Below are 288,358 nucleotides of genomic sequence, written 5' to 3'. Positions count from 1 at the left end.
AAACAGTAGAAAATGTTTGCTAAGTAAAATACGAGTACCACCGAAACACGGCTAATAACATTTGCACCGATGTTTTGAATGATATTTTTATATTTTTTATGACAGTTTAAACACAAAGTGATCAAAACCAAACAACGGCGTTACTTTACTGCAAATCCCAGTTTTATTTATAAAATCATATAAGCTCTCTGATATTTCTATTTGAAACTATAGGAACAACGTAAGTCTCCCATGAAGTTAAATCACAGAAAAATTAATTTCAACTAAATATTCTTAATACTTTATTACCAAAAATCAGCTTTAAAACTTTAAATACCACTGCGTTATTAAGATAAACCACAATGTTACCGTGATTTGCAAACAATTCAATCCAAATTTGGGTTTCAAACTTGTAAATGTAAATAATGTTAATTTTATAACTCTATATAGTTTTTCTACTAATTTGTACTTTTTCTTCAAGAAAAATTAAATTCAACAAAATGGAAAACTTTTAAGGCAATAAATAATAGTATTTTTACCCATGTATTGAAAAGGTAAGAAATTAAAAAGAACTTTTAAGTGGGTTCAAGTATTTTAGGATTTTCAAAATTCTGCCTCTATATTTAAAGTCACCATTAAAAATTCGAAAGTCAAAATAATTTTGAAAATCAATTAAAACGAAGTACCTACTTATATTTTTGCTTTTATAATTTTTTTAAAGGTTTGACTAAAAAAAAAAATAGAATACCTAATAGAATAAAAATGGTAAATAGTTTAAAACGCCCTTAAAACTTGAAATACCTCCTTTAAGCAAAATTTTGAAAAAAAAACTGTAGCAACAATTTAGTTTTGGGTTCGGCTAAATTAGGTAAACGAGGCAGATTTGTATTTTGAATAAAATCATTCAAGTGCCAAATCAAATGATTTGCCGGTCACTGCGGCGTATGTGTAACATTATATTTGCTTATCTATTTAATATAAAATTTCTATAGCTTACAAAATAGGATGAGCAACTGTTTTTTAATAATTTTTTGTCTCATCTTAAATGGCTTTTATAAAAAATATATTAAGGTGGTCAATTAGTTAGCAAAAAAAATGTCTCTAATATTTTCAACTGCTTAGTCCCCCGGTACAGTTCACGAGTCTAATGAAAAACCCAAAATAATAATACCTTAACAAATCAAATGATATGTTAGACATGAAAATTTCACGTAAACTCCGATAGAGAAAGGAAATCAAATAAAAAAAAAAAAAATATCGAAAAAATGATGTAAGCTTCATGTTGAATATATTTTCTTAGCAAAAACACATACATACATACATGTATGTTAAAGGAAATGCTAGCGATCATTCTTCACCGCAAGAAAAAAAAATAATGAAAATCGTAAAAAAAATTAAATTTTTTTCACGATTTTCAATTTTTTTTTATTGTTTAATTTTTGTATTACCTATTATACTATTAATTACACCGGCACACAAAAAAAAAGTGTCATGTACCAGAAACCAGACCTATCTTTCTATACGTTTTTGGACACGCTGAATCCGAATTTTAAGACCGTTTGGCCCTGTCACCCTCCAGTTTTGAGAAAAATGTAAAAAATACCCCAAAAAAGGCAAAAAACTTCCTTTTTCTTAGTTTTTTGCATTTTACTTAAAACTGGAGGGTGACAGGGCCAAACGGACTTGAAATTCGGATTCAGCGTGCCCAAAAACCAAGTAGAAACATTGGCCCGGTTTCTGGTACATGACACTTTTTTTTATTTTGTGTGCCGGTGTTATTCAATGATAATACCCTACGATATGCTTTTAGTGTCTAAAGAACAATTCATTTTTAAGGAATGTAATAAATATCGTTAGCATGAACAATTGCCTGTCAACGTCAACTTTTCGGTTTGACATTGATCCGTCTTATTTTCCAGGAATTGTGAATATAATAATTTCAATTTATCCAGTAGGTACCTCAAAGCTTCACACATCTAACTAGATTATATTTTTTCGTAAAAGCATCGTTCAACCTGAAGGCGACATATCCCATTACCAAATAAGATCTCAAGGAAAGTAATTCAAAATTAGACATTGTGTTAGCATAGAGTTTCACATCATCAACTAAAAAAGAAGAAAAGAAACAAAAAAAAAAACGATACCATTTTCTCGTCGAGCTTCACTAATCGAGTCTTCTTTTCTTTATAACCATCTATGAGGTGGTATCATAACAAATTATGCAAATCCAACGGAATATGGGTTTACGTATAGAAAAGCGTGGGGTTTAAACACCTAAGAGTAATATTATCGAATAAATATCCCATTTGCAAGACACCTATAGACTCTTATCGAGTTAAAATGAAATTTACATTTCTCAGTACCCCAACTGAGGGTATTCTCGTATCGTATCCATATTCTTGCTGCCCTTTTTCGTCCGTTGTCGTATATACGTACTTTTGATACACCAACTTCAAACCCCAGCAGTAGCAACACAACCTCATATTCACTCGAGATAGCAATGGCAACTTTTAAAGTTAAACACAAAGGGATGGACTTTGACTGAAAGGTTTTTGATCATAAAATGGGGCCTTAACCCTAAAAAAATGTTCATTTTTTTCAGGTGCAATAAATACACGTTTCGCATTATTAACATTACCAAACAATGAAGAACGATCGTTGAGAAATGTCTCTGTATTTTAGGTCCTCAATTTTTGGCATCAGCGACTATGAATTGTATGCCATAGAAAAAATTGCAGTAAACCACTGCATTGCGTCTAAGCGGCTGAGCGACGAGGTGGCCACGTCCTGAGCGGCGACCCTGAGCGGCAATCAAAACCCTACAAGTACAAAAAAAAATCGATGAGTACTCGGCTCGCATGCGGGATTCGATTCCTAGCAGTGCCTATTTTTTTTTATTTTATAATTCTAAATAAAATAAAGTTGGTATGCCATATTGTAGTAAATATAGATCAACACCTAAAACCAAAATTTCAAAAGAATCCAATGACCTGTTTTCGAAAATTTGATTGAAAAAAAAATTCAACATTTTTTCAAAAAATCCAAAAATGCATTTCTTTAACATTTTATTTTTGATTTATACTAAGACTATATAAATGCTTTTGTATAAATGTATTTTGATAAAATTCAATAATTCGTTTGAGAGAAATTCAAAGTTTAAAAAAAAAAACAGTTCTATGACAGGTACCGTTAATAATGACTTTCGAAAAAATCTTTTTTTGTTAAAAGATAGGTCTTGTCCAAAAACCCACATTTTATTTTTTTTATTTTAATTGTTAAAAGAGTTTTTGAGAAAATTATGCTTTTCTAGTATTGGTGCATCACAGGTGTCGTTAGTTTAGGTTCTAAAAAAAAAATTTGCATAGAACCATCTGCAGAATCCCCAAAAACTGCTGCATACCAAGTTTGAAGAGAATTGATCCATCCGTTAAGGCTGAAGCTTCTTTAAAAGATAAAGTTTCGAGTCCCAGGTTCGATTTCTATCGGAGCCTATTTATTTCTTTTTTTATTTTAACGAAAAAAATTTATATTTTTTAATATTTTTCTTCAAAAGAAACCATAATTTTCACCATTTACTAAAATGTTCGTGGTAATTTAGAATAAAATGTAGTTCGCAGCTCAGGATTTCAAAAAAAAAAAAAATAGAACAGAGCTGAGCGGCTGAGCGACGTGTCGATCAGACGCTCAGGATTGACGCTCAGGGTGTATGTGGCCACCCCCATACATTTTCATACGTTCTAATTTAGTTTTGACGCTCAGGATTGACGCTCAGCCGCTCAGTGTATATTTATCAATTTGATGTCTTTCATAATTATTTCGATTTCCTTTTTGTAACATCATTTTTAAAAATTTTAAAATTAAATGAAATCCTCTCCTGACTTTAATGTACGGGAGCAAGAAAGAATTTAATTTTCCATTCGTATTATTGATCCTCATTTAATATCCTCAAGTTTGGGGGTGGAGGTGAAGGAGCAAAAAAAGGGAGCGCCTCAGTAAGCTTATACTTGGGAAAACTTCTGAAACTGATACCTGGCGATTGGAAAAGATGGGTGGGTGGGTGCCACTACACCGCCCCAGAGAGCCCGTGTTCGTTCCCAATGGTAGAGCAAAAAGAGTGTGTACGGAAGAGCGCTCTTACAGGTGTTCTAATAAATGAGGTGAGACTATAACCCTGCATAATTGATGTGAAAACCCATCCTGAATAAATTATACGAAATGTTATTGAGATACAACCGCACGGAATGGATATGCTCGTGTATAGTTTGCTTTTTATACTATATATCGGCATCGGCATCGTATCGTCATCGTCGGTCGAGGCCGCAGCTTTATAACGACACCCCAAAATAAAAAGCCAAAAAAAAAGGACTTGAAACCTTTTTCGATCGAATTGCCCTGTCGAAGGGAATTTACGTTTTACTTATCATATATTGAAATGGAAACAGTGTTTTGGAGAATTGTCGGTTCGGTTCGGTCGTCGGTCGTTTGGTTCAGGGGGGGCTTAAGACCCTCGATATCGTTATATAGGTGTAAATTTCAGGAAACGAATACGTAATTGATGGAATCATGTGAAGAAGCTAAAAAGGATAAAGTATTCACCTTGTGGAAAATTGGATTGGATTGAATACCTTTCACCGACGAATTTTTAATAGAAAATAGATTCTTATCCGCAAATACAAAGTTAGAACATACGATGCCGTTTTCGTTTCGTTTAGTTTATAGTACATTTATACGAATACGAATGTACCCTTATAACTTTCTAAAATATAATATGAGAAAGGTTCAAGAGAGAGGGATTTCTTTTAAACACAAATAAATTACTATTTAATTTAAGAACATTTTTTTTTTGTTTTTATTTGAAAGGAAACTTTTATTGACTTTGAGAAGATATAATTTTGAGAAAGGATTTAAGGCTTCAGAAGTCCCAAACTAAGTCCTCGAAATGTTGTTGTTGTTGAGATTGATTGGAGAATAAAGGACTTTTAGAAATAATATTACACAGTTAAAAAAAATTCAATCCAAAATGCCATCTGAGGGAAGAACACGCCAACGAAAAGGCCCGATAAGCTTATCATAAGCCAACACCATATAGAGCAGAATATGCAATAAATTTTTTAAGCAAAGGGCTTGCACTCAACCCTAGAAACAATTTCTAACCTTGGTTGCAAAATAACCGTGGTCATAAACGAGTTATTAAAATTGTCTGGTTAATTTTAAGTTAAAAAAAATACAGTATTTTCGGAGGTTGATTTTGGGTTAAAATTATACTCAAAATAAACATTTTAGTCATAAATTGGTTTCAAAAATTCCATTTTTAAACCAAGGTAATATTTTGGGTATTTATTTACCTACTTTTATTAAACCCAGATTACTTTCTAGTAGTTTTTCAATGCATTTTTATTGGTTTAATAATAACTTAGGTTTGAATTTGGTATTTTAATAATCAAGTTTTTTTTTCAAAAGTTTCAGAAAAGTATTTTAATAACTCTTTTGTGACCCAAAGTTTTATATAAGTTTTTAAAAAAAATTCTGTATTTGTGTTTTAATGGTTACAAAATAACCAAATTTTAATGGCAAAGTTTAAGAAAGTTTTAAAAAACTACATTTTAACACAAAAATCTATTTTTAGGTTAGAAGTTAACCAAATTAGATCTTAAGTTTGAAAAGAGATTTGAAATTACTCACTATTTACCATGAATGTTATTGTTTATTGGTTTATAGGCCAACACCTTTTAATTGTAGAGGGTATTGGTTCCTCTCTTAGCTTTCGTATAGGGTAGAACATGCGAATAATTTGTATCACAAAGCAAAGTGCTTACACTCAAAAGAATTCCTACACCGAAAAAAAAACCAATATCAATTTAACATTTTTTTAAATATCAAATTAACATTTTTTAAATATCAGCCAAAAATGCTCTATAAAATGTGTTTTATGATATTTAAAATGTTAAAACAACATTTTTATTATCAGGATGATATTTAAATGTCAGATTTTGGAAATTTTTGTTGATATTTTATTATCATTTTTTCATATCAATTTCTCATTTCAAATTATTGAAAAATATTAAATAAAAAATTCTTAATGTGTACTAATTTAAAGGCGCTTTGTGTTTTTTCGAAGTAAAATGTATGATTTACTGAGAAAATTTGATCGGCACTAAGATTTTACTTCACATAGTTTGGGAGAAAATAACAAAACAATTATATCACCTATAATAGAAAAAATAATATCACCATTATTTTGTAAAGAATATTCCCTTTCAGTAATGTTTTGAAAAAAGAAAGAAAATTCTTAATATAATAAAAATGAAAACGAAAGAAATAGGTTTTATTATAATAAACTAAAACGTAAAATCTAGTCAACATTGATATTTTAATTGTCAAAGTGAAATTTTCACTATCCACTTTAACTTAAAAAAATGTCAAAATGATATTTTAATTGTCAAAGTGAAATTTTCACTGTCCCACCTGAAATTAAAAAATGTTAAAATGATATGATAAAATATCAAAATTGATATTTTAATTGTTTGACGACTTTTGTCACTGAAAAATGTTAATTTGATAGCTGTTATTATCAATTTTTTTTTTCGGTGTACGATGTAAATAATAGCCAGCTGGTTTTAATACTGGCTTGCATTTTATATCAACACTTACCCCCATTATCCCCTGGATTTATATTTTTTCAAAATTTAGATAAAATTACTCTGAAAAGAAACTGTTCACATTAGTTTTATGGTGTCAGATTTTTCAATTTTGAATCCAAAACTTAAAATAGGAAATAACAACAACAAATCAATAATATACCTATCCAACACATTGAGCAATGTTATTTGCTTTCTGGATTCATCATCAATGGAATTAACAATCAATTTTGAGGACTTGAAGGGGATTTAGTAAAATTAGCTGCAAGCAATCATGATCCAGTTGCAGCAAAAGTAGCATAGTTGAAAATGGGCATTGTTTGAGCTTATTATGCTGATAAATTCAACCGCTTGCATTGTTTGGGTTGGAAAATTGTGGTAAATCGATATTATATGCCAAACCACCAGGCATGAAACACAAACTTACATTCCATTGATTTTGGTTCGTTAAAAAGCTGCGAATTTTGTTTGAAACCAACAGTGACGTTGGATTTATGTTGATTCTTCAATTACTGATGGCTACTAGGTGTAATGTTTATATGGAATAATGCGTTATTTACAATTGAGATTGCTCTACGCAAACTGCATAAAGTATCTGTGCTTTATATGTGCTTGATTAAAAGAAAAATATTCAGTTTTATATGAGAAAGCTAGTTCCCGAGTAAAAATATAAATTGAATTTTTAAAGAAAAAAAAAAAAAAGAAAAAAAATCTTGACCGCCGCACCACAGCTGCACCACCGCCTTTTAGCGGAAAATTATGGCGCACAACCACCGCACCACGACTGCAACACGTCCACAGCATTTTCTTTTCTATGAAAAATTCGCTGCACCATGATACCTAGGTACAAAATTTTGGATTATTGAAAAAAAAAAAAAAACTACCGACAAGAAGTAGATTCGAACCTGAGTATTCAGAGCACTTTCAATTAGAATTCCACCGTCTAAAACACTCGACCACCATGTTTTTATGAACTAAAAATTTGTTGCTTAAGTCAAAATAACTTTGAAGACGACGAGAATACAATTTTTTATCATGGTTCAGGCATGGTGCGGCAGTGGTGCACCGAATTTTTGATTCAGAATAGGTCTGTTTGGGTTCTTTTTGCACAAAAATATGAAACCTGTCAAATTTTGAGGAGTGTTGATGAAATCCTCTCAGAGAAAGAAAAATTGTCCAAAAGTACCCAAACGCTTTTTGTTCAAACTTTTCTGCTTCCAAAAAAGTAAACAAAGAAAAAAAAAATAAACAAACAAAAAGTATCAAAACATTTTTTTTTTTCAAACAATTTTTTATAATTTTTTCTTCAAATATTAATATATTTTAAGCATTTAACCACTAAAACTTAATAAATTAAAATAAAAACACAAAAAAATCCACATCGCTGTTTTTAGTTTGTTTTTTTTTTTTTTTCATCAAAAAATCTAAACAACACCAATTGAAAAAAAAAAATAATAAAGAAACAAAAAACATCAAAACACTTTTTTTATAATTTTTACTTCGAATATTATAATATATTTTGATCACAAAGCCACTAAAACGCAATAAATTAAAATTAAAACACAAGAAAAAACCACACCGCCATGTTTATAGCTTGTTTTGTTTATGTTGTGCGACAAGACCGAATATGTAAAACAGAGAAAGCACTACCTTTTGACAGATTTCAGATATTTGTCCGACGAAATTTTTTGGGCAGAAAATCACAAGAAGGGGAAATTATTTTCTCTCTCGCGGCCATCTTTTTTGTGAAAAAATGCTCAATTTCAGAGTACCCAAACAGGAATTGGGTTAAAAAAGTTGAAAAAAGTAAAAATATTTCTGTTTTAGGCAGTACCCAAACAGACCTAATGAAATACTGCGGACGTGGTGCAGTCGTGGTTCTGCGAATTTTTTTCATATTTTTAAATTTTTTTCAAATGAAATGGTGCGGACGTGGTGCAGCAATGGTGCGGTGGAATTCCATTTTTACTCGGGTTATCCTTGATTCTAGAATAAGCACATGAAATCAAATTGTGGAAGCACTAAAGGCTTTCTTTCATAAATTTTCGAAATTAACAGGGGATCCTTATAAGATAAAAAAACATGTTTTAGGATAATGCTTAACCTAATCTTGAGCTATGATTAACGTGCCTATCAACATGATTTCAAACTTATTGTTTTAGTTCCAGCAGAATTATTGCATTCTTGGTTATGAAACGAGTTACTAATAATAATTTTTAAAGACAAATAAAAATTCCCAGTTAAATATTTGTTCTTGGGATAGCTCACAATTTACCTCTTGACTCTGACAAATCCCTGAAAAAAAAAGTCTATAATACCAGCCGCACTGGACCAGACCGCATGCATACCTCTGGTTGGGCGGCAATCAGCTGCAGAATCATGCAACCGCATCATGGGATTCTTCCATTCTATATATTCCCGCCGCCGCCCATGCTCTAGCAATGATGAAAACTCATTATGTTCCGGGAAATCATACCCCCACTCCCTGGCCACACACACATAATATAATGTTAAAACATAAAGGACGATGACTCAACTGTTGGTGATATAACAATGGAAATCGTTTCATTTATCCTGCAAACAATGGCAGCGCAGCAACGGCAGAGCCAGTAGCAGAGTACAACAGAGCTTGGTAGCATCAGAGCACAGCAAATGTATAAAATACAATATCAAATAATAAACTTGCACAGCACCGCAGAGAGCACTTGTAGATACATATATGCAAAAAGTAGTAAAAGAGGAGAATGGGGCGAACCATACCGCGCGACAACGACATAAAGATATGTGTCCGACCCCTTCTGAGTCCTGGTGCGGTGGTGGCCTGGCCTTGCCTTGCAGTCACAGTGAACAATTGTCACACACAGCCAAGCAGTGCAATGAAATAGGAGAGGGCCTTATACATTATTCTGCCATTTTTAATGCAATGCTTTGTTTCAACTGCAAAAAAATATTACTATCATATCTAAGTGCTCCTTTGGCTCATGATGTGCGCACACAATAGGATACAACGCGCCACATCCCCACATTTCCTGTTCCTCTTACTCTTACTCTTCGCATTGCATCCCTATAGAGCAGCAGCAAGCTCTTTGGAATCCGCCATGCATATCCGCTGCTTCAACCTGGTTCTTGGCATAATGAGAATGTTAATGTTGAAATATTGCCATTCGGCGGAACACCATAGAGTTTTTGAATGCATATAGTTGCTACATAGAAATTTCCAACTTGTTTTGGTGTGATATCATGGTTTTGGGTTTGGGTGAACATTTCTGCCGACATCCCTATGCTATGTGGAGAGACTGCATGTGGAAATAGGTAGATCTGACTCCTTTGGAGACCATTGTCATATTATAATGTGTTTGCTTATCAACGCGGTACCATAATTATTTCGCTCGATTAATACTCGCTGATGATGGTGATGTATACAAAACAAAACATTTCTCTTCAAAGGACAAGAAATGAAAGATTGATGTTTGTAAGGTTAGAGCGGTCTTGTTCTAAAAACAAAATCTGTCAATTTTGTCGTGAATATATCAGCAGTGTATGGTGATTGAAATCATTAAAGTAAATAGCTTTAAGCTACTTGTATAGGAATCTTTAAATATACCTAATTTTCAATATATGAATGCCAATCTGTTGTGATATCAAAGTAATGCATTTCTGCTATATCATTTTGTCAGAGTTTTAACATCAGGCTGGTGAGCAGGCTTTTTCATATCATACGTTTAGATATAAATTAACTATTTTAATTTATTAAAAAAAAAAATGTTACACATACGCCACAGTGACTCATTTTTTTTTATTAAAGTATGAAAGTTAATATGGGTTTACTTAAAGTATTACACAAAGAATAATTTTTAGTAAGCAAGGTAGGAAGCTTATTAAAGTATATGAAACGTTTATTTCAGTAACAACATAAGTCCATCCCTACTAACAATTTTGCTTCTATAATGCTTTACAGAAGCAGCAATTGCATCTGTAAAGCTTTATAGAACCAAAATTGTTTGTCGGGATGAGCAGTAACTTTTCCAGGAGCAACAAAAAACTGTTTTTTATGTTAAAATTCCACATCATTTCATATTTACAGAGTATGTCGAGTTACAATCTAGCTAAAGACGCATTTAAAAACCTTGAATTTTTTGTTGGTTAAACTTTTGTTTTTATTTAGCTATAGCTTTAGAAGCCTGCTTCTGATTTAAATGAATAAAATACCAGGAGATAGAGAGTAAATCTTTACCTTTTTATTAATGTATAATTAAAAGGCTTGCGTGTCATGATTGCTGCCAAAATAATAAAAAATTGATAAAAAGTCATGTATTTAACAGTCAAAAATGTTGCCACCGCGTGAAATCTTTCCGTACATTTTGAACCCTTTACTTTCACTTGTCGTATTTTGGGGGGTCTGACATACCTAATTTTTTTTCAGAAGATGAATAACTATATAAATGAGAAATTTCAAAAAAAAATAAACGATTCATATTGAAAACAATATAGGCACAATTATGAAACCTTGAGGTACACCAAAAGTATTTGGTAAGAAAAACTAGCTTGGTTCTTATACTTTATTTGTTAGAAATAGTTTGTTTATTTTAGTAGTAAATTAGGGCATTATGGCATACCTAAGCACAAACTCAAATAACTTACTACGAACAACAATTTTTATTTCAATCATTTTTTGTTATTAAATTTCATAAAAATGTAACATAAATAAATTATTTAAAAATAAAAATTCAAGCTTTTTAACAAAAAATAAATTAAATTAAAAATAGTCAAAAAAAAAACCATATTGCCCTATGTACGGGCAATATGGCGAACCCCATTTACTTCGGAGCCCTTTACTTTTTTAACGTATTTTCGGTATTTCTGAAATATGATTGTAAAAAACTTTCATAAAATTAACGTTAAATTAAGGTTAATTTGAAATTAAAAAAAATACAAAGACATTAAGTAAGTTACTTTTGAAATTAATTTTACATGAGGGCATTATGGCGCAATCGGGTATAATGTAGAGCCATAATGCCCTTATTGCATCTGCGCCATATTGCAAAATATACACATATTCACAAAACTCCAAAAACTAAACACAATTCTTACTTCATTTAAAATATAAGAAGTGATATAACCAAACCAAAACTGTACTATGCATTTCACTCTTCACAACAAACACGTGCACTGTATACTTACCGAGATACACACAAACAAAAACAAAGCGATATTATATTGGAACCCAGAACCGGTATATTTTTTTTTGTTTGGCACAAAAATAATAGCAATGACCTGCGATCGTCACAAGGCTAGTGTTCTACGAAGACCAAAGTTTCTGCATTGGTTTTATTTAAAACGAGTATTGGAATTATGATAGTTGAGAGGTGCGCCATAATGCCCGGTAGGTCACAACGTTTTTGTAACGAAAAATGCATACTCAAAAGCATATAAATATTCCATACTTTTGAAAATCTTGATAAACGGTTTCGTGAACTTTTTTTGAGGGCTTTACAAATGCATTCCCAAACTTTAAAAAAGCAATAAAACGTATTTTTTTAGTACAACAGTTTGTTATTGATTTACGTGATTTCGGTATGAGTTTGGTTCAAATCTAACTATAAATATATTTTTTTTTAAATATCACTGATTCCGCTTATGTGGTATACTAAACTCCCTTAGAACTTACAAACAATAAAATTAATATTTTACCCTAAATAAAAAAAAACAAAAGTAATTTTTAATCTTTTGTTATTTTTCTTTCATTCTCAATAAAAACAAATAAAAACATCTATACTGCTTATTTCAAAAATGAAGACACTCATAAAATATATAATTTTATATTGGGAAAGGGTGTACCTCATTAGCAGACGTATGTGTACCACACTACCCTCCATTTTCCAAATGTGGCGTTTTAGAGGCCTGCGCACATTTTGATACAAAATTTTTTTCACATCACTATTGCACATCTTCACAAATTTTCGAAGAGTTTGATTCAATTTTTTCCAAAATATATTAAAAAATAAATATGGTAAACCACAATACCCGACTTAACTCTTATGTATTCAAATGAAATAAATCAACTTGTTCGACAAAATCTTACAAGATTTTTGGGAAGATGTCTAAAACTATTCAAAATACGGAGTGCTTTGAAGCAATACATTTTCAACTTTTCTTTTCAATGAGTTAAAAATTTCAAAGTTATTCTAAAACATGACCTTTGAACCTTAAAAATGTTGACTAATTTCAATCTTATGTGCAAATATGTAGAAGTAAAAAGGAAGCTAATAAATTAATGAACACAAAATTAATTCCTTTGATGTAAAAATAACTTCAGAAAAATAAAATCAACAGACTTTATTTCTTAATGTTTGAAAAGTCACATCATTAATATGAAATAAAGCAAAAAAAAATTAACAAAAAAAAAAAACTGAAAATCATTTCAAAAGAATTCTCTCTGCCTAACAAAAATATTTATTTCAAGTAATCCAGTCAAATAAGGATTTAACCTCGGAATGAATGTTAGTAGAAATTTTTTTTGCTCAATATCTTCCTTTTGCCATTCTATAACATATCTCAAAAGTCTAGAAAAATCTCATGTCCGCTTGTCGCGATTTCAAGGTCAAATCGTGAAATGGAGATTTTCAAAATTAGCAAAAATAGGCTATGGTATTATATACACATAATATACATGATTTCAAGGTATTTTTTAATGCTGATTCCAAAAAATCTAAAATCAAGACAATCTGACGTCTCTGGAAAAAGTTATACCTGTTTTTCATCTGTCAACTCATATTATTATAACAGTTGCAAACTTACTGCCGAAAAACCCTTAAAAGTTATGGTAGATGAACCAAATTTTGCATGAAGATTTTAGAATCCATCATTATTAAAAATCAAAACAATCCATTACAAAAAATATATATACCTACGAAATAATGGTATTTTTTAATGGAGGGGCAAATTTTAGGATATGCACTAAAGAAGATTCTTGTTCATCTTAGGAATAAGTGCTAATAGGCTAATTTTTTCATTTTAATCTTTGTTTGGATATTCTTTAACTACCCTCAAAAATCTAAAAAAATCTCATGTCCGCAAGTCCTAATTTTCTTGGTTTGAAAATAAGGTGCAGATTTTAAAAAATTAATAAGAAAAGTTTATATTTTTATATGTATACCAACATAAGCGACATGATTTAAAGGTATTTTTTAACACTTATTCCAACAAAACTCACAAACAAGTCAACTTGACCATCCCTGAAAAGTAATGCACCTTATTCATGTTGATCTGACACAAATATCTAAAGTGTAGTTTTTCAATTTTTTAAAATCTGCACCTTATTTTCAAACCAAGAAAATTAGGACTTGCGGACATGAGATTTTTTTAGATTTTTGAGGGTAGTTAAAGAATATCCAAACAAAGATTAAAATGAAAAAAATAGCCTATTGGCACTTATTCCTAAGATGAACAAGAATCTTCTTTAGTGCATATCCTAAAATTTGCCCCTCCATCAAAAAATACCATTATTTCGTAGGTATATATATTTTTTGTAATGGATTGTTTTGATTTTTAATAATGATGGATTCTAAAATCTTCATGCAAAATTTGGTTCATCTACCATAACTTTTAAGGGTTTTTCGGCAGTAAGTTTGCAATTGTTATAATAATATGAGTTGACAGATGAAAAACAGGTATAACTTTTTCCAGAGACGTCAGATTGTCTTGATTTTAGATTTTTTGGAATCAGCATTAAAAAATACCTTGAAATCATGTATATTATGTGTATATAATACCATAGCCTATTTTTGCTAATTTTGAAAATCTCCATTTCACGATTTGACCTTGAAATCGCGACAAGCGGACATGAGATTTTTCTAGACTTTTGAGATATGTTATAGAATGGCAAAAGGAAGATATTGAGCAAAAAAAATTTTTACTAACATTCATTCCGAGATTTACCCATTTTTTCTCCTTATTTGACTGTATTAAAGGACAAATCTAGGCATCTCTCTACTCTACCATATTTCTATATGTTCTGCAAACCAAAACTCTTTGAATACAAAATATTTTTCCGCTCTGAGCAACAGCTTTTCGCATGCATGTTATTTATTTAGGGCTTTCTAAAATAAAAATAAAAAAATCTGTCTAAATATTCTTTTCAGTAACTGCAGGGCATTTATTTATTTTTTAAGAATAATTTTTTTTTAGCAAATATCACAGAAAAGTCATGTGCTTGTTTAAATGTATGGTTTTGTTGATTGGATCCAAGTTCCAAGGACGAATAAAACAAAACGTACGTCATATAAATAATATTTATTAATATTTTAGAAAAAGGTTTTTATTTATGCATGAAGGTTGTATAGAATTTTCATAGGAAAAAAGAGAAAAAGGTGTTCACTTTAATTCATATGATACGCACAAAGTTGAAGTCGGTTCGTTTTGCATTATTTGTATTGATGAGAGGGTTGCAATAAAATTCAAACTACTTAATAAGCTAATAATAAAAAGACTTTTAGACTTAAGTGTACCCCAAAACCTATAAAGAAAATTTTTTCAAACTTAAAACCACTAATCTAGATTTTATTTTTAACTCCTTTCATCCAATCAGCACAAATTGTTAAACACTGATGTAATCGTGCCTTAAACATGAACTACTTGTCAGAAAACAATTTTCTAAACAAAGCAATTAGGTACAATGAGCGCCCATGGTCAGCCTCAATTGTGACAAAAATTAAAGCTCTCATAGTACAAGGACATTAAATGAATTACATATTCTCGTGGATATACAACAACATAGTGTCACCCAAGAGAATATGATGGTGCAATGTTACGTGACCAAAATGAGAGAATTGCGTGTCACTGATGATTTATCAACACGATTTCTGTATATAGTAGCTAGTCCTGATGGGAATTAACTTGATCTTATCAAAATGAAGTATTTTAATGGAAGGCAAATAACCCCTAATGGACATCTTTTGACTAATGAATCCAGCTCTATATAATTTTTGTCGTACTTTGTTAGAAATATCTGTTATGTTAACCTTATCCTTGGAGTAATAGTTTTCAAAGTCAGTTAAATTTGTGTAACTTAAAATTCAATTTAAAAAAATATTATAAAATTATAATAAAAACAGTTTTTTTTTATACAAAATGTCATTTAGTCTACACCAGAGAAAGTACACAATTTGTATTGATACACTGATTGCATAACCTTAATGGCAGTTCATGGTAACAATTTACTTATCTAAAAAAAAACACTCACGACCATTTCATGGCTCTGCAATCAAAATCAAATTACTTTTCAGGATTTTTTTTTTTTTTCATTTTCATAACAAAAACACTAAAAAAATTAGAAAGAAATAAAAGCGATGATTGCCTTAGTACTCATTTGTATAGCGATTCTAATCACAAAAATGCAATGACTCTTAGTTTGTCATTCAGAACTTGATTCTAATCAGAAAATTGATTACAAAAGCTAATTAGCTGAAAGTAATTCGTTATTCGTATGATGTGATCAGTTTTCTCCTTTTTTTGTTGTTTGTAGCAGTATACTCTGTACACTAACTATGAGTACCTTATTTACTCGTTAGTAGGTACATCGGAACAGAATTTTTCAACAAATTATTAATGCGGTTGTCATGAACAATACTTTTATCTAGTACTTGATGACTTGATATGATCCAATTGAAGAATTAGGTAAAAAGTGAAAACAAAATTAGAAAAAAAAAATTGTTGATTTTCTAGAATTTATTTGGAAAATAGCTAAAAATGTGTTGGTGTCTTAGAATTAATTTTTAATTCAAATTTCTTTTAATACTATTGATGACATTTCAATATTTTATTTATTCAAAAGATAATTTTTAATATACCTACAATTTTTAAAATTAATGGACAAATTATTTTTAAAAACTGTGTAATAAAATCCAAATATTAAAAACTATTTTTGTTTGTTTTGAAAAAGGTCTTATTTAATGATCCTGAACTTTGCAGACAATTTGTCTTCTGAGGTTTGAACAGCCACCAATGTCGCAAAACTCGTCTGATTTTGAAAAATTAAACGGCATTCACTTCGTTAAATAAAAATCTAGGGCCGTTATTTTTTAGTTTAGTTAGTTATTACAGTGGTGACGAAAGTCCAAAATTTTAAAATATATTTTTTTGATGTTTTTTGCGTTTTTTGGCCATAACTTTTAATTTTTAACGTTTAATTTTTAAAAAATCAGACGAGTTTTGCGACTTTGGTGGCTGTCCAAACCTCAGCAGACAAATTGTCTTCAAAGTTCAGGATCATCTTATTTAAAAGGTTTTTATAGGAAAGACAGCAAATAAAAGTTAAATTTTTTTGACCTGTCCTATCAAGTCTTTAAATTTTGCTTTTTGAATCCCCTTTTTTTCTCATTTATATTACAGAAAGGATTTTGAACTGAATATTTATTTTCTTCAATTCCTTCCGCCTACATATCCTAATCCAAATCCAAAAAACAATTAAAATTAAAAAAAGAAGTCTGGAATAATATTTATTAGAGATAAAACAATGAAGATGAAGTGCAAATATACTCGACATCATCCTCTTTTGAGAAGAGAATATTTCTATGTGTATGAATGTGTGCGCGTGTATGTGAACATGTGTGTGTGATATGAAGCAAAAATTTCATCGTCATTTTCTTCTAGTCTATAAACAAACTTTGTTATCATATACTCTTATCTTCACTTGCATCCAGTTTTCCATTATCACAAGTTTCGTGCAAAAAAAAAGAGAAATGCTGTACGAATATGTATAAATGTAGATATGTATTTTATGCAATTCTATTTCAAACGTTCCATATACATCGGGTAGATATATTTTTAGTGAGATACACATACACAAAAACTCTATCATGAACATGATGATGATTTTTTTTGTATCTTCCAATGTGTTTGTTTTTAAATGTCTATGAAGCTTTAAGATTCACAGAAACGATAGAACATAGAAGTATAAAAGCCTTTAGCTATATAGGGAGTCACAAAAACGCACCAAATGTATTAAAAATAGAAAAATATATTTATTTATATATAACCTGAACAAGAATCAGACAGTTGCATAGCTATCTATTAGTGAAACGGAAAGAGAACTCTTTGGAAACTTTAAATCCTAAAGCACTCAAGGCCAGGTTAACCTTGAATGAGTTATTTTAATGAACTTGGTACAGAAAACAACTTCATTTCTTGTGTTCATTTAAAAAAAATATATCTTTAACAAATATTATTATACGAACTAATTGAATATTAATTATATGCATTAAATCCGCTTCCGTTTCATATCTGGAACAGAAAAAGTACTCGAATTTTATTTCAAAGTTATATTTAAAAATTAAAAAACCATTTCATAAATGGAAACGTAAAACAACAATTTTAAATATACCTACTTTTAACAAAATAGCATTTGTGCCTTCAAAAACAAAAAAATAATCAACGGAACTGAACAAAAGATTTTGAAAAGTCGTGGTTTTAAAATTTTACAATTTTTTTAAAACACATTTAATTTTTTTTTTTTTATATTTTTTTAAGTACTCTTTTTAAGTACTATTTAAAAATCACTAAGAAAGTAAGACATTCTTGCCATTAGTTTTTTCAAGTCTAAAAATTTACAATTGGAATCAATTATTTTATTGCATCAAAGCTATTATGCAGATAGTATACCTGCTTATGAAATATTCAATGGGCTGGCAAATAATCGAACAGTATAAACTTAAACCTTCCTGTTTACCAGATTCCTCTCAAATAAGGCAGAGACTTCCAAAGAAATTCAACATGGGTAAATAAAATGAACGACTGAGTTAAAGTTTCTTAGAATATTAGCAGCCTTATTCATAAGATTTCACTAAACACCTCTAAACGGCATAAAGTTTTATGTAGTTTTTTTTTATGCAACGTTACATAAATTTTCATTTATAAAACATTTTCACCCGTATAAACTTAGCATGACAACTTTTGAAAAGTTAATTTTTTTTTGGCTCAGTAATTGCCGCATAATTGCCGTGTTTATGCCTTGAAGTCAAAAAAATTGCCGCGCGTTTAGTTTGGTCAGAATCGGTAAACCAAGTTTGTCATGCTAACTTTATATAAAGTTAGCATGACAACTTTTAATTTTTGATCTATTTCAATTTTTTTTTCGCTAATTATTTAAAGCTTAATTGCCGTAATTATGCCGTGAAATCGAAAATAAACTATCTCTTTTGGTTTTCTCAAAAAAAAATAAAATCTATTTTTTGTTAACCCTATTCCATATAAAGTTAGCATGACACACCCTGTATTTCTTAAATCCTTGGTCAATTTTAAAATTTTTTTGGCCAATTAATTGCCGCATTGGGTTAATATAACAACTGCAAACTCAAAAAAATTGCCGCGCTTTTGGTTTTTTCAAAAAAAATTAAAAACTGTTTTTGACCTCATATCGTATAAAGTTAGCATGACAAACCATTTATTTCTTAAATCCTTGGTCAATTTGAAAATTTTTTTGGCCAATTAATTGCCGCATTGGGTTAATATAAAAACTGCAAACTCAAAAAAATTGCCGCGCTTTTGGTTTTTTCAAAAAAAATTAAAAACTGTTTTTGGCCTCAAATCGTATAAAGTTAGCATGACAAACCATCTATTTCTTAAATCCTTGGTCAATTTGAAAATTTTTTTGGCCAATTAATTGCCGCATTGGGTTAATGCAAACTGCAAACTCAAAAAAATTCCCCCGCTTTTGGTTTTTTCAAAAAAAATTAAAAACTGTTTTTGGCCTTATATCGTATAAAGTTAGCATGACAAACCATCTATTTCTTAAATCCTTGGTCAATTTTTAAATTTTTTTGGCCAATTAATTGCCGCATTGGGTTAATATAAAAACTTTTTTCCTTTACTTTGAAAAAAAAAAAAAACAATTCCAAAATAATTTCAAGTTTGCATTTTACATAAAATCAAGTGTGACAATTATTTGGCAAAAAAAATTAAATTTTGAGCGATTTATGAAACAGAAGGTATGTCATGCTAACTTTATGTGGAAGTGACTCAAAAAATAGTTTTTTTTAACTTTTTTGAAAAAATCAAGACCGCGGCAATTTTTTTGACTTTGCGGTTTTTATATTGACCCAATGCGGCAATTAATTGGCCAAAAAAATTTAAAAATTGACCAAGGATTTAAGAAATAGATGGTTTGTCATGCTAACTTTATACGATATGAGGCCAAAAACAGTTTTTAATTTTTTTTGAAAAAACCAAAAGCGCGGCAATTTTTTTGAGCTTGCAGTTTTTATATTAACCCAATGCGGCAATTAATTGGCCAAAAAAATTTTCAAATTGACCAAGGATTTAAGAAATAGATGGTTTGTCATGCTAACTTTATACGATATGAGGTCAAAAACAGTTTTTAATTTTTTTTGAAAAAACCAAAAGCGCGGCAATTTTTTTGAGCTTGCAGTTTTTATATTAACCCAATGCGGCAATTAATTGGCCAAAAAAATTTTCAAATTGACCAAGGATTTAAGAAATAGATGGTTTGTCATGCTAACTTTATACGATATGAGGTCAAAAACAGTTTTTAATTTTTTTTGAAAAAACCAAAAGCGTGGCAATTTTTTTGAGTTTGCGGTTTTTATATTAACCCAATGCGGCAATTAATTGGCCAAAAAAATTTTCAAATTGACCAAGGATTTAAGAAATAGATGGTTTGTCATGCTAACTTTATACGATATGAGGTCAAAAACAGTTTTTAATTTTTTTTTGAAAAAACCAAAAGCGCGGCAATTTTTTTGAGTTTGCAGTTTTTATATTAACCCAATGCGGCAATTAATTGGCCAAAAAAATTGAAATAGATCAAAAATTAAAAGTTGTCATGCTAACTTTATATAAAGTTAGCATGACAAACTTGGTTTACCGATTCTGATCAAACTAAACGCGCGGCAATTTTTTTGACTTCACGGTATAAACACGGCAATTATGCGGCAATTACTGAGCCAAAAAAAAATTAACTTTTCAAAAGTTGTCATGCTAAGTTTATACGGGTAACATTTTCTTATCCATTATAATTATGCTAGGTTTGTGTCCCAATAAGTACTAAAAATGGAAAATTAGTACTTTTAATCACGACAAACAACTCCATCTTATTCGAAAATAAACAAAAAAACAAAAACGTGATCGGATGTTCTCGATGTCATATTTGTACATAATACATAAATATAAATCAGGAAATATTATGTATATCAGGAACAAATCTCCAAATGGCTTATTTTTGTTTCAGTTGATTTCAAATGTAATCCAAAAAATAAATTCTTCAATGAAAAAAAAAATATACAAATCATTGCTATGTTTTCTTTTTCTGAAAATGATGTGATGTTCAAATGACATTTAAGAAAAATATATTCTTATTCAGGCTCTAAGCAACCTAAAAACGCGTTTAGCTTATACAACCTCTTTTAAACGTTGCCTAAAGTTTATAAATAACAATTATCTGTTTAAAGACATTATAAAGAGTACATAATGCTATGCACTGTCTATGATGAGTTTATAAATAGGGCAGTAGATCTTTTCATATCATTCATAAAAAAATAAATAATAAATAATAATTGTATAAAAAGTTGTAGGTACTAAAAATTATTAAAAGGGGTTAAAAGTTAAATATGGTTTAATCTCTAAATGAAGTATGTAGGTACCTACCTAAGCCATTTGATTTTTTAACAAACAAAACATTTTAGAATTTATTTTTGAAAATGCTTGGAGCTGTTTACAAAAAAATTTATTAGGTAACTAAATAAAAATTTTCGAGCATTTTCCAAACAAACAAAATTTAAGGATATATTTCAAATATATAAAATAAATACATATACCTTCATTATAAGGACACAAATATTTTCCCAAGTTTACACTTGTGTTAAAATTTTTGGCATGAAATGGGGCCTTGTCCCAAACCCATTCTTTAGATGCGTTTTCAGCCATGCAGCCTAGATCAGCCTTGGATCCCTCTGGATTGTAAATACCATCTTAAGTAACTTGGTAATTAATTCAATTTAATTTGTTTTATTAAACATACTATATACAATTGACTTAAGCTTAACTTATTTCTAATTTGCTGGCACATATGGGGCCTAACCTTATACAATGGATAAAAGATAAAATATAAATAAATATAGTACATGAATAGGCTTAATTTTACAAGTCTGCTGACTAGGTTTTACTCGGGGTGTTCCGTCCCGGTTGTCTAGTTGTGGTATTGATTATGGTGGGTTGGGTGGTATGGCATTTAGCCGCGGTAGTAGGCCGATTGCGTATCAGCGTAAAAGTAAACTACTTCCTCGTTGTCGGTTGAGATTATGTGCTCATTCAGAATATCCAAATCACTAAACTAAGGTATCTGGGTTGGGGATGTCGCTGTTGGGTTCTCATGCTTCTCATTAGCTGATTGGGGTGGTTGGCGATGCTTCCGACAAGTTTCTTTGCAGATTGCAGCAGATATTTTTCCAACGTCATGATGTTTGCTTCCTCGCATAGTCGCTCGTTGCTTTAGTATTTTTGTCACTGTCGATCGAAGTCAAGTCCGGTGCAGATCCTTAAGATTTTCCTCTCAAAAATTTGAAGTTCCTTCATAGCTGTCTTGGAAATGGTACATATACCATACCGGAAAGCTATAGGCGATGACAGGTCGAAGAAGCTGCTTGTAGATCAGGAGTTTCGTTGGTTGGCTTAATCCGTTTCTTCTCTTCATCAGGGGGTGAAGGCGATGGAAGGAGTAGTTGGCTTTTTTTCAGGACAGACTAAGAGTGAAGGTTGAACCTCAGGAACTCGTTAAAGTTGATCCCTAAATACTTCGCGTTGCGTTTGGCTACCAATTTAGTACCATCAGGTAGTGTTAATGTGATGCTCCTACAGTTTGCAGCTGACCGAATGCTTCGTCCTCCTGTTCGTCTAAAGCAAAATAATTCCGATTTTGATGAGTTGATCCGGATACCGCATTTACTGTAGAACTCATACAGTTTTCAAATGTGAGCTTCGACTTTCCTGGCAGCTATCGTTGGCGAGACGGACTTGTAGTATGTGAGCGAATCGTCTCCCAATATCTTCCATTGTACAGTTGTTTCTAGATGTTGATTTTAGTTGGAAATAAATTGAAGATTTTGTTTTGATGCTCAATGTTACATCTAAAAAAATTCCATTATTTAATAATCGACTGTCTATTTAATGTTATAATAAAAAATTAAAAAAAAAAAATGTATACAAGTCAAGCAACCAAATGATACCATCATATTTTTACTGTGCTACATTCTACATTAAATTACTCCTTTATTTTTCTCTCCAATTTATATTTCCATAAAACTATTCCCATAAAAATATTGACTTTATTTTTATTATACAACTGCGACTCTGTGTTGTTTTTTATGTTAGCGTTAGCGTGAGCGTATTATTAAAGTCAATCTTTTAAGAACAAGGACTTGTTGTGCATATCGTCCTTACACATACATTATATTCTATATATATGTATTTGTGGGTCCTTCCTTTATATAAAATTTTATACCCACATTCGTATAAGGTGCAAGGTTGTCTCTCACATTTGTCTTAGTTTTTCGATCTATAAATTTCGCCGTCAGCCATCATAAATAAAATCCTGCAAAGTGCTTGCTGCAAAAATCCATAGTTGCATTCTCTCTTTCTCCAGCTATGTAGCTTCTGAAAATATAAAGTGAAGAGGTTCCACACCCGTCATACAATTTTTGTACACCAACCAACATTTCATGTGGTTGCGCATTGGTTCGGAAAAGGGGTAGGGGGGGGGGGGGAATTATTCTGGTAAAACACAAGAGAAAGAGACTTTGATGCTGTTCTAGCGGTGGCACTTCATGTTCCTTATACCAAATGTATTGTGTAGCATTTTTTCTTTATTTTTGTATTTTTTCTTTCCTGGATGCGAATGCATTCCCTGGTGCTGTCATAAATCACAAAATAAAACCCATAAATTCTCAAAAACTTTGGTTGTATGAACGTGAAAGAAAGAAAAAAAAAAACAAAATTCACCAATATCTCCCATTACTATTATAGAGTTGATAGGGAATAATGGAAGATCCTTTTTTAACGTTCTAGTTGCCTTGTATCTGCATCGTAAGGTACACTCTCTCTCTCTCTATCAATACTTTGTTCAAATTTAGTTATGATGAATTGCTTGACGATGAGCATTTATTGATGACAATGTAGGTACACAGCGACCACAAGCAAATTGGTGATCCCTCAGGATATAAGGTAGTAACTTTATCAGGATAGTGACCCATCGTGGTAAGCTCAGATAGTTATCAATGATTTAATAGGAAGCCAAGAGAAATCATCATCATGAGAAAAAACTAACAAGTTTTTGATGACAAAAAGTTATAATTGAGTAATTTGAGTGATATATTCATCAAATACCTGAAAGTTTATACTTCCTCATATCCTTTTCCACGTCATCTCAAATCACCTTCTTAAATATTCATCTAAATGATATCAAATCCTCATAAACGCAAAACAAAACTCTCAAATTACTTCCAAAAACAAATGTGACCCTTGTGTCATTGGTCTGTCGAAATTTTCCATTTCCTAAGTCAAATTGCAGTTTTTATTATATTTTAGCCTTCCTGTTAGAAAAGTATCCACCTGCAGATTTAAGAATATTTTCTCTTCAAACAAAAATAGAAGAAAAAGAATAAGAAAACCCACAAACAAAGTAAACAGAAAAAAAAAAACTTTTCCAATTTCCTTTTAAATGTGTCCCAAGGATGTTATTAAACTGAAAATTACAGATCCGCAAAGTAGAGTATATTATTACACTTGGCTACTCCAGGATACCAGAAAATACCACCATCTCTCAATCCATACACACCCACACTCTTACTATACTAACCGCACACAAATCCAAACCCAAGAACTGATGGTTGGTCATCTTGTTTAAAAACAGATGCTTTGGGGCAACTTTCTACACTGGAGTTTCAAGTTTCATTTGCAGCAAATCAAAACTTTTCAACAGTAATCTTAAGTAGGTTGCTGAAAACAACAAAAAAAAAAGTAAACCAAAAGTTCCTTAAGAAATGAAAAAAAAAACAACCCACATACTTTCATTTTGTGTAGCATTCAGTTCAATTCAATTCAAATCAATCAAAAGTTAATGTTTAAATTTGGCTTTTCAGGCAAATGTTGAAGAAAGCAGTGCCGTAGGCAGAGAGGAGGTAAAAGAAATCAATATTTTCCCATTTCTAGAGTCTTGATAGTTATTCAATTCAAAATTTAATTTTAAGAAATACAAAAGAAATTGTTACAGTTAAAAGTAAATAGTTCATAACTGTTGACACTAGAGGGCACTGTATTCAATATTATTTAACGTCATATATTCTATAGCTAGGGGAAAACAAAGATGCTTTCAATTAATTAAGAAGTTACAGTGAAACAGATGAACGCAGTTTGGTGCAAATTTTGCTAAATTCAAATAAGAAAGTATTTCCATATAATTGCACCGACCAATTGCATTTCTGACGGAGTAAACCAAGGAGTTCTTTTATAAAAATCTTTTTTATGTCAAATATATATAAAACCTAAACGCATCTAAGCTGAAAACCAGTGGTATTTTTAATAGAGGTGTGAATTTTTTGATTTTTCGTTTTCTTGAGCTAAATTTGTAACTACGGCCTTGGCACCTTGTTAGCAACTTGTGTACAGGCAAAAAAGAAAATCAAACTAATGATGCTCACCTGCCCGTATTTATCTTGGATCTTAAAAGTATCTACCTTTAAATAAGGATATAGCTAGTACCCTTACCAACTGTTATCCACGACGACGACGTGTGAGCCACATATTTTTTGATTTAAAAATTCAATTGCTTTAATCGACTTTTTTTTATTACTGCAATTCCCTTAAGAATTCTGCCTGCGTTGGAAAAGAAGTGATTAACATAAAATAATATTTTTACGGCCACATTTGATAGGTTTGAACTGCGACCGTTTCAACAAAAAAAAAAAGTAAAGCTTACAAAAGGTGTTGCACGTATTTGCTCTTATTAGTTGTGATGCTTGACTTGTAGAGTTTTGTAATAGAAAAAGTATTAAAATACGTACATAGGTATACATTCATAAATTATAAACACTTTTGTATAACAATTTCGGACTTATTAGATTTAATTGAGATTATTGGAAAAAAAAGTACGTATACGCCCAAGTGTACCAAACCATCTTTGTTAATTTCAATAAATTAACAAAACAAAAACCTTGCAAATCCTATTTTTGTTCACGTACACAAGATTTACCACTAAGGATCTGTAAAAAAATATTCTCGATACTATTATACGTATACGTATGTATTCTAGATACGAAACTAATCCCCAAGGGAATGTTGTGTTAACACCTTTGCAAATAGCAACTCCATCCGATAGCATTAAAATGACACGAAATGTTGATGGGTTGTATTGCTGCGTATTGGCGACGACGAACGATGACAACAACGACACGATAACGATGACGCCGCCGCCACCGCTACCGATGTCGATGCCAATGCTTCGATTTGGAATGAGAAAGCGCATAAAATATTTAAATCACGTTTAAGACGATACATTTATGAACTGTCACGTCTTTGGCGGGCAAATCCTTCTCGATTGCTATAAAGGACTCATACTCTTTTGCAACGCAAAGTAATATTCACCCATCAGAATACAAGGTTTATAGAGGAATAGGATGGTGAATAGGGCTTAGGGAGGTTTGCAATTTGTAATGGAATTTTTCGTTTTCCTTTTCTATGAGGCACGTGAATTTTGAGAGATTTTTTTTTTTTTTATTTATTTTTATTTACTCATCGTCTATGTTTGCGTCATCGTCTTCGGTAGCAGTTGGGACAACACCCAGCATCGCTCTAAATAATGTTTTCGCATATTATCGCTACATAAATTTATTTTGAATTTTTTACCCGTTTGTTAGATTATTTTTTCTTCATTTTCCAATAATTTTTCAGATATACACAGGATAAGGACCAAGGTGAAGCACGAATCTCATAAAAGTAGCACTTCCCAAATAACTGCTTAAAAAAAGCTTAAATATTGATGATTTTGAATTTATTGTAAAGCAGATATTAATGTGATTCTATAAAAAGGAATATTCGAAAATTAAATAAAATATGATGTCAGTCCAATAAATTTTACGTGACTTTTAACCATAAAAATGGTTTTAACCTCAAACAATTCATACATCATTCATTGCAATCATACAATTCTAACCAAATGATGTTTTGATGTCTTAAAAATAATGATGTCAGTATTCCACAAATTGGCTTCATTTGAATAAAATGTCAGTCTTAACTATTTCACTTGGCCTTCTACAAATATTTCCAGTCTTGCAGAAAGTTAATTAGGCCAGCTTTAAATGCATTCAAGTAAAAATAAAAAATTAATAGAAAAAACAGCCTGTAGATTCCTTTATACCTACTATAATTCCGCCATAAACAGTACAGAACCTCTGAGAGTCCTTGAACATTTCTCTTCCACCTATATAAAGGACTCGGTTCCTCTACTTTATCCACCACACAGAGAAGAACTAAAGAAGAACAAGACACAAAACAAGACTAAAACAAAAAAGAAGAAGAAGAAAAAAAGATAGCTAGCTTTGAAACGAAATAAATTTTTGTTGAGTCTCTTTAGAGCTCTTGGAGAAGATTTGTGTCGTTCCGGATCATAAAACAAGAGATTTATCTCAACAGTTGGGTTTGGGTGTTGGATAAACTTTTACCGCCTGGTCTCATTTCTTCTTACCGCGCCATATTGTGTAGAGGTAAGTCCTTGTCGACCGTTATACCGTCGTCTACCTACTACTCCAGAATAGGTACCGTTCCTTATAGCAACCCAACTTACCTTACTCGTTTATATTGTGTAGCAAAGCCATATTGCAGGAGAATATTTAACATTATTTTTAACTTCTGAACTAATACTACCAAACTGATTCCCCATATAGACTCTGTCTCAACCCAAATGCCAATGTACCGTTCTCATTTTCGTTGTCGTTTATGTCGTCGTCATCGTTGTCGTTTTCGTCTACCTTTTACTTAACATTTTTCCTCCCACATTTTGGTATTTAGCTTTCTTAGTGTCACTCTAATGCACACCTTCGGGCGAACCCTGGACATAATGAAATCTCTAAAATTACACCAGACAAGATGGCAACAGCTTCAAGTTTCTCTCTTTCTGAAACCACCTGCTTTTTGTATTATGTTGCTTCCGTTTTGCCTTTGGGTTTTTTTGTTTGCCTCCTGTAGTAATTCTAATCGGCCCATAGTGAGTGGTGGTGGTTCAACTTTATACCAACAACAAGTCCATTTCACCTGAATGGCATCACATATGTCAGGTTCCATAGCAATAAGGTGAGGTGAATTTCACCAGAGTATAAAACTAAAGATTGCTTTAGAAATGACAAGTATATATTTGTGCTCTCGAAAAAACAAAGAAAATTACTTCGGAGTGGAGTGCCAATATTTCGTGATTGCAATGTTTAAATTTGACAACACATGAAATTTCTAAGAGATTGAATGTTGCTCAATAAACTATTTCATAGAATTTGAAAAAAATATCGTGTAAACACGAAGTAACCAACCAATACATTTATTACTTACCATCTATTAGCACCATAACACCTTGCACCTGGACATTAACAACCTTCAGCCCTCAACTGTATCTCAACAGACTATGAACATTGAACAACTGTAACACGCATACTATAAATTCTATAACTACCTCACTAATCCAAAAGTTCTTGTGAAATTTAGGTTTTTTTTACACTTTCGTCTTATGATTCACAGTCTCTTATACAGAGAAGAATATAATTTGTATGACATTCTGAAATTAAACTTATATTTTCTTACCCCACTTCAAAGTACATAGATAAGCACACGAGCTGTGATACATTTGTCATAATTGATTTTAGTTATTAGGGCGTAAATCATAGATAATTGTTAAATCTGAAATATTTCCTGCTCCTGATTTGCCACCATTCAGCCCCTACAAAATCACCATCTTCCTTGCTTAAAAGTGGGCTTATGGTAAACTTCATACTTTTTAAATACTTGCAGATCACTGCGTGAAATCTTGAGCTCCTTCCGAGTCCTCTTACTCGTATTACTGAGTCCATACAAATGCTATACCTATCAATTTTTGACGTGATAACGTCTTATAAATCGATTAACCATATGGCAGCTAAGGTGGTCCACGCTTGTATGGGAAATATAAAATTTTCAAATAAACGTTGGGCCACAGAATCATATCTTATATAAAAGGGGGTGCTGATCGATATTGAAATATTTTATTTTTTTGGAAAAAAGTAAAAAAACATTTTTTGTTTTAGTTAAAAATTGCTTGAAAGTTGTACTAATTCTGAAAAAATATCGAAATAATAATTTCTGGGGGCACTTTCAAGTGAGTTTCGTCAACAGGTAGTACACAGACTTTTTTTTGCACATTTTGCTTATTGTTTTTAATTATTTCTCACTTAAAAAAAAAAAAAAAAAAAAATATTTATATGTTTTATAAAGACAAGTAAAAAATAAATAAAATATTAAAAAAAAAAAATCAAGAACAAAACCTAAAAATTGAACAGTTACTAGCACAATCTTGCGCTTAAGATAGCGAATTGAAATTTCACAACGTTTAATGTTATACCTAGATAATTGGAACAAATTTTTGCTATCGAAAAAAAATATTTTTTGGACCGCACTAGGCAGCATCCACAATTTTTAGCAGTGCGCTAAAAATTTCAATTAAAAATAAACTATTAAAGATACAAACAAATTTCTATAGCTTATTTGAAAGATAATAACCTAGAGTTGAATACTGATGAAATTTGGACATGGTTAGCTTAAAAAAATTGTTTCTGTAAGCATCGTTAGAAATATGATTGAAAAGTCATATGAAAGGTGAAATAATAAGCTTTCACATGATATAAAACTTGTTTTAGGTTGTCATATAAAAAAATTGATTTAATGGTGTGAGAAGATAAATTAATTGAATTTTTTTGGTTTTTTGTCATCAAAAACGAATTTTTACGCATTGTAAAAATTTAAGTACATACCTACCTATGGTTTTAATCTTTAGAAGAAATATTAAACTTTTTATTAGTGTGATTTTTTTGTATTTTTATACCTATATTTTTTACAAGAAAGTTGACACTGACGGGTCTAAAACAGACCTAGGCGTAGGGTCAGGCATCTTTTCAGATAACCCTCCCATAAACAAATCATTGAAACTCCCTGACTTCTGTAGTGTTTTTCAAGCGGAAGTTTTTGCAGTTTGCGAAGCAGCTAACATACTCTCCGCACTCAACTTAAAGGCCAAAAATATTGATATCTTCATAGACAGCCAGGCTGCAATTAAAGCCATTTCCTCTATTGTCACGAAGTCCAAACTAGTTAACCAGTGTCGTAATTCACTAAGGTCCCTAAACATAACGAACATAGTTACCCTTCGATGGGTCCCAGAACATCGTGATATACAGGGGAATGAAAGGGCAGATGAATTGGCCAAAACAGGATCAACACTTGATCAGTGCCAAACCGTTTCATGGGTGCTTATGCCAATGGAGCACGAAAAAAGCAGAATAAAGACAAGCTTCTTCAACTCTGCAAACGACAGATGGTCAGCTCTTGAAACCTGTCGTGTTTCAAGAAAACTGTGGCCGACCCTTTCTAAAAACAAAACTGAAACCATACTTAAGCTAAGCAGGCCTCAGTTGTCCCTATTGATTGGTATCCTTACAGGTCACAACTCAATGGAAACCCACATGAGTAGAATGGGTATTATCTCATCAGACTTATGTAGAGGCTGTCAAGACGAAGAGGCGGAGGAGGGCTCATACCACTTCCTTTGTGAATGCCCCAGTCTAGCAAAAAGTAGGAAAAAAACTCTTGGAGATTACTTCTTCGATGAGTTAGATGACGTCTCGTCCTTGCCACTGAAAAACATAATGAAATTTATCCAAATTTCAGGATGGTTCAGGGAGGCCCCTAACACTAATTCCCAATAAACCCTTCCCTTACCCATCCTCACTCCTTCCCGCCCTAACCCTAGCGATCACAATGGATCCATCGAGATCCGAGTGGGAGGACTCGACTTGTCGGATTATCACCCCGCTCAAATCACCTAACAAATAAATAATTTCTAGATCATTTTTTTAACAAAAGCACACAACCTGTTTTCTTATGACGTTATCCCGTAAAATTATCGTCCATAAACCAACTTTACAGACAACCGTGTTTTTTTTAATTTTTTCAATCATGCATTTTATTTTTTTAAGAAACAAAATCTAGGTACTATCAATGCAGTATTTCGGACAAATTCACCTATCTTTCTTGATGCTATAGAATGGATATTGCCCATTCTGAAACCATAACCATTCAGTCGCTGGGACGTTGGATGTTGGGGATTACTATAAAGAAGGAAAGGTAACCTTTAAAGGAACCCACTTCTAACTGCAAAAATAAGTACATACCAAACACATCCACACACACTTTTATAAAGGTTACCTCAGTGAATAGAGTTTTTAGGGACTGCCAGCGTATGACATTTCCTGCAATAAGAAAGTTCTTTTAATACTTTTGTAGCCATTATGTTGGTGAAAGGATTATCTCTCTGGTTTCAAGACTCGGCAAAATGCTTTTTCTAAGGTAAAATCATCCTCACATAAATGCGGCAAATGATGAAGTGAGGCTAATTTAGTTTTGTCGTTTTTCAACATAAAATCTCACAACCAAGAGCTTTTATATAATATTTCGAAAAAAAAAGACTCTCTGTCTCTCTGGAGGGACTTAATTTCGATGGGATATGAACTGTAATCCTGTTCGGAAATTTGTGTTGCGTAGAGGTAACATTTTTTACTTTTACGTTATTTCTTCAGGACAGTATGTAAGGAAGTAGGGGTGTTTTTTTTTCTGAGATTCATTAATTTCAATAGAAGAATCTGGAAAGGATCATAGAATGAATAGGTTTAATTTTATTTGAGCTCATTCCTATGAGGTGTGAATATAAATTCTCCATGTGAATAAGGAACAATGGAGGCAAATTTGAATGAATTAAATGTATCCAAACTATTTTTAACTTTTCCTTCCTTAAAGACTTGTTGCTTTAATATTTATTTTTCTTGTTTTCTTAATAGACACAGAAGTTCAAGACCACCATCAGAATATGTACTTGGCTGCAGTCATTTTCCTTGTCTAAAAAATACTGCAGATTCCAGCCTGCTCATTGTAACCTTCATTATTTCTGAGCTCAACAATCTATCTAGTTTTAATTCTTCTGCACCAAAGAACACCCTTTTGTCAATCGCTCAAATAACGTGAAGCAAACTTCCGCAATGTTCCGTTTTTCAAAACAAAAAAAAAAGAAAAGAAAACTAAATTCAAAGTCAAAGAGTTCATTATTCGTTTGACCTTAACATTAACGAGAATTCTTAGAATCAAAAACCTATATTAATCGGCATCATCATCAGAAGGGAATACGACAAGGACGACAACTATACACAGAATACAGATGTCATCTTGACACACTTTGTGATTGTCTCCTCAAGGGGAAAATAAGGGCCCATAATTACTCATTAATTAGTGTGGATTCAGAGCATTAATGTTAATAATATAACACGAAAATCTCAAGTCACCATATTGCGGCATCATTACTCCCCTTCGGACATCGTCCTTGACCCTACTATATAGCAATCATGCATGTATATAAAATTTGTTGGTCCGGAAACGGTGGTGCGGTTCGATTTCAAAAAGTAAACACATTTGCATTATTCAAATAATTAATATTCATAAGTAATTTCCATTAATGAGGTTACATTTTGTTGTGTATTCATTTATTCGTTTGGTCTCTCTCGTATTGGTCATGGTCATCCTCATCAGCATCAGCATCATCAGTGAAGGACGAAAGGACTATACTTACATTACTTGTTTTTTTTTTGTATGTATATGGAATTCAAAAAGCCGCCTTGCTTACGAACATGACTTTCACACGTTTTATTCACATTCGATGGATGTAGTGTGTACTGGAACCGTATCTGCTCGAATTCAGGTATTGACACGTGCAATGATGAATTATATTTTAATTAGTACATAATCGAAAGGGCTTGGCTTTCAATTCAATGTAAAATAAGTAGGAAGCATGGAAAGTTAAGTGGCACGTGTTGTAGGAGGTAGAAGCAGAGAGTATTCGATATAGAATACTTTGTGAGGATTTCACGTGAGAAAAATTTTCTTTATTGTTTACTTAACATTGATGTGTGTTTTAAGAAATACCTACATATATATATAAATAAATATAATATATATGAGTCGAATTTCAAATGAACTGAAAGGTTACAGCTGCAGGCATATAATCTTGTTATAGATCTGGACTGGAAAGTTTTGGTAGAATTTCTTTAACTTTAAGAACCTCTTCTCGAAAATTAATAAAATTTTGAAACATAATTTTCATAGATGATTTCTATCCACTTTCATATCCATTTTAAGAATAATAAAGCTTATATCCATCTTAAAGAGGGGAACGCTAATGATTTTCGTTTTTTTTTTTCTGATTACATCGATGAAATCCGCAAATACAGCAAAGTGTTTCAGGTCGGTATTACGCTGAATGCTAAAAAACCTTAATACCACCATGACAAGATCATCAATACGAAGAAGAAGAAATACTACGAGGATATCAAGGCCTACCTCCTTCCTCAAGACAATGAAAATTTAAAACCGTTCATTTAGGTATACTGAATGAAGATCGGAATAACATAATAACCACAGCGGAATAATAGTGCAATTTTTTCCCCCCCGAAAGGGGGGAAACCCTTTCGAGTAATACGAGTTTAAGACTCGAGAAAAAAAATTACAACGTAAAAGTAAAAGAATTCCTCATTGGCACTATTACACCGAAAATAAAAAACAATGTCAATTTTACATTTTTTAGATATCAGCAAAAAATGCTCTATACAATGTGTTTTATGATAGTTAAACGAAGTAAAATGTATGATTTACTGAGAAAATTTGATCGGCAAATTAGATTTTTACTTGCGATATAGGTACTATAGCACTATAGGGCAAGTTTAGGATTCGTAAAAAAAATCGAACTCGAGATAACAATTTTACATGACATTACGATGATGGAGAATGCCAAAAAAGTGGGTCCGGCAATTCTGTCTGTCTGTCTGTCTGTCTGTCTGTCTGTCTGTCTGTCTGTCTGTCTGTGTGTCTGTGTGTCTGTCTCTATCTGGAGCTGCAGCCTAAACGAGTGAAGTGATTTTCTTCAAACTTGGTAGTTAGCAGTTTTTGGTGATTCCCTAGAGGGGAAATTGAAATTTTTTTTGTATGACCAAAACTAACGGTACTTGCCATATAACGGAAATAGAGAAGCTAATTTTTTTCAAAAACGGCTCTAACGATTTTGATTTAAATTTTTGTGTGTAGTACTACACATAAGAGCCAACTTTTAAAATAAAAAAAATATTTTTTGTACCGTTATTAATGGTACCTGTCATAGAACGGTTTTCTTCGTTTCTGAATATCTCGTACAACATTAACCCGATTTAAATGAAAATTTTTATACAAACGTGTGTTAGTAAAGATAACATTAAGAATTTAGAAAATTTTCAAAAAACGCATTTTTGGATTTTTAAAAAATATTTCAAAATTTTTTTTTGAAAATTCAATTTTTTGAAAACGGATCAATGAAAAATTTTGAAATTTAGTTTTTATGTGTAAATTAATTATTTCTTCAAAATGGCATACCAACTTTTTTTTTTGAAAAATGTTAAAAAATTTTTATACATAAAAAATTATTTTTTAAAAAAACGGCTCCTACAATTTTCGAAAATTTTTTTCTAAAAATACCTTTTTATACAAGAAATAAAATGGCATATTTGTTTTCTTTTTTAAGATAATTTAAAATGGAGTTTAATTAATTATAAAAACAGATTTAATTTTTTTATACTACTTATGAAATTTCTTCAAAATATCAAATTTTAAATTTCTTGAATAAAAAGCTTTAACATTATAGTTACTTTAAGCATAAGAGCAAGTACGTGCGACCCCAGTCGTGCAATTTATTTTTGGTTGTCTTTAAAATCGGTTTTCGGATGAAAATTTTACGTGAAAATTTTAAAGCGTGAAAAATTGATTATAATTAAATAAAAATTATAAATCGATGAACCATGGCAGCCACCACAAAAAAGTGACGCCATTTTCTAACGTTACACTCTCGCACTTTCGCAGTGCGGCAAAAAATTTCAATTCAAAATTAAAAATAAACTATTAAAGAAACAAAAATCTTCTATAGCTTATTTGGAAGATAATAACCTAAAGCTTAATTCAAATGAAGGATTTTTAAAAATTCAGTCATTTAATAGGGTAAACAGGGGTAAAACGGAAAGATGAAATTTGGGCTAAAATCTAAACGCGAAGTCGTAGAGAATTGATTTTTTTTCTATAGATAGATGAGATTAATTTAAGAATAACTGCATTTAAGAAAAAATTCTAAAAAATTTGAAACTAATCTATAACGTTTTGTTTGAACGTTGTACACGTGTTGGGGCTATGACAAAATGATGATTTTTAGTAAAAGAAATTTTTTTTGACAATTCTAAAGATGCCAGGTGAAAGATGAGATAAAAGAAAATTAGGAGTCTGATACGGATTTTTTTCCAACACTCTGCGTTTGGAAATATGAATTTTTGAAAAACACCTTAGGGGTATTTTTGGGTAATTTTTGATTTTTAACTTTTTTTTGGAGCGTTAAAAAAATCTGATTAGGACATGTAGGTTTTGGCCTTATGCATACATGTGCAAAAACTTGGAATCGTTTAGTGAGTTTTTACTGAATAACGGAAGAAACAAGTTTTTAAAAAAATACGTTTTTTGACCGTTTTTAAACGATTTTCATCGTTTTTTATTTTTATCTTTTTTTCTTTAACAGATACAGGAATAAAGTACAAGGAGTAATGATAGACCATGAATACGACTATATGTGTGCGAAGCTTCAATCATTTTCGTTACCACAATTTTGAGATAACGGTAAAATAAAATTTTAGAATTCAACAGGTTATAACTTTTGACCAAGAGCAGATAGAAATTTTATTAAACTTTTATGAGCATCCTGATACCTGTCATTATCCAGACCAGACTAACTACAAGCTACACAATGTTAAATCAAGAAACTTGCGAAAAACCTCAAAACACCAGTGGAGATCTGTTGCCCCCCGAACAGCCACCAGTGTGGGAAGTACCGTAATCTCAGTCTGGAAATTCGACCTGGTTGACTTTAAAAAATTCTAACTTCTCTTGTAGGCATCTTTAAAATGAAATAATAAGATTTCACATGGTATATATTTTGTATAGGTTGTCAAACAAAAAAATTGATTCCATAGCCTGAGAACATACAAATAAATGTTTTTTTTGCTTTTTTTAATGAAATTTGATCGAGTTCAAAAAATTCTAGCTCTTTTTGTAGATGTCTTATAGACCTGATCGATATGTTGTTACGGAAAAAAATTGAATTAATGACGTGAGAAGATAAAAATTCATGTTTTCTTTGCTTTTTTTTGATGAAAATGATTGTTTTCAATAGATTATTTTTATACTTTTTGAGCATTGTAAAAATTTAAAAATGTTTTTATTCTCAAGAAAAAATACTTGGCCTTTAAATTGCATAATTTTTTTTGTAAGCTTTAAAAAAAAAAAAATTAATACATTTTTTAGCTTTTTCTTGTAAATTATGATTGTTTGAAAAAAAGTAAACGCTTTAATTGACTCATTTTAAACAAAAGCACACAACCTATTTTCTGACGACGTTATCACGTAAAATCATCGTTAGTAAACCAGCTTTACAGACAACCTCTTTTTTTTTACACATCACATTGTCAATATTTTTACATGACAACCTATAAAAAAATTTATATTATCTGAAAGCTTATTATTGTAGCTTTCTATATTCACCTCAAACATGTTTGTACAACATCTAGAAAAAAAGCTGGAATTTTTTGTAATGCAATCAATTTTCATAAGAAAACTAAGAAAAAACATTTTTTTTTATCTAGATTTAAAATGAAAATTGATTTGATGTATTATTTTGCAACAATAAAATAAATAAATAGAATCATAATATAGGCGTTTCGTAAAAAAAAATTGGCATTATATTTTTTACCGCACTTTGTATGGGTACCCACTGTGCACCGCGCGCCCCCATTGAACCTGAGCATAAAATCAGAAAAGTGGAGCAGGAAATATGTATAAAGTTACTATTTTCGGTATTGCTGAAATCTTAACGAAAAGTTGATTATGTTTAAAAAGGTACACCAGGAGCGATTTAAGTTCAATGATGGTACAAGAGCCTACCAGCATCTTACATACTTACGAAGTTACTGTGTGGTAGTGTATAATTGAAAGAAAGAAAGTCTCTCGGGAGAGTGTAAGTACGAAATCGAAACTGTCAAAGAAGAGAATATTCTCATCATACATCATGAAATATTTAAACTGACCGCAAACTTGTCATAAACTCAATGGTAAATGGCTGTGTTGATCGATATTTTTTGGTCAACACAATCCAACCGAAGAAATCTAAGACCTGTTTTTCCTAAGGAACTAACTACGTCTTCAAGACCCCAAACAGTGGATCACAACTTAGGTAAAGCTGAATTGTTGTCTACAAACTTTCAATCGATGTAGAAAATTTCAGCTCGTCGAGAGTATATGTAATTATCTCTTAAAAAAATTATATCTAAAAAGTTCAACTATTTTTGTATTATCAGGTAAAAAGTCCGCTATCGTTTTCTTAATCTCATTTCTCGTTTATAGGTAATGTCCATTGCAGATAGACAAGAAAACAACAAAAACTATCATAGCCCCCTTCAGGCCAATCAGGAAAAGAAAACTATTGAAGCGGCCGCCGCCGTTCTTGCTGAATCGACAAAAAATTAACAAAAAAGAGAACTTTTCGAATCTTTTGAAAATTATATGAAAATAACGAGATAAATTTATCCCAGTCTCTGGTGAAGACTGTGGTGGCGGCGGCCGGGCCGGCAATGAACTGAAGGTTTATTTAAAAGTCTTATCAGAGCTTTTCAAGAAGTTCTGTGGCGAATCCTTTACCATTTCTGTGGCCTTTCTATTCTACTCGTTCCTCACAATCGGTAATCAGAAAACGGATAGTTCCTTGGTTCTCTTTTTGATTTGAAGCGAACAATATTTCCCCGAGGGCAGCAGCACTGGCTGTAGAAGATCCTGGATGTTATAAAGATGTGATGGTAAATGGTGATTTTGAGAAGATGAGGATGAGTGGTAGAAAGGTATTAGTTGGATGAATGGGAGGTAGGTACCCCCTCATAAAGTTCAAGGCAAAGAATATTGGAGAGAAGGAATAGTCAGAAGAAGAAACCACTCAATCTGCTGAGGCCAGATTACAAGGATTACCGCATTACGTCCAATTATTTCTATTTTCTTAGCATTCAACAAGCAAAACAACTGCCAAACAATATGGTTTCTGGGATTTTGACTTGGGGTGGTCTATATACGACAAACGACCATCACCGACCAACAACAACGACGATGCGATGGTGTGTTGTAGTATGATATGGATAAGGATGGGTTTTGGTCGTCCCTTTCATTGTTATACTATGCAGCAGAAGATTCCTTTAACACAGCAGAGTTACGAAAGTCGTTTGCGTCATCATCATCATTGCTCTGTACTCTTGTATTACCCCTCCCAACTCTCACACTATCATCGCCTTTTCTGATGCCATCGAATATTGCCTTGTGCGCTTATCTGCTGTGGTCTTATTGCTTTGGGCGCCGCACAAACAAAACAAATTCCAGCTTCAATCTGTATTCGATTTGACGTCGGAATCAAAGATCCTTTGGAGCTCATCGAAAGTGCTTCAAAGTCTGATTAAAATGGGCTTCGTTTTATTTTTTATGGTGATATCTCTTCTCAGTGTTATTTGATTTAGCTTTGATGTAATATATGCGCTGGTCCTGGGTGATATTTGCCCTCATTCTGTAAACTATGCTCTGTCTGTACTTTGGGGATTTAAAGTTACATAAAATTGAAGCCCTTTCAAATTGTGATTTGCTATAAGATATGCAATCAAATCAAATGTCTTGAAAATTTGTAGCAATGAGATGAAGAATATATATATTTTTTTTTCTGCTGGTTTTTTGGAAAATAACCTTGGCCTGCAAAATTTAACTTTTTTTCTCATTCAAATAATTTTTAAAATTATGAAAGATTTGACATTCCTGAATCTAAATCTGGTTTCAGAAAAATTCTAACACGTACCATTTTTTTTTAAATGATTTTTGAAAAATATGAGTAGCTTGTAGAAAATAACCCTTTTAGATTCGGTTGACCTAGTACAAAAATAAAACTAATAATTGAGCTCAAATTTGGAGGACTTATTTCTCATAACGTGATCTATTATATGACACCAAATTTGTATTTATAAATTAAAGTTTAAATTCATTTTAAGATACTAAATGACAAAAACAGCAAAAATATTGAAATGCAGTTTTTAGTAAATCCCACTAAAAGATATCTTAACAAAACAAAAATGCCTTAGTTAAGGAAAATGTAAAATCTCAAAGCTCGTTTTATATCAAAAGTGAAATATGTAAAGAAAACTATTATAATATACATTAAAACAAATTTATACTTCTATTTTAATTTTATATACCTACCTACTATTTTTTTATTTAGAAATATCATATCTGTGATAAACCGTTCGATACACTGAATTCTTAAGCTTCAAATTTATTTCTCCTAGGAACAAAAGTATACTTTTCATATGGTTTTTGATGTGCTGAGTTTGTATCCGAAGTCATAAAAAATCTAACACGTCAGGATTTTGAGATATACGCGTTAGAGAATCACAAAATCAATTTTTTGATTACAAAATCTCAAAAAAACTACCTACTATACATAAATATATCTCAAAAACGGGAGCTGATCAAAATTTTTTGAATTCGGAATCAAAATCGGCATACAAAAGCTATTAGAAAAGTATACTTTTGTTCTTGGGAGATATAAATATGAATTTTTAATGATCAGTTTCTTTATGGTAAGATATGCCAAACCTACTTAACATACTTAAATTTAGATATTTCGAATAAGAAAAAAGATATTGATAAGATTGAAACTGAATTTGAAAGAAAAAAACAAGTTGTTTTTATAAATCGTAACAACTTTAGTTGAAAAAGTTTACATTACTCCAAAATATTGCTTCAAAAACAGCAAAAAAATGGGTTTTCGAGACTTTAACGCCAATTTTGACTTTGGAATTAGCACACAAAAACCCTTTAGAAAAGTATAGTTTTATTAAAAGGAAGATTTCCTTGCAGACCAGTGAATCACAGTCCCAAATGAGGAGCATTTTCTCCTTTGGAACCTCTTCCACTTTTTATTTTCTGAATCAGATTTAATTCCTTAATACTCCAAAGTTGAAAAAATACCAATTTTCCTCATAATAATCAAACAATCACTTCATCAAAAAAAAAATTCCATCTATCCATGGCATAATACAAAAAATAGACACTTAAACTCAAATCGTCCTCACTTCATTTGTGGCGCCTTTGCTACAGTCCCAATAAATTTCAAAACGTATTATATTTACTTTTTCTTTCTTTTTTGTTGTCGACCAAATTGTAGCATCTGCCAAGTTATATCCTTAAATCGGAGAAATCCGCCGCTATTAACACACACTGGCACTCCTTTGGACCACTACCAAAAAGTTTATTCGGTAATAAGTTCATATCCTGTTTGCTCAGGTCCAATCAAAGAAACATCATATTATGCCATTATGCCCTCTTGCTCCGCATAGCTACTTTTAGCCGTGGCGTCGTGTCGGTCGTCGTGGTCCACACAACTAAACTCTACTCTCTTAATCAAAAAGGAATTACATCCTCAGGATATTGCTACACTCAGTGCAAAAACCACAGAATTGTGAACGGAAAATCTTCAGGCAATTTGGCATCCATCCAATTCCCCTCTTTCTGCCCTTTCTCTTGGGCTAATTCAAACCACAAAACATTGTTATCTCTTCGACAATAAGTTGCCAGAATATATGAAATGGAAAATTCCAATAGACTGGTAGTGGCATGAGAGTAAAAGTAGAAACAGGGACCTGGGGAAGGGCATGTGTATTATATGATGATGGAAGAAAATATTATTTGTCCTTCTCATCCCAGTGCTTATCCCATTTTCCGGCGCTGCCTGATGGTTTAAAAACTCTCTACACCCCTTTTTCGCTTTCCCAATTCCCCAGAACTAAATGTTCTATGATGGCGGACGGAAATGAATGACTAGCCATTCTTTGTCATGCGGTGTAATGTGCTCGGCAATTCCCCAAACGGAAGTTAAACAGAGTGCAGTCAAGTTGTGAATTACTTTTCGTGACTAAACACAATCGACATCGAAGAGGGCTTGTGTCAATACACAGAGCATACACTACACTTCATGGCTCTCGATTTAATTGTAAATTTTAATTGAGCCACAACACAGCGTTACAATTAAAATGGTTTATGTTGCAGAGCAAACCACCTGGATCTCTCATTCCTGGCGTTGTCGTCATCGCCAGTTGGTCATATATAGGGTTTGTTCGTCGTGTTGTCCAGATGGGATACATACGAATGTATAAGTATGAATCTTTGGTGTTTCGCTGAAGAGTCTTTCAGGTTTTCAGTTTGACCTCAATCAGAAGTTGACTCCATCGAAGCGCGTACTGTCGATTGCTTTGTTCTCAGCTTGACATCGTTTTTTTTTTTGTGTTTTCATTTTTTCTTCTGGGAATCAATGTTTGAGAGTTGCCAACTTGTTGTAAATTTAAATTCATATTCTTTCCTCGTGTTCGATCTAAAAATCTGTAAATAATGAATTTAAAAATGCATCATTATAAATCTGAATTCTGAAAGTCAAGATTAAGATAGATTTTTAAACTTCTGCAAGAAAACAAAAATATTTGAAATTTTGGATTGGGAGTATTATTCCTACCTGAAAACATAAATTCATTCTTCTTGAAAGCAGAGTAGAAGAAGTATTTCATCATTCAGCACCCTTTAGCCAATACCTAAATAATTCAGTTCCGATCAAATTGCATACTTCTTAGCGGGATTATACTCCAGTCAAAGCGTCGAAAAAAAGGGCCTCACCTTGCGCAGAGAGGCACTGTCTGTTTTTATTTCATGGATCGATAGGGGTATATTTAAAAGGCTTAAACCCAATTTCTCACCACCTGATCATTCTTTTTAGCGGAGTTATTCACAAAAATGCATTTTTTGGGATATTTTACTTCTAAGCTAATATCTTTGCTCCAGATTATTGTAGACCAAAAAATAAACATACATTCTCTTCCTTATAATATTTTCTATCGTTGTATGTAATTTCATTGTATTTGAGTGAGTAAATATAAAATGGCAGCCATTTAAAGTCAAATTCTTGTTGTTAAAAAACACATTTTTGTCATTATTTCGAAAAAAGCTTATATCATGATTGACATTTTTCTAACCTATTTTGTAGCCCTGTTCATGTCCTGCATTTTACAGAAAAAATGAGCTCTTTATCACCAAAGATGGCCGAGCTATTGATAAATGAACGCATGCGAAACCGGTGCGAAAATACCCAAAAATATCGTTTTTTGGGAATAACTCGACTTCAGAATGTCCTACGGCAAAAAATAAAGCAATGAATTGTTCGTTACAACATTTTCTATCAATTTAGTGCACAATTTTTTTGTTGAAACAAATAAAAAATAAGTAATATTAAGTCAAAGTCGTTTTTTTGTTTAGCAAACTCTTGCCTTATTATTTTGCAAATGGTGCGAGTATTGGCTAAGAAAATAAAATATTATTGTAGTCCTTTAAATTATCTACAATTTAAAAAAAAAATTTAGCTCTCTACGACCCACACGAGCCGAGAAATTAATTTTTTAAAAAAGGTCCAAATGACCAACGAAAAAACATAAGACAAATTCTCTTATAACAGAAACAATGAAAACAACCCCTCTCACTGAGAACTAGTATTCGAATCATAAACAATTGAAATTTTTTTGAATTTTCGTACGGATTAATGCTTTCTTAAAATTATAATAGCTCGGCTCCCGTGGGTCGTAGAAAGCTAAATTTTTTTTTGAATTGTAGATAATTTAAAGGACTACAATAATATTTTATTTTCTTAGCCAATACTCGCACCATTTGCAAAATAATAAGGCAAGAGTTTGCTAAACAAAAAAACGACTTTGACTTAATATTACTTATTTTTTATTTGTTTCAACAAAAAGATTGTGCACTAAATTGATAGAAAATGTTGTAACGAACAATTCATTGCTTTATTTTTTGCCGTAGGACATTCTGAAGTCGAGTTATTCCCAAAAAACGATATTTTTGGGTATTTTCGCACCGGTTTTGCATGCGTTCATTTATCAATAGCTCGGCCATCTTTGGTGATAAAGAGCTCATTTTTTCTGTAAAATGCAGGACATGAACAGGGCTACAAAATAGGTTGGAAAAATGTCAATCATGATATAAGCTTTTTTCGAAATAATGACAAAAATGTGTTTTTTAACAACAAGAATTTGACTTTAAATGGCTGCCATTTTATATTTACTCACTCAAATACAATGAAATTACATACAACGATAGAAAATATTATAAGGAAGAGAATGTATGTTTATTTTTTGGTCTACGATAATCTGGAGCAAAGATATTAGCTTAGAAGTAAAATATCCCAAAAAATGCATTTTTGTGAATAACTCCGCTAAAAAGAATGATCAGGTGGTGAGAAATTGGGTTTAAGCCTTTTAAATATACCCCTATCGATCCATGAAATAAAAACAGACAGTGCCTCTCATCGCAAGGTCAAATGACGCTTTGACTGGAGTATTATTCGTTCTTAAGTTTTTATATTAATCGAATTCCATATTTATTTTTCTTATTCAGCTCGCCAACTTTCAAGAATATTGAGACCTTCATTTAATTAAAGAGAAATCATTTGGCATTATTGCAAGAAAAAGCTTTATTAATATAGCTTTTAAAAAAAATATATTTAAACCTTTTTTATGTAGTTGTAGAGGGATCGGGTCAAAATTCTAGCTTCAAAATTCTGCTTATCAAAATTCTGCTTTTTTAACGAAAATTCTGTTTTTCAAAATTCTGCTTTTTTTCTATTCTGCTTTTCAAAATTCTGCTTTTTAAAATTCTGCTTTTCAAAATTCTGCCAGCATTATACTTAAACAAAAAAATTCTGCCAATTCTGTTTTTTTTTATAGCATATGTGCTGACTAAAGAAAAATACACCTCATTAATGTAATTCAACATTGGTACTTTCCTAATTTTTTTTGTTTAAGTGTCGGAAATATTTTTTAAATGCATAGACTGACTTTCTTTCGAATAATATCTATAACTTATTGGAACCGATGTTGTTTGATACAAAATATTCCTTTTCTTATTCAAATTTTTGATTATTCATCTTTATTTGATAAATTAAAAAAAAATTGAATTATTTTCGGAAATGTTTAGTATTAAAACAAAAATTAATATGCATTCAAAGAATGACAAATTATATAGGTAATTAATCAAATAAGCAGACAATTTATCAAGAAGATGATTTTACAGAATTTTGCAAAAAATGAAAAAAGGGGTTGGAAAATGTTAAAAAGCCCGCGCTTTTTAACATTTTCCAAACCCTTTTTTAATTTTTTGCAGAATTTTGAAAAACAGAATTTTGAAAAGCAGAATTTTGAAAAACAGAATTTTGAAAAACAGAATTTTGAAAAGCAAAATTTTGAAAGCAGAATTTTGTAAAGCAGAATTTTGAAAGCAGAATTTTGACAAAAGAATTTTGACCCCGGCAGAATTTTGACCCCAACCCAGTTGTAGACTTATTTGCTGAATATCCTTTGAGACTTAAAATTGTTATAAGCGGTAGCTTTTTTTTATTCAGCACCCAATTCTAATACAACCAAGCTCTCATCAAATGTGAGACTATGTAGCCCAATTTTTAATGCTGAATCAGTATTTGAACAGGCTAAATTCTACAAACTGAATATTTTTAATGAAAATAGAAGTAGTTTTTTTTTGGGAGCGGGTCATAATTCTGCTTGTCAAAATTCTGTACGACAAAATTCTGTAGGGTCAAAATACTGTAAGACCATAATTCTGTACGTCATTATACTGTAAATACAAAATTCTGTACGTCAAAATACTGTATGAACAAAATACTGACTTGCAAAATTCTGTTTTGTAAAATTCTGTACGGCAAAATACTGTATTTTCAATATAGTATTTTTAAAGAAATTTTCTTTGATAAAAAAACACTAAATAGTAACTTTAAATATAATTATTGACAGTAAAGTTGTAATTTTATACAAACATAATTATTAAAGTAAAAAAGTAAATCAATTCTAGGATCACAAATCAACCTTTTCTTAAACATTTTACAAAAAAAAAAATGTCAAAATCAATATAAATTTAATTTTGTTTCGATCCGTTTTAGGTATGCAACGTGGTTTAATTCAGATTGTTTTTTTTTAAGTAAGTGTAGTTTTGTTTTCAATCTCTTTTTTCCGTAGCTCCTAATAAAGTACCTAGATTAATCAGCATTAGAAGCTTGCCTCTTTATTAAGTTGATCTCTTAGAAATTCATAGCAAACCCTCTTTTAAATATATCTGTATTTCAAAATTCTGTAAGAATGCTGTACAAAATATCGTTTTGAGAATGTAAAAAAGTGCGCGCGCACTTTTTTACATTATCAAAACGATATTTTTTACAGCATTCTTACAGAATTTTGCTATACAGAATTTTGACTTTCAGAATTTTGTTCGTACAGCATTTTGCACATACAGAATTTTGACATACAGTATTTTGGCATACAGTATTTTGAATACAGAATTTTGCAACATACAGAATTTCGACCCCAACCCGTTTTTTTTTTTTATTTAGCACATGTCATGTAAGAGAAAAAAGTTATGTTCAAATTATAAAATATTGAAATGACCAATTCAGCAATTCAATCTACTATTCAGCAGCAGTTATTTTTTATATTTAACATGCGGATAATTGTCATCTATATTAAAGGTCAAAAATACCAGATATTAAATGTTCGGCAACACAAAATACCTACCTGGTCTAAAAAGAACAAAGTTCTTATCCAGAGGTGCAATATGATGATTTGGGAAGCAGATTCATTGTAATTTGGCTTATTCAATGTAAATTTGTAAGAAAGAATACAAATTTTTTAGCTGAGTGTATAAAGAAGTAGTTTTCTCCTTATCCACCACATACCTACTTGTTTCGAAAAAAGGTATCTTCTCCACTTGATTTCGAAATAAGGGCAATGTACCTGCTTTTTTATTGAACAACAAGTCAACATTTAATTATTTTAATCAACTTGGTTTTTGTATTTCTTTTTTGCTGAATTGTTCCCATGATTATGAAAGTGGACTAAGTCACTTTTTGGATTGTTTGAAGAAAAATTTACATAATAATTTTCTTTGAACGATTTAATGATATTTCTTTTAAGAAATCACTAGAGGAGCATTAAAGAAGTTTATTTACTGCAAATTCGCTTTCTTGATGCCATTTTTAGGAGTGACTTAGTCCATTCTGGAGTTAATAAATATTCTTAGCTTTCAATGAGTTAAAAAAATATGCGTTTGATATAGCTTCCCAAATATGACAAAATAATTTCTAATATATGGCAATACTGACAGTTGGAACTCTGTATAGTTCTTACAAGCCTATGTGTTAAGTTCCCCACTAAGCTCTCCTGAACACTACCTGCTCGTTCTCTATGAAAATGTCCAATTCGCAGGTAGTTTGTCGATGTCGTATAAGAATCCTTTTTATATTTTATTTGTCGAGAAAGTTTTCTTCATTGTTTCGTTGTTCGTTGCTCTTGTTTCTGTATGCGGTTATCAGAAAGTTGGGAATCGAGAAACCACAACTTTAGGTACCATCCCACAATACCCACCTGAATTCGACAACTGGAACGGAAATGGCAACAAGACTAAAAGAGGAGTGAGTGAGTCTACAACGAACAATGTGATGGTGGACAAATGATTTTACCAGAGGAAATCCAAGAACGCGCGTTGAGCAACTCCTGATGCAATCCAGAGAATCAACCAAACCAAACACACCGTACAAAACGAAACGAACCATAAAATTGCAATCAATTGTTAATCGATTATTGGATGTTGAGAGGGTGTCTTGATGGGACAATGGGAGCAGTTCCAGGACACGGCCATCGCGACGTCGGTCGAGACGGTATACTCCAAAGGATTGAGCAAATTGAAAATAATTGGAGTTTCCTTAAGACATCCAGAACAGTAGCCGCAAAAGAATCAGTATCAGTAGCAATATCAGAAGGTATAACTACTACGCGACTGTGATTAATTTTCTCACAAAAATGTTCAATATTTTTCACCTCTCTAGTGAAGTGTATCCTTAAACTGCGATTTCTTCCAGTTTTCTCCTCCGAGGAGGTTTTAAATTGTCAGACATTAATTGAAAATTGGTTTTCTAGTTTTTGTTTCCATTTTTTATCGAATTGAATTGAATAAATAGAAAACAATGCCAATTTGCGAGCACATTTTCATAATGACTTTTGGTTATGGGTTGGTTCTAGAATGAAGCGAAAAAATGGTTATCGGTCGAAAAAAAAGGGGTGTTTTGAATTAAATTCCCTCGAATGCCGCCACCACCTCCGCTGATGATGAAACGAAAGAATGACATTTACAGCTGACTTATTTCAATTCAATTATGAAAAATGTTGGATGATTCAACGTGATTCACCATTTTGCCATTATGCAAATTAAACCATGGGTCACCACAATATTGGTGAACATCATGGCCACAAACCAGTATAGAGATGAGCAAAAAAAAAAAAATAGAACAGAATCACACAAAACACCGAACCACATTTAACGCACCGTCGATAATGGTAAATGTTAATTTTGATTAAATTGAAAATCATAAAACACAATTTATCTAATCGGACAATAAGCGAACGTTGCGTTGGGTGTGGCGCCATTAGACATGGTTATCATAATTTTCATTCTTTTTTTTTTTTTTGATAATATTTTGTTTTATTAATAAAACATGGATGGATTTAAATGGAATTTAGTCATACTGAATGGAGGAACAAAATATCCCTTTGGGTTAAAAAAGCTTTCACAAATTATAATTGTTCGCGATTGAATAAATACTATAATGGTTTTGTGGGCATGATCTATCTATAATGTTTGTGTTAATGAATTCAGCCAATAGTAGTTGTTTTAGTTACTAAAATAAATACCTATTATCTTTAAAAACTATACATAGTAATAATAAGAATAAATATATACGAATTTTAAAAAAATGGGAAATTGAAATGATAATAAAATCTGGCATCTCGCAACCTTTTGCACAAGATATGGTTCGAAATAAAACAGCACCACCCGAGTAAAAATGGAATTCCGCCGCACCACCGCTGCACCACGTCCGCAGAACTTTTAAACATTTTTATAAGTATACCTACCAGAATAGAATTTTTTTCATACAAAATTAAATAGTGCGGACGTGCTGCAGTCGTGGTGCGGCGGTGGGTGCGGCGAAAATTCCTGCAAACGGTGGTGGTGCAGCGGTGGTGCGGCGCTCAAGATTTTTTCTTTACAAATTCAATTTCTATTTTTACCCGGGCAACAACAACAAGTAGCATCAACATAGCTATCATTCTTTCGAAAGAGCAACTTACTAGGCCACTTGACTATATCGTCGGTCCAAATGAAAAACTCACTAACTACATAGGCTTTCAATAGCAGTTAGTAAGTTTTTCCTTTGAACCGATGATATTTGAATTCTTTCATTTATTGTAGCCGAAGAAAGTGATGCAGAGAACCTCAAGGTATTTTATGTTTATTTCGACAAGACATTATACCAACTAGGTATATAGCTTTATAGAAATTTAATAATTTAAAGTATCACAAAGTATTGAAAATCTTACAAATCTTTATACGAAAACGTGAAACTATTAAATATTTCTTTAAATAAAAATAATGATAAAACGTATGCTAGTGGTAGGACTTTGTAAAAACGTAATGTACCTAAACTTAACACAAAAATAACTTATACGAAAATATTTTTGTTACTAGCTAAAAAAATAAATGAATACAAATTAAGGTCCAATTTATTCACACTCCATTAAATTTAAAGTCGCCATTAAAAAAGGGAAATTTTAAAATTTGTATGCGATTTGACAGTTTTATAATTTTTAATGGAGCCTTTAAAAATAATGGAGAGTGAATAAATTGGGCCTAAATATGAAAATATAATATATTTCTATTTTTTATTTACATAAAATTTTCTTTTCAGTTATAATGAAGATAAAGAAATAAGAACACTGGTTGAATTTAAAAGTAAGTATCATAAGTTAACACACTTTTAATTTTGAAGTAAATGTTTTTTAATAGATTTTTAAAGTGCTCCTTTTAATTTTTAAAAGCAAACCATTTTAAAGCTTTAAAAACACTTCAAATTTCAAAGTGAACGTTTTTGAATTGATTTTAAAAGTGTACCATTTAATTTTTCAAGCGACCCATTTTAAATTTAATTTAAAAGTTAAGCGTTCACAACGACTCTACGTCTACATTTTATATTTAACACTTTCAAATTATATTAAAAAGTGTCATTTATTTTTATATTGAAAATGTTCCCTTTAAATTTAAAAGTGTCTATAATTTAAAAGTGGCCAATTTTAAAATAAAACGATTTCACTTGAAATTTTAAAAAAGTTGTTCATATGGAGATTTTAAGTGTTTTTCGCTCAGTGTAAGGACATCCCAAACCCCAAAGGCAACCCTCCTGGTAAAGATATCATGAGCAAAATAAAATAATAACTGGTTTATTATGATTGTGATGGATTACTTTAACAAGTGAAAAAAAAAAAAAAATTTCACATCTCAAATGAGGAATCGAGTAGTAGTTATTGATCAGTTTATCTTTTACTATAGCTCATCAGCAGGCCCCATTCCGAGTAAGGTTGTTATATTAAGTCCAAAATATTCCATAAGGAAGTTAAATATTATGTTTCCCCTTTTCAACATGGGTTTGTCAGTGGAAAATCTACTGCAACAAATCGTACTTTATATACAAATTTTCGAGTCAATTCAATTGAAACCGGCAATCAAGTGGATGTTATGAGTTATGACACTGACTTTTCAAAAACTTTCGACTGAGTGAACCTCAAAATATTGTTAAGAAAACTTAAGTTATTGAATTTTCATTCTCAGCGATTAAAGTATACTTATGATTTTTTGATAAATTGGCTTCAATACACTGAGGGAAAAAACGCAACATAAAATGTAAAATGTTCAAAGTTGATTTAATGTTGAAAAAATTAATATGAAACTTCTTCAAAATAAAATTAAAACCACGTAAGAAATTTTTTTATTTTTGTCGGACTTCAGCTTTTGTTGCATTTTATCACTCTAATTTTCAACAGTGAAATAGCACGTTGGCAAAGCATTCGCCTAATAAGAATAACCCAAGAGTTGTATAGGTTCGATCCCCAGCGGCTGCCCATTTTTTCTTTTTTTTTTTTTATTAAATTGATGCTCTTTTTTTAAGTTGAAACAACTTTGATTTAAAGATGTTTTATAACTTTGTTTTTAAAATTTTCGTCTTCAACGCAAAATCATTCCGAAAAATAGTTGAATCAACGTGGTTTTCGTTGATTTTAAGTTGTTTTTTCCATCAGTGTATGTGAAAATTGGTCCAGAAAATGGTTTCAAATGTCGCAGGAGTTCCTCAAGGCAATCACTTATGACTACTTACACCAACTCATTTTGCATTCTTTATGCCCAATATTTGCTGAAGATCTACAAATATGTAGTATATCTAATCTATTTTTCAAGATCTTTGTCTCCGTTGGTATTTAGTTATACAGTTTCTAACTATAAATAAATAAATAAGTTTTGCACGACTTCATCCACAATATTATCTTATACAGAACTTCGAGGAACACATATAAAATTTCGTAAAAAAATAAAAAATTAATATAATATTTTAAAAACTGTCGACACAAATTATGAAAATGAATTAACCAATGTTAGCCAATTTTCATTCCCCTTGTTCAACAAGAGTTCAATTTTAATTTCCTTGAACTCTGTTGAAATAAACATTTTAACCTGTTTGAATTATTAAATATTTTTGTTACATTTTTGTTTTCTTCATGCTGCACTACCCCCAGTGGTGGTCCACCACAATAAGTGAATAAAAATTAAATTTTAAATTTTGTCCCATGTTTCCTCAAAAGTAAATCTGAACTTGGTAAAGTAATGCCCAACGGAAATCATCGTTTATAAATAATAAATAGATCCCCTCTATACCAAGTGAGCCTTTGCAAGTTTCAAATTTGTGCGCGTTTTCACCCCTAATCTCCCGCAACTAATCCGGAAATTATTTATGGACTGTCTACAACATAAAACCTTTTACTTTATACTTGAAACATGGGCATAATAAAAAGTTGCCACCACTTTTGCACCCAACTTCAATTTATTGCTGTTAAAAGTTCATTTAAGAGTAATTTTGAAGGCAACCAACAAGAGAAAAAGTGGGTACACACTTTCCTTCCGATATTATGCCACAAAAGCAAAAGAAAAAACAACTTATAAGCCAGTTCAAGCCAACAACACAAAAACCAACAAAAACAAAATTACCAAAGAATTTTCTCAAATAATATTATGGAATATAAGCCAACAAAATCTCGGTAATGTGACGGGTATACCGCACATGCTAAGAGAAAAAACAATTTATTTTGTTTTAAGGAAGCTGTTGTAATTTGTTTGCAAAAAAATTATTTTTTTTTGTGGGCATCTTCACAAGCCTTCGACATGAAATAGGACGCACATTTGACATTTCCAGTCACCTGCAGCCTCTTGTTTATTTTGGTACGTAAATTCGTCAGGGATGTCAAGATATGTGGTGTGTTCATAATGGTTATGAACAAAATACGCAAATGTTCGCACCGCAAATTAAGTTTTTTTTTTGTATTTTTTTTTGTGGTATTGTTGGATACCATGTTGCAAATGATGTTTACATGGTCGACATTAAAGAGGACAAATCTTCAGCTGTTTTGGAAGGTTCAGTGTGCAAATACGCCCCATTAGGTATGTTTGTGATGGTTTGGTCAGTCGTTATTATTCTACTAATGAATGAAAACCGTATACACTAATGCTAACCTCAAAATCTGATCCTGATTTTGACATAGAGAAGGTTTTATATAAATTAAAGAACCTCACACTTTTTATAAATTCATTCATAACCTCATAGGTAGATAAAAAATTTTTTTAACAAAATTGTTCATATACAAAAATTGCAATAAATTAACAGAAACTTTCAATAAATCCATACCCGGGCGCCATTTTTGCATAATTCATTTTTTTGTTTCTTACTGATTTTATTATGCATTATATTTTTCTGTACTTTGTACCTTTGCTATAAAAACTCTTAACAGTAAGGTTAGCAGGGCACTCTTCGTGTGCAATTTATTATTGAAACTAACCTAAACTTCAAACAACTCGTCTTTGAAGAAAAGTCTCCAATGCATACGGCACCTCATTCAAATCAAAGAAAACACGTCTTGGTTCTAAAGGACATATTGAATTCGTTGTTTCCTTTTATTGACATTTCCCCCAACCGTTACACAAAAACCCGAGTGCAATTCTTTTTCATCTAATGCATTTTTAAGTGGTGCTCAAACAACAGGTGTACCTGTGTGCAGTAGTTTGTGCCACTTGTTCTATTGTCTTCTTGCCCACAACTATATTAATGTTGCATGTCTTTAGAGAGCAAAAGGACTTCTTTTTATTCTATGTTTTCCTTTGCCAGGAAAAGCAAGTAAAGCTTTCGTTCTCAAACCAATCCATGTGTTGGAATTCAAAGTCAACATGGGCATCCTTGTAAGAAGAGTGTGTTCAAGAAATACACTTTGCTGGTGCTCTCCTTCCATCTGTCTATGTCGACATTTGCCTCGCTAGCTGCTCGGCAAATGCATTAAAAATTCATTTCTTCTTGAATGGAGGGTCCTTAATCTAAGAATACACAAAAATAATAAAAAATGAAAAAAAAAGAAACAAGAAGTGAAATAAAAGAATGAAAGAAAAATATATTTTGCCAAAAGGTGAGTGTAATGTTTATGCATACGTTTTTGTTACAAGGTGATGGTATAGTGGAATTGTCCTGTCAAATGACATGTGTCCTTTAAGAGATTTTTTTTTCAGCTTAGTTCAAGTGTTGCTTGCAGGAGTTTTGGCAAGATTGTAGCTTTTTTAAATACAAATGGTCTAACATTATCCATATATTGGAAACATAAAAGTAGTCAGTAGGTATAGAAATTTATTTAGTGAAAAAGGTACTAGCAGGCCTAATAAAAAAATATATTAAAAATTCCTTTTTTGTCCAAGTAAAAATGGAATTCCGCCGCACCGAAGCTGTAACACGTCCGCAAAATGATTAAAAATTTCTTAACTACCGCACCACTGCTTCATCACGTCCGCACCATTTCATTTTGAAAATATGAAATAATTCGCTGCACCACGACTCACAGTGGGACGACTCATGGCAATAATTAAAAAAAAAATCATGTGTGCAATTCACACGTGGTAGAAGTGAAACCTTAAAAAATCATTTTTCTTGGAAAAAAAAATATAGAAAAAATCTACCTATTTTTATTCTATCACCTTCAAATCCATGTTTTTTATACTACAACCTATATAAATTTTATATCATCTGCAAGCTTATTGTCTTAGCTTATATACATTTATGTCGATCATGTCTATGAGACATCTACAAAAAGAGCTAGAATGTTTTGAACTCGATCAATTTTCATAAAAAAAAGCGAAAAAACACGTATTTTTATCTTCTCACGCTATTAAATCCATTTTTTTCCCCAACAACCTATACAAATTTTTACACCATCTGTAAGCTTATTGTCTTAGCTCAAAATATATATATCGATCAGGTGTATGAGACATCTACAAAAAGAGCTAGAATTTTTTAAACTCGATGAAATTTCATCTAAAAAGCAAAAAAAAACATTTATTTTTATGTTCTCATGCTATTAAATCAATTTTTTTGTTTGACAACCTATACAAAAATTTATACCATGTGAAAGCTTATTGTTTCACCTTGTATAATAATGGATAAATCTTATTTCAAAGATGTCTACAAGAGAAGTTAAAATTTTTTAAAGTCAACCATGTCGAATTTCCAGACTGAGATTACGGTACTTCCTACACTGGTAGCTGGTCATCGCCAACAGATCTCCACAGGTGTTTTGAGGTATTTTTAAATTTTTTTCAATTTAAGATTGTGTAACTTGTAGAGCACGTAACGTTATGTGTGATATGTCAAATAAAGGGTTATGTTATCAGCATGCGTATTAAAGTTAAACCAAATTTGTATGTGCACTAGATCAAAAGATATAACGTGTGTTGGAAAAGAACATCTTTTTACCGTTATCTCCGAATTTTGAATATGAAATTAATTGAAATTTTGTACAATTATAACTTATTTAATTACCTATCTACAGTACAAATTTCATTCATCTATCTATTAAAATAAAAAAGTTATAACAAGTTGAAGTCGTGTCGCGTTTTCGTTTCATCTTGTTTCAAATCACTACGATACTAAAGAAGTTTTCACTTCAAAAATACAACTATTTTAGCGGTACTTGAAATTAATTGGTAAGTTATCTCAAATATATGAAAGGTTAAAATGCAAGAAGATTTTTTGCATTTATTTATTGGTCCATAAGTTTTAGACACGTGGACATAGCCTCTTTTTAGTTTTTTTTATAAAGAGTTTTAAGGTTTTAAATGTGTTAGTACGATATGATAAATAAAATATTTTCAAATTTTAAGTGGAGTTTTCTAAATATGGTCAAATATGGTTCTTGGGGTTTTTTTAGTTTTATAATAAGCAATGTGTCTATAAACCGAATCAAGAAAAAAATCTTGCGCAAGTTTGCGCCATTTTAAGTAAATTGACATTTTTAGGTTCAACTGCGTACATAAAAAATGGTGATTTATTCACAATATGGCTCGATTGTGAAAATTTCAAACTTTATAGCAAAAATGGCAGCATTGGTAGAGAAAGAATGATAGCTCTATGGAAGATAACCAACAATGGCTTCACTTTAATTTTTTTGGCAAGTTCGTAAGCCAGAATATAAGCTTCTGTTTGATGAAAAAAAGCAAATTATTCTTGAGAACTTCAGGCAAAAAATGGGACTTCTTGATTATTGCACAACAAATGATGTCAATACTAGCAGACGTTCTTTTTCGAATCCAAAGTTCAGTTCCGAAACCCGTGTAGATAAGGATCTCATCTTTAAATTTGATTTAATTTTGCAACACTCGCTGATGGTCGAGAAATAAATATGGACACGTTTGTGTCCATATTTATTTCTATCTATTCATATTTGGCGCACCATGTCTGAACCATCCTCAAAAATTCTATTCTCTTCCTTATACAAATTTTGAAGTCTTCATAGTTATTATGACTTAAGCATTAAATTACCAGTTCGTACAAACATGAATCGGTGGCCGAGTGGTTAAGGCGTTGGACTTCTAATTGAAAGTGCTCTGAATACTCGGGTTCGAATATCCTTCTCGTCGGTGGTTCTTTTTTATTTTCCCAGTGAATTTTTCTTTTTTCATACAAAATGAAATGGTGCGGACGTGGTGCAGTCGTTTCTGCAAACGGCGGTGGTGATATTTTTATTTTTTTCTTTAAAAATTTAATTCGGGTGGTCGTCAGTAATCTCGTTAGAAGTTCATAATAAGACTAGAAGTTGCACGGTAAAGATTCAGCGCTGAGAATTTTCTTTTCAGACACTTCTTCGAAAGAGCTTGAAAAAGATCAAGACTAGCTACAAACGACCCAGACGTACACTTAACTTTTATTCAATTTTTTTTATTTCAATGTCTACTGATTTGCTTATCACATAGGCTGGCTTGGTACATGGAAAAGTATCTCAAAGAAGCCCCAAGCACCTACGTAGATATATTTCACATCCCCAAAGGGTCTGCATTTTTCATCTTCAATTGCAATGGTATTTTTACGAATTTGCATGTGGCAAGACAGGAATGACGTTTTGCCTTAGAGCATGTGACTGAGAGGAGTTGAATGCAGTATTGAAGCAAGCTATAGCAACCTACTATTATACGGTAGCCGTGGTCGTTGTCGCAGTCATCGTTAGATTCGTTGTCGACGACGAGTCTTTGGGAAGAATTCCACTCTCAAATGAAATATTTATTGGATTTTTGTCTGCATGTCTCTAAATGTAGAATCATCCGGAATTCCACATGATGCCTGTGTGATGCTATATACCAGTCTAAAGCAAGTCCTTTATTTTTATTAATGATTTTCTTTTTAAGCTCTCAGATTCTTCCTGGCTCATTCCTATATTCAACTTTTCAGCTGCTACGTATATAGAGGTATTCTAAATAAAATGCAATTTTGTCTCTGAGATCCGGTTAGAGAGAGAGGTCGTGTGTGAGGACGAGACACGAGATTTGATTTGGAGGAAGAAAGTGCATACATATACGATTTTCATTAAAAATATATTGTCAATACTGTGTCAAAGAGAGAAACGGTATAGGTTTCTTTTTTTTACTGTAAACATAGGTATATGTACTCCAAACATACAGAGAACATGGTAGAAATAAATGAACATAGTTCCCTCCAGACCTGAATGAATAATGTTATTGAGGATGCATAAAAATAATGATTTTTAACTCGGTTCTTGGGATGAGTTGGTGTTTGATCCAAGGATCGAATGATGTAAATAATTTTGTTTTAGAAAAACAAAACTAAATTAATTTTAGAAATTTCCATTTTTTTCTAAGAGCTGTGTTAAGCTCTATTATATCCGTGGGGTCCGATGTGAGGGAGATTTTGAAGTTTAAGGTCGTTGATATAGCTATGATGTAGTTGATCGATTTGTCTTTTCCACCAGAGGATGAATGTTTTGGTAAGAAAAGTTTCCATTTCTTTTTGCATCTAATATCCTCAAAAACAGTGTTCCCGACATGTCCATAACTCAAAAACTGATATTCAAAAGACTTAAAAACACATTAAATGACTCAACATTTCTTAAAGTGTCAATATTTTAATCATCTAACGTACAAATTTTTCTGCAAGCAGTTTTTAAAGTTGATATTATATAGATTTATCATTTCACACCTATTCTTATTAGTGGAGTCAAATTAGCTTTATACCTCGGAATCCAGGGAAAGTCGATGTATCTGAAAAACGAGTATAGGGCTGCATTATAAAAGGGTCAAATAAGAAAGTTAAAAAAAAAAATTTCACCGCTCTCGATTACAACAGTTTTTATGGACCGTTAACTGTCATTCCGTATGCAAGCGTCAATCGGAATTGCTGTCTCATTTTAGATTTTGATCAAACTTTGTAGGGATGTTCTCTAGGACTGAAAGGAAGCAAATCCATGATGATTTAATTTTAAGTTGCGTGGTTTCCCCGCTACCCGCATTCGAACTTTTTTAGAAGGTCATTTTTATGTTATTATAGCTTTGCGTCTACTAAAGATATCTTTTTGTTTGAAACGCCATTTCAAAGCTTAAGAGTAGTAGTTTTTGAATATATATTAAAAAATTACGTAATAATTATCCCTGAATTAAAAATAATTTTTGAAAAACTGGTAATTTTGCTGATTTTTCATGGTTTTTTGACTGGCTCCAGAACGTTGGCTATTATATGTAGGAAGCTTATACTTACCAAATATTAAATAAAGATATTTTTCAACAAAATAAATCTAAAATGAACTCGATGGCTGTACTCCTTATGCAAAATTTTTTACATAAGGAGTACAGCCATCGAGTTCATTTTAGATTTATTTTGTTGAAAAATATCTTTATTTAATATTTGGTAAGTATAAGCTTCCTACATATAATAGCCAACGTTCTGGAGCCAGTCAAAAACCATGAAAAATCAGAAAAATTACCAGTTTTTCAAAAATTATTTTTAATTCAGGGATAATTATTACGTAATTTTTTAATATATATTCAAAAACTACTACTCTTAAGCTTTGAAATGGCGTTTCAAACAAAAAGATATCTTTAGTAGACGCAAAGCTATAATAACATAAAAATGACCTTCTAAAAAAGTTCGAATGCGGGTAGCGGGGAAACCACGCAACTTAAAATTAAATCATCATGGATTTGCTTCCTTTCAGTCCTAGAGAACATCCCTACAAAGTTTGATCAAAATCTAAAATGAGACAGCAATTCCGATTGACGCTTGCATACGGAATGACAGTTAACGGTCCATAAAAACTGTTGTAATCGAGAGCGGTGAAAATTTTTTTTTTAACTTTCTTATTTGACCCTTTTATAATGCAGCCCTATACTCGTTTTTCAGATGCATCGACTTTCCCTGGATTCCGAGATTTTACAAATTTTATGTCTAATTTGACTCGACTATATATGTATATAAATATATTAAATGTATGTTAAAAGCTAGTTTTAGTTTCAATTTTAAGTAGCGTACGTCAAATTGATGTTAATTACACAGCCACCAGGGGCGTACACTCCCTTGGGCCAAGCGGGGCGGTGCCCCGGGGCCCCCGACCGACCCCAGGGCCCCCACTGGAGACAATGTAGGGAAAAAAAACTGTTAGCATAAATTGAGTTACGAAGTAACCAGGGAGACAAATTATGTCATTCAGTGTAATGTATAATTCATTGGTAGCCACACAATATATGTTTTAAAAAAAGTTACCCCAGGGGCCCCAAAAAAAATAAACTGCTTTTTTAAAAGAAAAAAACTATAATTTTATCTTAGGGCCCCAAAAAAAATTACTTGAAAAATCTTTGCCACCACAAATAATACATTAGGGGCCCCAAAAAAGCAAAAATTTATATTTGAGGATCTTCAAAAGTGGTTCAAAACAATCAAATGGAAAATTAAATATAAATTCAGGGGCCCCAACATAAATACATCAGGGCCCAAAGTAAAAACATTACGTTATTGATGGCATTCCGAATATTACTTCAAAACAGAGGCCCAATACCTATTAATTCTTGGCTCCAAGAAAATTATATTATATTTTAGGGGCCTCTAAGCACTTAATTTTGAGGCTCTAAAAATAATTTTTCAGGGGCCCCAAAATAAAAAAAATTATGTCTAATGATGGAAAATAAAATATGTATTTATTACTTCAGAAAAGAGGCCCCAAGAACTATTAATTCTAAGCTAAAAAAATTTTTATTTTAGGGGTCTCTAAATATTTAATTTTGGGGGCCCCTAGTACAAGAGTTTACTACTTTTATGAGAGCCATTTTAAGTAAGTATAGCAAAGTGCATTACGAACATATTAAAACATTAAAATAAATCAAAAATAAATAAGCCATACAAAAAAAAACCTATGGCGTATACGTAATTTTTTTTTTAACTAAGGGGCCCCCAAATATCAAAGGGGCCCCAAAATTTCGTCTTACCCCGGGGCCCCGGCGACTCAACGTACGCCACTGACAGCCACACAAAAAAAAATAAAAGTTCTGACCTGGGGTTGCGACTGGGTTTTTCATATAGTTTTTGGATCGCTGAAACCCAATCCTAAGTTTATTTTGCTGTATCACGTCAGGTTTATTTTGAAATATGTTCAAAAAAGTCAAAACTAAAAAAAAAGTTCCTATCTGACATTTTTTGAGGATATCTCTAATACCTGGCGTGATACGGCAAAATAGACTTCAGATTCGGTTTCAGCGACCCAAAAACTATGTGAAAAACCTAGTCGCAACCCCAGATAAGAACTTTTGTGTTATTGGTTATGACATTTTTTTTGAAGATATCTCAGAAACCTGACGTGATAGGGCAAAATTGATTTCAAATCTGGATTCAGCGATCCAAAAACTATGTGATTAACATATTCGCACATCCAGAAAGAAGATTCGTGACATTTTTTGAGGTTATCTTCAAAAACTGACTTTTATTTTTTTTTGTGTGGCTGTGTTATTAACAATCTTTCCGGGAACGCTTGTTTTGGAGTATATTTATACCTACTAAAATTCATTTTTTTTTTTTTTGTGATATTATGACAATTTTAGACTTCTTAAGTCGTTTTGAAGAGATCACCATCATTTCGAGGCACGTTTTTCTAGTACCTTCTCATTTTTGGAGTTTTGCGATAAAGTGAAAAATATATATTTTTGTGCTCTGCCCGTTCATTAACCGACAAATTATAGCTAAAGCGAATATTTGAGCATGAAATTTTTATCATAAAACAAAGTTGATTTTTTTAAAATTCGGTCCTCAAAATTTCCCACCTCCATGATTTTGACCCATAGATACCTACAAATAATTTTTAAATCATTTTTTTTATCTAAAGCACACAAACAGTTTTTTTTAAAACGTTATCACGGATAATTTACAAACAACCAAGTTTTTTACTTGCTCTATAGGGCAAGTATTGGTTTCGTGTCGAAAAAAAAATTGAGGTTTTAATCAAAACCAACATTACGATGATGGAGAATTCCGAAAAAGTGGGTCCCGCAATTCCGTCCGTGCGTCTGTGCGTCTGTGCGTCCATCTGTACACATTTCCACAGCCTAAACGGGTGGATGGATTTTCTTCAAATTTGGTACAGATGATTTTTATGGAATTCTGAAAGTTGGTTTTTTTTTGTTTTTTTTATATCTCGTTTAGAACGTATACCTCCCATACAAAAAAATACGATATTACGAATTTCTCGAAAACGGCTCTAACGATTTTGATTAAACTTTGTATACGTAATATTTAAAGCAGTGGCAATAAAACTGCATTTTTATTTTTTCTCAAAAAAGTCAAATAAAAAAAAATTTCTTTTTTATTTAACAAAATTTTGCCCTAAATGTCGGCTCTTCCCCAATATCAGTTATTTTTTAAATTTGGATCCAGCTTTTAAAATCTACAAGTAGACTAACATAAAAGTGCTTTGAACTGCAAGAGCAAGTACGTGCGACCCCAGTCGTGCATTTTATTTAATATACATTTCCACAAGAGCGGCTACTATTTTCTTTTTCAAAACAATTTAAGTTAAGGATTTAATTAAGTTGTCTTGAATATAAAAATTAACTGAAGAGCTTAAAACTTGATTTTGTATCTTGTATGTGTATTTGAGGAAAAAGATAAATAGAAAAAAATAAGGGAATAAAGACACTAAAAACAAGAAAACCGTTTCAATATAGCGTTGAAATCCTCAGGTAAACATTTAAAGTGAGTACCTATCCTGTCTTATCAACCTTCTTCCTGTTTCCTAATTGCATTTGTGTTTAATAGTTTTTAGTGCGACACGAAATTATACCATCCACAATTTAGGACACACTATTATCTCTGATTTTAATTCAACAAAAAGGCATTATAAGACAAGAAAGAAAAAAAAAACTAATAAGGAACCAGCCAGATCATTGTTTTCTCAGTTTTGTTGTTGATTTTTTTTTTAATTTCCTTGTTCATAAAAAAGGTTAAAAATGAAATGAGGAAATAAAAAAAAAATATATAATCTCGTGAAACGTTGATTAATTAAAAATGTTTCCACCCAAACCGAGGCGATTTTGACGCTGACGACAACGACAAGCAAAGTCCTTTAAACGAGTCATTAGGAAAATTTTAATTAGAGAGTCCTACCAGCATAGAATAATAGCTAGCGCTACCTATACACATTTATATATGTATTGGGCGGTAGCGGCGGCACAACGCGACACAGCAGTTGGAGGAAGAAGAAGCAAAAAAAAGAAGAAGAATGGAATTTAGATTCCTTGTTTCTGGAAAACCATCAGGAGTGTGCACGTTAAAAATAAACTTCTTGGCTTTCGCCGCTCCAATTTTTCTAATATCCCACCCACGTCCTATCAGTTCGCCTTAGTCGTTAATACGGTTCGTTAACTTTGCCTTTTTTTTTGCAGCGCCCGGCCCTACTGTTGTCGTTTGCTAGCCTCTGGTTATATACGGAGATGCTCTGGACTACTTGAGCCGACATTTTGATCGATTGTTATTGCTTCCAAGAACAAAGCAAAAAAAATAAAGACACGAACAAAAATAGAACATATAAATTATTTAGCAAAAAAGATGGACAGCATAACTTTGACGGTTCTGGTTTTGATATTGAACTCATTAAGAAATAATTAGAAAATACTGCTGGTTTGATTGGAAAAAAAAATAACAACAACAAATTAGAATTATTTTCTTGTCAGTTTAGAAGGTTGGTATTTAGCGAAGAATTTAAATATGCCTAAAAAACGTTTTAACTTATGAAAATGTAATATTTTCATAATAATTCATAAAAATTGAACCTTTTTTTTTTATGATTTTATCAATGTCTTTTATTCATCGGGTTGTGTTTTTCTTCAAGAAGTTTAATTTGCCTATAAATTTATTGGCAAAATCTATTATATTTATATGTTTCCCTTTATTCGGTTGATCTTCTGAAGAAAGTAAACAAATACCCAACCAACGTAAATAAAACCAACTCTCTTAGTGGCACTAATAATATCCTTACAATACTTCTGCAAATCCTTATCCAATCTTTTCGCATGCCAAGGAAACAATTTTCGACGGTTCACCAGGTCACGCGATAATCTCACTTGTTGCACAGAATATTTGATTCCTAGGTCTTACACGGTTCAGTTATGCCACCGTTTCCCTTTTTTTCCCTCATCATCTCTGTCCAAACCAAATTCGAAAAAATAAACGAAGGGTGGCAACGAACGGTCTAAGCCAACTCAGCAAAATAAACAATATTCCTCAACAAGAAAAGTCCTACTCATCCCCGACAAAAGTGTCCTAATCAATTGGGGCAGTCTTCTTCGTCGTCAGAGTATTCACAAGTATTTGTCCTCTTCACTTTACCGTCATCATCACCACCCGTCGAACTGGCAAACAGTTTCAATGATGCCTTTTTCGACTTTCTTTTCTGTTTACATTGCATCTTGGTGTATAGAAACCTATCATCCCTATGAACCTAGCCACCCTCCAAAACCATTTTGTCTGGCTAAACGAAGCCCATTTCAGCTAAAAATACCAAAGAGAGGAGTGAGAGAAGTGCTAAACAAACTGATTTTGTGACAAAAACAGGATTTCTCTTTCAATTTACCCCCAACGCAGTTGGTGCACAGGACGACAATCACATACTCCTATAAGCAGCACACGATGCGTGCAAATAATTTAGGGATGCATTGACACTCCACCGAGCCGAACAAGCACATCAGGATTTTCGGAAAATTGCATGCACAGGCAGCAGGGGGTAGTCCTGCCTGGCTCCTCTTAATGGCCAAAATTCAATGATGGACATACTATGGTGAATCATTTAGCAGGGCGTCATCTGCACCTATATCGGAAGATACCGCCGAAATTACAATTTGCATGAACAGACACATCATCAGAAACAGCAGCAGCAGCAGCGGCTCCGGTAGGTGGTGCATATATGGCGAGATATGCTTTCAGCCAAATGACATGCTAAATCAATAGAAACAAAACAGAAAAAAACGCTAACATTTTCAATATCTTTCTGTATAGGTGGACGATATGTTGAAGTGCGATGGTTAAAGTTGTGGGCGATGGAGGAGACAGGCGGTAGTAGAATAGAGGAATGTATTGTTTGTTTATTCCTCTCGATTTATATGCGATTTTGTAGCTGTAGCTGGTGCAGTGACATTTGGTATTTGCACGAAAACAGGTATGCAACGGATTGGATTTTCTAGTGGATTGGATCCAAAATTCACTTGAATTCTAATTTAGACTTGAATTTCCTCATTTAACGTTGAATCAGTCACAAACACACACACAATTCCATTGAAATCGAATAATGTCAAAGCGGAGTTTTTGTTTGCGTCATTAGAGCGCACTGATGCGAACAGGTGAAAGAACATAACACGCTAACCCAGATATAGGATTTCAACCAGCAAAATTTGATACCCACTGAGAGGAGTTTTGAATGAACACCGTGCTTTTTGCCATTGGCTGAAAACTAAAAACGATTTATTGCAAAAAACGGTCAGTTTAAGATTTCAGTGATACAACATTTTTATGTATTAAGAATTTTTTGCCTCCAAATAGTTCAAAACTTTTGCAAACGATTCAAATTTAAAGAACAGTTCCAGTTTATATCAAAGGCAATAGTAGTTTTGAAAAAAAAAAGTTTACTTCACTTTCCAAATAACCATCTATAATGATACGAAAAAGAAACTGGGTGAGCCAAAGCAACTTATATGGTCTATCGTTATTTATTTTCCCATTTTAATTTGAATTTGCTTTTCTTTTTAAAGAAGGTGCAGTAAGACGCAGGTTAACAACAAAAATTTCAAATAAAGTCGCAGATTGAACATATAGATACGAAATTTGTTTTCAATAGAAAATATCCCATCAACACAACGGCAACACCTACAATATTCAAATATACATTTTTTAAAAGCTAGAAGCTTAGTCATATATGTAATATATGAATGGCTTTTGAAAGAATGGTAATTGAACTCAGATTTTTGAAAAAAAAAAATTATTGAAAAAATTTTAACATGTCGTTTTTAAACTTGGTCGTAATATAAAATGCATTTATTTTCAAATTTTTGGCCGCATTTATTATGATTTCAAATTATAAAAGGAAATGTCAATATGTATTACGGTTTATGAAAAAAATCAAAAAGTATTTCATTTTCGAAGAACTTTTTTTAATAAAAGTTTTGAAAAAAATGTAACTTATTTTTTTTTTAAAGTTCAACATCTAAACATAAAATTATTTTTTATTCATTTAATAACCCTTACTGTTGAAAGTTAAATAGCAAAAATTAAAAGTTCCTATTTACCACAGTCTTTGAGAAAATTAATTATTTCAATGCAAAAATTCAGTTTTAATAAAAAAAACCATTGAAATTGAAGTAATTTTTCATTTTTTTTTTTCAAAAGTGTGATATATTTTACCTTTTTTACTTCGAAATTCAACTGATAATATTAATGGCCAAAATTTTTTTTTAAATAAATTCATATTTTATTAGAAAAAGTTTGGAAAAAAGTCATTTTAAATTTTTCTAATAACATTTTTTTTTTTGAATTCTGAGTTCGAGGACCATTTTTTCAAAAAGTCTTGATTAAATTTAGTGGATTTAAATTTAAGAGATAAGAATGAGCTTCTGGCTTTTTAAAAATGTATTTTAAAATATTGTAGGTGTTGCCGTTGTTTTCAAAATATTTTTTTTGTGTTTGAGGTCAGAATGTTAGAAAATTGCATTTATCGCTTAAACGATGGAAGATTGTCCCTTACTGCCTTTTATATATTTTCCTTAAATTACCTAGAGAATCTTTTGTTAGCATTTGTTTTATGAAATTTAAGCAAAAAAAATGGTTTTGTTAAAAAAAAATTTAATTTGAATTTTAAAAAACAATACGGCAACACCGGCAATTTTTAAAATATAGACTTTAAAGTATTTTTAATTACCTACGTTTGAAAAAAAAAATCGTCAAAATCAGAGCTGTTCGGCCGGGTTCCCTAATAATTTGCTTTAGTTACTCTACTAAGTAACGTATTTTTTTTTTTTTACAATTGAGTCGTTATAATTGAGTATAAGTATTGGTATAAGTCACATTTTCCTTTTTTTTTCAAAAAAATGTTAATTTTTTTAATCAAAAATAACGTACATAATTTTAAAAAAGAGGAAAAGGAGGAACCAAAATATCAAAAACAGGAATTTTTTGACAATTTTTAAAAAGTGGAGGGAAAGTGGATTGGGTGAAAAAAAGAGGAAAAACGCCTCTTTAGAGGCGCAAAGGTAGCCCTTCTTTTATGTATTAAAGTTCATTGTTATTTATGTTTTAAATAAAAAAAGAACATATTTCTAGTTCACATAAATTTTCAAAAAACTGTCTTACAGTACCTTGCCATATTATTAGGCCCAAGCAAAAAAACTACAAATTTTCATGTTGCTCAGTTTTTAAAGTTTTTGTCGAAATATCTTAAATTTTTGTTTGTCTCATTTACTTACACTTATCACGTAGATACGGATTGACTTAAAAAAAGTTGGAATAACATACTGTGAAGGTCTGGTCTTCTACGAAAATATAAACTACCAAAAATCTCTCTTGGAGTAAGTAAATAAGACAACAAAAAATTCAGGATATTTCGACAAAAACTTTAAAAATTCAGAAACATGAAGCAAAAAATTGTATTTTTTACGCTTGGGCCTAATAATATGGCAAGGTACTGTAAAGCCAGAGATTAATACATTTAAAAATGTGGGCAGGTGTTCAAAGAAAAATTAAAATAATAAAAAAAAATCACGTATAGTTAATTAACTCTTTTTTTCGATAAAGAAAACAAAAAGGTGTTTGGTTCCTAAAGTAATACCCCATTTTTATAACTATTTTATACTGTTTGCAAATTGGTTTTGATCTTATAACACTTCAATAAAATTTATTGTTTAAATAATGAAAATCAATTTTTAGAAATATTCAAGTTTTGTGCTCAGCTCTTTTGTTTTCAGTAAGCATAAAGTTGAAAATGACAATTGATAAAACTGATTATGGTTGTTGGACAACAAATAATTCTTTGATTATGATTTATTTTCTCTGGGAATTGTATTCCAATACAGTTATTGTTTTACATCTAATAAAAAAAGTATTTAAAATTATTCACTTGAATTATTTATAGGAACTGCCACTGCAACTTTATTTTTGTCTATGACATAAATATACACAACACACTTCTGCTGCAAAAAACCTGAAGCTATCACAATTCTTTACAACTGCAAACGTTTTATTCATAGAATTCCTTTTTTTAGATTCTAAACACTTAAAGTAGTACAAAAACCGCAAATAAATACATTTTTAAAATTCATTAAAATTCCTGATATAGAGCTGCTTTTAAAAGACATAAACACAAATCCTCTTACTACCAACCAGTTCCATCTATTAGTAATAAAAATCAATTAGCAAATTGAAGAACATTATCCGTTAAACCACCGTTATATTGACTGGAGGACGTACCCACTGGATAATAACATAAAAAAATTAATAGTAGAAAGTAGAAACACATTATAATCACCTGGGGCAGTAAATAGCAGATGGTGTGGATAGATGCAGAAATTTACTCAAGGTTTATTACTTCAAGAATTAGTCAAGCGAGTGTCTTATGTAATTTTTAATAAATAATAAAATATATACATAGAATGGTACAATAATATTACCTTTTTAATTTTGGTTCTGTTTATACTTTCACATTAAGACTGGAACGTTTTTTCCACTATAAATTGAATTGAGAGAAAATTATTTAATATATTAAGAATGGTCAATTTTAAAATCGTCAATTCGACGCGTCGGCGTAAAGCAAAATTGTTCTAAGTCCTTAAGAAATCTTATGTACTTAGAACAATTTTGCTTTACGCCGACGAATTGACAGTGAATTATAAGCTGATATTTTTTGGCTAGTTGTAGACATTTTTTAATTTGAACTGTTTTAATCTTAATGGTCACTCTGGTGTATGTGTAACCTTTTTAATTTTGTAAAAAATTAAAAAATCTACCAAATAATAAATCCCACTGTCTACATTTATGGTCTTACTAATAATAATTACTGAAATTGTTGGAGAACTTACGTTTCGGATAAAAAATAAAAGCAAATTATAGAATTTTTTAAATTATTTTTTGTAGAAATACGTAATAATGTTCTTGTAACAAAAACCACATACAAGATACCAAATTTTAACCATTAAGTCATACTATAGAAAGTGTATGTGTAACTCCGTAAGCCACGAGAAATAAGGAATTTTGTCTAAAATAATGTACGGTATTAGTTTTGATTGTATATCATCAAATTTATTAGTGTAGGCTTACTCGTACAATCATTTCCATCTTGTTGCTCTATCTTCCGCCTACATCCATAGCAGAAGGGGTACCCTATATAATATGTACACATCCATAAAAAAAAGAAAATAAACAATTTTATCCATCTCGCAAGTTCCCAAGGATATGAACGTGCTAAGCAAGCTAATTGCACTTATAATCAATATATCACTCACAGCTCTACATACAAACATTTATAATAATATTCTCCTAGTCGGCATTTAATTCAGTCGTTTCGAAACAAAGCTCATCGTCATCGTATACATAGCTCTCGTATATACACATCTTCGGAAGGATATTCTGCTTGTTCTTCTTCCTGTTCCTCTTGATTGTATGAACTGGCTTATTTCATGGCATCTGGTTTGTTGGAATTCGTTCAAACGTGACAAATATACCACAAACTGAAGAACATCTGTTCATGATTCTTCTTTGCCGTAAACCTACTTGTTTTGTATATGTGTATAATAGGATAGTATTTTTGCCAAAACATTGATCTCGTTCGGATGAAAAACCAAAACCATATTCCAAGCTATAAATAGAAATATTTATAAAAAAAAAAAGAAAATGCCTTCTTAGAGGAAAGAAGTTGCAGAGCATAACACACACAGAATTCGCGATATCAGCTTCCACCGGATATTAGTTAAATGAACCTCTGTTCTGTCTGTTCGAAATCTATTGAGAACTATTCCAGAGAATGTTCACCCAAGGCGATTTTGATGTCTTTGGAAAAAAATATCCTACCAAGGTAAATGAAGTATACGAGACATGTGAATCATCAATCCTTGTGAAACTGCTGTGTGTGGAATTTGAAAATTCTTGAAAAGCCCTCGCGTTGGGCGCCACCCACCATTGTGGTGGTAAAGAACAAAAAAGAAACCATTTATTCTGTGAGAGTGGTATATCTCTCGATGCCAGTGCAACTGGCCGAAATGATTTATCTCTTTGTCAAGCCAGGCGCTGACTTAATCGCCGCACAACAATAGGACAATTTCAGCACTCTTTATTTTTTTTCGTTTCTCATTCTTTTGGTTGTTATCCTTGTTCTTATCGTTTTGTGTCTACAAAATGATATATGTATTAAACAAGAGGCTTTATTCTTGGTACTCGAGTGTGTGTGTATAGAAATGATGACAGAAGTCGTATGTAGAAAGTGAGAAAGGAGGCAACACAATTTTCAAAATACCAAGTGAAAACTCGGATTTGGTACACATGCTGTTGTTCAAGAGAATTCAAACAAAGCAAAATTTTTGAGAACAACAACAAAAAAAAAAAAGAAAGCCAAATGACGGTGATGGTGAGAGAGGCAGACCGAAGACATTAGCTTGAAAAATGATTCATTTTCACAGAAATTTATCTAAAGTCAAAGTCAAATGACATGTAAGGAATAAGATATATGGACCATCAGTTTCTACGTAAACGAGCTGTTTTCTTAAAGGCAAGTTTGGTTGCTAAAAGGTTTTTTTGCAATATTTTCTATCTTGAATCAAGTGTTAATTTGTTCTTATTCATCGAAATAGCAAATGGTTTATTTCCAGATTGATCTTTTTTTACTTTAAAAAGCTAAGCCTATATTGAAAAGGTCAGAAAATGATAGAATTTTGAAAATATTATTGAAAAATTTATTATTTTAGATTTTAAAACATATAAAAAGCCTAAAAAGTCAATTCTCGACTGAAAAGGTAAAGTATCTTATGTCAATTTTGATGATTTTTCAGTAGAGCAAAAACAAGCTTCAAAGCTGCCTCCCAAAAATTCTTTCAAGTGTAGACTTCATTGTATAAAACATTTAGATGTCAAATTTTATGATCTTTTTTTTAATTTATTTCAAAAAGATATTTTTAATATTTTTCCCGTTATAAGGAAAAATGTGACTTAAGATAATTTGGCTTTTCTTTAAATTTAATTTTATATTAATTTCCAAAATCTTAAGTTGAGATAAGATATTTTACCTCGTGTTTTCAAAGGACGTTTTCAATTCTTATGTCCATTTAAGATGATTCGCGTGTGCAAAAGTGGAAAAAAAGAGACTTAAGATATTTCTGTTAAGATATCTTCTGTTTTTTATTTAAATAATGAAAACAAAAAAACTAAATAAAATTAATAGAAATTAAATACTTAAACCAAATTATAAATTCATTAGAAAAAAACAAAGAATATAAAAAAAAAACTGAAACAAAAAACTTAATTTGATTTCATATATCATTGTTAATGTGGTCTTAAAATTGAGAAAAAATAATAATTAATGCAAATAATAATTAATGTGAAAATTAGAATTAATTAAGTCGAGCATATCAAGAAGATCTTTTTTTTTTGCAGAGCTTATTTGAATGCAATTTTAACCATACTTGTAGTTACTTTGTTAATTCCTCTTTTTTTTATGTTCAGGATTTTAAAATCCTTGGATTCATCTAAGCTAGTCTTATACTCTATTTGGCCAAACGTTCTTGTGTATCTAAGCCATCTTATGGAGCTCCATTTAAAAGCTTCTCAGCGATTGTTTTTTTTTGCGCAACATGAATTTTTCTTTTAAGACCGCTGAAAAATTTAAGAACATCGATTGTTTCATTTCTAGGACTTTGAAGTCCTTTACTCTTCGAGTAAAAGACAATTCATAAATAGTACAATAACTTTTTCCATGATGGTCGAGACATTTTGGTATTGATTTAATTCGATCGAGCGTTAAAAAATACCTCGAAATCATGTATGATATAAATAAAAATGTTTTATTACTTATGCTATGATATGCAATAAAGCAAGTGCAACCCAGAAAAAATATTTTATCTACCCTTCCAGATGGAATTCAAGGTGGCCCAATATCTCAAAATAACTCTTATATTGAGTAATACCAATGATGTAAATTTCATGCTTTTATCACAAAGTGCACGATTTTGTTGCTAAGCCGCCTCACTATAGTCAATCCTGGTATAAAAAACACTATTTCAAACACTAAATGAAAAAAAAAACTGAATTATTAACTCACTTCACTAAAATAAAAACGTGCGCACAAATGAAAATTCAGAGTCAAACTACGCAGAAAAACATCTTATGTTCTTGTTCTTACGAGAATTTTTGTTGGTTTGCAAACGGTAAAATATCCTATGACTACTTAGGGAGAGAAAAATTTCAGTTTAAAATTCAAAAAATCATCTTATGCTGACATAATATGATTTGCCTTTTCACACTTTTTTCGATTTTTTTAAAGTATTTTATCTTATGTCAACTTAAGGATGAATTTTGTTTCTGCTTGCACGCGAGAAAATATCTTAAGTCAACATAAGATAACTTAAGATTTCACAAGAATGAAAAAGTCTTAACCCAATATAATCTTAAGTCTATTTAAGGTTTTTAATATAAGCAGAACACAAAATCTTAGGTGGACTTAAGATATTTTACCGCGTGTAAAGATGTGTCTTTTGAACATAAGATGAAATTGTTTTTGTGCATAAAAAAGCAAAGGAGTGAGATAGAAAGATAAGATAGCTGATAAGACAGAACTGTAGGCCTTTAGAATGGCAATAAGGTTCAACAAAAAAACGCGAAACATCTTAAGTCGACTTAAGATACTTTACCTTTTCAGTCGAGAATTCTCATTATAAAAAAAATCTTAAAATTGTTGACAATTTGTGATAAATTGTGAAAAAAGAACTTACCATAAGGAATCAATATACCTACAATATACTAATATATAATAGGACCTTGCCTTCAATGCAAAAACTAGTTTTGATACAGGATCTAACCAAAAATATTCAGCAAAAAAACAGCAGACCAATATTAGGTATCAATAAAACTAAGATATTGGGTTATTTTTCGGATACGACTACACACTGGTTAACAAAATTAAACTTTTTTTTGTTGCCGAAACCAAAATACCTATACTTTCCATAAGGTTTTCGGTGTGCTCGAATCCGAAGTATACAAAAATTAATCAGCTCCCGTTTTTGAAATATTACCGTTAGAAAATGCAAAAAAAAAAACGTTTTTTTGACTGCTTCGGACCTTATTCTTTTATTTAAGGAGAATAAATTGAACATATACATATAGTAACGGTTTCTATTAGAATTGTTTTCCTTCAAAACCTGTTTAAATCTTTCCGATATCTCTTTTACTGCCCGAGATATCTTAACGTGTTTGGCATACTATATGAACCATAATATGTACAAATTAAAACGTCATTATCTCCTTTATGGTGTATGAAGCCAAAATCCACTTACTTCATTTTAAGATTATCTCGGGCAATAGAAAAGATATCTGAAAGATTTAGACAGGTCTTGAACGAACGCAAGCAATTTTTATAGAAACCGTTACTGAATATTGTCAAAAAATTTTCCTTATACAAAAGCATAAGGTCCGAAATAGTCTTGGTTTGCATTTTCTAAATGTAATATTTCAAAAAACGGGAGATGATTAATTTTTTCTGACTTCAGATTCGAGTTCAGCGCACCGAAAACCTACAGAAAAGAATATTTTGGTTTCGGCAACAGAACCATTGTTAAAAAAGTGTTAATTAAACCAAAAACCTGAACTCTATACTGCCCATAATCTCGTAAGGGTCCTAACTACAAAATTTTGATTTTTTTTGCATATTTGGAGTTAGGGCAGTGTCTCTGATTTATCCTCATTTATTTTTGTTATTGTAGGTCTTCAAATACGTCAGAAAATTCAAAATATACTTTTGATTTTTTTAATTTTTATATGCAAATTGCGATATTAGATTTACTGTTTCCCCTCTATAACTCAAAATTAAGCTGTAGTTAGGGCCTTTACGAGATTATGGGCAGTATATTCTGAGCTACATTCGTTTCAGCAAAAAATTAGTTTACTATTTTTTACTGTTTTTTTTTTGTTGCTGCTTAAATCACGTAACCACTAGACTTTTAATCTAATTCATAACCATAATAGTAGTATTCACAAAAACATTAGAACATTTTAGGCATACAGAAAATTATCATTGAAACAAAATGGAACAAAATATAGTTAACAGTGTCTTTGGTCCCAGCTATTACAATATTTCTTCTATCTTAGGTAAAGGTTTCAAAAACAAGAAGTCAGTACAAAGGTTTCAGAGCTAAAATTCGTTAGAAGCTACCTCTTCGTTTCATAATTTCCTATGGTTTTTTTTTGCATGGTGAAGCCATTTCATATTTTTGTATTTCGTTTTAACCAAAGTTCATTGTTATATTATAAATCTCAAACGAATTAACAAAAGTCTTCCTAAATTCCTAATTCACATACAAAAATGCTAAATTAGGACTTTTACCACTAGTATGGTTTCTCTCGGTTTTTTTTTTTCTTCTTAAAAAAAAAGGAGGGTGTGGAATACTTTGGGGACAATAATAAAATATAAAAACCTCAAGCAAAGAAAATTGTGAAGCACCTTAAGTCAAGTGGAAAATGAAAAGAAAAGATGAAAAGAAATTTCTTATTAAGTCCTCCGCCTCTTATATGGCAGAAAAGTCAGTATAGGGTTAACTTAAACGGTAAAAGCAAAGCAACAAATAATAACGACGACGATGATGATGACGACAAATATAATTCAAAGATGAAGATTGTTTCAGTTGGTATAAATTGCTGTTATAAGAAAAACTAAGCGGTCTTGCTTTTTCTCTCTCGCAACCCCTTACACTCAGTCCAAACCTCACCTCACCCACTTTGAACGGACCAAAAGACCCAAATGAGTTATAAGGTTGAAGAACTTTATTTCTTATGTTAATTCATTCGGAAAGTAATCTTATGCAATATAAGTAAACTCATAACAAACAACGAAAAAAAAGTGAACACAAAATAAATTGGCTGAGCTTTCCAGATCGTCTGCGTTTAGAAGAAAATAAACTTTTAGACAGAAACATTAAGAGAATCTTAAATCATTATTTTCAAAATAAAAGTAACTATTCGAAGGCAGGTTGAGGTATAAGTTAAATATTTATATTTTATGTCACTATGATGCTTACCAAAAGGCTCAGTTTAAATATTAAGTTTTTGTGAAATTGAAGAATGTTTGCTATGAAACTCTTGCGAGGAAAAATAAATATTGGAGAAACCCTTCTCACCAATTGACAAAGGCTTAGTGAAATAGAAGTAACATTATAAAAAGTAGAAGTAAATTCGGTTATAGTTAAATAACACTGGTCAACAAGGTTTTTGCCTCAAGAATCAAAATATACTTTTCTATAGGTTTTTGATGTGCTGAACTCGAATCTGAATCTGTTTTTGAAATATTACCGTTAGAAAATGCCAAAAAACATCATTTTGGCTGTTTTCGAGGTTATGTTTTTATAAGAAGTAGTTCATTATGAATAAATTTGTAAGAATATAAGAATGAACCTATAAGAACTGGTTTTATTCTTCCAAAAAATGTTTAAATCTTTCCTATATCTCTTTTAATACCCGAGATATTTAAAATTTAAAGAATTAATATTGATAATAAGTGAATTGATACTGGTATAATGACTCCGATAGTTATGGTATAATTCTAGTTTATAATGGTCTTTAATGATGTTCTAAGGGGTACTGATCACACCCTGGAAATTCTGATGATATGCTTAGTGCTGTATTCAAGTTGAAAAAGTCCTTTCGAGGCAATTTATGAGTTCGAATGAGTGTTATTCGAGATGTAAAAAAAAAAAAAATTTAAAATTTAAGTAACAGTCTTTGACTCAGAAACAGCACTGGCCATTGGCCAACCAAATTAAACTTTTTTTGCCACATGATCCAAAATATACTTTTCTAGAGATTTTTGGGTTGCTGAACTCGAATCCACAATCAGAAAAATTGTATTAACCTTCGTTTTATTACCGTTATAGAATAAGGTTTTTTTATAAAGGTTAAATTTCAAGAACGGAGGCTAATAGAATTTTTCTGATTGCGGATTCAAGTTTAACAGCCCAAAAACCTATAGAAAAGTATATTTTGGTTCTTGTGGCAAAAATTCTGTGACCAGTGACTTAAACTTTAGAGAAAGTTAAGCTTCTCTTTGGCTTATTAACTGAAACTTAAGATATCTCGAGCAATAAAAGAGATATCGCGAAAATGTAAACAGTTTTTGAAAGAAGAATATTAGAAATTTGTTTATAATGAATTACCTCACATAACAACAGAACCCCAAAAACAGTCAAAATGACGTTTATTAGCATATTCTAACGGTAATATTTCAAAAATGGAGGCTAATCAAATTTTTCTGACTTCAGATTCGTGTTCAGCACATCAAAAACATCTAGAAAAGTATATTTTGGTTCTTGTGGCAAAAAAAAAGTTCAATACATTGAACACTCAAAATTAATAATCATTGAACACTCATTTAAAATCCTCACCATTTTAAGTTTTAAAGCTAACAAAATTCAGCTCTTTTAATAAATTATTTGGATATTGCTTCAAGTGGATCTAATTATTGTCCCTTAAATGGCTGCTTTAAAATTTCAAATCTCTGATAGCAGCACCCATTTTGTATTCATTATTTGCCTTCTAGGGATGCAATTCGCTATATTATTGGTCATTGTTCGAAATGGCATTAAGTGAGCTCAACTCATCCGTTGCGTAATAAATTCAAATCTATATAATATTGTAATCTGCTGGTACACAGGACTAGGACACAATAATATGGATATGAGTTAGGAGTGCCTTTACCCACAAAAATTAATATTTACGAGTAAATATTTGTCAGTTTTATTTAATTAATGAATGCTCGAGAGCTGATTAAATTGTTAAAAGCTCTCTTTTATTTACGGCATGGATTTTAAATATTGCACTGAAAAATGTTCCTAAAACGCAGAATCTATCTATGTAAGCTGATTATACTATTAAAAGTGTTATAAATCGGTTATCTTGTTTCAAAAAATATTGCAGTCTAAAATGGGGGTATAGACATTGTATGGCTGCAAAAATATAGGTATATAGGCTTAGATTAACCATTGACAATTATTCACACAACAGCACCAGTTATAAGCCTTTTCGAACGTTAAATAGTTGGTGGTAGTTTATATAGAAACTAAGATACACAACTCTGTAAAAACATGGCTTTTCAATTAACTATGAAATTCTAAACAATTACGCTTCGAGCATATTGGACCCGGTCAAGGATTGTACTTGACAAATATTCACAATTATTTCACAGGACATTTAAAGTTTTTTTTTAACCTCTCTTTAAATACAGCTTCACAGGTAAAATATAATTTGACTATTTAAAGCGAATTAACTAATTGCTCGGGTGTAAAAGTTCTCCAAAACATTTAATTAATTAATTGATTATCAATATTTATAAGGATAATTCTTAGTAACTTGAAGAGGAATTCGGTAGAAATTCGTGAGACTCTATATTTTTGATTATTATTTTTCGTGTGAAGAAAAAGTCAATAATAACTAAAATAATACACTTTCAAACAAATATAAAAAAAAACACACTGTTTACTTTTAAGTGTTTACAGACACACTTCTGTAGAAATGCCTTCATATTAAAATTTCCCAATAAAAAAACAAGGATATTCTCATATAGAAAAGGAATATAAAATGAAAATAAAAATAAAAACTCATCGACATTCACACATGGGTATATTATTGTCGATATCCGTGCCTTGAACTTCTTCAACTCTTGCTTTTCAAAAGGAATCAAAAAATGGACGAACAAAAAATAGAAAAGAAATGAAAGGAAAAAAAGGAAGGGATGAAAAGCTATCCTTGCAGAAACGATGATATTAAATGCCAGCGTTCCTAGAAAATAGAAATATAAACCCTCTGCTATCAGTAGCAGTAGCAGCAAACAGCAATATAGTAGCAACAGCAGCAGCAGTATAAGGCATAACATATCAGCGGGAAACCTATTCTACAAAAGTGAAGAGCAAGGGCAACTGATGGAGAGTATTAGCAACAACAGGACCAAGACCATCAGACAGCACAAGCAGCAGTAGCACAGCAGCAAATGATATGAGTACACAAGAATACAAATGAGGGAAAGATGTATTCAAAAGATTACAATGGAAACCTAATGATCCTTGAAGATGAAACTCGTTTCTTTAGTATGAAAAATTGCCAAAATAAATATAGAACCAGACATGTCTGGGACTGTTGGAGTGAGATTTAATTTGAAAGTTCTACAAAGGCAAGTTATTCGAATTGTACTGAAGATATTCGAACGAAAAAAAAAATCGAATTTGAGATTTTAATCAGACGGAACACGATGACAGAAAAGACGGGGAAAAGTTGATCACGCAATTCGATGTGTATGTATGTATGAGTAATACAAATTTGAAATTGGAAATAATCGATGTCTGAAGTGTAAGCGTCTATTTCTTAAAATAAAAGCGATTCATGCAAGCGAATTTAAATTACATGCAAAACTACACGACAGCAAATAAAAGAACATTAAAATCATTAAAACAAGAACTTATTCTTTTGAGATTTTTATTAAGACTAACTTAAATTGTAATGCGAAACATAATCAATAATCAGTAATTCTTTGAAGCTTTGAATAAGCTTTTACAATAAAAAACAATGCAGTTATACAGTAAGCAATATGAGCATTAGAATTAAAACTTTTTTTAAAAATCATTCGATCTTTTTGTTATGTTAAAAGAGAACACCTAATACATAATAAATGATTATGTTGAAAACAACTAATAATTAAAAGCTTTCTTTTCGGAGTCAATGGAAATGAATGATCGTAAAAAGTTACCATGCATGTAGTTTTAGTATTTTATAAGTTAAAAAGCAATATCGTAAGATATGAAGTCTCTTACAGAAGTTTAAAAGCAAGGTTTGAAGTTTGAAAACTATGTGAAAACACCCTGACGAATTTATCATTGAAACAGGTTAACATCCAAACAGCTAGAAAAAAATTCGATAAAATAGTTATAAACTTTCTCCTTATATTATCGGACGTTCGAAATCAACTAATACGATTTGGCAGAGGAACTAGATTATGCTGTAAGAGTTTCAAATTGTCTTACAATTTGGTTAAGACTATCACTAAGAACCTGCATAGTAGTTCAATTTAACTTTAATTTAAAGAAGTGAGCACTTTGCTACGTTAAATACGTTAAATTGTAAATGGAGTCGATAAAGCTAAAATAAATTCTGCATCTCACAACTATAAATAACTGAAGCTTTTTTAAACAAACTTTTGAATAACACTTCTGTCAGCTTCAAAAATATTTTTAAGACATTTTGTAAAGAATAAAAATAATTTAAATAAATAAAAAAAATAAAGTTCGCTGCTCAGCTCTTTCGTTTAGATAAGATCAATTAAGTTTTAGTATAAAAAAATCTTTAAATGGCTTAAATGAATAGGCTTAAATGAATAGGCTTAAGGTCTTCCTTACATTAAATTCAATCATATGTATATTCAGTCTTGTATTATAGTTACGTCATAGTTTTTTAAATGTAAAATTTTAGAAACATTTTTGAAAAAAATAAATTTTCCTGAAATGGGTTTCATTTTTTTGTTCTTAAAATATTAATTCTAAGAACCACTCTGGAAATATTTAAAAATTATATCGCCTAACCAATTTTTTTTTTGGTGTGTTCAGTGAAATAAAATACCTTACCCATTAGTCTTCACATTACCTTTTATTCTAAGAAAACATAAATTAATTCTTTACCAGTTCTTAACATCTTCTCTGCTCATGTCCTGTCCTTTCCAGTAGACGTAAAAAATACTTGGAAAATATTTCTTAGAAGATACTAGTGAACTAATTAATACTGACATCTTCAACCTTCACCGCTTCATTAAAAACTCCAACTGGTTTAATTAGTGAGGAATTCCCCTGCAAAATCATGGTACCACAACGGATCAATTAGTGGTCTAAGTGTGTCAGTCGTTTTCCTGACAGCCATATCTACCTAACCTAACCTTAATATTGAATAATTTCTTTAAATTTCTACAAAATCCGCTGAGCAGAAACACTTATACAGTGGCGGAATTTGGAATTCGATGTAAAATTATAAAGTTTGGCCCGATCTTGTTGGCTATAATTTACATACTTCAGGATTATACTTTAACAATGCGATATAATGTATCTGTACCAAAAAATTTTCAATCGAAAATCGACTATGACAGATCATTCATTTGTTAGCTTTTTTGACGGTTTGATTAACATCAACTTCCGCTACTGCTGTTACACCTAGACGAAGCGATGCTGCCGCTACCAATGTCAGTCAATAAATTGCATATCAAATATTTAATCAATATCCACAGAAAAATTCAATTATCGATGGCTTTCCCACACGTGACTAGTTAACGTTTACAGGGGGATGGAGGGCCAAGGACAACACACACAAGAGCTTCTCTTCTTCACAATGTGTCCTCATGTCCATGCCTGGCAGCCGCTTTCGTGCATTCCAAAGTCAAAGCGAAACCACATCCCCATGATGGTTTACGATGAACCTGCTGGAACCTAGCTATATAATGGGAACTGGGTGTCCTCACAATGCCGACCGCCATTGCAAGGACACCATCACCGCCTGCAAAATCCCGATAAACTAAATGCAATTCATATTTTGTGTGTTTGGGTTTTTTTTTTTTTTTTGCTTTATTTTTTTTTTCTCGTTTTTACAATTCGCTTGAGCAGAACACAGAGCCTGATGCTGCTGCTGGTGGTGCTCTGTCAATTGTGAGTGCGCGCCGTGTCACTGTTTGTCCTTCCATGCCAAGTCGTATTTTTGCAATTTCAATTCAATTTTTTCCGGCATTTCACACAATTTCGACTTCATAAATTTCAATTTGTATTAAATTCAATGAATACAAAAAGGACAAAAAAAAGAAGATAATAACAACCAGACCTGAGAAGTTAAAGTTTCTACGGTTGTTGTACTAAAAAAATTAGAATTACCTATTTACTGCACTGATAGGTAGGTACTTGTTATTCTAGAAGAAACGCTAAAATTTAAGGAATTAGTTACCTTTAAGACTTAAAATTTGTACTTAGCACCATTCAATTCTTAAAACAAAAAGGAATTAACAATAGCCGATTAACCAACTTCATGCAGAACAAAAGTGCAACAATCGTATTTCGGTAAACGAGTATAACTTGGCAGTACTTTTTTCCCCGATAACTCAACTATTACTTTTAAGAAACTTCAATTACATTGCTTGGAAGTCTTCTAGAAATGCTGTCAACTTATTTTGTTTCTTTGTATTGCTGTGACTTTTGAATCTTGTTACCAGTTTATACCAATTTAACTTTGAAAGAAAATATAGGCATACTGACCTAAACGTTTGCTAGACCAAAAACGTCTTCTGTCCTGGCAGTTCTTGTCCTTTTATTTTAATAGTCTGGCCTTACGGCAGAAAGTCTTATTTCTAATGCAAAAATAGGCTATTTTCAATAGGTTTTAAGCGAAATCAATAAATATTTCATTCGAAGAATTGCACAAACTTTCAATCGAACTATAAACATCAATATTATTTGTGATGTCTTCAAAATAAATATTTTTGAAATAGAAAATACCTCATAAAATTTCACATAACATAACCTTTTGAATTTTCTAAAATGTTTTTCTTTAGGTTAACATAACAGGTAACAACCATTCTCCCACACATTATTGAAAGAGTTTAGTTTTATGCAAGATAACAATGAAATTAAGGAAAAACAGTTCTGCTTGCTTAGAGATAAAACAAACTTGCCACAGCAAAGTTTTCGTAAAATATGACAACATGATGCCTTTTACGGGAAGCATTTCAGGTGACATCAAATGCAATTTCGATAAAAGCCTATAACCTCGACTGGGTTTTTGATGATGATGATGATGATGATGTTGGGAACCATTCCCATCCTTCCAATATTTCATTCCATCAGAGTTCAAACCCATATGATAGCTTGTTAATATTCTATCGTTGTGAAAATTGAAAATTTTCCACATCATCGAACTTCTTCTGATGTGATGTTATGAAAGGAAATAGCCTGTTTCGGGCAGAGGGTGCTGCTCTTGTTATTTTAGTCCATCCTTTGGAATAGATGTATATAGTGTATGGGTAGGGGTACCTATGCCACATCACAACACAATGGCATGTTTAATACTTAAACTGTGATTCACTATATGACTGCAGGACAAATGAGATAGCCTGCCACATCATTTGAGCCTAGCCTAGCGTCCTCTAAAATATCTACACATCCTACACACACACAAATACAGAGGCTGTAGATGTATATCCAGGCGATAGAGCACAGGCATCAGAAGCAGCGCATATACAAGTACAGTGGTCAAAATGGCCAAGTATAAAATCGTTTGCACAAAATTACAAATCACAATGATGGGACATTGGACAGGGATGTACACAGCACAGGCTCATCCACAAGTCCCACCAACAACGATGATGTGGGTTGGTTGGTTTTTCTCTAAAAATCGATGCATTCACTGATGTGTAAGGATCAACATCAATGGTTTAAGTGGGACCACATCAAACAAAACAAGTTGTACTATGGTGAGTCCCGTCATTTCGTCATGTATGGCGTTTTTGAGGGCATTTCAGTTGAAGTCCGTGAAAATGGATTTCCCGTTCCTACTAAAAAATTAAAAAAGCTTGTTGTTTGGTTATTCAAGTCATGAAAATGTGAATGACTTAACTCTTTTTGTGTTCATCGGGAGTTAAACATTATTTATTCTATTTTTTGCGAATGTTTGAACACAAATCGGGTAAATAAATAATTTCAATCAAATTTTTCCAGTTATTATAATATAATAATGTATTTTTTCTGTGTCATATAATTCACATCCTTTTTTTTCAGAAATATCCATAAGAAATCTTATAAAATCCAGTTAAATAAAATGCACGACTAGGACGCACGTACTTGCTCTTAGAATTTAAAGTACTAAAATTTTTAATCTTTTTTTTTTAAACACAAATTTGAAAATGTATTTGAAAAAAAAAAATATAAATAAAAAACATAAAATTCGCTCTTCAAATGTAAAAAACAGAATGAAATTGAGCTACAAAAAAAATATGAAGTTTAACTTTTTTTTTGAAAGATGCATTTTTAGAAAAAATCTTTAAAGCCTTTTTTATGAAAACTAATTTTTTTAGAAAATTTTTGTTGGAAAAAAAAGTTTTATGGTACCTACCTAACCTATATCGTAAGTAAAAATATCGAGTTGTGCTGGAGTTAGAACAAAGTTACACTCTGTTTTACGAAGAACTTCTCCACTTATATAGGACTAAGGATCAAACAAGTGACATTGGAATCCCAGGTTCAAAGTAGCAGGAAATGGAAAAAGACCCAAGAGCGTGTGGGAAAAGGTCTTGAGATTTAACTTTTTTTTTAACTTCTTGGCGTGTGCAATGCTGCTTTGACTGTTGGTTGAGTTGGTCATAAAATATGCCATCCATTTATAAGTCTTTAAAGGCTATTTGGAACCGGAAGTAGCCTTCATAATAGAAAACCTTTTTTTATTCTGCAGTTCCAAGTTCTAACTCAGTTCAGTCATTGAGGAATAAGGACTCAAATAATAAAAAAAAAGGTGTTGACGTCAGCAAAGTTTGAATGCAGTATTTAAAGTGTTTTCAGAGACAGTTACTGTGAATGTTCTATCCTAGAAGTAGGGTGAACAATAGATGAAGCCAAATGATATGATCTCTGATTTTGGGCTTCGGTAGATATTAGGTATATGGGTTGTATATAGCAAAACTTTGTTTTAAGGGTGCAAATCGACTCGTGAAAAGGTGACATAATACTTATCAGCTTTCAATCAACGTATTTCTTGACTTCGTATACGACCATCACCACCGTGCGCCTACAAACGCATAAAAACAGGATTTTGCTTTTTGAAGTAGTCCGCCATGGGAGTACAACCGAACTAAATTTTGCTTCTATAAGGCTTTACGGAAGCAAAAGTAGCTTCTGTAAAGTTTTATAGAAGCTAAATTTATTTGTTAAATGCGATATACAATCTTGACTACAGTGTACTTCATTGATGTACTGTGTTACGTCAGCTTTTAAAATTTTTAAAATAAGTTTGAAAACACAAAGTTCGTGATCCAGTTTTGAGGCAACAGTTTTGAAGTCTTTGAAGCGTCGAAGAATCTAAGACTTTTTTGCATCACCTTATGTACCTGTTCTCAATTCATGACATGATACCAATATATTTGTTTGACTTAACCAAATGGATATTTAAAAACACAGACATCACTTTCTTTTTGTCGCAAATCAACAACAGGAATCCATGTTTATTTACAGATAATTTAACATTAATAAAAGAAAAATCTTTTTGTATCTATGATTTCTATACAAATTCTATGTTATCCTTCTCCACGTGTTGTATGAAAAGTTTCAGTAACGACAACATAGAAATTGTATACCCAGCTTCAACTATCCTAATTTGGAACTTTCACCATTCAAGAAATCATTTCAATTACCATGACTCAGAATTCATAAAATGTATTCTCCGAACTAGCTATATGCAAGGAATAGGAGAAAGCAAGGTATACAATGAAAGTCTGAGGTCCTTGATGTCTTGTTAACGTTGCCGTTGTCAACCAACCAACGCAACGTGTACCTACATTTCAATCTACTTAAGTGAATTGTGTGTTGCGAGTTATGTTTGCGTGTGTACCTACACTATCAAGGCTAACCTCCCACCAAATATAAGAACAGGATGCTTAACAAGAATTCTCCATTCAGAAGATGGAGATGATGATGACGTTCCAGCTCAGGAATCAGTCGTTTGACAAATAGACTGTTTGCACAAATATACAAAGGCATAGCCTTTCTTTCTTATTATTCCTTTGGGCTTTAGTAGTAGATGAAGAATAATAAGCCCATCTTACCAACACCCGCTGAATGACAAAAAATTGTAATATTTAAGATTGAGGAGGGGCGAAGTTTTCTCGTCAAACTGAAATACCCTTACAGCGAAAAGTGCCAAGAGCTATCGCGGCCGTTGTACTGCCTCAGGGAAGACAAAAATAATCCGCACTGAATACACTACACAAAGGAGAGAATCACATCATTCCTCTCAGAGATGAGCATCAAAAATGCATTACCAACTCGGATTGAGATCCCATTTTGATGTCGTTGTTGTGATGCATTGTCAGCCAGGCCCGGGGTTTCCGCATTCTTCCGGAATGCATTGTTGTCTGATAGCAGGAGTACTACACCTCGCCTTTTTGCCAGAAGTCATTAGGAATGCAAGCAACTCAGCACGTATGACGGGGATTATACAATTGGTGTAACAAACTCCGTGTACACGTAAATAAAATGTGAAATGCATACGTTATACAAAGGTTTATTATAAAATGTCTGTTTCAAGGACGATTTAATTTCGTACAGGTTTCACATTGTATTCGGATTGAGTTTCTTCTTTATTAGCACGAATACCTTCCATTACATGGTTTTTCACATTGACAATAAATCAAAGCTGCTCTCGAAATACAAATTTTAAGCAAGGAATTTGATTGCTGGGAATCCGTTTTTTAGTTTTCTTTGCACACAGTGGGGCAATAAATAAACAAACAAAAAATAACGCCAGGGATTACTTTACTTCTGGTATATTTAATCAATATAAATGTTTAAAAATAACAGATATTAGTTAAATATACCAGAAATATAGTTAAATTTACCAGAAGTAAAGTTATCTCTGCGTTATTTTCTTTCTGTGTAAATTACAAAAAGTAAAAATACATCAGCTAGGACATGGCATTTTTGAAAAGATCTGTGCAACATTTACCTAATTAGTATGTATTTTTTTAAAAATTTAGCTTGAATCAAACATTCAAAATCTTATGAATAATTATTGTAAAGGGCTTAACAAAAAAAGATGGTGGAAGAAGTCGAACTTAAACTCATATTTATAATATGAGGGCATATTTAATGTAAAAAACAATATTAACTACACACCCGCAGGGAGCGTTTTGATTGCCTTTCTATTCTAAAAACTTCATTACGCATAGTAAAAGTCAAACGTTTACTCGAGCAAATAGCTCTGGGTTAATGTTAAGAGATTTCCAATTTGTGAAAACTAGACTTCAAAAAGTGTAATAGAATATTTAAGTTTGAGGGTTTTAGTTACCCAGGCAGAGAAGACTAAAAGACTCATAGCGACGACAATATTCTATACTTAATAGCAGATGTGTTGGAAAACACATAAATTTCGATAATAATTTATCCCATATTCCTCCACTTAAGTCGTTCAGATTTCCATAATAAATTAATATGGCGGCCGCCTCCACTTTTCCCCCCGAGAAACCAATTTATTCCTTTAATTTAGCAATTTTATTTACAAATTGCTATATACTGATACATATTATATATGTTTGTGTTTCTGTGTGTGTTTGTGTGTTATTGGAATTGAAATTTATTGCTTTGTGGGGGTTCGAAAACGTTAGAGGTAGGTTAGGTATAGGTATTCTCTAGATATCCATAGAAGAGATGGAGGTGTACGCGCCTTATGGCTTTGTCGAATGTCGAGTTTGGTGGAGCAAACTTTTTGCCTATCGTTGCGTTATTCTCTTGTTTTAGATATCTATACCTACCAACCAACCTACCTTTTGTCGATATAAATTATTCCGAGAATAAAAGTTTGGGTTTTTTCTTTTTTGTGTCATTATTATGGCTAAATAATATTGTTTGTACACAAATGTTGTTTTGGAGGGTTCCCTTTGGATGGAAATTATTGGTAAACTATACTGTTTCTCAAAGTTCGAGAAGAGAAAAACAAAGTAAACTGTCATAGCATTTAACATTAATTATTATTGGGAAAATGGGGGGTTAGTTGTTTTACTTTAATATCCCAAAATGCTTAGTCAGTTGTTGTGTGTAATGAAGTTTATTTATTTGACATCTTGTTTAGTAGATTTATTTAATTGCAATATAAAACAAAATCTAATAGCCTTTAGATATCCACAATCTGTGCATTGGAAGTTGGGAGGTTATACAAGTTTTTTGATCATGTTTTATTTTTGCCTTTGACAGAGTATAATTTTTTAACTGTTTTTCTCTGGAATAAAAATAGGTATCAAAGAAGTCACTTGACATTGCACAGAGATTTTAAAATAGGTGCTTTTTTGACATCAAAGATATCGAAAAGGTGTTGCACCACGCCCGCACCATAATCAAAAATTTCATCACCATTTCATTTCGAAAAAATGAAAAAATATAAATATACGCATCATTTCATTTTGTATGAAAAAATTCGGTGCACCACCGCACACCACGTCTGCACCATGATCAAGAATTCTATTCTCGTACTTATACAAATTTTCAAGTCGTCTTCAAAGTAATTTTGACTTTAGCAACAAATTTTCAGTTCGTACGAGGCTTGTTGTTCGAGTGGTGAAGACTTAAGGCGTTGGACTTCTAATTGAAAGTGCTCTGGATACTAGGTAGTTTTTTATTTTTTATTTTTCATTAATCCAAAATTATGTATCATGGTGCAGTGAATTTTTCATACAAAATGAAATGGTGCAGACGGGTGCGGCGGTGGTGATTTTCAAGACTTGTTGTATTTTTTTTCAATAAAAATTCAATTTCTATTTTTATTTTGCAATCTACGTTAGAAAACCAACTGATATGTAAATTAACCCTAGTTTACATCCTGGGGTGTGATACACCCCAGACGACTTTAAAATGCTTGTAACTTTTTTGAAAATCAGTTTTTCGACTTGGGATAAAAAATCAGTGAACAAAATTCTTTTTTCTGAATAGTTTTCTTCTTTATTTTATCAAAGAGCTTCAACTTGGTTTTTTGGAAATTTCGTGTGAAGAAAGGTCGTCCACACTTGCCTGGGGTGCGTTGCACCCCAATGATCAAAATGTGAAATAAATCAATTTTTTAGTGTTTATTTTATTTTTCATGAATTATAAGTAAATTATAATTAATATTTCGATGCGTTAACTTATTCTGGTATAGATCAAAGTTCTGGGAGAAATTTAGTACAAACCGTATTGATGTGGCGATGACAAGTGTTTTTTTTTTTCACAAACATCGCATCTCGATTTCCTGACGCCTGCTCTGGGACAAAGGTGGCATTTTTACTAACGTTTTTTTTATAATAAGCAATGCCTGTTTTCGTGGAAGCTTCTTATCAACTGAACGAAAAAACCTGCGACTATCTTCTCATAGTGCGGTGAGACTTGACTAGCTTTGGATAAACTTTTTTCTATAGAAGGATGCGAACGATCATCCAACTCCGTTTTCATTAGTTCTTCTGCAAGCTGGATAAGCTTTTGGTTTATCTTTATTTATCTTTATTTATATCACTTGAATGAGGGTTAAAATCAAGGCTGAAAAATCCAACAAATTGTAAAATACAACCATGGGCCACCGATTGGCGTGATGAGAACATGAACATAAAGATAACATTTGGTCAAACACGTCGACTACTTTTGTTCCGTTATAGGTTATAGCCCAACATTATGACAGGTTTATTTTGAGGTCCGAAAACTGCTTTTTCAACAATGACCTGTGTTGAAGAAGCTTGTTGGTTGAGGCCCAAATCCACAGCGGATTGTAGCCGCCTTACGGCGCTGGTCTCCCTAAAAAAAAAGTGCTGTGTTGAAAGCAGCATAACTTGTTTCCTGGGTTTTGGAACCAAAGTCTAGCATTACTTTCAACGGTGTTGCCCTTTCTTTTTCATCACAGTCATTATATTTTTTCAATAACTTGTATAAATTACACACTAAAACAATAAATACATTTACAAAGATATTTAACTTTTAACATTTATTTTAGAAAACAATATTTTCATACTTAATTTTAGTAAATTCCAAAGCTTTTTGCACTTCTCTACAAAATCGATTAAAATTTTGCCGATAATATACGTGTCCATTAAAAAACAATTTTAATGTCAACTCGATTGAAAAATAACGTAAACAAGGCACCAGAACATTAATTTAAACAAATATATGCGCTTTAAAACTGTTGGGGTGTAACACACCCCAGGCAAGAAAAGTAGTAAGTTTTTTGGGGATGTAAACTAGGGTTAAGCTGATGACTAGAAAATTGCATTTCAGAGATACTTTCTCTTTCAAGGAATTTAGTCAGTCAAAGAAATGATCTTAATTCTTCCAATTCCTGAATAAACGCACTTTAGCGTTGAGAACGTAATACCTCAAAACGGCTTTATATTATTCGGGAAAATACAATTTTCATTTGTTTCTTCCGCAGAACTAATTAAAGAACCCAACACAGCACAGAGATTATTTTCTATTTCCACAGAAAAATGCAACACTGCCAGCGCTCACAGGAGGCATTAAATAGTACCTCCAGAATCCATTGTCATTTGAATTTATATGTATACCTCCATGTAGTAGGTATAGTTCTTTTCATTAGCCTTCTACCCCATTATCCTTTTTTAATCCATAAATCCCAGAAAATCACTGTTCCATGTCCATGAGCTGTTGGACAAGGACTGAACATAAGATTTAATGAGAGATTATTTCCCAGGACATTTAATATTTCACAACCCTTCTCGCCCATGCGACTTGATAGTTTCACGTCCTCTCTTGTGATGTAAAAGGCAATTTTGCGCGGCGGACATTTCTGCTACAATGTTTGTGTAATGACGACGACATAGCCTCTATACCTCTTCCAAATGGCTCTTGCAATGACCATCAAAGCTATATGATGGCTTATGGCTACAACAGTTAGGTTCTGTCGTTGGGAAAAAATTTTTAATCAAAAAGGTGATTTTTTATTTCTACTACTTTAATGCTACCTTCATAAATATAATTCCATGCTGCCTAGTTATGGCTATTGTAACGGAAAAAAATGAAAGCCCACACTGTAAAGCATGATTAATGGGAACTTATATTTAAGACACACAAACGTCACGACACTACCACAGAATGCAACAGATGAGAAAGGACTCTCAGTACCAACTACTTTACTTCTTCCAACGTGACCAAGTCCTGGACTGTTATTTAAATTTTTCCTTAAATTTCAACATTTAAGTTCCTCTATTCAGAGTTCAATGACATCCATTTTCTTTTTTTAGAGAACAAAAGCAATGACATGGTGAGAGAGACTTGTCTCCAAAGTGTTTGTAAAAATGCAATGTGTGATGCCTTAAGCCTTTTACTGGGTACTGATGCAGACAAATCGTTTGCACATGTAACCTCCGGCCATAAACGAGTACCACCTTCGGAAACATCCTTTTGTAACATTCTCTTCTTCTTCTTCTACCCTTCTTCGTACATCTCGGGTAACAATAAAATGATTGTTAAGTATTAAAGCACCGTTCAAAAGTATAAACAACTTTAATGCTGCATACTTTCCAGTGCTGACTTCCTTCTCTTTTTCTGTCTGCAACCGCGCATCTCTTTCATATATCTCTAATCGCATGCAAAACGAAGTTCAGTTACAGGCTGAATAATGCGATTATAACTCACCGCACTAATAGAATCCTTGAAGCCTAGATAGAATTCTATAGCGTACCTATAGAGTAGAGGAGTTGTATAATATAGGGAAGGGATACTTACCGCAGGATGCACACACAAGTTTTTCATTCAGTTTCGGTATAGGTTGGTATAGGTATGAATGCAATGTGTGAAGCCTCGAGTGCGGGTTTCACTAAGTGGTGGAGAAGCTAAGCTCCTTTCAAATACCAAATGTGTGCAGGATTTGAAATCTATTTGCTTCAGCTAGGGTGTTAGTTCGGGGATCTTGGCATATCTTCTGACGAAAATTTAATTAACATGGCTTTTGCTTTTGCCAAAGAATTTTCTTCGAGTGCAGTATTTTTTTTTTTTTTTCGTTTTGTGATGGCTGACAAGACAAGACAGGAAACACTTCCATCTTTCTTACGTCAACTGAAAAGAGTAGAGAAATGACGCGCATCTTTCTATCTTTCTAACATTTTTCTTTTCTTTTTTTATTTTAGTTTTGTCTCCATGTTGTGTGCTTCCATTTGCTTTATTTGCTTTCAACTTCATCTTTAAAGTTTGTTCTAGTTTCCCTTTTTTTTGGCCACAAATTTTCCAATTAACATGTCAACTTTCCCACTTCAAAAAACCACGAATTGCCATGATGTTGAGTAGAAGCATAAAAAACATCAGATTCCCTCAACAACAGAGCATGAGAAACGGGACGAGGCGGGCGGATGTTCGAAATTAAAAAAGTTTTCCCCTCTATGCATGACTATGGCCGGGCCGGGCCGTTGTATATACGATACCTACGGCCTGCTTGTCTGCTCCTAGTTTGTGTACATCAGCATTTAAGTTGTATCCTTGTTTTGCAAAGGAGTATAGGTATACACCATGAAAAGGAGCATTTCTGGGAAAGGGTCAAGTAAAAAATGAAATACCCTCAGCCCATAAAAATAAGACCAGGGCCAGGGCGTATTATTAATTCAAACAGGATTAAGATTTTTTTTTCTTTTCATTCAAAGCCAGGACGAACAAAATCTGCAAGGTTAGTTGGGATATTTTGTATTCGTGTATGAAATTAAAAGTCTGTATAATAACATTACATACATGTATTGTATATGTACTAGTTGTTCAAATAAATATTTAATCGAGTGAGGTAGATTATTTGACTCGTAGTTTTAGTTTAATTTTACAAATAATTTTCATAAATCTTCAAAATTCTGGACGTCAATTGTGGGTGGTAAGAAACTGTTGTTCGGACTTTGCCTATTAGACTCTCTCGGCCCCTACTGCAGCTCACAAATATTTGAGGCCTTCAAAAAAATCACACTGGTCGGCAGCAAAAATAGAACTTGAAACAAACCATTTATAGTTATCCAAAGGAGTCCAATTCCGAAATCAAAATTTCACTTTTTGAAATACTTGAATATGAAAAGGTCAAAAACGCGTTTTTTGGGTATTTTTGACACATTAATTCACCGTTAAATACGATTTGCAAAATCTACTGATTTTTCAAAATTATTTTCTCCGTCAAAGATATTAGAAATAGAAATTTATAATATCTCAAAACCTTATCATTAGGTTTTTTGAACTTAATTTTGTGGTTTCTGATTTGGATTTTAAAAAAGCAAAAGATCTACATACTACTAATAAATTATAAGAAAATAGTTTTTGAGACTTTATATCGAAAACGGTTATGAATATAGCTAAAAAACTAGACGAGACTGAATAAATCTGTAAACAGTTTTAAATTCAGCACACTATAAAGTCAATTAAATTCATATAACAAAATTTATGATCCCAACTTTTTTGTTTGTTTTTCTAACAACCTCGTGGTCTCTAAACTTAATTCTAAAAGTAGTTTGGTCTTTGCCAAATACAGCAAATTCTTAGTTCCTATCTTTTTTACTTGCGATATAGGTAGGTACTATAGGGCAAGTTTAGGATTCGTAAAAAAAATCGAACTCGAGATGTCAGTTTTACATGACTTTACGATAATGGAGAATGCCAAAAAAGTGGGTCTGGCAATTCATTCTGTCTGTTTGTCTGTCCGTCTGTGTGTACCTCGAGCTTCAACTCGAGCGATTTTCTTGAATTTTTTAAATTTTTCAAAAAACGCGTTTTTGGATTTTTTAAAAAATATTTCAATTTTTTTTTTGAAAAATTGATTTTTTGAATGAATCTTGTAATTTTTTTATGTAATAGCACATTTAAAATGGTGTTTAATAAGTTAAAAAATTCCTTTAAAATTTAAAAATTTTTAATTTTCAGTAAAAAGCTTTAACATTAGAGTTACTTTTACCATAAGAGCAACCCCAGTCAGTCGTGTATATTATTTTATTATGCCTATCACTTTTGAGCTCACTTGGTAGCATTTTCAAAGGTGGGAACCTTTGCCTCCATTAATTTTAACCATAGAAAGAGCCAAAATGTTGTGACACTAAATTTGATTGCTTAGACTTCAATTTTTTGTTTGTCAATAAAAGAAAACGGAATACATTTAAACATTAAATGGCGGACAAACTGCAAGTAACCATAACGTTGTACCTTCATGCTTTAAATTAATCTTGCCAAAAATAAACAAAAACATATACCTTGCAAGGTTTTGACTGGCATATTCAAAGGGATTTCGGTCACTATAAGTAGGTACCTGTGATTCGTTAAGAACGGAAATTCAAACGAGAACGGAAGTTGCTATAGAACAATACCCCATAAAACTTAAAAAAAAAGAAACTTTGGAATAAGGTCAAAAAAGTTCTTATGGTTTCTAGTATCTTTTCAACTTGAATCACTTGTATATTATGACTTTTAGGGACCTACCTATATTAATTATATTGAAATGTAAGGAAAAGAATTTTTGTTGAGTATAGGTACAATATTCAATAGGAGGTAGGTACTATTTGACTACATGTTTCAGACCAGTAAATGCATCGAAAGGATGATTGAAAAGCAAATGAATCTGTAACCATAAACGTTTGAATCAGTGCAATCCCTTAGCTTCTTTAGAGGAACGTAATTTCTTTGTGGTAGTCAATAGAGAAAGGTTACCGAGTTAACCCGAATAGGTATGAATGTAATCATTTGGCTTTTATATCTGCTCTGCAAGAGTATATTTGTGTATTCGATGTATGTTTGCTTGAAAATATCACAGGTAAATCCAATTTGGCTAAAAGCAAATATGATTCTGGAGTGTATAGAAAGTCTTTGTTTAGATTCCTTACAAGGACTTTTACCTATACATTAAGTTAAATAAGTTTGTATACATTTTCTTTGCTCAGTATCCTTTAGAGCTCTTATGAAATCTAAAATCCATATATACATCTCAATTGCATCATGAAGGTACACTTATATCGAATCAAACAAATCCACAACATAAAACTAGGATCTTATACCTTTCCTTAACATGGTTGTGTATATTTTGAAATGATGATATAAGCTTAATTAAATATAATCAATGCAATGCCTTTGAAGGACGAAGAACAATTTCTTGGTTTTTATCATTCGGAAAAACAATGATCTGATAACTAGATTAATGAAAACTTCTTTGTTTTACATGCAAAGGTATCCAATATAAGCTTATTTAATAAAAGGGTTCAAGTAACACATTCTTGTAAACAAGAGATTTTTGTGATATAAATTCTATGCTTTATCTAGGATTGAAAGAAGAAGTTACTTATAACTTGAACCCAATTGCATTAAATTTCGGATTCTTATGGATGGCTCAAGACGTTTCGTCTATGTAACACGATATCACTCATAAATATCATTACTTATTTGCAAACATTTGTATATTCTACACCACAGCAAGAAGGTAAACCTATCATTGATTAAAGTTAAAGGAACAATATGTATAGTCCCAGCTCCCATAAGTTGAGAAAATTTGCTCAAGAGAAACGTTAATATAGAGATTTGAATACAATTTTGACTTGAGAAAGTTCAGAATTCTGGTTAAAATAAGAAACAAATATTTATGTTTAGAAAACTTTTGTGTTTTCACAATTTTTAGTTTATTAATAAAAACTGAGGAAATCTTCAAAAAAAGGACTATCCAGTCATTTTAGTCATTTTTAACCCCAATCTGCGGAAAAATTCCGAAGATGTGAATTATCGTGTCGGCTTAAAAAGTTTAATGGTCAAAAGGTCACGAAAATCAGTTTTTTGCAAATATCTCGCTCGGAGGTCACCAGTGGTCGTTATAAAAATTGCTCGTCATGAAATTATCTACAACACATGCCAATGACATTTTTCTGTAAAATACAACGTTTCGGGATTAGAGAAGGTGACTAGATTGCATTCACATACGAAAAAATACATATTTTTGGACTATTTTCCTCAATTTATAAAGTTTTTTTCGAAGAAGCTTATAATTTTTTCTCTAATTTACTTATCTTATAAGTTATGTTTATACAGATTATCTAAAAAAAAAAAAAACCTAAAAACTGTACACACTGGGAACAAAATAGTATACAAAAGGGGAAACATCGTTTTTTGGAAATTTTGTCTGTTTCCCTTTTTGCTAGAATAAGCGCCTTCATTATTTAGAACACAGTTTTTAAACATGGTTCAATTTTAGTTTTCAGTTTGTTATCAATTTTAAAATTACCAGACCGGTCCAATACTTCAATTTTTGTATCGTACTTCTTTAGTATCGTAGTGATTTGAAACAAGATGAAACGAAAACGCGACACGAACATTCAACTTGTTATAACTTTTTGTTTTAATAGATAGATGAATGAAATTTGTAATTTGTAGTTTCAATTAATTTCATATTCAAAATTCTGAGATAACGGTAAAAAGATTTTCTTTTCCTGCACGTTATATCTTTTGATCTAGTGCACATACAAATTTGATTTAACTTTAATACGAATGCTGATAACATAACCTTTTATTTGATATATCACATATAACGGTACGTGCTCCATAAGTTACACAATCTTAACTTGAAAAAATTGAAAAATGTGGAATAACTTTCCACTCTTAACTCCATGGTAAAAACCCCATCTTTCATAAATTTAGAAGCTACGCGCCTCAAAAACCTATTCCGAAGTCGTTGAATTAACTTCTTTATGCGTTGGACCTGCTGCGTTGTAATGTTAGCCTGAGATAGCAGCATAGCCAATCATGAATGGAGTATGGAGAATGTTTAATTTATTGCATATAAAACCAAATAATTCACCCAAAAACTTTTTGCGCTGGGTTTCCTTTTGCATTAATCAATTTTCAAAACAAATTAAAGAAAAGACGATATTCTTGATCAGAAGGGCAGTACGTTTTTACAATAATCAAAAGTTCGGAACTGTGGATCCTCAATTTTAACAGGTGTTCTTTAATGCGTTTCCACTTAGGATGGCTCCATCAGATTTCATGATTGTCTTTTAAATAATTATCTACATTTTAATATCTGCTAACATAAAACGCAAATCTCCTGAAAAATGATGACGCTTTTCAAATATGAATGTTAATACACAGGATTGCATTTGTGGTTGATGTACCTGAAACAAGCTCGTATTGGTCATTATGAGTCAGCTGTTTTAAAAGCCGTTTTATAAAAACTGGTAATTTAAGCCCGTCACAATACTCTTGCCTTTTGGCGAATTACCTGAGAATTTTTCCTTCTTTAGGTGGGAATTTTGAAAAAAAACTGCAAAAATGATTTTCTTTGCATTTCAAAGTTCCTGAAAAGCCTAGTTTGAATCATCAGCCTCTTCAGATATTTCTCCCAGTTCGCAATACTTGCTTTCCGTACTCTTCCTCAGGCTGAGAACAAGTTCCTCTTTACTTCTTTTTAACAGTCTCTTCGACACTCGCTTTGTCATCTTTCTCATAAAAGGCCATATTGTATGAAAAGGAGACAGTACCGTTTCCTTGTTATAAAAAGCCTTAAGAAATGCTTAAAATTTGGTGCCTTTCCATATTTTTTTCTCAATCTTCAAAAAAAAAAAAAAACTTACTTAGTTCTTTAAATAGACACAAAATAACCGAATAACTCAAAATCACCGAAAAAAACAATACCTATCAAGAGTCTACCTTCAAGTTGTTTAAAATTCGTATTTACCCAACTCATTTGTGTATCCATTACTCACAATACCTGACATTGTATCAGCAGTTGTTGGTTTTTATTTTGTGTTACTTGGTTGTTGTCTTATAACAACACCAAGAACGAAGAACAAACCGAATCAACAAAAAAGAACCATGCAACAGGATAATAGTCAACACTGTGTCTGGGTGATGTTCCCTTCCGATATACGTTCAAATTTACACTTACGCCCCTCGTCATCGTTGTTATCATATCGTCGTCGTAGTCCTTGTTTGGCACAAAAAAATGAAAGAAGCTTTGGTAAAATTTTGCCACTTTCTAGCACTTCCTTCGATATGTATACGAAACGAGTACACCTATAAGATTTTTTTTGTATGCTCTCTCATGCACAAGAATGCAAACAAATAATGCTTGCACGGCTACAGGATACGATATTATGCTATTCTTGCATCCTTCACATCCTTTCACTATCATGGTGCTATCATTTTTTTTTCGTTCAGGAACGTTAAGTGATGAAAATTCAAGGAAAACAATAGATCCTGGGGAAGAATGCAAAAGTGATACCAGCCATCACTTTAGTTTTTTTTGTGACCAACTTGGCTACCAGGCTATAAGGAAGGCATGAAAAATTAAATTTCAATTACTGACACCGCATGCATTTTTGAAGGAGAAAATTTAAAATAATGAGCATTCGGTGGAATTTAATATTCGAGGACATTTTGGCAATGTTTCAGAAAATATAAAAATAAAATAATTACATTTCATTTGTAGACTAAACAAGGCCTCGCCTGTGGGCGTTTACAGAATATTTATACTGATGGGGTAGGCGCAATAAAATGTTTTTCCATTCCTATTTCATTGTAAGGACGTCGTTGTTGTTTTTTTTATCCTCTTTTTTTCTTTCAACTTTTCTTTCGGATGTCATTATTTTAAAAGGATTTTCTCGGGCAGGAAACACATCTTCTTCAATTCACATTTCGACCGCTGCTGGCGCTCTGTTTTCCTCCATATTTATAATATTAGACGGCAAACGCAATTACTTTTGTTCCAGAACAAGACTTGTGTGTGGTATGAGAGGTTTCTGGTTGTTGTCATTTCGAGCTGGAAGCTGTCCAAAAATACTCCAAAAGCAATCTGAACGAAGAACATGTCGTCTATGAATTTGTTTTAAGAGAGTGAACGTTTTAGCCCCCCTCCATTCAGATCCTTATATTAAACACAATATCAAACATGACTTGCAACAATGGTCAAAGGCAAAAACCTTTTAATAATGATCTCAACGACACACCATCCATACAACAATGCACAGTACAACAGCTGCACTATGTTCGACAAAACCACACCTTCACCTCTTCTTCTTATGCTTCAAACTTTTTGAATGGGTTAACTTATGCTGACAACTTAGCAAGACCGATAAAATCATAACTCTCTGCCTGCAACAAGCACTAGCACACGCTTCGTTTCAAATAACAAAATTAACACACCCTATTCTCGTATTAGAATAGAGAATGGCGCCCGGGCAGAACTCGCCCCCTATTCTACCACAGATACTCACAGCTGAATTTTTTTTCCAAAAACGTATTCAAGACGCACTCTGTGCAAAAAAGTTGGATTGCACTTTGCTCAACTTGAGTGAATGGTGCAGCTTTTTGTGCCTTGCCAACCAACCGCCAACAACTCGAACTCGACGTACGTCGACGGATAATAAATAGCCACAATGAAAGGCCATGTTAGACAAGCATCTGAATTCATTAAAGAATTTCCTTGAAAAATCAAAGGAAGGCATTTTACAGCAAAAAGCAAAGGGGTCTTGGTCCCAGAGTACCCCAAACACCAAGCACCAGCCACCAACAACAGCAACATATTGTGCAGAGGTGCCATTAATTAAAAACTTTATTACAATTTAACCCTTTAGTTTGAGGCAGGCAAGAGTGATATGTACGAGTGTGTATGTGTATTTATGGTTCCGGATCAAGCAAACGACGACGACGATGACGATGGAGAACGAAGAAGACGAGGACGACTCACCTACTTGGGGGCCATTATTTATGCATTTCTCATGAAGCCAAGCTGCCAAGGAGGACTTTGCGCCGCGCCGCATGGAACTGTGTGCACTCAAACTGACAGAAAAGTTAAGTTGGTTACAAATTAGTTGGTCGGCAATAACCCGTTTGGTCCTGGGCAAACTTGGACTGGGCGGGCCTGCGAGCTTGAGAATAAGGGATAGGTCGTCTCCGCACATATACAATTAACTCACACACACTGCTCGCATTTGCTTTCAATTCTGTGTACCATTGCCATTCACCATTCACAATTGCTTATTGTTGCCACTTGGCAGGAAATTATTATGCAAAAGGTTTGAAAAATTGTTGCTACACCTGGACTTGAGGCAGTTTTTTTTACTTCCTTTTTAAGGATTCAAAGAGAAAGTTATGCGTTCGATTTAAATATCAAAACATGCTTTCAGTTTTATTTCAATTTTAATTGAAAGAAATGATTTCCTTTTTAATTTCTATGGCAGTGTCCTTTACATTTCCTGCCCTACCAACTGGTAAAGACGACTTCAAATGAGGAAAGTGAAGATTCTAAGAATGGCTTTTAATAATATTTGTGACTTCTATTTTAAAACATAAAAAAAAGTTAAATTTCTGCAGGCCTTTATCTTTGAACTAAATTCTTCCCTGATCCCAATAAAACCTACTTGGCAACCATAAATATATAAAAAAAAAAAATGACCGTCAATGATAGGGTGGTAAACTCGTAGAAAAGAGGAAGAAAGATTGGAGTCCTGCTTTCGGGAGATAAGACGTTAGTTGGAAATGATTTGAGAACTTGCAGTTTACTCGGAATGCACCTCTATCCATATAGTGCAGTGCATGATGGCATAAGTAGGAAAGTGCAGGCAGCAACATGATATGACTTCATGTTGAATGGATGAAAAGGAGGGGTGAGTGGAGAGTATAGTTTTGCTTTTATAACACAAATAATGGCAGTTGAACATGGAAAACTAAACGGTGCAATAAATAATTCAACTTTTCCTTTATGGCCTTTAACCCTTCAGCTCCTATTTAGGTTTTTGGTTTTTATCGTTGGTTTTCATTTTGTTTTTTTATATTTTTCTTCATATACCTAGCCAATTGGTAGCTCTTATGAAAAAGCTAGATAAATGTATGTTTTATGGGGAAGACCCAGATATATGGTTAATTAAAGTGAAATTGAAATTTTATCTGATCTAAATTTTTTTAGGGTCGAAATTCACTTGAAATCTTTGTGAAACTTATCAAAAATATTGATGAGGAAGTTGGTTATAAAATTGGTTTATAATAAATACTGGAGTTTGTGTTAAAGGGCTTGTCGAAATTTATTTTGCGAATTGTAAACAGATTCGTATTAGAGTTCAAAATGCAGCTGTGATACGAACTTCAACGTGTCAAGAGCATAGAACTAATAAATATATAATAAACAAATAAAAGACATATAAGCACCAGTTAGGGCTATATGGAAATAGTTCATCTGCTAGTCTAACTGACGATTGAAAAATTATGGCCTAGTCTCTTAATTTATTAAAACTTTGGTCTTCCAACTTGAGATTTTCAGACTTGGTAAAAGCTGGATAATCAAAATAAATAAATTAGTTTGTGCCTTGAAGAGTTAAAAGGAATTAAGGTTTAGGTTCTAGGACATATAATTCCCGAATGGAAAGCATTCGTGTTTGCATTCCTATAATAAATTTGCAGAAATTCATGGGGATCTGGAACGCTGTGTAAAATGCACTTCTTTATAACATTAAAGTTTTTTGTTAATTTATCACCAGACTCAAAACTCGGGAAATCCTATCACTCAGTATTTAAAACTCCAAGAGATATGTGTTCGGGAAGGGTTTATAATGCTTATAATAAAAGCTTGAATTGCAAAAGTTTTTTAAGTGCTATTTAACGGAATGTGTCCAGATCTTATAAATACCTGAATCCATATGTAGAAACAACCGTTAGAAGTGAAACCTTAAATTATCAATTTTTTGGAAAAAGAATCACAAAAATCTAACTTTTTTTTTTCTTCCATCACCTTTTTTTTATATGATAACCTACAATACCAAAATTTTTAATCATATGAAAGGTTATTATTTGTGTGGATCAGAATCAAAACCCATTATATCCACTTTTCAAAAAAAATGACTTAGGTATGAGGTTTTGTTCTTATTATTCAAATGCATACGTGGGCCAAATTTGAATCCCAAATTGTATTTTATGGCTAAGATATCAGACCACAAAATATGTAGAAAATAGCAAAATCCATACATTTTTTGATTTTCTAATTTTGTTTTTCTCGATTTACTCGAAATCTCTGAAAGTGGATAAAATGGGTTTTGATTCTAATCCACACATTTAGACTTAAAATATTTTTCTTCAATCATCAAACATCTACAAAAAAAAACGAGAATTGTTTAAAGCCAATAAAGCAAAAAAATAATCTTTTTTTTCTTCTATCACCTTGAAGTCGATTATTTTATATGACAACCTATAATTAATTTTATATCATCTAAAAGCTTATTATTTAAGCTATAATATGATGTTTCAATAATATTTGTACGACATCCAGAAAAAAAGTTACAATTTTTTAAAGCCAACTTAAAGCCAACCATGTCGAAATTTCAAACCGGGATTCCTACACTGGTGGCTGGTCATCGGCAACAGATCTCCACAGGTGTTTTGAGGTATTTTTCAATATAAAATTGTGTAACTTGTAGAGCTGGAACCGTTATGTATAATAAATCAAATGAAAGGTAATATTATCAGCATGTGTATTAAAGTTAAATCAAATTTGTATGTGATTTAGATCAAAAGATATAACGTGTTTAAGAAAAGAACATCTTTTCAGCGTTATCTCAGGATTGTGAATTTAAAAATTAATTGAAATTTTGTACAAATATAGTCCTGTTTACTACCTATTTACAGTATAAATTTCATTCATTTATTTATTTGAACAATGAAAATATAAATCAATTGATTTTTACTGTCGCTTTTTCGTTTCATCTTCATTGAAATCTGATTTGAAATCACTACGATACTAAAAAAGTTTTCACTTCAAAAATAATTCTTCCGAATTTCTTGAACTTTTCTGTCCCCCATCTTCTAAAGCAGTTACTAAATAGCAACATTCCCTTTAAACAAAATGTGAATATTTTGAAGTGAATTTTTTGATTTCACACTTTTTCCCTAACATCAATTAAAATTTAATTAATTTTTAATATAATTTAACTACACGACGACCCTAAATCTCGTGTTAAATCTGTTTTTTTTTACAAGTATTTCAAAATATGAAATAAAAACTCACATAGAAGGTAAACAAGCATCCGCCATAAACTATCAGTGTCAGAAATTTTAATTTACTCAAAACTTAATTCAATTTTTTTCATTGTTTGTCGATCCAATGAATATTTTTGAAACTTTATTTTATTTTTGTTTCCAATAACTAAAAACAAACAAGGACCAACACTTCACTATGCAACTATCTACCTACATTTTTTTAAAGTCCGAGAATATTGCCTTGAAAATTATCAACATAGAGAAGCGCAAAAAAAATATAACTTTTTTTTTTTAATGCCACATTGGGGACACATATTGGCAGTTCATTTATTCCGGATATCAGATAAATTTATGATCACACCACACTTATTCCCTTTTGGAAAACAAATTTTCCTTTAAATAAAAAAAAAAAATGAAATAAAAATTCTGCAAACACAAAAAAAAACTCGGTAAAAAGTATACCCACGGAAAAAAAAATCGCACACCGCGAGCATTGTGATAAAAATGAAATTTATAGGTGTGCGAGATATCGAAGAGAGATGGAGTATGGAGATGGGGTTGAATATATATTTTTTTATTGTATTTTATTTTTTTTTAAACTCTTTTTGTGCATGTGAGTGTTTGTCTTGCATGGTTGTAGAGGTATTTATATACATATGTAGTTGGGATAGAGGCGATATTCACAAGGATATTGAGGCAGAGATATAGCGATATATGAAAGGAGTGCGGTGGTTTGACGTGCGAATAGTTGTTCGAAGTATCCTCTGCGATTAAAATTGAGAAGGATTGCCGCTGCAGCGAGTACAACGTCAAAAATAAATTTAAAACCGTGTTACTGGCTACATAAATAATTTAGGAGAGTGTGGTCGGTACATGTGTTTCCCTTGTGACCAAAAACGACCACTCACAATAACCTCGCCTGTATTCTACCAATGCCGGAACCACCCCCTCATATTTTTTAATTGATGGTAAATAATTTGTTCGGAGCTATGCGACTACTGCCTGACAATTTCGCTAGAGGTGTTATTATATTTATGTTTTTAATTTTTCGTTCTCGTTTGCTTTGTGTGTGTTTTTGTAATGAAATACAGTCCAAAGTTGAATTAAATTTAAAATAAAGTGTTTGAATAGGTTGTATGGAGTTGCTGTTGATTATAAGTTACCTATAAAATTTGCAATGGGAAATTTTGTTCAACTATGATGTTGGGAATAGAAAACTGAGCAGGATCGTAAAATTGAACTTTCCGCAAAAGTTTGATAACATCAATTTTATTAAAGGGTCCCTCGTACCAAACCCCCACAAGAGGGTTCATAGTGTAAGTCACCAGGGTCAGGCTCTTTCTCTACCAATTGTTGTTGAATCCCTCTTTCAAAATAATTAATTCGATTTATTGGAATTCGTTAAAAGCTTATAATTCACATCCAGTAGTGACAAATATTGGTAAAGTTCTTATATTTTTATTAGAAAGCTAGTTCATTATATTTTTGATACCCCATAACATACCCTTAAATAACGTTCCTATTATTACCTACAACCCAAGTAAAATGGATTTCACAAGGATTAAAAGTGAATGTCCGGATTTGAAAAGTGGAATTGATGGATTTCCAATGAGGCATGTGTACTTGTAAAGCTCCAGCGATTACATGAATAAATCCTCATGAATAATTTTTTCGGATTATCAGAGGATTTGTTTCTTTAAAAAATTATTTATTCATCTTGCATTTGTGTAAAATTATTTTTATTGATCTTATTTCAATCCCCAATAAAGTACTTGAAAATAGTTATGGGTTTTTATTACAATATCCCTGTGCAGTAATGCTGACCTATTGCTTAATGCATTCGGATATTGAAAGAATTTTAATTTTTTTTTTTTTGTTACTCGCTTCCATTAAGAAATTCAGACTTCTTTACCTTCTCGCACTGATTGACATTCCGTAAAGTGCTATTTTGTGCAAGATTTCATTCTCCACAACAACATCAAGAGAAGAGAGTTGGTATACCTTTCTGTATTGCAACCGTCTGATGGCAGTGAATGTGAGAAAGCAATTATTTCGGAGATGTTTTCAGTCTGATTGGCCTCAGGTGCGATGTAATAGCTGCGATCGAAGGAAACGAATATGTGAATAAATATATACCTACCAGGTGCAGTTGCCATCCTTTATAGTCCCATTCTCGCTCTCAGTTTTGGACACTTTGTTTGTGAACACTTCCAATTACACGTTCCATTACGATATGGCAATGGCCAATGGGCAAATCCAATATTTTCATTTCGAAATCCTTGGGTGCACTGCAGTATACAGCCACAGACCTTGTAAGGTTTCTACTGAACGTGAACTTTAAAAGTGACGTGAACAGTGCAAGGTTGTTTGGCAATATGACAAAATGAGTCGCTTCTAAAGATTCCGGTTAAATGATTTTGGCTTTTAGATCAACTTTAGGGCGAGAGTAAGAATGCAGTGAATATTTTCGTGGGATTACATCTTTGTTAGCAAATAGAGTGACATGCTTTCATTTTCGAGTAGGTATCTTTAAATTTATAACAAATTTTTAAGAAAATTTGATTGATAGGTGCCTGTTGTATTTTTGGACAGAAATTCAGGAACTTTAGATTTTTAGAGATTTTTGAAATATATGTTTTTTAATTTAATACATTAATATTAGGCTTTCACGTGCAAGATGACTCCAAGAAAAACCTTTTAAGCTTTTTGTTAAAATTAAACACTTAGAAAGGAAACTGTGAAATAATAGCCGAAGAAAAAAAACAATTTTTCATATAAAATCGTTTTTTTTTTAACAAAAACAATTCTAAAAAAAAAGTATAACTAAATCAACGACAATGTCATGATATATCTTTTTGTAAAGCCAAAAACTCCCTCTGTATTTAATGTTTTAAATCAATTTATTTCATCCACCAATATTTTTTTAAATTAACCTGCAAACTCAAAATAAAAAAAAAAAAAATTCAAACCAATTTTTTTTTTCAAAATTTAACGATCTAAAGAACTTTTATTTTAATTTTCTGTAATGTTATCGATATTAAATCAAATGGTAAAAAAGAGATGATTTTTGATCAAAGATATAAACAATTATCTTAAAAAAACTTTAGTTAAAAGGAGAAAAAAGAAGTAACTGGCTCTACTTATTATTTAATAGCGTTTATATATTAATTGTTCGATTTTTAAAACATAATACTTTTAGATTTTGTCATAAAATTATCTTTGATCTGAGACCTTAAAATGTTTTTATATTTGTTTTTGTGTCCATGAAAACAAAAAGTAATACTTTATAAAACCATTTTTTTTTGTATCGATTAACAAATCTAACACAATAATGAAATATATATAATGAAAACATTTTAAAAAATTTAAAAACCAAGTTATGAACGGGTTTTTAAAACAAAAAATGAATAAGACATTCGACAAAGTATTATTAAGAGAAGGAGAAATATTTTTCGACAACATGGCTTATACCAATGAAAAATTAATTTTTAAAAATTAGGTACCATATACGGATTTTTTTCTAAGTCGCTAGGTTTCGAAATATGATTTTCTGAAAACATCTATTTTTTAGTGTTTTTTTTTCGGTGGTTTTTTTTTAAGAATTTTTAAAATACTCCAAAAAATCTCACACTTTCAGGACCAATAGGTATTTTAAGTGTGCATACATGACTTTTAAAATGATATTTGAGCGAAATTTTTTAATTTGAATTTTTTTTACATGTAAATAAACCTCAGACCCTAATACAACTTTTGACCACTATTATACATTGCAAAATTAGAATAGTTTTTTTCGGCCATACAAATGTGACACACCCTACTGTATAGTTCCTTTAAAATCTATAAGAAATGGTTTTCCAAAAATTTATTTTCAAAATAAAATTTGTAGAAATGAAAAATGGAACATATGTAAGTAAATGTACATACCTAATAAACAAACATTGAGCATTTCTTTGGAAATGGCTTTTAGCATAAAAAAAAAACAAAAAATGTTCGAATTATTTGTTCATTTTATTTGTTCTTTTGGTTTTTGTTTAAATAAAACTGTTTATTAAATACATATTTGATTATTAATACAAAAATGCAAATTGTGTTTGTACTTATGTACCTACATTATTGTAGTGCTCCATTTAATTAATTCCAGGAGCCATTTTCTGTTTCTGTGGAAATCCACAATCAATTTTTTATCTAATCAGTGCAGAAGCATATTTGAATTATAATAATACATAATAATGTGTATCGAATAGATATTAATTAAATTCGATGTTAATTTGCTGTCAACAAATTACTGGCTTCTTAATGATACAATTATATTTGGATTATAATCAGCCGCTAGTGTTTTGAAAATTTCAAAATCAAAACACACATATCCAACAGTAGTATTGAATTGATTGGATTTTATTTAATTAAATTGAAACTGTCATAACCAATTATATATCACTAATTGCATAGTACCGTTTTTGAATGTTGAAATTATCTAACTTTGCTAACAATATAATTTTTTGTTCCCAGAATTAGCTTTGCAATCAAAACCGCATTTTAACATTTATGTTTCCAGTTTCTACCTCAATCATTTAGTTTATAGTTACAAAATTCTAGCAAATCCTTTTTCAAAATTCTTAGAAGTGACGTTATTTTAGAATCCTTGAAATGATGAAATTCCAAAAATCATATCCAATCCACTTCTCCTGATTAATTTTTTAAATTTCTTAAGAAATCTTCATATTAAATTCTGAGGAATTTAAACCTATTTTCTTGGCTAAAGTTTCTTAGACAAAGATTAAAGTTTTTTCGCAGAAATTTAATCATCATTTTTGTATTGCAATTAAAGAAAACATAAAATATTTCCTTTCAGTCATATCGTCTCTGTAGATAGCATAATTATTTGTCTCTCTTGAGCTGAAAAAAACGGCACTCGTAGTTAAACCTAAAAATAATCATAAGTACCAGCTAGCAGCTTTTTATGTGTGTGTCTGCGTCTGCCTACACAAACATCTGCGTTAGTGTAGGTAGTACATATTGAATTGCCTGGAATCACAGAAATTACCCTCAGCCCTTGAAAAGTTATAGCTTGACCATGTACTCAACCAAATTGTTTTGCTTTCCCTTGCCATTTATTATGTGATGCATTAGCAACAGACCCTATTTGAAATAACATTACTTTCGCTTTCGTGTTTCGTGTATAATATTGGATATGGAACAGAAACAGAGCAAAGCAGAGGGCGTTAAAGCAACAGACAACTTTCCAGAGAGAGGCCAAACTAAATGACGGCCATGTGTGCCGTAAATAATAATGGCCCACTTGCTTTCACATAAAGATCCGTTAGTTTCGGCTATGGCCGAAACAGAAGCAAAAAGGAAATTCCTCACTTCAGTTACACACTATATAGCTGAAAAACAAACCCTGCCTGATGTCCGTTCGATACACCCTTAGCCAACATCATCCACCCAACGCAATATTATATGTCTGACTAGGACTACAAATAGTACCTAGGCCTGCCTCTCCATCACAGCCTGTTTTTCGGTATTTCCTTGCTCCTTGGGTATAGTAGGTATATATGGCAGAGATTTTAGGTCGGAAATTCAGCAGCAGCAGTTAAGCAATCCCTGGATTCGAGTTAAGTGCTTTCACAAGGCAATAAAATGCCATTTTGCCTTTGCAATTTGTAAACCAAATTACCAAATTAAAGGAATGAAGCGCTTCCGTAAAAAAAAAAAATAAAACAATAATAAATTATGGATACAACGTGGGTTCTTGCTTGGTCCTGCATGCTCTCTCTGTATTATGGCAGAGACGATCTTTTACATCTGTTGTATAGTGTAGTGTGAGTTTTTTGTGTAGAATTCGTAGATATTATAATGCTCATCAGATAGATTTGTTTGAGACAAATAAGGCGTAGATTTCAACTAGATTCGGATATGTGTGTGTGTTGTGTCCTGGATCGTGTCATGCATGAAAATAGTTTAAGACAAAAAATATTTGTGATTAAAGGAGAAGATTAAAGCTGGGATAAAATATGAACAATATTTTATATGATTTGTTTTTTTTTTTTAGTTTTTGTTTTGGTAGAAATTTTGATGAGCAAACGCTCAATGCTTATACTTATTTTGATGCTTGCTCATAAAGTAATGAAATAGCTATTCAGTATTCCCGAAGAATTTAATGCACTAAAGTTAAATAAAATTCAAGATTTTTCAACTAAGTGTAACCCACTCCTGCAACAAATGTTTCTTAAACTGTTTGATTTATGCAAATCATGTCATATAAGAAGCAATCCATATCAAATACGAAAGAGCTGAGTAGCAAACTTAAGTAATTCATAACTAATCCATAATTATTTTAGAATTTGTTTTTCAATACATTTAAAACAGCTTAAATAAAAAAAGTCGAAATTGTTATATTTGACACTTTACAGGGCCGTGTTTATTGGAATTATATTTTCCAATAAATTACTGAAACTTGAGGAGGTTATTAAAACGTTTTTAGTCATATGTTCCTTTGGTTTTGATGTCTTTTGACAAAGCATATATGACAATTAATTTCTAATAGATTAAAATTTATTCAAGACCATTTAACCAACACATTAAACATACCTAATGTAAATACGAAAGAGCTGAGGTACAAACTTAAATTATTTTTTAATAATTTTTTAAACATTTAAGCCTGAACTACATCAAAACACAAAGTCGAAAAAGTACAAAAAAAGTAAACAAAGCTCAAAATAAAGAAATCACATGTACATATATTTACCTGACATCTATTGGAAAAAAAATAACTAAAAAAGCTAAACTAAAAAATTTGAAAAAGTAAACAAAATACAGTCGAATCTATCTAAGTCGAATTTTCACAGGACACGAAAATTGGTTCGAGTTTATAGGAAAATCGAGTAAGACGCATCTATTCTTTTTGCTGCAGGCGGTTTCATTAAAAATGGTGAAAAAGTTCGATTTAGAGGGAAATTCGACCTGAATGAAGTTCGACTTAGAGGGAAAAAGGTCAAAAGACCTTTTCTTCAAAAATGACAGGAACTATGTGATCGCAGAGCTACCTTACGGAAAGGATATAAAATATTGTTTGAGTGTATTTGTTGTTGAAACTTTGTGAAAATTGAAAGCTTGGTCATGTTTAAGCTTTTTGACTCGAATACTTTTTAAAAATGAAAGAGAGATATACAAATAACTCAAGTAGCACACTGGTGTATAAATTGGTGTAAATTCATTAATTTTGGTGTAAAATTGAGGAAATTGAAAAAAATATGGTGTATTTCTCAAAATTAGTGGTATAAAAATTATACCACTGTCTTTTCTGTAAAAAATTTCAACATTTTTTTAAGATTCCGTGCAAAAAATACACCGATATTCAGTTGTTTTTATAATATACCATTAATGGTGTATAAAATTATTCGATTCTGAAATCAACCAAAAACGGTACATTTTGTAAACTCTCTTTGGTGTAGAAAGCACACCCTGTGGACATAAAATTCACCAGAATGCATAAGTAGGAGACGACATATTTTTCAATGGCCGCCATTTAAAAAAAGTAGACAGCAATTAATTAGTTTTCTATAATAGTATATTTATCGACCTAATTATCCCGCAATTTGTTTTTTTCTATGCGGTTTATTATATTATAAAAGAACTCTTCTAAAAAAAATGTAAAAACAACAAAAAAAATAAAATTTTTCAAAAACTGATTTTTAAAATCTAACAAAAAAATCATTAATTCACTGATATTTTTGAGGCGCTCGATTTTTAGAGGGGGTAGTATGTAAAATTAGTAGACAGAATGTGTTTCGTTTTAAAATTAGGCAAACAAATTCATATTTAACCATTAGTTTCTTATGGCAATATTATGAAAGTGAATAAAAATTCATTTACATTTATTTCATAACAAATGGTGTGAATTAAAATTCATCACACTGTTTGAGGTAAAAAATAAACTTTGGTTCAAATTTTAAATCAGAATAATTTAAATGGTGTATTTTATCCGTAGATTTATTGTGTATTCTTCAATTTCAAAGGGATAATTTTCACCAAAAACCAGATCATTTAATATACCACTAGCGCCATTTATACACCAAAATCGGTATATTTTTTTAACCACCGGAGTTTATTATATACGAGAAAATGGTGTATTGTTTATATTCAAAATGCATATCACGAAAGTGCAAAAAATACACCAAATATTTTGGTGTATTTTAGACTTTTGTGCTACTTGAGAAGTTACTAGGGGAACAAGAAAAAACATCGTGTTTACTTTTTTGTACTTTTCTGACTTTGTGTTTTGATGTAGTTCAGGCTTTACATTTCAAAAGTATGTAAAAACTGTAATTGTTAAATTATGTATTTTTTGTTTTTAATAATATGCAGAAAGAATCATTTTTAGCATAATTGCTAGGTAGAGCTGTAGCAAATCGTATGTATTCGTTACTAAAATGCGGGTATTTGTTGCAGTAACGAGTAACGAAACGTTACTTTCTAAACAGTATCGTTACTAGCATGTTTCGTTACTGGGTACTGATTACTGAAGTAACGAAACATACGAGATACGAAACATACGAATAACAACCCCATTCCAATTTCAATACTAAATCATCCGATATATGAGATACGAAACGAAGTGATACACTCAATTTGTCGCATTTAGCATCTCGTATCGATATTGTTACAGTAGTCGGAATCGGAATGCTAACTCCATTTAATTATATGGAGTTTACTTTTGTCTCGATAAAAAAAGTGCCAAGGTATAGTTGTGTTATCGATTATAATTTATACAGAAATGTCAAAAGAGACGTTTTAGTATTTTCTCTATGTGGCCGAAATATACCCATGCCGCAACCAATGTGTTTATGACCTTTTTGTTAATGGTCTTGAAATGTAGCTTAAAAATGTACAAAAGTGTTTTGGTTTTTGAAAAAATGGTTATTTTCAGTGCAAAATTTTCAACTGAAAAAAAAAGCCGAGGAAACGAGGTTTGAAAATCACTGTCAATAGAAAAAAAATGAAAAATTGTTCGACATGGTTGCATTGAAGTGTTAATATTCCGAGATCTGCGCGATGTACTTTTGAAATAAAGGTCTCTGAAGAATTGTAATGAGATTACTGAACGAATATAAACAAAAAATTACCAAAGTTTTGTCGAAAAAATAGAAAAAAATAAAAAAAAGTTTCCACGTTTGATTAAAAAAAATCGAAAAAAAAAATCAGTATAGGTAGCTACCTTCAAACTCTTATAACATGAGAACGCCGCAACTTACATTAATGTTTATGGCTTTAAAATGTAGCTTATACAGATTGTTTTTGGTTTTTTTCAAAAAAATTTTTTTCACCCTTATACCAACGTACGAAACATACTTAAAATACTAAACATACGAAACGTATCAAATACATGAAATATATGAAAAGTACGAAACGTACGAAGCATGCGAAAGTAACGAAGGTAACGAAACATGCGAAACACACGAAACATACGAAATATACGAAATATACGAGATATACGAAAAATACGAAATAAAAAGAAAGGTAGGCCTAAAAACTCCTGGTACAAGCAAATGCAAAAACACCAGCATTCAGTTGGCCTTAGAAATGGAACAATACAAAACCGGGAGGCTTGCCGCCGATTTCTGAGGTCAACCCGGCGAACCCCACAGGCGGATCACTAGTGTGAAGCAGATACGTGGGATAGTTATGATCCCCTCGACATCGAGATCATAACAGCGCCGAGAAAAAGGAAGAAGAAGAAGATACGAAAAATGCGAAACATACGAAAGTAACGAGTAACGATATTATTGATGCGGGTACTAGTATCAAAAGTAACGTATACATGCGGGTACTCATTTTGTCGTTACTTTTACAGCTCTATTGCTAGGAGAATGAATTATAATTGTAAGAAGGGTTATTTTTTATAAAAAGATTTGTTTAAACCAAAAAACATCGTTGTCTAGCTATTTCAATACAATTTTCAAGAAATAAAATTAAATTACTTGTCATACCAAGTGTTCCCAATATCATTATTCAAATACTATTTTGTCACATTTGACGAAATAAAGATTTTTTTTCTGTAAATTTAAAAAAAATGTGTGCTATGGATAGACTTTATAATCTTTTAAGTTATACTCAGAAATAATATAAACATATAAAATGCCATACTTAAGTCGATTGATATTTTATATATAAAGTTTCACAAAATTACAAAAAATATATTCAAAAATAAATCCAATACCTTATTTTGTAGCATGCAAGCTTTTTAGCCCCAAATCCAGTTAAACAAAAATACAAAAAAAAAAACTTTTTCTGAGACATAAAAACCTAAATGGTAATAAAACATAAAACACTTATTAAGTGGCCCAGCCATGTTGGCTGATTTGCACATAATTCCTTAAGCTAACACCTTGTTTATACATTTTTTGACCATAATTTCACACGCCATATTCACTTGTTGCGTTAAGCGACCGTATATATACCCTAACACACACTCGCTGAGTATAAAAAAACAACATGTCAGTTACTCACACTTTTAAGACTTTTTTAACTTCAATTTTCATACGACTAATGTTATTTTATAGGTTAAATACTCTGAAAAATTAAAATAAATTTCAAAAAGCCAAACGGTATTCATGTTTACATACACACACTGTTGGCAAAAGAAATTGTACAAAGAAAACCTCATAATAACAAATAGGGATTCACTTGATATTTCATGCTTAATGTAGGCATAACATCCAACCTTAACATTTTTAGCGAGAAAGATATTTCCCGGATGAAAAAAAAAAATCGGGTTAAAATATTCAATTCAATCTCAAACATTCAGAAAATGGACGAATTAAAAAACAAATGAAGAAAAAGGAACAAATTACCAAACAAGACCCAAACTAATTCCAAACATTTTACCAGTCCGCCGCTGAAGCAGTTGTCTCTAAAAATGTCCCTTTTTCCTAATTGAAATTACCTCATTAAACAGGCAACTCAACTCACTTCAAGGGTGAAATAACCATAACATAAAAAGGCCACCAATACCGGAATAAAATGAAAATAAAAAAAATCCATATATAACTCAGATAAGGTACCTAACGGACACTCTATATTTTATATTTGCCAAAGTGGTAAGGTGTTGGCATACCGCCAAAAAAAAATCGTGCAATTTCCTCAAGACCAAAAGGATCGATCTAAGCAAGAGTCCGTCTTGCACCTCAGCAGAAAAAAAAATTCTAAAAATTAAATAACTGAATTTATATCCACACAACAAGGACAGAATAAGTCCTATAAAAAGACGATACGAGCAAGCTTAAATGTGTGTGCCTCAAGAAGACTAAACTATTCTTCCACTTACATTCCAAATAAAATATTGGTTTTTGGAAAATTCAGGCGATACCAAGTCTACCGACATACAGTCGACAGAATTGTGTTGGCGTGCACATGTAAGGATATCGTCTCACTTAAAGCTAATATACGGCTTCCAAAGAAGACAGACCATGCGAAGAACTTTTAATTAGCCAACTTCAATTACATGAGCCATTAATTTTCCCTGGCGAAGATTGCCCAACAAATTGCCATGTCTGTTTTTTCCCTTTTTCTTCTTTTATGTTTTTGCTGAGTCTCTCTCTTAATTGAAAGCCCGCCAAAGTCAAGTCAAAGAAGGCCATAAATTCTTGTCCCAGACCTGACAACAGTTTAAAAATAATCAAAGCCCGCGTTTTACCTCGAACCTCTAACTGCACTAAAAGGACACATTAAATTAATGCATCCACACAGTGACACCGTCATCGTCGTCGGTCTTCGTCGCCCGACAACGTACATGGAACATGAGCATTCACACATAGGATTTGCTAAAAAAAAAAATACCAACATCCGGCTTTGTAGAGCTATCCTCCAATTAGGAGCGCCTTTTGAATTTAAATGAGCCACGCACAAGGACTCTCTCTCTCTCTCTGTGAACTGTGAGCTCTCTATGAGGTTAGTGGGAACGGTTAGGCGTCACTTCATCTTGGTTGAACTTTGTGTAATGTTCAATGGCTGAAATGATTCCAAACAAAGTTATACGCGAGCTAAGCGAGAGTGTTGTGCGCTTGTGACTGACTCTTCTTCCAATTATGATTTCTTTTGCTCCACACCACTTCAAAAGTCCTTTTCATATGCTAATAACAATTTGCTGTAATGAACTTTACCAGAACTGGTAGCGGTAGAAGTAGGTACCTTCCAACCATCAGCTTCAGCCTCAGCAGTCTTGTGCTGCGTCAAATTCAGGTTGTGCCTCTTTGCGGGTTAAGGTCGCACATAATTCCGCTAATAAAAAAGGCGTACACGCTGGATTGCGGAACCACATAACATTCCCTCTGCATTCTGTCAGCTTAGAACAGCAGTTGAAAGCAGTTAAAAGCAACATTTATGCGGCCAAGTGTGCGGGTGTGTAGGACTTTTTTTCTTTTTCGGGGCTAGAGCAAGTTGGTAGTTGGTAGAAGTAAGCTGGATGATGAGGAAAACAGCGACGATGTGGAAGTGAAACTTTTGAGAGAATCTAATTAGAGATGGTCGCCTTTACGCGTAGTACCGTTCCACGTACAGCTACAACTCAGTGTCCCTCTCGCAAGTTGTGTGTATACATGACGATAAAAACACGAAACGTATATACCGCAATGTGTGTTTGTGCTTTAAACTGAAACTGGGACTGGAGCTGGAGATACTGAAGAGAAAATGGAGATGGAGATGCGGAGACTTGTCCATGGTCGTTGGTCGTATATATATTTTATCATCGCCCTCGTCGTCCTTTTTGTCCTTATTTTTTTGTTTTTTTTTTTTATCTCTACGAGTGAGCTGCTGCTGGAGCTGCGCTAGTGTAAATTTAATTTGAAAGTTGATTCCCATTCTCTTTCGTTGGCTTTATAACTTTTGTTTGCTCGCCTGATGCAATTACAGTTTAACAGACAATTTTCGGAAATGAGAATTTAGTGGAGCTCCAGCTCGAGCTCTACAAGAACGGTGGCAGCGGCGGCGGCGGCGACGATGAGCTAACTAACACTCTTTTCACTTCTTCTAATTTCGTTTGTATTTTGCTCGTTCTTCCGTTTTTAGTTTTTTTTTTGTTAAATTTTTTTAAGCATTTCCTGTTCCTTTCTGAAAGCTAAGTGGTGGATTTTTTTTTTGTGTGTGTGTTCTTTTCGTTCTGAGTTATCACATTTTTGCTGAGTTTTAAAAAAAGTTGAATTCACAGCAGGAAACGCAGAGATAGGAACAAAAAAAATGTAACAAGTATTCAAAAACTATAAATATACTTTTGGTGTTCTGTTTAAAAATATTCGAGTCAGAGTTTATATTCGCGAACATGAAAAAAAAGATACTACAACAAACAGAACTTGGTCGAAAATTACGTATTCCCTCCATGAGATCATCTTATCTCCTTGTGAACCCAAAACGGATATATTTCGTTTATATCTACTTTGATGTTTGATCCTGTTGTACAAATTTAATAAAGCACGCAGCCTCCATTTGCAATAGTCAACAGAACATCAAATAATAACGGTTTATTCGGCCCATTGAGGCATCACAATTCACACAGCCACAAACAGCCGTAAGCAGAAAAAGCTGTTTCATGATTGCCAATGTTGATTTTAATATTACCTAATTAAATTTGTTTGAAATTTAATTTGAATTAAATCCATGACGGGGTTGCACGTTTTTACTCTTACATTTTTGATGTAAATATTTTAAAACGAAACATTTCACTTAATCGATACAATAATTCGAAAACCGTTAAGATTCGGGATCATTACTTTTGGGAAACCATTTGAATATCGCATGAGCTAATCACAGACTATCTTTTAGTTTAAGACTATTTTCAAACTATATAACAAGTGGCTCATTGTAATAAAGCGATAAGTCACAGTTAAAAATTAGGTGCCCCATTTAAACTTTGTTAAATATGCTAAGAAAAGGATTTTTAGTCCTTCTTCCAAAAATTGGGTGTCACGTTACATAACCAATTAAACAAAAATTATGTATTTGTATAGGTACTTAGTCAAAATTTTAAAATTTGAAATTGCATTTTTTTTTTACAAAATTTTTTTCATGGTGTATGTCCCTTATTCGAATGGAGATAATTTTTTCTCCAAGATTTTTCAAATTCTAAAATATTCTGTTCACAATTTTTTTTTTTGAAAAAATTAAAAAGCAAATTAGTTGGAACCACTCAAAACTAGTCTAATCTAGTTTAGTGACGGCTTAAAGTTGGATTGTCTTGACTAATTGGTAATATAACCGAAATAATTTCAGATTTTGAGTTTTATTTATAATATTTCTAAATATGTAATAGTAGTAATGTTTAAAAAGTTTGCAAATTAAAGCATTTATTAAACTATTTTGGAAACAAACGTTTTGAAACCGTTTTCGAGAAAAATTCAAAAATCTCGAAATTTGTACACGGGAGGTATTTGTTTTACTAAAATAAGAAAAGAATTTCTCTATTTTATTTAGGTAAAAAATAAATAAGCTAATACCTTCATTTTTCTATAAAACAAAACAAAAGACATTTCTCAAAATGGAGAACATACCACACGTTTTTGGGAATTAAAAAATATTGTTTGAAGTTTTTCTTAATGAAATGTCAAATTCAAATCCGTTTTAAAAATTCTCAGATGATGAATGTAATTAAGTATTTTTTATACTGAGTCAAATATGTCTATGAACCAAATAATTTAAAAAAAAATCCCAAAGAAGCCGAAAAATTATTACACTTTTTTTACGGAACAATTCACTTATAGTTATAATATAAACAAGGTGATGTGTTATATTTCAAGTGTGCAGTACTGTTTATTATTAAAAAAATTTAATAATTGAAATTTTGTGCTTAAAATATTTTTCAACATCTATTTTTTCGAAGTCCTTTATTTCCAATTTAAACAATATAAAAAGTGTTTTCAACATTCTTAAGAAGTATCGTTATCAAATCCAGCTCCGTTGTTTTTTTTTTTAAATTTTTTTTTTTTAATTTTTAGTCACTTTTTATAAAGTAAGCACTAAAAAGGGACAATATCCCACCTTAGCTTCCCATGCAATTTTTATTTTTCCTTGACACAACTTGACATGCAGAACCCACCTATGCTTTAATGTTTTTATCGCATATAATCTATGTATGCTATTGTTATTCAATATCAAATAGAAAATAAGAAAAAACCCAGAAACCCTATAAAAAGGACAATTTTGTTAAGGCAATGTTCATAAAATATTACCTATACACTTGTGCGTAAATTAATATTCAAACTCAATAAGAATGAAAAAAGGAAATTCTCAACACATGGCAACCCTAAATTCTATCGGGATATGGGACAGCATTCCACTTTTTCTCTAGTTCAGCAATATAATGTGAAATTTTAGCAAGCATGTAAATAACTTCTGGGTACAAGCCAAAACAAAAGTTCGTCCAATTATTATTTTTCTTTCTGTTTAAAAAGAGTTGAAAATGTCTCCTAATTGATTTTAACAAAAATAATAATGAATAAATACAATAATTAGAATTGAATGATATTCCCATTCTTAATGTATAAACCAGATTATTAAATTTAAGGAAATTTATAACTTCAAGGACTTGGCAACTTTAAACTCTACATTGCAAATATAGGACAAAAAGAAAGAAAAAAAATCCGAGGAAACATCACGCATCATCCCTATTCCATCAGAATGTCCCACACCCACATTCCCAACCCATATGAATTTTGTAGTTGTATGTGTATAGTGTGTACTTGAATATCCTGCAAGAAAGAGAGACGAACGTGCAATGAATTTAACAAATACACAAATTGTTTACTTTTATCCAGGCTTAGTTGACGGTTTGGTGAATATGTTGGGTCTTTTCGGTGACTAGCTGCTGTCGTTTAGCTATATTCCTCCATCACCAAATGCGATATGTGTACGAATACCACTGCCAAAAGCGATGTTCTTTTTAGCTCTATACGGTTGTACGAAAAGTTCCTTTTTTTTTTACATACCCACTGCTCTTTAATTCCCATCACATACAACATATGGTACGCGAATGGAATATTTCGTTCTGTGTTTAAATTTGCAGTTGGTTGGCTTTGCGAATATCAAGGCCTAAATTCAATATAAACGACTCGTGATGAAACACAAAAAAATAATCCTAACCAAGGACATCATGGACTTTGTACTGCGATGGAGATATAACATCTCTCTCATATATCCTTGTACATCATAAAGAAAATTGTTTAAATTTTGAATCCTTAACCATATTGCAGGGCCATGGTTTGGGTTATGTGGTTAATTATTTCTTATGGTTTGTTTAATATTTAAAATTCACTTTGTGACTTGTTTGGTTTCTGAAGACATCTCATCCCAGAAAAAAAAACGTAAAACCGTTTCTTATGATTCCACATGTGTAAATGACAGCTTGTATACAAATTTTACTAAGTGTTCACCTTTTTTGAGCAAAGCTAAGGCATTTCCAAGAAGCAACGCACGATTATTTTCACTGTAACCATCAAAGGACTTTCTCCCTGCAGCCCGCAATCATGTTGACGCAAATTTACCTCAAATTTAATCATCATCAATCAATGGTAGGTAAAGTATCTTAGTAACTTTACCAAAATGCGAAGCGACGAGTGTAAAGTTACACCCTACGAGCCCGGGCCCAAGCCCAAAACCGTAACAAAATATTCCCACTGCCACATGCCACATTGATGGTTAGGAAATAAATTTGTTTATTACTGCTTCAGCTGCTAGCGTTTTCAATTTGAATCATTTCCTTTGATTTTTTATCTGCTTTGCCATGCCTACTTCTCTCTAAAGTCTCCTTCTCTACTCTTTGGAAATGTGTTCGTCTTATCGTGCTGAACATTTATATTCCTCCAAATAATACAGAGGGAATAAAAATGAGGTCTTTGTTTGAGATCGCAGAGCGCAGAACCTCTCCAGGAATTCCACTTCGGTTTGATTTGTAAATTATTTTTATTTTTTGTTTGATTTTGTCATGATTTTTTGGTTTCCTTTTTTTATTTTGGGTGTAAAGATGGTTGAGGGTGACAAAATGTTGATTGCATTCATAGGCTCTGGCATGGATATCGGATGTGGTTGGAAATGGATGGGGAAAGAGGTCTGCCATCAAATTGAATTCTGCACGCTTTCAATCATAGTCACCTGAAGGAATTTGTTTTCCTTTCCATTTGCAAGGAATGCGCGATGAAATTGATTTACATTTTACCTCCGTCTCCAGTTCTATGGTTCAAAATGTTTCTTTTCAATATTTGTCAAAAAAAAAAAACATTCCTTTTTGATGCTTATACGTTCTTTTCGCTAGATAAATATATCCATTAGGATTTTTTTTTCGTTCAACATTGATTTGATTTGATTTTTCACATGAAATTTTCTTGAGATGATATTTTGTGAAGATGTATTTGATTTTTACCACACCTCTTATTGTATACTTGAATACATAAAAATTAAATCTTAATTTTCAAAAATATGCTTGCTTGTATGCATTACAACAATTGAATAGTTGAGCATAAGGACCGATTCATACTAGGTTGTTAAGGACATTATGTGATTCCTTAGAGGGGAAATTTAATTTTTTTATTGTTCATTTTCTCAAAAACGGCTGCAACGGTTTTGATAAAAAAAATATAATGTCACGCACAAGATCCTTGTTTAAAAATAAATACCCTTATATCATTATTAACGGTTCCTGTCAAAGAACAGTTTTCTAGATTTCTGACTTTGTGCGAAATGACTTACCTTTGTTGGGTTTTTGGGACCAATTACATATTTCATTGTCTCTTCGAAAAAAACACCCTTTCACCTTTCATTAAAAATTCTTTATTCTTGATTTCTATCACAAATTCAAAGTTTTCACCAAATTTTTATTATCGTGGCCCATAATTTTTTGTTTTCACTAAAAAAAAAACACCCTTCTTACCTGATAGTGGCTCGTAGGTATGCATAAAAAATATTAAATACTAGCAATATAAAATTAATAAGTATAAACTAGGTTTGATATGCACAAAATGTGGATAAAAAACGTTCATACTTTACAATTTTTCAAGTAAAAGCATTTACTATTTTTTATGCATATGACCCATTGTTATAGACACTCTAGATTCTTGTTTCTTATCTCAAAAGTAACATAACTGCTGAATTTCATTAGGGTACCTACCATTATTATTACTTCCTTTGTTCCATATACCCACATTTTCTATACACCTAAACAAAAAAACACCCTTTCACATGAAAAAAAAAACATGAACTTATTCTATTCGTAATTCCCAAGGGAAAGCCACCTTTTTTTATAAATTTCGTAAAAAAAAAAATACCCTTTCCTCTAAAATTTTTGTATAGACTGCTTAGATTCTTGGTTTTTGTTATAAATGACAAATTTGTACCAATTTTCATTGGTGTAACATTTTTTTCCCAGTTATTGTGGTATTGTGGATCATTTCTAAAAAAAACACCCTTTCACGGAAGATTATTTTGTAGACTCTTTAGATTCTTAGTTCTTATAACAAACTTTTCACTTTTTCAAAAACGCACACTTTCCCCAAAAAATATTTTTAAGAACTTTATGAATCCTTTATCCCTGCTTTATAAAAAACCTTCATCCAAAATTTCACATGGGTTGTGATTATAATTATTTTACCTGTTGAAGTAAAAAAAAAAGCACCCTTTGATTTTAATCGGCAATAACTTTACTTAGAGCAATTTTATAGACTTAATTTTTATGTCATTAGATTCAACATACAAAAAATACCTTAAAAACATGATCCAAACCTATGGTGATGTTCGAAAAACAATTTTTTCACTATATTTTTGACCTTCACCCCCAACCTCATGTCCGCGAAAAAACACCCTTCCACCTAACTTTTTGTAGGTATAGACTTTTTTGATCCTTGGTTCTTATCCCAAAAGCAAACTTTTTGCCAAGTTTCATGAGTGTTACAATTTTTTTTATTTGTTGATTTTATATATGTACCTGTAGGTAATATTATTGAAAAATCATTTTTTTGAAAACAGGTCATTTTTTTTTTTGTGATAACAATAAACCAAATAACAGTAAACCAAATTTTTCCAACTTTTATGAATTTTTTTATTTAAAAAAAGTACATCTTATACATTTTTCAAAAAAAAACTCAGTTGTTTTTATAATTAAAGAATTTTATATTCTTTTTTTACATTTCTTATAGAATTAATTAAAAAAGTTAAATTCATTTTTTTATCAGTGCTATAAAAACTTTAATATTCTAAGCACATTTTACCATATGAATTTTAAGCATTTATTTCATTTATGATTTCATTTACCTATTTCACTATACTGCAGCAAATTAGGTTTTAAATTGCATTATTTTTATTTTATGTTTCTAACGTTGGTTGTCACGTTTTACAGCATTTATTCAAGCCTACCCAAATAAATTCAATGTTATATTAAAAGATGTAATAACAACGAAACAACATATCAATTTAATCCCCTTACTTAGCTGGGAGTGATAAAATGTATCGGGTCACAGCTTTGGTCTGTGGTGGTGGTGTAATGGCACACTGTGCAAATAGTGTTTGGCTTCGTTTCGTAAATCACTATAAAGATATCCCAAAAAGTTAGCCTCCTTCAGTATACCTCCTCTGTACCGACAACATTCGCACCACTCTTTGTGTTGGTGACCTCCCATTCAATGGTCTATATGTCTCGAGAGAACAGGGTATATCTTACTTGCGTCAAGTCATCCCTTTCCTTGAAGGGATCTATACATAAATCATATCTGACCCGTCTGTTCGTAACAGTTTCTGACCTTTAAGGGGTATCCATTTTATGTACACAATTTCTTGCTGCATCCTTCGTCGTCTTTTCTGGACGAGAGCAACATACAATTTCTTAGTCTTTTCTTTCCTCTGCCAAGCAGGTTGATGGGTTCATCCGTAACAAAATCTCCTGCGCGAATCCTTCGTCCTTTCCAGCTGTATAGTTATTCCTATTTCTACGAAGGTTGCTTTGTTGTTTTTTTGGGGCTAAGATGGCAAATGTTTAAGATTAAAATATACTGGTTGTGTGCTTCTATTACTCTGTTTTCGGTGGTGATGATGGTGGTTTCGTTATACCTCTACTCCTTTTGTGTGTCTGAAGTATGTCTTTAATTTGCTGGCATATACGAGTGAACAAGAAGAGAGCGAGCTCAAACTCATTCATCACCGAAAACAGCTTTTTGCAATGAGCATCTCTATTGCTGATGGTGGTAGTGGTAGCAACAGCTAATTTTTCCGACGACCCTCTCTTATTACAACCAGTCATTTCCAACGAGTATCCTCTGTTCCCTATCTGAATGATGAAAATTTTGGTCTTCAGCCAGGAACATCTATATCCTGTCCTTTGCGTGCTGGTTTCTTGGTCGTTTCGGCTTTAAAATTGTGACTTTTTTGGTGCTTGTTTAGTATACCTCTTGTGATGCCATTGTCTAACGATTTGTGCAGAAATTGGGATTTCGGGATTTGCACTACCATGCAACAAGTCGACTTGCTGATGAGCAATTTTTTTTTTTTTTTTAGTCTTTTTTGGGTAAAATATTTTGTGAACATTTCGTTACTAACAATTGGCTAAGTGGAAGCTAAGTTTCTGGATAAAACTGTTTTATCATTTTGACACTCTTATTGTTTAATGGATTGAAAATGAATGACATTTCTTCGGGGGAATTAAATGGCGTCAATTTTTTTTCACTAAAACAAAAATTGATTGGAATAGGCTAAGAAATTGTCAGAAAAACGATTTTTATTTATTATTTGAACAAAAATTCAAATTCTGAAATGTTACAAAATAGAGTTAAATATTGGAATAAGTCTATTTTTGTATACTTTTCTTTCTACTTTTAAAAAAAGTTTATATATGGTGGCTTTAAAGTATTACTCCTTAGACGAAATCATAAAGCAACTAGTTTAATTTATCCCATGTGTACCTGTTGAAGCTTTGACATCTATACAAATGCCTTTACGAAACATTCTAATCCGCACATAAACATCGGAGAACAATGACAGGGAGATCCTAATCTTTGTCACACGATGACGTTCACTCCAGGCTATATGGATGCGATGTTGTGTTGATAAAAGAACGCACTTACCAGCCTATTGCTGGTGACTTGAGTGGGGTTGTTTCTGCTATTTTAAATGCTTTATGAATTGAGTGGAGGTTTGGTTTTTAATTTCACTATATGTAGGAGTTTTGAGAGATCAAGAGCATTGATGAAAATATTTTTTTTTTTTTGCCTGGAGTCAAGTTTTGCTTTTGATGAGAGAGTACCATTTTGTTATTAAAAAAAGTCATCTCATTCTTACCCCTGGAAACTTTGATTTCTTATACCTCTTAGAACTTTTTTAAGTCGAGATACATAAATTGGAAAAAAGCCAAAGGGCTGTGATTTAAGGCAAATTAATATTAAATTCTTCAAAAGAAACTTTGTGATGAAGTTTGTTTTTCAACAAATTTCCTTGTGAAATAATACAGCATAGTATAAGAAAAAATTAAAGAAAATGTGCTACCCGTGCCGTAACGTCAAAAATTCACTTTTTTTTAATATAAAGGCAATCATTTTTATATTAATTCGTTTTTGTAATACCTATTACATATTGTTAAGTGAATGAAAAGGATTTAAAGTAAAAATTAGTTAGCAATGAATTCACAGACAATCATCAAGAACATACTCTGTCTCAAAATGATGTATATTTATAGGTAATTTTTTGTCCCATCCGTGATGGAAAAAAATTCTTGTCTTTTTTTTCAAAAACGATTAAGTACTTTTGTACTTTTTCATACTTTTTAAGGCTTGAGACTTAAAGAAATTGAATAATATTCGGAGCTTTTTTTAAAAAAAAATATTGCCACACGCATTAATGGAGAGTAATGGAATTCAATTTCCAGCTCCGAAAATGTTACTTGGGGTATAACAAGAAATTAAACAAATACGATTAAAAAAACGAAGATGTATTGTCATTATAGTCAACACAGTCAGAACTCAAAAGAATTGAATATTATTTCCTGTTATTACCTTATTCATAAATATTTATCCTGACAATACTTATATGTTGCGTCTTTTATGATTTATCAAGTTTTCTTCTCAGCTCTTTTGTTTTCATAGGATAAAAGGCATTAATAAGCCAATATGACTCTAACGACCCCTTAAACAACTAAGCATGAGTATTTACCTTCATCTAGCGTAAATTTACAACGTGATAACATCTTATAAGTGGATGAACGCGCACCGGCTGCTTTCCATTTGTAAAGTACATCTTCTCGAAAATTAAATATAAAATAAATCTTTTGAGATGCCATCACTGTCTGCCATCACATTAACTTTTTTCAATGAAATTTTTTTTAAGGAGGACCTCAAAAATGTAATTGCTGTAATGTTTTCCATCTGGTGTGTATTTATCCTGCTACTTCTTAACTTGGAACTCATCAGCAGTAATTTCAAAACAAAGACCCAATCATCCTTAAGAGTGCTCTTAAACCACAGAAATGATTTCAACCAATTAAAATTTTAATTCAACAATATTTTGCAAAATAAATTAGCTAACAGATTTGCACATTATGCTTGCCCACTCAGCGATTTAGGGGGGTAAAACTTTTCTATATTGTTTTAACCCTGAAGAGTGCCTAATCACTCAAAAAACCAAACTTTATCCTGATGATAGCCAAACCATCTAAAATTCTTTCAATAAAATATTATTTATCATTAAACAATTACATACTATTTATCCCAATCGTAGTAATCCAAGCATTCTAAAAGAGATAAACTGGTCCTAATGACTTCAGGTATACATTGTTACTACCATTAGGTTTGGAGAAGGGAAAACTTTATAAAAGAAGAACTTTTTTTTTTAAACAAATAGGGCTTCAAGAGAGCTTAAAAGATCAGCAAGTCATCCAAAAATCAAAACTGTTCGTTCAACATCCCGCCCGCCATGCCAGTGCCAGCGTGTGGATATTTACCCTTAATAAACTCGGCCCTTCCACAGAGTTTCATAGGTAAGATATAAAATAAGCACTTCACATAGACTCAAACTATCTGAAGGAAAAATTTCAAGAAGAAGAAGAGAAAAAAAAAGTTTTTTCTTCAAATCGTCAGTTCAAGGAGTCATCCCATCTGAAAACTTCTCAACTCCGATCCAGAAACTCTCTAACTTCCAACAACGATGACAAAAACAGAAAACAAACATCACTATTATAACAGGGCAAAGGTATACCTATTCGTGTATATATTTTCTTTTTTTTTTTGTACCTTCTTTTGCCTGTGTATATCCTTTTTCTATTCCTTTGTTACTCAGACTTCTATCAGCAGAGCAGGTCCGGGTGGGAATAAAAGTTTTCGTTAGTCTGTCGGTTATTTGACGAAATATATAACTTTTCCGCCAAGAAAGGACTCAAAACGAATGCCTAGGTGCACATGCAGGACCCAGCGGGTTTGAGCAGTGTCGCAGCAACAAAAGAGGAAGTTCTCTTAGCCCCAAAAGTCAATTACAAATTTTTCAACAAAAAAAAAGTAAAATAAAATAAAAGTTAAAGAATCAACGAATATGAGGATGACCAAAGTTTTTTTGGAAATAACACGGCAACACTTTGAATGTAGTAGTTATGCAGCTTCGGGCTTCTGCCTCAAGAAAACGAAAAATTATTAAAAGTTCTAAATCAGGTTATATCAACGTGTAGACGTATGAACATTGAAGAAATGTCAAACGAGATGATGAGGTGCAGAAGTAAAACTGGCTTATACCTAGGTTGGTGCTAGTGTAAAAAATATATAAAGTTTTTCGAATACTTCAATGACACATCTGATGTCACTTCTGTCGTTTCACTGTTTAAGATATACACTCAAATGATGAGGTTTCCGAGATATTTGGTTTTGAACATAAAAAACCTTTATGTACCTCATGCAATATAATTATTATCTTTGATTCATACGCATATTATTCAGTATATTATTGATTTTTTTTACTTGGCTATGGTGTAGCGAAATAAAGGTTATTTATTTTTTAACCGGTTTTATATGTAGGTACGTGAGTAGGTACATATGTTCTCAAATAACTTCTAAACTACTTATCATTATTTGACAAATAAAACGATGTTAAAAGTGTCTTGCTTGCCCGCTGAATATAGACAGTTTAACGTTTCTGAATATAACGCCCTCTAGAGGCAAAATCATAAACTATATGGGTTTATATTTTTGACCTTCATTTCAATGGTTTAAATGATTTAAGGGTAGGTAAAGGTAAGCTTAATTGAAGGGGAGACGGACAGAATCCCGAAATCCAAAATCCAGAAAGACCAAAATCCAGAAAACCCTAAATCCCGAAAACCCAAAATCCCGAAAACCCAAGATCCCGAAAACCCAAAATCTCGAAAACCCAGAATCCTGAAAACCCAAAATCCCGAAAACTCAGAATCCCGAAAAACCAAAATCCCGAAAACCCAAAATCCAGAAAGGCCAAAATCCCGAAAAAAAAAAACAGAAAAAATAAAAAACTCTTCAAAATTGTGTTTCACTGAAATTTTAACTTAAACATAAAATTAAAACCAATTAAAACATACAATTATTATAAGTTAAATATTAAAACTCATAATTCTTTTAATTTGAGTTCAACGATTTTACAACTTAAATCAATCATTACAAAACACTGCTGTTGAAATCATGTAAAAAAGAGATATTAACGGAATCATAAACTTATATTGTTTTTTACGTAATAACACCTTAATTTCACACTTAGTATTGTTTTCGAAACCGAAATCCCGAAAAATTATATAAAATCAAAAATTTGCGCAAATGTTTCATTTTATATATTTTTTCGGGATTTCGGGATCCCATTCGGGATTTTGGGTTTTCGGGATTCTGGGTTTTCGGGATTTTGGGTTTTCGGGATTTTGGGTTTTCGGGGTTTGGGGTTTTCCGGATTTTGGGTTTTCGGGATTTCCGTTTTCGGGATTTTGTCCCGAAGTATAATTGCAGAGAAAAAGTAAAATAAAAATGTTTATTTTAGTTGATACCTTTTTACTCTAGATGACGCATTTTACAAAAGCCTATAACCGGCCGCAGGCAAGCAGGACTCTTCAAATAGTATCTTTTTGTGAAATTAAAACACTAACTTTATCTTGGAAAGAACCTTATGTTTTCTACAAAACTTAATAAAAAGTACCAAAACTATCAGCCTTTTTTTACCTGACTTTAAAGCCATAGGTATGCATGTTCATCTATTCCTTTATTGCTTCTAAGGCACTAATTGTAATTTGTCAAATAAGGTATCGTTGGAAATGTCCACTGGTTAAAAGTAATACCACGTCAGATTAAATTTCATATGGCACCCTCTATGAAAGTTTGGACACAACAAATGATTAAAGTTTTGGCTTTCAGAACATTTATAATAGCTCATCTGCCTGTTTTTTTTCTCGTCTTTTTATATAGCGAAAAATTATTATTTTGTAAGGAACTTTTATCTTCAAAAACGTCTTTTCTTTTATTGTTACACTCACATGTCTTTTTGTATTTTGGCCAAAAATTTAAATTCATGAAGAGTCTGGCTGAGTGACAAAACCGCTTGGAACTTATGTCTTCCGGTATAGCACTTATTTTTTTTCTCAGTTTTACAGTTAAATCCCATAAAAATCTCAACTCCAATGTTTAAACACACACACACACACTAAATCCTTTTCAACACTTCAAAACACCCTCGCATGTTCAAAGCCTTTCAGCCCTCACACATTACCCCCAAAGATAAATGATGGAAATCCGTGCGCTTGTGTTTATTGAATTACACAAAAAAAAAGTAAAAAAAAAAAAAGTTTCAATATTTTTTTTTTATCCAACAGCTTTCTAAAAGATCACACCAGCCCTCACCATGGATATGCGATAAATATATTGACAGATTTCCCGACACATGGAGTTCCAATTCGAAAGTAATTCAATTTTGACAGATTCTCTCCAGGAATGGAGGAGCACAACATTGTATCAATCACCCATTCATCCATATATACAGAGCAGAGTTATAGTACCGAGAGAGAGGCAGGACGAGGCTGGCCCTTGGAAATATTATATCTGATTTTGCAGCTTTGCCATTTGTTTCGTATGTGTACATGTACATCTTGTGTCGTAATGCCATCATATAGTGAAAACATCTCATTCCAGAACCCCTTCGCCATCGCCATCGCCTTCAACATTCGCCCTTGACATCCATGTGAGTACATCAAGTTTGTGCTGATATATGCTTTCGGACAGGGCTGTTCGCTTCTGATGTTGTTGCTTCTGGTGGTGTCAGTTAGTCAATTCAAGTGGAAAATCGTTATAAAGCAACGTCAATCTGGTTCTAAAGCTACCCGCAATGCTGCCCTCAATCCATATACATCGGATGCGGAGTATATAGTTTGTTCAAAATGTCCTTATTGTCTGTCCTTTTATGCAATGACGTTGTTCGATATTATTCGATTTGGGAATCAGCATGTCTTTCGATTTCACTTAAAATAAACAAAGCCAACGCAGAGTGAATGGCTATAGACTCTCTCTCTCTGAGAGTTCTGAGAGTCACCCGCCCACCCAAACCAGAATTTTATTCCGCACAAATATTTCACTGCCTTGCCTAGATTGATATTCCTGTGAAATTTCAATTAAATTTTCACCAATCGAATTCAATGATGTACATTTTCGGTCGTAGAGCCTTCACATGATGATGATGGGTGATGTGCTTTTCGTATTTATCCATTGGCAGAGTTAATGGCTTTTTGTCAAAAGAGGCAGAGCTTTTTGTCTTCGAAAATCAGTTGCAGTTATGGTTCAGTATTTTTCATTCATCTTTTCCAAGAAATTTTTAACCTCACAAATTGTTCGTATTTTTTGAATTGTTACTTTTTTGTTTTGTCTTTTTATTGAACTTTTTTTTATGAAAATAAAGCTACTAAGAAAGAGCTATACCAAAAAACTTTCATCGTTTATGTCAATCGTTTTGAGAACTTGAAACAAAATGAGATGGCATGGAAATGAACAAAACACTTGAAGGATGTTTATGAAAAGTTTTTTTTTTATATTATATTGACAATTTAACTTAGTAAGGTTTTTAAAATTTTTAATACATTCTTTCAAATTCCCAGTAAAAATAGAATTCCGCCATCGCACCACCACTGCACCACCACTGCACCACGTCCGCACCATGATCAAACATTTCTAAACCACCACACCACGTCATCACCATTTCATTTTGAAAAAATGAAAAAACTTCGCTGCACCACGTCCGCACCATTTCATTGTATATGAAAAAAAGTCGTTAAATGTGAAAGTCGACTTCAATGTTATTTTGACTTCAGCAACAAATTGCCCGTTCGTACAAACATGACTTAGTGGTCGAGTGGTTAATGCGTTATACTTTTGAAAATGATCTGGATACTCGGGTTCGAATCTCCTTCTTGTTGTAAGTTTTTTTTTAATTTTTGAATGATCCAAAATTATGTATCATGGTGCAGCGAATTTTTCATACAAAATGAAATAGTGTGGCATGGTGCAGTCGTGGTGCGGTGGTGCGCCAAAATTTCCCCGTGTGGAGTAAAGATAGACATTTTAGTGTGGTATGAAGATGTTAGTAAATGCGCCACCAGCTGTAGACGGGATGTTAACCAAAGCTTTACGAGACAGTTAAGATACTTCCTAGGTACCAAGCTTCGAAAATTCTCTAAATTTTGAAGACATTGTGTTGACATTTTAGTCATTTATTTAGATATTTAAACGCCATGGTTAATGAGGCCCCATTCTCACCAATACTTACCTTAAATCCGATTTTTTTTCTTAAACCTTAAACCATCCTCATTAAATAAACACTCTAAAAAACTCAAAGTAGCTTTCAAAATGTTATAATTTAGGCACACACTTTGCACCTTCGTATTTCTTATTATTTCACAATGCACTGTGGCCTCAATAATTATGGTATCTACAAAAATATGACAACAAAACTCCAGTTTCAGTTCATGTCATATTTGATGGTTTCTGCTTTTTTTGGTACTTGACAAAATCTCAAACCAGGACAAGTGTCATCTTAAATCCACGTCCTTCTGCTAATTGGAGAAATTATTTATATATTTTTGTAAATTAATGAGCATTGCCAGCCTACAGCTCAAAATAAAAATAAAAAAACATTTCCAAAGTACCAAAAGAAGTTTCTTTCCATTGAAGAAGAACATATTAAGGATCATCTCTCTCCCTCCTTATAGCACAATCACAAGATTTTTCGTAGCATCGCACATTGAACAAGGATTTAGCTTTTAATTATTATCCTACCATCAACAAAATAAAAAAAAAAAAAAAAAAAACAAATTTCGGACGTGCTCGAGTGGTGGAATATAAAAAAATTCCACCCGGAAGGTGTGTTGCTGCTGTACCACTTGCTCAAGTAGCTGCCACTGATGCCTGCCACTGCGTCACCACCCAACGAATCAACAAACTTACCCTCCGAATAGACCAACTACCAGCTACCCCAAGTGTCACCACCAAAACCAACAACCACCACCGCCGCCGACTTCGACCACCACCGAACAGCTATTCACAGTTGCAAAGGGGCCAGAGAGCAGAGTGAGAGAGGAAAAGTGATGCGATTTTGTGATGCCACCGCAGAAAATGTTGGGTCTGTGAAATGCTTTGCAACAAAGTGACTGGAATTAGTACTCGTTTGTCTCCTTCTCAGCTTTTCCCTCTGCGTCTTTCCATCAACATCATCATCTTAGCCTTCCAGGTAGACCACTCTCCATTTAGTCACAGAGCAAAGGATCTCTGCAGGTGGAGGTACCTACGAGTAGATGAGACCGAGAATGAGAAGAAGAGCTTTTGATTTCTTTTCCTTCATCAGGATGCTGAAGGATGATGACAGGATAGCCAGCGGTAGAATTCTACTATTCCGATTGCTTTTGCATTTCATGTCGTCCCGATTGTGGTGCCATTGCTGCATTCTGCATTGCATCGCTCTGCGCTGGAGAGGGACTTGACGATGAATGTTGGTTGCTGGTATCTCTCTCATCATTAAGTACAGCAATTTGCTTTGAGCTGCCTCGTTCTCAGGAGAAATGCCAAGGAGATATCTCTTCTCAACTCGACACAGCCTCATGAAATCTGGTGTTTTTGAAGAACTGTGTGCTGTGCGGTAGATCCTCCAACGCTCTAACAACAACAACAACCAACAACAACATCGTTGGAAAACCCTCAAACACTTAGCATATGCCCGCGGTCCATATCTTGCTTTGTATATACCTGGTCTGTCTCCTCCAAAAGAGTGCCCTTGTAGTTTTCTCTCTAATGAACTAGTTTTCTAAGAAAAAACAGATCACCCTACCCTAATGGCGGTGGGGTTGCAATTAACGAAATTAAAAATCTCGAAACAAGACCGAATCGAGCGAGCTTTGTTTTGCAGAAATTCGTCGACAATATTTTAAGAATGGCAAAGTTCCTTCCATCTTCATCTTCTTCCCAAAGGAAAATTAATTTTCTATTTTGCTTGCAGGTTCAATTGTATAAGAAATTATAATGCAAGATAAGGTCCTTTTACGTTATTCCTTCAACTAAACGAAAAATGAAAACGAAGTAATAAGAGGATGGAAAGCTAAAAACTTCACCGACACCAAGACGCAGCTCGATGAAAAGGCGATTGCATATAAATTTTACAATCATGACTCACAGGACACAAGAAGGGGATGGTGGTCTAGGTCGGAACAGAAGATTCCATTTCTATCAAAACAAGGTATCACTGAGCTTATTAAACTTTGAATGGAATACAAAAAAGTGAATAGCATTGTCGGGTCTGGAGCAAACTGAAGACTCGAGTCGAGTAACAAATGTTTTGTTAAGCTCCATAAAATTCCCTTCTCTATAAGTTATGGCACAGAGCTCCATAGTCATTTGCATTGGATACAATCCAATCCTAGGGACTAAAAAAGGAGGTTTGAGGGTAGCCCAGTCGTGCGAAAGGAGTGAAATTAATAATAAGTTATCTCGTGTTGACAGGAAATTACACTTTTGAGTTATGTCTCGCCGCATGATTGCCGTGGCTAATAAAAGATATTCGCCTAGCCATGTATAGCCGTGTACCGTTATAAATAACGGCTAATATAAGCTTAACATTTTTCATAGCGGATAATATAAAAGATATTGTGTTGCAGTTACCTGGATGCTCGTTTGGAGAAATAAATGTGTGATGGCTTACACGTTTTGGATTTATGCCTTGGAACAAAAAAAAATTACAACATAAACTTGGTGTAGGCTCTAAAGGTGACTTGTGATTAACCGCGAGGTCAATTTTAACATTGTTCAAGGATTTTAATCACAAACGGGTTAGGGGAAGGTTGAGGCTTTGGGGGTCAATCAAAATCTAGTTTTTTGAAGTTATACTTCTTATGGGAGGGTGGGTATGAAAATTTACTTTTTGACAAGAATGTCAAAGGGATTATGACGCGATCACCCTGGGTAGCAGGGCTGTCGTTTCACCTTTAGAGTACGCAGTACTTTAGTATTTAAAAATGCAGTACGCCACAGTACGGCAAACATAAAACACACAACACGTAGCAAGTTACATGTTTCATGTGGCAAGTTGCATGTGGCAAGTTGTATGTGGCAAGTTGCATGTGGCAAGTTGCATGTGGCAAGTTGTATGTGGCAAGTTGCGTGTGGCAAGTTGCCAGGGTTGCAAAAAGCTAACATTTCAGCTCAGCTCACAGCTCAGCTCAAATTTGAGCTAGGTACCATAGCTTAGCTCATTTGAGCTGAGCTGAAAGTGAGCTGAGCTGAAAGTGAGCGCCCCAACTTCCAACGCCTATATCTCGGAATTTTGAAAAAAATGAAAAAAATTTTTTTGATGCCAAAAGGTAGCGGGGACTCTAAACTACATTTGGGTACAACTTCCATCCCTGTAGGTACACGCGTTCTCAAACCAGGAGAACTTAAAGGTAAAAAAAAAAGTTAAGCCCGATTCTGAAAAAATAGGCATGATGTGGCGGTTTAACATGCAAAGCGATTTTTTAAAAATCTGACAATGTGCAAAGCGTAGGCCCATGACACAAGCTATCGTTTGGCATCACTCCCAAAAATTGCTCTCAAGCGGCTTAGCTTCCAGGAGCGTTCAAAGATTCGGGGATTTTTCGAAAAAAAAAATTTACCCCAACTTTCAAACACGATTTTCTCGGAATTTTGAAAAAAATCGAAAAACCGGATTATACCACTTTCGGGTAGCTGAGAATATAAGCTTTCATATGGCACCACTCCCCTGTCTCTAGATCAAAGCCTTCCAACGCCTATATCTCGGAATTTTGAAAAAAATGAAAAAAAATTTTTTGATGCCAAAAGGTAGCGGGGACTCTAACCTACATTTGGGTACAACTTCCATCCCTGTAGGTACACGCGTTCTCAAACCAGGAGAACTTAAAGGTAAAAAAAAAGTTAAGCCCGATTCTGAAAAAAAAGGCATGATGTGGCGGTTTAACATGGAAGGCGATTTTTTGAAAATCTGATAATGTGCAAAGCGTAGGCCCATGACACAAGCTATCGTTTGGCATCACTCCCAAAAATTGCTCTCAAGCGGCTTAGCTTCCAGGAGCGTTCAAAGATTCGGGGATTTTTCGAAAAAAAAATTTACCCCAACTTTCAAACGCGATTTTCTCGGAATTTTGAAAAAAGTCGTAAAACCGGATTGTACCTGATTTTTTTTATGATTAAAAAAGAAATATTTTACTAAAAAAATAGCAATATATTTACTATTAACCCTAGAAAGATAATCTACGTCTGTAAGACGTATGGCGTGTAAAGAACTGTTTTTTTTTTTCAATTCAAATTTCTGGGTTTTTGTTAAATTGATTTCATTTATTATATCACTTCTTTAAAATAATCTAAGTAATGAGTTAAATAAATATGACAAAAAGTGTTAACATAAGACCAAAAATCTTTTTTAGAATCATACGTCTCTGAGACGTATATTATGATTATCTTTCTAGGGTTAAAAAAACCAAGAGAAAGATCACGAAAAATTATCTGTTTTATTTATAAAAATATCCATGTGTTAAAATAATTCCATTAATAACTAGAACCAAACATCTTGAGCTATGGTGTTTTATAAAAGTTTAAAATATCTTCATATTTCATTATACTTTCCAAATAAAAATCAATGTATCCTCTCACCCATCACAGCTCAGCTCAGCTCACTTTACCTTAGCTCACCCACCTCAGCTCACCGACAGCTCAGCTCACCCAACAGCTCAGCTCAACCATCAGCTCAGCTGACTTTCAGCTCAGCTCAAATGAGCTGAGCTATGGTACATAGCTCAAAAGTCAGCTAGCTCAAAATTTGAGCTGAGCTGTGAGCTGAGCTCAGCTCACTTTTGAGCTTTGTAGCAACTCTGCAAGTTCCATATTGCTACTACTAGTGCTGAAGCACACACAATTCTCATAAAATAACCATATCGCACATTTTATGCTCAATTCATTTAGTTTCGTTAAGCGTATACCGTACGTTCTGAACCGCACAACATGTGTAAATTTCACAGAATAAATTGAAAACTACATGGACGCAAGGAGGATGAAAGAATTAATTTATTGTTCACTTGATAAAAATGTAAAAAAAACGATGTGTGGATTAATTAATTTAATAATAGAAATTAAAAATATCAAATGAAATTCATTTACATATACTGAATGAGAAGTATAACTTCAGTCGCGTGTACATGTGTACACACACTCTTTTTTTTTCTAGAGTAAGCTAAAAGAAATAAGGTCCTTGCAAGGCACTTTATTTGAATATACCGACAGCTTTATACAAATATAAACAAATTATTTATAAATTCGAGGGCTTGATATTACGTGAGTACCTTATTTTCTCCCTTCGTCTCAATCAACAAATATCCGATTTGTTAATATTCCAAGGAGAAGTGAGTAAAATTTGTTTGCCATCTGATAAAATTTGTAAACATCAAAGAAAAACATCAGTTCTATAATCCTTGGGAATTCGTTGCCAGAGAATGAACCTACGTGATTGGAATAACCCATAGAATGTAGAAAAGAATATTTTTTTTTTGTTGCAGGACTTTGGCAAAAAAAGAAGCAAAACAAAATAAAGAAAGAAAGCTGTAAGCTGGAAATCACTCATCCCCTAAATTTCATCTCAAGATGCCTGACTGCTTCAGAACTGATTATCTTTTTTTTCTTCCCCCTTTTTTTCGCAATGTACAGGGTATTTGTCCGAATGAAGAGAAACAAAAAAAAAAAAACACCATCCTGTCAGAAACAAGTAACTGCAATTATTATCACTTGAGACTTGATTCAACACATTCTTGTTTTTTGTTTGGAGTTGATGCAGATAGTACCTATGTTTCTCATCTTGTATGTGTTGGGTGATTAGACCACGTGAGTGAGGCTGCAAAGTAATCACGCTTTATAAAATTAGACTTTGTTTCACAAATATCTACTTAAGAAAGCCTTGTTCTTCATATACCTATGGCGAAAAGTTATTAAGACACACAATTTAAGAAATATTTTCAGGATTCTAATAAAATGATTAAATAACAAGTTCTGAGAGCTTTAAACTTTATCTATATAAAAATAAATTTGCTAGATACTTACGAATTTCTGATATTTATAAATAATATATAATTTAAAGGTCCATTCCTTTAAAATTGGATTATTTGTGTTTCGAAGGTCTTGGAATTTATGAGAGCTACGGTAGCATAATGTCGTTCAAAAGCTGGGTCCACACTAGGTTGATCAACACGTTCAACATACATTCTAAATCGACATGCTTATGCTGAACAGTTAAAATCTTCCACATTATTCTTACTGACGCATATAGGACATTTATCAGCCCCCTGTGCAGGGACGGGTTAGAATATTCCTGCAGCGCCTCGCCGCTTGTCGTAAAAGGCGACTAAAGGAGCAAATTTATCTAGGTCACAAATACCAAGGTGAACCTAGCGACACTTAACACCTGTAAACTTTCCCAAAAGTGTGCATGCCAGTCCCTGGGTTGGCACGACTGGAGATCACCGGTGCTGTTAAATAGAGATCAAATACAAAACTGGACCATGCACGCGTCGAAACAAAACAACAACAACGTTTCGCAAGATTTTGTGAACTGATGCATTATGGAAGTACTCGTCCAAAGAAATGACACTACCCCGCCAGGCACTACCATTACTAATGGTACTGATCCTGGACCGAGCAGCAATCCTCGGGTCAGAGCTAGACGGATTCCGGGGGGGGGGGGGGGGGGGGGGGGATAGCAAAATAATGCCGCAGATTAGACAAAATCTGAGAGTTGCGAGTTGGAACGTTGGGAGTATGACAGGTCGAAGTTTCGAGCTGGAAGAGATGATGATAAGAAGGCGAGTAGACATCTTATGTGTCCAAGAAACGAAATGGCGTAACACGGGAAAAAGAGCTCGTTTCTTGGATACAAGGACAAAAAATTACAAGATGTTCTACTATGGAACGGAAAAGGGTAAGAACGGAATCGGAATCATCCTTGCAAAAGACCTCTTAGGCAGCATATTGTCCATTTCGAAATCCAGTGACCGTTTGATGTCCCTTAAATTGGTGATTAAAGAAAAGTTGTGGAATATTGTCACTGCATATGCTCCCCAAATTGGATGTGAGCAGGTGGAAAAAGATGCATTTTGGCTAGATGTTCACAACCTACTTAAGGATATCCCAAAGGAAGAGTTTTTGTTCGTGGGCGGAGATTCAAACGGACATGTCGGGAAAACAAACGAAGACTATGAAGATTGCCATGGAGGCCTCGGATACGGCATCAGGAACTCTCCTGGTGAAGACATCCTGAGCTCGTGCATATGGTCTTATCGTACTAAATACCATGTTCATCAAACAAAGCCGACACCTGGTCACTTACAGCAGTGGTGGAAATGAGACCCAGATTGATTACCATTTGGTATCTAGTTTCATGAAACCTCGGGTCAAGGATTGTAAAGTGATACTGGGAGAAGCGATCGCCCACCAACACCGTCTCCTACTGACAGAATTTTTTATGGAGACAGTGAACGACAACAAACAGACAAAGACTTTTGGGAAGATCAAATGGTATAATCTGGATAAGGAAAAAGGCGAAGCTTTTATTTCGAATATGCAAGACTATCTGTATAACAACACCAATATATTTCGAAATGAAGAGAGAACAGCACACAGTATGTGGGACCTCCTACAGCGAACTTGCATAGAAAAAGCCAAAACACTGTTAGGGGTTTCAAAAGGACACAACCAACAAGGCAAAGAAACATGGTGGTGGAATGATGAAGCTAAAGCAGTTGTAAGTAAAAAGAAAATGGCTTTCAAAGCTTGGTCGAAGTGCCCCTCTAATAATACAGAGCAAAAGTCACGCCTCGAAGTGGAATACAGAAACTGCAAGAAAGAAGCGAAGAAGATATGTGCCCAAATTCAAGCCAAGAATACGGAAGACCTATATCGGGAGCTAGATGAAATTTCTACCCCGACTGCTGGTGCTATTCAAGAGCTACGACAAAACGTGAATAAGGGCGCAACCATTTTCAAAATAGCCGCTCAAAGAAGAAGAAATGCTCAGGAGATCTGTTCGCCGAAGTTTATTAACAATGCTCAAGGCCAACTACTTGTGGAAAACGACGAAATCCTCCACAGGTGGCGACAGTACTGTGACGAACTTCTAAATGAACAATTTCCAAGGCTACACTTTCCAATAGCTTCACCTAACTTGAGCGAAGTATCCGATGTCACAGTCGAAAAAGTTAGTGAGGCTGTAAAATACTCCAAAAAGGGAAAAGCTGTTGGGCCAGACGAAATACCCTCAGAGTTTTGGAAAAAGATGGGAGACATCGGGTCTAGATGGCTCATGGTTCTTGTTTCCAAGCTTATACGAGGTGATCGAATGCCTAATCAATGGAGGGAAAGTTACCTTCTTCCAATATACAAAGGAAAGGGTGATACTCGAAGCTGTGATAATTACCGTTCGATTAAGCTGATGTCACACACCATGAAGATCGTTGAGCGAGTCTTGGGTAGCCGACTGCGAAAAATAATAAGGCTATCTGATGACCAGTGCGGGTTTGTTGCGGGTAAATCAACCACAGATGCAATCCAGAGTATAAGAATCATTATGGAAAAACATCGAGATTCCTTGGAGGATTTGCATGTGGTATTGGTTGATTTTGAAAAAGCATTCGATCGACAACCACGAGATCTGATATGGGTGGCCCTCAGACAACGAGGAGTTCCGGAAACCTATGTGCGGATAATTATGGACATGTATGATGGAGCAGTTACTAAAGTAAGATGTGCAGCTGGAGTCACCGAAGAATTCGAAATCACAGTAGGTGTACACCAGGGAAGCGTCTTTAGTCCTCTGCTCTTTATTACCGTTCTTGATTACCTGCTTCAAGGCAAAGTGACGGACCCAAAAGTGCATCAGTTATTCTTTGCTGACGATGGAGCCATCATAAGTGAAGACCCGATATCCCTGCAACGAGCACTTGATGTATGGGTGGATGTTCTAGAAGGTAGTGGGTACCGCATAAGCGCGAAAAAGACAGAATACCTATGCTGCCCATTTTCTGATCCACACAGGCCTATTCCTGACATTTATTTGAATGGTGTAGTGCTTCCCAAGTGTGAAAAGTTTAAATATCTGGGGTCTATGATAAATAACGAAGGTACTTGTGATGACGATATCAATCATCGCGTAAGCGTAGGGTGGATGAAGTGGCGGGAAAATTCTGCCATCTTCTGTGATCGAAAAATGCCCTCTAAGCTGAAAGGAACACTCTACACCGCAGTTGTGCGTCCAGCACTCACATACGGTTCACAATGTTGGACAATGTACAAAAAGTATGAGAGTAAGTTAACGGCAGCTGAGATGAAGATGCTTTCTTATGATAGCAGGAATAACAAAGCTTGATAGAATTAGAAGTACGAAGATCCGAGGAAGCCTTCATGTTAAAAACACCATCTCCCAAAAAATTGAACACGACCGACTCAGTTGGTATTGCCATGTTCAAAGGAGAGATCCTGAGAACCCCGTCAAAAAAGCAATATCATACAACGTTCCAACACGAAATAGAAAGAAAGGTAGGCCTAAAAACTCCTGGTACAAGCAAATGCAAAACCACCAGCATTCAGTTGGCCTTAGAAATGGAACAATACAAAACCGGGAGGCTTGCCGCCGATTTCTGAGGTCAACCCGGCGAACCCCACAGGCGGATCACTAGTGTGAAGCAGTTACGTGGGATAGTTATGATCCCCTAAACATCGAGATCATAACAGCGCCGAGAAAAAAAGGAAAAGAAGATAGGACATTTTTATCAGCCTGTTTGGAAAGGTTTAACTATTCAATATGTCGATTTGGAACGTATGTTGATGGTGTTGATAAACCTAGTGTGGATACTGCTTAAAAGCCAATGTTATTCGAAGAAATTAATTTAGATGTATTGAGTTGTCTTTCCCACCACAGTCCAGACCACAATCCAATTAATTTTGCGAAAAAGCGTCCAGAGTTATTTGAAGTCCTAAACAGTTACTTATTCGGGCCTCGCACTGTATGCCTGCACTGACATGGATAAACATCTCTGAAATAAAAGCAAGAGAAAGTCCAACAAATTAGATAAAAATAATGTTTCTGAGAGGCAATAACTAAACCATTGCACCAGTAAAAATTTTTGTTAATCCTTTGAATAGGGCAGGTACGTGGAAACCAGCGTTGACAGCTTTGAACGGATTCGTGTTGCTTTGACAAATTTGTTACTAAATGGAATTTTTGATAGCTTTACACTTAAAAATGTGTTAATAGGTATTAAACAATATTCAAATCTTCAGCATGGCCATTCTATTTGAAGAAAAATTCATGATTAATGGTTTGTTTATGTTTATGGTTGATTTCAACAGGATTTTTGTATGAGTGTTAATTTACTCGATTTGACGATTGTGTATACCTAATTGAAACTTATAGTTCTTAACACGAAAAAAGTAGATTAAAGGGTATAATACTCCCCAAATCAATAAAGGTGTAAAACTTAAAAAAAGTTTAAAAAAAAAGCAGTAAACATAAACTATTCTAAGAAATCCGTGTGAGTGAGTACCCACATGTAATTTTTGTCACGACGAATACATGAAGGCTAAGTGACCTAAAACCCTCAATCCTTCCTCTGGGAGCTATTTTTGCGAGTTTGCAAGAATGGTAGGATAGTTTTATTTTTTCGCTATTCCTTAGATGCACTTTTCCATGACATTGATTCTCTTGAAGGCTATATGTTTATTAAAATTTCAAATGTCTAGGTGATGGAAGTCATGAGGAACTCTACCAGAAGATAATCCCCGGAGATGGTTTTAAAATCGACTGCAGTCATTCCTGCAGCTGTAGCAAAAACTTACATTTGATTGTACTCTAACAATTAAGCACATGTTTATTCGAAACAGACTTTTGTTGGCAATATTTCAGATAATTGTTCTTTTTGTTGTTTAAAATCAAGCCTATGCAAATGCATATAGGTAGTAAAAATTTAATTTAATTTTTTTTTTTTTTTTTATTTTCGAGAAAAAATCAAGGTTAACCCCTTGCCTAAAAAAAAGTACATTTTCAAAAAATCCATCGAATAAGAATTCAAAAGAAAAGTCTCTACAAGCTTTATTCATAGCTGAAAACCAAATGTTTATTGAAGGTCTTTGGCCTATTTCATAGCTTACTACAGGGATGGCAAACCATTGGCACGCCATAAAATATTTCCGGCACGCCACCAATTAAGTAATTCAATTTGAGCTAAATTCAACGATTTTTGCAGTAACATTTTTCTTGATATTATGTAAAACTGTAAAAATCTCTTCTTCTCAGAAGAAGATAGCTACTCACGTTCTGAAGTACGGATTGATTTTACATGAAAAACCAGACGAAGTAAAATTAACTGAACAGTTTTTTATCGGTAGGTAATTAGGTTTTTACAAGTTATAGAATTATCGGAAATGCTAGGTCTACTATGGACCCTGATACGACATCCTTTGATAAACTTAACATGTATAAATTTTACCTACTGGTAGGAAATTGAAGAAATTGAAATGTAGCTGAACGAATTTGTCCGATATCGACTCGAAAATTTGTCGAAAGAGTTGGAATCAATCAAACTAGAGAGGGTGGAGGGCAATACGACGAACAATTCCAAATTAATGGAAACATGAAATTGGAAAAGTTGGAGATCTTGACCATATTTTCACCTACTTACTCCTCACACAGGAGTATTCTGGTCGAAAAGCTGGACAAAAGTCGATTTTCTAAAAATCAAAATTTTGAATTAAATTTTTTACAAAGCGGATGGTAAATATACATGGGCTCTTATGATGCACTTCTTTTTTTTTTGTGGTAAAGTGTGTGGTGTGACAAAACAAGTTCAAAGTCAGCTGTTTATTTTCTGGATTTTTTTTTGTAATTTATGGTGACTTGGTGAGTATTGTTAGGAGATTGATTGTGAGCGAGTGTGCTTTTAAACATAAAATTTTCAAATGAAAAATACAATTGCAGGTATTGAATAATAATTAAATGTTTTTTGTTCAATTAAATGACAGTGGGAAAAGAGTCTGCCATATATAGATATTTTTATTGCTTTTTTTAAAGTCTAATTGCTTTGTTATAGTATACCCTTCTATTCTGCTTCGATACATAGATTTATGATAACTTTGACTATTCTTTTAATTTAATATCAAAAATTTGGGTGCGAATTTTTGCGATTAACAAAATTATTTGCGAATGAAATTTTCACTTTTAGTAAAAATCACTCATACGCCCTACGTGTTTTTCTTCCTGGTTGTTTAGCCTAAAAATCACAATGGTTCCTTTTTAAAAGCTCTATTATTTTAGATATTATAAATTTTCACATTTTGGTTTTATGAAAGGACCCCGCACATTTTGTATGGGAAGTGGCCCTCGGTGAAATTGTCTGAAATTTTAGTATGTTGTTCTCTTGAAGCTCTTGATCAAAAGTCGATATGGGCAGAGTGTAAAAAAATGGACAGTTTTTAAGATAACGGGTTTTTTCTATGACTATCTCAAACATTTTATAAGGGATAGTAACTCTATATATTGTGTTTTGTGTCATTTGTTAGTGGAGGTCATAGGTTTTTAGGGTCACTGAATCCAAATCCGAAGTCCATTTTGCCTCATCAGGTAAGGTTTTCAAGATAACCTCAAAAAATGTCACAGTCTCAAAAAAATTTTTTCTTTGATCTGGGAGTGCGACTATGTTTGATACATGTTTTTCGGGTCGCTGAAACCAGATTCGAAGTCTATTTTATCCTATTACTTCGAGTTTTTGAGATAACCTCAAAAAAGTAACGAAAACCTTTTTTGAAATTATCTCGAAAACCTGACGTGATAGGACAAAATAGACTTCGACTCCCAGATCAAAACAAACAAATTTTTTGAGGCTGTGACATTTTTTGAGGTTATCTTGAAAACCTTACCTGATGAGGCAAATTGGACTTTGGATTTGGATTCAACGACCCTAAAAACCTATGAATTCCACTAAAAAATCACGCAAAACACAGTATATAGAGTTACTATCCCTTTTAAAAAGTTTGAGATAGTCATCGAAAAAAATCTGTTATCTTAAAAACTGTCCATTTTTTTACTTTCTGCCCATATCGACTTTTGATCAAGAGCTTCAAGAGAACAACATACTAAAATTTCAGACAATTTCACCGAGGGCCACTTCCCATACAAAATGTGCGGGGTCCTTTCATACTATTTTTTTTAGTTTTTCTTATCACAAGCGTTTTTAAAGTTTTTCAACGTATTTACATAAAACCGCTTTTCATTGCTTGGATAATAGTTTCTAGCAATAATAAATTGTTTTACATCAAAAAATAATTTTGTCCAGGTTTTTGATCGTAATACTCCTATGTGCGCCTGTGAGTCATAATTTGTCCAAATGAATAACATTAAATATTCGCTTAGAAGCATATTGTCAGATGATTCCAACTTTCAGCCGTGACGAAACGTAACCCTGATATAAACTACTTGGCATCGAGTTCACAACAAGAGAAGTCATACTACCTACAATATTTCTTTCACTTTTTATTTTTTGTTTCTTTGTTTTATTTTGTTGAGGTACATCTAAAAATTGAAAAGTGAAAAATTTCAAATTCATTTTTTTCAAACTCAGTTTTTCCGAAAGTAAAATTTGAAGCAATGATGCAGAAAGCTTATTTTTTGGTTCAAAAAAGAATTTTTTCAAAAACAAATAGCGCTATAAAGAAATAATAATTTTGTAAATCTCCCACTTTTTGCAAAAAGTGGCCATTTAATAATACCTTTAATCTGAAATTTTGTTTTTTTTTTATTAAAACGAACTACAATAATAATCAATTATTTTCAAATTTAAATTAATAGGTATGTTAACAAATAAAACGCTGCGTAGTTTAAAAAAAAACTAGATCAAAACTGTATGGCACGCCGAAGGCACCTCAAATAAATATTTTTTTTTAAATGGCACGAGGCTCTAAAAAGGTTCGCCATCCCTGGCTTACCTGAAATCTCATTCATTGACCATGTATTCACATACCTAACCATAGATTCTGGGTATGAATCAAAAATTGAATTTCTTCTTATTCGTTGCCAACGGGATTATAACACTTTCAAAAATTAGCTGCACCTAGTGATCCTCTTGTGCTGGATTGAGCTCAGAAATCAGCAAGCCTCTGAGGAGAACATAATGCTTATTTCTTGTATTTGCTTGTACCAAAAGTTTTAAGCCATATATTTCTTCTTAGGTCTCGATCAAATCAGAAAGTTGGCTTTTTGAAGGGGCTCTAAAAGTTTTTCCTTTGAACATGGCAAAATCAATATCAATTCAGATGTTTTTTTTAGGAAAGCATAGTAATGCATTCCAAAAATTAAGCTAATTTCGCAAGCATCCAACATTTTGACAAGCCAAGAATTCAAAGGCTGAACGCCTGATTGAAGTAAGTGCGTAGTAAATTTCATTTACTATCTCAAACAGTCTTTAGTGAGGGTATTAACACAACCTAAAAAACTGAAGTTTGTTTCTTCTTTGGTGGAACCCTGGACACCATGAAACGCTAGTCTATGACAAAAATCTAATTATACCTTACTTTTTCAATATTTCCCCAGAAATTCTCTCAATACTTGCAAAAAATTTTAAATCTGGAAATCAAACTTCCTAAAAACGCAACCCTGTTTGACCATAAACCTAAAAGTTATCATATTTAATCATTTTTTACAGAAGATGACTCTGAAATTGAAAACCCTTTTCAACAAAACAAAAAATAAATTACTTTAAAGTAAAACAAAAAAAAATTGATTTATTAACATCGTGTGAAGCTGTCGTTAACAGCTCAAGTTATTTTTTTTTTCCTGTTTTTAATATCGAAAGAGGAGAGGTTCATGACCCCACATACACACACGTTGAAAAATCAATTAAATTTTATATCACCAGAAGCAAATAACATTTTTTTTTTTTTATTTTCAGTTTGAAAACCCTCGTTAATCAGTCGCCCACCCTTTTTTAGCTCATAGTCAGAATTCTCTCAAGTTTAATTTCAATCAAAATAATCTTTCCATGTATGTGCTTCATAAACACACATTTTTACATAAACATTTCGATATAGTGATGAGAGGGGAAAAAAGGAAGAATTTCCAAACAAACAGAATACCCTAAGCACATGTCTTTTAATTTGCGTTACTTAATTAAAAAAGCATTTCGTCCTTGATTTAGAAACCCCTGCTGGCAGATAGAACAGAACTCTCTACGCCCGTCATTTTGGGTATTTGTTTGTTTCTGATAGGTCCTTAATTCGACAATGTCCAAACTTTTGTAATCCCACTGCGAGTGTTGGTTTTGGGGCAGCAAAACTTCCACACACAGACCATATCAGCACAGACATTGGATAGAAATAGGAATATATAGGATATGGATGGTGCCACATTGGGTACTTGGGATAGAATTTTGTTAGGAGTAGGAAAAGGATTCTATACTACAACTCTTGAATTTTGATAAGGGTCACTCTGTGTGGAGTGGTCGTTCGTCCGTCCGTCGGTCGGTGCTTTGTGTGCGAAATGTTTTCCAGGGTTTTTGACTTGACTTATCAAATGGGTATTAAGTAGTTACCAACTCTCTCTCTCTCTTTCTTTCTCACTCATTCCTTGTTGATGATCTGTGCTGAATCCTTGCTCCAGGCAGCTGTTACCAAAACAATTATATCTGTAACATTGTACCTGGGGTTTTCACTCAATCTAATATACTTACAAAGGTTGCAGCAGCAACAGACGGCTAGGTCAGGCCATGTCCTTTCCCAGTCTCAGTCCCTGTCCTGACTGAATGATTTATTCCTTTTCCCAAATAAAACAACTATTTATAATTTTGCATGGTATATATGTATATATATATATATATTTTATTTTTTAACTTTTCTTATAATTTCTTTAAATAAATAATAGAAAAAAATTCCAAACGAAAAAAAGGCTAGTAAAAAAAAAACAAGAATTTTTCACATCACTCCGTTTGTTAGGGAGGAAGGACCTTTTAATTAATTTTTTTTATTTTTATTTTTTTTATCTTTCACACTTAAACGTGTTTTCCTGAGGGAGGAAGTTAATAACGAATGAAAACTGAGTGCAAGGTATACAAACAACAAAAGAAAAATCAATATTATTCAGTTTTTGTTATGTGGTTTGGGTTTTTTTGGTTTTGGTGTGTGAAGATGACATATCGCATGCAACAATTTTACTTCATTTCTCAATAATCAATTAATTTTACCGACATTTTCATTTATTTTTATAAAAATACACAAATATAGGACATTTGTTGGGTTCTTATATTTTTTTTTTTTTTCATTTTTTGTTTTTGTTCCATTTTTTATATTATTATCAATTAATATCTACAAGTTATTTACATGGCATTTACAACAATAATATTTTTTTTATTTATAAGGTTGGTAGGTCCTTCCTCGAGGAGGTCGGTCCTTGACCTCCTTTTGCCCCTATTTTTTTTTTACTCTCAAGTACTATATACAATAACCATAAGTAAATTCCATTTTTTTTTACTAAAATATCGTTAATATTATTAATTGAATTTATTGTTCGCTTTAGTCGTCACGTTAGAGGTCGAACACAGGGTGTTTTTTCCTCTGGCAATGGAATATGTGATATTTTTTTTTTTTTTTAATTTTGTTTGTTTGTTTGCGTGTGAGATTCATATAGGTAGTCATTAATTTGGATTTTATTTTTACTTTTTTTTTATATAAAAACTATACAACGCTGATAGTTTGCTGATATTTAGAGATGATGATAGTTTATGTTTATTTAGTGTATTTGTTGGTTTTTATATTTTTTTTTTTTGGTTGTAGGATTTTTTTTTTCTTTGTGTGTAGTGGGAGCAGTTTAAAATATATTATTTTTTTTTTTTTGTATTGTTTAAATGATTTGTTTTGAGTAGAGTGGATATTATTTCACTTCGGTTATGCCAAGTTTGGCTAGATTTCCCAATGTAGTTGGATCACCCGGTTGCAGTCTTAAGGCTTCTTTATAACTAGCCGCAGCGTTATTTGTGCGTCCTAACAAGTGCAATATGGCTCCTAAATTTGTGTGCGCTCGCGCGTCATCTGGTCGTAGCATTACTGCCTGGAAAGAAAGATTTTTGTCAGAATGGGGTCTAGTAGAAATTTATTTGTTTAAAACTTACTTTTCGATACCACGCTTCTGCTTCAATTTTTCTATCTAAGAGTCTTAGAGCTGTTGCAACTGCCACTACTAAAGAATAGTCATCAGGTGACAGTTCAGCTGCCCTCAGTCGATAGTATAAAGCTTCTTCTCCTCGTGAAAGTCCTGTCAGGAATTCCGCTGCAAGAAAAAAATCAATACTTTTAATAGGAAGGTCTCGAAATTGAAAGTAAAAATGCTTACCATAATGGTGATAGACTCCAGATTGATCGGGAGCTAGTTGCAATGCTCTTTTAAACCACAGTTCTGCTTCTGATGCCCTGCTACTCTGTAATGGAAAAAAATAAAACAAATAATTTTAGAATATTTTGAAAACAAAAAGTTACAAAGAGGAAGAAAAAATTAAGTTTTTCAAACTACTTAGAATTGAAGAAATAGCTTTGTAGAAGAGATTTTGAATGAATTATAAGCTTGTTTGAATCTATCACTGTAGTGAAGTTGCAATTTGTTTTAAATAATATTTGAAAGAGCATTATTATAATAAGAAATTAACTATATTTAAGTGGATAAAAACTAAGTTCGCTGCTCAGCTCTTTTGTTTCAATGAGGAAAAGAATTTATTATTTCAAAAAAGTTCTTATTTATCTATATTCAAGTTAAAATCAATGATATTGACTAAAGAAGATTGAATTAATATTAAAATAACTAGTTTTCACATACATTCCACCTAAGAACGCCCAGTGGCAATATTAATCATTAATCACTTTGCTGGGTATTTCTTGAAATTTTCTAGTCAAAAACTTATGTAGCTGAATTCAAAGCGCCTAACAACTCTTTTTTTGGTACCAAAGAGGTAATAGAATTTTTAAGTCTGGTGTAAAATGATAGAAAACTCATTTTTCTGTTGCTTAGATTAGAATATTTATTTTTTTAATATTCATTAAACAGGTTCGAAAATAAATACAAAAAAAAAATTTATATTGACTTGAAATTTTACAGCGTTCGAGTTATAGATAAGTGGAACAGATTTTGCAGGTGGCCCGGCCGAATATTGAATACAAATATTTTTTGAAGCTCCCTAACGCACATGAAATCCAAAATTTCTTTTAGATAATTGGTACCAAAATCCAAAATTTCTTTTAGATTTCATTAAATCAATCAGTATGTGGAGTCTACAAACAATTGCAATCAATGACTTCTTATCGAAGTGAATAAGATAAAATAGTTAAAACTTTTTGGTGGAGTTTGGATCTTTTTTTCAACTGAGCTGAAGAAAAATTGGGCCTATAATATTAGCTTCCTTTTCCTAGAAAAGCCCAAATAACATTTTGTGGTTAGAAAGCGGAAAATAAACCGGATATTTACTCTGGTTATTTAACGGATAAGTTACTAAACTCGTTAAATAAACGTATTTAAGACGTTCCAGAAACGTCTCCACAACCGAAAATGGTCAGTTATTTTTTAACTTCGTCTAAATCGGGTTTTTAAAAAACCCACTTTTTTCTACAAATACTGGGTTTTTAAAAACCTAATTTTCACGGTTATTAAATAACTGTTTATTTTTAGTCAAAGAAAAACTTGAAATAAACCATTTACGGCTATTTTATAACCGTTTACAAACTATTATACAGTTTAAAAAAAACCTGTACTGAGTTGTTTGACGGTTTTTTTTATAACCGTTTTACTACGGTTATTATAAAACCTGTAATTAACGTTATTACAGGTTTTTTTGAAACCTGTAATATAACAAGTTCTTTTAAAACCTGTATTAAACGTTAATTTACGGTTTTTTTTATAACCTCTTACCTATAGGTTTTTATAAAACCTCTAATAAACGTTATTTGACGGTTTTTTTATAACCGTTTTCTTCCCGTTTTTTTTAAAACCTGTAATAAACGTTGTACAGGTTTTTATAAAACCTATAACAAACGTTATTTGACGGTTTTTTTTATAACCGCTTACCTATAGGTTTCTATAAAACCTGTAATAAACGTTATTTAACGGTTTTTTTTATAACCGTTTTCTTCCAGTTTTTTTAAAACCTGTAATAAACGTTGTACAGGTTTTTATAAAACCTATAACAAACGTTATTTGACGGTTTTTTTTATAACCGCTTACCTATAGGTTTCTATAAAACCTGTAAATAACTTCGTACAGGTTCTTATAAAACCTGTAATAAACGTTACTTCACAGCTTTTTTATAACCGGTTATTTACAGATTTTAAAAAACCTATAAAATGTTTGCTTACCAACATGCTGCAAACCATAAGATTCTTCCCAGCTGAAAATTTAATATTTGAAATAAGAACGCTGAAATTTAAGTTTAGTGAAACATTATTTAATGAAGTAAAACTAAAACTAAAACTTAAAGTAAAAGTAAAACTAAAACTAAAAATAAAAAATAGCTTAACTTAATTATGTTGTGGATTGCCCGTCAGAGGCAGAGGAGCTGGTGTTGGAACTGGTATTTCTGTAATGAGAAAAATGTTAACTTAAATGTTGATTATAATTTTATTTTTTAACTTACGTGGACGGTTTTCCCATTCGAAATGGGGCTTGCTTCAAAAAGCCTTTAAAAAATGAAGCACCCTCAGCTTCACTATAAGTGGGGTACCTTGATCGGACCGCTTCCAATATAGTTTTATACAGGAATTTGTATTGGCTGAAACTTTTTTTGGCATTAGTCCCCAGCCAAGAATGTTCTGCCAGTAGTGGATCCGTAAAAATGCACTTGCAAATAGTGCGGATCGTTTTCATTCCGTTGGCCCCCCCATAGGAGCTCAACTTACGGACCTGAAAGAAAACAAAAATATGTTTTAAGATGTCGTTTTTTAAACTTTTTCGTAATATAAAATGCATTTATTTTCAAATATTTTTGGCCGCATTTATTATGATTTGAAATTATAAAAGAAAATGTCAATATGTATTACGGTTTATGAAAAAAATTAAAAAGAATTTCATTTTCGAAGAACTTTTTTTAATAAAAGTTTTGAAAAAAAATGTATCTTATTTTTTTTCAAAGTTCAACATCTAAACATAAAATTATTTTTTATTTATTTAATAACCCTTACTGTTGAAAGTTAAATAGCAAAAATTTAAAGTTCTTATTTACCAAAGTCTTTTAGAAAATTAATTATTTGGATGCAAAAATTCAGTTTTTATCAAAAAAAAAAACCAATTGAAATTGAAGTTATTTTTAATTGTTTTTTCAAAAGTGTGATATATATTACCTTTTCTGCTTCGGAATTCAACTGATAATATTTATTAGAAAAAGTTTGGAAAAAAGTCATTTTTAATTTTTTTAATAAATTTTTTTTTTAATTCTGAGTTTGAGGACCATTTTTTCAAAAACTCTTAATTAAATTTAGTGAATTTAAATTTAAGATAAGCTTCTGGCTTTGTAAAAATGTATTTTAAAATATTGTAGGTGTTGCCGTTGTTTTATAAATATTTTTTTTGTGTTTGAAGTCGGATTGTGAGAAAATTGCATATTTCGTATATTTTGGTACTTACCAATTTTTTTTTGAATGCTGCATTTTGATGGAGTTTTTCCTCGATTTCCTCAATTTGTTGGACAGAGGTAAGTGGGAAAATTTCATCCAGTTGCAGTTCCTCATCCACTTCCTCTGCATTCTCTTTTGCAATTTTGGACGCCAACAAATTGACCGAAACTTCGGACTTCGCCATGAATGCCTCCAGCATTCCTTGCATGGCCTGCACCTTCACCTCAGTGGAACGCTGTCTTTCCAAAATTTCGTCTATTTTGGACGACAGTTCCTTGAATTGGGTACTGGTGCTGGGGCCTATAAACAATTAAAAATAAGAGTTATAGTAATATACAAAAAAAAGTAATACGGTTAGTGAAAGAACTAATATGCTATCTCAGCTGTTACTAAGAGGGACTGGGGTTTATCCTATTCAAATAACATTGGATAAACCCCAGTCTAAGATAAGCTGGAGTTTAAAAACGACTTTGAAAATTGTACTAGTGCTAAAATACATTTTTTACCTTCAAACGTGTATAAGTCGGAAATGACATTAGTGATGGTAACATCTTCATTTGGGGGGGTGAACGAGGAAACGTCTTGAAAATGAGAAGTAAGTATGACAAAATTAGTAACTTTGTTCCCATGTTTATACATTTTAAACTTACCAGAATTAGGAATCAAAGTTGACATCAATTTGTTCATATCTGTCATGTATTCCGAAGAATTGGTGTCGATGGTCACTTCTTCCGTATTTTCTTCAGAAGAAGACAAATACTCGGCATCCTTTTCCTTCTGAACTGCTTCCTCCCAGGAACCTTAAAAGGAAATACATGTTTTGTCGTAAATATAAGTGGCATGAAAGGGATACAAGAAAATATTTGTTCAAAAGGTGAAGCGGCTTAAGACCGGCCGAACAGCTCAGATTTTGACGATTTTTTTTCAAACGTAGGCAATTAAAAATGCTTTAAAGTCTATAGATTAAAAATTGCCGATGTTACCGTATTGTTTTTTAAAATTACAATTAAATTTTTTTTGAACACAACCATTTTTTTTCTTAAATTTCATAAAACAAATGATAGCAAAAGATTCTCTAGGTTATTTAAGGAAAAAAAATATAAGGGAGTAAGGGACAATCTTCCATCGTTTAAGAGATAAATGCAATTTTCTCATAATCTGACTTTAAACACAAAAAAAATATTTTGAAAACAACGGCAACACCTACAATATTTTAAAATACATTTTTAAAAAGCCAGAAGCTCATTCTTATCTCCTAAATTTAAATCCACTAAATTTAATCAAGAGTTTTTGAAAAAAATTTCAATTTCAATGGGTTTTTTTTATAAAAACTGAATTTTTGCTTTGAAATAATTAATTTTCTCAAAGACTTTGGTAAATAAGAACTTTAAATTTTTGCTATTTAACTTTCAACAATAAGGGCTATTGACTGAAGAAAAAATGACTTTATATTTAGATGTTGAACTTTAAAAAACAAATAAGTAAAATTTTTTTTCAAAACTTCTATTAAAAAAAGTTCTTCGAAAATGAAATACTTTTTAATTTTTTTCATAAACCGTAATACATATTGACATTTTCTTTTATAATTTCAAATCGTAATAAATGTGGTCAGAAAAATTTGAAAATAAATGCATTTTATATTACGAAAAAGTTTAAAAAACGACATCTTAAAATTTCTTCAATAATTTTTTTTTTTCAAAAATCTGAGTTCAGATACCATTCTTTCAAAAGCTCTTAATTCAATTAACTTAATTTTAATTTTACAAATATGACTAAGTTTCTAGCTTTTTAAAAATGTATATTTAAATGTTGTAGGTGGCGCCTTTTCGTTCACGCGCGCTCTCGTGAACGAAGCGAAAAAGGGTTGCTGTGAGTTTTGTTATTGCACCCGCTCGCAAAAACACCTGCTGGTCGAAAATTTTTTTTTAAGGCGCCATTGTTCTTCGCGAAAAAAAGGTCGCTGTTTTATTGTTTTATCGCTGTACACTTATTGATCTTGTATCGAACACACAAGAACAACAAGTCGACCGTCGGTCGCGGGTGGCGCTTTGTTCAAGCGCGCTGTCTTGGACGACGTAAAAAAAAGGTCGCGGTTTTATTGTTTTATTGTTGTACAGTACACTTATTGATTTTGTCAACGAAGTGAAGTGAAAAAAGGTCGATGTTTTATTGTTTTATTGCTCTTGTATCGATCACACAAGATCAACATGTCGATTGTAGTCGTGGGCGCCGCGCCGTGACGCCTTTTCGTTCACGCACGCTGTCGTGAACGAAGAGAAAAAGGGTTGCTGTGAGTTTTGCTATTGCACCCGCTCGCAAAAACACCTGCTAGTCGTGTTTTAAGGCGCCATTGTTCTTCGCGAAATTTGCGATATTGTTTTGCAAATTGGCTGATGCTGAATTGCACTCGATGACAATGTAATGTGTTTATATAAGAAAGACCGGTCTAAAAAACTTTAATTTCTGTAATAAATCTCATTGTGTAGAATATTATGAAGCGTTATTCAAATATAAAAATATTGAAAGGCCATAACCGCGATTACTTTAAGTATATGAAAGGGGACCTAAAGTGTATCAAAATTAACGTAACTAAGCTGTCAAAAATAGGCCCCCAGGATAAACTGCTTTAAGTTTAGATACGAATAAAATTTTACTTGGAGAAAAGTGGTCTAAGTGAACTTAATAAAAATAAAATAAAAAAGATGTAGTTAAACTTGTATCTTACCGATGTCATCAAATATTAATTTGCATGCTATGCTTTGCCAATCATCCGATGCTGTGATGCAATTTTTCCGACCGCAAATGGAATCTTTCTTGGACTTTGGCCATAATAGCTTCGTTCCATCGATGACCCAATTTTTGGGAACTGCCGTCACGAACTTCCCTTCATCTTCGAGCGTCTCCACAACACAATACATTTTGATTAACAATGTACTAATGGAAAAAAAACAGATTCAGTGTTTGGTAAAGTTATTTTGAAAAATTTAGAGGAAATATTTTCTATGTTATAAAAATTAGGCAAATTTTCTTCTTCATTTGATTTATAAACGCTTAAAAATTTAGAATAGAACGGTTTTTCGTAAAAATTTTGTTTTTGTTTTAAGCTTGAACCATAGATAACTGGGATGCCATGTCGATATGTTGCAAACTCCATTCTAACAATTTCTTCTGAGTTTGTTAAGAAGTAACTATCTGCAAGTGACGACTTCAAAACAAAATGTTGAAGCTGAATTGCTCTATAGATTCCAACACAGTGTTTAATTTTGCATATTTTATTCCTATCTTTCATATAAAGCATAGGAGTTTTGTTTTCATCTACATCAATTAGATCTACATTCTCAAAATCTTCGATAATCCTATTTGCAATTTGTTCCAGGGGTCTGTTTCCAGATCTTATTCGACGTTTTAAATATTGTAAACGATTTTCATATTTGAAAGCACTTATATTATCTAAAGGTCCATGGTATTTAACATCATCTACGACATGATATAAATTGTGAACGTTATAACTTATGTTTTCAGCTCCATAGATACTAGAAAAGTTATATATGAATGATTTGAACAGACTCTGTGCGACATCAACAAAAACTTGTTTATTTTTACTCAAACATATTGAAACAGCACAGTGTAGTTCCATAAAATTGGCATATACTTCTTCATGAGTTTCATTTTGCAAAACAACCGGACCTAAGTACAACAAAAACATACGAAATTCAGTGGCCTTCCAAAAGCTTATCACATCAAGTCCACGAGGTGTTCTATTGAAGTCGCATGGAACATATTTTCGTAGTGATACTAAGGTCTTAGAGATTCTCTCAATGTTTTTTGCCGAGAATTTTGTTTTAAGGGTTCTATTCTTAATCCATGTAACCAACAATTTTTTCATGACACCTAAGCACAACAAGTGCATGTAATCTAGAGGAAAATTCATAATAATATCTATTGGAAGTTTTTCTAATGGAGATGGTTGCGTATGATGATCTTCGTGTATCCCAGCCCGGAAAGAATCATTCGTGCGAAGTGATTTTGATAGGTTTGGAAAACACATTTGGTGAGATTTGTAATTATAATCCCCTTCTACATTACATCTTTCACAAGCAAAATAACCATTATGCCCTTTGATTCCTTTTAAATAAGAACGAGCGGGGGCGTCACAGATGAAATTCCTGATTTTAAAACTTATTTTTTTGGAACCAATGTTCAAATCATCAATGTTAACAGCCTCCTCAAGAAATAATCGCAGAAATTCATTAACACTTGAAGGTTTTGCCATTCCGTAGTAAACACCTATTACTAGCGGCGGCACACGAAAACCATCTGGTGAACACAAAATAGGCCAAAATTGGCCCTTTGAACTTTTGCTAACAGGAATCCCATCAATATTAAAGTCCAAGAATATTACTGTTTGACATGTCTGAACACTTTCAAAAACCTTAGTAAGAGCGCGAACCAAACCGAAATGCCAGTATCTACCAGGTGGAACTTCGATAAAAATTTTCTCAAGGGAAACGCGAGTTTGTAATAATGTTCGAGGGTCTAATGGCAAATAAGGATGAGAATTATGCAAAATGTTAAGCAAATCACGCAAGCAAATATTCGATATGTTATGCTGAATAGCCCATAATACTAAGTTTTTTTTTAAATTTTCTGGAATAGCTTCAAAATTAGTTGAGACAGCGACACAATTGTTTCCAGAATTTTCACTGTCACTTTCATGTTCAGAAATAATATTCGATAGGTGTTGCAACTCTTCAAATTTCGTGTTAGAAAAACCTTGTTCACAATTAGCACTTATTTCATTTTCCGAAAGGTGTTGCTGCACTTCAAATAACCTCTTGCTAAGAAAAACTTGTTCAAGATTTTTAATTCTTTCTTTTTCACGCATTTCTAATATTATTTTTTTAACTTTTCTTTTAAAAGTAGTTCTACTACAAATTTTATTTTTAATGATAGAATACATTTTTATTATAGTGATTTTATCAACAGTCAAGCTTGGAATAATAACGCGGAATGAGAAAGACAAATGAAAAGACGCGCTAAGTTATCTGTATGCCTACTCTCAAGTTATTTTTCAAACTCAGAAGTTATTTTCCAAACTCAGAAGATATTTTTCAAACTCAGAAGTTATTTTCTAAACTCAGAAGATATTTTTCAAACTCAGAAGTTATTTTCTAAACTCAGAAGATATTTTTCAAACTCAGAAGTTATTTTCTAAACTCAGAAGATATTTTTCAAACTCAGAAGTTATTTTCCAAACTCAAAAGATATTTTTCAAACTCAGAAGTTATTTTCCAAACTCAGAAGATATTTTTCAAACTCAGAAGTTATTTTTTATACTCTGAAGTTATTTATTAAACAATATTTAATATTTAACCCTTCGCTCCCGGAAAAAAATACAAATATCTTGAAAAAAAGTTTTGATATTTTCTAACAACACACTAAAATGAAAAAAATAATGATTGTACTAGTAATAACATTGTATAAGGAATGTTTTGAGCTGAGAGTACAAAAGGAAAAGTCCATTTTGTAGTAAAAAAAACTAACAAAGTAATTAATAGGTGGTATCATGCTGAAACCACTAGGAAGCAAAGGGTTAAAATAAATTATAAACAAATAACAATATTTAAAATAAATTATAAACAAATAACTTACCTCTTAATAATTTTTCACAGACAGATATTTTTTTTTATTTAATTTATATTTTTTCACAAAAACTTTCTCGCACAATAACTTGCTACCACCAGCCACAAAAGAATACTGAGAGATCTGAGAAAAATGAGAGACAAAAATATGATGGGCGACGCGCGACGCTCGAGTATGGTGAATGTGTATGTGTGGAGAGTTGTTGGTTAGTTGAAATTGGGTTGGAACTTAGTTGAAAAATTGCCAGGGTTGTTAAAAGGTAAATAACGAGTTGATTAAAAACTTATACGTACTTATAGTAGTTATTTAAAATCTTACTTTAAGCTTAGGATTTATAATGGATTAATTTTAAACCAATAAACAACTTTCATTGTAAAAAGTCAGTAATTTAAAATCTCGTTTCAAACTTAAGGTCAAATTTGGTTAATTTCTAGTCTATAAATAGCTTTTTGCGTAAAAAAGGAGTTATTTAAATACTTACTTGAAACTTGTAATGAAAATTTGGTTATTTTTTAGCCCATAAAAGACAAAAATAAAGAAGTTAATTAGAAACTCACCTTGAACTTAAGATTTATAATGGGTTAATTTTAAACCAATAAACAACTTTAATGGTAAAAAGTCAGTAATTTAAAATCTCGTTTCAAACTTAAGGTCAAATTTGGTTAATTTCTAGTCTATAAATAGCTTTTTGTGTAAAAAAGGAGTTATTTAAATACTTACTTGAAACTTGTAATGAAAATTTGGTTATTTTTTAGCCCATAAAAGACAAAAATAAAGAAGTTAATTAGAAACTCACCTTAAACTTAGGTTCTATAATGGGTTAATTTTAAACCAATAAACAACTTCCATCTTAAAGTGAGTAATTTAAAAACTCGTTTCAAACTATAGATAAAATTTGGTTAATTTATAACCTATAAATAACTTTTTGGGTAAAAAAAGAGTTATTAAAATACTTACTTAAAACTTTGGGATCAGATTTGGTTAAATTCTAACTTAAAAAAAAACTTTTTGTGCGAAAAAAAAAGTTATTAAAATACTTACTTCAAACTTGGAGCCAAAATTTGGTTATTTTTTAACCCTTAAAACACAAAACTAGAAGTTATTTAAAAACTTATTTATGACTTTGTGTCAAAAACGAGTTATTTAAATACTTTTCCGAAACTTTTGAAGAAATTTGGTTATTTTAAAACCAACTTCAAACTGAGGTTATAATTTAACCAAAAAAATTGGGTTGAAAAAATAACAAGAATGTAACCTGGGTTTAATAAAAGTAAATAAATAGCCAAAATATTTCCTTAGTTTAAAAATGGAATTTTTTAAACTAATTTATGACTAAAAAGTTTATTTTACGTATAATTTTAACCCAAAACAAACCTTCGAAAATACTGGGTTTTTTTTCTAACCTAAAATTAACCACAGACTTTTAACAACCCGTTTATAGCCGCTTTTTGACCGCGGTTATTTGCAGTTATTTTATAACTTTGGTTATTTTGTAACCGAGGTTTGAAATTGTTACTTGGGAGCTCTTATTGACTATGAAATTGGTCAGCATATTTTGTTTACTGCTACGAAAATAACAAATGTGTGTTATTTGTCATTAAATTTCAATCGTTTTTATCTGAACAAGCTACACAAAAACAAACTTATTCAAAAGCTGGTCACTATGTTTAAACAAATTTAATTTTTTATCATTTTTTCTAAAAAAAAAACGAAACTTCAATAAAACACTTACATTTCTTGCTAGCATATTTCCATATGACAAATGTGCGGCTACGTGATCCGGTTGAATTCTCAATGCAGCTCTATGATATTTCTCTGCCTCATCCCATTGCTGCAAACGACCAAGCACATCACCTATTCTATGATAAAGCACTTCTCGCTGAAAATACGCCGGAAGTGAATGCATCGCTTCCCTGTAAACAGCTAAAGCACGTTGCAACTTTCCCTGTTCGGCATACAAGTTACCTAGCTGCAGGTATGCCGACATGCGTGCATTTTCGTGAGCAGCTCGGTCTCTGACCCCGGTACCATCAGTTTTTGTTCCCTCTTGCAACACTTTAACTGCTTCATGGCACTTGCCCATGGCTATCAGTGATGTTCCCAGATTCAGATAAGCAACTGTATTAATTTTTTTGTTGTTTTTTAGGGTGCGGCAACAAGTTAGAAAAAAAAAATAGAACAAAAAGGAAAAAAAAAATAATGAATACAATAATAATAACTGTCCGAATAGCCAAGAGGGATGGCAAGTCGCTATAAAATAAATTACCTGCCAGATTGGGGCGAAATTGTATAGCTCGCTGGAAATTCTCCACTGCATTTTTAAAGTTCTGCTGATTTTGATGAAGAATTCCTCTGAAAATAAAAAAAAAAAAAAAAAAACAGAAAAAATAAAAATAAGCAAATAAATTGAGGGGAAAGTAGATATTTTTTTTCTTCTTTTTCTCAGAATAGATTTTTAAAGATAAGAATTTAAAATTTGTTGTTTTTTTTTTGGGTTGGGGGTGGTATTTGCTATTCAGAAGTGAATTTGTTATGTTTTCTCTGAGATAATCTTCTGTTCATTTTTTGTTTTGTTTTATGAAAAGGTGGCCTTTACCTTGATACAGAAAATCTTACTTTGAAGAAGGATTTTAGTATAAAACTAAAATTTCGTTGAAAATAGTACTCATACGCCATACACATTTTTTTTTTTTGTTTTACTTTCAAAATTTTGTTTTTTAAGTTTTTTGTTATAAAACTTTTGACTTTGTAGAATAGCTTGTGTACATTTATTTTACATGGATTTATTTAAATAATTAATTTACTAAAAGATAGTTCTTCACTATAATATCTTCATGTACTTACTTTGATTTTGCAACAAAAAAAATCCATTCAAAGTTTATTTTACTAAAACTTTGAATTTATTCAGTAGAATTGAATCCCAAAGTCAGAGTAAATCCTTCCACGAATCAAAACAAATAATACACTGACACAAAAAAAAATAAAACCAAAGAGAAACATCAACTGGTGAAGAGGAAGGTGATTTCAAATAATACTCCCCCAATCCGATAACAAAAAGTGCTGATCATTGAACCGAATAATTTGATTCCTACTCTTTTATAGAGTAGATATATATCCCAGAGAGTTGCCAGTGTTCAAAATCAAAAAAGGATAGGGATGAATGAGTGAATTGATGGATGTTCGGATGTTCGCTCACCAAACCGATGGGCTGTAAGAACCAGCCAACCAACAAAAGATTAAACTGTTTTATTTGTGTGGACGTAATCCCCCTCGCTCGACGACTAAAAATAAAATTTGTGAGAAATAAGATTCGAAGAGGTGGTTTAAAAATATATTACATCCTGGGAAATGGGGTATTAATTTTTTTTTTCTACCTCTGACTTATTTTTTGGTCGATGTGAGGTAGAAAGTAGGAAGGTATTATCAAAAGGATTAAAGAGATTTGATTTTTAATGATTTTACTGGAAGTCAATAATAATTCAAGGTTGGTATTTTGTTACGTGAATCTTGTTTAGAAATAAAGTTTAATCTTGTTTGGATTCTGGAAAATATGTTTAAAGATTTTAATCGTAGAGAGAATACCAACCAAAGTATTAAGTATTAAAAAAAATTCATCTCAAAACTCAAGCATTTGCAAATCAAATTCACCCTTTGGACATATAAATTCATATTATTTGTATAAAAAAAAACACATACACTATAAAACAAAGTAAAATCAATGAAAACGACATTGATTTAACTATTATTCGGAATGATTTTGCGTTGAAGATGAAAATTTTAAAATTAACGTGGAAAAAAGGTTAATTTTTAATGGTTATGTATCTTAAAGTCACATAAATCAAAGTAGTTCATCTTTGAATCAAAGACGTTTCAACTTAAATTTTTATTTTACCTCAGTGTAAATGTGAAATATATAACAAGATATCAAAGAAAATATTTGTTTCAAAACAAAAGGTGAATTTGATTTGCAAATTCATGAAAAATGCTAAATTTTCAATTTGGCTCTAAAATATGTGAAAATATCGAAAATAAAAAAGCAGCAGCTACATCGTGCAAGCTTTCAAGTTCTAACAAATCACAAAAAAGCATCAAAATTTAAAAAATTTCAGAAGATTGATTAAATTCTTATTCCGATTTCTTCCTTCTCCATTTTCAATTCATCAACTTTTTGCTATTGATGTTAAAACCTTTTTGTTAATTCTTCATGCCATTTCGAGTCGACAAGAATCTATGTCAGCTTCTTACTATGCTCTGCTATCTTCCCTAATCTTCACAACGCCATCGTCCTCCTCAGGAAACTGTATGCTTTTTTTTTTTTTGATATACTGACATAAGCGCAATGATATGCTGAATGGCATTTTTATCCTTCTCACATTCGTTTGTGTGACAAAAAATAAAAGAAGGAAAAACTAGTTGATTTCTTTCCCATAACACTCACTCAAACCTACCAAAAAGCCCAGGCCTACAAAACACCCACCACCACCGCACAGAAGCCCATGGCATCCAGGAAAAAGTATAACTGTTCATGTTCCAGTTTCGAATGTCCCATTTGCTGTTGTGTGTGTCCTTTTCTTTTTTGTGTGTGTTTTGTTGCTTTTATGTTGGCCTCTTCATCGTTTAATCCTGCTTCTGTGCTGATGCTGGAAAAAAGGAGCTTTACACTATACTGATGCTCGTATAATGCCTTGAAGGACGAGAGGAGCCGAGGATCTTTTTCGCTTTGGTTTTTTGCTCCCATTGCACCTAAATTCCAGATTTTAATCCGACATCCTATCCTGCAGCTTGTAGCACGAATTTACTGTCACACTCTTTGTCGCACGTCCCGCAGAGGCATTAACTGCCACCAGAGAGCAGAAGGAAAGCAGGAGGCAGTGGCAGAGTAAAGCAGAACAGTTCCGCTGCTGATGCTGGTAGATAGTGGATGGATGTGTCTTTGTTGTGTCCTCAGGCTAGTTTTGAATGAAAATTCTTGTTTCCTTAAAAAACTGAGTGATATGATATCAATGGAAGATGCCATGTCGTTGTGTGTACACAGACAGGTATCAGTTCAGCCTGTCCTCAGTCCTGTAGTTGGGAGATGGCGATGGGAAACTGGATACATAAGTACAACGTGCATAGTTTAGTTCCCGTTTTATATCTTTAACGGTTGTTAAGTACTCATAGTAGGTAGTGTTGCTAGCTGTATGTATACTTTAGTTTGCTGTAAGGCTCTTCTATACACCTGTGTAGTGTGTATAGAATACGCCTAGCTATACTCCTGTGTCGGTTGGAGTCGGAGTCCTGATGCTCATCACTCAGCACGTTGATGAATGCCATTCAAATGCCGTTAATGCGCTTGGTAAAAAGTAAGTCCTTGCTACACACAGCATCAGCAGTCAGATACTCGTATTCGCCTCTCATCCTCATCCTCACTTGTCCTCGTTCCATTTCCATGGCGTTGCTGTGGAAATCCTGGCTTTTTCTGCACACCAGTTGTTGTTTGAATGGAATCGGATTTTAGAGCAAGTGTATAATTCGCATTTTTGTCGTCGCCATGCCGCATACACAACGTTTTCTAGAGGCAAAGAGTAGGTCCTGGAGGAGACAAACTAACAAACAAAAAAAAAAAAAGAAAACTAAAAGAAAAACTGTGCATATTTTCGCATTTGATTGTGAATGTATCTCTCTCTGCTTTGCTTTCTGTCTTCAGAGTGGGTGAATGCCCATTCACCTTTTCTCATTTTAGGTAAAAAAAGGAAAAGCACTTAGTTTGCTCCTTTGCGGAGGAGACAACAACTCTATTCAAAGGACTGCCGACCATATGGCGCGCAACTAGCTATACATATCTACCTCCACCTACCTAACATTTTTATTTATATGAAGGTTTTTCGTATTCGTATTGGATTCTAAAAGAGGCTGTGCATTTGATGTCCTTTGTGGCATCTTCTATCACATATGGAATAGCTAATGGTTGCGGGACGATGTAGAGACGACATTCATCTTTATTCTTTGGTATTCGGGGTGTACACGTTTTCTTCTTCTATTTTCTAGTTTTTTTTTTTTTTGTATGAAAAAGGATATCACATTCAATAGTAAGTCGAATAAAAACAAAAACATAAAAAGGACGAGAATCACATGCATGACTTTTCTTGACGGTGGCGCTTTCTATGCTTATTTATTTTTTTTTTTCTTGTAGGTATGCCATTTTGTTCGAGCTCAGAGGTATGACGGGTTTGCTAATAGAAAAGAAATCTTTTGAAAATTACACCAGCATGAAGGATGTTTATGGCATAATAGGCTTTTTGGTGAAGGTGTTTTGTTTTTTTGTTTGTTTTTTTTTTTATAAAGAAATTCTTTTCCCTAATAGAAAATGCTTTTAAGTTATTTGCCCTCGTTTACTTAGAATTAGGCAATCATTTTGAGATGAGTTTTAAGGTCAATACCTACTTTTTAAGTTTTTGTAAGTTTTGCAATTAAGACTTAAATTGAACAATGTTTTATTATTGTTCTCGCTTCTAGGTTATTAGAAATTTTATTTTTAAGTTAATAAGGTAGGTAAGTTTCTACACTGAGGGAAAAATAGAGTTAAAATAAACGAAAAAAAAATTTGATTTAACTATTTTTTGGTAAATGGACGTTTGCTGGTTTGTAATATCTAACTTAATTTGTTAGTTAACTTGTTGCCTTTAATACTGAAGGTCCTTCAAAAATAGTTTGTGAAGATAAAAAAAAACAAAAATTAGCAAAACTCTGAAATACCTCAATTTTTTTTAATGGATATTTAGCTTGGAAAAATCTGAAATCAATAATATTAAAAAAAATCTCTTAGTTTTCAAAAAGTTCTGATTTCTATATGTATATTTTCCAATCTTCTTTAAACGAAAGAAAGTCCTAAAAAAAGAATGAATGAAACGTTGGTAATAAATAAAATAAAGAAGGTATAAATAAAAACGGTTGAAAACGATCAAAAAATTGTTTGTATTAAATCAATAAAAAAAAAAACCCAAAAAGACAAATACATAAGTGAGATTTTCTGCAAAATCTTAAGATTTTTTAAAAAATAAAAAACACTCAAAAATACCTCTAAAAAGGGCCAAAGTGGTTTTTCAAAAATTCATATTTCGAAAATAAGGGCTTAATAGCGTTTTTACACCAAACCAAACGGGTTTACATGAAAAAAGTCCAAAACCACATCTAAAACACAAGTTTTAATAATCATATTAAAAACTGGTTATAAGAAACAATTTTATATCGTTGAAGAAAATATCTTTTTAATTTTTGCTATTAATTTGGAGATGAGTGTTCGGTTGCAGAAGCGAAATTCATAGTAAAAAAAGCCAACCGAAAATCTCAAAATACCCGATGTGAAAGCCTTACGAGAAAACTTTTTCCCAAAAAAACGCGTTTTAGGTCTAGCGTGAAAAAGCCTTTAGAAAAAAAATTAGAAGCCTATTTTTTTGTTTTTTTCAATGATAGGTACAATTCAAGATTCTTTTTCGAAAGGATATTCACTGCATAGTTTTAAAAAACCGTTCATAACTCAATGTTAATTTTTTTAATTTTTTTTTTTCAATACTTCTGCGTTTCAGTTAAAGTCAATTCTCTACGAGTTTAGATTTTGTTTTGTTTTACCATGTCATTTTACCCCTATTTACCCTATTTTATGTGTTTTGGGCTCTAGTTAATTTAAACATTTCATAATGTAATAGACACAATAGATAAAGTATACTCACAGATTAAAGTGAACGTCGGCCATGTTTGGCCTATGCTTGATCGCTTCCAGGAGTACTTCTTTCGCTTCGGCATACCGCGCCTGCGAGCTAAGGACACTTCCCAAATTTCCGAGTGCTGTTACAAATAAATAAAAAAAAAACAAACACAAAAACAAAGTTAAAAAAAGCATGTTTTAAATCTTTTTCCATTCACAAATATTCTCTAAAAAAAAAACAATAACATACCTTTTGGTGGATTAACACCAATTGCACTCCTGTACAGGCTCTCCTCGTCTCTCCAATCCAAGTTGCGTCTCACCGTTCGCACACTGAGCACACTCAATGTCAAACTCAAACACAGGAGCACAGCTATCCTTTTATTCCGCTGGTGCCTAAGCGGCTCCATAAGCTTACCAATGCCAAAGCCCACTAACAGGCAATAGCCGACACTAGGCAGATATAACAGCCGTTCGGCCACCACAAAGCCGACGTAAAAAAATAAATTCGTTGCAGGTAGAAATGGAAGCGTGATGAAAGCCATCACCATCAGCAGCACAACCGCGTTGTATGTTCCAGGATTGCTGCTAATAACAAGGCTCTGACAATTACTATTTACACTGAAGCTACAGGTCACAGTGCAGCTGCTGCTGCTCGCTCCACTACTCGAGCTCTTGCTGCTGGCCGTAGTGCTATTGCTGCAACTGCTGCTGCTTCGACTGCTGCGCGGTGTTATGCGGCAGTTGTTTTGTGTGCCGTCTACGTCCGTTTTAGAATGTTGTTGCTGTTGGACCATATCCATTCTGTCCAGCAGGAGTTGGGGACAAGCACATTCGTTAAAGACGCCCGTCGCTAGCACCGAGTTGTTGTTGTTCATGGCTCTGCACGAACTAGTGTGGCGCGCTGTGAGCTCTTGTTTGCACACCCTACAAATGCAGTCCTTCTTGAGTACCATCGCCGATGCCGATGAAACCTCCACACAGGGCGTATACTCGGGTAGCAGCCCATCGATGGGGTTTTGATTTATTATCGTGTATTTTTTCTTCGTCCTTGATTTCCTGTGGTGATGGTATTGGTGCTGTTGGTGCAGAAGCGGTCTCTTGTAGCGATGCGATCCAGCGGATATCTGCCTCTCAGCCAGCCTCTTTGTGCTTAGCCACAGGACCAACACAAGAATGGTGTAAAATCCCGCACTCAACACGTTGCGTCTGTCCCAAAGCGATGTTATTCGTGGCACTGCATCCATGCCCCAATCGAAACTAAGCACTGTGGGGTTCACCAGGAGCTTGAAGTTGAAAACGGGCAGATAGAGGAACGTCAGGAAACGTGTCCACACCGAATTTGATTTCGCTATGGGATTGTCTGCCGTTGAAAAATGACTCTGCGGTCGAGGCAGCACCTGTAGACGCACATAAACCGTGCAAACCAAGGCAACTGCCAGGATACCCAGCGAACGACAGCGATTCTGCAAAGGAAGCAAATATCGCACTTAATCAATGGAAGACGCTAATTAAATTTAATTAAATTCAAGCGAATGCCTGAGCTTGCCTACGTACCTTATCGCCGAATCCGCATAATCCCCTGATGACATCGAATATACCGCAAACAAGGAGCGCTGTTATGGCAGTTTCCTTGAACAGCAAAGCACACAACGACAAAACTACGGTGAGGACGATGGCCAGCCACTGGCGGCTGTCGTTTCTCTCGCGCCACACAATATGCCGAATGTATGTTAAATAAGTTAGCAGGTATAATATGCATGCGGCCAGATCGGCCCGACCAACAATGCCGGCCACTGCCTCCGTGTGGACGGGGTGTGCTGCAAATAGTGCGCCCGTCGCCACGATGCCCCACATCGAGGAGAGGAAGTTTCGGGCCAGTTTCACCACCAGCCCGGTGGCCAGACAATGCATTAAGTTGTTAATTAGATGGTAGCCCCATGGGGTGTAGCCGCCCAGGATGTAGTTCAACTTAAAGCTTAACACACACAATGGCCGGTAGGAGCCGTGGGAGCCTGTATCGGTGAGTGGTGTACCCCAATAGTCGTGGAGGAAGGCCTGCTGCCAAGGGGTGGTGCCGGCCACATCTGTGTTTCCCAAGATGGCACGTCTGCAATTGAAATTGAAAAGACAAAGAGATAGATATGAGAAATTGAGAGAGACAATAAGAGAGGGAGTGTGGGTAAGAGTATTTTTGGTAATTGGGTGCGCGGAATAATTCGGATTTATAATTGGCCTGATAACGGACTACCGAATGAGCTTAAGATCTTCGATAAGCGGATTGTCATGTTCCATAGGGGATGCTTATTTGTTGATTAATTTATTGATGATGCCAAATTGAAATTAACTCACCTACATAGCCATCACTCTCAGCATCAATAGCATATTTAAAGTTTGCATTGTATTGTTGGTTGTGGTTGCTCTCATTAGGCGTTTGAATTTAATCAAATGTTCGTACAAAGCCACATAAATTGTATGGAAATGTTTGATATTGGAATATTAGGTAATACAATTCTATTCGAAGTGTTTCATTGGTCTTTAAATTTATTGATTAAATCTTAAAGTACAATAGTGTTTTTGTATTATTTTGTGAGGTGGTTTTTCCTAATATCAGATATTTGACTTCACTGAAGGGTGTTTTTTTCGCTATTCGAAACGTACTACCCGACTCCGACCTACGAGTTACTAATCTCGTAAGGTAAGTGGTTACAAAATGGTGTCAAATGACAGGAATCCGTAACAAAAGTGTGAAAACAAAAAGTATTCACGACTTTTAGTATTAGGTAGGAAAGTATGAAACAATAAATGTATTCAAGGAAAAAAGTATGCGCGACAAAAGTTCGAAAAATGGAAAACTATTATTTTGACCGGGTTTTGAGCTGGCAACAATTACAAAGAGAAAAGAGAATTTGCGAAAACAAAATTGGCGGTGGACAATTCTGATTGGTCAAGAAGGAAGAAATAGACGAATTTATTGTTAGATAGGGCTGGGGTCTCAGGAAAAAAGAGAGTATACAGAAATATTTATTCATAAGGATAGGAGGTCTAAATTTAATTTTCAGTCTCGCAGGTCGCAGCTGCGATGAGCAAGGCAAGAACAAAAGTGTGAATAAATAGACGAATTTATTGATAGGGCTGGGGTCTCAGAAAAAAAGAGAGTATACCTACAGAAATATTTATTCATAAGGATAGGAGGTCTAAATTTAATTTTCAGTCTCGCAGGTCGCAGCTGCGATGAGCGAGGCAAGAACAAAAGTGTGAATAAATAGACGAATTTATTGTTAGATAGGGCTGGGGTCTCAGAAAAAAAGAGAGTATACCTACAGAAATATTTATTCATAAGGATAGGAGGTCTAAATTTAATTTTCAGTCTCGCAGCTGCGATGAGCGAGGCAAGAACCAAAGTGTGAATAAATAGATGAATTTATTGTTAGATAGGGCTGGGGTCTCAGAAAAAAAGAGAGTATGCCTACAGAAATATTTATTCATAAGGATAGGAGGTATAAATTTAATTTTCAGTCTCGCAGGTCGCAGCTGCGATGAGCGAGGCAAGAACAAAAGTGTGAAAACAAAAAGTATTCTGGACTTTTATAAGGTAGGAAAGTATGAACAGATAAAAGTATTCAAGGAAAAAAGTATGCGCGACAAAAGTTCGAAAATTGAAAATTATTATTTTGACTGGCAAAAGTTACAAAGAGAAATGAGAATTTGCGAAAACAAATGTGGCGATGGACAATTCTGATTGGTCAAGAAAGAATTAATAGACGAATTTATTGTTAAATAGGGCTGGGGTCTCAGAAAAAAAGAGAGTATACAAAAATATTTATTCATTTAATTTTCAGTCCCGCAGCTGCGATGAGGGAGGCAAGATTAAGAGTGCGCTCGATTATTTTTTTTTAATTAATGAGAGTGGAGTATTTGTATGGAAGGTGGACGTCCCGCGGCCAATATATTGTTATAGGCCAGTCATTATGTCGTAAAAAACGGCTTATAAATGCAAAATGACCGAGAAAGCTAAATTTTGGATATGTTGTAGGGGATGCTTAAAAAAGCTTAACTTGAAGTTTTCGACCAAGATTTCCTATGAGCTTTTTCCGCCACTTTGAAAAAAAGGATAAAATTGGTTTTTTGACAATAACTCGGCTATCTGACGAGATACGAAGATACCCCTTTCTACCAACTAGTTTGTGGGCAATTTATTTTTTCCCTTTCATTTATCCATTTATCCTAAATTTTCCAACCAGCCATATGCTGCTAATAATTTTTTTATTTTCAAAAGTTATTGACACTGATCTAATTGCAATTTTGATAAACTAAATAATATAGAGATTGAAACAAATTACAAAATGCACACTCAACACAAAAAGCCGGTATATGTACTTACAAAATTTGGGTTAATAAAATTGGGGTTAAAAGAAACCATTACTATTTTCTTCTCATTATTTATTAAATAAATACATACATATGTATGCATGTGTTAATGATATAATAATATAAACATTAAAAAAAACATGAATGATTGTTTTTTTTACAACCGAACGAGCGGCTTTCTTGGCGGTGGGCGCGGACTTAACGACCTTGCGGCCAGCTGGAAGTCGTAATTTTTGTCCAAAAAAAAAACTAAAAATACAAAATTGTAGGTCTGAGTATGGTCTACAAATTTTATGTTAATAATTTTTTCGATATTCATCACACAAAAATAGATAATGTCAAAAAAACAAATGGCATGTCCCAAATTTTTGACTTTTTTAATCGATATCTCGAAAACGGTTCATGATACGCAAAAAATATGTATCCATGAATTGTAGAACATGGTAAAAGCTACAAAAAAGCTTATTGTAAAATTTTCGTATCTCGTCGGATAGCCAAGTTATTGTCAAAAAACCAATTTTATCCTTTTTTTCAAAGTGGCGGAAAAAGCTCATAGGAAATCTTGGTCGAAAACTTCAAGTTAAGCTTTTTTAAGCATCCACTACAACATATCCAAAATTTAGCTTTCTCGGTCATTTTGCATTTCTAAGCCGTTTTTTACGACATAATGACTGGCCTATAACAATATATTGGCCGCGGGACGTCCACCTTCCATACAAAAACTCCACTCTCCCTAATTAAAAAAAAATAATCGAGCGCACTCTTAATCTTGCCTCCCTCATCGCAGCTGCGGGACTGAAAATTAAATGAATAAATATTTTTGTATACTCTCTTTTTTTCTGAGACCCCAGCCCTATTTAACAATAAATTCGTCTATTTATTCTTTCTTGACCAATCAGAATTGTCCATCGCCACATTTGTTTTCGCAAATTCTCATTTCTCTTTTTAACTTTTGCCAGTCAAAATAATAATTTTCAATTTTCGAACTTTTGTCGCGCATACTTTTTTCCTTGAATACTTTTATCTGTTCATACTTTCCTACCTTATAAAAGTCCAGAATACTTTTTGTTTTCACACTTTTGTTCTTGCCTCGCTCATCGCAGCTGCGACCTGCGAGACTGAAAATTAAATTTATACCTCCTATCCTTATGAATAAATATTTCTGTAGGTAAACTCTCTTTTTTTCTGAGACCCCAGCCCTATCTAACAATAAATTCATCTATTTATTCACACTTTGGTTCTTGCCTCGCTCATCGCAGCTGCGAGACTGAAAATTAAATTAAGACCTCCTATCCTTATGAATAAATATTTCTGTAGGTATACTCTCTTTTTTTCTGAGACCCCAGCCCTATCTAACAATAAATTCATCTATTTATTCACACTTTTGTTCTTGCCTCGCTCATCGCAGCTGCGACCTGCGAGACTGAAAATTAAATTTAGACCTCCTATCCTTATAAATAAATATTTCTGTAGGTATACTCTCTTTTTTTCTGAGACCCCAGCCCTATCTAACAATAAATTCGTCTATTTATTCACACTTTTGTTCTTGCCTTGCTCATCGCAGCTGCGACCTGCGAGACTGAAAATTAAATTTAGACCTCCTATCCTTATGAATAAATATTTCTGTATACTCTCTTTTTTTCTGAGACCCCAGCCCTATCTAACAATAAATTCGTCTATTTCTTCCTTCTTGACCAATCAGAATTGTCCACCGCCAATTTTGTTTTCGCAAATTCTCTTTTCTCTTTGTAATTGTTGCCAGCTCAAAACCCGGTCAAAATAATAGTTTTCCATTTTTCGAACTTTTGTCGCGCATACTTTTTTCCTTGAATACATTTATTGTTTCATACTTTCCTACCTAATACTAAAAGTCGTGAATACTTTTTGTTTTCACACTTTTGACGGGTTCCCCAAATGACAGATATGTGGATATGCAGGGTATACTAAAACCAAGTAGAAAAAATTTCTATCGCAACCAGTTTAGAAAATATTAGCTTTTTTTCGTTCAGTATATTTTAAATTTCATCATCTTACGTTTTCGTTCACCACAACCACGAATGAACGAATTTTTTAAATTTCTTTTTTTTATAATTTTCTACAACAATTGACTAAAACCATAAGCATTTACAAATTTTTATAGCTGTTGTACTTTTTCTTTGAAAAATTATTGAAATTCGTTTTTCGATGCAAAAAGTAAAAAAAAATATTTTATGAAAAATTTAAAACACCTGTGGTATAAAAAAAATCTAGGTGGCCAACTTTTTTAAAAATACGCGCGTCCAAATTGGTAATAGTTTTTATCAAATCAAGAGTTACTAGAAACTTATTGGTACCAAAGTGCAAAAAAAGGCTATTAATTTAATAAATTATTTTAACTATATAATCTTAAGTTTTTTCACATTGCTTGTCGCAGCAATGGATTCCATCAGTTTTTTTGAGTAGTCATATTTTAAAATAATTCTTCTAATAATTAATCTAATCTAATAATTCTTAAAAAATATCAAAGATTTTGTAAGCTGGAATAATTTAAAGTTGTTTTTGTGATTGACTTCATTTTATAAGAAAAAAGTTTATAAGTTAAAAGTTAATAGTCTAAGAGCCCAGAGCAGATTTTGGGAGTTTATGGATAACCGAAAATGGGTCATATGTATGTGTAGGTAATAGCGTCCTGATGAAGAATTCGAAAGTCTGGCAGGTTTATTTCACGGCATTCTATGGTTTATGGGGAGTTGAAAAATGCATTTTTTCCGATTTTTGTGTCGAGTATATAACCACTTTAATTCATATAGAGCCGATAGAGGGCGATACCTTGATTGCAAAAAGTTCGGTCCCAGACGTTTTATTCGCGGCATTACCCTTGCCAGAGGTCGTTGAAGATTCGCGAAATAGCGATTTTCATACAAAAGTCAGAATATTATTTTTTGCAAGATATATAACCGTCTGGTGGTACCTCTTAAGAAATAACCACTACCCATTGATAAAAAAAAAAATTAGTGCCAGACGTTTGAATCACGGCATTACCCCCGCCAGACGTCCTTGAAGAGTCGCGAAATGGCGATTTTCATACAAAAGTCAGAATATTATTTTTTGCAAGATATATAACCGTCTGGTGGTACCTCTTAAGAAATTACCACTACCCATTTGATAAAAAAAAAATTAGTGCCAGACGTTTGAATCACGGCATTACCCCCGCCAGACGTCCTTGAAGAGTCCCGAAACAGCGATTTTCATACAAAAGTCAGAATATTATTTTTTTGCAAGATGTATAACCGTCTGGTGGTACCTTTTAAAAAATCACCACTACCCCCTGATAGAAAATAAATTAGTGCCAGACGTTTTAACCACGGCATTACCCCCGCCAGACGTCTTTGAAGAGTCCCGAAACAGCGATTTTCATACAAAAGTCAGAATATTATTTTTTTGCAAGATGTATAACCGTCTGGTGGTACCTTTTAAAAAATCACCACTACCCCCTGATAGAAAATAAATTAGTGCCAGACGTTTTAACCACGGCATTACCCCCGCCAGACGTCTTTGAAGAGTCGCGAAATGGCGATTTTCATACAAAAGTCAGAATATTATTTTTTGCAAGATGTATAACCGTCTGGTGGTACCTTTTAAAAAATCACCACTACCCTCTGATAGAAAATAAATTAGTGCCAGACGTTTTAACCACGGCATTACCCCCGCCAGACGTCTTTGAAGAGTCGCGAAATGGCAATTTTCATACAAAAGTCAGAATATTATTTTTTGCAAGATGTATAACCGTCTGGTGGTACCTTTTAAAAATCACCAGTACCCCCTGATAGAAAATAAATTAGTGCCAGACGTTTTAACCACGGCATTACCCCCGCCAGACGTCTTTGAAGAGTCGCGAAATGGCGATTTTCATACAAAAGTCAGAATATTATTTTTTGCAAGATGTATAACCGTCTGGTGGTACCTTTTAAAAAATCACCACTACCCCCTGATAGAAAATAAATTAGTGCCAGACGTTTTAACCACGGCATTACCCCCGCCAGACGTCTTTGAAGAGTCGCGAAATGGCGATTTTCATACAAAAGTCAGAATATTATTTTTTGCAAGATGTATAACCGTCTGGTGGTACCTTTTAAAAAATCACCACTACCCCCTGATAGAAAATAAATTAGTGCCAGACGTTTTAACCACGGCATTACCCCCGCCAGACGTCTTTGAAGAGTCGCGAAATGGCGATTTTCATACAAAAGTCAGAATATTATTTTTTGCAAGATGTATAACCGTCTGGTGGTACCTTTTAAAAAATCACCACTACCCCTTGATAGAAAATAAATTAGTGCCAGACGTTTTAACCACGGCATTACCCCCGCCAGACGTCCTTGAAGAGTCGCGAAATGGCGATTTTCATACAAAAGTCAAAATATTATTTTTTGCAAGATATATAACCGTCTGGTGGTACCTTTTAAAAAATCACCACTACCCCCTGATAGAAAATAAATTAGTGCCAGACGTTTTAACCACGGCATTACCCCCGCCAGACGTCTTTGAAGAGTCGCGAAATGCTTTATTATAAATCTACTGTACTAATTCCACTCAGTTTATATATTAATCAGTAGCTTAGGGAATCATCCTCATATAATATTTCAATATAGATATTATTAAAAAGTGTGCATCGTTTAAGTCAACTTATTAGATTTTTTTTAATTATTGTTGTAAGATCGTTATATATCTTGCAAAAAATAATATTTTGACTTTTGTATGAAAATCGCCATTTCGCGACTCTTCAAGGACGTCTGGCGGGGGTAATGCCGTGATTCAAACGTCTGGCACTAATTTTTTTTTATCAATGGGTAAGTGGTAATTTCTTAAGAGGTACCACCAGACGGTTATATATCTTGCAAAAAATAATATTCTGACTTTTGTATGAAAATCGCTATTTCGCGACTCTTCAAAGACGTCTGGCGGGGGTAATGCCGTGGTTAAAACGTCTGGCACTAATTTATTTTCTATCAGGGGGTACTGGTGATTTTTAAAAGGTACCACCAGACGGTTATACATCTTGCAAAAAATAATATTCTGACTTTTGTATGAAAATTGCCATTTCGCGACTCTTCAAAGACGTCTGGCGGGGGTAATGCCGTGGTTAAAACGTCTGGCACTAATTTATTTTCTATCAGGGGGTAGTGGTGATTTTTTAATAGGTACCACCAGACGGTTATATATCTTGCAAAAAATAATTTTCTAACTTTTGTATGAAAATCGCTATTTCGCGAATCTTCAAGGACGTCTGGCGGGGGTAATGCCGTGGTTAAAACGTCTGGCACTAATTTATTTTCTATCAGGGGGTAGTGGTGATTTTTTAAAAGGTACCACCAGACGGTTATACATCTTGCAAAAAATAATATTCTGACTTTTGTATGAAAATTGCCATTTCGCGACTCTTCAAAGACGTCTGGCGGGGGTAATGCCGTGGTTAAAACGTCTGGCACTAATTTATTTTCTATCAGGGGGTAGTGGTGATTTTTTAAAAGGTACCACCAGACGGTTATACATCTTGCAAAAAAATAATATTCTGACTTTTGTATGAAAATCGCTGTTTCGGGACTCTTCAAGGACGTCTGGCGGGGGTAATGCCGTGATTCAAACGTCTGGCACTAATTTTTTTTTTATCAAATGGGTAGTGGTAATTTCTTAAGAGGTACCACCAGACGGTTATATATCTTGCAAAAAATAATATTCTGACTTTTGTATGAAAATCGCCATTTCGCGACTCTTCAAGGACGTCTGGCGGGGGTAATGCCGTGATTCAAACGTCTGGCACTAATTTTTTTTTTTATCAATGGGTAGTGGTTATTTCTTAAGAGGTACCACCAGACGGTTATATATCTTGCAAAAAATAATATTCTGACTTTTGTATGAAAATCGCTATTTCGCGAATCTTCAACGACCTCTGGCAAGGGTAATGCCGCGAATAAAACGTCTGGGACCGAACTTTTTGCAATCAAGGTATCGCCCTCTATCGGCTCTATATGAATTAAAGTGGTTATATACTCGACACAAAAATCGGAAAAAATGCATTTTTCAACTCCCCATAAACCATAGAATGCCGTGAAATAAACCTGCCAGACTTTCGAATTCTTCATCAGGACGCTATTACCTACACATACATATGACCCATTTTCGGTTATCCAAAAACTCCCAAAATCTGCTCTGGGCTCTCGGTCTATAAAGTTAGTAAGATTTGGCTCCAAATAGGGATGCTACTATTTAGTTATTTTACATACCTAAATTGGTGTCGTATAATTTAAGTCTTTAAATAAAGGTCTCGATAGCTGCTTTTTGCAAAATAAAGTTTCGCTGTAAAAATAAGTAAACCAAATTTTTATTTGAATTATGTGCTCGTCATTCTACAAGTTTTGCGAATTTTAGAACAAATTCTTTTAGAATTCTAGTTTTAGAGAGTTTGATAGATAAATAAATGAAAGATAGCTCAATTTTGGGTTTTATTTTATCAAACTCTTTAAAACTACAATTCTTAAAGTTTCTATTCTAAAATTAACAAAAACTAAAGTTGTTAATGATTTTGAAAATATTTCACTTATAAACGTCGTCGTTCTTAAACTTTTAGACAACAAAAATCATTAAGCTTTTCAATATTCTAACATTTCTTTTAATTAAAAAGGACATCTCCCTTTAACTAGCCTATTAACGCATACCTATGTGCATGTTTATTTTTTTTTTTTTTTTGTTTTAATTTAAAAACATGAGCTAAAGCATTTCCATATAATTTTAATATAACTTTTTATCTACATAGGTATAAAATTTATGATAAATTCTAATTTATTGAAAACCAAACCTTTTATAGGTATTTTACTTCATACATATTTTAAATTACAAAATATGTTACATGTTATGATAACATTCGCCTTATTAAGCGTTGTAAATGTATAAACCCTGTGGGTACTAAATATTGAAATATAAAATCGATACTTTTCACTCCAATGCTTTTTTCTTTCAAACTTAAAAAAAAAAAATAAAAATAATTCACTGTCGAAATAATATTTTCAAATCGATATTTTTTTGAATATAAAAGCTCAATATGAGATTAAATATCATCCAATTCCATACATACACATACACACCCATTTTTCTATACAGGGTGTCCCACAGTCACCGCCCCAAATGAAAACCATGGATTCCTGAGGTCATTTTAAGTCGAAAAACTTAAGAGGTAATTTTCTCGTTTTCGTCCCGTTTTCAAGTTACCACGGTTTTTATGATTTTTTCTCTTTTGTCCTTTAACTGGCCTTATCTTTGCCAAACTACGTTTGATTTGAAAGATTTTTTTTGCAACCAATCAAGAATTTATTGCAGTTTAAGTTTGTCTCAAAACTTTTTTTTCTGCGGACAACCGTTTCTCCACAATTTTGCATCAAACACAACTTTCTTCGTTTTTTAAGTTGTTTTTTACACTTTCATATTATTTAAGTAAAAAAAACACGTTAATGAGTATTAATTTTTTGTGCATTTTATTAAACCCCAGTTTATTTTCATAAAAAAAATAGGTTTTATTTCATAAAAAAGGCTACTGAAAGTAATTAAAAAAAAATAAACAAACTGAGTGAATTAAAAAAAAAATAATTTTTCAATACAAAATTAATTTAAATGAATTAAAACTTTTTCTGAGCTTTATCTATTTGTTATTTTCTTAACCACAATAGCTCAGAAAAAGTTTTTAATTCATTTAAATTAATTTTTTATTTAAAAATTATTTTTTTTTTTCATTCACTCAGTTTGTTTATTTTTTTTAATTACTTTCAGTAGCCTTTTTTATGAAATAAAAATTATTTGTTTTTATGAAAATAAACTGGGCTTTAATAAAATGCACAAAAAACTTATACTCATTAACGTGTTTTTTTGACTTAAATGATATGAAAGTGTAAAAAACAACTTAAAAAACGAAAAAAGTTGTATTTGATGCAAAATTGTGGAGAAACGGTTGTCCGCAGAAAAAAAAGTTTTGAGACAAACTTAAACTGCAATAAATTCTTGATTGTTTGCAAAAAAAATCTTTCAAATCAAACGTAGTTTGGCAAAGATAAGGCCAGTTAAAGGACAAAAGAGAAAAAATCATAAAAACCGTGGTAACTCGAAAACGGGACGAAAACGAGAAAATTACCTCTTAAGTTTTTCGACTTAAAATGACCTCAGGAATTCATGGTTTTCATTTGGGGCGGTGACTGTGGGACACCCTGTATATGTATATGAATAGGTATAAAGGGATTTTTTATGTTTAAAAAAGGAAGAACAAAAATCGACTGACTTTATTGAAGACAATACTCCTTATGTTCATGTTCAGCCAACCTTCACAGTTTTCTTTCTACACATGTTCAATACACTCAACTACATTGAAAATCATTTAAGCGTGAGAACAAATCGCCTACAAAAAAAAAATCAAATAAAAAAAGCAGTTTCTATACCAATATCGTTGTTCGAAGCCTCCAGACACGAATATGGAATTCTTATCTCTTTCTTTGATAATCCTTGAATCAAAAAAAAAAAAAATATATACCAACCTACTCGTATATCAAGTAAAAAAGAAAAACAGACCTCTTCTAACTTCAAAACTGATTTCTCACAAGTTACTAAATTTAAAATGTTTTTTTTTTGTATTTTTTATTTTTCAATGAAACAATCTTGATCTCTCTATTTCTTGTCAGAATGCGAAGCAAAAAAACAAAAACAAAAAAAAAACAAGTCCTTAAACGAGGCAATCCTTCAAAAGGTTGAGGCGCCCTTATTGTTATTGTGGTATTTTATTGTTAAACTTTCGATAAGAATTCTTCAGACTTAAGTGGCCTTTTGGCATAAATTAGAGGGTGAGAAGAAAACTTTTTCACAAAATAATAAAAAAAAAAAAAAAACAACTCACTGAATGGGGAGTTAATGACACAAAGTCAGAAAATTTTCGCATTCAATTGACACAACATAACGAAAATTGCCTCAAGTTGGTTTGGTTTTGAGCGAAACACTTTTTGTTCGTTTTTTATTTTTTAAATTCCTTGATGATTATAGAAGACTGATGGCAGGTGATAAGTTTTTATTTTATTTTTTGTCGATGGGGTTGTGTGAGCAAGATTAAAACTTAATAAACCAACTTTAAATTATCTAAAGTGAACAGCATCAACGTAGGTGTAGGTATATGGACAAACGTTAAACCCTCAACTTAGAACATCAATTTTGTGAAAAAAAAGAAGAAAAATCAAGCCCGAGAGATTATTGACCTAGACTACAGCATAGGAAAGCATCAACCTATTCTCTTTCTATATAGTCGTTGTTAAACAAGTTTCCAGAGTGAATCCATGGCAATAAAGAGGATTTAAGGGATGTTATGTACAAATTAAATAGAAAAACACCCACATATATTCACCAGCAGCTTTGAGAAGATACATTCACCCAAACACTCAGCTTTCAGTACACTGAGCAAAATAATACATTATTAATGGGAAAGATATTCTAAAAGATTCTTTAGAATTATTATATCACAATATTTACTAGGTACATTATTCATTAGTTAGTATTAAGAGGAAGCCAAAGTTTATACAAAAACAGACAAACTGTAGGATTTTCAAAATTTATCATCATTCTTTGAATTTTTACTTTTCTGATTTTACCAATTTTACCAAAGAACCACAGACTACCTATTATTATTTTTTTTTTTTTTTTCGGAAAAAAACTTAGAAGCTGCTTACATAATGTACCTATTTCTGAAATAATACAAGAAAAAATATGTATTAAAAATAACTTTTCAGAAAAATTTTGAAGGAAATCGGACAGACAGTTTCCGAGATCTCTAAAGTACCGCATTCAATAAACAGTGGTCCTGTCGGAAAATGCATGAAAAATGCAACAGGTCTTAAAATGTTTGTTACAGTTCAGGGTTCATTGAAAAGAAAATTCCTGGGTGGCCAGACCCTTTAATATGTAGGAAAATATATATCTCGGGTCTGCTGCAAGATCAACCTGCCATTTTAGATTCCAATGGCAGAGGTTTAATTTTAAAGTTTCAAGAATTCTTCCCAGTTCACTAAAAGATACGTGTTAATACTTTTCGAATGATGTCGATTCCTGCTCAATACTCCGAATTCGTATTTCGATTCTTTAGAGTCGTTGAAAAAAATATGGAAACAATAAATCCTCAACACGTGGAGAACGTTGAGATTAATTGGGTTTTCGGAATGATTATTTTGATGTCAATACAAGGCACATAGGGGTATTTAGTCAATTAAGGCGGACAAAACACGAAATTTTAAACTGATTCGAACGTAAAAAATCAAAATCCTACCAAAAGAAGATAACTTTTGCTTAGCATTTTTTTAAAGTTTTAAAATTTATTGATTATCACTCCAAGTGACTAACAGCAGCGGTCTAGAGTTTAAAGTTTTTAGCCCAAAGATAAAATTTTTTTTTTTATAATTTAGCGACAGAAAAAAGTTTTTATGGAATATTGATAAAGAGATACGAAACTGTCTACTAGATGTCTAAATGTTATATTACTTTATAAATAAAAAATGATAAGTTGAATTTTAATATAAATTAAAATTTAACGTAAAAATAGTTTTCTTTTTATGTTGGTAAGGAGATAAGTTATACTATTTCACATTATTGCGTGATAAAATTAAATCTTTTCTAAAGGTTAAACACTTATCTAATTGAATCCGTAAAAAAAATTGCAACTAAGTGCAACTTCGACATATTTGCCCCTCTTAAACGTTTTAGGTTTTGAAAAATGCTGACCTTGTTTTCATGCATCCATATTTTAAGTTTTTTTTAAAGATTCAACTTCTTGAATCACAGAACCTGAATCATTATAATTTTTCCTAAATTTTAAGACCTTTATCTTGGCGATATCATTACTAAAACTCCATTTATAAGAGTTTTAACAAACCAATTTTATCCATTCTTGACACTTTTTTGTTTGATCAAAAATTGGTTTTGAAAGGAAAATGTTTTCATTGAAATCAACAGTTAAAATACTTAATTGAAGTACTAAATACAAGCTTTTACCTTGTGGATGAAGATAAACCGGAAAAATAATTTTGTCCGCGTAAAACTGGAAAATACCCCTATGTGCGACAATTTAACCAATGTTGGAACGTTCTTTTTGATAAGATCACCTTGTTTGTTCTTCCTAACGTGCGGGTTCAAAAGAAGCGTGTAAAAAATCTTACCAAAAAATAAGAAAATCTCAATTTCTCGGTGAAAATGCTCTCGGTGTGAGCATTCTAGAATATGCTTTGCTACATGTGAAAGCGAAGAAGATATTTTTGTTCAGAAATATTTATTTTCTCAAAAAACTATTTAAGAGGGTTTGGTCGGTATGTAAGTAGGGTATGTTCACCTGTGGCATCAAAGCTTCTAAACTATTTATAGTAATTAAGCAAATGGGGTATCGTAAGAAGCGTCTTGCGTGTTCGCTGGTTATAGGTTAAAAGTTGTTGCAGGAAATTGACTATGACACTCAATAGAGGCATTTTTTATTTTTATTTTTAACAAAGATTTCGAAATTGCTTTATCGTTTATCACCATATATTATAACCCCATTTACATTGAATATTGTTTACTAGTAATATTGAATTACACATTTACCTCAGGACAAGTATTTTTTTATCTAAAAAAGTTGTATGAGTTATTCGCGTAATAAAATGTTTCGATTAAATCTTTTTGCCAAATTCCGAAATATATTGCTTTCTGAATTAAGATGTGCTGATGCAAATTTGTAGAAATATTCAAGAACTAACTTTTTGTTAAATATAAGTACCAACGCTTAAGTTAGATAGAGAGTTGCCAGTTTATTATTGGATATCCAGTTGATGCAATAACAACACCTTTTTGATGGTTTCTTCAGAACTTGGTTAAGAAATTGATAGGAAAAGAAGAATTCAAGTCAAAAAAAAAACTTCAACATTTTTAACAGTGTAAATATATTAAATCCATTTACACTCACAAGTGGGTATACCTACACATAATAAATATAGATCCTTGTTATATTGGACATTGTTACGCTCGATAACGTAATTGTAATCGCTGGAAATTTTACATTGCTTCCCATAAATTAGGCGTACCAAAGAAAAAATCTTATTTTATTATTATATATATTTTTTTTTGCTGTATCATGGTGCTGTTATATCCTTAAATTGAGAAAATTTGATTCTCTATGGAGGACAACAAAAACAAGAAAACAGACAAAAAAAACAAATCACGGCCTCCCTTGCCTAAATACATAAATGTCTCCTGGCTCCTGTGTTTGAAAGTAAAACTAAATACTCTCATCGATTTTCACAAGGATCGCATCGGTCTACCGTCTCTCACCTCTTGACACTGGCAATTTGATACTCTTAAGGGAAAATCGAAGAAAAAGAAAAATAACAAGACGAAGGCAACAAAAAAAAAAAGTGAAAACCAAACAAAAATCGTTTTGCCTTAGAAAATACAAAACAGGATTATGTATACGCTTGTGTTTACATAGGACCCTATAATGCTTTTTTGCTTGATGGCTCTAATACCATCTATACCTACTTGTGAGAGTGTCCGTGATATATTATGCTACTGCTATACTTGTACTCTGCCAATGCCAATGTTTGCCTTGAGAAAATCTTTAAAGCCATAAAAATGTTTTACAAAGAAAATTGTGAATAAAATCTGAATATATTCACCTCAAAAGGTTAAACTCCCAACATGTCACATAGTCGACTCCGACTCCGACTCGACTTGAATACAATACCAAAACATTAACCCTCTCTTTCCCTTGGTGGAAGCAGTCGGTCGGTATGGTAGTCGAATGGCATAACCATCTTAACCGCCAAAAGGGATAAGGACGGTAGTTGTCGTTGATAAAATAGGGAAAAGGCGGTTGGGGGGAGGTGATGTACATTACAGCCACATGAAAGAATAGAAACTATACAGGAATTCCATTATCCCAGAGCTGATGCAAGAGAAAAGAGGAAAAGGAAAGATTAAGTTGACTGTCTGTCGCCTTGCTCTTAATTTCCTTGGATCTCCCTTTGAAAGCACAGACTTGCAAATCTTTTCTTCACCTCCCCGAGATTTTTTTTCTTCTTCTTATTCCTTTCTTTCTTGTGTGAAGCGGATTTCTTTAGAGCTCAACCGGAAGCCATTAAAGAGTACGTAACAAAAGCTTTAAGGTTTAACTGCGCTGCACCAACTTCACTCCAGAGAGAGGATGACCTATAAGTAAGATACCTATATGTATTTGTATAGTGAAGAAGACTGAAGGAAGGCACATCATGAAGGCTTCATAATGACCATAATCGATATCGATTGAAATTCCTCTCATCACTTCCAGCCAGAGTCAGCCAGCCATCGTGAATTCTTGGATGAACAAAATAACACACAAAAAAAAAAAAGGGAGAAGACGCACGTGATAAGAAACTTAAGCAATTTTCTTTCCGTCCCGTCGTCGTTCTTTCATCCCAAAGGTATAAGTTAGGTATAGAAGACTATGTAGCTCCTTATGCTCACACTAATGATATTTCACTGGCATATGGCAATGACACGCCAAAAACAAATTTTAACCTCATGAAGCTTTTGCTTTTAGGAAATCTACTAACATTCTCGTTTTGTAGTTTTATTGAAATTAAAACAATTTGTCACTATATATACACAGGGAGACTAAGTTGTTTATAGTTGTTGTTAGTCTTCCTGCTGAGAGGATATCCTACTTCGTCAAACACAACAGAAAACTTTTCGGGACATGGTCTTACTTTTGTTTTATTAACAATTAGTGATATTCGGTATGGTATAATAGAGCTGGGGCTTACCTGTCATCATAGACGAATCCAAAGTTGAGGGTGTTTATGTACAAAACAAAGGCTAACGCGCAGCAACCCAAGCTTGTGTAATCCATGCTGAAAAGAGAAAAGAAGAATAGGAAATAAATTAGTGTTTAGTCATCTTCAATTTGCAAAGGTTTTTTGACATTAACTTATTAGAGTTTTATAGTTCTAATTTGTAAACATTTTTTAATATTTGTCATACATTCAAATTGATGATTTGTCAATGGTACGCAATATATTAAAATCTTCTTAAAATCCTTCAATTGTTCAATCGTCCTGAATTTGGTTGAAAAGTATTGAACCATTTTGTATAAAAAAGTACTCAGTCGAAAAAGTAAGGACTTTTTTATCGACTTCCAAAAAGGAGGAGGTATTCAATTCGCCTGTATTTTTTTGTTTTGTTTTTTTTTTTTATGTTTGTTACCTCATAACTTTGGATTGAGTTAACCAATTTTGATAATTCTTTTTGTATTGGAAAGCTGGTGGCTGCAATGTGGTCCCATTTCCATTTCGTTCAGTTATAGCCAAGGGAACTATTAGAAAAACCATAAAACCAAGTTTTAATCCATGGAAGTCGGTTTTGTTTTTTTGATAAAAAATATTATTCATCTTTTTTATAAATCATTCAAAAAAATATTAGTTGGTAGAGGAGAGTGGGGCACATTTGAACACTTTTTGCTTTCGAAGCTGCTTGAACGAATTATGTTCGATTTCTTGATCTGTAAAGTTTACTAACATTGAACAGTAACATTGAGCTTCGATTTCAAAGAACATTTGGTTAGTTAAACAAGTTATTTATATTGAATTTTGATGTTTTAAAGATATAGGCTCTTATGTTCAAAAGTGCCCCATGTATTGGGCAGTTTTGAACATGGAAGGGGCACTTTGGAACAGCAGTATTAGTTTCGTTGTAATGAATAAATAATACTTTACTTTTTATTAGTTTCTTAATAAGAACATACAAAAACTCCAAATTGATTATTATATCATATCCAATTAACCAACAAATAATAAAAACTGAGAAAAAATAACATTAAAATGTATACTATAGTTATCAGTTTATCACATTTATAAGTTCAAAAGAAAAACAAAAACCAAGAAAAATTCATTTAAAATATATCTTAGAAAAATGGTATTCATACCATTTATGCTTCTCAGAGTAAAATAGATTTATTTTGCGATCTAAATCGCATTTAGATTTAAATATTAAATCTAAATGTTAACAAAGCGAATGTTCTTCATGTACCAGGAGCACTAATTGGTGTAGGTAGCTTGACTTTAATTTCTATAGCGCTTAAGTGGTATATAATCGAGTTCTCATCGAGAAAAGTCTAGCAGAACTAACTTGAAGAATTCAGGCATTTTTTTAAATCTTCAATTATGTTGTACATATTCCCATTTTTTCTTTAATTTTGTCCACAAATGCTAGTTTCATTATTTTTTTTTTATAAGAACATTACGATTTATTAAATAAAACACATTCAAGTGTCCTTAAAATGTCTGATACAAACTGCTCGGGGCGGTTTTGAACATGTTCAAAAGTGCCCCATCGTACTTGTTCAAAACTGCCCCAACTGTGTCAACGACATAAAATGTTGAATAAATATTTAAAAATAATATATTCTTATTCATTCAAAAATTCACCGTCAATTAGTTTAAAATTCATTAACCATTAACAAAAATTGTATTGCGTTTTAAAATCACGTACCAACTTTTTTTTAAACTCTTACAACTAAAAAACTGAAATAATGCAAAACCACTAGGTATAAAAATCACCTTCCACCTATAAATCTGAAAGTCAGCCGAGATAACGATGGAAAGTCATTGACATTTATGGATATCGTGTTGACGGGTTCAAATATGGAAATACTTCTAAAAAAGATTGATATGCTAAAATTTTGTATGCAGTGTTCAAATGTGCTCCGTGTTCAAAACTGCCCCACTCTCCCCTACAGATGGACGCACAGAACAACGGAGGGCATGACGAAAACCACATTTTTGATCTTCTCCATCATCGTAATTTTAGTTTTAAAACCTTGAGTTTTTTCTTTCTACACGAAACCAAAACTTCCCCTATAAAGCAAGTAAAAAGGGTCACTATGGCGTATGTGGAACATTTTTGTACCTATTGTAGAAATTTCTATTCTCGTAGCAATATGGGGTTATTTTTAGGTACTTAAAATTAAGGTATTTTATGCATACATATGTACATGAAATCTAAGATATAAAAAAATTATACAAAATACAGTTACTTGCCATACTATTAGGCCCAAGCGATAAAAAGATCACTTTTTAAGTTTATGTTGCTCAGTTTTTGAATTTTTTTTGTCTTTTTGTCTCATCTATACCAATCATGTAAAAATGAACTTATGCATTATACATTTTGATAAAAAAAAAATAAACAAAAGGGGAGAAGGGGGAGAAAACCAAAATCTCGAAAAATCAAAATCACGAAAATGTAGAAAAACCCGAAATTCAGAAAATCTAAGATTCAGAAATCCCATAATCCCGATAATCCAAAGTCCAGAAAACCCAAAAATCCGAAAACTCAAAATCCGGAAATCCTGAAATCCCGAATTTTTCGGGACTTCGAATTTGGAAAAATAATCCTTTTTTGTTTTTTTTTGGATTTTGAGTGAGGAGTCTTTCTTTCTACTGGTTAATACTGATGTAACGATTTTTTTTTATTCCATACCACCGTTTATTAAGCCACCTTTAATTTTTTAGAAATTTCAGTGCTTGTCAATCTGAGACGTCACAGACACAAAATATTGGTTTTGCACTCCAAAATCATTTCTCAGTAGCTATCAAGAATTCCAAGAACTTTCCATGAAAAGAGAAATTAAATGTTTGTCTAAAATTTTTCAAACAGCACTGTCTGTAAAAATTTTGCCCCTTACAATATTTCATACATTTTTGTAAAATTCTTATAAACCTATAACCCTTATATAAATAATACAAACTTGGAACCATTACAAAGTGTAAATTAAAAAGATGGCTTATTAAAGTTGCATGATAACTTTAAGAATATACAAAACATTTTTCTTCTCGATTAAATTGTTTCAAAACAACGATTGGTCTTTTAATAAAATTTTGTATGAAATGCATGAAATTACACATTTTCAACTTTTTTATCGGCACCATAAGCTTGATAAATTTTTGCAATTCTGCTTCTATCGATTCCAAAAACACCTATACTCCTAAACATCTGTCAAACCAAAAAGTTGATATAAAGTTTAAATTTATTAAAAAATAAAAAAACAACAAAACTTCCTTCTGCCAAAAAAGCCTGTTTCAGCGATGATTGATTTATTGAACGATATCTTTTATGTTATTATTCCCCTTCATCCCCTCGACAACCCCTCTAAAGAAAAATAAAAGATGACTTGTAAAATGATGTCACTTCTAAAGGTTTCCTGTGTTGGTTGGAGTGGAAAAAAAACCAAAAGTTTATGAACAAAAAAGCCACAAAGTTTTGTAAGCCTTAGCTCAAAATGAAAAAAAAAACTGCCTTGTTATTGGCTAAATGGCACAGCAGTAACAACAGCCTATATACCTCTCTCTCTACCTTTTTTGTATAGGTAACAAAAAATGTTGACTCATTTTTCAATATTTTGTATTTTTTGAGGCGCCCGACCTTCTTAAATGGAAGCACTTAATTTTAATTTCTTCGGGGTGGTGCTTCCTAAAGGAAAATATGTTTACATTTTCCATTCAATTTGGCACCAATCGCCAGTAAAAAAAAAAAAAACTAACCGGCAAAACGGGCAATTTGGCCAGACGGCATATGGCCCCCGTAACATATCCTCACAACAAACATATACCTACTACTCACTCTGATATTTTTGTGCCTTTGTCCTACTTCCAATTGTTTTCCTATATTTTTCTCCAAAAAAAGATTGTCGTATTTTATTTTAAAATGTTTTTCTATGTAAATTCAAAGCCCTAACGGAATCTAAATATTCATCAACAGAAACGAAATTCTACCTTTTCCAAGAAAGGTAAGGTTATTTTATATATTTTTTTTAATATGAATGTGTGGAGAATATATAATATATGAGGGCCACCCCCAACCTTATTTCGAACAATCTCATCCCCTTTAACCGCTATTATTTTTCGAAGAATCATGATGGGGGTTCGCCTGGCATGTGTATGTTGTATATTGAAAATCAATATCCTTGATAAATATTTATAAATGATAATGAAGTCATCCCAGGGAAATGTGTCTCAATGAGATTGTGTGCTAAGAATATAGCAATTTTGTCGAATTAAAAAGGATAACTTCAAGACACACTACTCAAGGCGCTAGACTCCTTTTGTGTTGGTTTGTATGCGAGTATGTATATTTATGTGTCCTCCTCCAGCAAAACCCCTTTTTTGTATCATCGTTGGGGACTATGATTGATTATCACAATGAACGGAGAGAGGACGATAAAACATTGAAAATAGTTGGTAATGATAAAGCAAAGCTGACAAAAAAAAAAAAAACACAAGGAATATAACAAAAAAAAATATATAAGTCAAGCCTTTTTTTGTATGAGGGAGGAATAATTGCAAGATATTGAGGAATTAGTCCGGCGGCCATAAATCATTTCTATTACTGTAATTATCAATAATAGCCCTTCAGTTGAATTTTGGGAGTTGGGAGAGAGCAATGCGACGCGACGCAGCAGGTCCTCACTAATTAAGGCTCAATCACTGATGGAAGCAAAATAATTAATAATTATAGTTTTATTTGATTGCTTAATCGGGTTTATGCCAAGGAGAGGTTATTATTAGTTATGTAGGATATTTGAATTAGTATTATTTGAGAAATAATTGTACTAAAAATATTATTGAAGGTATATAGTTTAGTATTAAAATTTATTTGAAATTTTGTATTTATATAAATAGTAAAAACTTTTTAACTTTTAAATCGATTATTTCAAAAACAATTGGTTTAAATATATTGATTTAAAAATTAGAATTAAATGTAGGTACAGTTGTGCTTTTCAAAAATGGTATCACTTATTAATGTTAGTGTTGCGGTTTTTTTTTATTTGAATTATTTTTTTAGAAAATTGCCCCACCCTCCTTAAGGGGGGGGGGGGGGGGTAGATAGACACCCCTGCCATAGTAAATAAAATGCACGACTGGGTCGCACGAACTTGCTCTTAGAGTTCAAGTTACTTAAATTTTTAAGAAATTTGGGAAATGTAAGTACTACTATGTGTATAGATGCAAAAAAAAAAACATAAAATTTGTTTTTTTATTTTAAATAAAATAAAATCTAAAATCAAATTGCCCTCCGAAACAAGTATGCAGTTTTGATTGATATATTAAGATGCATATTTAGAAAAAAAAATTTCAAAATCGTGTGAGCCGTTTTTTTTAAAACTAATTTTTTATAAACAATTTCTTGGAAAAAAGTTTTAAAATAAAATTGGTATGCCATTTTGTAGAAATCACTAATCAACATCTAAAAACAAAATTTCAAAAAAAAACAAGGTCCCGTTTTCGAAAAATTTTCGTTGAAATCAAATACGCAGTTTCGGAGATCGGATTTTTAAAAAACGGTTCTATGTGGCAGGTACAGTTAATAAATGATTAAAAAAAAAAATTGCATTAAAAGATAGACCTTGTCTCAAAACTTACATTTGAATTTCTTCGTTGGAGCCGTTTTTGAGAAATTTCAACTTTACTAAAATCGGTATATGACAAGTACCGTTATTTTTGGTCCAAAAAAAATAATTCCAAAAACCCCTCTGGAGAGTCTCCAGAAAATGCTACATAGCAAGTTTGAAGTCAATCGGTCCATTCGTTTCGGCTGTAGGTCCTTATACAGACAGACAGACGGACTTACGGGACCCACTTTTTTAGCATTCTCTATAATCGTAATATCATGGAAAAATGTTATCTAAACTTTTTTTTTTGTACGAATGCATAACTTGATACATATATAGTACCTATATCGCAAGTAAAAATAGTTTTATTGAACTCGTTTAGCATAGTAGTAGGATATCTGTCGCTCAAGATATCCTACTACGAGCCAAAATAACATTATTGTTAGGTGCCTAAATGTTCGAATTTCGGTACCTGGGTTGAAATCGTAAAATTTTTTTTCTGATCCAATTTTGAACTGATTTTCATAAAAACCACCTCGTTTCATTTGGAAATAAATATTAATTGAATTTTTGAACTTTTTTAGCTTATAAATTCTAGGTGGTTTACCCATACCATATGTTTTATGCATTGTTGGAAAGGTCTAAATTATTTCTATTCAAAACTGTAAAGAAATCTAAAATGGGTACAAATTTGACAAAGCTATGTAGTTTTTTTTAAATGGCTGAAGGTCCAAAAAACCGATTTTTGGGGGTGTTATGGAGTTTTTAAATAACGTTTCTTAATCAGCGCAACTAGCTCTACAAAACGTAATAGGTCTCCAACCACCCGCGTATATTTTTAGTGTTACACAGTGTAATTGAGGAATGTGTTAAAGATAAGCATTCATTCATCTTTTTGAGGCGTATTTCAAAGTGGTTGAGCTTGTATTTGTCGCTTGCTTGCTTAATTATTATTTCTTCTAGCTCGTTTTCTGAACTCTGTTTAACTGGAAATATGTTCAATTTATTTATTTTTAAATCAAAATCTGTTAGTATAGTGATAATTTTCGCGAAGTTTTCCACGAAAGGATTCTGTGATAATTTTTTTTTCGGAATTCGTAGTAAACTTGCGATCGAAATGGAATTCGTGATAAACCTGACTATGTCAAGGTTATTCAAACTGAAAACTTAAAATAACATTTTAATGAATGTTACCTTAATTCAAAAAGCAAAAACATGATTTTGCTTTTTCCTAGGTGCGGCGGCGGCGGTGACATAAACAAGGATGACAGCGAGGATAGTGTCGTTGTGTCAAAATGTCACATTAAATTAATTTCCAATGTGTGAGAAATGAAATGTCACGACAACAAAACGAACTTATTCACGAATCTGGATCCCCCTTCTGTCTTAAAAGTGGCAATAGTGATGGGACGTTTGCTACGATGCGACACGTTGAGAAATGGAAGCAACTACCTACATCCTGTTTTATAATGTTTACTACAAAAACAACAATGCACAAAATATCATTATAACTGTTGATGTTGAAAAGTGCTGAAAGGACACGAAACACGTTATTCCTTGCAACAACATTCACTTGTCAGTCTGACAGCTTGTTAAACGGCCGGCATTGTTGCATAAAATAAATTAATTCCACGCGTTAAAACCTCTTACTCCACTGTTTCTGAGTCTGAAGTCAATGTGAGATGTTTGTGTTGGTATTTGTATGTGCTACATAAATATTGAAAACACGTGCGAATAAATTGCTAAGCAAAAGGATTTCTTCTATACATCAAACTGTTGCACAAATGTAAAACTTTCTACACACAGGACCGACCTCCTACAGAAAAGATAGAAGATAGTTATTGCCGCCAACTGTGTGTAAGTGCGACGACAGACATATTGGTCAATCCTTCCTTTGGCAACGTGGCAAATTGAAGCTGAAGTTATCTGCTGAAGTGCTGACGACTGAGTCCTGCAAGGGTATTTGTACCTTTTCCTGCTTCATTTGCATTTTTTGTCAATTTCCTTTGAACTTGATGGGGTTGTTGGTTTGGTTGAGAGTTGGTGATAAAAAAAGGGGGAGAACTCTGAAGTTTGAGCTTCTATCATGAGAAAGGATGTTTTTTTTATTCTTGCTTTCTTAAATTGCTTTGAAACTCGTTTTCGAGGGAAAACTTTGCCGCAGAGTTGAGTCTTAGGACGAATCGCGAATGCTATTATTGGTGCCTCGAAGGACTCGTAAATGAATTGCAATTAAAGTAAAGAAAAAAAAAAAAAACAGGAGCTGAGGGAAAAGTGTCCCAATTTGCATTGGCGATGTCCAAATCAAGACCACGAATCATGGTCGTAGAGAAGGTAACTTTTTTTTTCATTTGTGTACTAGTTTACTCAGTTTTTCTCTCGTTTTTTTTTTTTTTCTGAAAAGGAAGTTTCAATGTGCTGACTTGCGGAAAAGTAAATGAGTGCTGCAACATTTTTCACCAGTACTATCATCCGTCCCATTGTGCACATTGCAAGGAAGATAGTCGTCCCTCGTGACCTTATAACGGATATTTTTTTTTCTCTGCTCCTTTTGTTGTATCTTTTTTTTGTTGAAACTTTAGACTTTTTTTGCCAGAGCACCAGAAGGTGGAGAGAATGGGCGAAAACACAAATTAAATGTTACAATTTTTAAAGGTGATTCCTGTGGTGTTTCACCCGTTGTTTTGGGGCTGAATTGTTTTCAACGGAGTGGTGGTGGCGGTTGTAGAGGTAGGTAAAGTATATAGTGGGATGTTTATGCGGTTGTGAAACCCTTATTTTGCGTAAGGTTGAGGGTGCGGCACGGCAGCACGGTGTGCGGTTACATGGGTGGTTGTATTAGTTATGTAAAGGCAAAAAGTTTGCCGCTAGCTTTATTTTCCCTGCCGCTGTTATTTTGGGTGAATAATTAGAAATTCTATGTTTTGCTTGTGCTCCTTCTATAGTCTGCCGGTATCGTTACTGCTGCTGCTGTTGTATAATATATTTCACGGGAGATGAAAAAATGAAAATAAAAAAAAGAAGAAAAAAATTGGATGCTGGCACTTGCTGTCAGGACTCCAGAGAGATTTGTTGTTAATTTGCATGGAAATTTCATAAACGTCGGGAGCTCAAAAATTGGTTGTTAAGATTTGAATATTTAATACTCGCGCAAAATTAGACGTCATAGGTATACCTAGTATTTTTACCTTCCTTACAACAGAAAATTGTTTGACACTTGGATGGTTTAGTTTGACGAGAAATGTTTGATTAATCTTTGAAGAGAGGTTAGGAAGGAACGAAAAAGAGCATCATTATGGGAAATTCAATAGCCGTGATGAGGTTTATTGTTTGCCTTTATTTTTATCGTTAAATCATTATTCATTGAAACCTATTAAATTTTTGGGGAAAATATTTTTTTTTTTGTTATTTTTGAGAAAACTTTAGTTTTTTTTATATATAGCAAGCAAATTGAATTATTTGGCAATTTGTATAAAAAGCTATCTGGTTTATCGTTGTACTGGATGGCTGAATGCAATATAAAAATTAGTGTTAATGGTAGAATATTTAAAAGTTATTGTTTTTGGTAGAACTTTATCTTATACTTATTCTTAGCAGGAATTAAAAGATCGGTTGTCATATTGACTATATTCGTAGTCAATATGACAATTTTAATAATCCATATGACAAGCTTTAGCTAGTCAATATGACAACTGCTGTAGTCAATTTCAGATTGTCCCTTGTTGTCATATTAACTATCAATTTATCATATTGAACTGACGATCAAGAAAATTTTCGTTTCGAATTTCAAAATTTACTACCTAGTTAGGTTCATATTTTAGACATTTTCAAATGTATAGATTATGGTAGTTTGTACATTTTAATTGAAATAGCGATTGAACTAACAGAAGATTTAGGCCTGTTACGTAGATCGAGCTAAACATCCAATACAAATTATGGATAATTTGTAGGGGATACATATTAGCTAGCCTAAATTTTTTCGATAGGTAATTTGTAAAGGAGCAAAAATTTACGCTTTACCAGATGAGGTTGAAAATAGCCTTTTTAAAATAGAGTTTCTTTATAAACGAGTGAATACTCCAGCAAATTTGCATGTCTGTTACCGATGTCGTTTTGTTTTTTCGACAGCTCTCGTTTCCTTTGTCGTGTCGTTTGTTTAAATGGCATTTCATAACTTTTTCGACGCGACAAATCTGTAGTAAACTTTTAAACGATGAAAAAGGAATAGATATCTATCAGTATCTTTCTGTTAAGATTTGTGTCACTTGCATTTTTTTTTTCAATACATCCTGAACAATTTTTGTTTATTTTCAATGTTTTATCGATCTAAAAAATTCACGTTTGCATATTTATTAAAATAAGGGACTCACATTCGTTGCCAGAATCATATCCTTTCACTTTTCATATACAATTTAGGTATCCACTTAAAACTCGATCAGCTCGAGAAGCGACTGTTTTTTTTCATAATCTACGGAAGGAAGTGACATTTTAAGTTTACGACATAAATACGACATTTTTAGTTTACGATAGAAGTTGAAAACGACAAATGGAATGCAGATTGAGTCGTGTCGTATAATGTCGTTTGGGACATCGGTTATGATATATCAATCCAAAATTATTAATTTTTTTTATAATTTTGTGCAAACAATAATTTGACAGTAATGAATAAATGGATTGACGAGTCATTGAAGTAAGAAGCTTGTGTTAATTATTTAATTTATTTTGTATTCATTGCCATCTTTTTTACATTAAAAAAACATCTTTTTACCGTTATCTCAGAATTTTGAATATGAAATTAATTGAAATTTTGTACATTTATAGTCTATTTAATTGCCTATCTACATAGTACAAAAATCATTCATCTATCTATTAAAACAAAAAAGTTATAACAAGTTGAATGTTCGTATCGCGTTTTCGTTTCATCTTGTTTTAAATCACTACGATACTAAAGAAGTTTTCACTTCAAAAATGTAATCCCTCTAACTCGATTTTTTTTTAAAACTCCCTGTAACTCGAACTAATTATGACATCCCGTGAAAATTCGAATTAGAGATAGTCGACTTTATTTCTAAAATTTTATAAGATTTTTAGGAAAAGTGCTTGTTATTTATCAATACACTGAAAATTAAGTTGGCACGGTAAACATGATGATAGAGACTTCAAACTTATAGAATATTTTTGTTTTTTATTCTAAATTTTATATACATATCTAACAAGTTAGCTATGCATTACATGGATAGTCGCTTGTTTAAACTTTTCTTTTAAAATTTCTTCAATATATCCAAGAATAACCTCAACCCATCAATTTCCTTAATGAAGGCACAACCTCTTCCTCTCAAGTCAATGTAATGAATACAAATCTTCTCTGTCAAAAGTAAATGAAAAATCTCTGCTTCCATATTCACTGAAACAACTGAACAAACAAAAAACTCAATACCCACTTGCGATGTTCTCTAACCAATACCCCAGGAAAATAGAAAATAAGAAACGAAAAAAAAAACCTTTCAGTCGACATTAATGGTTTGAATACTGCGTTCGCATAGTGCTTTTTTTTTCAAAGATACAAACATGATTCTCAATATTCTCATAGAAGTAAAAGACAAAAAAAAGAAGAAAAAAAAATGCAATAAAAAGCGAAAAATTCAAAAGGAAAACCGACAACGAAATTCAAAAAACCCTAATTGAACTCCAAACGAACATGCATATAGGAAATTGGAAGAGTGGTGACGGGGGAACTTTTGGGGGTAGGAGAAGACATACAGAACATATTGAATGCAGACTTCAATCATTCTATGCATATACACACACACGGCACATATTATTTTCCAATTTTGCAGTGCTCACAAAAACCTTGTTATATACTCAACTCGTAAAGTCAGCTTCAAAGGACCAAAACCATGAACATGAGCATACAAAACATAAAATATCCTAGATACTGCCCCTTGAGGTTTTTGTTTTTTCCTTTTTTTTTGTTCATAGAACTAAAACTTTTAACCAGGAATGATTCAGTTAGCCGCACTTGAATGGCTTAATTCGAATTTGTTTTGGGCCAAAATAAATCGAAATAAACGATTGAAATCGTATATAATCACAATTGGGCGATGCAAAGCAATTTTCTTCAATATGCCCTCAGGGGAGTTAAAGAAAATAATCGAAGCAGGCAGCCCCTCTCTTTGTTAATTGTTAAATTTTCCTCTCTTGTGTCGCTGCTGAAAAGTCAAACAATATCATTCAACTGAACACTAATCAGTGATTTTTGTGTAAAATTGAAAATAAAAAACATTGCCACCACACGTTCACTCGCTCGTTTTTATAGTCTCATCTAGTCCATGTGTCCTTTTCAGGACTATGACCATTCAGCAGCTTCGGGGTGTGGAGGTAGAATCTATTGAATCTTTTATTCTATTCAGATTGGAACATGTTATTCGGATGTAACGTTTCACAATTCGATGTCATGCACATGGCAAAATGTCGATTTGTTGACATTGCTGTATATAGTCTGGTACTTTTGTTGGGTGTTTTACATAAATGGACTTTATTGAGAGAGATCCTTTTTTTATACCTTTAAAATGGATTTAGTTGTGGATTGTTGAAAAAATCATAAGTTTCAACTTTGAATAAATAATTCAATAGTTTTATGAAATTATCTTCCAAAACAAATTTTAGTGAGATTCCAGTGGAACTTTTAGTTTTTCTTAACTTTTAAAAACTAAGAACAAAAAAGAAAGTCCTAAAAAAAGCAGAAAGAATTCAATAAAATCAGATTAACGATTCATTAACTTTTCATACAAACTCTCAAAAATGATCCCTTTAAATTACTTTAAGGTCATGGCCTACAATTTCATTCGCAATATTCCACTTACTTTAACTTTACAATTCCGTTAAGGTAAAGAACAGTAAGTAAAGAGAGAGAAAGAGGAGAAAAAATCAACATTTTCAATTTATTTCCCATTTTTGTGAGCAGTTTTACAGTTCTAAACTGCTATACACACCAATAGTCAGGAAAAGGAAATACCTTCCTCTAAGCCTTATCGAACTTTCAACTCCTTATTGCTACTGAGACCATTATTTACTCCATCACCGTCATCCACAGCACACAATTTCTCCGCAGTTCTCAAATTACCCCCTGCCAGCGCAGTATCCTATAGCATCGCATAGCAGCATCCTCAACACAATCTTGAAATTATTGAAGCGAAAATTTTAGAAAGTTATTTTAAACCCATTTCGTGTACAATCACCCACCACTCAACCCTCACCACCATTTTCTGATGTATACTATATAACCAACGACCCGCGTTGATATAACCAAACCAGCAGCAGAAGTAGTGGCAGAAGTAGAAGCGGCATCAGTGCTCATCATTTTGCCCCCACCACCCAATGTCACCCTACCATAATATTATAGCCCGTATACAACACCCATCAGCCCATTTATAGAGGAGAGGACGAAAGTGAAGGCTTTCTCAATACCAACTGAGCGGAAATGTTGAAATGTTTTAATGAGCTTATGGCCTTAGTGGCTTTGGCTTTTCCATCTTCGCCAGAGATAATGATGAGAAGCTTTAGTCTAAATTTTGTCCTTACGCTGCAAACTAATGGACGTTTAAGCTGTGAGAGATTTTAGTTAGGACCATCTTTTTGACTTTTCATTTTGCAACCCGGCTCGGCTCTCCATCGTTGTCTTTTTCGGTCTCTAAATAAAAGGCTTTGCTCCATCGCCATTTGGCGGCTGACATCGAGTCGATTAAAATATGCATAGCTTAGGGATTTATATGAACGAAAATTGCCGCGATGGTAAATTTAGCAATCAATTTCAGTGTCAATACGGGATAAACTTTTAGATGATCCGTTTATATGCGGAGAAGACCGTCAGATTTTGTGGCTTTGTTTTTTCTTTTGTTCTTTTTTTGAAATAATAATTTGTCTCAAAAGGCTTGTTTTTTTTGAAGAGCTTCTGCATGTTGAATGAGTTTTTTTCTCATTTGATTTAATCTCTCTTTTTCTCTTGCCACCTCTTAAAAGAGGGTACATCTGATATAAAAGGTACTATACGATGCCGTGACACTTTGAGGTTATTGCACCTGCTTCCTCTTCGGGCAATTTGCATGCAATGCTGCTGATATTGCTGATTGGAATCAAAAAAGCCTTTAAGAAAAAATATCATGCATATGAAATAGAAGAGGTATTTGTCTTTCATCACCGTGACAACATTCGATTAAATCAGCAGCAGAGATGAGTATTTACTTCATATGTAGCAGATCTACTTCATTAATTTATTTTGATGTATTTGCTACGTAGCAACCTATTTCTACTTCGTTTGACAAATTTTTTCTAAGGAACAAAATTTCATTTAAGATGTGTCGTCTTGTTTCATTTTTTGATAATCGAAAAAGTCATTTAAAAAAATGTATTGTTAGTGCACTTTATTTGTGAATTAGCTTACTAGGCTCTGCAAGAATTTCACATCTTATACATCCAAATCAAAGACCCATCCAAGATATCAAATATTTTATGTAACCGCCCAGATCCACATAATGGCTGTGGGTCCGGTCATGCATTTTGCATAAAATAAAGTAGACAGCGGCATTTAAAAAAACAATCTTAGGTTATTTTATGGCAGATGGCACATCTTTGCTCATGGAACTAAGACCAAGTTAATCTGACTTCCCTGAATGAAAATAGTTTTGCAATAAAAAACACTTTATAATTTGAAATTAAAAATCATTATAGCAATTAAGGGGATGGCTTTTTGAGAAAAAAGTTCATATTTGTTATGTACGAGTGATACGCCTTCAAGCCATGTAGGCCTCATTTAAATCGGTGCTGGGCTTTTTTTTAAATATATTTATTTGTGGGCATTCTCCTTTGTTTTATATGTATATTTTTTTTCATTATCTGCTACATATTTTCCAAATCTACTTCGTCTTTTTGGGCAATATGTTTCACTTTTCGGGCTTAGCATTCTCATCCCTGATCAGCAGCCTTTCGCAATCTTCAAAATGGAAAATGGCAAAGAAAATACAAAAAGATTTTTGTACCTATATCTCGATTTTTAATCTCTAAAGAAAAAATGGCAGAAAACAAAACAAACACTCTTGTTCGAAACAGGGTTGGTATAAAAACCTTTATAATAAACACAATGTGTTTTCATAGACTAGATAGGTTTTTTATGAACTTTATGAAAGTTTAAAATCATTGCAATATTGAAGAAAATAGAAAAAAATATGATTTTTTATTTTTAAGAATTTGAAGAATTTTTGATTGTACCTATTGTTTTATTCATGTTCTTAAGAAAAATTCACAAAATTTTAAAAATTATAAAAAATATTTTAAGAGCTATTATAGTTTTACCAATTCTTTCAAGTGCCCACAATTTTGACAGTTAAATTATATGAAAAATTTGACAGCTTATTGTTGCGAAGATGGTTTGAAGTCAAAGATATTATAGCATTGATTTTGATAATAATATTTGTTACCTTCCGTTAATTTTGTTTAATTTACGTTTATTTTTGACTTATTTAATACACGTAGCGATATCACTTAGGTGATATAAAATCACAGCAGCATCAAATTACACTGGTCAACAAAATTTTTGCCACAAGAACGGTGCCTATAAGAACTGGTTTTATTCTTTCAAAAAATGTTTAGATCTTTCTGATATCTCTTTTATTACCCGAGATATTTAAAATTTAAATAGCGGTCTTTGAATCAGAAACAACACTGGCCAACCAAATTTAACTTTTTTTGCCACAAGAACCAAAATATACTTTTCTGAAGGTTTTTGGGTTGCTAAACTCGAATTCACAATCAGAAAAATTCTATTAGCCTTCGTTCTTGAAATATTACCGTTATAAAATGCAAAAATAAGGTTTTTTTATAAAGGTTATATTTCAAGAACGGAGGCTAATAGAATTTTGCCGATTGAGGATTTGAGTTCACCAACTCGAAAACCTTCAGAAAAGTATATTTTGGTTCTTGTTTCAAAAAAAAAGTTAAATTTTGTTGACCAGTGTTATTACTTTTATATAACTTAAAACTTGATTAAAAAATAATGTGAAAATATGCATTTTTTTCATAAAGTGTTAGGTTAAGTAAGAAAGTGGTTGTCTGTAAATTCAGTTTACGGACGATAATTTCACGTGATAACGTTATAAGAAACCAGGTTGTGTACTTTTGTAAAAAAAAAAATGATCTAAAATGTATTTATGTGTTATTTGTCAACTTTCTTGCAAAAAAAATTTTTTTAATTCTTACAGTAAAGTACTTGAGCTTTAGATAAAGACCTTACATACATATTAACTCTTAACTGTATGTTTTGCAAAAAAAATCAATCTTTTTTATCTTCTCACAGCATTAAATTAATTTTTTCCATAACAACCAATAATATGGATTTTTTTATACCACAGGTGTTTGAAAATTTTCATAAAATATTTTTTTTTTACATTTTGCATCGAAAAACAAATTTCAAAATTTTTTAAAGAAAAGATGCAACAGTTATAAAAACTTTTAACTTCTTATGTAGTGAGCCAATTATTGTAGAAAATTATTAAAAAAAAGAAATTTATAAAATTAATTCATTCGTGGTTGTGGTTAAAGAAAACGTAATATGATGAAATTTAAAGTACACTGAACGAAAAAAAGCTAATATTTTCTAAACTGGTTGTGATAGAAACTTTTTCTATTCGGTTTCAGAACAGTCAAAAGTGCACCTATTAGCCATTTTAGGCTTATCCATTTTCTACCGGACACCCTGTATATTATATCATGTGAAAGCTCATTATGACGCTTCAATCATATTTGTACGATGCCTACAAAAAAGTAAGAGTTTTTTTTACCATGTCGAGATCGAGATTACGATACTCCCCACAACGGTGACTGGTCAGGTCATGGGTTATCTACAGATCTCCGCAGGTGTTTTGAGGTATTTCTCAAATTTTTTAATTTAACATTGCGTAGCTTGTAGTGAATGTACGGCCGTTATGTGTTATATATCAAATGAAAGGTAATATTATCAGTATGCATCAAAAGATATAACCTGTTCAAAAATAGAACTTTATTTTACCGTATTCTCAAAATTGTGTAGGTATACGAAATTGATTGAAATTTTGTACAAATATAGCCCTACCTATTATCTATCTACACTGAATAACTTGGTTTCGAAATTTTTTAGAATTTTTTCAGTACATTTGTTAGCCTAACAATAATCTTATCTATCGTTAAAAAAAAATCATTTTTGTACAACTTCGCGTTTAGAAAATATACACTTTTTTGCAATTTTGTTTTATCCGTATGTACCCTATTTAAGATTGAATTTTACAAAATAATTTTGGTATTTAATTTTAGGTTATTATCTTTCAAATAAGCTATAGAAGATTTTTGTATTTCCAATATTTTTTTTTTTTTAATTTTGAAATTAAATTTTTGCCGCACTGCTAAAAATGTCAGGTGGAACGGGAGAAAATAACGTCACTTTTTCGTGGATGCTGCCATGGTTCATCTATTTAGAAGATGCTATCACGTCAAAAATATTAAAAATTACTGCGACGTTTTCAAGTTAGGATCTGCCTATATTTTAACAAGAGAGCTATAGGTACTCCTATTTTTGCCACGTCCTCATTTTACAATGAAATTCGTAAGTTCAATTGAAACATACCAGTTCCAGGTGAAATTTACCATTTATCTCTAAAATTCAACAATTTCGTTTAAAAACTAACTTCAACAGGACTTAATTGTATTCACGAGCTTCTTTCAGGTGAATTCAACAGTTTCCAGTTCAAGTTGTAGTATATACGAGTTCCAACTCAATTTAACCAATTTCAGCTGCGGTTCACTACTTTCATTTTTAAAATATAACGATTTCAAGTATAATTTTAAATATTCTCTGGAAGTTATATGCGATTAGAAGAATATTTGGATGAAAAAATCATTATAAACCTTTACTCTGAACTTGAAGAAGGTCTTGAAAGCTGTTATTATTTAGTTTGACTTCCACACCAGTGAACTCCAATTCCTTGAAAGTGATTTTTGTTTACTTTCATTTAATATAAGATATAACACATTCGTGCACCGAGCTGTGAAAATGTCAATTTCCATATAAAAACATTATACATATACACTATATTATTACCAATAGAATTCCTAATAATGTTTCTTTTAAAGATTAGTAAATAGTAAAAGAGAAACTGAAACTTTTTATTTTTTTTACTGATCTAACCAGTGCTTAAACATGCTTTTTCATATTATTTTATTGTTTTTTTTTTTCTACACTTTTTTATTTTTTTTAATTTTTTTAAAATTTTTTCCTCATTTAATAGGTACTTTATTTTAATTTTTTTTCTGTATGGTGGAATGCTTCCGCATGCTCCTTTATAGATACATATTTATTTTTAAATTTTGTATCTGCTTGTAATAAGCAGCCCCGGTCTTATTTCTTGTTTTTTTTTTTTCAAAAAAAATATAATTTAAGTGCCGACTAGCCACCGCAAGTGCCATCATACTCGGTGTAAATTTTCAATTTTCTTTTTTTTTTGTGCAAATCAATCCCCTTAAATAATCAAATAAAATAGTGAATCTTTCTCTCTAATACCAACATTAAATAAGAATTTTCTCTTTAAAGCATTTTCGAGTTCTTTAAAAACTTTAAGAAAAATCAAACATTAAACAATATATGTACAAATGTTCAATATTTTCTTGTATAACAACACTGTTGCCGGCTGTTGTGGCAAAGTCCTCTAAGTGCAAATAATTCGTTTTTATTAAAATTCTTGTGATTTCTCTTAGCTCTGCGGCAATATTGATTTTTCGTCCTTGACACACCCACTCTCAACTCACTCACACCCTCACGCCACCCACTGCCAGGATGATACACTCTGTTTGTGTGTGTGTGTGTGTGAGTCTGTGTGTACACACCAAAAGCTGAGTTTGATGAACGCCGCTTATGTGTGCCACGAGTAAATGATCCCAGTCCTTTAGCAATTTGCAAGTCCTAAATTCCCAAGCATGGGTTCTGTCGGGTTTCGGGTTTCCTCTCATCAGACTCAGATGAGTTGAGTTTAGGGTCGGGTTGGTTTTATTTTTTTTGGAGTTTGGGTTTAGGGTGGGTTTATTTGCTTTCGCATTTCCTGCCCCGATCGCGTTCGCCGTTATTACACAGATTGCTAACGCTACTGTGTATTGCAGGTTACAGTTACAGAGTTTGTTAAGCGATACCTTTTTCCATAAAACCCTCTTCGTGCCTGTGTTATGACGACAACGATGATGATAATGATGAGGATGATGATGACGATGATGATGGTGCGATGCCGATGAGCACGGCGAGTAAAAGGGTGGTAGGTATACTGGGACAGACACCAGCACCAGCACCATCACCGGCACCATATTGGAGCTTTGTTGACTCTGAACCGGGAAAGGGGGCTCTTTGGTGGGGACAAAATGGTTGCTTTTAATTTAAAATGAAAGCCAAATTTATTTGCTTTCTGGCGAAATATGTTTGCTGCATTATTTGCTGAACGTGATTGGTAATACTGTTGGCTGCTTGTCGGCTGTCAGGGGCTGACTGCAGCCACCATCACAGCACACGTCCTGGGTATAGTCTATGATACCTACTCCCCTCACATGTGGTACCGGTATACGTTCGTATATTCGGCGAAATTGAATCAGTGAATCCTTAAAACAAACATGAAGCAAACAAACGCACACTGGCTGTGCTGTGCTGTGATGGAGCATTCTCTCCCTGGCCTCCTGTTTTTGGTCCTTCTATTTAAAAGAAGGACGAGTACCTATAATGCCATCATACTGACTGTTGATACGAGTGCCGTGTGCTGGTACTGATACATATATATATTCATACAGAATTGGATATCCTGAAACTGAAATCAGGTCCTAGGAAGTGTGCCTCGCTTCTTGCTTTATGTCCTAGTCTCACCCGCTCCTCTTCACATCACATCAGGAGATAGTCGCCTGGCAATGTGACATTGTTTCGTACCAATATATCAGGGAGGGGAATGTAATTCACTTTGATCTCACTCTCTGCAAACCATTAGAATGCTTGCTTTGGGAAAATATTGTCGTTTTCATTAATTTACATATTCAAAGGAAATTAATTGGGGCTGCAGGTTGTTTGCCTACCTTCGTAATATTGTCCACATGCAATCACGTTGTACCTTTGCCTACCTTACCTACATCAAACGAAGTGTTTTTATGATCTTCTGTTCTATTTCTATAAATTTGTGTTTTACTTTAAGAGAATTTTATACTTTGATGATTAATGATTGTTTATTATTCTTCATAGTTTAGGGTGCGTGGGAGACAATGTTTGCGAATATAATTTCTTGCAATCAGTTACCTAGGAGAGATTTTTTTGTTTGTTTTGTTTTGTTTTTGGGCAACAAAACAGTACAAGCAGGGAAAAGATGAAAGCGTGTTTTTTGTTTGGAATGAAAATTGCTGCGAATAATAATTTCATATGAAGAGGATTTCGAAAAATATGTATTTGTTTTATCTGCGAATTTGCATTTTCAAAATATCGGATAGCAAAAGTTTAGTCACTTTGCTCTTCCACTGAGCAGTGAACAGTTGCAATTGGTCTTCAATATTGCTGCTTTCTCACTGCTCAGCCTTGCTTACATAAATCCAAATTAATCTAATTTGCTGTGTTTTTTATGTTTTTGTCTTCTATTTACAATAATAAACATGAAGAGAAGTGAATTGAGCTCGATGCTCTTAAAGATTTCACTGCTTTTATAAGCAAAACTGCTCTTCTTTCTTTGTAACTTTTCTGCTTTTTTTTCAGAAAATGTACTCGCCTCTTTTAAATTTTACTGCTTTTTTTAAGCATTCTAGTTTTCATATCTGAAGATTTGATTAACTTTTAAAAAAGCAAATATGTACAGAAAAGTTAAACATGATAATGACAAAACTTCTATTTGATGTTATTTCTACACGAGTTATTTCTTATTAAAAAAAATCGAAGATGGAATAATACTTCTTTATATTTTTTTTTATAATTCCATATTTTGAGTCATATTTCAAATCATGAAGTAATTTAAAAAATAATTTGCTTCTAACTGCGACTAATTTTTTTTTAAAGAGTGATAAAATAGCAGCTTTTAATCGCTGCTTTTTTTGTACGCTGCTCACTGCTATCACTGCTCTTTAAAAATAGCTCCTTAGCACACCTCTAATTTTGAATAGAGAATAATTTACATTTTTTTTTTATGTTAAATACCATATTTGTTTCCTTTGAAATGTCAAAAAGAATAGTTCTTTAGCACAAATAGAACCATAGCTACCTATAGATAAATGTTTAAAAAATAGTCTTTATGCATGCATACATGTTCATCTGTGGCATCATAGCTCTTAAACTATTTGTCGCAATTTGACAAGTGCAGAGTCGTTGGAAGCATTTAGCTTGTTCTCTAATTATTTGCTGTGTCACATCCCATAAAATCGAATAAAGCGCCCTCTAGTGGAAAAAGTCATAATCAATTCCCTTAATGTACAGCGGCTCTGTAAATACTTTATCAAGAAATTATGCTACCAAAATAATTAAAATATAAATAAGTTCAAAAACTAAAAAATAAATAGACGAATTATTTGCCTACACATACAATAATTCACCTCAATCACCTCAGAAAGCCCAAGGCGCTGCAGCTGATAAAAATATTTTGTCTTTACATTATTTGGTGTTAGATAAATAAATAATAATAACAATTCACCTCAAATGCTTATGAAGTTAAACCATCAGTAAAGTTTTTGACTTACCTGAAAAAAGAAGAAAAAGAAATAATGTTAGTACAAAACAAATTCACCGAATAAAGAATAAAGATTTAAATATAAAAATATTAAATTTTAAAATGTTGGAGGATTCGCATTTGATTGAAAAATTATTTCGAAAAACACAGGAATACAATACTAACTCATCTTGATTTCAGAAACTTGCAGAGGATTATAAGGTCGTAACCTCATAATTTTTTGGTCTTAATTAATTTATTTAATTTTTAAAATTAAAATGGTTTAAGACAGCATTTTGTTTTATAATTATTTGCATATGCTTTCTCTCATCATTCAAGTTTGATAAACAACAGAACGAAAAAGTCACTTATTTATATTGACCCTTGCTTTATCGTCTTTTAGATCGATCCCAAAGGGCAAAACACCACTAACCTTAACCATTATTCATTTAAGTCAGAACATTTTAATATTTAAATTACATTCCAATATTATCCGTAGTCGAAATAGCTATTGTTTACCCGTTACAAAAATAATATTGAAGTTTATTATTTTTTCCTATCTAATAGCAATTAAGTAGAGCTCTACCACCTGGGTGGCTTAGCTTTTAATCAATATAGAAAGTCCCGAAAAAATTTATTATTTCATTCAAAAGTCTGAACTCAACTATTTTGAATTACTTTCTATCTGCTTCTGCTGGCTGTTATTATTATTTTCAATATCACAACATAAATAAACATTCCACCAAAAAACACGGCCAAAGTAATTAACTGTTAAATAAATAATCAATAGAGAACATCACGGCATCCAACAGACAAATACCACTTAGTGGAATTGCGTGAAAGAGCCCAACTAATTGTTGACGTTCGTTCTATGATGATGGAATTTAACTGAGCGATGATGATGATGAGGTGACTTTTTGAAAAATCAAATGTCAACAATTTTTGACAGTTTAATTATACCTTTATAGCTCCTCTGCTGTTTATCTACCTTATAACTGAAATTTTTGGAATTTTATCTTTTTTTTAATTTTATTTGCTTTCTATTCCACGTATATCAGCCATTTTGTATTATGTCATCGGCATTATAATGGAACAAATTGAAAATTGTCATGTCACATAATATTTGATGGGCAGATCGATAACACATTTGAGGGTACAACCCCTTAAATACAAAACTGTAAATTATAAAAAAGGAGGTTTTACCCAAAGCTATCTTTATTTCAAGTTTGATTGTATATAATTTAAAAGCAGAGCTAAGGTAGTGATTTTGACTCTTTCTATAAAATTTTTTACAGGAACGACTTTAAACGTTTAAGTAGAAAAAAATGTTTTATAAGTTCTCCCGAAATGACGTGACATAAGTATAGGTCCTTCTTTAAAGTTTAGGTTGAAAAACTAGAATCGCAGATATATTAACCAAAAAAGTCACCTTACTACGTAGTAATATCAAAAGATTGAAGATTTGACTTTTGTCAAAAATCGAAAAATCCTAAAAAAAAAGTCTTCAAAAATTAGCAGCATCATTACTTTGGATTGAAGACAACTTACGCAAGAGTTGATCAAGGTGTGGGAGTTTTCATTACAAAAACAAATTCTAAAAACAAATTCTGACAAAGTTGGGTTTCGATAGAATTATAACGCATGGCTTTTTTGGGTGATTGTTGTATAAAATTATTTTTGAATGAAAATATTTCCAAATATTCAGAAAATTTTCACTCAGAACATTCACAAAAGAACTTGATTACGAAAATAATAGGTACAACGAAAACAAAATACTAAAAAATTATTAATCTCATTTTCTTTTTCAAATAGCTTTAAGACTTTGGTAAAATTTATCGGAATAAAAATGAAGAAAAAAAAATTAGGAATTTGTTGTTGTTTTTTTTACACACATACAAATACATACAAAATGTATGTTCCTTACTCACAGATATTTGATAATGAATTTTTTCTTTCATTTGGCTATTCAATTTTTAAAATAAAAAAGAATTTATTAGCTATTATACAATTTCATATTAAAATGGGTCACTGTGGTGTATACGTAACCTTTTAATATTTTGCAGTGTAAAGTACAGAAAGATTTGCATGGGATGCCACAAGAAACTTTGGCGTGTAGATAGGATAACAAAATAAAAAAAAATCATATGATAGAGGTTTCTGTGTGTGTTTAGTCGAGAGCTGCAATATTAAAAAAAAAATACTTGACAATGAAAATAATTACAAAATATCGAAAATGCTAAGAATATTGACATGCCTAATATTAATAGGTTATTTAATGCAATACGACCTGTTTTTTTTTTTTCAATTTAAAAGAGATCCACCTTACCCATTGCTTTTTTAGTAGAAATTAAGCCCTATATAACACCCAATTTTTGAGCTAAGCAAATTTTTAATGTGTTAAAAGCAAATACTAAAGTGAAAAATTAATGAAAATTATTTTTTATTTTTATTTTTAAGCGGAGTGATTGAATAAAATTCACTTAAACTTTTTAATTGAAAAGCAAATACTGGCAAGTGAACTGAGGTCCAGCGATCCAACAGGTGGGATGTGATTATTAATATGTAAGTATGTATTCAGAATGACTTGATATTATGCGAAAATGAAATATTGCACTAATTTTCATTTTCTATTTTTTTTCAGATCAAAAGATTTTAATTTAAGGCATTTAGGAAGCATTTTTATAATTATCACTAGGATACATGACATTTATAAATTAATTATACATCAATAAATACATTATCCACATTAAATAGGACTAATTTAATTCATTTGGAAAAATATAAAAACTTCATGAATACTCGTAGGTAGCTATATAAAAAAAGAGAAATTGTTCTTCTAATAATTTTCTTACAACTTGAAGTGAATGATGGATACATGTTCTAAAAAGTGTAATTTGCAGTGTATTTCTACTCTTTTGTAAGCACATAATTTTTCTATGGCTGTAAAGGAAAAAATTTTTTATTTTAAACCACAACCGTAACCTCTTAAACTCATCGTCATCATCAGATATCGACAACTGTAAAGGACACAGCATATGTATGAATGAGTCCTTCATATACGAGTACATATGAACAAAAAAAAAAAAAAAACCATCCCACCACACATATGTTTGTATGTGATGTTTTTTCTTGTTAAGCTTTTTACCAATTTATTCTCAACTCTATATGTGCATCGTAATTAACCACTTCAAATCTATAATTGAACTGTTGCGCCAATCATACCGAACCACTAATTAGTTCATATATTCCCTCTCTTCCACTTGAGACCACATTCGAGAGCATCACCATTTCAGAGAGGCAAATGCAGTGTGGTGGAATCTCCGATATAATTGAACGTCAGATCCTTCCCTAAATAGTATACACGTCCTCTTCGGCTCGGCTAACGTGATGAAGCAAAACCCGATCAATCGTATATTTCGTTCCATTGAAACGAATGCAAGCATGAACACATTCAAGTGACGATATGGTAGGATTGCTGAATGGAATCAGAATCATCGGGAAAACCACCTTGAAGCCTTATGTTGGTTGGGGTTGGTATATTGGTATATGGATGAGGGTTATGATGACTCTGGCTGGATGGGCTGCATATATAAGCACAGAGGCTGAGAATTCGATTGAAACTAATTAAGGAGCGAAAACCGCCAGGTACTATACACTTTTGCGCGCCTCGTCTACATCACCATAACCATTACACACATACACACCGAACCTACACCTTCCAAAAGGCTTTTAAGAAGTCCTTGTTACTTTTCATTATTTGAATTGGAGCGCACCGACGACGACGACGACGAACACGCAGGGATGACTTTCGTCATTCGTGTCGTCTCTGTCATCATATTCCTCGTTTTTTTTTGTACCTACTTCTTTTACCTGAGCTCCACTACCACCCAATTTATTTGCATATCCCCTTGAGCTTGAACACAGCCCGCGAACACAGAAGTTACTAATTAGCGGTGAAAAGGGCAATTTTATCGGTTGGGTCGTCAACGTAAAATAAGCCCTAGTGATTACAAAATGAATTCCGGAAATCATCACGGGGTGGAAAATCAAATGAAAAGTTTTCAATGTATGTGCCTGACTGCCAGTGCCAGTGCCAGTTCGCTATACCAATTACGCAAACCCAATCCAATTAGGCGATGAATAAACATAACAAACGGTAAAGTTACCATTATTATTTCATAAACACGGGGGCTGCGTTATTCGGCAAGGCTGTGTTGATGGAGGTTAAATTTTATACGCTGGCTCATTAGACGTTGTATAGTGCTTGACAACAGGTGCTTTGGAGATCACTTCAAAAGTTAAGTTTTTTTTTTTCTATTTTTATGTTTGGTTGAAGTGTTTCCAATGAAACTTTCTTATAACACGTGTCGTAGGAAAAACATTGAAAAATTACTACGGATTAAAGTCTATACTAGAAAATAATAACAAAATTTAAAACACAACATTTTAAGTGTGGGTTTTTGATTGTTAGGATTAAAACAGTTCTAATAATTTGTAAATTTTTCTGTTTGGCGCAAAATTAATGGTGGGTATGAGTTTTTGTTTGCACCGTATCACGGTGATGCCTTTTCTCCTTTTTTTGAGTCAAAAATCATTTTCACAGCCATTTCTTGACAAAAAGTCATAAAATTTAGCACACTGAAGGATATTAGTATGGAAAATACGAAAAACCTGCCAAATTTTTCTTTTTTGTTTAAAATGGTGACTTTAAAAGAGTGGGCAAATGAAGCGTTGAAATCAAATTAAATTAAAAATTAGCTAAATTGCTATTAAAAAGGCGTTTGGTTTTAAATTTAGGTAAAGCTGTTTATGTTAAATAAAAAAAAAAAAAAATAAAACATGTTGAAAACAACGTCCAAAAAGTGCCAAATTAGTAAATCTTACTGTTGGTCCTTTTATTAGGCTATTTTAGCTTTTTAAAAAGTTTTTAATTATTTTGTCACTTTTCTTATTTATTTATTTATCTTTAATTTCACCTTTCAAAGATAAAAACTCTTCTTGAAGTTCATATATCTCAAAAACACTTTTATTTGAGTTTTAAGATTTCCCATACTTTGCGTATCATGTTTGAAGTGTTATAATTTTTAAACAGTGAGTGATAAAAGAAAACTTTGTACAGAAATTATTTTCAAATTAAGCTAAGTTACAAGTTTGTTGAAGAAAATTTTTATCTAAAACAAGAAATATCAAATCAAAAACTATTGTGACGTCTTATCTCATGAAACGCACTTAGCCGAAGGAGTTTTTATAGATTGTAAGCTAACTCAATACCAACCAGTGTACCAAAAATCAGCCATTTAAAATAATTTTTCCTTGCAAAAATCTATTTCTAATGTGCTAGAAAATTTGAGTCGCAGTCATGAAAATCGCTAGTTATGAACCAATCTAAGCTTATTATCTTAATAAATATCAATAATAGAGAAAATTTTGAAAATTTTGTTGTAGGAAATTAAATTCTCTATAACTTTGTCATACATAATTTTGTTGTAAAATTACCCATTTCTGAAACAACACCGAAATAAGACCGAAAAAAAATCATGAAAAATTGGCTTTCATGATCTGTCGTGTCGCACTGGTGCAAGTAATAGTAAAGTTACCCATGACACTTTAATAGAATGTTCAATTCAGAGTAAAATGCTTTTTGATTCATTGAGATAGCATAAAATTCAGCTGAGATGTACCTACCTAATATCTTCTAAACGGTTAAAGCAATCAATTTGATTGCAAGGAATTTTTTATAGAACGTTTGAGCCTCCACAAGAATCCTACAGAGAATACAAAAATTTTGAAAAGTAAAAAATGTTTTTATAATTTTTTTTTAAATATCTCGAATATCTTTAGAATGGTTAGATAAATGAAAAAAAGTTAAGAGGACCTTTTTTGTGAAACAATCTTTTTCCTACAAGAATATGTCTTGCGCGTTTGATTATTATAATTTTTCAAGTTGTTACAAAATTAAGAACAAAAAACGAATTTTTAAAGATTTTCTCGATTTTTGGACCTCAAATATCTATTAAACGGTTAGATTAACAAAAAAAATGTACAAGGCCTTTTTTGTAGAGCGTTCAATTTCCTACAAGAATATGTAAAGAAATTTGCTAAAAAATCGGTTTAAAAAAAAAATGATTTTTTTTTAGTAAAAGCTTGATGTAAAAATGGAAAATTGAGAAGCGGAGGACCTTTCCATTAATATTAAGAGCTCATATTTGGTATGTATATTCTAGAGGTGACTAGCAATCGATTTTTCGGAGAACCAAATCAAAAAAAAAAAGAATTTCGATTTTTTTGACCCACCCTAACCTAGGTATATTAAAAAAAAAAAAAATCACTAAAAATTACGTATATTTTGTATGGGAAATCTTTACACTCAAATGGCGATTGCTTAATCTTAATCTTAATTTTAATTTTAGGGAATTTTTTTTTGGCATTTCCAACCGAATTTCGAAATGGGAGTGCTTTAATTTGAAACCTCATATTTTGAATATCAAAAAATAATTCTCAATAATGCAGCCTATTCAATAAACTCTTATCGAAGTAGGTCACTGTGGTGTATGCGTAACTTTTTTTTATTTCAAGCGTGATTCAAAGAGTTTTCACTTCAAACTAGCATTTAAAACAGCTTTGTATAAAATTGCAATTCTTCAACCCATGACTGTGGAATGCATCCTTAAAAAATCTGAGTTTGCTTGAGTTTAGTTTCAGCAAACGACTCTAAATGCTGTGAACAATTTCTTAAAGCTTAAAAGTTAATTTAATTCTACTTCCTTTGACTTTTTTAATTAGAATTTATCTCTTATATAAATCCTGTTATTTTATCTTCAGTTCAAGTCGTTTACAAATTCAAAACTTGCCCCCCACAAACCAACAAATTGAAATTAAAGAAAAGAAACGAAACTCTATTTACAATTTCGCTCACAAAATTCTCAGCTCATCGAATTGTTTTAGCTAATTTTCTTTATTTTGACAAACAAGCTGTTTCTCTTAAACAACAACATCAATAAAAATACAAAATGAAACAACAACAAAAAAAAAAAAATAAGTAAATTAATTAAAACGAATTTTACGTGACGGGACTGTTAACCATGCTTAAGTGGCGTTCCATTCAATATTATAAACGAAATGCAAAATAAAAGCAGACTTTTCTATACTCTACCACTACACTTACACTCCCATACAATCTAATCTTACTGGACCGATGCATATGCTTGTAGGGTTTCAAAAAGCTTTGACTGCTCTATAGATGAGTTTCCATTGTTTCTCTCTTCTAACCCAGCCAGCGCCAGTTGAAATCTCATTTAATTACCATTGCTCTCCCATAAGAATAGTATAAGCGTTTGCAGCAACTCCAACTCAAAACAAAGGGAAAACAAAACGAGAATGAAAAAAAAAAAAAAAAAAAAACTAAGAACTAGGATACCCGACAAAAATTCTCGATTACTAGAACAATGGTCAAGGGTCTCGTCACAGTGAAGAACAGAATAGAGAGTTCATGCCTCCTTCTCTCACACAAACATTAGGTTGACTTGAAGCAGGATATGCAAAGTGGTAGAAACAGGAGGAGAACACATCATTGGAGGCTGCTACCAAACCGCGAAACAATTCCCTTTATACTGTCCACATAACACCGCAATAACACCGGTCTGAGTGGAGCCACGACTCGTTCGTAGTAAAAGCATGTTACGCCCACCCCCGCGACCACTATATCTACTCCACCCCCTCACGCCAACACCAGTCACCACCATTGAAACAAAATAGTTAGCTAGATTAAAATTTAACCAGAAAAACCCCTTCATAACCAATGCTACTATGCTATATGCTCATACAGAGGAAACTAGGCTAAGGGATGACCGAGGACGAGGACGGACAAGGACATGGGTATAGAATATATCTGAGGCATACGCGACTTAGACAAACTTTTTAAATGGAAACTTATTCCAGTGATTTGCATAAAATTTTAGTGCAAATGTGAAGAGGAGTGCTACAGTTTTTACAATTTCCTTTCTCTGATGTCGCTGGGGCATTGGACGACCAACGACGACGTTCAAAGTTGGACCTATATATTTTTCGTCCATTTTTGACTTTATGCAACGGTTTTATGGTTTTGAACAATTCGCTGCTTGTATGTCGTTGCGCTGGTTCGCGATGTATTTCGGGACACTATTGTGGTTTGGTGTCTGTCTGTCCGCTTCGAGTTTCGCTTCGTGTCGAGTGTTTGCGCGATTCAGAATGGGTTTTATTTAAACTTCTTTTTTTTCGTTGGGTTTGTTCTAGTTCTCTAGTCTCTGGGCCATTATTGGGGCTTAAGTGTTATTTCTCAGTAAGGTGGTGGTGATAGGTTGTGGCACGGAAGGAAAGCCGTTTTGGCTCTCAAATGTTTTGTAGACCAATGGCGGGGAAAATAATTACACTTAACACCTTTAGCCCTCAACATTGTGTATTAATAGAGGGGGTTTTGCCACAGTTTTGTTACTTTTTTTTTGGAAAATTGGAATTGTAGGTTGCCTAAATTGTTTGGGATGCATTTATTCAGAGTTTTTAATAGCTCTATAGTCTTTTAGATGTTAGATTATCTCATTTTTTTTAAATAAATTTTTTTTTTGTTTTTACAATTCACAGTCTTTTTTTTTATTGTTGTTTTTTTTTGGATAAGAATTCGAACCTTTAACCTATTATAAAATAATAAAATTTTGAGTTGATTTTAAATATTTTGGGTTTGAAGAAAATGAATTCTTAGGAATTGGTTGATTTTTGGAAGAAGTTTTGGAACCCGTTGCTGGTGAAAGACTTTATTGCTTTTTAGCTTTAAAAGAGACCATAACTTTTTTTTTGTTAATTTTAATAGCACAAACAAAATTTCTATAATTATCATGGCTTATTTCATAGTAGGGGAAGTGGGGGCAAGACCGCCCATGGGGGCAAGACCGTTTTTGTACTATATGTTGTTTTTACTTTTTATATAATAGAAAGTGAATATTCAAAAGTATTTTCTGCGAAAGAAGGAACTATAAAGATAAATTTTTAAAAAATTAATCCAGAACCTATGATATGATATGACTGGGACTAGACCGCCCATGGTCGAGATTTGAAGCTCTGGTAGCTTTAAAAAAAAAGTGAAAAAAGAAGTTTACCGTCAAATCTTCCAAAAAGCTAAGCGATAACACTGTAAGTGATGATTCTGAGGAAGATTACTTTGCAGACTATATTTGTACCTTCTACCTTCATCTGTTTTCTAGATTAGATTGGATTAAGTGCAAGAGGTACCACAAAGCTTGTGCTGGAGTGAGAACTAAGGAAAATGTAGCATAATTGTGTTATTATTGCAAATACTCTGCATTTAAAACAAAATAAACGGTCTTTCTACCAACAACATTTGATAGGGCGGTCTTACCCCTAAAAAATAAACCGCTCTGCCACGCCCACATTTCCTGTAGATTTAAAAAAAATAAAAATTAATTTAACTTTGAAAATTATATGTATTTCTAGAGTTTATTCCCATATTAAGGAATGAATTCTTCATTAACCATGCGTAAGGTTGTAAAATTTAAAGGCTATCTGCTTTTGTTTTGCAGTTTAAGACAAAACCTACTGTCACGCCTCTTTTTTATTAAAATTGTCTCTTGGTAACCTTGCGATGTGAATTAGTCGAAAAATTTGGATATAGTTTATTTTTGTATGGATTTTTTTTTTTTTTTGAGTTTTTAGATCTTTAATTATCTAAAATAATTTTCTAAAAACTTTCGTTATGCACAGTTCATTTCTCAAAGAAAAAACTACGTTAATGTGTTTATAATTTCCAAAATGTGTTTTTTTTTAAAGCATTCTAAAGTTTGGAGAAATCTGCTAATCTGTCACACCCACTATTTGTAAAATTTCTCTTAACGGCGTTAAGGCTTTAATTTTTTCAAAAATGATTCCATTAACTAAAATAGAAAGGAATAGTTTTTATAAACACGAAAAAAACTGCAGATGCAATTAAAAACAAACTCCACCAAATGTCACAACCTATGTCACACCCACATTTTTCATAATCCGATCTAATGATTTTGATGAAATTTTAAATTTTTTTTGTATGTTGTAAAACTCTTTCTTTTGATTGACAATATTTCATTCTTTAGTTAGGTGAAAACTTAAGAAAAATTGTGACAAGTCACTATATTTAAGGAAGCAAGAGTTGCTCAAAGGGTTGAACTGAAATTACTTCAATGACTTCTGCGAGCACATTTCTTACAAAAACGAATAGTTTTTATGTTTTAAAATTATCGAAAGAAATCCGAATAGAAGTCCTTAAGCCATTAAAGATAAAAAACATTCATCGTCTGAAGACAATCCTTAATCTGTTTGTGCCATTTCTGTTTTAATATCTCCATATCTTAATCTCTTTTTCTTAAGTTTTAAATCTTAAGTTTCAGAAGGACGACCGACCGACGGAAGCCTTTATTTTTAATTGCAAAGTCAAAATATCCCTTCATTCTCCATATAATCGATACGCAGCGCCTTTTAGTGTGCAGAGGAGATTGAAATGACAGATCAAAAACAGTGGTGGTGACATTGTCATTAAAACGGGGACCTTTTTGCCGGAAGTGACTTGATTAACGAGAGTAATTTTCATAAAACGAACTAACCAAACGGAAATTAAGAAAGAATTCCAAGAAGTCTCAAAATATGATACCGCGTTCGTAGTATAGTATCTCCTCGTCCCCACGTTACCATCATGACACCCTTAAAAAAAATACTTATTATCCTGTTAAGCTAATTTCGTTATGACCTTGTAGGGCAAATGTCACTCGTTTTGTATTTTTTTAAAGAAATTCTTCTCCCTCGACATCTCGCGCGTTGTCGTCCTTTTAGTTCGGTATAATTACCTTGCTCTCTCTGTTGGCCACAGTATTTGAGCAAGGCCAATAGAAATAGCGTTTACATCGTTAATAGCTATAAGCAAACTTAAGAGGGAGGTTCCTGTGTGTTCCTCTGGTGTATAAAAGCTATAGATGATCATCCACTCGCGAAGTGACTCCAAATGGTATACGGTACAGTGCGATTTGGTGGGAAGAAATGATAAATCTGCTTCATTCAGAATCCAATATAGAGCAAACGCTCTATATAGAAGGTGAGTAGTAGATAGAGGTACCTACTACCGGAAGTCAGATGTTTTGAATGTTCTACAAGTGCCTGGTCTGCCTGCTTGCTTGTTTACTTGTCTTTTTCATAGAAATCTTTTCTGAGCTACTAGCTTAGAATAATAAATAAACCTAAGCTCATTCGGTCTTTAGGGGAGAGAGTGAGAGAGAGGTAGCCCCAGCCTTGCATTTGGTTGGTTCTGATGGTCGTCGTCCTCTCTGTGAGTCCTGTGACTGTTTTTCTTTCTGCTATTTATGCGAAACTACGCAAGGAGAAAATTAAATCACTTTGATACGGGGTTGATGGTCGTTTTTAATGTGGGACAACATTTGAAGCAGTAAATGCGGATAAAGTTTTTTTTTTTTTTTGTAATAAAAAATTGTGAGCATCATAAAAAACAAAACAAAATAAAAGAAAAAGAAAATGAGAAGCAAAAAGAGAAAAAAAATATGCACGACCTTTCATAGTAGTAATGGAAAATTCAAGGAAATGAAAATGAGATCCCTCTTCCTTTGGTTATTATATTAAAGCATAATTTCATAATGTGCAGTGTACATCATGAAGAAATCTCCTTTTTGGATATTGGATGTTGGATGGCAGAGACAAATTGTGTCTCGTGTTTTACTTTATTGTCAGTACTTTGTTCAAAAATGCACAAATAATTCCATCCGAGTTTTCCAGTTTGTTGTGGTACTAGTTACGAGTAGCTATGTGTTTGTATATAAAAGGACTTGATGATGATGATGATGGTGGTAGGGTAAAGTGAAGTTTAAGGCCCGACCCGTTGCGACTGAATTTCCGGAACAAATCCTTGGTTGCTTTCGGAAATTGTGTACGAAAAACAACAACAGTATGGGGGTTATTATGGATACTTCTGAAGGTTGCAGATAGCAAACCGCACACTGAGAGGATACAGAGAGGAGGAAAATAATTTTCAAATTGAATTAAAACCAAATAAGTCTTAGAGTGAGTGAAAGAAAGAGAGGGAGCGAGAGGATTGCGCATGAAATTTTGATGTTTAATGAAAGATATGAAGCATCAAGGACTAAATTAATTTTCAAACTAACAATTTATTGTTTAGACTTTAAGAGCAAGGATACGAGATTAAATAGAATGTGATTATGTTTTGAGAGGCAAATATAGTATGTATATGGTGTTGAATAAAGTTTCATCATCAGCAAATAATTCTCATCGTTTGTGGTCGTGTTTCCTAATGAAAGCCACAGAGAATGAAAATTTTATTATTTATTTATTTATAATTAAGTTAAATTGGCATCAGGTTAAGGGGAATAGAAAGAGAAAAGATGTGACAATGAAGGTTCAGTTTTACCAAAGAGTCTTTTGTACATTTTCCCGAATTAATTATTCAATATTCTGTAAGCTATTTTTAGTTAAATTCTTACTAAAACACTTTTGGTCCATTTATAACGATATTAAAATCTTTTTCAAAAGGTTTTCTGGAAACATAAAAGAAATTTTTTCTGAAGTTTAACAATTTGACCTACTTACATAATATTTTACCTCTAATTTATACATGGATTGGCCAAAAGTGACTTTACAGAAAAATTGTCAAAAGAAGGTGTAAAATTTAAACTGTTTTTATCTTAAATTCACCGAAGTAGACTGAATCAATTTTCTAATGTCACACACGTTACACTTTTTTAACGATATTGTGATGTTTTAAGACAGGGAGAAAAGTTCACAAATGACCAACATAAACTGAAGTATACTTGGAAAGACCCTAAAGTTGTTTCATAAGCATTTTGTGTTCAAAATTTCAAAGAAGACAAAACAATTATGTAAAATTCCTTTATAACCACATTGACAGTTTTGAAATTTTTTTTTTTAAATCAAAGGTGAAATTTTTTTTCTAGAAGTCATGAATGTCGTTATAAAAAAAGCCTTTCGAAAAGATATAGTAAGTAATAAAATTTTATTTTATGTTGTTGTCTCCATCTTGTGTGTAAATTGATATATAAGTTTATTAATAAAATAAGAATTCTAAAAATGTATTTTAAATATATTTTATACTATTAAGAAAATTAAACTTTTTGTTTTATTTAAAATTATATTTATTTTATTTTTAAATTTAAGAAAAAGATCACAATATTATTTAATTTTACAATTTAATTAGCGACGCGTTTCGGATATTTGTCATCCATGATCGGGCTTAAAGTCAACAAATTAATGGATGGAGCTAGGCAAAATATTGTGGTGTTTATTTGGCCCTCAAATTTTCTAGGAGTGGTCAATGATATTAAAGGCATAGTTTAAGTAGAGTCGTTCGTGGTAAGTGTGCGCAGCCGATAAGTGTGCTCATTGCTACTTTCTCGAAACTAGTGTAAAAATTTAAATTTCTGCTGATGCACAATTAATAAGATATCTGATCTTCGTCGAAGTCCGTTATATTTATGCTTTTGTTGTTTTTAATGTTTCAAGAAAAAGCAAAAGAAAAAAACGCTAACTTTCCTTAAAACTTTTCACAATTTTCAAACTCTGACAGTGATCTGTCTTTGCCTTAAAGTGAAGGCAATTGATTTTTTTTATTGAGCTTACCTACTATTTAAACTTTATGTTCCAATTAAAATGTTATTGTTTTTAGTATTTATTTATTAATAATTTATCAAAAACAATAAGAAAACTGCATTTGGGGTAAGTGTACGCAAAAATTTTGGGGGCAAGTGTACGCTTGCAAATGCATGTCATTTTACTGAAAATAGATATATTTGCATAAAATGCTTCAAAATGCATCAAAATTTCACAGTGTACAGAAGGAGCGGGGGTCTTAGGCCCCTCGTTTGTCTTTAAAAATTTAAAAAAAGAACAATAGATATTCATTAAGATTACTAAGCAGTACCTGCGCACACTTACCCCTTCGAAGAGGTAAGTGTGCGCAATATGACCTGTTTTGGTTTTCTTAGAAAAACATAATTAATTTTATAAATATTAGTTATATTTTAATTGAATTTAAGAAGTCAAAACATGAATCTCTAATAATCAATTTACTTTTTTTATGTACATCCTATATTTTTCTTGTAATACATCTTCAAAGTCAAAAGTGCGCACACTTACCACAAACGACTCTAATCGTTTAAATTTTTGGTTCCAGCTTATTTCATCGGTCCTTGTTTGAAACATTGATTTACACAATATAGTTTGAATACAAAATATCATTTTTTAAGTTCATTAAATTTTAAGAGAGGCTCTAATGACAAAATAAGAATTATATGGAAAGTTTCGCTACAAACGGTTATGCCAAAAATGTTTTTCCTTAATTTCTAACTCTCCTCATTTTAAAGAATATACCCTCGCAGCATTTCTAGACATAGAAGGAGCATTCAATAATGTTCATAATAGTGCAATTGAAAAAGCACTCACTGATCTTAAAATAGAAGACACGGTCATAAAATGGATCGTGTGCATGTTAAAAAACAGACAAATAAATAGTGAATTAGTTGGGTCACATATAAAAATGTACGCATCTAGAGGAACCCCACAAGGGGGTATTCTATCACCTCTTCTTTGGATTTTGGTGATGAATGAGATTCTCATCAAATTGAAAAACAGCGGCGTCAAGGTTATAGCCTACGCAGATGATCTAGCTCTTCTAGCGACAGGTAAATACCTAACCACTGTAAGCGAACAGGAGATGCGGTCTTAAAGTAAACCCCCTTAAAACAGAACTGGTACTTTTCACAAACAGAAGGAAAATTCCTCCTTTTGCAGTGCCAAAAATTGATGGCACCCCACTTAAGATTTCGGATAAAGCGAAATATCTCGGAGTGATCTTGGATAAGAAACTTAACTGGGGTCCAAACATTCAAGAAAGATATAAGAAAGCCACGTTTGCACTCTACTCATGTAATAGAATTCTTGGCAGAAACTGGGGACCAAATCCTAAAATAATCATGTGGATGTATACCGCCATTGTCAGACCCATTCTGACTTATGGCAGTTTAGTCTGGTGGCAAGCTCTGGAGAAATCCACGAACTTGAAGACCCTAAACAAAGAGCAGCTTGCATTAGTACTACGGGGGTGATGAGGTCCACTCCAACCGCGGGTCTGGAAGCAATCCTTAATCTCACTCCCTTAGATCTATTTGTACAAGAATTGGCAGCGAACAGCGCCCTACGACTCAGTCAAACCAACATTTGGAATACTAATCAAAACGGCCATACTACGATCCTTTCTAACTACGTTGGCTACAACGTTAGTACAGATTACATGACCCCCTACTTAGACTTTAACAAGTCTTTTAATGTCAGTTTCCCTAACAGACAAGATTGGGAAAACAGTATACCTTTCTCAAATGAGTCGACTATCGCCATCTTTACCGATGGTTCGAAAATGAACACTGGGGTTGGTGCAGGTTTTTACTCAGAAAACCTCAACCTTGCCAGTTCTTTCAGGCTCCCCGATCACAGCAGTGTCTTCCAAGCCGAGATATTGGCAGTGAAAAATGCTGCTAAACAAATATCCATGATGGCGATATCACCTGCTGACATCACCTTTTTCATTGATAGCCAAGCGGCAATAAAAGCGATTTCTGCCACCTTAATCAAGTGTAAGCTTGTTTCTTGCTGTCGCGAAGAGCTTAGGGTTCTTGGTATGCAGCATAATGTAAGACTCTGCTGGGTTCCCGGCCACAGTGATGTGTTCGGAAACGAAAAAGCGGATGAGCTTGCAAGGGAGGGCTCAGTGCTTGATCCCTCTCTCATAGACCTTAACATTAGAATCCCACAATGTGAAATAAGGTGAAATATCGTCAACAAGATTTCACAAAAAACCAACGATAGATGGAACCTCCTAGAAACCTGCGGTCACACCAGGAAACTATGGCCGAACTTCGACGAGAAAAAATCAAATAAGATCTTACTACTTAGTAAGCCTTCTTTAAGATCCCTAATAGGCGTCTTAACGGGTCATAACCTACTAGGATACCACAAAAAGAAAGACGGTAAAAATATCAACTGTCAGCCCACATAACCTAACCTAACTCTCCTCATTTTCTCCTCTCAATTTATCAAATCGAAAAAATTCCTTTAAATGCTAGAAAACCAGTGTAAAGAGCCAAAAACTTTCACTTTAAGATTTTAAACATTTAATGTGGCTGCCCAACTCCCTGTGATTACAGCAAGAAAATATTTAAATTATGCTTGATTTTTTCTGATTCTAATTACTCAGCAGAATTAATGGTAGTTCTTAAAGGTTCTAGCAACCATTGTTTAAATTCAGCTATTGAAGTGTAGTTCTATAGTTAATTCTAGTATAGGTCAAATGTTGCCAAGTGCTGATTTTATATGGAAGCTTGATTAAGCAGCAGCTTACCCAAACTCAAATCCCAACATGTCAATATACTCGTACACACCTATATGTTGGCAAAGTCCAAGTAGTATAGACCTTTAAGATTCTCCTAATCAAGCATTATTAGCAAAACCTTTATCGACTCTGCTATCCTCTTAGTTAGGCAGTATACCTTTCAAATCCAGTTCACCTCTTAATAATGATGCTTTATCAGTTTGATGTTGGGGATATAAAGCAGCAGAAAGAAGCCAATGACTAGACCATATTGCTACCAATTTATATATACCTACAGATACACTACTCTCTCTCTCTATGGCCCACTTATGGTTTTGCTTTGCATCTGACGGATTTAACAAATGAATACGTGATGATGTCTTTTATCCGTCTAACCTTTCCATCAATTTTCTGTACCTGATGATGATGACGATGATGATAGTGATGTGATATATTTTCTTTTTCCAGGGCATCAAAATAGGATCATCATCAAAAAGGATGTGAGTGAACCAACCAACACTCTGATGGGGAAAAAATAATTCGATTCTGTGGTGTGGAAAGAAAGACCATACACGACGTCATCCACAGACACAAACATAAAACACATCATGACCCACTCTAACGAATATACACAAACAGAGGGAGGTGGTGGTATGCTCTCGATTATAAGCTTTTAGCTTATAGCACTAACACATTCTTACATTTTCCTCGCTAAGGTATTTCTGGAACATTTATCACTTTTGATGTCGAAAACTTTCACAAGAATAGTGGTCTTTGGATCCGTTCTATTTTTACCAATTTTCTTTTTGTTCTGTTTTCTATCAACACCTCCCATATGTTCGTGAGGCGGCGTTCAAACATTGTGTTTTTTTGTTGGCCTTTTTTTTGTAGCCCGCAATATGAACATTTAGATTTGAAATTTCCACACTAACCCTCCTCTCTCTCTTTTTCTAGTTTCAAAAGAAGAAAAAAAAAAAATCCTTGTGCGTTTGGGCAAGGACTTAATATCAAAATGAACCTTAATCGTTGAATGCCCTTTTTTTTGAGTACTCGACATGCCTGGCTCCTTTGTTGCTTATTCAATGCAAGGAATCAGGATTTCTTTTCTTATTTCTTCGGTTTTTTGTTGGCCTTGGTAGCTATTCGCTTCTGTGAAAATGAAGAGCTTTCCTTTTTTTTTCCTCTCGTTTTCTTGTTGAATTGAGTTCATTTCCTTTTGAAGGCGTTTCAACACCCACCAAAGCCGCCTTAGATCCATTCATCGAAATACCAATTATGTGTGTATTATGTTTTATCTCATTTCTCTCTACTCGACATGGGCCTGGGTTTATTTTTATTATTTGTCGAGGAATTGGGAAATTAACGCTCACATCAAATTAATTTGGTCGTCATTCGATACGGCCGATATACAGCTGAGTTTATAATATTGTCTGAAAAACACTATACGCTCATAAGATCAATCTATAAATACACGTATTCAGAGTTGCCAACGAGAATATTTAAGACGATTGACAAGTTCAATGTCAAAAAGATTACATTGTTTGAGATTTAAGCTGGAAAACCGCAGACATAAAGGTTCTATTCAAAATGGATTTGTTGAACCTTGAGAATTTATCGGATCAAAGGACAAAGTAACCTAAATTGCAAAAGGATCTATTTTAAGAAAAAAATGTCTGGCAACCAAGGTTGGCAGCATGTGCCTGACCGATTTAGATGAGTTTTTGTTTTGTGTGTAGTCTAGAAAGTGCCATGGCAGTATAGAAAATCAGAAATCAATATCAGATTTCGATTATCCTTATCAACAGAACGAGGCACCAGGATATACCACCACCACCTCCTTCACCATCTTCATTGCCTTAATGTTTCTCTTTTCCTGACATTAGTGTTGGTGGTACCTATAGTGAATAGTGATTTGTCTGGTCTCTGGTGTACTATGTCGAACTATACTCCTATTTCAAGGGGCCATTCAGCAGAACCCGGCATTTTCTTAATCTAATTATCCTGGAGTTTATTTACACTCCAACGCCATTAATTTCTTTGCCTAGCTCCATTTATGGGATCCGTATGAACAGCTACAGAGCATTAGACTGGTGTGTGATGGTGGTGGTGTGGTGCGACTTACATGCAAGCTCACTGATGCTCGCATCATTTGTACAGAGCCAAGGCATCACCCAGTGCAACCGTCGTTGGTTGTAGGGTGCCTTTTTGTTGTACTCTCAATTCAGCTCATATAAGGGAAAATTAATTTTCCATTCGAAAGAAGAAAGGTTAGGTTAGGTCTTTGGGTGCTGATGCTGAAGCTAATTCTGAAGCTGCTGGGATGCCGTTGTTTCCTATTTTCATTTGTTATACCAAGTTGAGTGTTGTGCTTTGTAAATTGAAGGCGTTCAATTGTAAAATACATTTAGAATGTGGTAAACGGTACATAACTGGAAGTTTAAAGTTTTTTTTTGTTCTATTTTGAAATGAAATCAGGATAAGATTAGTTTTTGTTTAATGTCGATTTGATGTGAAGAAATAAATTGGAACGTTTTCGAAAATCGACAAGAAAATAATTTGATACTTAAGAGTGTTTTGGAAAGGAAGAAGGTTTACATCGAAAAGTTGTTTAACTGAACGTACATGAAGATGGGTATTGTTAGTTGATACATTAGTAACATTACTTTAAATGTTTTGATTGTAGGAGAATCAATCACAAGATTTCGTTCCAATAGTGCATAGAGACGTATTTTGTAGAATCTGATAAAAATATTGAAGATTTTTTTCAAAATCTAGATTGGCATTCAAACTTTTAATCTCTCAAGAAAAAAAAAATAATTCACTTTGACATGAGTTTCCCCCTTGAAAAAACAACAGGACAAAAAGGAAGAAATGGAATCGGTTGGCTTCCTCTTTGTTCCTGTCGCTTCTTTCGAAATTGTAAGAGAATTCGCCAAACTATAAAACGGGTTTGTACCTATTAATGAGCTAAAGTACAGCCTGTTCAGAAAAAAAACTGCTCCTTTTGTATGATCCCAGAAGCATAGGGTATCTTGTAGCAAGATCCTTCTTACGATTTGAAGTCCGTTTTCCGTTATAAAATAGGTAAGAACATATTTGGCGAAGAAGATGCAACGATGAAATGAACGAGCTGTTAAATGATGTTTAACGTGTGGAAAAGCTAAGCATTAAATATTGGGAATGACTCTTTAGCCCTCAGCCCGTAAAGCCTTCAACGTGAAGTCAAAGGATATACAGCATCGAAAGGTGAAAATCCACTTTTCCCAATTTAGCCTAATCAAGTCTGTTGGGTAAAATGTTCAGCTAACTAAGTTGTTCATGGAAACAAAGAAATCTAAACTATTTCCCTCATTTTTGTTTAACCTTCTCTTACAGTTACAAGAATTCAAAGTTATTAAAAAAAAAATCAATTATCTCGTCAACTGTATATAGAATATTTAATGTACTATCGTCTACAATATATTATACAATACTCGTAACTCTATAAAAGCTTGGTGTCAAAACTATAAGTTCGACTTATACAACATTTCAAAGCAGCACAAACCAGTGAATAATATGAAATAATAGTACAAGCACAGACCATTGTTCCCACACAATTTTAGTTTTTCCATTGTTTTTCGCGAAAAAGTAGCACTTGGGAAAGGCTCCGCTCCGCTTCGCTCTGCTGGGTTGCCAGCGAACGAACGAAACCCTCTATGAAAAGTTTGCCTTCATTTTCCTTTTTAGTTTTGTTCAAATTTCCTGTTCCACATCTCAACTCAAGAACGAACAAAAAAAAAGAAAGAAAATTTTTTTTTGTTCTTTACCGACTAACCAATCTACAACCCTTTCCCCTCGCCTCCACCCACTTTAAAGCTACTTCTACATATAGACCCGACGAAAACATATTTCGACAAAGACTACGTGTTTTACAAGACTTTTATATTTTTTTTGTTTTATGTGTTTTTTTTTTTTTGTTCACATAGCCTTTTGCCTTTCACAAAACTCTTCTAACTCTGTGACAGCTCCTTGCAGAACTAATGCGCTCTGCGCTTCTTCTGACAAAAGCTAAGGCAACCTTCTTTTTCATATAATAAACAGCCAAGCAGCAACAATTTATGTGGAATGTAAAACAAAGGGCAGAAATGAAAGAATTCATTCTTTGTCCCTCTTGGACACTTTACATTAATAGAGAGAAAAGGATACAAAAAAAAGGAGTTAGGAAAAGGAAATATCATAGAGTTTTAAGATCACCTCTCCACACCAACCCGTTTCCCAGTTCTATCATCAAAAGCAATTGTTTTGCTCTCAAGGATACCAGGCAGCTAACACATGGACCAGTTTGACTCTGGGTTCTTACTACACAGACGATCCCACCAACGACCCATAAAAAATATCCAACAACTTTGCCAACTAAAAAATATTCGATTCATTTTTAAGTTTTTTTTGTTGTTGTTTTTTTTTTATTTAAATTTTTTTTTATATTCCAACCCAACCCTATGAGTCCTTGGGGGTGGAGATGGATCATCAGAAAGGAACAGAGCTGGCATGCGAAATAGAAAGTGGGTTGGGCTATGAACGAACAAACGGACGGACGGACGGAACGTACAGGCTATATACGGAACGGTACAACAAGAATAAAAAAAAAATATCCTCTCGTAATCATATTTTGTACTCTCAAGGGTATATTGCGAAATATCTAGGACACTCTATCGCGCACAACTATTGCAAAGTGTTTATTATTATTGAGCCTTGGGGAGATGATGATGATGGGGTGGGGATATTTGGATATGGGTATGGGTATTGGGTACTGGAGTGTATCTGAAATTTAACCTACAAGCATGGCATGCTTTTGTGGCTTCTCTCTGATACCAAAAAATTTTGCTGTTTCATTTTGAAATTAAAATGTTCAACCCTATTTTTTTTTTTTTTTTTTTATTGTACCCCACCTCCTTCACCTCGTGCCCGTAGGATAAAAATATAGAGGAAACCGTTCGTTTGCTCTGCATATAAGTATGTGTATAGTATATCGAAAAATACACATGTGAAAATTATACTTTTGGGAAATTTTTGCAAGTGCAGCAATGCATTTGGATAAAAACGAAAATCCCACCCAGTATACTGAAAGAGTGTACAACGAAGTTTTTGGTACAACATGCCTGACGGATCGATTCCTTGCTACACAGGATGTACGACCAAGCAGTAGCAGCAGCAATGTGTGTGTGTTAGTTTTTTTTTTTTTTTCATTTTTATTTTTGTTGTATTTTTTTTTTTTTTTTTTGTTATCTATTATTCTACTCGTCGCACCCTGTTTCGTGTTTATGCGGTATCCTTACAGATGAAAAACCCCGGTGCTAGAAATAATCTGCAAAAAAGTCAGTCTTCGCCCGGGACCACTGAAGCATCACACACTGAACTGAACACTGAACCGAACCATATATACCCTTGGATCAAGAGAGAAAGAGAAAACAAACTGATGAACAAGAGAATACACGAACTAAAAAAAAATTAAAAAAAAAAAAACTCAACTGAACTGAAATGTAGGAATGCCAGCAAAAATTTCTGTTTCCGTTCAACTGAATGTTTGTATTGAATTTGGCCCACATCCACGTCAAGCCCTCCGCTGCTGCCTGCTCCACCTCTTCCTTCATCGGAGTGTGTGTTTCATGCTCACAAATTATTTCTGCCGCTATTGGTAAATTAAGCTCTAACAACGGAATATTTTTTTTTTTTTTTCTTTTTTTCTTTTAATTTTTTGTGAATATTTCTAATTTTTTTTTCTTTTTTTTTTTAGGAAATAGTCAGTTTCGAGGAGGGCTTTGAATGAACTCCAAGCTCAAAAGTACACAGTACCTATCTCTCTGTGTGTTTGCATTGGTTGAACAATCAGGGGGTCTGACTGTGTGTTCTCGAAACTATGACAAGAATTTTGAAGCAAAAAACAAAAACTTATACATACGACTGACGAGTCAGAGTGTAGGAGAGGACTAAAGTTTTAAAGATTCATAAGATACGAATTAAAGGGTGAACGAGTTGAAACTATTTTTAAAGGATTTGATTTTGGTCTGTTTTAATGCAAGGCAGGTAGGTATGTTAAAACGCTAAGAAGCTTAAAGACGTTTTTAACTGAGCGAACTAAACCATTTGCTATAGCTTTTAACAATTTGAAAGAACCAACTATTTTGTAGGCAATCAAAAACCTTATAAAAAGGACATTTTGAAATAACCATAAAGTTCAGTTATCCATATCTCGGCTTCTATATCGCTTAGGATCATAAATTTGGTGCCTAAATATATTTATTTTGTATATAGAAGAAAATTATCTTTATGTTTTATTTATTAAATTAAAAGGCTAGACCTAAACTAATAACAATGTTAGGTTTTATCATATTTGTATCTAAAACTTAAAAAATATTATCGATTTGTAATGCATTACTCAAACTTTAATCTATTTTTCTGCAAAATCATAATTTTTGACTCCAAAGTTTCTTCCTAACAGCCAGGACTTATAGGTAATCAAAAATGCTAGACGGAGGAGTTATGAGCCAACTAGATGCAAAATTCACTAACTAACCTGGTTTATTTTTTTGATTTAATTGTCCATAACCATTGGAAAAACAGATCGTCTACAACAAAACCTTTGTCTTAAAATTATAATACGTTACCTTGAAGTTATGAGGGAACATACATTCCCATTCCCTTCATTAAACTTCTATAAGCTCACATACCGAAATTTTACAGAAGAACCTCCAAAACTACGTTCAGATAATTTTATAAAAAATGTGAATGAATATATAGCTTCTCTAGGAATTGCTTTAAAAGAAATTTTAGTTGAAGCCTTATGGAAGCTTTAACTTGTAAGATTTAAAATTTTGTATTGCTTAAGAAGCTGTTGTGTGTGGTTGTTAAGTTTGTGTTACAAAAAAAGCTGAAGTTGGTATTTTGTAGAATAATGGCTAAAGCAACCGACTGTCACGTTTCATCGTAGTTCTGGGATCATTTCCAGCCTTTAAATCCTTCTTTTTTTTCTGCAAGAAATGTCTTTAATAGTTTTTGTCGGAAAAAAATTGTAGGTCCTCTCCATTCTTTCAAACACAGGAATGCTTCAGGTTTTAAGTAGAGCATAAGTCGAAATTTTTCACCATACTCAGAATTTATTAATCATAATGGATATTATTAGTGATTGAAACGAAAAACCTAGACAAGAAAAATAAAATATGTCATCAAATTATATATAATTTACTCTTGATTCTAATTGCTATTTCAAGTCGTTTTCCAACATCCTGTGTGCATTTCCTCGAAGACAATAGACTAAAATAGGATATATGGTAATTTCAACAACCCTTTTAATATACATTTATGCTTTTAAGATATATAGTTGATGATAAGAGACGATAAGATGATGACAAACTCTGATGGAATGAGAACTTTTAATAGAGAAATTGAGATAAAATCGATTGTTTGCTTATATATAGGTGCTCGTATATACTCAGTACCAAGAGTATAGTTGAATAAAAGATGATCTTTTGCGGAAACACATCCAATTAAGTCCCTCGAGTGCGTAATACTCTCGTATATCTCGTAGTCTATATACACCTTTTCCTTTTCGATATTATAAAAGAGAAAGGATAGCGATTTCTCACCGTGCCGTTCTTCAATCTGCAATCAATATACATTCCAAAATAAAGGTGCAAGAGGAACCCCTTAAGCCATATTACCTTATAGACACGAATATACTATAGAGTGAATCTGAAGCTTAAAATGAAATTGGCACATTTCCTCCTTTGGTAAAAATCGATTTTCAAAAATTTTGTGAACTGAAAACCCAGACACGACGATAGACACAACCAAACACAAACTCAACACGACCTATCCCAATGCTTTCATTTCCATTCGTTTTGTACTATGAAAACCGATTGAAAAAGTACCTTATATGAGTTTTTGTTCTATCTATATATGAAGGTATGTGTCTGTATAATCTACTAGATGCATTAATGCATGGCAAAAGTGCAAATATGCAAATGACGGATCAATATAGGCTTTTGAAATCGATTGCTATATGCTATACCATAGGTTTGTGGTTTCAGAAAAAAAAAAAGAAAGAATAGAGTCCTTTTATTTAAAGTACGTAAAAAATTTTCAATATGAATGGGGTAGTTGGGGTAAACCACATTTACGATAAGATTGATACAGGTGCGTCCTAAAGAAAAGGGCCAATCTGGATACTCTATTACAAAAAAAAAGACTGTTTAACCCGTTTAATAGATACAAATTAGTGAATAGCCAATTTTTACCATTTTGGAACTTGGCTACTAAAAATATTGACGAAACTATTTTTTGTCTTCAGGATAAGACCAGTACCGGTTTTTTTTACATAATTTTCATCCTTTTTAAATTTTGCAAACAAATTTATACTTTTCAAATCAAATTCACCATCTGAAATTCAAATGCTTATTATCAATTGATATTGAAAGTGATGATTGAAGTTTATTTACATATTTGAATAACAAGTTCTTAAAAAAAATTAGAATGATTAGCTTAAAAAACCTACATTTTGGGTTATATTCATCGCACCTCAAAGATTGAGGCAGGCGCAGGGACAAAACAACAAAGCAATATTATTAATTAATTTAAAATTAATTTACTATTTGAATAAATAAGAAATAACTTAAGTATTTGTTTTACAGAAGGTGAATTTGATTTGCAAAACTGTGAGTTTCATTCGCTAAAGAGTGAATTTAAGGAAGCTCGAAATTAAGAAGAACAAAACTAAACGGAATGCCTCAAACAAGTAACACAAGAACCAAAACTACCCGATCGATGTAAAACAAAAGAGCTGAGCAACAAACTTGTTTCTTCTTCTCCAAAATGCAAAAGAACATGATTGCTCATAATGTTTCTCTCATATCTTTATCTCTATTTATAATAGTGTTAAAATATGTTAAAGAATAAGTAAAACAGCTTTTAAAGAACCAGAAAAAACATACAACTTGAGAATAAGAACAAAACTAAAGCAAAACTCTTAATTGTGTTTCATCGGTCGTCTGTAGATTATTTACTCAAGTTTCTTATCCATTCAATGCTCAGTCAAGGCTAGTTCTTTGTCGCATTTAAAAAGTATTGTGACCATTTCTAAAAATTAAGAAAAATTACATAAAGCGGCAATTACCAAAACCACTCAATCAATTTGGCTATACTAATATGAGAATCAACAAGAACAAACCATTGTTAACTATTTCAACTGAACAACGCGACAGATTCACCACCAGTTGATCCTCAAATAAATGTGTACCAAACACATAAGTTTTTGCAATATTATACAAATGATTGATTGTTTTGAAGGCAGAATCAAACAACAACCGTAACTTGTGAACTACTTATCCGAATTAAATGTAATTCTTTCAGCATACTTCTTTTATTCTACCTGTAATTTATAAAAAATTCAAGACCTGAAAGTCGACAATTGTATCAAGTTATCAACATTTTTTGATTTCGAAGCCAAATAACTTATGGTTTTGTTCACTTTAATCTATAACTGTGCATTGAAGACATTCATTCTCAAAACCTTTTTTTGTAATTCATCAAACAAAGTATCATCCCATTAAAAATTCCTCAACTCTGCCAGAAATCACAAATAATGTCGTCTACCGGACTCCAAGCGCCCTTCAATCCTCAAAAATATAAAAAGTGACTCTGACTGACAAAGTTGTAGGCGGAAAACTTTTATATTCTTCCCCCGCCTCTTCTGCCGACTAAAAATCAAACATTTTGCTGATAAAACTTTCAAAATGTCAACGGAAAAGTATAAATGAGAAAGCAGACTGCATCGAGTGTCCTCGACGAGTTCTAATTCCATCAGTGGATATTAGAGTGACCGCAACTCCCATAGAAAAAAATTTTTGTCGAATTTTTTTCGGGGGAACCCCATAAAATGTTCCGCCTTTGCAGATTTTTAGATAGCCAAAATTTCAGCTCGATTGGATAAGTCTAAATGGTGCCGACACTCGCTCAAAGTATCAAAAATCTCTGTTTTTTCACTGTTTTTCGAAGAAAATTAGCTCTAGCTCCCAAACAGATGGGGTTATTTTCACTTTTTATATATTAAATGAAAGGTAGTGCTTATTACACATGATTCAGATTCAAAATTTGTTTAGTTTTACAAAAAAAAAAAAATATTGTCATCAATTTAAATTTTCAGTACTTACCTCAAAAAGAGCTGAAGTGCAAACTCGATTTAAAATAAAACTTTCTATGTTATAGATTGATGTTACCTATCTAATTGAAATGCTTCTCGTATTATATATAATAATATATAATAATTTTATCAATTATAGAAGCACAGAGTAAAATTGACTGAAAAAAAAAAAACAAAACAAAAAGGGCACCCAGTGGGGGTTGAACCTGCTATGCCTGGATTGATAGGCGAGCGCTTTAAAATCGGGCTAACTCAATGTTGACAATTGTCGTGACAAACTAAAACAAATCTTAAGATATTCAACGAAGTGTTATGGAATTTTCAGGATTTAAGCTTTTAATAGAAAAAAAATTAAATTTTAGAGAAATAATTTTTCTGTTTATTTACGTTTTTTTTATAGAAACAAAATAAAATGCAGTTGTAAAATACATATTTGTTGTTTTTTTTATGAAGTTTAAGCTTCACGAGTCGTTTCGTTGGTAGTTCAATAATTTTATTAAGATAAACTCTCGCTTTTTGCTAATTTTCCTTTGTATATAAAATAAATTAACTTAAAATAAAATGTGAGTATTAATTCTGTTGCGTTTTTGTTTTAAGATTAAAAGAAGTTTTAAGAATTGTTAGTGTTTTCCAGATATATTTTGTGTTCGTTGATATGGCATTGGCAGCAAACACCCGAGAAAAAATTTTTCTTGTAGGCTATCCGTCTCATCAAATTACAGGGTGTGAATTACCCTCAAATCGTCAAGTTTTGTCAACACTATTTTTTAATTTGCGAATTGTAAAATTAAATTTAAAGGAATCTGCAAGACTTGTCATTCGAGAGGTACTTATTTTTTGGGAAAAAGCCAGAATTCAAACAAAATATGAAAAAGATGCCATTGTTAAATTAGAAAAACTTTACAATGAGTGGAGAAATCACCAACGAAATAAAAACAAAACGCTTGAAAGCACCAAAAATAAAATAAAAGAATTTGCGTTGAAAATGGACGATCTCTTTGATATAGCACATCGAGATGCCTTGACCATTACTGAAAAAAAAAACGCAGAATTGAAGAATTCAGATTTGATATTGGTAAGCTTTAGTATTATTATAATTTTAATTAGATCTTTGCTAATGTTGACTGATTTTAAAAGATACTGAAAATGACGCGGAAACACAGGGGACGGAGGAGGAAGCTCAAGAAGAAGTATATAGCCAGAATTCTGCGGATTGGGATAGAATGGATGTTTCTCTATCTCAGGCAACCTCTGGGCCATCGGGAAGCGTAGTTGGATTCAGGACACCAGGAGCCACTCATCATGCTAGGTGGATGGCCAAAGCTATTTATAGCTTAAAAATATTCATGTTTCGAAGCCAGTTTAAAATGAGTAACGAGGAACGTAACGCTCTCGGTGATATCTGCGTTTTCATCGTAAAAAATTACTGCAAGGCTTGGTTTAATGCCCCAAGAGCTTATCTGGCTCCTAAACAAGATCTTGATCTTTTGCGTGATTTCATTGAATACCGCAAGATAGACAAAGACATTTCAGAGAAGGCTCTTGCTAAATTCTCAAACCAATTATGGTATTTGAGTTCAGAGCTGGTAGGTCTGGCGTTCTTTGACCCAACTTTACCAGATGGCGAAAAATCAGAAATGGCCAACATAATTTTAAAAACAGAGAAACAGAAACCAACAGAATAGTAAATCCAAAGCTACATCCACATGAAATTGAACAATTTGTCACAGCAGGGTTAAAAAATATTGTGAACAAAGAAACATTGAACTTTTTCGGCCGATTGAAAATAGACACAAGTTTTCTCAAACAACCTCCAAATCTTTGGCCCGAAAACCCCCATTTTAAAGAAGGCTTTAAGAAAGTGAAAACACTTAAAGTCGTAAATGACATGGCAGAAAGAGGAGTCAAGTTAATAACCGATTTTAATAATCTTTTAACTAAAGATGAGGAACAAAAACAATATGTACTTCATGTAGTCAGTTAGTGCCGAAAATTATATCCTGATGCTTCCAAAACTACTTTAAGTAAGTCACTTGATTAAATTTTTTAGTATTTACTTCAATAATTATGTATAAGAAATTTAACACGATGTTAAGTATTTTGTTTTTTAGAAATCTGTTAAATGTTTCGATTTTTTTTTTAAATAAAACAGTAAAAAAAGTTTCATTTTAAATCGAGTTTGCACTTCAGCTCTTTTTGAGGTAGGTACTGAAAATTTAAATTGATGACAATATTTTTTTTTTTTTGTAAAACTAAACAAATTTTGAATCTGAATTATGTGTAATAAGCACTACCTTTCATTTAATATATAAAAAGTGAAAATAACCCCATCTGTTTGGGAGCTAGAGCTAATTTTCTTCGAAAAACAGTGAAAAAACAGAGATTTTTGATACTTTGAGCGAGTGTCGGCACCATTTAGACTTATCCAATCGAGCTTAAATTTTGGCTATCTAAAAATCTGCAAAGGCGGAACATTTTATGGGGTTCCCCCGACCAAATTTCGAAAATCGATTTCTTGCGGACACTCTAGTGGATATATTCACAACACGAATGCAAATGGAGAGCGATCCCCGTCTAATTTATTATCGTAAGAAGTCGCAACGATGATCGTTACCATCCCCCTTCTATCTTCCATCATCAAATGAATATTCGCCTCCACACACTGTCATCGAAGTTTAAAGGACACAACTTTTTGCAGTCAAAAAACTTTTCAACTGAAACGAAATCTAACGACTTTTCGGGGGGCGCGTTGTGAAGGCGGCGACCGACGACGGCAGCGGTGGAGGAGGAATTTCGTTTATTTTGGTATTTTTTAGGTAGATATGGACTAGTTTTTTGTGTGTCCTTTTTGGAGGTGCACACCAGATTTAAATTGCTAGGGTGTGGGGTTTCCAAAAGCTTGCAAGTTGGAATGGTTCCTGCTGCTTCTTTTTCATCGTCACTCATCGGCTTCGGCTGTTTCGCTTGTTATCTATGGTCGGTTGTCGGCATTGGCATCGGCAGCGCAGCGGTGGAAAGGTAAATTCTATCCAAAAAGTGTACAAAGTCGAAAGTCCTTCCAACTCGCATTCAGTGGGCGTCTGAATTTGTATGTATTTCGAGTACGCTCTGGAGAAATTCCATTTGCCTATGGCTTTCGTGCACCAAATAAATAAATTTCATTTCGGCTGTGGGCTGAAGTGCATTCCAACCAACGAAAGTGAATAAACAGCCAAGCATGGTGCAGTGCGGTGAGGCGATGGCGATGAAACTCTTGACGAAAGCAGGAGGCCTACTATAACTGTGCTCGCTGAGGTTGGCATCGCTCGCTTTCTGTATATCTATGCACACAAATATTTGAAATAGTTGAGACTTCAAGGATCGCATAAAATATTCTAATTTCAGTCCTTTTTCTGCAGGCTCCCAAAGGCTCATGAATTCCAAGGATGTTTGTGACTTTGTTTTTGAGTGTGTCTGCCTGCATTCGAATAATGTTCCCGGAAATCGTTGTTTAAAAATAAACTCAATGCACGAAACGACACGAGGAGACAGGCAAACAGACTGACTATACAACAACTATCATACCACACCGCACTAAGCCCGATTGCGACTGCAATTCCAAAGTCTCCTTCGAGTCAGAGTCAAATTCACAAATTCAAATACAAAATTCAGATTCAGAGTCAAAGGCGTAGCCCGAACGCGCCTGAGGGGTTCTCAGAGTGCGATTTATTGCAGTAGGAAATGCGCCATCGTTTCGCTATATAACAGTTTAGTGGCAGTTTCCTGTGTTATTGTTATTGTTGTTTTGTTGGGGCATTGAATTTTGAATTAAGAAAATATTTCGTTCATGCTGATTTTTCGGTATAGAGTCACACACACATACAGGATATGGGACCCAGCACCCAAGCAGTGTTAAAGGACCACCCTTGACCTGCTTGATCCATATGAATCCTCGATTTGGAGCTGTGTGAAGCAGATGTGTGAGAAGATACATCCACATATACAGAATAATGGAACATATATACAGAATACGGAACAACAACGGAACCTCTGGACCTGAGGAAGATTTTTCATTTTATTTTTCGATTTACGCTCAATTTTGTACTTTCATCATCATCTCTTCTTCGTCCTCGTCGTCATCGTCGTCGTTGCCGTCGTCGTTTTCGTCCTTGGTCCTCATCATCTTTGCCATCGTGTCGTCTCTAAAATATTCCTAATGGGCGTGAGGCAGAAGACGAAAGGCTGGCAGAGAAAATCCAATTTTGGGCAAAACTTCACCCCCAACTGAGAAATTGCTGTTGCTTTCTGCGGCGGTTATTGTTGGATTGGAATTTCAATATACGTCGCACAGATGCTGTATGAAAGAGCAGTGGCATTGGCGGCGCGGTTGTGACGGCAGTGGCGTTTATGTATATGGGTGTTGGGTGCTACTATATAAGTTGAACAATGGATTTAACGACGCACGGGGATGGGTTTTGAGTTTCACCCTCGTCCCAGCCCACACACGAAGAAACGAAACATTTTTCCATATTCGCTTGAGAAAAACATAAACAAATTTTGCGGTTTATTGCCTCTAAGTCCCTCGATTTGCTTCGCATTCTTTTTTTTTTTTCATTCTGCCTGCCATGCCGATGCCGTCCCTCATCTAGGATTCTGGGCAAATATTCTTGGTCCTGATGTGTATATATGTCGCGTTGTGTATTATGATGATGGGGCTCTGGCTAAACCAAAAGGACCTAGAAGGAGGGCGGTTATGGTACTGGATGAATCTCATATGAATCCGCTTCTCAAATGAAATGGAAATTTGTATCCTTTTTTATATGTTCGCGTACATTTGTAGGATTTTTTTTATGTACTGCTTGGTATATGATATACGCGGTGAAAATGTACTTGTGACGGCAGCACAGTCTACTTTCGGGTGGTTTGTGTCGTATCGTCGTCATGGGGTGGATTAGGATTCAAAATAAATTGCTGGGTTGAGTTTGGCAATTGGGTTGAGGGTTTCCAGGAGGGTGGGGGTGGAAAACTTAATTTTTAACATCATATTTAGATTTTTTTTTGCTTTCATGTATGTTGTATGAATAGGGTGACCAGTTGCGGTGTTTTTTGGGTTATATATTTTTTTCATATTTTTTTGACGTGATAACGTCTTATAAATCGATGAACCATGGCAGTATACACGAAAAAGTAAGGCCATTTTCTCCCGTTCCACTTGAAATTTTTAGCAGTGCGGCTAAAATTTCAATTAAGAAATAAAAATAAACTATTTGAAGGATTTTAAAAAATTTTGTCACTTAATGGGGTAAATAAGGGTAAAACAAAATTGCCAAAAAGTGTCTATTTTCTAAACGCAACGTTGTAGACAGTTGAATTTTTCTTTAATCGATAGATAAATTTTATAGTTAAACCAAAAAAGTATTGAAAAAAATTGTAAAATAATTTAAAACCAAGTTATAAACGATTTTTTTAAATTAAAACATGACGTAGACCTTTGGCAAAGTAGTGATTATAGGTAGGAGAAATTTGTGTTAGCAATTTTAAAAATACCATTCAAAAGATAATAATAAAAAAAGATTAGGGGTCTGTTTCGGATTTCTTTTAGTCTCTGCGTTTCGAAATATGAATGAGTTTTTGAAGAACACCTACTTTTTTTAAGGGTATTTTTGAGTGGGTTTTTATTTTTAAAAATTTTTGGTAGCATTCAAAAAATTTCAAACTTATAGAACATATAATTTATATTATATTTTATATTTTGTTTTGCTGAATTATAATATTATTATTTTGTGGTTGTATTTCTTCCCTTATAATTCAAATAAAAACAAAAAAAAAAAAAAAAAAAAATAAAAAATGGCGTTTTTATTTGAATTATAAGGGAAGAAATACAACCACAAAATAATAATATAATTTATAGTTGTGCGCAAGCATGTGCAAAAAATTTGATCGAATAACGGGAAAAACAATTTTTTTGTCCCAAGATTTTTGGCCGTTTTTAACAGTTATTTATTTTTATCTTATTTTCTTCAATAGATAAATAAATGAAATTTATACTGTAGATAGATAATAGGCAGGTATATATTTGTGCAAAATTTAAATCAATTTCGTATTCACAATTTTGAGGAAACGGTAAAATAAAGTTCTATTTTTCAACACGTTCTTTCTTTTGATCTATAGCAGATACAAATTGTTTACAATTGTTTGACTTTTAAGACCATGCTGATAACATTATCTTTCATTTGCTAAATCACACATTACGGTATATTTTCTACAAGCTACACAATGTTGAATTAAAAAACTTCAGAAATACCTCAAAACACCTTTGAAGATCTGTTGCCCATGACCAGTGTGAAGTATCGTATTCTAAATTTGAAATTTTGACATGGTTGGCTTTAAAAAATTCTTACTTTTTTTATAGGCATCGTAGAAATATAAAAGGTGAAATAATAAGCTTTCAGATGATATAAAATTTGTCATATAAAAATGGATTTAATTTTGTTAGAAGCGAAAAAAGTTGATTTTTTCACTTTTTACATGAAAAATGATTGTTTTCAATAAATTATATTTATACCTTTTAAGCATTGTAAGAATATAAGTATGACTTTACTCTTTAGAAAAAATATTAAACGTATTCGTATACAAAAATTGATTTAATGGGAGAAGGTATTTTTTAGCTTTTTTTCTTGTAAAATAGGATTCAAAAAGTTATTCCGTTTTTCTTTAAAACATACAGATATAAATATGTAAGGTCTTAATTTTTAGCTTCAGTACTTTCCTATAAAATTTATTTTCTTATAAATTTGTTAACAAGAAAGTTGACAAATAAATAATTTTTAGATCATTTTTTTAACAAAAGCGTTAAGACGTTATCACGTAAAATCATCGTCCGTAAACCGGCTTTACAGACAACCACTTTTTTTATTATAAAAATCACCTCACTACTAGAACTTCGTTGTTGTACTTAAGGTATGTCTAGTCGCCAGACAGGATCTTATATCATCAGATTTTTTAAATGTTAATATATCAGATGATCCACTGTGGTGGATATAATATAAAATAAACATTATATAAAACAAAATAAACATTTTATAAAATAAAATAAAACATTTTATAACACTCCAAAATAAAATCGCATCGCGATTTTAAATCGTTTACGCGAACGCAACCGCATACTTCTGTTTCAAACTTAAAGTTTCATTTTCTGAACGCTCACCAAAACAACTTAACGAAAACAAAAAACCAACTGTCAATCTTGTTTTCTTGATAATTAACTTTTGTCTGTCATTCATTCATTCATTCATTCGCTTTCCATTTCATCACTCATGCAGTTCATACTTCAATTTTCAATTAAATTATAAAAACTATTAGGGTAAAAGCGGGTGATATGGCGCGGCGGGTGAGATGGTGCACTTTAAATATCTTTTACATTTATTGCTCTAAAAATGTACGAAAAATATTTTTAGCTTTCTTTAAATATTTTAAATCGAAGTAGCCAGTAATCGTTTCTTTATCTGTGATACAAAAAATAAAAAAAAATTTCAAAGCAAATCATGTGATGATTTTTTTCGAATTTTTTTTTCGCCCTTTTTTTTTGTTCCCATATTTTGTGAGTCGTTGGGATCTTAGATGCCCTTGATACACCAATACATACAAGAGAGTATAAGTTATGCATTGGGTGTGAAATCTGAGCTCTAGTTCTATCTGCTTTTTATGGGTGCTTACGAATATGAGTTATGCGCAAAAAGGTGAGATGGCGCAGTTTTTTGCGGGGGAAATGGCGCATTCACTAATAGAATTTTTTAATTGAGTATAGTTTTAGCATGTACAATATCACCCTCAAAATTTTTTTTTTAAGTAATTCAGCCAAGTTCAAATTTTATAAAAAATACGACTATTTGCAATCTATTATACAGCATGCATTGATGCTTGACTCCTTCACATCGTTCAACCATTTGTGCAATGAATTTGGCTATAGAAACCTAAATTAAACTCATGCGCCATCTCACCCACCCTATAGGGGGAGATGGTTTTTTCTTAACTTTTTTTCTACATAAATTTAAAAATACAAATTTTAAATATAAAATTCTGTAAAACAAACAATACGTTGGATATTGAATATAGAACATTTTTGCATTGTTAGAAATATGAAATGTGGTTTACTTTGAAAAATATGACAAAAACAAAAAAGGTATGCCATCTCACCCGCTTTTACCCTAAATTGTGTGCTGGTGCAATATTGCTCCCAACCTAACTTAAATTATATTGTTAAAGTATTATTAAGAATAAGTAAAATAAAAATCTTAAAAAATAAAAAGTGTTTCGTCGTCGAGAAAGGAAAAAGGAATAGCAATCCAACACGTGCTATATTGGTGACCCCGAATCAAAATTTTTTTTCTTTTTCTTCGCCATCGATACGACGCCATTTGCCGCATATAGAAAGTGCAGTTTTAAAACTGTTGTAGGACACGCTACAGTTATAACGGCATACAACATCACGCTTTCAATTGAAACGAAAGTTTTTCAACAAAGCCAGCGAGTTTCAACAACATTTTTTTGCATCGAGTGCCACCAACGACAAGAACATTTTTGTGCAGGCATTTTCGAGAAAAATTTCACGAATAAATTTGCCAAGCGTCACTGCACAGTCAAATACGTCTCATCATTTGTTGCCACAAAAATTTTCACCATCGCTCGTTGTTTCTACCGCTTGCTGTTGCTACCGCTTGCTGTTGCTCTTGCTACCGCCCATTTTGGCGGTTGCCGATTATTGTTGCCCATCGTTGTTGCTGTTTGCTGCCAGTTGTTGTTGCTAACCGTCGTTGCTTGCCACCCACTACCACATCTGTTCGTCATTGCTGCTACCACTTTTCCAACGCTTCCGTCGTCACCACCAACGATTGTCGCCATCGATCAGTGTTGCTACCAAAGCGCATACAGGTGCTTAAGCAGGCACCGCCTCGCAACCGCTCGCCACAAAAGGTTTTACCAATCATCTCACAAAGAAGACACGCTGCAACACATTTTTTTTTTCCGCAAAGTTTTTTTTTTGGAATAAATAACTTTGCCGCCATTTTTTTAACAAGTTTTTTTCTCCCAACAAATAACTTGCCAACATTTTTTTTTTTCAAGTTTTTTTTCCAAATAAATAACTTGTCAACATTTTTTCCAAGTTTTTTTCCGAAACAAAAACTTGCCTCATTTTACAACAAGCTGCATCAACGCCATCAGCGCAAAATCCTGAAACTCATCAGCGCCCAACTAGAATACCAGTTCAAACGAAAGCAGCATCATCTTGTACACCGGCTCAAAATTTCAACTTGCCGGTAGCCTTGTTCCTGGTATCCTGGTTCCTGAATTAAAATTTTTTTTTCTGTTTTGTGAAAAATTGTACAGGTGAGAGTTAATTGCAACACCACACACACACATACAAATAAATTTACAGTAATTTCATAAAATACTTCTCGATTTTTAACTTTTATCGGAACAACAGTTTTGACAGTAATTTTTTTAATTTAATATTCTTTGCGGTTTAAGCTTAATACTAAAAATAAGAAACTAAAGCGGAAAGGTTCGTGCAAACTTTTTTTTTTGCAAAATTTTTACGATTCTTTTGGAATTCATTCGGAATTTCAATTTCATTTCAAGTTCTGATTTATGAAAGTAATCAAAATTGAAATGCCTGGTGATATTCAATCAAGTGGTCAAAATGGATCAAACGTAACGGATCCACCACCACCAACGGTACAATCGAGTCCCCCTCCGGTAGAAGTAGAGTCAATTAGAGTTCGACTTCCTACATTTTGGAATTCCAATCCGGTCACATGGTTTATCCAAGCAGAAGCACAATTTACAGTGCATAGAATAACCAGTTCTGAGACAAAATACTGTCTCACGGTTGCTGCTTTGCCACCAGACACCTGTGACTCGGTAATTGACATTCTTTCAAATCCACCTAATACAAACAAATATCTCGCACTTAAAACAGCACTCGTAGAACGCCATTCGGTTTCCGAAATAAAACGTTTAGAAACCCTCATTGACAAAGCGGACATTGGTGATCGAAAACCATCGGAAGTTTTACGTTCGATGAAAATGTTAGCCGGTACCTCTTTTAATGACGATATCGTCAAAAATTTGTGGATGCGTCGATTACCACAACCAATTAATATCGCTTTACTATCGGTCGGTCAAAAATCTCTAGAAGAATTATCATCTCTCGCTGACAAAATTTACGAAGCTTCACAAAATACAAACATTTGTAGTGTTTCCACTGCTCAGCAAGATAATAATTCTTCTAATGAACTTGAACAAAGGCTTAGTAAAATTGAGTCGATGATTGAAGCAATTTCGTTCGATACCCGTTCACGTAGTAAAAATAGAACTTTTCAAAATAATAGAAGCAGGAGTAGTCGTTCACACAGTCGTGCAAATTCAAATTTAGGGTCGAACATATGTTGGTATCATAGACGGTTTAGGAAAAATGCTAAAAAATGCGACAAGCCCTGCAACTTTGATAAAAAGAATAACCCAAACTAGTTCAACCTGCTGTTGCAGCGGCAAACATGCAGTGTATTTCAGCTCGCCGCTTATTCATTAAAGATAAAACTTCCAATTTTACTTTTCTTGTTGATACGGGGGCGGATCTGTCAGTTCTTCCTCATAACAATAAAAGAGGATCAACATCTCAAAATCCTTTGTTTCTACTCTCAGCTGCTAATGGAACTTCAATTCCAACATTCGGTTCCAAATTATTAAATCTCGATATTGGCCTAAGGCGAAATTTTGTTCACTCCTTCATTTTAGCCTCAGTAAATAGACCAATATTAGGAGCCGATTTTCTAGCAAAGTTCAATCTATTAGTAGACACAAAAAACAAAAGATTAATTGATCCCCTCACAAAGCTCCATACTTACGCAACAGCTATAAGATCTGACGATCCAACCCCAAAACATTTTCAAGTTACAAGGGAATATAATGATATAATACAAAAATTCCCGAGTTTAACAGAAGAACCCAATTATTTTGCGCCAATAAAACATACAATTGTTCATCATATTGTCACAAAAGGCCAGCTCCCAGTTTCAAGGCCTAGAAGGCTTGACGCCTCTAGACACAAAGCTGCAAAAACTGAATTCGAACATATGATGCAACTGGGAATTTGTCAGCCTTCATCTTCAAGCACATGCTCACCTCTTCACATGGTGAAAAAGAAAAACAACCAAGATTGGAGACCTTGTGGTGATTACCGCAGACTAAACGCTGCCACGGTTCCGGATTGTCATCCAATTCACCATATCCAAGATTTTTCCATGAATATTCATGGTTGCAAAATTTTTTCGAAGCTTGACATTGTGAGAGCATATCATCTCATCCCCGCACAGTGAGCCTGAACAAGTTTAAGGTTGACCTAAAATGACGACAAAAACTAAAAATGAGGCTTTGTTCCTGAAGGCCTCAGCAATAATAATACGTTTTTACCAAAATCGGATTAGCTTCCTTTTTCGAGATACCCCCCGTAAACGATTTTTTTTTGGAAAAAAATTCATATCAACGCAAGGCTCGAGTACGATAACTTGGCGCCGAGAATTAAAAACAGTTTTTTGTAGAGGTATTCAATACATTCATTTTTTGTTATAGGAGGGAGGGTCTATGCCCCCCTTTTAGGAGGGAGGAGCAATTTTATACAAAACTACTAAAAAAATTAATAAAAAACAACGGCAATACTTACAGTTATCAGTGATACCTTTTTCAAAAGCTAGAATTGTACACTTAATTTGAGTTTTTAAATCAAGATATTTTAATCAGTAGTTTTCGAAATAATCGATTTCAAAGTCAACATTTGGGAAAAATAAGTATGAAAAAATACATTGAATACTATTTTTGTCAAGACTATGGATTTCAATACGGGATAAATCTATAAAATAAATTACCTCAATTAATTCCTTACCAAATACTGAAAACCACATCTTTCTATGCCTTCTAGTTTTTGAGAAAATTGAAAAATAGGAAAACTAATTTCTTTATCAGATTTTTATTTTCTTGGCTATTTGGCTTAACCGTTATCAAAAATCAAAAATTAAAAAGTATTTTGCTTAATCTACTTCGACTCCAGAATTGGGCTTTATTTCCATTTAAAATTGGATCTTAAAAATAAAATTTCTTGTACCAGTGTGGTACCAGAACGCTCATTTGTGAGCCCGATAAAGAAAGTAGTTTTCCTATTTTTCAATTTTCTCAAAAACTAGAAGGCATAGAAAGATGTGGTTTTCAGTATTTGATAAGGAATTAATTGAGGTAATTTATTTTATAGATTTATCCCGTATTGAAATCCATAGTCTTGACAAAAATAGTATTCAATGTATTTTTTCATACTTATTTTTCCCAAATGTTGACTTTGAAATCGATTATTTCGAAAACTACTGATTAAAATATCTTGATTTAAAAACTCAAATTAAGTGTACAATTCTAGCTTTTGAAAAAGGTATCACTGATAACTGTAAGTATTGCCGTTGTTTTTTATTAATTTTTTTAGTAGTTTTGTATAAAATTGCTCCTCCCTCCTAAAAGGGGGGCATAGACCCTCCCTCCTATAACAAAAAATGAATGTATTGAATACCTCTACAAAAAACTGTTTTTAATTCTCGGCGCCAAGTTATCGTACTCGAGCCTTGCGTTGATATGAATTTTTTTCGAAAAAAAAAATCGTTTACGGGGGGTATCTCGAAAAAGGAAGCTAATCCGATTTTGGTAAAAACGTATTATTAATGCTGAGGTCTTCAGGAACAAAGCCTCATTTTTAGTTTTTGTCGTCATTTTAGGTCAACCTTAAACTTGTTCAGGCTCACTGTGCCCGTTGCACCCGAAGACATTCATAAAACCGCAATTACAACACCTTTTGGTCTTTTCGAATGGCTTCGAATGCCATTCGGGCTACGAAACGCTGCTCAAACGTTTCAACGTTTTATGAATGAAGTTTGTTTTGGACTTGACTTCGTTTTTGCATACATCGACGATCTTCTCATCGCCAGTAAAACTGAAGAACAACACAAAGAGCATCTTGAGATTTTATTTAAAAGACTAGAGGAATATGGAGTAAACATCAATCTTTCGAAATGCGTCTTTGGTGTTTCCACCTTGGAATTTTTAAGTCACTCAATCAGCGCTGAAGGAATTTCTCCTTCAAAGGATCGCGTTGAAGCAATCTTAAACTTCCAAACTCCCAACTCAGTCAAGCAAATTCAACGTTTCGTAGGGATGATTAACTATTATCATCGCTTCATTCCTAAACTTGCTCAAACAATCGCTCCTCTTCACGAATATTTAGCTTTGCTCACAAAAAACAAAAAATCAAAAAAAGTTTTTTCTTGGCCCGAAAACCTCAACTCCGTTTTCAACAACGCAAAAGATGCACTTGCAAAAGTCACACTTTTAGCGCACCCCATCCACGACGGAATTTTTAGCATCACCACTGATGCATCCGACATAGCCGTTGGCGCAGTTCTTCAACAACAGATTTCACAATCATGGCAACCTTTAGCGTTTTTCTCTAAAAAACTTAAGGATTCAGAAAAAAAATATTCAGCTTTCGATCGCGAATTATTAGCTGTGTATTTAGCAATCAAGCATTTTCGATTTTTCGTCGAAGGACGAGATTTCACGGTTTTCACAGACCATAAACCACTTTCATACGCACTCACAAGCAAAACGGAACGAAGTCCGAGACAAACACGTCATCTTGACTTCATTTCTCAATTTACTTCTGATATCCAACACATTAAGGGCAAAGAAAATGTCGTCGCCGATGCCCTTTCTCGCATTGAAGAAATCGCCGCCAAGAAAAGTCACGAAATCGATTTAGAAACGATCGCAAAACTTCAATCCACAGATAAAGAACTAAAAGAACTTCTTAATAATGAGAACTCAAAGAAAACTTCAAAATTTTCGTTGAAAGAGTTCAAATTTCCCAACGTAAATATTTACTGCGAAACTTCAACCAACAAAAATCGTCCATTCATTCCATCTGATTTACGCTTTAATGTTTTCAACATCCTTCATGGAATTTCCCATCCAAGTATTCGCGCAACTCGAAAACTAATTTCCGAACGATATTTCTGGCCAAGTATGAACAAAAATATCAACACTTGGGCCAAATCGTGCATAGGATGCCAAAAGTCAAAAGTTCAGCGACACACTAAATCAGAATATGGTAGATTTGAAGTTCCAACTGGTCGATTCGATCACATTCACTTAGACTTGGTAGGACCTCTTCCTCAATCTAACGGTTTTTCATATATTCTGACGGCCGTTGACAGATTTACGCGTTGGCCAGAAGCCTATCCTCTCGTGGATATAACAGCTAACAGTGTAGCAAAAGCATTTGTCGAAAACTACATCTCCCGTTTTGGTACTCCTTTAAAAATCACTACGGACCAGGGAAGCCAATTCGAATCAAAGCTTTTCAGTGAACTTTCTAGACTTTTAGGCATACACAAGATCCACACAACGCCATATCACCCGCAAGCTAATGGAATGGTTGAGCGTTTTCATCGGCAACTCAAGTGTTCATTAAAGGCTAGGTGCAATACCATCAATTGGAGTTCAGAACTTCCAATAATCCTGTTAGGAATTCGATGTGCAGTCAAAGAAGACTTAAATTCTTCTGCAGCAGAAATGGTCTATGGACAAAATCTAAGATTACCTGGAGAAATTTTCGTTGGTAACGAAAATAAGCAAACCTCTCCAGAGACTTTAATCGAAAAACTTCGCAACACAATGAAAAATCTCATCCCAACAGAAACTCGACAACAAAATCAAGAAATTTTCATACCAAAGCAATTAGACGCGTGTAAACAAGTTTTTGTTAGAATTGACAAAGTCAAAACAGGTCTTATGCCTTCATACGAAGGACCATATAACGTCATTCGACGCCTAAGAAAACATTTTGTAGTTCAAATAAAAAACAAAAATGTATCGATTTCCATCGATCGCCTTAAGCCAGCGCATTGCATCTAATTTTACAAACAAAATAAATCAAAGTTTATTTAATTTAAAAGACTTTTAAATCTCGAAGACGGAGACTCGATTGGAGGAGGGTGATGTGGTGGATATAATATAAAATAAACATTATATAAAACAAAATAAACATTTTATAAAATAAAATAAAACATTTTATAACACTCCAAAATAAAATCGCATCGCGATTTTAAATCGTTTACGCGAACGCAACCGCATACTTCTGTTTCAAACTTAAAGTTTCATTTTCTGAACGCTCACCAAAACAACTTAACGAAAACAAAAAACCAACTGTCAATCTTGTTTTCTTGATAATTAACTTTTGTCTGTCATTCATTCATTCATTCATTCGCTTTCCATTTCATCACTCATGCAGTTCATACTTCAATTTTCAATTAAATTATAAAAACTATTAAATTGTGTGCTGGTGCAATATTGCTCCCAACCTAACTTAAATTATATTGTTAAAGTATTATTAAGAATAAGTAAAATAAAAATCTTAAAAAATAAAAAGTGTTTCGTCGTCGAGAAAGGAAAAAGGAATAGCAATCCAACACGTGCTATACCACTTCACTTTTTTAAGATACCTATTTGACAGATTTTTTTGAAGACAAAACTTCCGTTCACGCAACTTTCATATTAGACAAGGTATGTTCAGTCGCCAAGTAGATGCTTATAACTAAAAGAGTCCTATTCAGCATATCTAGTTTTTATTAGAATATAATTTTATTCTTTATTGTTACTTAGAAGAATTGGTCACTTGTATATTTTTCCCAATAAAACGTTTGACATAGATTTCTATCTGGCAACTGAACATAAAAAACGAAAAAGTTGACAGGTGTTTCTGATTGGCGACTGAACTTAAAATGATACACGAAGTTACTTGAGCTGAATTGATTCATATACGTAATAAGAGTTCTAAAAGTTAAATATTTTTTGAAAATATATCCAAAAAGGATATTGGCTGAGGTATTTCACAAGAAGTCTGAATAAAGTGCACAATTTTTTGACTAAAAATGTTAGCATCTCCAGACCAATAGTTCTTATACACTGATATGTAACATTTCAACTCGTGTGAATCAATAGAAATATGGTAACCACATGAATGTACTTAGGGTTTTTATGAAAACAGAAAAAAAGTAGGAGGGTTGAAGTTTTTGAGGTTCTTGTCGTATGTTTTTTTTTTTTTTTATTATTTTCTCTAAAAATTTCTGAGCAGCACAGAAAGTTGTGTAGTATACGCAAATGGAGTAGAAGTAATTTTGCCATTTTAGAAAATTGCAAATTCTGGGAATTATTTCTTCTTCTATATTATTTGGTTGCCGCATGAGTAAGTCCATTTAACATACAACAACATATGGCCTTTTGTATTTAGACGGAGAGCTTTTGATGCAATATAAATATAGTACCAAGTACGAAAAGGTATGGTATACATCTGAACAATTGAAAGATTTGAAATACTCAGTGAGAGTCATTTTATAACAAAGAGGGTTGATGATGCCGACAAGACTATATACGTCGTCGACAATGACGAGGACGACCAAACGACGGTCGAGGACGACGCGCCCTCTTTTCTGGGCAATTAGCGTGATTTCGGATGAATGGGAAATTATTTTCTTTTCTTTTATTTTTTTTTTTGTTTCTTGTTTTTGGAAAGAAACTCACAAGAAAATTCGTTAGAATGTCAATGGTGGCGAAAATTGTGTAAATGGCCACTTCGATTTCTGAGAGTTTTGTCAAGTTCCACTCCCAGTTTTTTTTTTTGTTTTTGTTTGAATTCCTTTGCGTCTATGAATTTAAGGGATATATACTATATACAACACAGTGAAGTGCCATTGATATTGATGGCGCATTATATGAAATGAAATGTCAACGCGGCGGGTGAGGATGATGTTCAATTTAATTTGGATTTTTATGGCTTTCTTCGGAATAGCTTTGACAGAGTAGCGACAGCGACACGGCGGGAATGACGACATTTGTAGCGGCGGCAGTGGCGGCGACGACAACGCGTTAAATAACGACTACACTTGGGTATAGCTGAAAATGTCGATTCTCAATACACAACAGTCTTTCAAATATACGTGACAAAAATAAAATACAATTTCTTAGGAAAAAGAAGAACGAATTTCGCTTCGCTTTAATGATGGAAAATATTGTGAAATGTATAAAACATTTTCTTTTTTTTAATCTTTGACACATTTTTTTTTTTTTTGTATTCGATCTAGCTATATGATGTGTTTTCACTATGGTATCTGTTTCTGGTTTAAAAGTTTATTGAGTAAACTGAGCATGTTCTTCATAAAAAATTTAATTACATTTTTGTCAGTGAGGCATCACTAAGAAAGCATATCTATTTCAATAGAAAGTAGGTATACCTGCCTTCCTTATTCATTCTTAGTTACTTTTGGCTTGTAAAAAGAAGTGCTAGGTGTACATTACGTTTATAGAAGTTTTCAATCAAATCTTGAAGTAAATTTGAGCTTATCGTGTTTAAGGAGTTTATTACAAACATGTAAGAAATAATCTCGATAACGCGACGTTGAAAAATCATTTTATTTTTAAACATCAACGAACTTCTACAATACAAGCCTACATATCGACGGTTAAACTGCAAAACCTCGTAAGTCGTTTTTGCAAGTTTTTCAGAAATCAAAAAACAAAATGTTGTGTTTCTTGTTTTTGTATGGGATCTATCAATACGAGTGTTTGAATTTTGTCATTTCTGAAAAATGTTCAGAACAACATTGTTAAGCTGAATATACCAAAAGAAAGCTCTGAATTTTCTGAATTGTTTGCATTAATAATATTTTTTCGAATTTTTAGACTTACGAGGTTTTGCAGTTTAACCGTCGATATATCATGTTTTACCAAAACCAGTAGGAGTTTATGAAGAATTATTAAATATCAGCCGGGAAAAATATTTAAACGCATACCAAAGTATTTAATGGATGAAAGTTTCAGTATAAAATCTAGAAATATATCAGTCAATTGATCTTAAAGATGTGAATAGGCCTTTTAGATGCAATGAGCGATCGTTAATACCCAGCCAAAATCTCGACCAATTTTGGCACCAAACTCTTCCCAGCATGTGTATATAGTTTCGCAGACACAGAGCATATAAAAAATCACAAAACTTCTAACTAATTCACTCACTGACTGTCCCACTGATAGATCATTAAAATTATGGAGCACTTTCCCTTCTCGTAAAAATTTGAAATTGTGCAGAATGATGGGTTTTATAGCTTATAAAAAATAATCCATATCTTGAGATTTTGCATTCAAAAGGTCTGGAACCCACCTGCCCATTTGGCTTGGTTTTTTTTTGTTTGGCTACGTATATATGTATTTATGCAAACTGACGAAAAGTACAAAGAAACTATTATCTCTACCCATTATTTCACTTACTTTTATTTATTAATGAAGCCCCTTTGCAAATAAAACAAATCATTTTCTTAGTTAAATTTATCGTTCTACAAATTGAATTCGTTCATTCGTTCCTTTGCAAATCAAATTCACCTCTTGTGATTACCTTCCCATTTTAATCACATTATTCAATGTTTTTTTTTAATATATATAATATAAATTTAATTTCCTGATATACCAAAGGTGAATTTGATTTGCAAAACGATTCATATAATTCTAAATGAGTGAATTTGATAAACAAACTGCTTCGCTTGCATCCAATAGGTAAAAGCTCTAATGAACAACTGTACAATTTTAGACAGTCAGTAAAGTATCAACCAACCCTCACATGTTTCTTTATTTCATCAGCGATACTATTTTCTATTATTTTAGAGGATCACTACGGCGTATACGTAACTTTTTTTTTATTGAAAAATTGAACGATTAGTCAGAATTTTTCTATCTTGAACACAATTAGACAGAATAGTTGACTTTTTTTTATAAAATCTCAGACCTATGATGTGGTTTTATAGGTCGTCCTTAATTTTTTATGTATTGCAACACCAATAGAATAAAAAAAAAATTAAAAAAGTGTACAAAACCGGAAATCAATTTCACTTTCTTCATAGGCATAAGCCTTTATTTTAAAGACTAACAACCAGTAAATTTTCTATTTAAATAGATGTGGTTGATGAAAAAAATTGATAAAGATCCGAATAAAAGATTCTTTAAGTACAAAAAAGAATAACTAAATGATAGGTACTTCAGCAATTTGTGAAAGCTTTAATTTTCAAGACCACCCAAAATCTGCGAAAATCAATTAGAATTATGGCAATCTCTTAAAGTTGAAGAAACAATGAACTTAAAGCTAAGACAAAAAAAAAACACTTTAAAAGTTTAAAATTAATTAAATAAATTTAACTTTTACCAAAAGGAATATGACGGAAATTTCAGTATTTAAACTTCTTAGACCAAAGTCTTGACAGTTTCTTCTGTAAAAGGCAAGGAAAAAAGACCTTAAAATCCATTTCACTATACAACACAAAAACCAGAGAAGAGGGTCGACACTTTCTGTTTCGAAAATAGAATACAAGTCCCTTGAAATGATTTATGGATTTTCATCATTTTTCTTTTCATTCCTGAAAATTCATAACTTCCAGGCGTCACAAAATGAACATTGTAACTTCCTTTTTTATTCGTCCTTATTCTCAACAATATACACTGTTTTGAATATTATTATTATTACTATGCTACAAATGAATATACATATACATTTTCAGTTTCAGACAAAAATCACCAGACAATTGGGCTTCAGAGTTATAACGAGCCAACACCAACACAACAACAATAACGAGAAAATGCGCCTATCTGTCTCGCAAGTGTTCACTTTAAATTTTATCAGCAACAACATGGCCGACAATTTGTTGCTGTCCTTGAATAAAATAAATTTTTGAATAATATCCTCAAACGCATGGCTCCATCCACCATAAATCATTTAATCATAAAATTGAAAGAGAATTTATTGCGCTGAGGGCCATATACACTAGCTGTACAGTATTACAGAGTATTCACGGCGTGCTTCCTTTATTCCATCATGTATGTAGGTTGTGTTGGTATTATATTCTATCCTTATAGCCTGGATGCCTGCGGCAGCGGGGAGGATTTCAATTGGGAGTGTGAGGAGGCATTTGGACGTTTGTTGTTCGGTCTTTTTTTTACCTACAATAACTGGCAACTGGCAGCAGCATAACAGACATCGAAAATTTGTAAATAAAAAATGAAAAGGCTCAAACACTGCGGGGCAGCGATTTCACGTTTTTTTTATGATTTCATAAATATGTCACGCATGTTACCTACATTATGGCTTTTTGTACCGGCTTTCTGGCTTTTTACCGTTTGGTTAGCCCCCCGCAGTGAATCTAATATGCGTTAGCGTTAACGTTGTAGCATGAAATTGCATTAGCGTGTCAACTATGAAACAAATTTATCATTTACATACATTGTAACGTTTTTGTCGACACAATTGCGTGTCAAGGAAAGAGACCTATACGAGTAATAGGTCAAACACTGTTCTGTGACACCGAAGCAGATTACGGTTAAGGTCATGAAGTTTTTGCTAATGAACACAAAGGATTTCAAAATAAACCACCACCAGCTGTGTGAGCAGTTACTAATTGATGATGGCAATTTTTTCTAGTTAAAGAGTTTAACGCCTGGATGTCTGTCATTGCGAGTTGAATTGAGTTTCCAGGACACGACACTCCTTTTCTAAACGAAAAAAAAAGAACGAGAGAATAAATAAAAGTTTTTTTTGAATGAAGGACACGTTTTCACAAAGGATTTCGCTATTTTTTTTTTTTTTGTGTTTCCTTTGAAAAGGATGACAGCAACAAAAAAAAAATTGACAAGAATTTCCAAATTTGCAACTATTCACATGGAAGCAATGAATACAAAAATGGTGCACGCAAATTGCCACCATCGGAAGCTTGTGTGCTTCCTTCCGTCCATCATCGATCGGATGTAGGATAAATGGGATCAATCGGGCTAAAAAAGGAAACAGAATTTTTAAATTATCACAAAAAAAAAACTAAAATAGGAATGGCTGATTGTTGTAGTTGAAAAGAGTTAGAAAAATGTGAGCAATTTTAGAATCAATTTACTTGTTGCAATTAGTCTTAAAGTTAATTTTTTTTTATTGTTATTCTTTTACAATAAGTATGTGATGCGTTAGGGTCGTAAAATTTTAGAGTGTTCCAAAGGATTACAAGAACAAATTTAAAAACGTTTAAATGACAAAATTGAATTATGAAATAAAATATACAAATACCGAAATTTATTTACTAATTTATTAAATTGATATAATTATTGGTATTGATTTTTTAGTAGAGTTGCTTTCATTTAGTTGAGAATTAGTAGTTACTTTGCATGAAGAGTAAGTGCATTATGAATGGTGTGAGATCGGTTTAAATGTTAATTCGCAATAAAGTAAGGACCATTGGTAGAAATACAAGAGTACGATGATTTATTGCAAGCATATAAAGAAGGAATGGTTTTCCACTTATTTATAAGTAAAAATGAAAAACATGAACAAAACAAAGAGTAAAAATCACAGTTTTGATGTTTTTACTAATAACTTACTTGCATTAATTGCTTTACAGTTTGATTTTCTTGCCAATCATGTTAAAAGCTTAAAAGATACAGAATCTTTTGTTCTCTTGTATATGCTTGGTATGCGCATATCATAGTATAGCAAATGAAACATTTTTATCAATATTATACATGATTTTGAGGTTATTTTTAACGCCCTATAGAATAAAGTCAATACCAAAATATTTGGACCGACCGACATGTAAAAACTTATTGCACTTTTTATTAATAGCTATATACTAAAAGAACAAGAGCCAAAATATTACCAAGTACTCCTTGAAAATAAGTGGTAGGTTGATAAAATTTTGTGTGGACGTTTCATATACCATATGAAAAAATAATGAAATATGCTCATTAAAAAATTTCAGGTCAAAGGGTTTTTTTTTTAAAGCGAGAAATAACACTTTTGAAATGGTACCATTGCAGCACATGGAAAATTTTTGCATTTTTTTGAACCGCATATATATTTTATATATCGTATGAAAATCAAAAATATTCAAAAAATAAATTATATTTACCATGGAATATTTTTTATTAAATTTTCGTATACATTAATATTTTGAAGGAGTGAGGTGCAAAAGTAAAAGTATGCAAAATAATTGTGCAGTTTGTTATAAAACCCTCATTTTAAGATATTAGGCCACTTAAAACGCCCGGGCGTTAGAAAATACCTCGAAATCAAGTATCATATCAATAAAAAATGTTTCATTGCCTATACTATGATATGCAAAAAATCGAGTGCAACACAGAAAAAGTCTTGTATCTACCCTCACTAAAGTAGGTATAGATAGAAAATAAAATTTTCTACAAAAAAATAATCAAGTGTAATTTTAAAATTTGGCTTGTTTTTTAAGTTATAAAACGATTTTTTAAAACTGTTTTATATCATCGGATTAAACTTCTGATTCTGGTGGTTTTTGCATATATGGTAGAAGGTAGGGTTTTTACTTGTTCATTTTACCACTTTTGTTCATGTTTCATTGCCTATACTATGATATGCAACAAATCGAGTGCAACACAGAAAAAGTTTTGTATCTACCCTTCCGGATGGAATACAAGGTGGCCCAATATCTCAAAATCACTCTTATATTGAGTACTACCAACGATGTTAATTTCATGCTTTTATCACAAAGTGTCGATTGAACTCTTTTTTGGCTTCGAAAATTTCTAAGCATGATAATTTTTGTTAGAAATGACATGCTAATAATTTACAAAACGCCAAAAGTCCATACAATTTATATTTAAAGATCAAAATTTGATCACTTTCGATTTTGTTATATAATATTTTTAAAGAATAAACCCTATTCATTCAATACATTTGGTAAAAGTTTAAATGCTTAAAATAATAAATTTTTTTAAATAATTGAAAATGACAATTTTATGTATAGCAAATACTGAACATCCGTTTAGAGAAAAGCTCGGAAACACCAATGTAGTGCTAATATTCTAACGTATTTTTAACAAAGTTTTTTATGTAAAAATATATTTTAATTAAATTTTTTAGAGAAATAAAAGAAATCCTAAGTTTACAAGATAGGTATTTTAAATTTTCAAAAAATAGGTACAGCTGAATTCACTTACTAGTGACGATATTTCGATTATAACGAAGAAATTTTTAAGAAAAAGTTTGTTTCGGCACTATTGTCCGCTTATAACGACGGAAAATATATCTCCTGTTGATGGTCGTTGTATCCAAATGCTACTGTAATAATAAATTAAAATACTTAAACTCTTCTATCAATAAATTTCATCAAAATCAGATAAGGCATTTAAAATGAATTCATGTATATTTTAAATCAAAAACCTACAAACAAAATTGACCAAAACTGCTTGAGGCCTTTAAAACATACAGCTCGAAATGAAGACAGATAGTTAGAGTGAGAAAAAATGTTTTTAGGCATCAACTTATCATCGAAATTTGGTTATTCTTTATTATCTCGAGTTCGATTTTCAAGAATTCAAAACTTGAGTATCTATGAATATCCCAAATACAAACATCTAAATTTAGATTGATATCACAAAAAAAAATCTTAAATGAAACAAAATCTACATAATGAACATGCATGAGTATTATCTTGATACCAATATTTCATTATTATTCCAAAAATATGTATTTTTCCATCTTATGTATAATATACATTTCCTCAATAAGAATTCTGAATGCATACGCAAAGTTAAAAATAACACAAACGAAAAGGAAACCCTCTTTAACAAGAAGAAAAGTAAAGCAAAAAAAAAAATTGAATTTTATCGAAGAAGTCCAACAAATGAAATCAACCTAAAGGCTATACAGCTACTTCAGTTACATACATAAATAGCTTGTCGTTGAAAAGTTTTCTTCTTGAATTAGGGCACATAAAGATCCAAAAAGGATCCATAAAAATCGAAAAGAAAAAAAAATCAAAGAAGAAGAATTTGTTAACTTCCATCGTCGATATCGAATGTAAAGGCAGTTATGGTGGAGAATGAATATACCTGTTGCACACAGGCTTCCACTTCCACACTGAAAGATAAATCACTACGTTATCAAGTTAGTATCCGCAGCCACAACCACCCACCCTCTTACGCTACCCGGATATGAAATGAGAGCTCCTTAGAATTTGAAATTCATTACTTTCTGAATAATTCATAACCAATGAATGAAAATTTTGAAAATTATTGTCCTCGGGCTATACACCAAGACTGCTGCGTTTTTGAGTAAGATATATGTAAAATTACTGCCCTAAAGGAATCTATATCCAATCACCGAAATTCTACAGGGTGTAAGCGACAAAAATCATACACACACACATCAAAATCGGGGGATATTCAGAGGCTCAGATTTCTGATTTTCAATTGTTAAGAATTATATCGCACCTATTTAGATTATCCCTTGATCCTTTTTGCCACATTATTCCTTGGATGGGCCTCAACAGACACGAGACGTCTGAATGAGGGCTTCACAATAGATGCCTACTGTATGGAGAGATTTATGTCTCTGCCTTGAATAAATAAATATTAATTTGAATTTGATTGGACGATAGAGATTGTGGCGCGGAATCCAGCCCATATACATAAGCTCCAATGCGGGAACCTCTTCTATCTCTATCTTATCACTCCACCAGCCTAAATCTATACTTATCCCTGTGGAAACTTGCTTCGCGTATCAATATATCGATTATATGACAAGAACCATGCTATGAGCATCACAGTGGGTTTGTTTGTATGTGTGTGTGTGTCTGATGGGTATTGTTGCCCCTTTATGGTATTCTGATTCGAATTAGATAGAGGAAAAGTGATAAAGAATCTACTCCCTAATCGAATTTAATTTCTATTCATTGACAAAGGCAACCAGGACGAACATTCTTTTCTTGTTAACTTGTCTGTGGATTTTTCAAAGAAAGACGAGGCTCTGTTTGGGGGAGTTTAACATTTTTGTATTGATGGAAGACAAAATTGAGAATATCGATTTTCTATTTCATTACTTTTTTGCTTACATCTTAAAATATATACATACCTTGACTTGTTGCGGAACCCCTCGGCTAAATTCCTAATCCACATTCTGTTCTGACAATTTCGACAATTTGCATTACACTTTTCTGTGCGGATTTGGCCTTGAGGACTTAATTTTTCTTTGAATTTTCATCACTTTTTTTTGGTTGTACACAATTTTTGCTTATTTTTTTATATTTTTTTTATTTCTCGTTACACTTTCGCGTTTTGATATTGAATTTTTCCTAGAAAAAATAAAAGAAAACAAAATACATGTATAATTGAATTTCTCAAGAAATAAATTATTTATTGAACTTGACAAAAAAAATTTATGAATATTTGAAGAATTTTTAAATTCATAAAATAAGGGGTTTGGGTTAAGGATACAAATATACAATATACAGGATACAAAACCAATGTATATTTTAATTTTTGGATGAAAGTCAAACCTTTTGTTGAGGGAAACCTGAAAGTCAGTATTTTTATTAAAACTACACGAAATCAATTCAAATATGAAACAACGCGAAAAAAAATAAATTTAGAACCATTTCGAAGAAGATACAGGAGACTACATAAGTACGTAAGATATATTAGTTCAAATTAAATTTTCATTCTTCAAATAAAATTTTGGTAATTTTTGGATACAAAAAAACCAAATAAAAAAATCATCGATCCATTTATAAAAGTTAATAAAAATTAAAAACTTATATACAATTAAATGCAATTAATATTAATATTTATATTAATATAACTTTAATATTAATATTTATATTAATATTAATATCAAAAAAAAAATTATTTTTTTAAATTTTAACTACGCCTACTAAAACGCTTCTGCATTTCCATATTGGTTTTTTCTTACTAGACAAGTACCGTATTAAAAAAAATAAAATGCACGACTGGGGTCGCACGTACTTGCTCTTGCAGTTCAAAGCACTTTTGTGTAAGTTTAGTTGTAGATTTTAAGATTTATAAATTTAAATAAATTTTTTGATGTTGGGGAAGAGCCGACATTTAGGGAAAAATTTTGTTAAAAAATGAAAAAAAAGTATTTTTTTATTTGACTTTTATTTAAAAAAAATAAAAATGCAGTTTTATTGCAATTGCTTTGAATATTACGTCTGCAAAGTTTAATAAAAATCGTTAGAGCCGTTTTTGAGTTATTTTGTTTGAATTGAAAAATTTTTATTTGAGGTACACTTTCTAAGAGAGATATAAAAAAACAAAAAAAAATCAACTTTCAGAATTCCATAAAAATCATCTGTACCAAATTTGAAGAAAATCCGTCCACCCGTTTAGGCTGTGGAAATGTGTTCAGATGGACGCACAGACGCACGGACGAACGGACGGAATTGCGAGACACACTTTTTTGGAATTCTCCATCATCGTAATGTTGGTTTTGATTAAAACCTCAATTTTTTTTTTCGACACGAAACAAATAAAGTAAAAAATTTAAATGGTATACCCAGTTCATGAACAGTAGGTAATTAATTGAGCGCTTGATTTCAAGACATCAACAAAATGATGTCAAGTTAATTTATACACTATTTGTTCTTTAAATGGATTGAAAAAAAAAAATTAGTAGGCAAAATAATGTTTACTTACGGAATAAATATTATTTGTCTGGAAGAAATCTAATGTATTTCATTTTTACTCACTCACTCACAGTTAATTTCGAAACTGGTGATATAAAAATAGTTGGGTTAATAATAATAAGCTTAGTCTAAGAAACTTATACCACAATCGGCCCTAGCGAGGTATCCTATGGAGCGGAAGTTTTTCAAACCCGTACGTATCATGCTGAGAGAGGTGTGCTTCCGACAGTTTAAAAACTCTCCGATTCGTATGAAATGCGAAAAATGTCTGCTCCGACGGATGCCCTCCTAAAGGCTGTATAAGGGAATTTGGTTTTGATTTCAAGACATCAACAAAATGATGTCAAGTTAATTTATACACTATTTGTTCTTTAAATGGATTGAAAAAAAAAATTAGTAGGCAAAATAATGTGTACTTACGGAATAAATATATTATTTGTCTGGAAGAAATCTAATGTATTTCATTTTTACTCACTCACTCACAGTTAATTTCGAAACTGGTGATATAAAAATAGTTGGGTTAATAATAATAAGCTTAGTCTAAGAAACTTATACCACAATCGGCCCTAGCGAGGTATCCTATGGAGCGGAAGTTTTTCAAACCCGTACGTATCATGCTGAGAGAGGTGTGCTTCCGACAGTTTAAAAACTCTCCGATTCGTATGAAATGCGAAAAATGTCTGCTCCGACGGATGCCCTCCTAAAGGCTGTATAAGGGAATTTGGTTTTTTTGAGGACCCTTCTGATAAAAACAATTTTTTAAAACGACACTAAAAAAATATGTTTGTAAAAATAAAACTCTTTAGACTAAAGAACACATCAAATGAAATTTTCGTAACGTGTGTGTTCGTATTAACTTCTTTAAGAAAAATTTTCCAGAAATTTCAGATTATTTAGTGATTTTTATAATACTTTTCTTGTCTTTGGAAATATTATTTTATTTTTGTTACAGTTGTTAGTGACACAAAATTTTGTTTTTATATTGTTTTTAATAAAGCATTGAACCATAAAAAATTGTAACACTTTAGAACCACTATTATGCAAAAATATATTTTTGTATGATATAGGGCATAATTTTTGAAGAAATGTTTCAGGACAAGACTAAAACTATTTTATTTTATTTTTTTTTAAAGCCCGAAATAAAATTTCTTTAGATTGCAACTTAAACAAAACTGATTTTTGATTCCTAACACATAAAAAAATATCTTCTCAAAGTTAAACAAAATGTTCTGAAAAATTAAAAAAGAATAAAAAAATAACTATTTGGCTGCGAAAGTAAGAAGAAAAAGTGCAAAAAATATTTTTCAAATCAAAACCTTAGATTTGCATCATTGTTGTAAGTTTTCCAGTCGGACAAACTATTGCAAAATACCTAAGTTTAAAAATTTACACTTTTGCAATTTTTGTTCACTTTTTCAATTGCGTTAAGAAAAATATGATAGCTTGATTTAAAAATTTTTATGGAAAACGGATTTGAAATGTTAGATATTTTCCCTCTAGATTTTTAATTATTATTTCTTAAAATATCATTTTTTTTTTAGTTTTATTATAATTTTAAAAATGAAGTAAGCCAAACTTTTATAATTGAAGTGCTTATTTTAATAACAGGATATGCCACATTGTGTCTATACAAATTATATTTAAAAAAAAAAACACATTTTAAAAAATACAAACATTCAAAAAAGTACAAAAACATAAAATTAAAAATAATATTATAATTTATTGAATTTGTTATATTTTGATATTTCGGTAATTTTAACAAGTGGCTTATCATAGTAAGAACTGTACACAATTTCAACAAAACAAAATCGCTAACATTGATTTTTCAAAAATAAAATTATATTAGCTTATTTTTAATTTAAAAAATTTGGTTTTGTAGAGTTTAGTCCTTAAACTTTCAAGCTAAAGTTTCAAAAAGGTGGAAGTAAAAAAAATGATATATTAAAAAAAAGTTCTCTGTTGGAAGTGTCGTTAATATTAAAAAAAAAACTTTAAGCAAAAAATAAAATCTGCCTAAGATAGTATGATTTTTTCTTAATAGAATAAAGGGATCCGTTTACGGAAATCCATTTTTGTTTTACTATCGACACCTATATTTTTTAATTCAAGAAAATCACAAAAATGAAAAAAAACTATTTCAATTAGAATATCAATAGGCTTCTTTTTTCTAATACTCAGTAGCTACTCATTTATAATTTTATTCGCAAAACAATAATAAAAATTACAAAAGTAAGTATACGTTTTTATTGTTTTTCGAATCAAATAAAAAAATGAGTAGGTACTGAGTTGTAGAAAAAACACGCCTAATATTATTTACAATAATACCCGAAAATACCCGTCTTTCGCAAAACACTATTTTAAAAAGTTTAATTAATTCAAATCACTTATATTAAAATTTGAATTTGTGATGTGGATAGCGTATTTCTAGTGAGTAACGTTAACATTTTTTTGTTTCAATCATTTAAAAAAATTATTGGTATGGCATTCTCTAGAAATTATTATTCAAAAATAAATAAAACAAAATTTAAAGAAACATCACGAACCAGTTTTATTCAAAAAAGATAAAAAAAAATAATTTTAATTTTACCAATTTATTTTAAAGTCATAAAGGATAAAGTCAGAAATCAAGAAAACGGTTCTATTACAGGTAGTTTTTATAATGGTAGGGCTTTATTTTTAAAATCATATTTGTTTCCATATTGTTAATTTCATATGACAGGTACCTTTAATTTTGATCTTGTCAATTTAAATTCTCACTATAAGAAATCTTACGAAGCTCAAAAGTACCAGCTTCAGCAGGTTGGACTGTTGATTGAGATACAGACTGTCATAAGGACAGACAGAATTGGTAGATCCAATTTCTTAAAAAAATTTTATTGGTAAATATGCCCTATTAACCCTGTTTATGGCAAGTTATGATTAAGCAAAAACTTTTTCAACACTTTTCAAAACTTTACTTTTTCCACATAGGTATTTTATAAAAATAACTTTTAAATTTTATTTAAACACTTGTTATTATTATTATCGTGACTCTTTTTGATTTTAAAATTAAATTAAAAAATAATGTAGTAAAGGATATCTGAAAAATCCCTTAATATTCGAATCGAATTAAATTTTTTTAGCATTCAATTTAATTTTTTGATTTTTGTTTTTCAACTTTCGTAACGTTCCAATAAATAACTCAGAAGATATAATTATCTACAACAGTGCTTAAAAGCTACAGGTGGATCAATTGGTATCTTCTAAGGACTTACTTTAAATGATTTTTTAATTTGTTCATGAATTTGAAAATGGTTAAAATAATGTGAAGAATATATTTTCTTTAACATTATTTTCTTAAACACATACAAATTTATTAGTTCCCTGTTCTTAATCAAATCAAAACTATCTCTTTGTTTTTTTTTTTTTTAAATAGATGTGTTCATTATTGACCTAAAAAAAATAAACCATTTCTAAAGCTTTTAAACTTCATTTTCTAATGCCATTAAGATTAAAAGGAAAAGATCCTTATTTTTAAAGTGCAATTTTCACTGAAAAACAATAGCCCGTATATAATTTCTCCCAACTCTCATTCTATTACAAAATAAATTAAAAAAAAATAAATTGAAAATTATATCTTCCGTCTGAAAATCGAAATCAAAACCAATGAGAAAAAAAAATGTATAAGGACCTACCCATTGAGAACTTAAAACGTAATTTATTATTCAATATCAGATAGAAAATTATCCTAAAAGGAATTTGCCATTTATACTGTCTTTATTTTTTTTTCACTGTTTTTTTTTCTGTGTTTTAATGGCAAAATCATAAAACTCAAGAAATTATTATACAAACGTGTGTGTGTGTGTGTGTATGTATGCTGTGAGTGTGCAACTTGTGACTCTTTCACTATTTTCACTTGGTCCTTTATCTTGATGCAACTCTCCAAGAGTAGAAGAATTTTTTTTTCTTGTTGAATAAAGGATAACAAAACAACAACAACAACATCAACAAGAAGTAGAAGGAAAAACCAATTGCTTTATTTTGTAGTTTTGTACTCAACAACATGCAACTACTTTGCGAGAAGACGTTGATTGGTGTGTTTATAGTTAGATGTTGGCACTAAATGCATCTAACTGTACTCAGTAGGTTTCGCATTCAAAGGCTTATATAGTATATAGTTGCACAGAGCTCTAGCTCAAGCTGAATATAATATGTTTGTGCATTGTGAATGTGTCCTTGTTGCAAAAACTTTTAAAATATTTTACCAGAGAAATGGGGGAGCAAATGGGTGATTTACGAAAAAGGAACTTCTTTTTGTTCGTCTTGTTGCCATTTTTGAACACCAAAGTACCTAGCAGTCCCAGCTCCCAGAGTCACCACTCTCGCTCCTCTTGAAGAGGTTTACAACTAAATAATGGAATCTTTAGATTGCAACATGGCACACGAACAAAGTACACACGTCTCGCTCACTCCAACACACAATTTTGGGTGTTCATTGTTGGTATAGGTATGGTATAGTATAAGCCATATCTAAAATTCTTGTGGAATCGAAGACGTTTAAGCTGCTTCTTTCTGCACGCGTTTGCTGCGCTCTATCGTCCTCATCCTTGTCGTCTTTGTCGTTGGTAATATCATCTGTTACAACTAGAAGTTGGCTTTTATGCAATAGTGGCGATAGTGATGGCGATGGTATGTATGCTTGCACAAGCCAAGGATAAGTAAGTCGTAAGTGTATAGTATACCTCCTACACAAGCAACAATAAACAATGGTATTCGCCTTTTTCTTTTTGTTGCAACGAAACGTATATTAATAAAATACACTTTTTAAGGACGAAAAAGACAGTTTCGATTTTCTTCGAATCTAAATTCCAACCCCTTCCAACTAAAAGCTGAGCTTTCAAATGATTTTCTATTAAATACAATTAAACATCCCCTTTCTCTTCTTTCTCCTTAACCACACGATTTCCTTTTCTCTTGTTGCACAGATAGAGGATATTTTATCGAGAAAAAAAATGTCTAACCATAAACTAGCAGTGGAACCCACTAAAACCAATGCAAATAAAAAACGTGTCCTAGTCCGCAAAAAAGCAAAAAAACAGAAAAAATAAAAATAATAATAAAAATTTACATAATCCTTACGAGTTTCGAGTAACTACACAAAAAAAGGACATGCATGAGGTACAGAATATTGTACACCCGAATTCGAGTGCCGCTTAACAATACAAGTACATTTTAATTTGTATACGTGTGTGTGTGTGTATGAATGTGTGTTATGGAGAGTATAGATGATGATAAAAGAGGATTGGGGGTGGTTGGTTAGGTTAGTTAGATATAAAAAGGACAATGAAAACAGGATTTTTACTATTCGTACCAGTACTAGATGATTTTTCACTTCCACTAAATTTTTTGTTTGAATTTGATTTTTTTTTTTTTGCTTTTCTGTTGTCGGTTGGTTGGTTGTATTCTTTTTTGGAACTTATTTTCTCATTCTCTTTTCTTTTTCATTCGAAATTGAATACACACTAAATTTACATATTTTCGTTAACAGGGATTTTCCCAGAGTGCTCTCACTCTCACACTATCAAAACCACTCACTTCGACACGGTGTCGAAAATTCGTCGTTCTCGTTGTCGTTGTCGTCTTCTTCGACGACGGCACATCTGTCACACGAACTCACTATACTTTCAAAAAATTTCGAGAAAAATTTGTAAATATTCCTCGAATGGAAAATCAGAACGCGATTGGACAGAAAAACGAAAAAAAGAAAAGGAAAATAACAATCCCGGGCCCTATGTACCCATGAACGGAAAAGGGTCAATCAGCAGCAACCGGCTAAGAGGGGTGATGATGCATCGTTAAACGGAAATGCAATCCAGAATGACGTTAAGCCAAGTCTAAGCTTCGTAAAAAACCGATTCAGATAAATTAACAAAAACGATAGCGAAACACAATAGATACTTTTTTTTTGTTTTGGAAAATATCTATTCTGTACTTTTTTGTGAGCTAGTTGTTGTTGTTGTGATTAGGGGCGGCTTTGCGATACGACCCTTGCTCTGGATTCAATGGTATCACGACGACTGACTCGTGAGGCGAACAAACGCGCAGTTATATACGAATTGGAGAGAAGACACGAGCAACGAGCATACAGGCTCTGGAAAGGATATGCGCGGAGTTCACTTGTTGGGAGATCCTTGTGTTGGGGGTGCAATTTTGGGAATTATTTTTTGGTATTAAACGCAACGGTGCAGAGTGGAAGGGGGGATTTGTGTATGAGTACGCATGGTGAGAGTTGAAGTTTGCTTTTTCAATTCATGTAGCTACACTCTATCGTTCGGTTGTTGTCGGTTAGAGATGAGAATAACTCAAAGGACATACTCTGGCATGGTGCCGTTGTTTGTATCTCTATTCTAAAGTTGTTGTTGTGGGTGGCGCTCACAAGTATGCAATATTATATTATTGTGAGAGACTAGGGTACTGTTTTTCCCACGGTGTGGTGGAAATTTTCTCATCATGGAGTGTTCTTCTCTACCTCTGCTCTGTTTATTTTGTGGTGAATTAAGAGAATTATTTGTTGATTTTTGCTGGAAATGTTCCATATGTGAATTAAAGTTGTGCTTTAAAATTGCAATGAATTTTGTATTTCTAATGCAATATTTTGTTTGGTTATTTTGTGTGTTGGATATTTAATGGGTTATGGGTTTCTTTTAATATTATGGTGTGTTTGGATTTGCTTTGTGCATTTTGAATTCGGAAACATATGGTGGATTATTGAGTTTGTAAAATCATTGTTTGGAAGAAATTCACGGAGATATCTCTATGCAAACTGTTGAACACAAAAACAAACGCAGTTATTGCAAATGAGCACACAAAAGCTGTCCTAAGAAGCTTTTAAAATCTTATTTAATAATTTTGAATGCTTTAAGAAAGTAATTTAAATTAGTATTCTGGTGCAGATTTCTATAATTTATTTTTATTCATGAAAGTTAAAGAGTAGACATTTCTGTTACCTACACTTTTTTATGTTTTATTATTTTTTTTTTTTTTTGTAATAAATTAAATTAAATGTAAGATTTAGATTAATTTTACTGAGTTTGTTAAAGTTAAGTGTATTTTTTATGGCTATTTTTTTAAGGATGGTATTAGTGCATCTTTTCAAGGCCAATATTCTCTATTAATTATTTGGAGAATTGTCTTCTTGGTTAGTACTGCACGAAAAAGTTTAAATTTTTTTTGATTTTGACGAGAATATCGATATTTGAAAAGCAATATCCCAGAAATCACCAGAATACTGCGGGCAAATATTTTCTATTTCGACTTAAGCGGTTTGATCACAGTTGGACGGTTCTCATTCTGAAATTCTTATTTTAAAATTTGCATACAATTAACTTGGGTTATCGTTTTCATTTGATTTCCGTTAACCACAGTCATTAGTTAGGAAGATTAAATAGTCGAAAATTTCATTGTAAATAAATTATTATCATCTAATGTTATTTAATTAAGTGAAATTAACGAATTCAGTATTCATTCCCCGATAGTGATTTCGCTTTAAATTTTTCTTTTAATTATTTAAAAAAATTAAACAGTCATGAAGATATAAAATAAATATTCAATTATCTTTTTTTTTTAATAAAAATTTCTTTTTTATTTATATTTCTTGCACAGTTAATCTTTCCAAATAAATTTGAAAAATCGAATCAATCAAATCAAACAAAAATTAGAAATTAAAACTTAATATATACCAACAAAATAAAAAGAATATAAGCAAATTTCTGCATATTAGATAAAAATCAAGTTTGCTGATCAGCTCTTTTGTTTTCTAGAAACAGTATGTCTTTGGTTAAAGAAATGATCTCATTTTATTTAAAAAAAAAAAACCAACAAAAATACCGAAAATATTTATGTTAAAAGATAAAATATAAAGAAAAAAATTTCTTTACTTAGCCAACTTTTGAATGGGCTCAGAAAAAATTGATTAAAAAACTATTTTTGGTTTGGTTTAAGAGTTCAAAGATTTAACAAAAGATTTTACAGTGATATGTGCGTAAAAAATAAAAAGGAGGATATCAGACTGATGATAAAACTTTTTTGTGAGTTTTACTTTAAAGACAATTGACCAAATGAAGAGACCAACCTTTGTACTCGATTTTTAGGAAATTTTTTGTGAACGATCTCAAAATGTTCTGACTCTATCTTATACAAACTCATTGATTCTTTTTTAGTTGTCATTGTATAAAATACAATTCCTCAACAAAAATGGTTTAACTTTTTTAAACTCAATTAAAATTCCCTCCAGAATTAATTCTTTTTGAATTTGACACTATATTCAACATTACAAACAACGATAAAATTCCCTGTCAAAAATTTCCCAACTTTTCCAGTTTCAAACTAGAACCTGCGCAATATCCTCCAGTATTTTTTTTCTAATAATAAAATATTATGAAAATATATTTTTCCCTATATTATACTCTCATTTTCTCCCAGGGAAAAATAAAATTCCCTTTCCATTATGAATCACAAAATTTTCATTTCTTTCTTTCCTTATCAGTTTTCTTCCTGGAAGGATAATATTAAATTGCGTACAAAGATTCCCAAACTCTCTTGAACCATTAAACAAAGCAAAAAATGCACTTCCTGTGACCTTGGATAAGAAAAAACAACATTATCATCCTGGCGGATGCGGGCTTGCATCCAAAAAACTACTTGAAAATTTGCTTCTGGAGCATCCATTAGCAAAAATTACCGTTTCGTTTGCGGCACATTCGCAGCTAGAAAACTTTTCAAATTTAAAATAATTTTCCCATCCCGCATTAACTTGGGGCAGAGGATGATGTTGCTGGCTGCGTTCGGGTTTCATGAAACTCTTTGTGGGGGATGGATGCACATCACAGGGAGAGAGAGCGACAGTTGGCAAGTAGGTAGTTTTGCTATGAAAATTTGAAGTGTAATTAAAAGTTTTCAAAAATGTCCGTTGTCGTAGTCTTTTCGTCGTCGTCGTTAGAACCATGTGTCGTATAGATAGAGATGTTGGTTGATATCTGACTGTGGGTTGTTTCATGTGGCAATTACTTAACCTACAGACTATAGAAAGATGAGCAATGTTAAACTATAGGGATTTCTATATACGAATAAGGCAATGTAAATATGATATCTCTGTGACATTACGGAAAAATAACTCTTTCAGAAGTCATGGAAAAGGGCACAGAATTTCTGGTTCGGATAACTTTATATCAGAGTCACGTGTTTATCGTCATTTAACCCTCAGGACAAACAACGTGTGTTTTTAATTAAAAGAAGAAATTTTGTAATAATTACTGAATGAAGGATCGAGTTGCACAATCCAGAATCACATTGGTGAACACGTTCGCTTGGGACACCAGAGAGTCGACGACAGGTTGCATACTTGCATCGAGGATGTATTTTGAGTCAACACTACAGTCAAAGTCGTTTAAAGTTCAATGTTGGCATATAATAAAATGATCAAAGTTTCGATTTCACAGTGTACGATTTCTTTTCATGTAATGTTTTGCTTGTTTCTGTTTCGAACCATAATAACTTCTGGGACTTTTTAATGGTTCACAATATGTATATTCTAAGCTAAAAATAGTCACCCCACAACAACTCATCACTGACGCCTGACGTAATGACTATTTCAAAGAGATTGTATTTGTCGTTGTGATGGTATTTCCTCCTTACTACTCCTTTTCAGTTTTTTTTTGGTTATGTTAACGCTACATTTCAGGTTCTAAAATACACTTGGAATTTGTCAATCATGATTTGTAAAATATTTTACAAAGATTTTTGGTTTTTACCCCCACTTATACTTTCACTAATACACGGTTAAAAATTCTTTCGTAGTTTTACACCTTTTTTTTACAACCTTTGGAATTAGGGCTTTGGGATTTTATTACACAGTTTTTTAATAATTTTTTTTATTAATTTCAAATACAACAAATTAAAACGTTCCTAATCAAAAGTATTGAAATATAAGAAAATTTGAATTAAAAACTTAATCCTTTGCACCTAAATTATAACCTAATCTGGTTAAGAATTGAAATTAAATACTCGTCTTCAAATTTTAATCAAACTGTATTAAAAACGTAAACGAAAATGGAAGCTATTTTAAAAAAGAATAGATTTAGGGTTGTCGCCAAATGAAAAAGTACCTATATAAAACTCTTTTGCTTCAGAAAAATGCATTTGGTAACCTTTTTTTCTGAAAAATAAAAAATCTGAATTTGCACTATTTTGAAAGCGCTTTGTGTTTTTCGAAGTAAAATGAATGAATTACTGACAAAATGTGATCGGGAATAAGATTTCACTTCACATAGTTTGTGAAAAATAAAAGAGATAATAATATCTCCATTATTAAATTTATGATGAGTAATCACTTTTAGAAATGTTTTGCTTCATTTAAAAGAAGTAAGAGAGAAAATACTAAAAATAATATAAAATAATAAAAAGAAAATGAAAGATATATCACTATAATAAACTGAAACTTTAAAATTTAAATTCAGGAAAACGCCCTTGATTTTTAATACAAACAAAATTAAAATTTCAATAAATTTTGTATGAGACTTAAAAATTTAGTAGGTACAATCGAAGTATTACATTTAAATACAATTTTGGTGTTGCCTCAAATGAAGCCCAAATTTTCGTAGAATCTACACCAAAATTTTCAACAGTGTAAGTTCATAGAATAGCTATACAAATATTCGTAAATATCTTAACGAAATATCAAATTTCAAAAAAAATGTGACCTAAAGTACCAAACAAAAATCCAAAAATGTGGTATTGATGGTTTGATTTCCATTTGAAAATAAAACACAGGGTTCATCCAGTAATGAAATTTTGTGATGTCCCTTATTTCTGTCTAGAATTGCTGTACATTAAATCGAATATACTGCTAATACGAAATGAAAGAAATGCAAAAAAAAAATCCCTGAAGCAAATAATATAAAATAATTGAGTTCGACTGTAATTCATTTCAAGGAGATGCCACAAGCATCCCTTATTCATTTTGCTTAGCAAAGGAATAAAACACGCACGCATCACTCAATCTCTAATCCCGAACAAATTCTATTCCCCTGCATACAAGTACATTATGACTCTTCGTCTTCTCTGACTTGGCCGACGACGACGACTCGACTCTGATAAAGTCGTACTTGTGGCAAATTGTCATTGCAATGACTTTCAATTTTCTTAATAGAGGGTGCAGTGACGTCCAAACGCCCTGCCATATATCTATCAGCCATATGTTGCCGGCAACTTCACTCATGAAAAAGACTGTGCTTGCTTCTCAAACTATAACCACCCACCACCATTTTTACCACACCACACCAAGTTATTGGAAATCCATTTCGATGTCATTATTCTGAACGCACATATGCAGCACAGTCGTATAGTCTAAAAAGTCTCACTACACACACTATATTGAAGGGTATGTCACTTTACATTATTTCACAAAAGATTGCCAGAGAGTATGGGACATAAAAGCAAAGTATAAAACTAGGGTGCAGTGCCCCAGGCTACAATTTATTCAACCCTAAGCGATTCTACCTCGAAACGTTTAGATATATATGAAACTTGTTGGTTGCCGCATGCAATTTTCACCCCCATCCCATTGCCATCATATCTATAACCCGACCACCCCACAACAAGAACAAAAAAACACCCCTGCGATTTGCTTGCTGTTCATCATCAATGGTTGCTGTTTGGCTGTGTGTCAGTGTCTGTTGCTGTTGCTGAGCTAGGGGAGCAAAAGCCTATGCTCGATTGACATGGGGTTTTAATAAATAGTCAATGTTGTATCTAGTAAATAAATTAAATCACCCACCAGCCAACTGAGGGTGGCGGGTTTGTGTGCTTGTGCTTAGGCCTTGTGCGTGTTCATTGATCTATGTGATGAGTATGTGGGTGGTGTGTGTGTGTGTGTGGGATGAGGGGGATGTAGTGAATGATGGCAGAAGAACAAACAGCAAAAATCAGTGTCTTGCTTGTGCGGAAAATTATATTTTTCTTTTTTGGGGTTGATGATGAGTGTAATCAAAGGATTTCTTTCTTTATTTCGTGTTGCTCGTTTTGAAATTAGAATTAATTAAACTTTTCTTTTTTTCCTGTACAAATTATGGTGACCATTTCTCGGTTTTCGTATGTTTTTTTTTAGATAAATGTGATTTTAAGACAGTCTTAATGAGTACATGTAAATTTTAGATAATCAGATGACTTTCATATTTAATATTGGACACAAAAAAAAATTAAAAAAAATTATTGTTTTTGGATAGCAGTAATTTGAAAAATATTGATAGTACAGGTAAATAGTACATATTATGTATTACAACAAATAAAACAAAATTGTTATACTCATAAAACTGACAGCTGACTTGAATTTTATTAATTTTTAAAACTTGGTGAAAAAGTTTTGATTGGTATAAGAACTAAGAATCTATAAAGTGTACAAAAATATCTTGTGTGAAAGGATGTTTTTTTTTTAAGAATAATGATAAAATTCGGAATTAGTACCACAAAAAGTGGGAAAAAATTGTTACACCAATGAAAAATGGTAAAAATGTTTTATTTATGACAGAAAGCAAGAATCCAAACAATCTATACAAGTGTTTTAGTTGAAAGGTTTTTTTTCGGGATAGGTATAGGAAAAATCCACGATAAGTCTAATAAAATCAATGGTATAAAAGGTACCCTTATGAAATTTATTAAAAAAGTTGTCTTTCCCACGGGAGTTACGAATAAAACAACTCTATTCATTTTTTTTTTTCATGTGAAAGGGTGTTTTTTTAGGAGAAGAAAAAATGTGGGTATAATTGAAAAAAGTGTGTAATACTAGAGTAATACTAGTGCTACCCTATTGAAATTCAGCAATTATGTTACTTTTGAAATAAGAAACAAAAATCTAAAGTCTCTATAAAAATATCATGGTTAGAAGGGTGTTTTTTGATTAAAAACTAACATGGAGGAAATTTGGTAAAAACATTGAATTTGGGATAGAAAGCAAAAATAAAGAGTTTTTAATACAAACAATTTAGTTTAAAGGGTGTTTTTTTTTCGAAGAGACAGTAAAATCTTTGATAATTGGTCCCAAAAAGTCAATGATTCGTGTAAAACGTCTAAGAATTAAAGTAAAAACGTTCAATTTGTCATCAAAACTAAAAATAAAGTAAACTGTATGCAGAATAAACACAATGGAAAAAGTGGTGAATGTAGTTTAGGCTTCAAATAAAACAACAAAATTTCTAACAACAAACTCGATGGTCACTCTGATATTAGTTGTTAAAAAAAAAGAGGACATGTTTCAGGAAATGGCAGTTTTTTGGTTTAATCTTCGGACAGTAGCGATCCTTTTTCCATCCAAAAATATAGAAGGTACAGTAGTGCCTCATCTGCCATGGAAGAATATAATAATAATAATTGCATTATTATTCATTTCTCTCATAATAGCGAGTGATTACTTATTTTCAAATCTCGAATAGTCTACCAACCAACTGTACCATTGCCATGGGGGGGACTGTGTGCTGTGGGAGAATATGAACTCTACCCGCTCTTCCAAAATAATATGAAAAGGAAAAGCCAGCTGTATAAAGTACATAATACCTACAAAGGAAGGATACATTGGATATTATTTAAATGAGTGCCTATTCACAGGCGGCGGCAGTGGTGGCGGTGTTGATAGTGAACGGCGGACGAAGCTACGGAAGGGATGAGGCGGCCTTTTTACTTCCAGAAACGTTTTGAAATTATTTTTTATATTCGACGAAGTAAAAAAAGAGAAGAAGAAAAAAATGAATGTGAACAAAAAAAAAATCGTTTTCATCTTAGCGGCGGCAATGGTGGCGAGTTCATTAAGTTCTATTCTTCATTATAATTGAATTTGTTCGAAGGGAGTGAACTGGAATAAGTGCTAGAGTCGGTCCCTTTCTTGCATTCGTTTGTCGCTGTTGTGTCTCGACGATAATGAAATTTTATTTGGGTTGTTTTCCAGCCAGCAGTTTCATTATATCAATTGCGGTGTGGGAGAGGTGAAACATTGACTAAAGAAGAACAAAAAAAAAGACAAGAAAAAAAAATAAAATAAAATACTAAAAATTCTATCCCTCCGGCCGTGCGATGGTGGTTAACGGTTAAGAAAAATTCACATCATTATGAGAAAAGGGAAACAACAAATTATACCTAAAAAAAAAAAATAAAATAATTTAATTCATCTTTACACAAGCACAAAGATATTTATATTTTAAGGGAACTGAACCATTGTGGCAAACTTTAATATTACAACGTAATTTTAGCAGTTAAATACATTTAACTTTAAAACTTTAATTCAAAATACTGTATTCTGGTGCACGCTTCTTTAATAGATTTTGTCCTCTTTGATTTAAAAGTTTAAGATTATTTTACATTATTTCCTAAACCAAACGAAAATATTTTTTTTTAAGTCGATTTCCTATTTGAAATCATTATTTTTACAGCATTTTTGTTTAAAGGCGTTGAATTGTGTTACCTAGTGATATTTTTTTATTTTTGAATTCTGACCAGAAGATTGTCACAAAACTTAAAATTTAAGTATTTCTAGGAATTTCAAATGTCGTTTGTCCAATTTTTTAAGCATCTAAAATAATTTAAAAAAGTATTTTTTTGTTCGATTTGTATCTGACTTGATTTCAGTAAAATACATTTTGAAACACCAGCTGAAGTCCAAATAGCATATATGAAGAGTTATTATCCACTCTGAGTAACAAATTTTTTTTTTTAAATGGAAGTAGACTATGAGGCAAATGTAAAACAAAAGAGCTGAGTAGCGAACTTGAATATCACAGGTCAACACCAAATTTGCATGATTTCAAAATCAATTTTTTTTTCAATATTTTGTTGATCTTAAATCCCCCTCCTATCTTCCGCGAAAAAAAACATTATTTCATTAATTTTTACTTGCTCTATAGGGCAAGTATTGTTTTCGTGTAGAAAAAAAAAATTCGAGGTTTTAATCAAAACCAACATTACGATAATGGAGAAGATCAAAAAAGTGGTTTTCGTCATGCCGTCCGTCGGTCTGTGCGTGTGTGCGTCTGTGCGTCCATCTGTACATCGAGCTAGGGCCTAAACGGATGGATGGATTTGCTTGAAACTTGGTACAGATGATTTTTAAGTAATTTTCTAGGACAATTTTTTTTATTTTTTTAATATCTCCTTTTTAACGCATATCTCCCATACAACGTTTTCGAGGTATTGCAGTTTTCTCAAAAACGGCTCTAATGATTTTTATTAAATTTGGTGTGCGTAATAGTCTTATTGATTCTAACAAAACTGCGTTTTTAGTTTTTCTCAAAAAATGCGGAGAACGGAATATGACGTTGCCGTTTTTCAAAAATTGACATATTTTTAAGGTTCATATATTTCATCAAAGCATAAGTCAATTTTATTCAAAGTTTACAGACATCATTTTGAACTGTAAAATGTTAAAAAAAGTTTTTGAAAAAAAGATTTAAATTGAATTTTTTTAACTTTCGATGTTTTTTTTTCTCGACACTTAAAAAATCTAAAATTTCCAAAAGATATTTAAGATAAAGATACTTTTAACTACAAGAGCAAGTACGTGCGACCCAGTCGTGCATTTTATTTCTGAACAATAGTAAATTTTCTACTCATAAAACTAACATTTACTTCTTAGAAAAAAACCCAAAAAGGCATATTAATTCAAAGATATTGAAAACCTTTAACAAATAACAATAACAATTCTAATAGCCAAGGATATTGTATATTTTATTTAGTGAAAGAATTTTTCTTGACAAATATAAAATGCTTGAATAGAAAAAGTCTAAGTCATTTTATGTTAACAAGCTTTGCACCATTTACTGCTGGAATATCAATAATTTAAATCATTAACTAACCTTTCCTAAACCAAATTTCACTAAAAAGCTATTATTTTTCAGTCTTACTTATACACCAGCTTCATCGCGTGTTTGACTAAAGTCTAACTTAAACGAATTTAATGTATGTTTAGTTCCAGTTTAGCGAACTTGTTACTATCGCAATTCAAGTGAAAACGGAAATTACGTCATATACAATGTATTTGTATTGTTTCAAAAAACAGACTATACATTTAAAGGCATTGTTTTAAGTCTTTTTATGTGTTACCAGGAACCATACAATCCAATTCTTGGAAAATAGTAGATAGGTAGGTATCCAAAAACCTTAACGGTAATTTCACAGAATCGGCGGCATTTTGCACTTTAAAAGCTTTCATTATGAAGAATGGTCCATGGTCAACACAACACAATAATCTCTATGTGTATTATATTCTATAACCTTGCTGTATACTATACACCCTTCTCCTTAATTAGTTCAAACCAAGTCTCCAAATGCTTTTCAATCGAATCGTATGGAGATTCTTTTCAATAAATGAAAACTCTTTTGAGGGGATTTGTTCAATCAGCGCTGCATCTATAGTCATTAAGGGCCATATTGAAATACGAGTAGTTTTTACCTCCAAAAGCACTGCACCACCATTGCCATGGATGGCGCAACACAAATATAGACGCCAAACCCATAGAGAGAGAGAGCTCTGGCTCTGGGATGTTGGGTTGTTGGATATGCTGGATGCCCTGTTTACTTGCTCCTAATTGGCATCCTCGTTGCAGTTGCTTTCGTTGCCGTTGACGTCGACGTCTATTTACCTATACATCGTCATAGTCGTCTGTCCCCGTCATTTAAATTTCGTTTGAAGGCTTATATTCCGTTCCAATCATTTCGACATAAAGGCAAAACTGAAAGGCTGAAAGGCAGATGATGATGTTCTCTCCCATGCAACTACCGCACCACCGCACACCATCGTCAGCGTCAGTCGACAGTGAACAGTGCACAAGGCACACTCTATATATGCATTCAGGATTCACCTAACAACCCATGTGTGTGTAACGGTGATCCGCTTCCGAATCTGATTTAAAGACCTGCGGATGTTTTATACCACAGAAGCATTACCAGGCAAAAAGGTAACGACAGGTTTTTTTCTTCTTCATTTTTTTTTTTGTAAATATTTCACGAAAACAGTTTTCTTCTCATCAGTGTGTTAAGGACCCACTTTCATTTGTTTGCCTTAGTCCTCTTCTCTCACGCTTTTGATGTTGCTATACTGCACTCTACAACACTGTATAGCTGTGTACGGTTTCACTTATGCATCTTTTACCATATACTTTATAAAATATATAAAATTTAACACTAAGGACTTTCATGAAAATGTAAATTTGCTTCAATATAAGAGAGTCTTGGTTGGATGCAAACAAGCGTGGCGAAGAAATAGGAGCAATACATAGCTATTAGGGTGTACCTACGCTATACTCTTGGCATCGTCACCTCCAGAGTCTGCCTTTGTGTGTTTTTCATCTTTTTTTTTTTTTCTTGTGTGATTGCGAGAATGACTAATGACTTTTTGGTGCAACGTTGACTGTTGAAGGCATTGTAGAGTCCTTTCTATCCATATGCGGGACTTAAATAGCGCTACAGTCTTGTAATATACAAAATATATGGATGTAGGAGGTAGGTATGAGTGTGACACGCTTTTTTTAAGTAGGCACTTATGGCAAAAAACGTAAACGACTCTCTAATCTGAGGGGGTGGTATAATAAGTTAATAATATTATTCCAGAATCTTTTTAATGAGCAGATATTTTTTTTTTCTTTGAAGGAGGATATGGCAGATTTCTTTTTTTTTCTTGCCATCACACACATCGCACATTGTCGTCGTGTGGAGAGTGCTTATCGTGGCACTTTAGCTGAAGAGCACTTTATTATGTAACCAAGTACCCATGGAATGACTCAATTTGCTTATGGTACTTCAACGTTCCATTAATCTTCAGGCCAATGCATATAATAATTTTCTAATTAATTCAATAGCAGTACAAACAAAGATGCCATAGAGCTGTTATAAGGTATGGGTAAAGTGAATAAGTGGGTTGTGATGGGTGTGTTGTGTTTGCGATCAAATAAAACTCAATATTATGGCTATACAATACACGAAGATTTATCTGTTTTAAGAGGTTGATGCAGACACATACACATTTTTTGTATTGGTATAATTTTAATTCAAAAGCATACTCTAATTGGCTAAACCAATTTGTATAAATTTATAGTGAGGACGTTTGAACAAACAATGAAAAGAATTTTCAAAATTTATTTGACATTACAGAAATGTTTTCTAGACTTCTGGTTACAAAAAGCGTTTACCTCCAAATTAAACAAAAGAGGAAAATCCTGAAATTTAAAAAAAAAAATATACCTACCTATAGCCCACAAAACAGAAGAATTTATTTAAAATTTTCAACCTAAAGGTGAAGGCCAGGATTCGAACCTTGGTCATGAAATTTTGGAGCAAATTTGAAAAAAAAGTGGAGCAAAATTTACGGAGTTGATTTGAAACAAAACAAAAATCTTTAATTTTCAGGAAATAAAAGCTATTTCTTAAATTAAGTCAATTTGATTCATAAAAAAAAACTATTTTGAGATAAATTCACCTTGGACCAATTTAATTGTTTTATAAACTTCAATAACGCAAGTGGTAGTTTATAAATGTGTTTGTAGTTCTAAAATAAATACAATTCCAATTCGGTTAATTAAGTTAGTTTAGTCAAACAATTTTTCTGTGTGGAAAAAGTGGAGTATATCGCGAAAAATCGGAGCTTTGGAGTAGATTGTTTTTTTTTCCTCAATAGTGGAGTAAATTAGCTCCGATCGGAGCAAGGTTGGAACCCTGGTGAAGGCTGCCTTTACCACCAACTTTATTGTAAGCTTGCGAGAATTTTATTTCAGATTATCAGACACTTTTAAAGCTGCTAGAGAAGAGACATTTTTGGCTCCTCGAAGCCACAGGTCTATACGCTGGAGCCTTCTGAATTGATCACATAAACACGCTCAGGTTCATTAGCTATGCAGTGGTTTGAATATCGATCAACATTTAACCAGGTGTTCATTGACTGTGAAAAGGCTATCGAAACCCTCAGTATGGAATTTTTCGATTATTTGTCATTCATTTAATTTTACGTTCAAAGTGAAGTCAAAGCAGGGTTGCATACTGTCACTAATTTTGTTTATAACGCAGGTCGTTTCATTTGCGAAACTATTAACTTCAAAAATTTAATTTCTTGTTCTTTCTAAATAAAGATACTTATGAAAACACATGTCAAAAAATTCTTTTGGTTTCCATTTAACCTTTATTCTTAAAGTATAATTGGATTTATAATTCTAAAGTTCAGCTTTGCAGCTGAACCATAAAAACACAACAAAACCTCTGACAAAAGCATTATTGATATGATATCACAGAAGATTATAGGTCTTGAACAACAATGAAAGGGTTTTAAAAAATTTTTCTCCTTTACTTTGACTTCCACGAAAATGTTCTCAAAATTATTGTTGTCCATGTCCACCCATGAGTTAAGCTATTATGCCTTTAACTTTTTTTTTTATATTGTTCCCTTTAGCTGCTTTATTATTACATATTTCCAAAAAAAAAAAAATAATAATAACACTCCACTGACACCATCAAAACACAAGAAGAATAGAATAGGATGTCTTTGTGTATAATAATAAATTTTTCAAATCGGGCATTGTTGTCCAAAAGTGTATCCTCCATGAGATTTTCAATTTCTTAAGATCCTTCAATAATGGGAGTGAAATATTTTATTTTTATGTGCACATTACTTTTTGTTGTGCAACATTTCAGCATACTACCTCCCTATCACTATACCCCTCACATATGAACAATATACAATACCCCCCTCCCCATTCTACCTCTTTTTTCTTTCTTATACTCTTGCTATTGACATGTTACCCAATCCAAAACATCCAGAATTCTATTCTGTATAAGGATTTCATTCAATTCAGAGATTTTGTGAATGTGGTTCTTCGATTTTGATTTTCAATTAAAATGAACAATGGAAGCTACATTCTTATACTTTTTGCTTGCTTGTTTGCTATGGTGTTGTTTGAGTGTGTGTGTGTACAAAGCCAAAGGACCATAAAATGTGCATATGATGCGTTATTTAGAAATTGTCGGGCTACCGTAATAAATCTTTTGCCCGCAAGCAAGGCTACATCACATGTTTCCTCTCATATCCCAACAGTCCCCAGTTAGTTCAGTTCCAGTTCAGTATAGTCAGTTTCAGTCGCCTTGGTTATATGTGTGAATAGTTTATAAGCTTTGGTGGGCTCTGGGATAGAATTTCTATAATGCTATTATGCATCTTTGCCTCTTGAGTCGAAAAGATAGAAATGTTTCTCTGTGAAAATTGTATCCAAGGAGATGATGTTGCTTCTTCTTTAACAATCTGTCTCTAACTTTGAATACCGCAAATTTAAATTTTCTTCCAAAACTTACACTTTTACTTGCAACGACATACATGTAGATTGGAATATGGGTGTCCTTAACTGTTTGTCACATGCATGTTTGTCGTGAGGTTTTGACTTTAAGCATGGAAAACATATTTGGTTCAAGATTGTATTTTGGTTAAGTTTATTTCCTACCACACTACATCCTCGAACAGTAAAACAATAAAATATGTTCAGTTCCATCTATTCTAATATGGAACCTCTTTTTTACCTTTTTATAGAAAAATTTTGCAAAAAAACGAGAAAATTTTTGTTTGATGGTTTTAATTGACGCTATTTCAGAATTCTAAAGCCTCACGAATCATTTGCTGTACCAATTCAATTACGCTTTCTGAAATGTTATATGACAGGACACCAAGGAAATATCCCAGCAACAGCGTCAGAAGGCTCTACGATGATGCAAAAGTCCTATATAGAGATTTCTTCTTCAAACCAGGAAAAGATGTCTCCAAAAGAAAGACGGGCATAATCCCGAAATTTTTAATCCAGAAGACCCAGATTCCCGAAAATCCAGGATACCGAAAACCCAAAATCACGAAAATAAAACAGAAAAAGTAAAAAGCTCTTCAAAATTGTCTGTTCACTGAAATTTTAAGTGAAACATTAAATAAAACACCTAAATTAAATAAAAATTTAAACACACATTTATAATTTTAACTTATAATTAAAACTTATACATATAGTTGTTTTGGTTCAATTAATTTTTCCCCACTTAACTCAATTACAACACAACCCCGGGGCGGTGGCCCGGGGCCCCCGACACGCTAGAGCCCCGACTGGAGAATATGCAGAAAATTCGTTACTTATAAAAGTAACGAAGCAAAAAGATAAGATATTTGACATTAATCACTTCGGAGACAAATTTTATTCTTCAGTATAAAGCATAATGAATTGGTAGTCAGTGCCATAATACTTCATTTCAAAATAAATTATTACCTCAGGGGACCCAAAAAAAATTAAGTATTGCCTTAGAGCCCCTAAAATGTTAATTGACCAGCCGCCAACAAATTATACATCAGGGACAAAAAAAAAAAAAAAATAGTGCAAATACGTACTTTTTATTTGTTCTTATTTTCTATAGGTATCAAAGGGATCCCAATTCAAAAATATCAAAGGAGCTCCAAAATTCAGTCTTGCCCTGGGGCCCCGGCAACTCAACGTACGCCTCTGACCACAACACTACTGAAAGCACAATAAGAATCAAGTTCTTAGTGGAATTAAACAGTTATATTATTTTTTAAATGTGTTATGAAGTTATTCATATTTAAGATTTTTTTCAAAATCGATATCCCGAAAATGATATAAAATGAAAAAATTTGTGCAAATTTTTAATTTCATATAATTTTTTTTGGATTTCGAGATCCCATTCGGGATTTTGTGTTTTCGAGATTCTGGATTTTCGGGATTCTGAGTTTTCGGAAATCTGGATTTTCTGAATTTTGGTTTTTCGAGATTTTGGATTTTCGGTATTTTTGGTTTTCGGGATTTTGACCCCAACCCATCTCCAAAATCTAGAAAATCATCAGCAGCCTTAGACTTTATAAAACTGCTTACCTAGAAGCCAAGAATCTTGTCGGTGAGACCCTGAACAAAGACAAAGAAGACCATCCGATTCTAGGCTGACGCTGCGCTGGGATCTTCAATTTGGTGAAAAGTGCAGTGAATTTTCATCCCAAAATTTACTAGCTCTCCAGTATGCTGAAGAATATATTTTGGAGGTGTCAATGTTATTAATTCCGATTTCCACAGAAAGATTTTCAAAGCCCTAAAAAGTTTTTATAAAATTTCAATTTCTAACTATCTTCCTTATAGATAAAAAAAGGCATAGTCTTCCTCGCAATTTTATTCCGCATTTCATGTCAGTATAGCACACAATCACAGAAAGGGATGGGGGATATAAACAATGATTCAAATATATAGACAAACACATGTTTGGTTTAATTTCTGGTTGAAGTGTCGGTTGTCGAATAACAAGAATTGGGATCGAAGTAAAATGTAAAACACTGAAAAATTGAAAGTGAACTACACCAGTTTTCGTATGTACACAAATTTCCACAGGATGTTCGTCCTTCAAGCTTCAAACTTGTAGGTACCTATGCCATTTTAGATTCCTTTTTTTTGCACTTTATACCTGTAAAATTCTAAGCCCTCTTCCTGTGCCTGATGGCAGTACTTGTGTATATAGTAGCACAGACATCAGTTGAAAGTTGTACGATTTCATATATGAAGGATAGCGCGGGGATCCGATGATAGCGCGCATTGTATTCTGTCAGGAACAATGATGAACATTTGTACGCCGCACTTGCTTGAATCCGTATATAGCGTTCCATTGGGAATGTATAAAGGTAGATTGTGTTTGTTGGTTGGATAATAGTCTTCTGCTTCATGGGGTATGTGGGGCGCATTAGTAAATGACATTCTCATTCTCACTCCCCGATCCCAATGGGGGTAGCCTTATATCTAAAGGGACTTCATGTTAGGTACATGTGTTCTGTTCCTGTAAATGATGTTTGTGATTGTGTATGTGCTAGAAATGGGTGACGCGATGTAAGTGTTATTTTGCTATTTAAGTTCCAACTATCATCGTGTGTGTGTGTGTGTGTCCTGATGGGATCTCATAGTTCTCAGCGCAAACATTTAATATTCCATGTATGAATGATGACATATGACATGACTTCATCGCAGGAAGTGAACAAATTCTAAGGTGAGTGAAACAACCTTATAGGTACCTAGGAACTATATAGGATGTGACTGGTTTTGATTCCGGTCATTATTTTGTGTGAACATGATGTGTGTAAGGACTTAAAGTTGCACTCCATTCAAAAGTTGTAAATAATTAAATGATCATAATGACGTTTGGTATGGTCACATCTGCAGGTCAACATTATATGGTTAGGTCTTTGAATATGCCAGTAGGAATTCTTATTGTTAGAAATGAAGTAGTAGTTACTTAAGTCTGATGTGGAAGGTGCATTCTAAAATGGAATCCTTTTAATAGAGATGTCATTTTTGAGGATGTGATTTGTTAGTATATATGTCGGTTTTAATTATATGTTTTATGAAGATGGTTTTTAGGAGTGTTCAATGCCAACCAGAATATGGTTTCTCTTGAAAAAACTTAAAAATTAGAACAAGAGATTGGAACATTCAATCTCCTGAAAAGATTAAGAAACCAATAGAAAGAAGTTATAACTTACATGCTTGACGTTGTTGTATATGGTTTTGTTTGAGTTATTGACGTAGTCCTGTAGTTGAGTAAATGAAATTTGAGCAGTAAATATTATACAACGCAGAATAAACAAATACATTTGGCCAACAAACTGGTAAACATAGGATACATTAAATGTTTTTGATGATTTATGAAAGAAAAAGAGAAAAAATGGTGTCATCCTCATAGTCATCATCATGAGTAGATGAAACTCCGTGCTGTAGATTCAATAACAAATCCACCGCACCGAAAAAAAGTTTCATTCATTACAAAAAAATAAAAATAAAAATAAATAAATACCATATCCCCAAACATTTTTAAGCTATTTGTTCTTCTCTTTTATCAATGCGTTCCCTAAAGTAAAGTAAGAGAAATATTTTTTTTAACCGATAGGAAGATATTAATGGTGGATACCTGTCATAATACCCTTTTTTCATTTCTCAATTACTCATTAATTAAAATGACATTTTTTATGCAAAAGCGTTATCTTATAAATATAAATAAGAAAAAATTTTCAAATAAAAATTTTTTTGATTTTTAAAAAAATTTCAAATTGTGTTTTTTTTTTTTAAATTTATGTATTGAAAATAGTAGAATAAAATGTTTTAAAACTTTTTGTGTTTAAAATTAATTAATAACATATTTTATTTCTTTTGAATGGCACACCAATTTTATTTAATTAATATTTTATTTAATTAATATATTAAATATGTTTAATATTTGAAAATTTTTATGTAAAAAATATTTTTTGAAAAAACGGCTTTAATGATTTTGAAAATTTTGACTTCCTGTGGAGGTCAATAACTTAAAAAAAAATGTTTTTGCAATAATAAAAGAAAGTTGTACCTACTTATGTATGTTTTTTTTTTTAATTTTTGTAACAACAAAGTCGTGCATTTCTTACGGCCATATTATTCACTAGTTTAAAAAATACATCTGATTGTAAACAATAACAAAAATGTCAAAAATAAATCCAATTCCATAATATTCACTACTTAAATCAAATCTTTAATCCAATTGTTTAACCTTATAAATATAGATGTAAAATTCATTTTCACAGTGTTCAGTTGTTTTGTCAAGAGTATTTTGTGAAGGAAAAATAAAGATAAATGCAAATTATACAAAATTTATTGAATAATCACATGATTTTTTTTTGATTGAATAATATGAAAAAAATGTAATCCTTGGATTTATGAAATTCAGATTTAATTTTTTGGATTTAAAATTAACTTTAATCCAAACTAAATCCAGAGTGAATAATATGGCCGTTAAAGTCTACTATGTTATAGCCTTCACATTTCTATTTCTTTTAGGTAGGCACCTTGTATATTTTGTCAACGAAAAAAAAAAATTCATTTAAACTTTTGCATATTCTAAATTTTTATATAACTTAATAAAATATTATTTTCACTCCTTACTGTTCCACACAAAATGGTTTTGATACTTCAATAAGTGACGTCATCAACTAGCTTGAAAAGTTCACCAACTGCAAATTACATTTCTACATCCACAAAGAAAAAAAAAATTTAAAACAAAACAACAAATGCAAAAGAAATCTACTACATTCTCTAACTCAAATCTCTCTGCTATTGGATACCATTCTTTATTCGTACAACAACACCATTCATTAAGCACCTGTTGTTAGGTTTTGTGACGAACTTCCCATTATTTTCTATTCTGCGCACAAGCATTGTATCCGCCTTTCACATGGGAAATTTTATCAGTTTCATGTTAACAAAAACATGTTTCAATTTCTTTGCAACAAAATGCTCTGAATAGCCTACAATAAAATTTGTCATAGACTATTTCAATAGCATTATGACGTATCCTCAATGCACTTGTCCATAACAGAATCGTTGCTCAAAGGGAGAAAAATCAAAAATGCAATCTTACATCAAAGGAATATATAGAAAGTTCTTTTTTTTAAAAGGATACAAAAATGTGATTTATTCTATTTCAATAAAACAGTATCTTAATTATTTACTTACCTTAGAAATAGCAAACAACGCAGTAAGTATTTATTCAATTTGCAAAAACCAATCACATGAATACCCCGAGGATAATGAATTTGTTCTACTAAATTCCAATACCTTTGTGATTGTAATGAATTCTATGTGTCAATATAATCTCCTATGAATTCAAAACACATTGAACCGAAATCCAAGAAACAAATGCAAAGGTTAAGTATTTGCTCTTGGCTGACCATCAAGATCCATAATAAATGCGGCCTATATTCCTTTTGCAAACACCTTAAAATGTGACCTTATGATCCTTTTGGGCCGAAAAGCCTAATCCAAAATGCCTATAGGTACCAACTACCAACCCATACATAAACACATTGACATTGTGTTCATAGAATCGCTATCTCTTTCTCTCTCCCTTTAAATACACTATACTTTTTCAAACAGGTGGTCATAAATAAATTGTCCTCGAAGAAAATTGAATCCTGGAAAACCAATACGACGACTACGATACCCAAATGAATATTTAACAAGTAGTCCAAGGATGCCATGACATCTAGCCTGAGGGATTGAAATTTATAGGGGTGGATTGGATTTGCAATCTAAATTTCACCTCCTTCCTTCCTCTGCAGATGTAACGTGTTTGTCTGTTTCTGATGCTATACACAAACACATATCCATCTGGAATACCAAAGTCCTTCAGAGTTGTTGTGTTTTTCTTTCCGCTTCCCAAGGCAACAGCGGAAGATCGGATCAACCCTCTGCTGATGGTAGGTATATCCCTTACCTGGTATATTTAGAGAAGTGTTTTATTGAAAAGTGAACAACATGGAATAATTGAAGTAATCTCTCGTGTTCTTTTCTTCGATATATGAACTGTCAACAAACTAGGACTCCTCAAATACGGTGTCATATGACATCAAACACATAATTTTGATTCGATTTCCTTATATCTTCAATACAAGGTTTTGGGGAGTATGAATTTGAAGCTAGAACAAGTGAAATTAAAATGGTTTTTAGGACTTGAACCAAACTTTTTTCCGTCATCCAAAAAGTAGGAGTTTCTGGCAATGTTGTGTTGTTGCAGCTTTTTTTTAAATTATTTTTCAACCACTTTAACCATGTCCTTCGCTTGATCCGAATCAAATTTCCTGTGTTCATTTTATTTTTCAAACGGAACCTTCGGAAATTAAATAATCTTGATACTCTTTTAAAAACCTTCAACCTATATTCTCTGTGAAAGATAATCCTTTTCACGCGCCGAAGCTTGCTTTTTGTAGAGAGAGGACGAGTACCTACAACAGTCCTTCTTCGGTCTGCTGGGTGTAGGTATAATAAAGTGTAAAACGAAACATTTCCGAATGTTTTTACAGAAAATAAAAAAACAATTTACTTTGAAAATCAATTAATTGGGAGTAGGCACGCAAATTCGTTTTACAAAACGTGTGGACTAGTGAATCCTCTCTTTTGATTTAATTTCTTAGATTCAAAACAAATAAAATATACCTATCAGGATACATAGACCTAAGGCTACACATTGCCGGATTTGGATAAATTACTTTCAATTAACTGTTAGAGGTTTTTGTTTGAATTTCTTGAATGAGAAATGATATACAAATTAAATTTTATTTCTTTGAAATTTTGTTGACAGCCTAAAGGGTTAGTTGTTGTTTTTGTTTAACAGAAGCTATGATTTACTTATTAGTTTTTGTTGACTAAATAAGTAAATAGTTTGCTGATATGTATCTTACAATTTTAAGATGTTTTGGACAATTTTTTTGCAGCAAGTTTAAACTTAATAAAGGTTTTACTTTTTGATAAATCATTATTTCTAAGAACAAGGTACTGCTTCTTAAAGCTTTAGTAAATACCTAAGTAATTAGGAAGTATGGAAAATTAAAAAAAAACCGATGAAACCTTCAAAATGTCTCATTTAATGTTACCAAAACTGGAAATTGTGAATCAGGACAAACACCAGTTTCTACGTCCCCTTTTCAGAATGAGAAGTCTCAATAAAGTCCCTTATGGAAAAAAATCAATCAAATACAAGAAAGCAATGGCTCTGAAGAGCTTTAATAAATATTGCTGAACTAGACCATCCAATTTCTGAAAAGTACAATCTTGGAAGTTAGTTAAAATTTTTATAAAATAAATAAGTAAATTTTACACATCCGGAAGTTGCTGAATTTTCCACAAAAAGCTGACCACTTCTGACTTGGAAGACATCATTTGAGGGTAGGTTCTTGAATATTAGGTTTTAAATTATTAAAATGGAAAGCAAGGTTCGATATTGCTTCAAAAAAGATTCGCATACAACCTCGATTTTACATTAAGCCAAATCTTTTGGTAACTCAACTGCATAACTATGTTGTTGCTTAAGCAGAATAACAATATTTCTTCGTTTTCTGACGGTCATAAGCAAGTATAAAGGATAAGCTTTTCTAAAAACGGGTTAAAATCGCCAAATCCAAATCAAAGAATTCAACTTTACAGAATTGAGTTCTAAACTTCGTAGCAAGAAGTCTCCCAAAAAGACCGTAACTATTTTGTACAATCGAGTAGCAAAATTTTAGAAAAGTCATTCTTAGCAGGCCTATATCAATACAATCAAGTCAAAAGAAAATGTACGCACTATAAGTCAAGTTTAGAATGGGTGTATTTGCACCTGATTTCTGCAGGAGCTGTAGAGGAAATAGAGTCCATTTAACACTTGCTCTGCGAATGTCCAAACCTCCAAACAAACTGACTGCTTCGAAAATAGGTTCGTGGGAGAACTAGACGATCTAGCGCAGGTGCCAATGGCTAACATGAGAAAATTCATTGAAAGTACAGGATGGTTCGTAAATGAGCCAGTCTTTGTAAACCGATATATAGTTTAGGAACATCAATACGATTTTTAAATAAAAGGGAATCACAATGGACCAATAGGCCCCGTGTATGCAGCAGCTTTGCTGTGCATACTACCCTATTTACCTATAAGTCAAGTTATCAGTAAGATTTTTCTTAAAGAATTTAACATTTCAGAGATGGTTATGCAGAAGGTGCAGTTATTGATGAACATTATTAGAAACAGTTAAGTAGCAATCGAGTCTACAATTAATCAACGGAAAAGAAACTTATTAAACACCATCTGCATTCTACACGCTGCTGATGAGAAGGATATGATATGAATATCCAAAAACGTCTTGCCGAATCAACCTGAGTACAATTGAAATTTTAAAAGGATTCTTATTTTGCAACAAAGAAACAGATTCATTTTACGTTGACACGGAGTTAGCTTTATTTCGTGCGTCGTCGATGGTTGTCAGATAAGATCCGGCATGTACTAACAAAAGAGCGATTGACATTTATTTTTAAGACAAATTTTATATTGTATAAAGGTACCTATACGAATATTCAATAAAAAAATCCTTATTTGAAAAAATTGCTATAGCTTAAAAAAGCTGAATAAAAACATCATAAATAATTTGCCTGCAAAGTGTATCGACTCGGGGGAAAAATCCTGGGTAAATAATTAGCATTTTTGTTTTCATATTTAATGCTTACATCATTTTTCACCTTTGTAGTAGCCCCTCTACGCGTTCTATTTAAATACTACACTTCACCTGATTTACCCACATTAAAAACCTTTGTCAGTTATCAATTGACAAAAAAAAAAACAGGTTACAAATAAAAATTTATACCTTCATCAAAATTTATGACATTTCCGATCTGTTAAATGTTTTAAATCAACATTTCCTTTTCAATTAAATTGTCATAATAAATCGCAATTGATTCCTTCAATCAAGAAAGATTGATTGTCTTATACACGTTTCCTCCTTTTTTTTTTAAACCAGGATGCATACTTGTGTATATAAATATAACTTACTTACCTACTATGAAATATTTATCCTTGGTATCTCTTTATAACTGTGTGTGTCCTGCAATTTTTTGTACAATTTTCCTTCCGTCTACAATATTATCCACGCGTATTGCTTACCCTTACTAGGAAAAAAAAAGCAAACGAAAATTGATGGGTATATGAAAGGATCTGAGGAGTGAGATATAAGAATAGATCAGGTGACGATGTTTCCTGGAAATCCTTTTAAAGTGATGATGAATGAAGATTTTTTTTTCCTTTCAACTTTTAGAATAAACGAACTAGAGTTTGATGTGGAGGTTTTTATTTTATATTGTGGTTGTGGTATATAAATGAAATATGATTCCAATTCATGAAATTAGTTTAATACACATGCAGATATATCATATTACACAATAAATTAAGAAAATAAAGTCAAATTTACGATTGAGGCTATCCTATTTCAGTAAAATATACTAATCGGATTTTACACTGGTAAGCTTGGTTAAGTTTACCAAAAGTTCATAGTTGAAGGCAATTGGTTTCTAAGAAAACAGTTGTTCTGAATAGAGCTGAGTTTGCTATTGCGATAGCAGCTGCTTTCAATCACTCTGCTCTTCCACTGAGCAGAGAACAGTTTGCGATTGCTCTTTAATAAAGCTGCTCACTGCTCAATCCTCAGCCAGCCTTCAAAAATTCAACTCGATCGAATTTGCCATGTTCTTTTTTATACATACAACGATGAACATAAAGCAATCAAGTAAACAGAGAGAACAGTAAAAATGGTCCATATGCTCTCAAAGATGCTTTTACAAGAAAAACTGCTCTTTGTCCTTTGTAACTTCACTGCTCTTTTTCATATCATCTTTTTAATATCACTGCTTTCTTTTCTTCATATCTAATGATTTTATTAAGTATGAAAAAAGCAAACAATGTATAGAAAAGTTTACCATTTCGATGACAAAACAGAGAAGTTGAATTTGAAATACCATTGTTTTAGTGCAGGCATTCATAGAGTTAATTTTTGTTAAAAATCGAAAATGATCCATTTCGTTTTATTTATTTTGTATTCAATTTGTTCAATCAAATTTCAAATCATAAAATAATATTTAAAGAGTAATATTCGGCATTAACTGCTATTTAAAGAGCGATTAAAGAGCAGCTATTAATAGCTGCTCTTTTTGTATGCTGATCACTGCCATCACAGCTCTTTAAAAATCGCTCTTTAGCACATCCCTTTTTCTAAATCAAAATCTATGCTTTCTGCATCACGTTTGTCAGTTTTTCGTTCCGGGTAAGCATCACAAAACACGCTAATGTAGTTAAGGTTTTTGAGAGTTAAAACACAAATGTAAACCCGGTCAAATACAATGTCTTGTGAAATTTGTCCCCTATCCTGTCATAACATTAGTATATAAAACATATTGACTCTCTATGCGATCTTTTGATATCCTTATTTCAAGCCCATTTTGAAATTTCCATACAAATTGGACAAAAAATTGAACAAAAAAAAGTACTCCAGTATTTTTTCTGTGAATTGCAATCTCGTCGTAAATTCAATTTTCCTCTCAATTGAATGTCACACATTACAAATTGTGTTTATCTTTTGGTTCGTCTGCAAATACAAAGTGTAAATTACACGTGAATTTGTGCATATATACATTTTGTATAAGGATATTTTTTTTCTCACACCAAAATATTTGACAATAATAAAAACAAATACAAATACACACAAATATCCATCGAAAAATACAATAATATGAACCAACAACAAAGGAAAAAAAAATAAATCCTCAATTCACATTCCCCCAAGTCACTTCCTGATGGAAGCAGGTGGATGGGAAGGGGGCGGTCGGGAACACATCAAACATGATACAAAAGGACCGAAGGATTCTATTTCTGCTGTTTATCTCGAATGCAAGAGTGCCGGGGTAACACTTCGACTCTGCTATTACATTGTCAAATATATATGTGGGGTAGGTAAACATACACAAACCATCCCCTAGTTTGTATTAGATGATGGAACTTTAAGGACGAGAGGGTGGCAGTGTTGGCATTGGCAGTCGAATGCAATCGAATGCACTCTCCTGGGGGTAGAGAATGGTTTAAAATAAAAACAGAAATAAAATTTACAAAACAAAAAGAATTACATTCGAACGAGTGCATATTCTTCTGCTCGCAATGCTCAATCGAGTTCGAAATTTATGTTAAACAATCGATACGAGTGCCAGAATATTATCTAAGGAGCAATAGGGTGCTCTACATTATTCATGCTGGATGGGGGGGTATATCTAACGACGAACGAGCTCGAAGTCTTGATGCTCTATAGAGAGATGGAGTTGAAACTGAAGCTGGAGCCAAGAATCAAACAGCAGGAAGGATTAGAAAAACACATGTCAAATGGGGTGGCACATACGTGAAACATTTCAGAGGGTAATTGTGTGAATAATTCGTGTGTGGTTGATCTGCTCAAACTTGCTGTTGGATAGGTCCTAGGAGCTTGACACTGGTTGATTTGATATGTGTTCAAACAGTTTTTGGTTCACTGGATACGTTTTAGTGACTTTGGTCAAGTTTAAAAAGATATTATTTGTTGATATATTTCTGTGGTCAGTGTTTGAAGAAAATTGGAATTTTTACTTAGGTATATTGAATGTTTTTAAAATGCAGTAGGTATACATTCTCAACCAAAAATGTAAGGTTCTTGGGTTATATACTTTCAGCCTTATTTATTAGATTTCACTAAACAGCTCTAAACGGCTGCATAGTTATACAATACATAAAGTTTTATGTAGCCTTTATGCAACGTTACATAAATTTCAATTTATTAAACATTTTCCTAGCCATTATTGTTATACTAGGTTTGTGTCCAAATAAGTACTAAAACAACTCCATCTGTCGATAAAATAACTCCATCTGATTCAAAAATAAACAAAAAAAAATAAACAAAAACGTGAACGAAAGTTCTCAATGTCATATATGTATGTAGAAGGAAATCTCTAAAAAAAACACATTTCATTTGATAACAAATTGTTCACATGTATGAAAATGAAGACACATAAGAAAAAGATGAATACACAGACACACATGAATTTATAAGCACTGCGGCCAAAATTTCTCGAAAATTATATCAGGAACAAATCTGCAAATTTCTTATTTTTTGATGTATACATCTATATACTATAGTTGACTTCAAGTTGTTCATTTAATTGAAAATGTAATCAAAAAAATTAATTTTTCAATGAAAAAACAAAAATATATACAATTATTGACATTTTTTTCTTTTTCTGAAAATTATGTGAAGTTCAAATGACATTTAAGCAAAATAAATTCTTATTCAGGCTCTAAACAACCTAAAAACGCGTTTAGCTTATACAACCTTTATTAAACGTTGCATAAATATTATAAATCACAATTTTTTGTTTAAATACATTATAAAGAGTACATAATGCTATGTACTCTCTATGATGAGTTTTTAAATAGGGCTGTTTGTATTTTAATTTTTTTTGTTAGACAGTGCACTAAAATATATTTTTATTCAGACTTTAGATTAATTTGACTTTAGATTTAAATATAAATTAAACAAAAATTCCAAGAAACCAAAAGCTAATTTTGTAAGTCTTTTTTGTAAATTTTCTCATCTGCAAAAATTCATGTTAACGAGACAAACTCTTGAGATTATTCAGAACGCTTTTTTTTCATTATCATAATTTCTTATTAAAAACGTGATATGGAAAGACCATTTGTATTTGTTCTTTGTTTTGTTTTGTTTGTATTTGTTCAAGAAAAGTGATTATCATGGTGACACATGTGTGATATATTATATTTCATTTTTGATATACGAGGACGTAGGCGTGAATCATATTATGTGATGTGATGGTATACCATCATTAAGTATGTATTCGAACTTTTTTAATTCAAAGATATGATTTGTTTATGATTAATATTCCTATTAACGAAATGAAAACTTACACATGGTAAAAATGTTCTTGAATAGAACGAGTAAGTAGGCATTTGCTTATGATGTTGAATTGCATGTGTGGAAACCATTTTTTTTAATTTTAAAACTTCTTTAGTATCGTAGTGATTTGAAACAAGATGAAACGAAAAAGCGACAGGAAAAATCAATTGATTTTAACTTTTTTATTTTAATAGATAGATAAATGAAATTTGTACTGTAGATAAGTAATTAAATAAACTATAAATGTGCAAAATTTCAATTAATTTAATATTCAATATCCTGAGATAACGGTAAAAAGATGTTCTTTTTCTAAATACGTTATGTTTTTGGATCTAGAGCACATAAAAATTGCTTTTGATTTTAATGCGCATGCAGATGGATAATATTGCGTTTCATTTGATACATCAAACATAACGGTACGTGCTTTACAAGTTACACAATCTTAAATTGAAAAACGTGAAAAATACTTCAGCTCTAAACACCTGTGGAGACCTGTTGCCGATGACCAGCCAGGAAGTACCGTAATCTCAGTTTGAAATTTCGACATGGTTGGCTTTAAAAAACTCTTACTTTTTTGTAGGCATGGTAGAAATAAGTTTGAAGCGTCATATAAAAGGTAAATTATAAGCTTTTAGATAATATAAAATTTATTATAGGTTATTATATAATAAATATGGATTTAAAGGTGATGAAATAAAAAAGGTA

At 32.4% G+C, this 288,358-nt stretch overlaps 2 protein-coding genes across 5 annotated transcripts; both read right to left on the bottom strand.

Moving 5' to 3' along the window:
• Positions 1–144,495: 144,495 nt before the first annotated feature.
• Positions 144,496–260,393, bottom strand: LOC129907522 (protein O-mannosyl-transferase TMTC2). The gene is made up of 11 exons (XM_055983796.1): positions 259,676–260,393; positions 252,756–252,975; positions 179,789–179,875; positions 163,155–163,707; positions 161,848–163,063; positions 161,623–161,737; positions 156,177–156,262; positions 155,643–156,028; positions 145,008–145,092; positions 144,787–144,944; positions 144,496–144,725 (listed from the first exon to the last, which is right to left on the bottom strand). Exons 2-11 carry the CDS (start codon positions 252,797–252,799, stop codon positions 144,549–144,551), a joined length of 2,907 nt encoding a protein of 968 aa, XP_055839771.1. The 5' UTR covers positions 252,800–252,975; positions 259,676–260,393; the 3' UTR covers positions 144,496–144,548.
• Positions 146,450–155,193, bottom strand: LOC129907523 (uncharacterized). Of its 4 annotated transcripts, XM_055983798.1 has the most exons (7): positions 153,920–155,189; positions 150,993–151,201; positions 148,918–149,067; positions 148,774–148,848; positions 148,278–148,567; positions 147,292–147,557; positions 146,461–147,234 (listed from the first exon to the last, which is right to left on the bottom strand). In XM_055983798.1, exons 2-7 carry the CDS (start codon positions 151,183–151,185, stop codon positions 147,180–147,182), a joined length of 1,029 nt encoding a protein of 342 aa, XP_055839773.1. In that variant the 5' UTR covers positions 151,186–151,201; positions 153,920–155,189; the 3' UTR covers positions 146,461–147,179. The 4 variants fall into 4 exon arrangements, 2 of the variants coding, with proteins under 2 accessions (XP_055839772.1, XP_055839773.1); XM_055983797.1 differs by having other exon boundaries at positions 146,450–147,234; positions 148,774–149,067; positions 153,920–155,191; XR_008771053.1 differs by lacking the exon at positions 146,461–147,234 and having other exon boundaries at positions 147,441–148,645; positions 148,703–148,848; positions 148,918–155,193.
• Positions 260,394–288,358: the final 27,965 nt, after the last annotated feature.

Source organism: Episyrphus balteatus, chromosome 1 (genome assembly GCF_945859705.1).
Source record: "Episyrphus balteatus chromosome 1, idEpiBalt1.1, whole genome shotgun sequence".
NCBI lineage: Eukaryota > Metazoa > Arthropoda > Insecta > Diptera > Syrphidae > Episyrphus > Episyrphus balteatus.
Note: the sequence above shows the minus strand (reverse complement) of the source record. Positions and strands in the feature narration are given on the sequence as shown.

Bases quoted from the DNA above. Each gene is read 5' to 3' on its own strand.
- LOC129907523 (XM_055983797.1), bottom strand. From the start codon at position 151,185: ATGTATTGTGTTGTGGAGACGCTCGAAGATGAAGGGAAGTTCGTGACG. The intron at 149,068-150,992 runs GTAAGATACAAG...TTTCCTTTTAAG, and splicing joins ATTAATATTTGATGACATCG to GTTCCTGGGAGGAAGCAGTT. The intron at 147,235-147,291 runs GTAAGTTAAAAA...TTCTCATTACAG, and splicing joins CGAATGGGAAAACCGTCCAC to AAATACCAGTTCCAACACCA.
- LOC129907522 (XM_055983796.1), bottom strand. From the start codon at position 252,799: ATGTGGATTAGGAATTTAGCCGAGGGGTTCCGCAACAAGTCAAG. The intron at 179,876-252,755 runs GTATGTATATAT...TTCTCTTTTCAG, and splicing joins GGGTTCCGCAACAAGTCAAG to CATGGATTACACAAGCTTGG. The intron at 156,263-161,622 runs GTGAGTATACTT...TTTTATTTTCAG, and splicing joins GCCGACGTTCACTTTAATCT to AGGAATTCTTCATCAAAATC.